Source organism: Dermacentor variabilis, chromosome 2 (assembly GCF_050947875.1).
Source record: "Dermacentor variabilis isolate Ectoservices chromosome 2, ASM5094787v1, whole genome shotgun sequence".
NCBI classification, from domain to species: Eukaryota; Metazoa; Arthropoda; class Arachnida; order Ixodida; family Ixodidae; genus Dermacentor; species Dermacentor variabilis.
Genome location: NC_134569.1, coordinates 136,159,603 through 136,362,016, shown reverse-complemented (window position 1 = coordinate 136,362,016; position 202,414 = coordinate 136,159,603). Strand labels below are relative to the sequence as shown.

At 46.8% G+C, this 202,414-nt stretch overlaps 2 protein-coding genes and 1 non-coding gene across 6 annotated transcripts; all 3 read left to right on the top strand.

Annotated features, from left to right (window-relative positions):
• Positions 1-6,822: 6,822 nt before the first annotated feature.
• Positions 6,823-13,272, top strand: LOC142572747 (dynein light chain Tctex-type protein 2B-like). 4 transcript variants are annotated; one of them, XM_075682071.1, is made up of 6 exons: positions 6,823-6,916; positions 7,036-7,169; positions 7,227-7,296; positions 7,530-7,593; positions 7,676-7,737; positions 11,169-13,272. In XM_075682071.1, the coding sequence occupies exons 1-5, from the start codon at positions 6,873-6,875 to the stop codon at positions 7,721-7,723; spliced, it is 360 nt and encodes a 119-aa protein (XP_075538186.1). In that variant the 5' UTR covers positions 6,823-6,872; the 3' UTR covers positions 7,724-7,737; positions 11,169-13,272. The 4 variants fall into 4 exon arrangements, with proteins under 4 accessions (XP_075538186.1, XP_075538183.1, XP_075538184.1 ...); XM_075682068.1 differs by having other exon boundaries at positions 7,661-7,737; XM_075682069.1 differs by lacking the exon at positions 11,169-13,272 and adding an exon at positions 9,247-11,162.
• Positions 13,273-55,501: 42,229 nt separating this feature from the next.
• On the top strand, positions 55,502-199,685 carry LOC142572746 (uncharacterized). The gene is made up of 31 exons (XM_075682066.1): positions 55,502-55,873; positions 105,222-105,481; positions 107,113-107,316; positions 108,373-108,474; positions 109,928-110,084; positions 115,615-115,775; positions 119,238-119,438; positions 121,127-121,228; positions 122,280-122,424; positions 124,571-124,659; positions 125,185-125,305; positions 146,563-146,690; positions 147,838-148,077; positions 150,852-150,962; positions 151,710-151,842; positions 155,230-155,396; positions 158,066-158,269; positions 162,437-162,535; positions 163,072-166,072; positions 170,678-170,832; positions 174,699-174,899; positions 176,144-176,245; positions 176,792-176,948; positions 178,222-178,595; positions 182,071-182,310; positions 184,691-184,761; positions 189,104-189,203; positions 195,512-195,868; positions 197,703-197,906; positions 198,815-198,916; positions 199,583-199,685. The coding sequence occupies exons 2-31, from the start codon at positions 105,320-105,322 to the stop codon at positions 199,658-199,660; spliced, it is 7,668 nt and encodes a 2,555-aa protein (XP_075538181.1). The 5' UTR covers positions 55,502-55,873; positions 105,222-105,319; the 3' UTR covers positions 199,661-199,685.
• Positions 76,836-77,030, top strand: LOC142573408 (U2 spliceosomal RNA). Its single transcript, XR_012826308.1, has one exon. It is a non-coding gene; the product is annotated as a U2 spliceosomal RNA (small nuclear RNA).
• Positions 199,686-202,414: the final 2,729 nt, after the last annotated feature.

The window sequence follows — 202,414 nt, the reverse complement described above, 5'->3', positions numbered from 1 at the left end:
CTTGCTACTCCCAAACTTTTCAGCGTGTCTCATAGATAGATCCTCATGCCCCTTATGGATGCAAAAAAAAAGCACAATGCAGAGGAAACAAATAAACTTCGTTTTGGGCCAGAAGAATGCACCAGCAACTTCGCGATCACCAGCGGATGAGTCAAGTGCTTCAGTGTCAGATGTTCAGCAGTGGACAGACAGTGAAATCAGTGAGAAAGATAGTGTTTACGAACCATCACAGACCTCAGCCAGCATGTCGAATGGAGAGCCAGACCTGACTGATGATTCTGAGGTGAATGATTCAGGATACGATGCTCTCATTTCTCTCAGCCCATCTCTAGAGAAATGGACACCGGCAACAACCACTTTGCCTAGTGTGACACCACACTCTAGGCCGCCCACTATCATTCAGTTGCCATCTAGCCGTTATGCCCCATCTTTATGTTCACTGTTTATTACGGATGACATTTGGCAAATGATGGTCAATGGAACAAACAGGTTCACACAACAAGTGTTGAAGTCAACTACTCCCAAATCTAAATTACGGTTGAAAAATTGGACGGAAACCAATGCCAAAGAAATGAAAGCATTTATTCGAATACTGATTTGTATTGGTCTCCTCGGTCTTCCTACTCCCAAATCTAAATCAAAGTTGAAAAATTGGATGGAAACCAATCTCCAACAAACGAAAGCATTTGTTGGAATACCAATTTGTATTAATCTCGTCCATCTTCCTATCTGAGTCACTACTGGGCAAAAAGTAACTATGGTGTTGAACTCATTCGTCAAAATATGAGCCGTGACCGCCTTTTCCCTACTTTTGAGGTTCCGGCATTTTGCGGACAATTAACTGGTTGCAGAGTTGCAGGATCATGTCTTTAAGATTCATGCTCTGGTAGAGAAATTGAACCAAAATATTTGCCACTGTGCTTGAGCCGGGAAAGGAGGTTGTGATAGATGAAACAATAGTGCCATGGCGTGGCAGACTTTCGTTCTTACAGAGTCAGGCTGTTCAAGGCATGTACCAAAGACGGTTACAGGCTAAAGGTTGATGTATATGCCGGAAAGTGTGACTGAACAGTTGGCATCGGACATGCCGAAGATGTATGCTTGAAACTCCTGCAAAATTACAAGGAAGTCGCGTGCCCGCTGTACGTAGACAACTTCTACATGAGCTTGCCGCTCACTCTTCGCCTTCTAAAGGAAGACACTTTCATTCGTGGCACAGTTCGCTCAGTGAGGAAAGGGCTGCCAAAAGATCTCACTGAAGTAAAGGTTGCAAATGGCAGTGTTACCGGACTTCAGTCCAAAAATGGAGTGAAGGCACTGAAGTGGATGGACAAGAGGCCTGTTCTGATGCTCACACCTGTTGCCAAATATGAAGCAACTTTGGTGGACAGTGGGAAGAAAACAAGGGACGGCGCACCAATCATGAAACATCAGGCCGGTCTCGATTACAATGCAGCAAAAAAGGGCGTCGACTATAGTGACCAAATGACGTTATACCACAACTGCTTTAGAAAAGGACTCAAGTGGTACAGAAAGGTAGCTGTTAAGTTGCTTGTTGGAAGTGCCATCATAAATGCGTGGAACATTCGTGGCATGCTTGAAGGAAACTCTACGCCAATTATAAAATTTCAAGATGAACTGGCTCATTCACTGTTCGGCCCTCGTCAAGACAACATCGAAGAAACTCGTGGGAGAAGTGTCCACATGCTAAGAAAAACTGGCACATCGGCACACGACACTCAGTGGCACTGCACTGGCTGCTATGCGGCCAACAGTACCAGCAATAGCCCAAACACTACGGTGAGAGTGAGAAAAGTGACCACTTTCTGTGAATAACGCTTCGGCAAGCCATTCATCTGTTATGCTTTAATTCTAAGCACAAGTAACCTGAGAAGCAAGCTAGCTTCAACTGTAAAATAAGTAGGATGAAAACTTCAAGACATGGCTAATGTTCATACTAAATTTTAGCCTTTCTCTAACTAATAAATATTTCTAACACAGGAACTGACTTCTTGTCTTTTCTAATGGCAAGCACTTTGTAGTTCAACATAGGTTTCTAGCATCTTGAATCCATTGAGGGGCTACAGAATGTATTAAAGAAAGATAAAAATGCATAGTGTTGTGCTGAATGTGATCAAGACACATGTACAAGAAACTATAGTTATTAGTTCGATGAGGACAGTAATGTGCTTTAGCAAGTTAGAAATTTGTTACCAACTTGCCCACATTCACATCTTAACAGATTTAACAATGTTTCCACTACGTGGAAAACCTTGATCTACAGTGCTTTTATCATCCTGAAGAAGGTTGGTGTTCCTATTATAACACGTGTACTTGAGAAGCTCAATCTCTCAGGATTTCATGTTGTTTTACTTGACATAAGCTTACGAGGCTTACAGATTACGTGCTCGTATCTCAATGTAAACACTAACTTCCTTTTCAATGATTTTCATTTCTGTAAAAGCACAGTAAATTTCATCAGACGAGAAGTGCAAATGCGTTTTTTATTCTTTCATACTTGGTGCTTGCTATTATACAACTTACTTATATTACAACTTGCTTGTTTAGAAAACTCATAAAAAACACTCCCCCCACCTTTTTTTTTCTTCTTTTACTTTCAATTGACTCTGACTTTCATTATGTTAATAAACTTCAGAAGAGCTTGCTCTCAGGCTAGTTTGTACACACTGCTAAGAATGAAAAAATGGAGAGAAATTGGGACAAGAAAGAAAGGCCTACAGAATGCTGATTTGCGCGCGGCAATTTATATCAAGGATGGGGTGCTGGACCAGGGAAGCTAAGAAGCCGCCACAACAAACTAGGGGAGCTAGGTAAATGGCTTCGATGTCCACACAGAAACATAAATATAGGCATGTTAGAGAATGCTGTGTCATTCAACAACCCCGCGAATGTTGAAAAGTGGGACAGTGATTAGCTGAAAAGAGTTTCAGAGAGCTCCAGGGAGTGGGGAGATGGATACGGTAAGGGGGCTAGAGTGGTGATGCGCATTAAGGGCATCAAGAATGAAGTGAAAAATTATGGAACATAGGGGGATTGTCTCATCACTGCTCGATCGCTCTACACCAGATAGCCGTGGCCAGCTGCTTTAGCCGAGATTCACCTACCCTGTCATAGCATGTGCTGTGCTTGCTGCTCTGCTGTCTTTAAAATAGGCAGGTGTCAGGGAAGCATGCCCATAATGCCTGCAAGTAAGTAATAGGCGACTTGCAAAATAGTGCCCGCTCTCTTCCATACACAGCCATGGCTGAACCACTCACTAGCAAATCTGGCAAGAAAATAATGCTGACCTCCACTGTTATTTGGGCTGCAACAAGTCTGGGCTGCAAACAAGAAGACACAAGACAGAGCGCTGTCATGTTTTTAGCACAGCTCGCTTTCCTAAGTAATGTACCAACAAGGTCATAATATACATTATATAAATACATCAATTTGTAAACAAAATGTGATTTTTAATATAGTCATTTTTAAAAACAGCACAAGGATGATAGCATAATTTTAGGCGTAGTGGCTGCATGCCTTAGCAATGAAAAACTTTTGTCAGAAGTTAAGAAAAGTTGTTTTGGCAACGTAAAAATGTGCATCCTCATTGCTAAAGCATTCCTGTCCGGGGAGTGCTAGGAGTTTGTCTTGGTGTGATGTAAAACCCTCCACACATTTATATAGTGCGAGAGAGAGAGGTGATGGGGGAGTGGTAGTGGCCAGTGGAGAATCCTTCCCTGAAATAAATTTCTGGCTACGTCACTGAATGTCTGCAATGCCTTGTAATAGCAACAGGTCTTGGATGGAAACACTATAGATGATACCAGTGAACCTATTGAGCCTATTCCTGTTTAGTGAGATGATGGATGTTTTCCCAAAGAATTATATAAACTGTACAATGGAATGTTTTGTACCACCTGTAATAACCATGCTGTAAGAAAAAACAGAAAGGCTGAGCTTAAATGTTGTAGGAAATCTCTTAAGAGGCTCGAGGATAGGTATAGATGACTAACTCCCGTATTCTCCACTCAACACTCCACCTGGATTCAAATGCACAGCAGCCCCGCTCCTTGACAGAGGCGGTTGCTTAGCTTTAATTAAACTTCATGTCAATTACTGTGAAACACAGCGTCGTCTTCAGTCTAGGGGTGGCACTGCGCTCAGCTCAGTGGAATGAAGCTTCCAGTCATAGATGGTTTCAGAATACAGGGTAAGTGACCTCACATTTTACTCTCTTCGTCGTGAAGTCTAGACACCAAAGCCTCGGTTTGAACAAGTAATGCTTTAAGCGCTCTCTCATGCATATGTTTGCTTTAAGGCAGAGTCATCTTACTATTTCCTGCTTCTCCCACATGCAAATGACACAAAAATATCTCAATAAAATGATTGTGATTTAAGTGGTACACACTCTCTGCAATGTGATTAAATGTTTGTAATAAAAAAGCACTACTCATGTGCTGGTCAGCATCTGCAGCAATATGTTCACCAAGATATTTTTTTTGTCTCAATATATTCGATATTGTTGCAAATTTAAGAGGTTTTGCAGCTAACATGTAGCTGTTTACTTGTGTCTCGAGAACATACAGCTTTAGGTGAGAGGAGCGCTATATTGCATGAGACAAAGGAACATTTTTAGACTGCTTGTTTTATTTTTGTGCGAAAAACAATTGTGAAGGTTTTAATTGCAAAGTAATACAGTAGGTGTTGGCAACGAGAACAAGCCATGCAAAGTGTATGCATTAGAAATGAGCTATCCAGATGAGGACCCCCCACCCACTGATATATGTCAATGCTATAATATCAAATGCTGTGACATTTAACACATATGGTAACTAAAAAAAAAGGATAACTAAAGCAAGAGCAGCATTAATAAAACAACACTATCAACTGCAAAATTTATATAATTTTTCTCAAAACTTTTATCTTCACATAAACTGTGGCCTCACACACTGTGGGCACTTTTGCTAACAACCTTCACATTTCACTAGTGCTAATTCTAGCTTCCCTCTAGCTTCTAGCTCAACTGCAATGTTTTGAATGTCAGGGCATGTGCAAGTGAAAATTAGTTTGTGATGGCCATGTGGATCTGTTTCTCTGCCTGAATAATAGGGAGAGGAGGGCAATATAATTGCCTTGAGAACTATTAAGCAGAAGCAGCATGGTGGATGAGGAGCAGTGGCTGGGATAAAACATTTCAGGAGTTCAATGTAGTAAGGATACAGGAGTAATATGATTAACTTTGCAAGAATATGAGGCCATTATAACACTAAGAGAAACAGACTGGCTCATCACAATGAATTTTCAAATATTGGAACTGATCTAGAACACCTCGCACGGCTGCTGCAATTAGGAAAGAAAAATGTAGCATTCTTAAAAAGACAGCTTTTTTGTTTGTTCACTCTGCTATGCCACTGTACAAATTATTACTATTACTTTTTTTTCTTTTGGAACAGAAAGTCACCATATGCCTGGAGGTTTTAGATAACCTTCTTGGTGTGCTCCCGATATATGAACAGTTCGAAAACATTAACACTGTTGCTTGGTTCATTGCCCAAGTAGACCAACGACTGACTAAGGAAGCAGGCATGTGAATATGCACACCCTGTAACCAATCAACCCCTATATCAATCAATTTTGTAGAATTAGACCTCCATATATTGAACTTTAATGTAACAAACCGTTTTACTTTGCAGAACTTATTTGGTGTGCATACAGAAATCTTCAATTTATTGTATTCTGTTTATCTGGAATTTCAATTTACTGAAATTATAAATTCTTCTAAAATTTAAATGAGGATATGTGTTGCATTTGAACTGTAAATTCTATGGACGTACAAGCGCTTTTCGGGAGTAAAGCTTCACGATTTCCTTCCCAAGTTCCTTCCCAAATTCTGCAGCAAAGTTATAAAACGACCACAGGTGACAAGCAGCTGAATGCGAGGTATCTGGTACAGACCGACGGGGGAAAACTTACAAATCACAAGAGCACACATTCAGGCGAGTATGTAAACAGGCGAACTAAGCAGGGAACAAAAACACAGCACTGCTTTCATAGGTCCCGAAGGATCAGAGTTTCGTCAGAGTTGGTGCAAGCACGCATCCGCAGATAAAACGGCTCCCACCGTGCATTGCCCAATACTTTGAGAGCTGACGCCTACACAACCACCGGTGTTTCTGCTCTGATCGTATAGTGTTCGAATGATGTCGCGACAACGCAAGTACTTGCAATAGGGGCGACGACCTTCCACAACTCCAGAACATCACAAAAGACCGTTTGCACATGTACTAACCAGCCAAACAAACTAACCACGGCAGCGAATACCACTTAAATCGAAAATACAACGCAGAAACACCTCGAAAAGGTTTCACCATAGAGAAAGGTTACGCCCTGTTTCACAGACGCTCACAAGAAATTCAAGAAATGTCCAAAGCGCACTACCGCCGCCTTTTAAAAATCCAACGGGAGCCAAGCCAAATCAGTAACAAGTTGGCTATTTGGGTGAACGCAACGCACCCGTTCGAACCACCGGGTACGCGCAACGCCGGCCGTTTACAAAGCCGTTTGAAGCCAAAGGAACGAAGTTTAGGCAAATCCATGTACTTCCTATAATTCCCATGCTAGGACAACCGCTCCCATTGAAGCTCCCGTAGACACTAGCGCCAAAGTTCCCTCTAGCTTCTTTTTTTTTTTTGTAGGAAACTTTATGCATAGAGTAACATAGTGGGATCACTTTCACGTAATAAGTCTACGCGTCTACTTCATTTGAGCGGATGACCACCAGATGGCTACGAAGCAGGACAACCACTATGGTACCTCTATCCAATCCATAACGTCGTCGTCATGACAACCATGATTACGTTTGCCAAACTAAAATGGCCGCCAACACATACGAGTTGCGTTTGGCACCTGATAAAAAGTAGGTTTATTTCGTAACACTGTATTAATTATATAGCCTTACCGACATTGCAGTATCGTCTGTTTATTTTTAAAATGCTAGCAATATCGTTGTTTGAGATACAGCTCTGTTTTTTATAGATTTTCAGCCCAAGCGGCCCGAGAGTGTTTGAAAGATGCCCTGATGACTGAGTTCGACGACAAAATTTACGACTCCAGTCAGGTAGCACAGTGGACGAAAGAAACCTCGCAAAGGATATGCGAAAGACTACAAGGTACATTCTTTAAAATTTGCTGTCACGTGTATCGTGTGTGTCCAAATTACGTTTCAGAATTGGGTTTCGAAAGATACAAGTACGTGGTGCAAGTAGTCATCAGCGAACAACGCGGTGAAGGAGCAAGGTGAGTGATGACGCTCACCTCTAGTAAGCTGCAATGCAGGATAAATTGCGAGAGTTGTCTGTGTAGCGGGGACCATGCCTGGCAGATATTTGTAGTATATTGCAAACTTTGAAAATTTAATTAACTCCTGCAACATTTAAGTCTAGCAACTTGTGTTATTTACTCATGTTGCGTAATATTTCGTATATGAAGCTCTGCGAGGTTGTGCACAGGGTATTGTTTTATTTTTGCAGGATGGCTTGCCGCTGCCTTTGGGATTCCGACACTGACGTCTGTGTTTCGGAGTTCTATAATGGAGTAAGTATTTTAGGTAGCTTGCGGCTGTCACAGTGGTGCGATTCGGCGGTGTTCACCTAATTTGAAGCTGTTTGTCCCAAAGGACAGCTTGTTCTGTGCTGCTGTTGTCCTTGCCTCATATTACTACTAGACCGGGCTAGAGTGGTAAGTTTCATCAGCCCTTCTATATATAATTCCATCTCTCTTTGCTGTAATTTTGTGCTCTGTACTGTATCAAAGTCACACTGCAAAATGCTTATGTGCCACTGTAGATTAGCTGCAACTGTTTCAAGTTTTTGTAGCTGTGACACACTGCAAGTGAGTGCACGAAAATGGTTTAGAAGGAGAATGGTAAAACAAAAGTGTAGAAGAATCACAGTGCTCAACTGTAGTGGCGGTACTGTACAGGACTACTGCCAAGCTAAACAACAAAATCTGCAATTTGTCTTGGGCAACTTCACACCCTCTATATATAGCTAGTAGAAATGAAAGCAGCTGCCGAGACTTAGATTTGAATTGGTGCTGCAATGTTCCATGTCGGCACCGTTTACAAAGGGTGCTAGTTATGCCAGAAAGTACCGAGGAACAAGTCCCAGTCCTTATATTCATCTCACATTGGTTCAACGCAATGAAAGTTGTCTATGATGTATGCAAAAAGAACAATAAGAATGTTTAGAAAGCATAGCAATGCAGTGCCTAGCAGGAAATTTCATAGATAAAGATTCTTATAACTGATTTGTAGCTTTTATCCTGCCAATATTGCATATCTATATAGTTCAACAAATTGCCGTCTGTCAGCAGAATGGAGAAGACACATTGAGATTGTACAGAAAAATTATGCTTTTAATATTTTGTCCTCAATTGCTTTCACTTTTTACTGACAGCATGTGTGAATTTATGTGTGCAGTGTGTGCATAAATATAAACTAATTTATTTTTATTGGCTCCCTTCGTCACATTTATATCAAAGCTCATTATGACCAAGTCTCATCTAGAAGGAAAATGCCTTCTTTACATCTGCTAATTCATTGTGTTCATGTTCGTTATATTGAGTTTACAACTGTATACACACACACTCAATGGCAGGGGGCATGAGCCTGCTAATAGGTGATACCACACTTAAGTGGACAAGATATGGAAGCTATGATGCAAAGTACAGCTACAGTAAAGAATGCCCATACAGGATCATAAGGGCCAGCAACCCAATCACTATAATGATGCTGCTGTTAGAGTGTTTTAGAACAGCATGACGTGACAATCTATTGAGGCAGTGTGTTCCCTCAAGAGCTCTGGCACGTGTGCAGGTGTCAGCTGTGATAGATTGCCCATGGCATTAAACCCATGGGTGCAAAAGTGTTATGGCATTAGGTGTCATTATTTCAGGTTATAATCAAATACCTAGGTATATACTAAGTAGTCAGAAGCCCATGTGTCACCTCCATTATATTTGTGCCAATTTGGTAACATTCATTAATGAATTTATGCAGCAGGTCATGTCTCTCAGTTTGGCTCAACAGCACACAATGTTTGATCACTCCCACAAATGTGACTTATGTGCAAGGATGCATGAGTAAAATTATGCAATCAACTTTTTTATCATTTTTGCTGCCACACATTTGACCATGGTATATTACACCTTGAATAATAGCACATAGTTGTTTCTCCATTTTCACAGCTTCATCAAGATGCCTTTCCTGCATAGGTCCCACTTGACATGCATCAAGCCACAGCAGGATAGAGTAGTGCAGTATTGGGAAACTGGTATAAATGCTCATGTGCTACCAAGCTCAGAGCTAGCTGTACTTTCCAACATCTGTCGTGCCTTCACTGGAGACAACCAAGATGCTATTGAGAATATTCTTTAGCCTCCATCACGTGGGTGACTTCTTAAATGCTGAATAATTTGGCAACTCAGTAATGCTACCATGCAACTTGCTGAGTTCTAAGCTTATAAACTGCTTTAGTTAAGTTGCTTGTGCGTGTAGACAAGCCTTTCACCTGTGCCCCCCATCAGTTATTTTTAAATAAGAGCCTTACACATGACATTAGCCAGGTTTGAACTCAAGATTCTCGCTGGCCTCATGGTGTCTAAAAGAGTCTCGCTAGTTTCCAAGCTTTAGCATGCCTCACCGAACGTAGTCCATGGCCTGTCATCACTTATGAAATAAAATTGCACTACAGTATCCAAACAGGATTTGATTTCTCACCAGGCACTACCTTACTCACCTGATCACTCACCTGATATCCACTACCAAATTAGTGCCAGCATGATAGATGAGGTACTGCTGCTTGTGAAACACTTAGTGCATTTCAGAAAAAGGGAGGCATGTGTCAGTTTTGAAAATAAAGAGGAAGCAAGAAAGAAAAAACGATAATCGCAACCATAGGAGGAGTAAATGGTCCTGCTAGTCATGTTATTGCAGTTTCTTGTGATGGGTTCGAGGAAAGACTGATGTCTGGGTGCTTGTTTTCTGAGCAGTTGGTTGTATGGGTGTGCATGTAACAGAAAATTTCAGTCTAGCAATCACCAAGCCTGATTTATTATGTGGTCTACCTCGAGTTCGTACATCACAGAGGCAAATGCATGCATGTTATGTCATGCACTTAAACCCCATACCAACGCCTTCGCAGCTACAGTGTGTGCTCTTGCTTGACATGTATTCCAGCAAAGCATGCTGTCTCTGCATACATGATTCTTCAGCATCATCCCACCAGGTTGTTCACGTAACTGTGATAACTACAGCAGGATAGGCTGCAGTAGCCACTGCATAACCCGTGCCTTGTTTCTTACAATATCGCTTTTATGAGCATGCCATCCACTGTAACATGCAGTCTCCCTCTTCATACACTGCACTCTCTCTTCATCGAGTTTGTCTGGGCCCACTCACCAATGCAAACACAGAACCAGAAGGTGATGAAAGGAGTTAGATATTCTCTCCTAATGAAAGAGACAGCAATGAGAGTCGATGCTATTCAAAGTATTTTGTGCTTACACCTACTTCTAGATATGACACCGTTTTTTTTTTTCTTTTAGTAAATGCTGTGTAGTCTTCAGTAAATTACGTATGCTGGGCTAAAGAACAGCAACCTACATATTTTCACCCCTTTTTTCTTATTTAGACAGTTATGTGGGCAAACACTCGGGATGAATTATAATGTATAATCTGCCAGTGCAGTAGAAATAAATTATGAAAGGATATTTTTTAATTGGGCTGGGGCATCTTAATGTGTCCGACTGTAGCTTCAGAGGTCAAAAGGCAAGTGAAGAAATCAAATGAGATGCACAGAATTAGTTGCAGTGATATACAAAAGCACATAACTCATGGACTGTGACTTAGAGGCCAATGGATATGCAGGGTCATTATTCTTGCGCTCATTTGGTTAAAGCTACATTTTTCACCATTGGCATGTTCTGCTCTGGCTGTATGTCTTCTAGAAAAAGAAATAGCGGTTAAATAATAAGGTAAGCATGAACATAAACACCTGTTTGAGAATCCTACATCGTGCTGGCCAAAGCGCCATACTACTTTCAATAAATGTTCATTGATTCATTCATCACCCCTCACTAGCCTCTTTTTTTTTTCCCCCTTCCTTCAGCACAGAGCAACAGACTAAGGAAGTCTTCCTCAGGCTGACCACTCTGCCTTCTCTGAAACAACGTTGTTTCTCTTGATTCTGCGGCTTACTGTGCTGTCGCTGAAGCCTGTAACTGCTTTAGCATTCAAATAGTCACATTTTACCTTTTACAGCATGTGTTGTCATTCTTGCACTTGGTTTTCATCTCATGCAGGACTTCTTTAATTTAGAATACATATTTTGTTTTGGCTTGTGGTGATTGCGTCCGTCCATTTCATTGCGGCGCCACACCGCAGCACGTTTTGGGCAAAGGCGCTGCATGCGAAATCTATTTCGAAGTTAATGCGCGCCCCGGGCCGCCGCTTTCACTCTCTCTTCCCTCCGAGGTCACCGTACAGCAGCGGGATCGTGAAGCACTTGCTGCTGTCCGCCCCCAAGCAGACCAAAGGCTCACCCGATTGGCCCGAGCCCTCTCCAATGTTTTCTGGGGGGGGGGGGGGGGTTATTACCAGAGTTCTGTTACTCACATCATTTGAAGTTTCTTTTTAGCTGCTTCTACCTTTTCACTTAAAATTTTATTGTTTATCGCGGAAAGACAGCCCGGGAAGGAAGACAGCGCGCATGAAGTTAGCAGCCATCCCAGCTCACCCTTGATCAGTGCCCCCACCAGTGATTACCAACAATTAGATACGGCACGCGAGCCGCGCTAGCATCAGCCGCGCACAGTCATTCGTAGCTACGGCAGGAATGGGGGAGAAGACGTGCACTCTCCTTCCCAAGTGCGCGTTTGATCACGTGACCTCCAACGAAACCGAATGTCCAGCGCGTGGGAAGATAATTCCCATCAAGCCTCCATCCATTTCGGCCTCACCAGCTGTTACGTGCTTTTTCTCGCGATGTGTGGGTGCGCTCTAGCTTTCATATATGCCTTTTGGACTTCATACGGAACATCGTGGCGACGACGAGAAATAGAACATAAGCATCGACCTTGATTGTTCCACGGCTGCGGAGGTCGCAATGTGCACGGGCTACAAACGCACCACCAAGAGCACCAACGACAAAGTCAACAGTGGGCTCATCGCTTATCGGTACTTCGCCAAAACCCGTCTGATGCCGAGGAGGAAACATATTTTCCACCGTTTAAGCACCAGCGGTAACATAACACTATAGGCGGCGCAGATTGCTTCCAAATTAAAGCGCACATTCCGCGTATGTAGTACTCCTCAGGCGCACGGACAGCCAAGCGCAGTCGCACACAAACTTGAGGAAAACTCGCGCTTAACTGGCTGATTGGGCGTAACTGACTGATTCAGATAATTGTTTGCTCTCGTTCTAATGGAGGGGTGCACCTTAATAAAAGTTGCGTGGTTATAAGTCTTGATAGAAGAAAGGATTTGGTAGCTATCGCATATCTCTTACCCATTTTGTACCAGGGCGCCAGTTTTAAAGAGGGTGCTCCTTCTACTGTAAGGAATACATGAGGTCTTCAGTTGGAAAAAATTATAAAGCGCTAATGCGAGAGGAGGTAGGGAGGGAAGCTTCAAGCGAACCACTGCAGCTGGCTTAGAAAACAATGCCAAAAGTTATACAAAGCAACGAAAATGGGGTACATAACAGCGCAAGCAGAGTGAGGCCTTTTGGTTATGCGAAGATGTTTGGTTGCGCTATTTTGTAAAACTTCTTAGGCAATGCTGTGCATTTTCGTTATTAATTTTGACTCGTCATATGCTGTATCAGCTGCTCAATAACGCAATCCACGCTGTTCCTACCTGCTCTCGTGTCCTTTCGCTCTTTTGAGATATCGCTGTGTCTTATTATTTGTTGATTTATTTGTTAATATGATTGTTTATTTGTTGGCTTGATAACTTATTACCCTATACGCCTTTATTCTGCCGCCGGGCTATAATTGAAATCAATGACATAAAGAATGCTTTCACAGGTAATTAAACTATTGTGTTATGGAGTTCCATTGCTTGATGCTAGTAATTTTAGTCAGAAGTCGTGTTCATACATTATATTGTTGTGTAATTTTTATATATGTTATGTATTATCTTCTCAAGTGGCCTTCCGTCTGGAAAAGATTTCTTGATTGTATCTATGAGCATTAAAACTTTCAGAAGGCGTACATGGCTTTTATCATTGATGTGTATTTGTGCGACCTAATGCGCACAAAACGCATATATCTTTAAAACAGACTAGTGGGCTAGCTGGTATTGCATGTTAATCGTTTCTTTGCGCTAGAAACTATTAGCATATGTCTTCCCAACGTGTTTCACCGAATCCGCTTGTCGTACGGTTCGTACGAGAGACGCCTGTCTCATGGTGGTGCGAGGGGACTCGGGCTGTGTAATTCAACTGTCTCCTACTATGAGGTCCTGTAACTACTCTTATAAGGCCGTCACTTCAGTGAACTATTCTTCAAGGTCACACGAAGTTTCTTCAAGAGCGCATGTTATTAAAGGTTATTTATTTATTTACTTATGTGGGGGGTTCAGAAAGTTGATCGGGCCCTATGCCCCCCTGCACCCCCCCCCCCCCGCCCCTGAAAAATGAAAACTTTCCACCTATTGTCCCTTGTCTGTTTAGGGGCGGATAGCAGCAAGTTTTTTTACCACACCGCTTCTGTTACGCTGCCTTCGGAGGCAAGAGAGAAGGAAAGCGGTGGCCCCCGTGCAGCCCTTATGCCCAAATTGCGCTGCGCTGCAACAAACTGGACGAACACAGTCCCCGCACTACCTCCCCTCGTAAAAATTCCCTCCGTCTAAAAGTGCTTGCTCTGAACATTTGGAGCCTGTGAATTGCACGAAATGCCGTAAGGGTTGGAGAGCGCATTTGTGATTTGTTTTCATTTAGCTCGCTGGGAAGGAAACAAATTTAAGTTTAAATATTTTTTTGTGCTTTTGACTAACTGCCCCTACCAAGATTTCATACCACGCTTCAGCCTCAGCGCCTGAAAATGATAATGAAGTGTATGGTGCCCTGTATTTGCCTTTTGGACGTCGCTATTGGAAATGACAAATAAAACTTTAGCGTGCCAGAAACTACAGCTTGTGTGATATTGTGAAAAAACATTAGAAAGAACTCTGAAGCAATATCTTTTATAACTTGTTTGGGCAGTAACTAGCGTGTGTAATGCGGTCCTAGCTTTAAAAAGTATGGGTGCCAGAGACCGCATTTTTCAGAGGTGTGGATGGATGCCCGGGTGGTCTCGTTTGAGTGCCCGGACGACGGTTATGGCTTTTGGTTCAAGGTGACTTGAAGGTCACCGACAACAGGAGAGAAAAGCATTTCATGCTTAATGTAAAAAAAGGCGCTTCCGATTCTGCCGTGCACATCAAGGAACAAAACCTGAGTCAACGGATATCGTGTAGAAACGATATCGTGGAACATACAAAGGCACACCGGCACGCACAGCAGAACCTTAGCCGCTAGTTGCTATCGCACTTCGACGCCAGTCCTTTTCGCTGTCTAGCGACCATAGAAAGTCATCTTCAATTCCATCTAATGCATTAGAAGTGCCACAATTCTTGGACGTTCGCACAACCACCGTGTGCGGGAGGGAATTCCACGCACCATGGGGAGCCACCTTGCGATGTCTCCGAGCGTCGCTTTCTAGACGACCCCTTCGATGGCAGTGTGGCTAATTACCTTGAATTAAGCTTTTCTTTTTGTGAAAGTCGCTTTCATTTTTGATTTTGTATACATATAGTTACGGCTGTAACGCGCATGAAGATTTGAACGCACCTTTTATTAAGTAACAAGTGCGAGTTAGAATCGTGCAAATACGGTATCTGAAGAGATGATCGGTCGCCGCCCACTACGCGTCCTCGAGTCAAACAAGTTCCTGGACCCATACCGATGTGGTTTTAGGTCATCTTGTAAGAATTGAGGAACACATTCATGATGATTCCATCCACAAACAGTTTTTTTTTCACTCCGTGTTCCTTGATATGGAGAGGGCTTATGACACTACCTGACGTTTTGGAATTTTGCGAGACCTCTCAGAGATGGGTATCCGCGGCAACATGTTTAATGTGATAGAACGTTACTTATCGCACCGCACTTTCTGTGTCAGAGTTGCAAATGCCCTATCCAGGCCCTTTATTCAAGAAACTGGGGTACCCCGGCGTCTTAGTTGCACCATTTTTATTGTAAAAATCTCTACAGTCATCCATTCCACGAAGTATGTTCTATTCCATCTATGCTGATGACGTGCAGATAGAATTTAAGTCTTGCAGTCTCGCTGTCTGCGTGCGACAGGTTCAACTTGGCCTCGATAAAGTATCAAAGTGGGCGACTGAGAATGGATTTAGGATAAATTTTCTTAAAAGTTCCTGCTTCTTTTTCTCAAGTAATAGAGGACTGATCCCAGATCCTGATATTAAGCTGCACGCCTACACGTGAACACGGAACAGAAATTTTTAGGCATCATACTGGATGCAAAACCAACATTTGTTCCCCTCTTAATATATATGAAGAACACATGCCTAAAACCAATGAATGTTTTAAATATCTTATTACACACAGTGTGGGGTAGTGATAGCAAGTGCCTCATCAGTCAAAGGTCATGAGTACGAAGGTCTCATGTGTACAGTGTACACGCTTGGACTATGGGGCCATAGTTTACCAGTCTGCCAGTCCAAGTGCCTTGAAGATGGTTGAACCTATTCATCATCTAGGTATCCGCTTAGCGACCGTTGTAAGTAGTCTCTATGTTGAATCAAATGAATGGTCACTTCATCTTCAAAGGTCGCACTCCAATTTTATGTATTTTCTCAAAAGACATGCCAACAATTAACATTCCAATTATTCAGCCATAAACGATATTACCAGTGCCATTATCTCCCGTAACCGTCCTGCAGTGAGAGCGCCCTTCTCTCTGCGGGTGAGGAACCTTAGTGGCGAAATGAGTGTCCCACTCCTTGAACATCACCTAATGGCTCCAGCGAAGCCATTGCCGCCGTGGCAGTGGCAGCTAATAGATTGTGACATGTCTCCTGTATAAGTTACAAAACACGTCCCCGACACACACATCCGGATGCGCTTTCCTAGAACTTCAGGCGAAATAATCGGGCCCAGAATTCTACACGGACGCATCAAAGTCGCATGCCGGTGTTTCTTATGCAGCAGTAGGCCCATCGTTCCCGCAAGCCATTGCTCTGCACCCAGAAACAAGTATTTTCACGGCTGAGGCCTAGCTATGCACTACTCTCAGCTTTAAAGTACATCGACCATATCCGGATTCGGAAGGCAATTATCTAGTGACTCTTTGAGCGTCGTTAAAGCTATATTGTCGCCATAAAAACAAAAGAATCCGGTGACTGAGCTTTACTCGGCTCTATGCAAAGCATACGCTTTTCAAAACAGGATAGGACACTGTATAGGCAAACTGAAAAAATGATTAGGTAGGGACATCGTCGTCTCTTCTGCAAGGCACAAGATCTTCGTTTTCTCTACATGCCGCATATTGGATGTGGCAATATCATAATGTGCTGGGTTCCTGGCCACAGAGGCACTGAATGCAACATGCTTGCCGACAAACTGGTTGCATCCATACGATCAAACGCTACAAACTCTTCCATCGAAGTCCCTGCCATATATCTGAAACCATTCTTACGCAAAAAAGTGAGGTGCTATTGACAACGCTTGTGGCACACAAAACACTAAAAAAGCTTCATCTAATAAAGCAAGTTGGCCACCTACAATAAAGACACGACGAACAGAGGTCACTGTCTGTCGACTTCGAATATTCCACACGTATGGCACACACTCTTGCGTCTTAAGAGGAAGCTTTAGCTCGGGCCCAACTCCGACACGGCCTATTCATATACATGTAAAATGCAAAAACGCTTTTCTGAGATCAGCCCTGGACCAGTTTTAATGAAATTTCTTGCATTTTAGAGAGAAAGTTGAGTTCTAGTGACTGTTGCAAGCCGAATTTCGATTTAGGGCCTGGGTATTGTTAAAAGAATTTTCAAAAATTAGAAAGTTCGAAAAAAGAGAAACATGAAGTTCACACGTTAATAGCTCTGCCTCAAAACATATATCGCTGTTATGTGAGCGGCATTCATTAGATCACTCAAGGCGGACAAATTCAATATGTCAATTTATATCACATCGATTTGTTATGTTGTGTACAAGTGTTCTGCAGAAGCTGTTTTTCTATATTACTAAATTTTTTGGAATCATATGTGACATAAATTTTGTCCGCTTTAGCTGTACTATTAGATGCAATTCACATAATTGTGATATTGTTTTTCATTGCCGAGTTACCGAGTTCTAAACTTTATAGTTTAAAACTACGAAATGACTAATAATGACTAAAATGACTATGAAATGACCAATATGTCTAACAACAATTTGTAGTGACTACAATTGATTATAAATGAATAAAAATGCTTAGTAATGACCAGTAATGACTAATAATGACCGAAATGACTTGCAATGACTACTAATGACAACAAAATGACCAATATGTCTAACGACGAATTGTAATGACTACAATTTACTACAGGTGACTAAAAATGCTTAGTAATGACCAGTAATGACTGAAATGACTTGCAATGACTGTGATATGACCAACATGTCTAACGACGGCTTGTAATGACCACAATTGATTACAAATGACTAAAATACTTAGTAGTGAGCAGTAATGACTAATAGTGATTGAAATGACTTTTAATGACTAGTAATGACTACGAAATGACAATATCTCTGACGACAATTTGTAACAACTACAATTCATTTGAAATGACTAAATATGCTTAGAAGGAAGAGTAATGACTAGTAATGATTGAAATGACTTGTAATGACTACTAGTGACTAGGATATGACCAACACGTCTAATGACGGCTTGTAATGACAACAATTGATTACAAATGACTAAATATGCTTAGTAGTGAGCAGTAATGACAGAAAGAAAAGAAGCAAAGAGAAACAGGTAGAAAGAGATGTTCACCTCTTAAGAGAGATATTAAGAGACCCTGAGCAAAACGTGAACAAGGTGAATGCAGGAGCCAACGTTTCGACAAGTGGACTTGTCTTCTTCAAGGCGACATATGCTTTCCTCGCCACAGTATATATAGGTGGGGTTCTTCTAAAGGGGAGGGGGTGTGAGGCGGGAGCGCGTGGAAACGAGGGAAAGTGTGTTAGCGTGTCGAATTAGTAAAGGAACGCTGTGTACAAGGTCAAAGCCAGGACCCCCCCCCCCCTCACCCCAGTCTGTCAACCCACGCGCGTTAGCCGGCGTGTCAAGGGCGTCTGACACGCCAGCTGACAAAAAAAAGAAGTAGAAAAAGAAGGGAAGAAAAAGGAAAAGGGGGGGGGAATACGCCAAGAAATCAAACTAAGTGTTGTTGCCTATAGCTTGAGGTTTAGCATAGCGAATAGATTCTAAAGCTCCCTTTGAAACGTTTATGCCTATTGGTTGCAATGTCTTGAACTTATGGATAAGGTATGATTCTCTGTATTTTCTTTCTCGTTCAGAACGGAAATTTGACTGTAAGATGTAGAGTTTAAGTTCATCAAAGTTATGACCTGGTTGGTTGAAATGCTCGGCAACGGCTTTGGGAAGCTTTTTAGCTGTGTCCGCGCGATGTCCGTTTAATCTGACGTTCATTGATTGTCCTGTTTCCCCGATATATTTTTTCTTACAGAAGGAGCATTCAAGCATATAAATCACATCCGAACTTGTGCAAGTGAAGCTAGATTTGACTTCATGTGTATAATTATTTGCGGTGCTTTTAATTTTAATGTCACTTTAAAGGTGCCTGCAGGTTTTGCACCTAGGGCGACAACATGCTTTTATTACGGGGGAATGCTGCTGGCTGACTTTTGCGTGCACTAACATGTCTTTAAGGTTCCTGTTTCGGCGGTAGGTAACCATGGGTACATCCGGGAACGCTTTTCGCAGACGCTCGTTACTTGATAATATTGGGTGGTATTTTCTTAGGATGTTGTTTATGTTTGGGAGTGCATTAGAATATTTTGTTATAAAGGCCGGTGGTCTGTCAGATTCTAATGTGGGCTGTCTCTTCGCCAATTCCGACTGTCTCTCGAATCTTGACGCGGTGTCATAAGCTCTATCGAGAGCAACTTGGGGATAGTAACGCGCGTGGGTTGACAGACTGGGGTGAGGGGGGGGGTCCTGGCTTTGACCTTGTACACAGCGTTCCTTTACTAATTCACACGCTAACACACTTTCCCTCGTTTCCACGCGCTCCCGCCTCACACCCCCTCCCCTTTAGAAGAACCCCACCTATATATACTGTGGCGAGGAAAGCATATGTCGCCTTGAAGAAGACAAGTCCACTTGTCGAAACGTTGGCTCCTGCATTCACCTTGTTAACATTTTGCTCATCGTCTTGAATTGCCATCTCCCGCATTCCCCGTCTTTTCTCTGGATTTCTACCGACGGAAGACGAAGGAACAAGGTGAGCGCCCTCTGCTTTCCTTTTCACACGTAGCACTAATTGGAGACAGTCACTACAAGTACATACACGAACACTTCCCACCAGGCCAACGCTCACCATACATTAGCTTTAAGAGCGGCGCCACAACACACACCATCCGAGACCTCATTGCTGCAGCACCACAGCACATCACACATTTCTTCATTCACTGCGGGACTAATGACCTTAACCACGACACCGGTGACAACACAGTTGAGGCCATGAAAACGCTCATAAACGATTTGCACACCAACAGACCAAACGCAGAAATCACCTTGACAACAGTACTTCCCAGGATCGCAAACAAACACAGGCCACTTATTCAACAATCGGCGACACTCCTAGCTCACGCCCTAGGGACACGTAAGCTCAATGATTTTCTTCTTGACATTGGAAACCAACACGAAAATGTCGATGTCATCCACCACGCTGAAATACACCAGGACCCCGACATTCTGCTCGCCCGGGACGGACTTCACCCCAATTTTTTTGGCGTCAAGGTAATGGCTAACAACATCAAGTACAGGCTCAGGAACTCTTTTAAATCGACGCAACCTACAACACCAATAGATCCTGCGTCCCAGTTAGCTTCAACACAGGAACACGCGCCTGAAATTTTCAACACCAGCTCGCACGCACGTTCCACCGAAGCTAGAACCCAAGAAGCATCTACACAAACGGTGGACGCGGAACCAACACCACCTTTACAACATCCGCGCATACGGAAGCCCACAACCACCCGCGAAGCCTTCACGCAAACAGCTACATACACTAACAAGCAAACCGATACGCAGACAGACATCGGTGCAGGCCTCGACAAGAAAATTAAGCGTAAAAAGACACCACCTGAAGATTTTTCGCCCCGGAGGTTTGCCCGCACCAAACAAAAATGACTACCACGCACTAGGGATAGCACACGCAACAACAAATCTCGCCCTTTCCTCCAATCCCGCAAACTCGTCGCCAAACAAACAAATTACAGATTTCACCTAAAAACTTACACTAGCTGAATTAAACAGAGGAAAATCCCAAAAGGTCTCAGAATTAAGGTTAGATGCGCCCTTGGTTCTTTACCCTCCGGGCTATTATTAAAGTGGAATGCTGTCCTAGAAAATGCATCGCTCTCCCTTATCGACATTCTCGAAGAACACTGCAAAGAACAACTTAGGATAATCTCTGATCAACTCGACAGCATAAAGTTAACTGAAACGGAAAGAAGAGAACTTAATCAATTCGTCCAAACTAAGGAGGAAAAATTACTAGATAAATACCAGCGAAAAGATATTAGAGCTGCAGATCCAACCAAGGAAACTAATGTAACCCCTGCAGCACGTAGGTCCACCAACAGTCCTACAGGCGAGCATCCAGAGCACTGCAGCAATGTAGTAGACATATCCCAGAGTCTAAGCCCCGAAGAAGTTGACCTCCTGAAACGTGGTCTAACGTTTTGTCCGACGAACAACGCAGTAAACGAATACGAACTCCACAAAGATATAAGAGAGTTTTCACGACGCATGCGCATCAAGGAATTCTTTTTCGGTAGACCAGATGTAGGAAAAGAAGATAGAGACTCTCTTAGACCACCTAGCACGTGGACACCGGAAAACGAACAGTACCCAGACCTCGATTTATACTTAAAACTGATATCAAAGGAAGTTCTAGAGTCAACGCGGCATTACCGGAAACGCAAAAATTTGACCCCCGCTCAACACCAAATCCTTAAAGAACTTGCGAAAAGGAATGATATTGTAATAAAACCAGCAGACAAAGGCGGCAGTATCGTAATCTGGCCTATAGAAAAGTACAAGAATGAGGCCTCTAAACAACTGAACAACCACACCCATTACAGAAAACTTTACTCTAACCCAACCTCAGATTACAGCAATATTGTGTTAAGCACAATAGCGGAGCTCCGGTCCAGGGAACTAATCACGCAATCTGAATATCGCTTCATGATGCCCAAAAACAAAACAGCAGGCCGCTTTTATCTTCTTCCTAAAATACATAAAGTTCCGGTCGAAGAAATATTTACAGCAGAAATCCCTGGTCGGCCTATTGTGTCCAATAACAACACTCCTACTGAGTCACTATCTAAATTCTTAAATCACCACCTGTCAAACATACCCACCACCCTCCCATCTTTCGTTCAAGACACGCCGCACTTCCTTCGAATTATCGACGGCATCAACGCCAACCAAATCCTTTCCGACCGCGCTATACTAGTCACTTTGGATGTTTCTGCCCTTTACACCAACATTCCCATGAGTGAAGGAATTGAAGCCGTTTCTAGATCCCTCGCAATCAATCCCCAAGCGCACGCTCCTGAAGTTTACTTATCGCTCCTTATGTTAGTTCTCACGCTCAACTATTTCGAATTCGATTCTACACACTACCTGCAAATTTTCGGCACTAGCATGGGTACGCCATTCGCTCCCACGTATGCGAACATTTTCATGGGACAGCTTGAAGCAGACCTGCTGAAATCCTACCCTTTAAAACCCCACACCTATCTTCGTTACATTGACGACATATTTATCATATGGGAACACGGCACAAGCGCCTTAACCAACTTAATTAGCCATTTCAATCGCTTTCACCCGAGTATTAAATTTACTGCTCACCACTCTCCTAGTCAGGTCAACTTCCTGGACACGACGGTCTACATAGAAAACGGAAAACTGAGAACGACACTTTACCGGAAGCCTACAGATAGCCAGCAATATTTAGACTACAACAGTCATCACCCGCGACATTGCAAGCAAGGAATCTTTGTCGGACAAGCGAAACGTATAAGAAGAATTTGCAGCGAAGACAATGATTATATCCACCACCTAAATGACCTTAGATCAACGCTAGCAGAAAGGAACTATCCCCAAGTTGCTCTCGATAGAGCTTATGACACCGCGTCAAGATTGGAGAGACAGTCGGAATTGGCGAAGAGACAGCCCACATTAGAATCTGACAGACCACCGGCCTTTATGACAAAATATTCTAATGCACTCCCAAACATAAACAACATCCTAAGAAAATACCACCCAATATTATCAAGTAACGAGCGTCTGCGAAAAGCGTTCCCGGATGTACCCAGGGTTACCTACCGCCGAAACAGGAACCTTAAAGACATGTTAGTGCACGCAAAAGTCAGCCAGCAGCATTCCCCCGTAATAAAAGCATGTTGTCGCCCTAGGTGCAAAACCTGCAGGCACCTTCAAAGTGACATTAAAATTAAAACCACCGCAAATAATTATACACATGAAGTCAAATCTAGCTTCACTTGCACAAGTTCGGATGTGATTTATATGCTTGAATGTTCCTTCTGTAAGAAACAATATATCGGGGAAACAGGACAATCAATGAACGTCAGATTAAACGGACATCGCGCGGACACAGCTAAAAAGCTTCCCAAAGCCGTTGCCGAGCATTTCAACCAACCAGGTCATAACTTTGATGAACTTAAACTCTACATCTTACAGTCAAATTTCCGTTCTGAACGAGAAAGAAAATACAGAGAATCATAACTTATCCATAAGTTCAAGACATTGCAACCAATAGGCATAAACGTTTCAAAGGGAGCTTTAGAATCTATTCGCTATGCTAAACCTCAAGCTATAGGCAACAACACTTAGTTTGATTTCTTGGCGTATTCACCCCCCCCCTTTTCCTTTTTCTTCCCTTCTTTTTCTTCTTCTTCTTCTTTTTTTTTTGTCAGCTGGCGTGTCAGACGCCCTTGACACGCCGGCTAACGCGCGTGGGTTGACAGACTGGGGTGAGGGGGGGGTCCTGGCTTTGACCTTGTACACAGCGTTCCTTTACTAATTCGACACGCTAACACACTTTCCCTCTTTTCCACGCGCTCCCGCCTCACACCCCCTCCCCTTTAGAAGAACCCCACCCATATATACTGTGGCGAGGAAAGCATATGTCGCCTTGAAGAAGACAAGTCCACTTGTCGAAACGTTGGCTCCTGCATTCACCTTGTTCACGTTTTGCTCATCGTCTTGAATTGCCATCTCCCGCATTCCCCGTCTTTTCTCTGGATTAAGAGACCCTGTAATTTTGGCGCTCTTTGGTCATATCTGGCCCTTGCGCCACTAAGCACTATATGTCATCATCTTCATCGTCATCATCATCATCACCACCACCACCACCACAAATAAAAAGCAGCGCCAAGCTTTTTCCAAGTCTGCTGATATTGTCATAATAAATTTGAAAATATTGCTCTTCGAAAAGTAAAAGTTTAATCTGAGTGAAATTTTGAATGAGTTGACTAAGTACGTTGTGGGAGTGTGAAACCATCGGCTCCTCCTTCAGCGAGGACAGGTGGGCTGCGCTCTTGGGCAGCCCCGAACTCAACGACCAAACCCTGGCCATCCAGAGTGCCCGCGATCGGGCCGTCAAGCTCGGCTTGGCGGTCCCTACGTGGGACTAGCCGGGTGGTGCGGGGTCTTCCCTGCGTCTTCTCTGGACCGAAATAAAGTTACTTCACTCACTCACTCTCTCGCTCACTCACTCACTCACTCACTCACTCACTCACTCACTCACTCACTCACTCACTCACTCACTCACTCACTCACTCACTCACTCACTCACTCACTCACTCACTTACTCACTCACTCAATCACTCACTCACTCGCTCGCTCACTCAGTAGTTTACAGAACATGCCGGAGAAGTTGCATAGACATAAATCAATTGGAGGTGTCACAAGAAATTAGCAGTCTAACTTATTGGTATGCACTACAGAGACAATATAGACCAAATAAAACTGTAGAAATATGAGGGACATTACAGAACATCTACGGGAGGCTTTCCAAGTATGCTGGTTCGTAAGTAAAGGCACAATTACTGTTAAATTTTAAAACTATCTAATGAAGATTGTAAGACGAAAACATGAGCAAGTATAGGGGAGCTGATGTAGGCGTAACGTTAAAAAATTGCTTTACGCAAAACTGAACTATTTTGATAGGCGTGTCAGTCAGCGAGGTGTGCCTAACAGGGGCGACGGAGGAAGACGGCACATTGTACCGCGGTAGCGGGAACAAAATAGCTTTCAGAAGATATGGTGCGTCACAATGGAGGGATATTTTTGACGCGAAATTAGGACAATTTCGCTTGCCTTTGGTAATTCCGATTATGAGGGCCGAGATTTTTAAAGACAAGTTCTTCTTAGCTGACTTTACACGTGGTTGGCCTATCTGGGATCTGCTGCAACGAATTCCAGAAAAAGAAAAAGGCCTTTTAGGTGCTGTTGCAGGTGGCAGCCATAGCAGTGCTTGTAGATGTCACATGAACCTGAAAATGGTATAAAATATCTTTCCATGCCGAGAACACGTTGCCGTAGTCGGTAACTAAGGATGTAATAAATAAGAAGTATAATTAGCCATAAACGGGTTGCTGTGTGAGTGCATGTGTCGCCCTCTGCCGTGCCGCCACCAAATGCCGCGTAACCTAAATGCCGCGCCCTCTGCCAGACGTCACGAAGAACCCGAATTTTGTGTGAGTCCACCTCAAAAGCGTGGGTACAGAATAGAGGAAGAAGTCATTAAAGTTGCAAACCGAGGACAGGGCAATTGAAAGTGTAAATAGGCAATTAGGTGTCACCAAAAAGAAAGAGAAGCAGACAGTATATAGTGCACGAAGGATGGAAACACGAAAGACCATGAAGCTTTATGAGTATGGCGAGAAATAAGTCAAAGTCTGTACGATAACACAAAGGGCGGAGCCTTGCTATTTGATGCCCGAGCTGTTTCCTAAGGACAAAAACACACCGGATCAAATATTCGCGACAGGATGAGGCATGCGTCTGCATCAACAAAAACAGAAGACAAATCAGCTCGCCCTAACAAAATGCGAAGGTATTCACCCAGCGATAGCCGTAGCTTACGCCCACCTTCCAGAAGCGCTGGGATTTAAAGCCGATGGAAGCATAAACCGGTCAGCAGTCGAGATGAGCAAGGGAGACTTGGAGTATTGGTGGAAAAAGGCAGGTAAGATATTGATATAGGATTTGATCTGTTACAGGCATAGGTAACTCTACGAGATAGAAGAGAGAAAGATGGAGACGTAGGCGAAGTGATAGACTAATAGGCATGTATAGACTACCTGATTAGCTCAAGCAGGTTAGATGACTATTTGTCACCACCCCGTCTCAAGGGGGATGCCAATAAATCATCGTCATCGGGACAGAGGACAGCTGTGTTGGAGAAATAGGGAGAGCGGGCACCCGCAGCTGCGCGAGTCTCGTAGAGAGGAGAGCTTTAATCGAGAGTTCGACGGAAGCCCTTCTGGTCGGGATGAAATATGACAAGGACATATGTACACTAAACTTTTCAAAAGAAAAACAGAAGCTTTGCTCACCTTTTTTTTTTAAGGGACACTAAAGCGAAATAATAAATCAGTCAAGACTAATGAAGCATTGTTTGAGAACCCTGCAGGCAGTCATTTAAAAAAAATAGTTTGATTATTAGATGAGAAAATGAAGGTCCAACTATCATTATTTGAATTTCACGCCGAAACCCCAGCGTCGGTACGTCACCGTGACGTCAGGAATTCCAAAGTATGTTTTCACATATGGGCCGCGTTGGCTGAATAAAGGTTCCCGAAACTTGCCATGTTTAATATTTCATTCCTTTGGAACACAATGTAGACTATCTGTACCGCTATATACAATTAGTAGGCCCTAGAAGATGCCATCAAAATCCAAGACGTCACAGCCCCCAGGTGCGGGAACTTCAGTAGGCGTCGCCACCCGTATTCCGTTCTTGCGATTTTTCTGGCTTACCAAACGTCTTATTGCTGTAAGAGTGGTGTTCTTGGTGTTGTAGAATGCTAGTTTACTGATGCAGAAGAAATCATTTTTTACTTTAGTGTCCCTTTAAGCTTTACTTGGTCGGCGGACATCTTCCGTTGTCAGAGGAGGGATTCGTAACGGCAACATGCCACCGCGTCGTAGGGTCGACGCTGAAAAGAGGAAAGTGAAGTGTGCCTTCGTTACGCGCGCTCGACGGGCGTGGAATTCGTCTCGCGAAAACAAGCGCCAGCCGCGCCAAGACGGCCGAAACTCGCAAGGCCCACGTCCCCCAAATGCGTCAATCGTATGTCGCCCGCCAGAAGCGGCAGGACATCGAGCAGCGTTTGGAGGCCCTGGAGCGGAAGAGAGTCGCAGAACACGGACGCGTGGCTGGCAAGACTTCGGAAGAATACAACGACCGTCTTCTATAGGCGGTCGGACTAAAAAAAAAAAAAAAAATCCGTCTTTATTGCACGTGCAGATTGGCAGCTCCTGGCACTGACAGCGTACATAGGTCGTCACAAGCCGCCCATACACGCACTGTAACTGTGCGCCATCACAACAATAAATTATGTTAGCATTACAGACAAAAGCGTTCACGCGCGCCAGCTCGCGCAGTGTTTGCGACCAGTGGCGTTATAAAAGCAGACGTCACGACCGTGGTCACCGTGACTTCGGAAGCGCCGACGGAGCTAAACGCGGTCGGAAAATACATCGAGAAATTGAAGTGTGCGTTTGTCACCAACCGAGTCGGTATACATGCAAGTTATCCTGACAGGTTCCGATCATTTTTCAAAAATTTTGGGATTGCACTTATAACTTTTTAGTCAGGTAATGTTGTGCCTAAATTGCTTTCTGTGTGATTTATCCATCTATCTTGCATTATATGCATTATAAGTGTAGTAAGTGTACTCAATTTTCCTTGTTTCTCTTTCGTTATTTTTTTACTCTGTTTCCTCTGTTATTGTGTAAAAATGCCCTATCCTAATTTCTGAGCACAGTTTTTCTTTTGCCTACTGCATATGTTGCCTGTGTGCGGAAACGTTCAAGGAGCGGAGTCTTTAGCTTCTTCACATACCAAAAAAACAGAACAAATTAACTCAAATCCATAATGGGGTGTTTCTCCCGACAGTTACGCTGAAAATGGGGGATGGCGGAAGGCGCGTGAAGAGCAACGGAACGAAGGGAGCGGAAGATGCCACACCATGGCAACCTTCCCTCCACCTCCTTGTCTGCCGTTTGTAATGATTAATTGGTTATTTCATCTGTTTACTAACAGGGCTGTTTGGGCGTGTTGGTATGATGTGACAAAAAAAAAAAAAGAAAACTTCAAGCGCACAATCAGACGAGTACGGTGAAAGAAGACTGAGACGCACGAGCGCTAACTTGCAGCAATTTATTGAGACCCGCGAAGCGCGGTATACAAAGGCATTTTGTGGCCGAACATCACGTAAGCGCAGCTATCGAAACAATAAGTGACGCCGCAAGCATCGCAATTTCTTCCAAGTTAAAGCAATCGAAAACTTGTACGCAAAGTTATCCCCTAAACTAACAATTATCTCTGCCTCGATAATTTCGCGCATCAGTTGGCGGCTGCTTTTCGTGACTATGGTGCAGTCTTGACAGATCTGCACGCAGCTCGATTTTACAGCGGAGTTCGCGCTTTGGCCGGAATTGAAAACAGCACTGCCATCATCACTAGACTCTCACTTCCTACAGCGCAGGTCAAGAAACCCTCCGCACTTGTCCCTTACATTTCTAGGGGTGTCACGGAGGCGAACATCTGCACACCTCCCACTTTGGCCTTGTCTTACCACAAGAAATCGGTATACTGTACACGATCGATACCGCAAATTTGATGAACTTGTCCTTGTGCTTCTTATTGCACCCAATCTTGTGCGAAGCACCCGGATTGGTCATCTTGCACATTTTTTGAACCTCGTCAGGAGTATAAAAAAAAAGCTTGAACATTCGCCTTTTGTCCAATTCCTTTTATTCGACGTGACAAGCCGTGAATGCTCGGAACCACGCAAACTTCTGTTTCCTAACAGAAGCAAGACATCCGGTAGTTTTGACGACCTCCGTTTCAGGATGCCTTCGGCGACACGGACTAGCACATGAGTGGGGTACTGTTGCGACGCCGTTTCTCGAAGCTCGAGCGGCATTACTATTGGGTAGCGTGGCGTTGTCGGCGGGCTGCAGGCGTCCGGTAGACCATGGCGACCAGGCAAGGACGAGACGATTTCCAGTGCGAAACTTGCACTGTTTATTTCAAAGTTTGGTGAAGGATAAGAAGAAGAGAATGAATGAAGTCAAAAGTACATTGCGGGGCCCCTTAAATAGGCCCCCTAAAATCGTAGGCGGGATCGCGTTCACGTCAACGTCACGTGACAGGCACTGAGTCTGGTTGTGGATGAGCTGCTGATCCCTGTCCCAGGTGACGTTCGCACGTGCTTCTCTCTGCTGGCGGCTACTCGTGCGTCGTGGATCGCAGGCGGCGTTGGTTCGCGGAAAGCGTTCTCCCCTTGGTCACACACACGAAGGGGCCCGTCATCACTGCGGGGCGCCTGCCAGACCAGAATCCCCACGAGACAACCATAGCAAATTGGGAATCCACCTTCCGTTTCGGTTGAGCAGTGTCTTTCGAGCATCCTTACGGCACGGGGTGGTACGCGCCAACCGTAACAGTACCCAGAAGCAGTCAGCCGGAGGGTTTGTTCATTGAAGCAAGCAGCCATTAGTTCAGGACAAGACTTGTGCGATGCGTTAGAAAGGCATGATTTTGTAATGCCCCTCTTAACCAGTTTTGCATTAGCAGAGTCGTACGGAAGCAGTGGCTTTTTGGCACATGGTTCGTACTTCCAGTAAACCTGTTCGTCCTGAAATAAAAGTATAATGTCAAGGAATCTAATACTGGTGGGTTATTATTTCACTCTTGGGTTATTATTAATACTGTTGAGTTATCTCGTGGGTTATTTCTAGCAGTGCTAAGCCTTCGCGTACGAAAGTTTGTGTGTGATTGGCTGCATACGAAGGTTAGTGTGTTATTTATTTATTTATTTATTTATTTATTTAGTTTTTAGCTTGAAGAAAGTTCTTGCAACGCCTAGTCGACCTTTGAAATGAGCATGAAAGCTTGCTGCTACTCAACGTTACACGCGTGCACTTGTATTTTTTTTTATGTTGATGCAGTTTATTCATTAAGGATGTGCCTACTACGCGCAGGCGATAGAATTCGAACTCAACAGTAAGTGAATCTACGCCTACGTATCTGCATATTTTGTATCGAATAGGGTTTGGGAAATTTGATTCAACCGCAGAATTGCCCTGGGCCCATCTTGTGGGGGCTTGCCTATTGTAAGAGGTGTCACAATATGGTACAAGTGAAAGTTCTAAACCGGATTTGCTTCGCCCGTTCGTCATTTGCTTGTTGTATCGTGCCATCGTTGTCAGCCCACATTAAAAAAATAAAGGGGTTTTACGTGCCAAAACTACTTTCTGATTATAAGGCACGCCGTAGTGGGAGACTCCGGAAATTTCTGCCAGCTGGGGTTCTTTAACGTGCACCTAAATCTAAGTACACGGGTGTTTTCGCATTTCGCCCCCATCGAAATGCGGCCGCCGTGGCCAGGGTTCGATCCCGCGACCTCGTGCTCAGCAGTCCAAAACCATAGCCACTGAGCAATCATGGCGGGTTACCCACATTTGTCATCCTTAGCTTCATCCTCGCCTGGTCGACCGGTATTGCACTGACTCCGGGATTGGTCCATGCACCCTGGAGCGGACTCTCTGTTATAGCAGCTGCAATTCTTTGTAGGACGCCTCTTCCTTCTTTTCGCACCGCTCGCAAATCGAGCTGCAAGTGCAGGTAAACAACGTGCCATTGTTTGGTATAGTCTGGCGGTGCCTCCAGGACGCAGAGGGGCAAAACGGCCACCAAAGCTGGAACCCGCACCGTCCCGGTCCCAGCTTTGATCCGTCCATTGCCCCGTTGAATGCCTTGGAGATCCTGCGCCGCCTCCTCAATTATATATAGTAAAGCAATGAACGGGGCTAGTTGGTGAACGTTAATGATTATGTTGTGCTTAGTGTTGCACTGACGATTTTAAGTGAAGGACAGGGCGTGGACGTACGTAGGCCAAATTACCAACTGTTTAATACTGTTAAAGAACGCGCTTATATACAAGGAGATATGGCGCGGGGGGGGGGGAGGGGGGAGATATATAGACAGATATGAGAAGGTGACGACGTGTGATCATACTTTGGGCCAGGCATACATCGTTCACTTGCACCGGTTCGCCCTGGCAAACTCGACTTCAACTTCGATAAGCGCGATGGACGGAGTGCTTACGCACGCCTCTTTTTCTTTAGCTATCGCTAGCGCTTCCCATATTTCTCGCTCCGTTTTCGTTTTTGATGTGCCAGTGACTGTGGTGCTTTCTAGTAGCGGACAGCATTTGCATTGTTTGCAATGTGCAGCCAAGTTGATAGGTGCTGTCAGAAGCTGGCACGTGTATTTGTGCTCCCGTAACCTATCATTTAGACAACGTCCAGTTTGCCCAATGTATACTTTCCCGCAACCTAGTGGGATTTGGTAAACCACTGAAGTGGCACATTCCACGTACTTTTTCACGTGCTTAGTCTGACAGACCGTAGCGTTTGGATTGCCTTCTTTGGATCCTGCGTTCACCCTCTTGCACACGCCTTTTAGTTTTTGCGGAGCGGAGAACAGTACTTGAACATCATGGCGTTGGGCTGTCTTTTTTATCCTATGTGACAAGCCATGAATGTAAGGCAACACCACGTGGTCTTTTTTTTTTTCAATTTTTCTTTTTCCTGTGTTTTTTGCCGTTTTCTATTGGTTCTGATTTCGGGCAACACGTTTTCACAGATTTGTCCCACCATACTGTTCGGGTACCCACTGTTTCTTAAACGTCTTACTTAAATGAATGCTCTCCCCCACAGCATGGCGGCATGATTTTTTAACTGCTTGACGGATGCAAGCATTGGCGATACCTCATTTTATGATTTTAGAATGGCAAGAGTCATACCTCAGAATTTCTTTTTCGCCTCTAGCTTTGTAGCACCAGCAGATGTGGGAGCCTCTGAGCCTAATGTTTATGTCAAGGTACTGCAATCGACCTTCGGTAGGAGTCTCGTACGTGAATTCTAGACCTTCGTGCGCTTTCTTGAACATGCTGATGACAGTTTCTGAAGCTAAGGCTGACAGTTTCGATAGGTAAAGAAAAAGAGATGTGCGTAAGCACTCCGTTCATCGCGCTTATCGAAGTTGAGGTCGAGTTTGCCAGAGCGAACGGGTGCAAGTGAACGATGTATGCCTGGCCCAAAGTATGATCACATGTCGTCACCTTGTCATATCTTTTTATCCCGGCCACGGCGGCCGCATTTCGATGGGGGCGAAATGCGAAAACACCCGTGTACTTAGATTTAGGTGCACGTTAAAGAACCCCAGGTAGTCAAAATTTCCGGAGTCCTCCACTACGGCGTGTCTCATAATCAGTAAGTGGTTTTGGCACGTAAAACCCCATAATTTAATTTTTTTTGTCATATCTTTTTATATCTCCCTCCCCCCCTCCCGCGCCATATCTCCTTGTATATAAGCGCGTTCTTTAACAGCATTAAACAGTTGGTAGTTTGCGCTACGTACGTCCACGTCCTGTCCTTCACTTAAAATCGCCAGTGTAACACTAAGCGCAACGTAATCATGAACCCTCTGTTATAATCTTATGGGCTCCCCTGGGACCTCCGTTAGCCAGTGTTATTCATTTTCGCATGCCAAATGATCTTATATAAGACAAAATCACACAGCAAACGCCTATTCATTCATGCGGAAAGCAGCGCGAAATAAAAGAAGAGGCGAGCTCTTCCGAGAGACTGCCTGCCGCCACCGCCGGCTGGAACGTCTGCATAAGCGGAATGCGCATACTAGTGGTATAAGCATTAAAAGAAGAAAAGAAAGAAGGAAAGAAAAAGAAAACGTACGCAAGACAGATTACGATAATTGTTTGCGGACAAGATGACCACATAAGGGCGTAAAATTTTTTTTTCTTCCTCCCTGCGTCTTGATTGATGAGGTTCCCGGCCATTACGCTCAGGCGTCGGGGACCAAGCCTTAGAAGCTCCGGATGCGCTTGCGTGCGGTACAGCTTTCCCACACGAATGAATTGACGGAAGAAAGTAGGCCATGCTAGCAAGTGCGAAACGATTTAGGTGCGAGAGGCTTGCATAACATAATGCCTCTTTGAGGGCCAGCGTTGTTTTCGGCAAAGCAGACCGCTGTACACAGACAGCAGACCTCGTTTCCTGAGTGTGCAGGAACGACACGGGCACTCACTGCTGAGCACGAGGTAAACAGAGGCGCACTTCATTGTGCGCAGGCCCCGTACACGCACGCTGCAGTCATGCCGGCGCGTCATGTCAGCGTGCACGGAAGCACAGGCCCCCGTTTGTCGAGTTTCAAAAGCCCCAGGGTTCAACGACCTCGTCACGCTGTTTGCGGGAGTAATCGCGCTTCCCCCTTCTGCGCGTATATACATGCGGATGATTACGAGACCAATATTACGTCGTGTATACGGACACTGAGTTTTACCTTATAGCGGCATATACTTGCTTGGGCATGTTGGCTTATAATTCAAGCCGCTGAAGAGAGAGAGAGAGGGAGAGCAGACGAACGATAGAAAAGCGTGCAACTGGGACACGACAGTAACGATGGTACACATCGGCATCACCGAAAGGGCGCATAGTGCTTTACCGTGCAGCGCGCTTTGTCTGGTGTTCTCTATTTCCGCGGACGTTACCGCTGTTCTTCGTTCCCGTAGTTTTACGAGCTTCACCGATCGGAGGAGGCTTTCGACATTCGGCGGCAGTAATCCCCGTGGGCCGGCCTGAGCTTTCATCGACCGACTTTCTCTCAGAGAACTACACCTAAGCAACAATTTAAAATATGTGTATGTATAAAGAAGGAACGCTGCGCGCAGTGCACAATCACTCGATTGTGTCGCGTTTCTTTCTGCGCGCGCTTTGTGTATACGACGCGCGCCTGGGCTGCTGGCTGTCCCTTGTGGCGCCGGACTAACCGCCGCGCCGAATCGATCTCGCATTCATGTCGTCGTCAGTGCGCTGCCGCATCGGCGAGTCGTCTCGGCTAAGCTTGCTTGGAACGAGCGAACACTCCAGCGTGGCACCGGTTGCCTGTCTCTCTGAGACACGCAATATGGGACGGACTGGACAGGGAACGTGTCCAGTTTTTTATGGACACGTCGCGCGGCTCTCTTAATTATAAATCGATCGTACCGCGTGGCTTCCGGTGCACGAAGGAGACCGTAGTCTGCGATCAAGTTGTTTCTCGTAGGTCAGACGTCCACAACGATTACAGTTTCCGAAATTAGTGCCGTCGCACAGGAATAAAGATTCACAGTCGGCCATGCTACGCCTGATCGCGACTGTATATACTCACAGCGGTATGGAAAGGAGTCCTCTTATATATTCGATGATTATTCATCGATATCTTCGTGAAATTTTCTCGTCTAGTGTGGTCGTTTGTGTACTCTCGTGCAACTCTACCAACCCCTTACGACTTCGATCCAGTGACGCTGCTTGTCATGGCTTTTTGATCGACTGATTCTAACTATGATGCATCACGTCTCTGCCAGACTAGCTAACTCGCCAGTTTCGGTAACCCGCCAGTAACGCAACAGCACAACAACTGCAGTTCGTCACGCATTTTGCGCGGTATTAAACACTCCATTGATTTTCTGGTTCGTTTGTGTCTGTCGCATTCCAACCCTTGCGAGGAGCCGCATTGTGCGCTGCAGCAGGATCGGCCCACTCACGGCTTTGATCACGCCATCTCCGGGATCGGTCCGCCGGGTGTTTTGCGTCAATATCGCTAAAGTGAATGCCCTGCATAATTATATCGTATTAATGAGAAGCAAATGCGCTAATGCGCGCGATTTATCTCCTGCGTTTGTTGCGGCGCCGTAAGGAAAGCCACGGGTTAATCTCGTGCAAACGGATTAATCATTACGCTATGACACGAATGTGGAACGTCTTTTTTTTTTTTTGTAAAATATTGACTTGTCCAACAATACTAGACCACAATTGAACCCATGGATGTTTTTTACCTACTATAGTTTCATACATGCTGTACAACTGTTCTGCTCTTTTTCGTGGCTTTTGTCCAAATATTTCTTCGTGAAATGTGAGCAACACGGACTGTATACCTGCATCTCTGACAGTTAATATTTTCGTCAGCGTTTATCTTAAACCAGTTTTAATTATAGCGAAACAGAGATGAAGGCTTACTACCTAAAAATATCTAGGAGCTCAGACTCAACCATACAGCTCTGTCAAGTTATATGAGCTTTGGGGAAGGGTAAAAAAGAGTAAAGTAATAAAGAAAGAAAAAGGATGACGATGGAGGCTAACGATGGCTTGATTATACTACATCGTGTGGAGTCTCGTACTATGTTCAGTTCGCAATCATGCAGGAGTTTCACGACAGCCTTCAGAAAGTGGCGACCATGCCCATGGTCTGGCCAGACCCAGAAGACGCCAGTTTCGGACAGCGGCCGTTTGGCCGACACCGTGAGATGCGGTGTCACCGATAGTCGCTTGCCTGTGCGGCGCATAGGCAAACGTATGTATATCACTTGTTTTACTACCTCTGAGAGAGCGCGCTCTTTGCAGACGGGCTGCAGAGTCAATAATGCTAAACGCAACGGTGGGGGAAAGGCACAGACGCAACCTGCGCTCTGAGGTTTTGCCACTCGAATCTCGCTCGCTTATAGCGAATGTTGGTTACGGTATATAGGCATACAGCGAATCTATGTATAACGAATGTAGGTTAAACAAATTACCCATATGGATTAAAATCAATGCTCTTCGCATACTTTCTTCTCATGCGTATACCGGTGAACTCAGGTCCACAGACTCATTGATGTTGAACGTGGCAGGTCTTATTTTGCTGCTGATTCGCGCGGATAAAGCCGCACCAGATTGTATACCGGTGACACTGCATCAAAACATACTTATAGTAAAGAAACGTAGCAGTTTCGTCCGAAAGGCGAACCACTGACAGAAATAGTATAGCATTATACTATTGCACGAAGTAAGGCTCGTAGTTTTATGGGCAGTATAAACTGCATTAAACAATGGCTGGCTGAGCGAGTGGAGGTGTTACGTGCCCAAAGACGCACCAGAACAGAGTTCTCTAGATGACTGCGAGCATTTTCGTGATTACAGCGCTGCAGGCAGGATAAGTGACGGCAGCGGAGAGCGCGCATGCTTGTCCCGAAGGGATCGTTCCGTGTTGCCGCTCCCTCCACCCCTCTGTGCGGCGCCGCCGAAACTCGGCATATCACATGACCTCCAACACACTGCGCGCGAGGGGACAACGCACATGAAGCCGTCAGCCTCTCCGGCCCGCCCTTGCATGGTCGCCTGTTGCCGTGGCATCCGCAGCAGACGACATGACCTCCAAAACACGGTGCGCATCTCGCGTATGCATTCGTTCGAGTGGGCCCAATCACGTGAGAGAGTGGTTGCGGAGAAGAAGAGGCGCTATATTCTGCAGCCCCTCGAAAAACACGGCTCAGCGCCTTGATCACGTGACATTCAACATTGGCCGCGCATCAAGCCATACGCTTTCGCGACGCGCCCTCGCATGCCTTCCCTCGTATCCGCAGCAGATCACATGGCCAACAACAACAACAATAAAATAATGATAATAATAATAAATAAAATAACGTGGTTTTGGCGTCCTGTACCGTGCATACATCACCCACTTGGGACAGTACGACGGCGCCCACGGCGACGGGGAAAGCATTGCTTCAATGTCCTTATAATTGCTATTTCTATAAAAAATATTCACAACAATCAGAAATTCAAAAGCAAAGCTCTCTGTTTACTTACATGGAGGCCTGGAGACTCGCTCCATGGCTTGCACTTCACCTTAGAACGTGATTCTGCACTCTAGAGTCTCTTACTGTGAGCACATATTTCCCTAACTACAAAGTTTCAAATATTTTTCGGTTAAGATGTGTCAACCGGACGACTATTCTATGTTTAAATTGTAACTTCTAGGTTTTCCTGCGTTACCCCCCTCCCCACAAAAAATAAGAAAAAGAAAAACTTGCAATTTTCACCCAAAACACTCGAAGTGTTCAAATATTTGAAGTATAGATTATTTTGGCAGTCACATCACTTAATTGTCTTCCCACACCCACTATTTGAACGAATGGATCATACAATGGGCCTTTGAAAAAACTGTTGATTGGTGCATCCTTGCGCAGCTGGGCAAGAACAATAAATTTTCGCCAAAATACTAGGACATTTTTGTGAAGAAAATAAACGGGGAGTGGGAGTTTTCAACTTGAGCAAACACGTGGAAATTTTGTCAACTATATCTGTGACAGTCGAAAAAAACGCTGGTGGAATTTGCATGGAATGACCCTAAGGCAAAATAAAAACTCGCCAAGCATCTCTACGCGCTCGCTTTGCCGTGAGGAGTTCGTAACTCGGACTGCTCAGAGGCGTCCAAATGGACATTAATGCTTTCTCAGTCACAACTCATAAGTGCTTAGATGTCCTTGACTTTTTTTTTTTTTAAGTGCATATCCGCCTTACTGTATGAGAAAACGGTAACTGAATAATCGATTATCGGTCAATGTCTTTTTGATACGGGGCGTTGTGCTTTACCAAGCTGAGCGAAAGAAAACTGCGCTGACAGAAACGGATGGTCCCGGAAGGTGGGGTGAAATTTTCGCGACCGCTAAACGGAGGCGAACTTTGCGGCTTCCCGAGTGCAAATATTAGCTCTCGAAAGAGAGAACTGCCGCTCTGAAATATGGAAGTAGAGCTAGAAAAGATGAAGGAAAAAGAAAGGAAGACAAAGAAAAGAAAAAGAAATCAGGATTGAACTCGCAAAGAAACGTCGCGTAATAATAATAATATTTGGGGTTTTACGTGCCAAAACCACTTTCTGATTATGAGGCACGCCGTAGTGGAGGACTCCGGAAATTTTGACCACCTGGGGTTCTTTAACGTGCACCTAAATCTAAGCACACGGGTGTTTTCGCATTTCGCCCCCATCGAAATGCGGCCGCCGTGGCCGGGATTCGATCCCGCGACCTCGTGCTCAGCAGCCCAACACCATAGCCACTGAGCAACCACGGCGGGTGAAACGTCGCGTAGTATGAATCGCGTGCCAGCTAGGCACGCACCTACCTTACGACGCAAACTATACGTAGCTAACGGATTCTTCGATGCGGGTCCGTTCGAGGTTGAGATCTTGTTGTTACAAATAACCACTAACTGAACCGCTTCATTGGTGGGCAGGACGGAAACGTAGCGCGATCACATTTATTTGATTGCGAAAGCGTGTTCTTCGGTAGGAGCACGGGCCTTCCTGTATCGTCACTTTCAGAGAGCTCGGGGCTTTCGTTGTGTAGGAGACGTTGATTATAAGGGCAGATAGACCAGACGAAGGCGCATTGCAGTCCAACCTTCGCTCTCCTATTATCGAGTCAGAATTAGATCGCTTGCGAGAGCAGCGCAGTAAATATATCAATTTATAATAACTCCGCTAAGTCAATATATTAATTACTGTAATTAAATAGTTAGCGAGAAAACTGTGACACATAACCTGCTTTTTTTGACGGCTGGCGACCCAGAAAATACAGTTTCTAATATGTCACATTTTAAAAATTCTTGAGCGCTTTATTATCATATTCTTTTTAGCCTTCTCAAGAACCCCCTGTATATAGCTGTTCTTCTGTATAGGATAGTTCGTAAATCATAGCACAATAAGCAAAGGACGACTGAGAGAAAAAGATAAAAGAAAAACAAGACATGCAGAGCTAGCGCTCCATGTGTCTTGTTTCTTCGCTTTGTCCCTTGTGTTAATGCGCGGCGATTTACTTATTACGCAAGGTCAACTAGGCAAGAGAGAGAGAAAGCACGGACAGGAAAGGCAGGGAAGCCAACCAGAAGAGCACCCGGTTTGCTACCCTACTCTGGGGGTGGGGAAAGGGGAATATAAAGAGGAAAAAAGAAAGAGAGTAAGCACTGAGTGCGTGTGGGAGGGACACTATACACAGGGACACTATAAACGGTCTCTTAAGCCGCTGCACTTCAAGTATTGCACTAGTGCACGAATCGCTTTCGTGCCAGTGACGGGTTTGGCCACGGTCCGAGTATCTTCGTTCACCGAGACTTGGTGAACGGTCTTGAGTCCAGTCGGTGTAAAGTTGCACGCAGAGAGAGGCGTTGTAGATCGTAGCGAGGGCACGTACACAATAGGTGCTCGATGGTTTCCTCGCACCCAAAGGAATCGCACATCGGGCTCTCGGCTATTCCCATACAGTAGGAGTACGCGTTCGTGAACGCCACTCCCAGCCACAAGCGGCACAGCAAGGTTGTTTCGCCGCGGGAAAGGCTAGATGGTAGTTGTAGCCGTAGCGTGGGGTCCAGTTTGCGTAATCTGTAATTGAAGGTACTTGAAACCCAGAGATCTTGTGACTTCTTGCGTGCAAGTAGGCGAAGTGCCCTGGCAGCGTCCGACCTCGCCAAAGGTGTTGGACGCGTCTTGGTATCTTCGTGGGCACGCCGGGCAGCCTTGTCAGTTAGGTTGTTGCCGACGATGCCACAGTGATCAGGAATCCATTGAAATATAATGGTGTCCTCTTTCCAGAGCTTGGTGGTGCACTTCCCTGATGTCAGATATCATCTGCTCGTAAGTTCTGTGATGTAAGGCAGATTTTATACTGTGAAGAGCTGCCTTAGAATCACAAAATGCGACCCACTTCTCTGTTGGCTCTTCGGTGGCGTACGTCATAGCGGCATGGAGAGCTGCAAGCTCTGCCGAGGTAGGTGTAGTCATGTGTGACAATTTGAATTTAACTGTAACCTGCTTAGCTTGAACGACGAATGCGGTGATTGAGCTGGTAGGTGAGGTCGACTGTCGGTATATATATGTATGTTAGCTCTACTTGCCCCGACTGTGGGGTGGTTAGCAATCTCGCACACATGCTCTGGCGATGCCCCTCGTTACAGGTGAAATCGATGTTTTGCCTGAAATCATAGTGCCCTAAAGAGGAACAAAAAAGAATTGCACGACTACTTGATTTCTGAGTCAAACTATCTAACAACAAAAGCTGCGGCCTGTGGAGTTCTCTAGAGAATGGAGCCGAAGACTAGCGTATTCGTAGCGGTATTGCACAGATGACTATACTTATACATTTTGTGTCCCTAATATCATGCACAAAGATTTAAAAATATGCAAATGCCATGTAGCTGCACAGAAACAAGGTAATGTTGTTTGCCGTCACTCAGAGTTAGATTATTTTTTTGCATTCCGCCTAATTACATAATTAGCTTTAATTAATTAATCAATTTCTTAAATATTATAGTTAGATGAAAAGTGTCCATGAGAAAATTGTAGAGTAACATGAAAAACTCCGATACAGCTTTCTGTTGCTCAATACGAGCTAATAAAAGTCTTTTTCCGAGCGTCAAAGAAGCCCGCGAATACACGCAAAGTGCCTCGAGTGACCAGAAGTCGCGCGGCAATTTTCTGAGTATCTCGAAGCGACGGCAAGCAACACTACCTTGGTTCTGTCCAGCTACGTGGCATTTGCATATTTTTAAATCTTGGCTCATGATAGTTGGGACACCCTGTATACACTGACTCGTTATATGTTTTCTGTTCTGTGCTGAGCCTTGTCAGGCGATGGTGCATTTTCCGTGAAGCGGAAATTGGTGGGAGACCTGCAGAAAGATCGCTTCTGCGCTAAAAAATACCAAGCGTCTCAAAACAACCAGCAAAAGCAAGGTTATTGCGAGGATGGAAAAACGCAATTACGCATTGCCCAACAGGCTCTCTCAGCGGAAGATGCCCACGCGCACGCAGACAGGCTTGACCGCGTCGTTTCGTAAGCAAACTAGTTGCGCCTAAACAGCCTGCTTAAATATGCACACTCGTGAAACCCGGTAGCACGGTATTATAAAGGGCAGTGACCGATAAAAAACGACTTTGGACGAGGCGAAAGCTCATTTCACGCGGGGAGAGTGGAATCGATGAAAGGGCCTCGACAAGGTACACAACGAAGCGCCATAAATTGTAGCCGCGTTCGTTCCGCCAGCGTGGACTGACGGTGCGTGCCCCGCTGCATCCGCCTGGTGCGAAACCGCCGCTGCTCCGGAGAAGGTATACCCGGCTGGTTTTCCACACGCAACGGTTCGAACGGGGGCGGCGGTGCATTGTCGAACCTGGGCGAGTGACCTTAGATGGTTCACCTCAGCTCACCTCAGTAGTTACTGTTAGTTGTTGTTGTTGTTGTTGTTGTTGTTGTTGTTGTTGTTGTCGTTGTCGTTGTTGCCGTCGTCGTCGTCGCCGTCGTCGTCGTCTTGACTGGCAATGGCGTACATCCACTCTGGATGATTGGCGAAGAATGGAGAGACAATAAAAGTGATATTGAAGTGCATGGAAAGTTGTTTGTAGTTGAAATTGGTTTATTTTAACATTAAAAAAAAGAGAAGAAGAAGGTTCATCGCATAAAAGTCGTACAAATGACTTTTGCAGCATCTGAATCCGGCGTCGAAATGCATAGTTGAGGATCCGTTACGAAAACGCTTTGTGAGTATAACTCAATGTGCGAGCAGAAAAGCAATGTGGTTTCTAGTAGCTTCTTGAGAGAATGAATCCCTTGAGCAAAAGAAGCGAATCGGGGCCTTAAGGCCTGCAAAAGTATTAAAAGGTACGTTTAAATTCACTGCCTCTGACTGGTGGAGCAGACAAAGAGGAGAAAACCTTTTGTATGGGTAGAATAAAAAGAATCGAATTATTGGGTTCACGCACGCGCGCACGCGCACACACAAGCGCGCCCACTCTCTTGCACGCACACAAACACATAAGCACACTGACTCAGCGAGAGAGAGAGAGAGAGAGAGAGAGAGACGCTCACATACATGCACGGACGCGCGCTCGCGCAGATAACGCCACAGCATTAATCTCCTCAATGCCCCTCCTTTTCGATCCAGATGCCGCCAATCATCTACAGCGTACGTTATTGTGATTTTTAGCTGCTTATCGCAGTCGTCAGCCATCACGGGCTCGGTGAGTTCTTCTATTCAAATCTCAAGCGGTGACCCGGCGTTTCCAATCCATCACTGAAGCCATCGGGCGTATGTGAATGAGCTCACGGCAGCTGGACACGCCTTCATTATAAGTAAGTCGCACGGGTATCCATCACGCCCAGACGAGTAATGTAAACAGCGTTATTTGCACAATAACGTTCTGTATGTGGGAAGTTCTAGCGTGATGGAGTTAGGTAGGAAAGTTGAATGACCGAGATTCCCGTTGCCACTGTAACGAGCAGCTGTTGCCATGTGGTCGTGTTCGGACTGTCGCTTTGCATTATCACCCTTTCGGTTGCATAACTTTAAGGGAATGCAATATGATATAATAGCGAATACCTTTAAATGCGTAAGCATTTCTATGCCTGCCCAACGATGAAACCAGTCCGCCCATCCGTCCGTCCCTCCGTCACGTAAGACAATCGCTTTCGATATAGCTAGGGCCCGCAGCAGCGAGCGAATTGACCTTCGTGCTGCCTCTCGCTTCAACGCGAACTAAGCGGCGAGGACACAGCGCACACGAAGCTATCAGCCCTCCGCGCACTCTGTCCCCACCGCAGATCGCTTTAAAGATAGGGCCCGCACGACCCCGCCATACGCAGCCTCCGCTGGTTTACGGTTGGTCACGGTTGATAATGATCATCGCGGGTGGATAAGGCGCTAAAAAGCGATAACGGCTTATAATGATCAGAGCATCACATCAGCGCACCTGGTGCAGCAGTATGCTTGCGTCATCAATTCACCTTGCGCCGCCGTCCGCAGCAGTTCGCGCGTCGCCGCAGCGCTGTCGTTTATACGGGTTGGATCAAGATTCATAACATTGACAGTGACACCGGGCTGCGTGGAGATGAGCAAGTGGCACAATGCTTACGTGTACTTAGGCAAATCCCAGAGGAGTTCCTGCGTGATTTTTCTTTTCATTTTTCAGCTTTCGGGCATTTGTGGCGCTACGTACTGTAGTGTTCGACACACAGAGTTTTCGGGTTTATGGTATGTCTAAAAAAACTCGTTGAGAAGTGGTTTCGCATCTCATTTACATATAAACAAATGCAATAAGTGCGATTACTTATTTTTTTTAGCCGTTAGCGTTTGATGTTACGCTAATCGATTATTTGATCGCCTCAAGTTTGTTGCCGAAGACAAATGCGCTCGTTTAATGAACTGGTCTTAATTGAAGATAATGAAAAATGTCGCCCATAGCAGTGAAAGCGCGAAGGCTACAAGATGTAAGAGATAAATTACGAAAGGAATTGTACATATTACACGTTATATTGTCTTTCTTTTTTTCATTTAGTACAATTCTTCATGCCTAATCTTATATTAACAATTTTGAACTAGTCCCAATGACAGCAGTGCAGTCCATCGTCGTCACACCGACGTCGACGCCATGCTGTCATGTCATCTGGTAAAAGCATGTCGACTATAAATTGTTCCGCCATCATCAGACACCGCTATCGACGCGAGCCCAGTACTTCGGAAATATCGCTGGTATGTTCATTTGATTTCTGCTGTCCACATAAAACCTATATTCGCTTACTTTGACAGTTATATTCGATGTCCCTTGTAGCAATTTTTCTTCCTCCATCTTCGTGTGGCACCTCGGTCTTGTTTGAATGTGTTCGTACGAGATTATTAGATACGAGGCATACCTGTCATGTGAGATATTTAATTCGAAGGGAATGTTGCCGGAACTAAAATATACAAAGCTCTGTGGCGAGGACGAAAATGTTTCCGTGAATTACATAGGCGTACTTCGTCTTAGAAAGCCATGCTGGCGAATGCTCGACCCAACGCTACCTTCAAATACGTTTAGGACTCGTTTCAGCGGAGTGGTAAAAGTGTGAAAGGGGAAGAAAGTAATCAACACTGCTTTTGACTTCACTGTATAATTTTTATATCGAAACTGGACCCCCACCCCACCAGTAAACGTTTTTTTTTGAAGTTTTGCTTCATAAACGTGTTTTGTGTTAAAGTGTTTTTCATATTCCACATCGGGATCGGGTTGAGAAGGCTGGCCACCAATACAACGGACGGTGTCATCCCAGAAAAGACATCTCTTATGTGGTTACGAGCAAAATGAAGGGATGTGTACAAAATTCCAGCATTATCCTCTACAAGGCATTCGATGTGGGATTATTCTAGACATGTACGAGGCAATTCCCAAGCGCACCATGAAGGAAATACCTCGAGGTATCCAGTCAGCCACTTTGGATGATTGGATTCTACCTCTCCGCATGAATCAGGAAGATGTCTCTTATCTGTGGGTGGAGTTTACTTAATTCGTCTATGATGACAACGGATCAGGCCATCGTCTGCTTGGGAACTGCCCACGGAGACATGAATAACCAAGGCTCCCGCAGGGTGCATCCACACACGCCTCTAATCCTTAAGGCCATCGGGGATTCTTTTCTTCTTCTTTTTTTCTAATAAATGCATTCAAAATCAAATGCATTGGGATCGGGAACTCGGTACTAGATTTTAGCAGCAGTGATGTGCTTGACGCTGTATGCGAATTTGACATAATTGAGTTCTATTGGACACAGTCGAAGTTGGGCTACCTTCGCTAAATCTAAAGAGGAGACTTGCATTAGAAACTTGCATTCAACGATATATCAGACTCATGTCATCAACCAAGTAATTGAGGAGTGTGCTGAATGTAACCGAACAGGCACGTACCCAAAGAGGGGTCCGGCGTGGCCCGGCCCCCCACCCCTGAAATTAAGTGACATAACCCCCCCCCCCCCTCCCGCCCATACCACCACACACATTCCTAAAGCGCCTACAAATTAATCTTGGGACTTGAGAACTGTTCGGCAGTTAGCATTTTGTTGCCTTTTTCATTCCTTTTGGATGGCGGTAGTTATCGGAATGTCCTGGGGTGTCAAGGCCAGTTTTCTCATCGATTCGGTGTCCGCGCATTTAACTCGAAGTGCGTTCAGTTGCCACCATCTATTGCAACGGTCGCGCGCATCGTTCTTGCTTCGCTAGTTCAACCTTCTTTGCTTAGACTTATCTAAGGACAAGGAAAGGGATTAAGTTTGTAGTCAGCTGGTCTGTACGCTCGTGGAACGAGTTGCGGCCGGAGAAAACGCCAGTTGCGTTTAACTTTTCATTTTACTTCATTATTTCCTCGAGTGGCTTACCACCGCGACGCTGGCAGATCCTCGGAACCATATACCCGTGATATCGGTTAGATAAGGTGGAAAATAAAATCATGCGAAACAGCGTTCATCATCAAACCCTGCAAAAACCGTTAAACCCACAAGAAATATGAATCTCATCCGCTACCTCGTCTAGTTTCTCCCTAGTTGTACAGCACTATTCGTGCAAAATTGGCAACTGGAAACAAGAGTCGCAACGAGTTGAGAAATTAAGCCATCTAATGAGGGAGAGAGCCAAGGCAACGGCCAAACAGGAAGGAAAAGTGAAAATTAACAAATTTATCTGTTGTTTGTGAAAAGATTTATGGATCAACATATTTTATTTAAAAAGGAAATGGAGAAAGCGCCGCCAGAGCTGGATAATGATTGTGTGTGTTTTGAATGACGCTTGTACAGTTATCAGTCGAGCCGCCTGACGGAGACACTTATCTGCTGTGCTTATGTAGGTGTATTATGATACGGGTGTCACACGGCGCACTTCTGATCGCGATGAAGCCCTATCCGGATCGTATTTCTCGGTCGCGATAAATTCCTCTACACAAGCTGTGCGTGGGAGCCAGTTGCGGTCCAGGATTTCGATCCGGATTGGGCATGATCGCGATAGAAAGTGGCCGTGTGACACCGGCATAACCTTCCGCGGTGGGCGCAATACGTCTAGAACCGCAGCGTCCTGCGCTCTACGCGGTTGTACGGGACTGGCAACCACGCATCGTTACGCAACTTCCCAAATAACAATACGAGTGGGTTTTGGCACTTGGTAGAGCTGTAAAAGAGGGATCCAAAAGAACTGTGACTGTTCCACAAATATGCATTTCTCTACAGTTATTTCACAGCTAATTCAGAAAAACGCAACTAGAAATCTTTATTTTACACTTTCGCTTATTTACTTGTTCTTGGCAGTGTTCTTCCCGCGCTTCTTTCCTGCGCGAGTCCATGTGATGTGGTTCCTTGTTTGCCAAGTAAAGGAGAGGTGTATCTAACAGGCGTACCTGTGAGATACACCTTATTTCATTTCTCTTTTGCTGGTTTACGCGCCTTTATGGCGAACTGTGGGCATTATTCACATTTGTGCTAGTAAAGATACACCCACCCCCTCATTTGCATAGAAAATTTACCTTGTGTTGCCCTTCCTCCCCCCTCCCCTCCCCCGAACAAAAATCCTGGGTACGTGCCTGTAACCAAACCATATTATGTGAAGGTCACATGATGTGGTTGTCTTATATTATAATATATATTACGAACAGCGTTTGGTTCAGTAGAGATATCAGCAGTCATGACGGCACTGTGCAGTTAAAGAGCAGAAGCACACAGGAATATGTCAGGAAATATCTACAAAGAGCGCACAGCTACCTTAATTCTCTATAAAGAAAGAAAAAAGTGAGAAAATCCTGATTAGGAAGGGTGACGGAGAAGATGACGCAATCTCTCCTATGTACGCTGCGCTGCACGCTTGGAAGAAATGTTTAAGCTGTTCGACTGAGGAGAATCAGGTAAGAGGATAAACGGAGAACATCACAGCAACACGAGGTATTTAGACGACATTCTCCTGTTCCGCAGCGCTGCAAATGACTTGCAACAAATAATTGAAAAACTCAACCGCGAAGCCTAAGAGAAGCTTTTAGGATTAATTGCAGAGGACTAAATGTTCGATAGCCTCGCAAGGGCACAAGAATTTGTGACTCGCAGCCAGCCTCTATAGAGGTGGACCAACAGTAGGCACACCTACACATGTATATAGAGGCAATTTAGTTTAAGGGGACTCGTTACATTTGAGAATAGAATTATAAAAAAATTTAAAAATGTGTTTAGACGCACTAGACAAGCACTCCCAAATCCCTACCATCAGCTTACCGCTAAAATTGAAAAGTGTACGGTGTAAGGATTGGGAGGTCAATCCCACCGCTCGTAACCAGTTGTCAAGATTGGAGTCGGGCATGAATTAGATGGTAGCTGGCCCATGCCGTCGTCCAACTTATCCACGCTGAGGACGTTGTTGAAGGGAAGGACTGCTTCTCATCGAGAACGAGGAATATGGGTTCATTTACAGTATCTACATAAGGACGTTGCAGTTCATCAGTCTAGCATGACTGCGAGAGAAAGTACACTGAGCAGCCGCACAATAGCAGTTTATAAACACTCGGTCCTCCCTCGAACCCAAGGTGAGGGAAACGTTCGAACAGTCATTGTAGACGAGCCATCTCTCTGCGGAAGGGCTTACACTCACACACACACACTTCCGCACTGGTTCACGGTCCCCACCGAGGTCAGACGGCTTCGCAGAACTCGGGGCTTACGTCAGGAAAGGCGCATCTTATTCCCCGAGCTGACCCCCGCAGCGTGGCCCCCGGTTCTCCATTGTCTTGCGTCTTGAAAGGCGCGTGAGACGTTGCCGCCAAATACGTTCCCTTGGGAACTCCCCCGCTCGCGGCAGACAAGGTCGACGGTGGCGTGTTCAGTCACAAAGCCTGGTTCGTCGAACTCATCTCGGCAATACCGCGACGCAGAGTGGCGGACTCAGTAGACTTAGTGACGCCGTTTGGCTAGAGGATGATGGTGGCTTTCCCGGATAAGTCGACGCCGCTCTCGCACCTGGCTGGCAAAACTTGCACCTCACCAGGCCGTTCTTAACAACGGTGATTGAATTTCACTGGTACTAACATATGAGGCATGTAGGAACATTTAGGTTAACAAGCAAGCTTGCGAAGAAGCTGAGGACCACGCAACAAGCGATGGAACGAAAAAAACAAACAAAAGTCTTGCAGAACCTATCCCGCGATGAATATCGACGTTACTGCGACTAGGCATTGCAGCAGTATATCGACACACCGTGCTCCAACCTCCGAAACGCACCGCCTATAATATGTGTACGCAGCCGGGATGCGCTCTGGCACTTTCCTGTGGACACTATGCGCCATCTAGCGTCGCCGCAGCGAAATGCCCCCGTGGCGCGTGTGTGATTATATATTCAGATGAGATCTCGTCTGAATATTTATGGCGCGGGTTCAAATCCGTTAACCACCGGATAAATTTAAAGGATCGTTTTTGTCATTAAGGAGGCGGCACATGCGCGGGGGCACTATTCCCAGTGACCCAAGCTAGCGTCAAAGCGGTTCATTGAAGAGCGGCACATATAGCTAGTTACACATAACTGCTGTAACAACCCAGTAACACAAGTTGGCGAGAAACGGTATAGGATCATTTTACGCCAACTGTCCCAACGGTGGCGCTCCATAAAAATAATTTCTCCGGAAAAATCACGATATCATTACGCGTATATAAGCATTACATTATTACAGTATTACAGTACAGTATTACAGTATTATTACATTACAGTATTTTCCTAAAATATCTCAAACGGAAAAACATTTTTGCCCACGTGAGCGCCATTTGAATTTCACGAAATGAGGGAAAACCAGGTGCAAAAAAACCAATTCGCCAATAAATCGCCCGTGTCGTGCATTATTTCAAACTTGGGGGTTTGCGTTGTCTGAACATTGTTGTTTCATTATAAAAAAGTTTCACAAGATAACTTCATGTTATTTACTCATTAGCACCGAGGTGAAAATGCGTAAATTATAGCGTTTTTGCTAAATTTTTGACAAAGAACTGTCACGGCTGAAAACCTCCAGTTGCATTTGTAGAACTATGCTTAAACCGCACTATATTCTAAAATTTTATTTTTGCCTATGTGCTGCCCACAAGCTCCAAAATAAAAGACTGAATTTGAAAAATAAGCTATTTTGGCCTATGTTTAGACGTCAGTAAGACCCTAAAGTGGTCAATGAAAAGATAAGCACGAAAGCGGATATCATTGAGAAGAATAACAACTGTCGTCACGAAAATTTTAATCAATGTAATCTGCGTTTTCATCAAGAAGAAAAAATTTGAATTTGAGTCCCACCATTGCATTACTTTGGTTCGCGCTTCTACTTTACCTGATAGCATTTTAACGGGCAATACAAGCCAGGGGGTGCTCATGGTGGCCTGCATGGTGAGGAATAAAAGCAGAGATCACCAGGAGTTCGTAAGAATGTGAATCATGAAGGTATGCTTACTTAAGGTAGATCGACATTGCGCACTTCCATGCCAATGTAAGCATATACATACATACATACATACATACATACATACATACATACATACATACATACACGCGCACGCACGCACACACACACACACACACACATACATACATACATACATACATACATACATACATACATACATACATACATACATACATACATACATACATACATACATACATACATACATACATACATACATACATACATACATACATACATACATACATATATATGTATATATATACGGCCGCCTACGCGTGAAGCGCTAGACCGGGCCACAAATCAATTTCGTGAGCGTGAACTTGAAGTACCACTTGAACGGCACACGTTCCGACTCCGTAAAACCAGTGAAAATAGTCTGATTATTTCGTGAACAGGAAGAGAACGGTGTGGATTAGAGAGCGAACGGGGCTAGCCGATAATGCAGATGAGATTAAGAGAAGTGGAGTTGGAGTTGGGCAGGCCATGTAATGAGTAAGTCGTCTATAGAGTTACAGAATGGGCGCCAAGGGAAGGGAAGCGCAGGCGAGGACGTCAGAGAAACAGGAGACGGGATGAGATCAGAATATTTGCGGGCATAGTATGGCGTCAACTGGCGCTGGACTTCCTCACAAGACGCAAATTATGCTGATGATCAATATTTGATTATGATCATGCTGGGGGTGACGGCGGTTTTGATGACAATGATGATAGATAATGCCTTTTGTACACAGTTATATAGGTTCCTTAATTCACGAAATGTTTCCGATAAACGTTGGGAACGAACATCGACGTGATGCGCGGTGATATTCGAAATGATGACATAAAGATGGAAATATAAATAACAGATGACCTACAAACGCAAAGCTCTGCGTACGCGTTTCATTGAATGCTCGTGAATAAAAAAAAGAAGAAGAAGAAACAAAAAGAAAACAGACTTGCAGTGTACGTCTGGGAAATCCTTATTACGAGCGCGTGCAAGCTGATCGTTATCGATTGGCGCGCCGATATTGAACGTGTCTGCGGGGCTTTATTCGCGAACTTTCTGCTTACAGCTTTTGATACGGAGTTCACTAATGTGTTCTCTTTGCCCAGCCAGCCATCTAAGCCTCGTACCATCTAGGAACCTCCCACTAAATACCGCTTTGCCGCTGTATTTTTGCCTCGAGAGGGCTTTCTCGCTTAATGCATGCTGCACAAGTACCAACGAGCGCACGAAGATGCTCTTTTAATCTCCCTCCTCCATCTTGCTGTGATTGCCATGTATGGTCATTTGCGGTGCGCTGGGCGACGCCTGTCTCCATTACTACGGAGTGTCGTTCCGCGTTTTCCCTATGTCGTATACACTGCGTCATTTGTGGGCCGTCTCATGCTGCATCGCCCGCTGCAGTGTCGTGGTGTCTGGGTTCATCGCTTTCTTCTTTCTTTTTCCCCCGCTTCATTTGCCGCGTTTTCCGGCCCCTGTTCTGTATTGCTTTTGCGTCTCTACACCTTTCCCATGTTTCGTTCGACCCTCTGTCGACTTCTAAATGCCTCGTGACTACATTATCCGAGGCGTTCGACATGACGCGTTTTTTTTTCTCTCTCTCTTTTTTGTAGACGTGTTATAACCCGCGTTTAAGCTTCGAGTTTCAATTTCTAGATGGTCTCTTACCGGGCCAAAACAAGCGGAAAATGAGAAGCCCTGCGTGGTTGTTCTTTATGTGCATTATTTGGGGCCCCTCGAAAAACGCTAATAGTGGTTGGCTCGGAAAGGTTACTTCGTTTGCGATTCTCCGCATGCGTAATTTATTAGAACGTGCCGTTTCTTTCCCATCGGGCAGTGGCTGTGTTGTTATTCGCTGCAGGCCATTACGGCACGTTGCTATCATGAAGCATACGTCGACGAAAAGAAATACAATAGGCAACCGAGAAACAGTCGTATTGCAGCGGGCCGAAGGTGATATTGATCTGGCGATAATAATACCCTGCTACATTTGCTTCAATCGTTAACTGTGAGCACCAGACAAAAAAAAAAAAGAACCGGCAGCAATATATATATATATATATATATATATATATATATATATATATATATATATATATATATATATATATATATATATATATATATATATATATATATATATATATATAACGGGAGGATAACAGAATCCGAAAACATCCCCGTAAGGTATTGTAAAATTTTCCAACTTCATCAACCATTCTGTTCTAAGCAAACCTGAAAGCCTTCAGTTCTGCGGACAACATGCATACCGTTTCAATAGGAGGGCAAAAAAAAAAAAAAGAAAGGAGAAAGAGCATGACGGGAGTTCGACGTACGAGACATTTGCGAGAGTATTCATTTCCTAGAAAGAAAAACCAGCAACACCCCCACCACCAAAAAAAAAAAAGGGGGGGGGGAAATGGTATACGAAGCGTGCCAGGTAAGCATTCAGAAGAGAAGGTCAAGGAAACGGCGATAACGTGGGTGTTGCTGACGAAACACCTCGAAAGGTTCTCCGTGGCTTGTGATGGAAATGCGAGACCACATCAGATCGATAGCTGACAAAAAACATCCTGGAAACATTTTTCGAGATTTGTTGCGAGAAAAAGAAAAAGAACGACGCGAGGAAAATAACGCTTTTCTCTAAAGTGCGAGTACGACAGTGTTTCGTGCGGGGTTCTTTCTTTCTTTCTTTCTTTCTTTCTTTCTTTCTTTCTTTCTTTCTTTCTTTCTTTCTTTCTTTCTTTCTTTCTTTCTTTCTTTCTTCTCATGCGTAGGGCTCGATCGTGCCAGAATTTCCAGGAAGTGCTGGTAGCAATTCTTGCGCTGGTTCCTCTGGATTTCGTAGCTGGTAGCTTTCGTCCTCCGCATTCCGGACAACCAAATGAAGAAATGGTACGGATCGAGATAGTAACCGAAGGTCTTCGAATAGGGCACTTTAAAATTAAATTCTTGAGTTTTACGCGCAAAAACCACCATATGAACATGAGGTACGCCACAGTGGCGGGCTTGGGATAAATTTTAACCACCTCACCTCGTATTCCTTAACGTGCATCTAAATCTAAGTGGGCGAGCGCTATTTCTTTCTCTCTCTCTTTCTATTTTGCCACCATCGAGATGCGACTGCCGAGGCCGTGCATAGAAACCTGCGACTTCGTGCTTAGCAGCGCTTAGCAGCTAAGCCCCCACGGCAGATTCGAATAGCTCACGGCACTGACAAAAGAACCACGGTCGTTACGGAGATCGATCAACGATATATTTTTATTTATGTATTTATGTACGTTTTTTTTTTACTGGCTTACGGAAGAGGGTTTCCCGAGTTGCAGAATTTAAAGAAATCTTTGCAAAAGAAGGATTGCAAAATTTCTTGTGCGGTGAAGGACACGGCCTGACGAGTATCTTCCCGCAAGATTTTTTCCAAGAGCGCCATCATCAGTGGAGGAACCGTGAATGCCTGAATGAATGCTGCACGCGGTGGCATTGGAAGGCTTACAGTCCTTCCCTGCTTTCGTCGTTGCTGAAACGTTGGAAGCTGTGATTCACCCTGGGCGAATGCGTCGATTCGAGTTTCACGTCATGATTCGCGATTCACGTCGTGATCCATCCACGAGTGCGAATTTGCGTCGAGCTGTCCAAATCTAAGCGAACGCCAGTGGCATGCATGCTCGATGTAGCGATGGCGTATGCTGCCATTGGGGTTGCCGCTGAACAATATTTGCCAAAAGAGCCAACGATTGCTTTAGGGTGCTGGTGCCTTCCTTCTTTAACTAGGTATGAAGCCACTCCTCGTAAGTGGCCGGCCGTGATTTATTGGGAAAGGTGCGTATGGCTTTTTTTCCCCTAAGCTGCTGGACCCTCGAACAGACTCCAGGGAGATAACTGACTGACACCACAAGCTTAGAGCAATAAGAACGTGTAGCTTTTTGTTGTGTCAGCCGGAGGATTATGCGTGCTTGCAGAAATGGTGTCACTGCAATCTCGGTTCGAGTGCACCGAAGGCACGCTAACACCCTCTGGTATTCCCCTGCAGGTTCAACGTCAGCTACGTGGAGGACGTATCTAAGGAAGTGAAATGAAATGCGTTCCACTAGAATAGCGGACAAAGTGCGTTTCGCCATTGAATAGCTCGGGGAACACTTAATACGACCAGCGTGCCAGAGTGAGACAGCACACAAGACAGAAGCAGCGCAAGCACACAGGGAAGCTCATTTTACGAGATAAGAAGGAAGAATATCCTGTGTCTCGAACATCAATCGAGTGCGTGCGCGCGACAGGTAAAGGCAGACCTCAGAAACAACTCTTATCAAGAAACATAATGTCAAAGCAGAGGATGTGTCAAAAATAAATAATAAAAAATTACGCAGTAGTTAGAAACAATAGCAACAGGTTCTTCGGAATGAAGGAACAAAAAACAAAGTGCCTCTCATTACACAGTGACACAGAGAGTAGCGCCGCTTCTTGGCATAGTAAGTTTCTCGCACGTTATCTACACACATCCATCCCAACACATAAGCGAAACTTGCGCCCACTATATCGCCAGCGTATCAAGAATAAGTGAATGGGTGCACACTTGAATTAATGCGCCGAAGCATGGGTAACAGCTACTAAACCGACAGCACATGATCGAATGTCCGAAGCTGAACATTTCGTGACGGTCCTCAGAGCAAGCGAGTGACTAGCGAGAATACTTCCCTGCTACAAAGCTATTGCGAAGAACAGAACATCTACGTTTCAAGCCTTTGTGCGTAGCAAGAACAAGGCCGCTATCTTGTACACGTTCGAAAAGCCGACGTTGGATTTCACCTCACGCGATTGGACTAGATTGGCCTAGGCCGCGATATCGGCGCTGCCTGGACAATCGCGCGAGGCGAAATTGAACGTCGGCTTTTCGAACGTGTACAAGATAGCGGCCCAAGTCTGTCGCAGTTGAGCACACCCGCGAGCGATTAGGCAGAAAATAATCGGATAGGGAATACATCGAAAAACATTACTGAGCCAGAAACATGACAAGCCGCTGCTTCACAGTATTTGCCAAATAGAGAACGAAGAGCAAAATACGATGATCGTGATTTAATTCATAAACTGAAAATTCGGATAGCTTGCAATACACCTCTAGCCTTGGTTTTAGTACAATCACCATATACACTGCTCGTGCCGTTTGGACAAGGCATAATGAGCTCCGAAAGCGCCTACATGTCCTCCGAAGCTGTGGCCAAAGCTTCGTGTCGACCACCCAGCCACCGTCTACAGTATCTGGCGAAACAGAGGTTTGCTGAGCCACACTGGCGTCATGCACGTCCCCTGTAAACACGCAGGCAACGGAGGCATCTGAGGCAAACAATGGGCGCGTCACGACGCGGTCGAACATGGCGGTGCCCACATAATCACCATGAAAAGGGTCTATACGCTACTGTGCGTATTTTCATGTCATAAAATTGGTTAAAATAAAAGGCCTCGCGAGATGGTATCGCAGAAGCATGGGTCGCAGAAGCATGCGGAACGTCCATGCCACTTGCCAACCCCCGAGCCAAAGAGGAACAGCCTTCTTCCTTTTTTGCTCATTTTACCCTGCCGTTATATGGCGGTAGCAGTGCAACACTCGTGCCATCTCTCGTACTACTCTGCAAGAGCTCTGCAGAAAAGGCTCTATGCTTTACTGTTTTCATGTCATAAATTTGGTTGGTAAGCCAACGCATGTCCTGTGTTCTCCTTGCTTATCGTCATCGTAAGTGGTTCTGTTCAACTGCTGAACATCAATCAATCAATCAATCAATCAATCAATCAATCAATCAATCAATCAATCAATCAATCAATCAATCAATCAATAGATCACAACCCAAAACTTTCTTTCCAAGATCACTGAGCTCTTTATCCTTGCACAATGCCTGCGCCGTTTATTGCATAAACAGTGCGCAACATGCGAGTGAAGCCCCTAGTCCTGTTTTCGTAAGTACTCTTCCCTGGAAAAAAACCGCCAGCCCGTAAACAATGACCGCCACTTGAGCGAACCTCGGGGCCGCCCCGATTTCCAGGGAGCAGGGATCAATCCGGGAAAAAGAAGCCCGCTGCGCTCTCGTTTGCCTGGAAGGAAATGACGCAAAAGAAAGTTCTGAAGGAAGGTAATACGCCATTTGTATAAACGGGAATCTCGCTGGGCACGACAGTCGTCAGGTGTTTGAGTGTCGCATGGCGTTTTTTGTGCGTGACTGAGTGCGTGAGTTCGAATGGAGTGCCAACTTTAGACAGAAGTTCGTGCCCCTGCGGACTTACTTTATTGGCTTCTACGCATCTACCGCTCTGCGTACCAGGGTTGTACGCGTAATTTAAGGCTATCTGTTGTTTCCCGGCGCTCACTGCTGGCATTCAGTGCCACCCTACACCTTGTCTCACTTCCGTTCTTTCTCTCTTCTTTCTTTTGTGCCTTCTCTTTCTCTCGTGCAGCCGCCTCTTGGTCTCTAGACACCAGCCCTTTCTGCGGGGGTTCCCGATTGATTCCGAAGCTCGTGGCGGCTTTGAACCGTTCGGTGCCTCGTCTCCCCTGGCAACGCGCGCTGTGGTCGTGCCACTCACTGAATAGCCAGGCGTCGGCGCGTAGAACAGCCCCCCCCCCCCGCCCCCCACTGCCCCTTCCCGCGCGCATTCTCACCCTTCACCTCCCTGTCGCCCTCTCGTCGGGCAGCTCCAATACCTGCCGGAAAAAAAAGAAGGGACCCTTCGTACGACACTGGGGCATTCCATCGCGCCGACCGACCGCTTTGGTCGATCATCCCGCTCGCGCGACGGCGGCTGCTTGACGCCTTCGTGCCACGTTTCTCGGCAGTGCACACGAGCAGTGCGCTTGCCGAACTCTTCGGTCTCTCAGCGCCGTCCCGCGGTTGTGATCGTGGACCTGATTATGTGCGGCGAACTGTCTTCGCGTAGCGGGATGGCGACGAGCCGAGTGACTTTGACAGCGTAGTGTAAGAGGGGGGTCCCAGCCCAGGCAGTGGCCGTCGAGAGACGGATTGCGTCGTAGATCTCCGCTCGGGTGACGAGGCGAAGGAGGGAGACGCGGTCTTGCGTAGCCTCTCCTGACTGGTGTCCGTGTCCTTGCAGCGTTTTCTCCTGGTTTCTGACAGGTGAGAACTTGCGCGGCTGGACTGCTGCTGCAAACGGAGTCGCGTACGTCTTTCGCGCGCTGGTGCGTAGGAATACTGGCGGAGTGACGGGCTGAGAAATGCTTCAGGAAGGGGTTCGTTGAACGACGCATTGATTAATCATGCTTTCTGCGCCGGAGACAAGCAAACGTAGAAATGGTACGCGGCCGTACTCGCGCTGTAGTAAGCAACTACTCTCTGGGTAGAATGGAGTTTGCCGCATACGCTTCAAGTTCACCAAGGAAGAGGGAAATGCGTAAAGTAACTTCATCGTTCACACTCCGCAAGGTGGCATGAGTCAGTCGTTTTCTTTTATAGCTAAACGTAAGCTAGAGGCGTTTATCACGAAGCCACTTCCGTCCTTAAAAGGACTGATCTCGTACAAGTAGCGTGAGGCTCGTAATATTTCGAATCAAATATGCAACATCAAGTTCTTGTAACGTTATTCGCTATCGTCAGTTCAACTGCGAGTTACTCAGGCAGTCAGAAAAGTTAGAAAATTTCATAACTTGCTTGTCATTGACCCAACTACGAGAAACCGTTCAAACTTGCTATAAAACAAGACACAGAGTACATCATATAAGCTGAACATCACGTTACTAATTTCTATGTAAGAGCACAACTTAATATAGGTTTGAAGTTAGCACAATGCTAACCTAAAAATAAACAGCGAAGCATCGATAAAGAGGGACCTGTCGCGTGACAGCGAAGACGATATCAGACAGTAGGGGAAGTTTAATGGCTGTGCATGTCATGTCTGGAGAACAGCACTTCCCGAAACAACATCAATCGACTGGTTACCTACTCTAAACTGCGCTTGCGTCCTGAACGTATTGTTTTTTTTTTGTGTGTGTGCGTGCAGTTAACCTAGATGCTACATGCCCACGCTCGTATATTGACTACGATATTCTTGTGTATTCCACAAAGACTTGGCTTTCGCGGGATCGAATCCCGCCCACGGTGGCCGCATTTCGATGGGGGCAAAATGCGAGAACACCCGTGTACTTAGATTTAGGGGCACATTAAAGAACCTCAGGTGGTCGAAATTTCCGGAGTCCTTCACTACGGCGTGCCTCATAATCAGAAAGTTGTTTTGGCACGTAAAGCCCCATAATTTTATTTTTAATTGCTTACTCTTAACATGGCAAGTCTCAAGCAGCAGAAATGGACTTTGAGGTCAGCAATGAATCGCATTTATGATCTGCCTTGCTGTGCAGAAAAGTTACTTGCGCCGTGCAGTAATGCATCGTTGCTGCAATCTGCTCTAAAAGCATTAATAGCATTCTTTAATGAATATGACATTTTATCTGTTTATTAGCACTTAGCATATTCTTTGTGCATGTTTTTTTCAGTATCGTGTATTATTTGATTGAGTTTTGTTAACTCGCAGAAACTGCAGAACGGGGCCGTTCTGTAGCTGTTTCTTATTAATATAATTTTTCGATGTTGACTATTTAAGTAATTTTTCAAAATGTACTTTGTTGACGGAACGCTTGTCATACCACCTCGTGATATTATCTTTTGATCACTGAACAGTCTATTGTTTGCAATGAAGCCAGCGACTCAAAAGTCTCCAACATTTCCAATTTCATCCAAATAAGTCAGTCACTCACTCACGGTGGCATGGATCTTTGCAATAAACATTCTGATGGTTAGTGCAATTTACAGGCGGTAACGCGAAATCTTCAGGAACAATCACTAATTTGTGCTTTAATGAATGATCAGAATAAATTTCTGACACAGCTGGAACAGCGACAACGAAATTAAGTCTACACGCACTCAGACTTGGCCGTCTCATCCCGACTTTTGAATTGTACAAGTTTACATAGAATGACCTACTGTGTGTCGCAGCTAACGTTAGCCAAGATGTTAAACGAAAAAAAAAATGTAAAAACACAGTGCCAGATACAATTATAAGACCTACAGTGTTCAATCGCGAGCCGCCCTGACAACCGAACATCGTAGGTTTTAAAGGTGCATCCTTCACGGCTATTTTCAGTATTTTTTTTTTCATTGGACCGCTTAGCTAACGTTAGCTGGGACAACCTATATATAGTAAATTAGACGTTCGTAGTAAGCCCTGTAACTGCAGCGATGATTGCCGTTCGGTTTCCGATGTGCGTTGACGCCCCAAATACGCGTCTCACTCGATCCGGCGAGGGCCGATAGGGCTGTAAATATATTTTAATTGCATGACCATTTAAATTACCATTGAAATGATACGCTCAGTTATTTATCTGGCTTAATTTAGAAATGACGAATCATGTCGCTGGCTTTTCCACATCGATTAGGAGGATGAAAAGGAAGGAAGGAAAGGTAGGGGAGGTCAACCAGACGCTCGTCCGGTTTACTACCGTACACAGGGGAAGGGGCCTAATGAAAGAAAAGAAAGGAGATGGAGGGAAGAAGGCGCTATCGGTGTGAGTACATGCGGATGTCCATAACTTCATGCCTATAATCGGTCACTGAGGCCAGTCGCTTTCATGAAATGTAGCAGTGCCCGCGTCGCTTTGTGAGCCTGCGATGCATGGGACCATGGCCCGAGAATCTTAGTCTCGTAAAATAGTCTGTTATCTAATCGGTTTAACACCCTCTGAAGAACGTCGCGTTCGTTGTCATAGAGATCACAAAAACACAACACGTGCTCAATCGTTTCTTCACAGTTGCACGAGTCACAGATCGGTGTGTCGGACATTCCAGTGAGGAATGAGTAGGCTTTCGTAAAAGCCACCCCTAACCAAAGGCGGCACAGTAAAGTTGCATCACGACGGGAGAAGTTCGATGAAATCTGCAGCTTCAATATAGGATCCAACCGGTGAAGACGGCAGTTGGAGAAGATCGGGGTGCTCCGCAAAACTTCAGTCTTGGTTTGAGCAAGTAAACAAAGACCGCTCGGCGCATCTCTCCTTGATAAGGGCATAATAGGACGTGCCAGGGAATAACGAAGAAGACCCGTCATTCAACAGTGGCTCTACGTCAGTTCACGCTGTCATTACTGAACGAGGCAAATAAGCAAAGAACGCACATTTACACAGATGGATCTGCCTCAGCCACCAGCTCCATAGGCGCTGTTATCATCCTGGCCTTACAAATTACAATTACTTTCAAAGTGTCCCATATAACGACCTCTACGGCCACAGAACTTGCCACTCTACGTGCCGCTGGTAATTACATCGCACAAGCCAAACCTCGAAAGTGGGTCGTTTTTTGTGACTCCAAGGCAGCCCTTCACAGTCTGCAGTCAGCCTTACGACGCAAGACCCATGACCAACTGGTGTCTGAGATCAGAGAGGTTCTCTATCAAGCCCTCATAAACGGACATGATATCATCTTCCAATGGCTTCCGGGGCACTGTGGCACCGTCGGAAATGACTTTCCTGACGATGCCGCCCGGTCAGTACTCATCGACAACATTGCTAAGGTAATAAAGTATGATCCAAAATGAAATGAAGCACTCTAGAAATACGCTTTATAGAAATCAATATTTAGTTAATTTTACCAGCACATATACTTGGCCATTCAGTCACATAATGAAGTATGAATAAATGACATGCTACGACAAAGCAGTTCTCCCAGTGTTTGTGGTTGAACACAAGCCATATAGGATACACCGACAAGATAGTATAAGTAAAGGGCGAAAGCGTGCAAACCAGTAATTCCGTATTCAAAATTCCGTAACCGAAATTCAGTATGCTGGTGTGAATTCATGTAACTTGTAAACGAATGAAGACAAGCTCACGCTGATGTGAACGCTTGTCGCGTCTCTCCTCTGTTTTTATTCCTTGTCTGATCTCGGACTTGTTTCGCAAGATTTCATTAAAGATTAAATAAGCAAACTATCACTTTTATCCAAAAAAGACTATTAGCACTTTCAGACCGCATCGCTCCGCTCCACGACCCAACTAATTTGTCTTTTTGTGAAATGCTGAGGCTTGTTTGTTCGTTGCGAGAATCGTCATCTGTAACTCGTGCAGAGGGTGGCTTTCGAAGGTGCGTTCGACGCCATCGCATGAGCGGCTACGCACGCAAAGCAAGGCTGCGCGGTGACGTGAGACTGGGGAAACTGCTGGAATTTACGACGCCGAAAATGGGCCGATTCTAAATGGAAGCTACATACGCCGGTCATCGCGATGTATCAGGAAGTCCATGTAAAGCCTAGCACATTTGTACACATTGTTAATGGTAATTCCCTTTGTTCTGTATGCCCATGCCCCGCGTCTGCTCGTGCCGGAGTATCCAATCTGCGCCTTTTACAGATAAGCAGTTTCTCAAAAAAAAAAAAAAGCACGGCGGACTCAACTGCAGTTGACGTCAGCATAATGCGAATCACTGAAAAATGTAAGCTTTGTAGCGAACGGTTATGTAGAGACTACACATTGCAATGCTTGTAATTATGATAAGTAAGACAGAATGTTTCTCATTCAAAAGATATAAGACTGACAGCAAACTAAAACCCAGTGACCTCAGTGCACATAGCCAATGCACATGCCAAGTTGCACATATATTTTCGCCCCAGGGGCACATACCTTGTGGCACAATTTTAGGTTGCACAATCAGCTGGAATGGCCCCCGAAAACGGTGAGACAGGCTGCACTATCACTGGTATGAACCCGAAAATCAGCGAGATACCCCGCCGCCCGTCCGTACGTTTGCCTGCCCAGTCGCATAAAAAGAAAAAAAAAAAGAAAAATTGGCGGAACTCGTAGAAGAATGCATCGCATTATGACCATTGGCAATGAGTTTAGTTCCAGGACGAAGCTTGTCGACAAAGTAGTTTCGTCAACCTTCGTCGTTTCAAAAGCGGGCAATGTGGGCGCGGGAGTCGCAGGTGGCGCAAACACCTAACGCGAGCGGTAACTCGGAGCGGTCGACAGCCGAAATTTGCGCTAGTCCGTGTAGTAGTCTCGAATAAAGTACACGCAGCAACGAGACAGTGACATGCCAAGAAGAGCCACTAGGTGAAGGTACAAAAAAGTTCATTTTTTTTTTATCAGCACTGCCTAGAGCTCCTGCTCTTCGTCGCTCCAGCGACTACAATAACCGCAGACGCACGTCGTTATGCCAAGATTTGACTAAGTGCTGAACATGTGAGTGACTGTTGAAATCCGCCGCTAATGACGTGTTACCGCACCCTAAACCGGGAGTCAGACGTTATTAGCACATCTGCACAACTCACTGCACGACGAGGACCCCATATTGCGCAGGACCGTCTACCTACCCGCGCTCGGGAAATTGGTATTCAGTGTATGTCCTGCAGAGGAACTACCAGGCGAGGCCAGTCTGTCCTTCCATTCCATTCTGCTAACTGCTGTCAGTTGCCGGTATACTGACTGATGACGAGTAGATGATGAAACAAATCAGAGCTATCTTTTGAGAACTTGCAAACAACCGTCGTTGAAGCTCCAGCCTTCTCAGTATAAGGGAGCCGAATGACAGTTTCTTTTTCTTATGAGTTACGAGAAGCGGGTGGAAAGAGAGGTGGTGGCGATGTTTTATAAACGTGCTGGAACACAGTTGGTTGTGTTCCTATGCTTTGCTACGCCATCCAACCTTTCATGGGATAAATTTCACAAACAAAAAGGACAAAAGATTTCAGCGATTCCTTCGAGTCCGAACTCATTTACTGTGATAGCAGCATCTTATTTTTTTGTTCGTTTTGGTTGCCTGTTTCTTTCTCTAATAATTGCGTCTACCCAGTACTCGGAACTGTAGGAGACACCAGCCGTTAGGGTGTTTTTTTTTTTTAGGAGGAAGGGTGGGGTTGTGTACGAACCTATAGTTTAGAATAACAGTAAGGAAATTACCATTTATTGCTACACTTGAAAGGTAATCTGTGATAGTACAGAAATAGTAGTGTGGAAAGATACCTTCTTACATTTTATTCTTTGTGATGTGCGCAACCTACTCTCTGTACGACATAGTAATGAATGTCGTGAAAATTGAACTACATGCATGGACATACTTAAACAATCTGAGACTCCCGTTGTCTAAGTAGGCTATATTGAATTAGATAAAGTACACAGCTTTATAAGACCTCTTATTCGAAATTGTTCGGTCAAATGCTTACGCTAATCTTTTCTTTGAGTTCGCGGCGACTGAACATTTCACAATTTAAGTATAATTGATTCGGATAATCGTGGTTTACACCTTGTTTATTATGCTTTGTTTTGTGGGAACTGCCATTTTTCTTTGTTTCCGTCGTGCAATATGACAGCGTCCAAGGACCTACATGCGTGACTTGACTGTAGCGTGGTATTTCAGACGACCTTCAGGTTTTAGGTCTCCTTGCATTACTTTCTTTTGTACTCAGTGTTTCTGTAAGCCAAATTTAGGCTGCAGCTGAGGAGGCAGTTCCTCTGTTGAAGGATTCAGACTTTCAGGGCACGATGACTCTTTGCGAATGTCCCTCCTGGAACTTTCAAATAGACTCCGATGCCAAAACTTCTACAAGCATTGTCACGAGCGAAGTGACACCGGTTCACCTACAAGATTTGAGCGATTATATTCTCTCTGCATATTTGCAACACTATTATATACGTATCTGGTGCCTGTGAATACTGTGAGCTACTGTGTAAACTCCGAGGCGGTGTCTTCTCGACGTCGCAATTGGTATTGACCTTGTCAATACTTTCGACGTTGTTTTCAACCAACCACGTTATTTTTTATTGTGGGTATGTGCTTTGTTTGGGGGTCCTCATCGTCATTGTCATCTACGCCTCTTTGTATTGTACGCCATTTCGCCACGTCATTTTGTGCACATTGTCATGCCCGCGAAATGCATATTGCTGCACTGGCATGGGTTCGAATTCCAGTGGAGCCGGTTGCGGAGAAGTTTTTATTTTTCTTCACGCTGTGGCAATGGCAATGCTTGTGGATAAAAAAAAGCGCCTCGTCGATGACGACTACTGCAGTCGTCAGTGTAACAGAATGGATGGACGGATGGGACGGACGGACAAGGCAAACCAAATTTTGAGCTCCTAACTGCTGTCGCAGTAAAGAAAGAAAAAACGCTTACAAAACAGCCACGTTGAACTGCATTAGGAAGTCCCGGGACCACCGCTGGACGTCGACATTTGTACTGCTATCATATTTAATGACCGCCAATTTTTCTCACGCTTTGTGATCGTGAGCTCGCGGCGGCTAATGGCAGTTAATGACGGTGCGCGATGATGTGGTGAACATGATTTTTTTTTAATGTTAGCGCGAATGACTGGCTACCGGCGTCAGATACGTCGTTCTCGTCCCAGGGGAAGCATAAGTTATAGCACAGGTCGTGAGATTATCGGGAACTTGTAGACCATGCATCAATATTCCTTTTTTTTCCATCAAGTTTCCTTTAGGATTGTGGTTGACGAGATGTGCTAGTGAGGCTCAATAGCGTTTTTCTCTCTCCGACGTGACTAGGGCGTTACGACCGTACATGCAAAGATGGCGTGCAAGTTTGGTTTTGCACCTCAGGCATTGAAAAACGTGACAATTCCCAAGCCAATAAGGAGCAACGTGCTGGGCGTTGAGCAACAGTTTCTCATTCAGGGCGGAGGTCTGGAAAATAGGCAGTGCGGTCACTGCGGGAGCGAAATTGCATTTCCAATGTCACTTTGCTTTCTGTTGCCTCAGTTTTGGAAGCCGTTAGGAGGAAATTTTAGTGTTTCCGCCCCTATCTTAAATAGATGGGAACGTTGAAATTGTTTTTCTCTGCAATCACTGCACCAACCTCATTGAGATTTGTTGACTTCGAAACCAAGTCTAAAATGAAAAGTTAAAATCTAGTGACTCTAGGGAGTGTATTTTTTGTTTAGGCTACTAATTCTTTAAAAAATTCTTAAAATTTTTAAAAATTAGAGAAACAGATAGGGTATGAAGTTTACTATTCTGCAACTCAACACTAAGGAACAATATCACAATTATGTAAATTGAACCTAATAATACATCCAAAGCGGACAAAACTGATGTAGTTATTATACGTCGCTCTGAAATATGCTACTAATCTGTGTGCAGAACTTTTGCAAAACCCTCGTAAGCAACGTTAATATCTTTTTTGGTAAGCTGTAAGCTCATATATCCAATTTGCCTGCTTTATATTCTCCAACAGATGAAGCTTGCACAACTGCAATATCTGTTTTTTTTTCACAATGTTACATATTTGGAAACTTCGTACACCATTTCTTTTTCGAAATTATTGCAATTTTCAGGCATTTTTGTAAACTAAACCCAGGTCATAAATCAAACTTATCTTTCATAGAATCACAAGAATTTAGCTTTCCATCTCAAATGCAACAAATGTTATTCAAATCGGTCTTGTAGTTGTCTCACAAAAACATATCCGCATTTTGTATCTATTTGAACAGAGAAATCGCAGTTGACCCCAAACCAAAGCTTCCTCTTATGCCGGAGCTTTAGCTAGGGGCTAACTCCGTATGAAAATTCTGCTTTCTACAGTCACTAGAATTCCCCTTCTCTCTAAAATGCGATAAATTTCTTTCAAATTGTATTTGAGCGAGCAGCGGCTGTATTATAAATGTGTTTTACATGTTAACATGTGTTTAATATACTTTAATAGGTGGAATCAAAGTTGGCCCCGAGCTAAAGCTTCCTCTCAAGCCTGAATCACATGCTTCATGTGCTGCTTCATGTGTGGTGTCCACGATATAACTGCAGCTGTAACTGACGCTCTCCTACTTTCGCGACTGTGGAGTACAGATTACTTTTACTCAGTGCACGACTTCGGCACACCTTATTCTTCCAGAAACGGTCCAACCAAGCATCATAAACTTTGGGGACGAAGGCACTGGAGGTCTTCGTTTTAGCAACACAATTATACTCTTGAAGGCGGATATTTGTTGCAATTAGGTCTTTTGGACATCGTTTGTGCCATTCCTAAACAACGACCCCAGAAAATACTTGGGCAAAGAATCTATTGTATAAACCCAACTCACTTACACAGACTTATGTGCGCCTACTGATGAATGTTACCATGCGGAAATTCAGCAAGTAAAAGTATCCAACATGTATTATGCTTAACGTGGTCTATGCAATATGTATGTACAATCGCTTACATTTTCCGTTTAGTTGGATCGCGTAGTTTCTTCTACACATGTGGAAAGTGCTGCGATCGCTGCCGCTCTGAGAAAACTGAAGACCGATCTTGCACAAAATGTGGTGGCGTTAACAGACTCTATATGATCCGTACGAGGACTATATCGTGACCTGCATCGTGACATCGCTCCTAAAGACCTTAGGAGCGAGGGTTTCAAAGCGAAATTTCCGTGGGTTCCGTCTCACGGCGGGACTGGAAAACAGAACGAAGCGTTGGCCTGGCGGTAGAGCATTCGCCTCGTATTCAAATCCCGGTGCTGTCGTAAACCCACCAGTTTTTTTCTTCTAAAGAGTAGAGCTGTTGCCTGGCCTGCTGCTCGCTTTCGTGGGGGTTGGCATCTCGATAGGGAGCGCAGTAAAGATTTCAAGAGTTGTTTCTGGGTGCCTCTTGTCCTTGTTGAAGAGCATCCGCCGCAGGTGTGGGAGGCAAGTGCTGCCATCGGGTACCTGCTGGTAAAATATCTACATGCGCGCTCCTGGCCTGGTGCTTGGCCATTATAGAACCTACACGCTTGAAAAAGGGCGTTTATTCTCAGCCCGAAGGCGCCCCCCCCCCCCCTCAATAGGTGCATTTGGGGCGCCACATGGGAAATTGTCGCCACGGGAGTGGCCCAACCCTCCATTTTTTTTGTGTCTGCTCGCGAGGGTTTCGACTTGAATTTAGGACGCAGGGTCCTATCCCAAACGCATGACCCCTGCAGAAAACTGAATGCCAAGCCTGGATACGGTTGTGCCCATTTGAACAAGTGGGTGCTTTTACGGTTGGCGTGTAACACCTCGTTAAAAAGGATGCTCAACCACCATGCCTCATCGAAGCGGAGTGTGGATTCCTAATTTGCTATGGTTGTCTCGAGTGGTTGCCAGTCTGACGGGCGCCCCGCAGTGTTCACAGGCCCCTTTGTGTGTGTGCGTGAAAACTCTTTCCGCGAACCAACGTCGCCTAGAATAAAGGATCAGCCGTCCATCACGGACCCGTGGGTTGCCACTAGCGGAGGCAAGCAAGTGCAACGTCGCCTAGGAAAGTGGGAGGAGCCGAAAAGCAACAATAGGGACGTACAACATCGCCCAGGAGATAAGGAGCAGCCGCAAAGAAACGAGGGGGACTCAGTGCATTTCACGTCACGTTGACGTGAGCAAGATCCCGCCTACGATTTTAGTGGGCCTATATAAGGGGCCTCACAATGTACTTTTTCATCATCCATTCTCTTCTTTTACATCTTTCACCAACCATTGAATAAGCAGTGGATGTTTCGCACTAGAAATCGTCTCGTCCCTACCTGGTTGTCATGGTCTACCGGACGCCTGCAGCCTGCCGACAACGCCACGCTACCCAGTAGTAACGCCGGTCGAGCTTCGAGAAACAGGCGTCGCAACAGTGCCCGGCGGTGGTGAGAATCGAACCCACAGCCTCCCGCAGTGGAAGCGGGCACTCTACAATTAGGCTACGCCTCGACTAGGATAACTGACACTATTGTATGCGAAGCGCTGTCATATGCCCCCAAAACTCAAAGTCCCGAAGCGCCCACAAAAGTGACGCAATCCAAAACCATCTTCGGGCGCTCTAAGAATCTTCACGTCAACATTGGGCAGTTATCTTAGTTTGTGTCTTCGTTGCTTTGCGCATCGTTTACCAATCGTTCCGACTTGACCAACTTGCAGTCGCGCTCGGTGTTGGGCGCGGAAAGAAATACGTTGCTTCACAGGCTGCAAAATATAGGTCTTCGCCCCGTATGCTTTCAAGCCGTAATGTTCCTTGACGGGTCCGAAGTAATCAGCAAATCAGCTCTATGCCTGTGGATGGCTTAGCTCCAAAACGCTGAGTTGATGAATGTTTCGTAGAACATTCATCAGATATCGTCATTCATCTATATTCATCATTTATTGGAGAAAGCAGGGCGAAGTCGAATTTGTCAACAACTCGAAGCAAAGGCAAGCGTTTGACGTCAAATGCTTGCCTTTGCTTTGAGTTGTTGACAAGTTCGACTTCACCCAGCTGTCTGCTGGCCACCTGGTTAGCTCAAATGGTAGATCGGCTGCCCCAGAAAGGCGGTGGTCCCGGTTTCGAGTCCCGGACCAGGACGAATTTTTTTTCAACCGCGAGGATTTTCTTTCAAGGAACCCGTATGGGTTTCCTTTGTAGCAGTTGCTACGAACAGGTGGATGTCTGATTTTCCTTTAATTAAAGAAATGAAGTTGTCCTCGAATACGATTGTCTTCGAGTTTCCAATATAAATTTATGCCGTCCGCAAGAATTATCTCCTGCAAAAGTGCATAAACCACCCGTACGAGCAGCATTTGCGTAGCTATAGCGCAGCTTTGTGTTAAAATTGCTGACAGTTTAACTTTGAGAACCCTGTACAGGTATACGCGTACTCGCATTTTACAGAAGAAGCTAAGGAGTGGAACTGCGAGAATTGCCGCAACACCTTGGTTATAAAAATCACCAGACAATTTCGTAAAGTGTAATACTGACCTATATTTACGATAACACGGTCATGGTATAATCATTGGCATTGCCTTCATTGACATGCTATCAGAGGACCTACTACTCAAACCATCGGTTGAATGATATGACAAAAAATTCTCTACCGGTTTCAACAGTGAAGAGACCACATCGGCAGCCAGCTGGATTCTTGACGTTCAAGAAACTCTGACACTGATCGAAGACCTCATACATCTTGACTATCTCCAGTTAGCAGATTTAGGGCTTCGCAGTCGCATTATAGAGATTACCAACCGCTCGAAAAAGCAAAGCGCGCATGCCCATCCTTGGCCTCTAAGAGACGTTCAGCACACGTTTCGCGAATCGACAACTGGTCAACTGTCAACACAATTTTTGGAAGTGTGCTGTCTTTAATGTATCACGCTTAGCTGCCATAAACGAACTCATCCCTATAACACGTACAACGAGCTAGTCCACGACTTTAGCAGCGCGGAAAGATTGCAAGATAAGCGAACGTCTTTCATCGAATACTTCCATATAGCACAGACGTGTTTTTTTTTCTCTCCGTCTAGGAAGAATTCTTCTTCAATGCCATCACGATCGTCTCCGTCAACGTGATGTGCACCATCGACACTGCTATTAAACACCTCCACTTTTATTTCTCAGCGTAGGCTTTTTTGCAATAGTACCCATGCTGTAGTGAAGCACGCTTTACAGGCATCTTCGGACAACATGCATGCATGTACAGGCTCGTCCACTCTTAATGTGAACACGGCTCACCGTGGCCTCGCTCCGCGGGGCGCCAGTGCGTTTGGCGCGGTAGCGCATCGAAGCGAAGCGGCGCAGGCGCACACGGACTTAGGGGAGGCGCTTCGCGTCGTCTGCTACAGTGCTGGAGCGCGCCGCGCTGGCTTTGCTGTAAAGTACACTTCGCTAGACCCAGGTGACTGAGCGACCGAGGCGGCGTTGCCGGAAGGCGCACTTCACTAACTGGAGCATTTTCCATCTGGTTCGGTCTACAGCTTGTGAACCGCCTGCTTAATCAATATACAATAACAGAAACAAGCATCTCACCACATAAATCACTTAGCATGTTTTTATAAGTGATGAGGGTAAAAATACAGTCATTATTTTGCGCTCTTTGTTAGGCTGGGGCGTAGAGGCGACGCTTGATAGTCGTGTCAGAGACGTCACCCAGCCTGAGGCTGTTCTTAATTTCCCGAACGGTGGAGGTCGGGTTTGCAGCCGCCGCCGCAACAGTGGTCATGTATTCAGCTTCAGTGGTCACTCTTTGCCGGGCTTTACGGGAAGCATCCGCAATTCTTCCATCCTTCTTGTAAGCCTGGATGATTCGGTTCACAGTTTTAAGTGGCCTTTTTGTCATATCCGATATAACGCGTTGAGTATAGTTTTGAAGGCACAGATCTACAATGCGTCGTCTTTCTTTTTCTAGTACCCGCGACATGGCTAGTTTCCGAAAGTGCACCGGGGAAATAAAATTATCCTGCACTGTTACAGCGTTTTTATCTTCCAAGTGCCATGGCAACCAGCAACCAAACAAAATGCAATTCATCATGCAAGTCGACAGAAATGCGTTTAATGGAACCACCTCTGGTGTATTTCGTTTTGACGAGTCATACCAGAATCTTAAACTCGTGAGCAGCCAGTCACTCACTTGAGCAGCCGTTGGCTCCACCGCATCACCATATTCAGCTAAGATGGGGTAGCATGACCTAAGCAAAAAAAAAAAAAGGGAAGAAAGGGGGGGGGGGGGGGCTCGGCGGTAGATCCGACTGACGCCCATGGTCAGTTAAAGAGTAAACTGGCCCGACCACAGCAATCTGGCTTGGGCCGGGCTTGGCTTTTGCAAATGTCGAGCCCGCTGGCCGACCACCGGCATGCCGTCGGCAGACGACACCGGGCCGGCCTCATGACCGCCGGTTTAATTATCGTGGCCGCGTTCGTCCAACACACGGACCGGCCACTTCCCCACGACGGCAACAGCATCGCTTGTTCGCGGCAAGGGTTCCTGTGCCGTATTCATATTTGTGGTTTACCCACTCAGCCTCGCACCCCCCCCCCCCCCCTAACCCCTAAAAAAAAAGCGAAATCAATTCCTCCTTTTCTCCAAATTTATCCGATGCCCACCTATATGGCGTAACGCAGAGGCCATGTGTCGCTTCGGGACGTATACAGCACAATTAACAAATTATCACATGCTAGTGAGAATATGCATATGACCTATTCCGAGGAAGTACTGAAATGAAATAGAAGCGAATAACGACTTAATTGGCCGGCAAGACGAAATTTAAGCTAGAAAACAGACATGTAGATTATAGATTTTCCACTCCAATTACCTATTCAGAATGGACAGAAACAGCATTCGCATGCGGCGTGCATTGACACCAAGGAGAAAAAAACAAACAACCAGAAAAACGACAGCGCCATATGTTTACTTCACCTAATCAATGTAATCAAATAATTGACGGACGATTCCTCTAAATGGGAATGTTACTTCTCGGGTCAGGTAGTGGTCAAAGGACTGGCACCGCTTCGGTGATTTTACCCAAACTGTGACAACAAAAATGAATTTAGTTTTTTTATAGAATATAGAAAGAGGAAAAGGGGGAGTAAAATTGCCGCCAAATCAGTTGCTATGCCGGGGAGAGCGCTTTCCTACATCGCGTAAAGCGCTCCATGCACCCCTACCAGCGACATTAACGCGTCAATAAGAGAGTCGCGAAGTAGCGGATGTCACTTCTTAGTTGCTGTCGAAGTAATATTATTGCCCTCCTTAATGGTAAAATCGATGGCAAACATGATGATGCATGATTGAACAATCGCTCTCTAACTTTCTGTGCAATTTATTGCGGGTTTCGGTCGCTTTCTTATGTCAATTAAGCAAATTCGTTCTAGCATCAAGACATGCGCGAAGCGGCGTGCTAGGCTCATCACTTGATGACTCCAACGAAGAAGAGCGCGCCTATTAGGTTTCTCGGTACGCACTACAACAAGTGCTGTGAGAGTAAAATAAAATTGCCCCAGCCTAATAAAGAGCGTGAAAAGATGACCGTATTTTTACCCTCATCGCTTATTAAAAACATGCTAAGTGATTTATGGGGTGAGAAGCTTGTTTCGTTTAATGTATATTGATTAAACAGGCTGTTCACAAGCTCTAGACCGAACCAGATGGAAAATGCTCCAGTTAGTGAAGTGCGCCTTCCCGCAACGCCGCCTCAGTCTCTCAGTCACCTGGGTCTAGCGAAGTGTACTTTACAGCAATGCCAGAGCGGCGCGCTCCAGCGCTACAGCAGACGACGCGAAGCGCCTCCCCGAGGTCCGTGTGCGCCTTCGTCGCTTGCTTCGCTTCGATGCGCAGCAGCGCCGGACGCACTGGCGCCCCGCCGAGCGCGGCCACGGTGAGCCGTGTTCACCCTACGAGTGGACGAGACGGTACATACATACATACATACATACATACATACATACATACATACATACATACATACATACATACATACATACATACATACATACATACATACATACATACGTACGTACGTACGTACATACATACATACATACATACATACATACATACATACATACATACATACATACATACATACATACATACATACATACATACATACATACATACATACATACATACATACATACATACATACATACATACATACATACATACATACATACATACATACATACATACATACATACATACATACATACATACATACATACATACATACATACATACATACATACATACATACATACATACATACATACATACATACATACATACATACATACATACATACATACATACATACATACATACATACATACATACATACATACATACATACATACATACATACATACATACATACATACATACATACATACATACATACATACATACATACATACATACATGGATGCTTTTGTAGCCTTTTATTTATGTCCACTGCAGGACAAAGCCTGTCCCAGCGATCTCCCATTACCATTATCTTCTGCAAGCTGATTCCAAGTTGTGCCTGCAAATTGCAAACTTCATCACACCACCTACTGCTCTGCCGTCCTCGACTGCGCTTCTCTGCTCTTAGCACCCATCACCTAACTTTAATAGATCACTGTTCATCTATACCTACGCATTACATAACAACCTGCCCTGCTCCACTTCTTCCTCTTAATTGCAATTGGAATATCGGATACCCACGCTCTCTCTCTAATCCACACCGCTGTCTTCCTGTTTCTTAACGTTAAGCCCTATAATTTCTCGTTTCACTTCTCGCTGCGCGCTCCTCACGTTTTTCTCAAGTTTCTTTCTTAACCTCCAAGATTTTCGCCATATCAAGCACTGTCAGAATGCAATAATTGTACACTTCTTCCAAGTTAGCGCTAAGCTGCTGGTCATTACTTCATAATGCCTGCCGTATGTGCTCCAAACCATTTTTATTGTTCTGTAAGGTTCATTCGCATGATCAGGGTTACCTGTGTCTAATTAGCCTAGACATAAGGACTCTTTCAGTTATTCTGGAGACTGACTGTCAATCGCGAATCTTCCTTCTATTGCTAGGCTATCGAACATTACCTTAGTCTAGCGAAATTAACCTTCATAGCAACTGTTGCACTTTGTTGGCGAAGACGCTCAATCCTTTGCACTGTTCCTGAACAGGACAATGTCATCTGCAAACCGCATGCTGTTGAGGTGTTCCCCGTTGATTCTCACGCCTAATCTCTAAAAATCTAAGAGCTTTAATGCTTCTAAGCATGCACTAAAGAAGGATGCAAGGTCTTAGATTCGCTGCCGTACAATTATTTTCAGCTTGGCCATTATACTGTAGATTACGAAGCGAGCACTCTTTTTTTTTTTTTTTTGCTGTTTCCATGCTGCAGGAAGTCCGTGTGGCAATGAGCATGGCTATTTTTTTTTTTTTTTTGCATAGGTTGAGCGTCATGTTGCCAGGGTTATATGGTAGTACGTGTCTACATGTTTGTACAATGCATGACTACGCTCCCGATTAAAAATGACACAGTTTAAGCCATCGTTTTATTTCGACATCCCACTTATTAGTTTATTTCTTATAATATGTATAATTATTTCGTGCGCATCAAGCTATGGGTTAATTAATTCACATTTTCAGCCTCGTAAGCATAAGCAGTACACTCATTACTTCATCGGCAGGTCCGAGGTCGGAAATTGAATTACAATTTGGTGTTCAGCAGCAGCGTCCCTCGGCTCCTCTCACTGAACTATCGCGATCGACAATGGGTTTCGTGATTGTGATAGTTGCTCAGTAAAAAGGCACACATTCGCTTGTAGAGAGAGGGGAGAAAAATAAAGGGAAATCCAGGGAAGTTAACCACATGGAAATATCGGTGGTTTGCTGCTCTGCGCCAGATGAGGTTAAAATGAAGAATAAAAGGCGAAGGAGAAGAGCGACTAGACAATCAGGGAAGGCACAGCACCAGAGCGATATTTAAAAATATTACGGTGAAGCGCAGCAGTGCTTCGCACAGGCCAGCTGTTACAAGGAATCTTCTGCGTGTTGAGCCGTTTTTGGGATGCCTATATTCGGTACACAAAACGATGGGATCTCGTGTGCTATTCCTCTATTCGTGGGATGCCAGCACTGTATCGAGTACACGCGACTAGCCGTGGTTGCGTAGTGGCTTTTGCATTGCGCTGCTAATCACAATGTCGCGGTATCGAATCCCAGCCTCGGCGGCCGCATTTCGCAATGGGCGAAATACAAAACAACGCCGGTGTACTGTGCATTGGGTACATGTTAAAAAAACCCAGATGGTAATAATCAATCTAGAGTCCCCCACTACGGCGTGTCTCGTAATTATATCGGGGTTTTGCCACGTAAAACCCTTCGATTTATTTATTTTTTTGTATCGAAAACCTGCATAGCACTTTGAGCCGACCCGTAGTGTGCCGGTTGTTTAAGAGCACACGGATGACGTCTATTAATGACCGCATTTTCAGATATCGGCAAGTTGCGCCGGCACGGCAATCATTCACATGCAGATAATATGATTGCCATTGTTCTTACTGAGCTTCTTAGGACCCGCTTGTTTATCTTTAGGTGTGCCTCGAGCCTCTGCTCAGGTCGCAAGAGGTACATAATCTTTACATGTATTTAGACGAACAGATAACACGTGAAATCGTTGAACTTCATCACCATGATGTCAAACAGAAAGGCCACGAAATTATTTTCCAGTGGCTACCTGTCCATTGCGGAATCAGTAGAAATGATCAAGCAGACAAAGCTGCCCGAGAGTAACATCAAGAACAACACAGCGTTCGCATTCCTCGTTCCAGCACAGACGCTGCAAGGCAGCTTCGTCACCTGCTGCGCGAGCTCTTTTTAGCAGAGTGAAACACCCCAAATATAAGGAGCACCAGGTTGCACGAACTGAACCCTTCGCTCCAACTCTGACCTCCACCCGGGCTTCACCGACGTGAGGCATCGCTTCTGTACCGGCTGTGACTGGGAGTGGCTTTCACGAAGGCGTACACTACTTTGCTTGGACTGACCGACAATGCTGCATGCGACGTCTGGGGCTTCGAAGAGAACATCGAACATTTATTGTGCCAATGTCATCGATTTCAGTCGGAAAGACAAACATTTTCTTTCGCATTGCGACGACTGGACGATCGGCCGTTGTCTGTGCAGGTGCTGCTTGAAGACCGTCCCCATCGCTCGTCGGCCCACAAAGCTGTGAAGGCACTTTTGTCTCTAGAGGGCGACTCGCCTGTGTGAACGCCTTTTACTCGCGCAGGGCCTCCGCGTGCGTGCGCGAGTTCACGGCTGCTTTCCTCCCCCTCCCCTCCCTCTATCTAATTTTTATATTCCATCTCTCCCGTCCCCCAGAGTAGGGTAGCCAACCAGACGCATTTATGGTTAACATCCCTGCCTTCTCTCTTTATTTCCTCCTCCTCCTCCTTAACTGTATTTAGGTGTGTGTCGTTCATCACTTTGCGTACATCCTGTCCTCGCCGTTGTTTTCTCGACAAGCATCGTGTATCGTTTTCGTCCTCGTGAGACGTGTTGTATTCTGCATCAGCCTGATTCAGTGTTTGCATATTGACATAGCTTGTGAACTCATACTTACGGTGCATAAATATGAAAATTGCCTGATATTAAAGTTGTGATCTTTGCTATAAATAAACAGAAACAATGACTTATACCGCACACTGCATAGAATGACAATAAATACATTTGTACGCATCGCCGTTGGTATATACCCGTTTGTATAAACCTTGGCTTCCCACAGACTCCAACACGTTCGTTGGATAGACATTTATTTTTCTGCTTCTTTTCCATCATTCCATGAACCTCGTACCATTTCAATTAATTTTCCCGTCGACTGATTGCAGTGCGCTACTCTGAAATAAGAAGCAGGGAGACAAAGAAAGGACACAGACGACTCTGGATACTGGCAGATATTTGTCGTTGCATAGGAATCATCCGCGTAAACGTTGATTCAGCATCGCGGCGATTACGAGCGTAAGAAGGAAAGAAAGCCTCACTCCGTCGCTTTTTTGAGTGCATTTGTGGTGTGATCTTACCGCTTTAGTTGACGTACCGTTAACATAGGAGGCTAAAGGGTGTACGTCAGACCTACACGGACGTCATTATTTATTCATTTATTTATTTATTTATTTATTCATTCATTTATTTATTTATTTATTTAAGCTTTCGTTTTGTCTAGCTGCCGAAGTTGGGTTGTTTTGTTTACTGCCGCCAGTTTCAATCTGCAAACGCGTGTCATTAAGCGCCCCACAACCCTTCCGGCTAGATGTCCATGTTCGCATGCGAACGCCCCTCACCCCCCTCCCCCGACGTCCTACGCAAAGCGTACGCGCTTAAATTCCGCCCCCGCGCGCACCCCTTCCTTTCCGAAGGCGCGTGAGAGCGTCGGGGTTTTCCGTCGCCGTACACGGAACGACGGCCAAGCGTTGTGGCCGCACTCGGGGCGCTGTCGTCACGTCCTACGAGGACGGGAGTCGAGGGTCGTGCGCGGTGCATTAATTCGTGTTCCTCTCGCGGTCGCCCGCGTTGCGCGGTGAAAGGCTCGATCCTGCCACCCCCTCCATCCCGGCCAGCACGTCCTCGGGCCAACGCCCCCGAGCGCGACTGAAAAAGAAGGCTGTCAACCCGACATGCGATGTATGCATGCCGTCGACGAAATGACTTCTTTCGGGACGTCGAACGGGAATAGCCGCAGGTTGCAGCTGGTAGCCGGCAGGTGTGTTAACTGCGCTTGGTGGGTCTTGTGTTGGGTCTTAGGGTTACTGCACTTGCTGCCTGTTAGTTGCGTAATAAAGTGTCCGCCAGTAACGAAATCAAAGGTGCATGACCCCTTTTCCTAGAACTACAGTCGCAACGAAAGCCGCAGTTGCTGTAAACACCTTACTACCTTTGCCGCGGAAATTAGTGTATCTGGTGTGACCACTGTTACAGGTGTTAAGTACTTTTAGTACTTTTTTTTCACCGTCTATTCTAGAGTATGTTGCTCCTTTTCAATCGTCCCTATGTAGATGGTCGTACTTCTTTTAAATATTCTTTGAAGAGTCTCCCTATCTCTTTCTACCTATGAGCTGCTGCTGCTGTTACTATGACTCCTTCCTACGACTATCCACTACTGCTACAGCTCTATGTTACTGCTATAACTGTTCATATAGCTGCCACTGATTGAGTGCGATCAATCCATCCGTGACCATGTCTAATAAAAATGCGCCTTTCTGCAGCGGTCTCAGTGCGACACGCACTTGCAAGGGGAGGGCGATGGGATTAGCCAGCGATGGGCAACGTTTATACATTATGCGTTGAATCTAGCGCAGCTGCGAAAATTAGAGCAAAGCTTCAAATTTTGGACTTCATACATTTTGTTGGTACCTCAGCGCTTGTTGTGTTTTCACTGCTTGTTCCTTAACATGCCTTAGCGTCTGACCCATTGTGCATACTGAAGGAGGTATCGTACATGCCACGAAATTTAAAAAAAAATCATGAGCCATTCCACTCTGCGAATGTGGATGACCAACGAAGCTGTTTGCATACGACACAAAGGTGAGACAGAATTTTTAGCATAGGTGTGGGCTCATTTATCGTTATCTTTTTATACATTCGTGAGGACGATGGGACCGCCGCCCTGAGGAGTCGGAGGAAACTAGACACGCGTGACGTTTCGACGGGACCGGCACCACGGGAGAGCGGAAGGAAAGGAGATGCGCAAGCGCTTGGGAACGCCGACAAAGAGAAGGTGGTCTATACGGTGTTCAGAGAGATGGAAGCCAATACGTGGCTTCCATACGTATGGAAACCGAAACGTCTTGTCTTTTAGTAAGTTTGAATAGTTCGGTGAACGTCTTCTTTTGTCTCGTAGACATGGCCGACGCGGATCAAAGTGTAATATATGTTCTTATCAGCTTAATATCTGATGCTGGTTGTATTTGGACCAAAGATATTAAACTTATTTTTGCGAATTGGCGGAGTGCTTGAAACCAGTTGGTATTGCACTATCCGGTATTGCACCATCTTCGGTATTGGCCCACAGTTTTTGGTATACAGACATCGAACCGCTGGAAACTGGCCATATACAGCTTCGCGTAAGATGCGCATACAGTCACTTGTGTTTGTGAGTTGTCGTGAACGTACTATGATGAAACCTAAAGTAACAATATTGGCGAAGGGAAACACTAGTTAGAGTTTCATGCACATTTTACTTCTCAGCCTATGTCGCCGGCCAATTTCGTGCGCTGCTTTGGTCGTCGTGATGTCTCTCTAGCGTACATATCGCTTTCGTATTAATGTTTTCGATTACATCGTGCTTTGCGGCTCTTGGTTTGCAGTTATTGATGTTTAAGGTTTAGATGCCAGGGGCCATGTCAAGCTTTAGTAGGTATCTCAGGAACCGGATCAAAAAACAAGATCATCGACGCGTCGCAAATGCTGGGAGTTTATATATAGGCTAGTAGATTGCATGTTCTATCCGGCGAAAAATAGAGCGACATGATTGACTCTAAGCACGGCAGCAGGGAACGTCTACGTGAGAAGGGACATAAACGAACGGAAATCGAACGGCAGCTGCCTCGCCGCCTTCTGCTAACGCAAAAAAAAAAAAGGGGGGACAAGCACAACGGGCAAACGTATAGAAAAGCGTACGTATGATGCTTCGACGAAAATGTCTCGTCGAATATGCGCTTTCTTCTTTTCTTTGCCGGGTGACATGACGCGAAAACAGTCCTGCCGTTTCTAGCACTGCGTGAGAAAGAAAAAAGTCAGAAAGGAGAAAGACAGGGTCGTTCACAGGAATGGTGGATATAGGTTGCTACCCTACAATGGTAGGCAGTGGGGATAGAAAGATAAGAAAGTAGATGAGAAAAACAGGAAGCACAGACACGCGGTCACCGCACGCTATCACAGCAGCACAGGATCGCGTTCACCGCAATGAACGCCAATTCCGGCCACAGCCGTTTGCACAAGCATGTTGTTCTTAAACACTGCAGCAACACCTTCATCGCCCTCTGCTACGATGGCCTATGAAGACGGATTAAATGACTGAGGATTAACCTTAGGAGCAACAATTCGTAATTGAATTAAGTCTTGGTTTGGATTAGATTTGGCTTTCATGAGGTGTTTAACGTTGTAAGGGCACCGTATTGCTGATAACTACATGTGATCCGCTCTCACCACGCAATTGGGCTTATACGAGTGTGTTAGAAATAAGCTTCCAATGAACGACCGGCGCTGTAAAATGCTACATTTTGATGCGAAAGCGTCAAATAGCCTACTGAGCGAAAAAAAAAAAACCGGCGTCTGCAGTGTAGTATGCAGGGCGAAACGACCTCTAAATTCCCGTTGGCTGCGACGCCACGTCAGGAGCGCACCTCGACAGAGCAGAGTAGGCGAAAGTGAACACCTACTGGGCCCCGACAGTGCGCCAGGTGTTGCTTGACGGGAGAGGACATCGCCGCGACGCCACGTCACCTTCTCTCTTCGGAATCCAGCTCGTGTTCCATACCTCTCTCTCACTCCCACTGGGCTGATCTGCTCCGTGCGCTTGCCGGCCTTGGTGGCCGCTGCTGTTTCCTCAGTCTTTCGTCGCGCAGGACGTCGGTGGCATGCGGCGCTGGCATCGCAGGCTGCTGCTGCTTGCTGTTTCGGGCAGCACGTACCGCTATGGTACATTACTCGCGGCGCAAAACTCGAAGGACCGCTCAGCAGCGTTCAAGAGGAGAATAATGCTTTCGCGTTTACAACTCATAAAAAGTGCTTAGGCGTCCTCTGATGCTTTTTCTATTTATTTGCTGCTTTCTTGCATTTGCTGAGGCGGGCCGCTATTTATAATAGGCAGACGAATCGCTAGCTAAGTTAAACACGTTCATGTGTGCAAGGGAGAACGTGCAAACGTGCTCAAGAGGGCGCCTGCGTTAACCTATCGTACGTTTACGCTGCGCAAAATTAACACGTATACGATTGCGGGTAATACGGGCAGTGATAGTGGCTGCCTATATCTGCCTATATAACAAGCACTTACTGACGTTCTAGTGAACGTAGCACTGCTAAGTTTTCGAACTGGGATCGTCGTCAAGTTACGTTAAACCATCCGAAGGACAGGGTCCGGCACGGGATTGGTAAGGTCTTGCGTCAAATAAATCTAGCGCTAACTTGCCATGTGGACAGCAGCAGAATATGCACTGGTGTCGGAAGGAGCCAGTACGCCTTACTCCTTGCAACGCATTAACGAAAAGACGCCATCTGAGCGCCCACACTGCAGCACAATGAAAGCTTCTGTTGAGAACTGTCTCGTTGAGTGCCCGCAACGGGACAAGCAGCGAGAAATCTTTCGCAGTCGTCTGAACACTTTGAATAGGCACCCATTTCTTGTGCAGAGAGTGCTTGGACGCCGGTCGTGCTCCAACAAACAGCGATCGACTCTCAGGGGTCTACGAAATTTTCTCGTGGACACTGAATTGATCTATTTCCTTGGGAACGACTTTCAATGTGCATTTTTAGTTTTCTCTGTGTTCACATTACCTGTACGTGCTTGTGTTATTCTTTCATACTAATGAACTTTCTTTCTTCTTTACTTTGTTCGTGATCTACGGACTTGCGCTGTCGGTGTTTTGCCATACTGTGATAAACTTATACAGGGCTTTGTATTTGTGTTATATATTTTGGTGTTGATGTTCGTGTTTCTATTTTCCGTACGTATGATGATTTTGGCATAGCCGTCCGCACTGGTGCTCAAACTTCCTTTTTGTGTACACTTAATAAAAAAAAGACTCTGAAAACTATTTTCAGACACTGAACTAACTCTTTTTCAGACACGTAAAACTCTTTTCAGACACGTAACTCTTTTCAGACACTGAAAAGAGTTACGTTTGGCTATGGAACGTCAAAAACCGCTTTTTTCGTAGTGTATACGTACTGCGTTCGTAACCGTCGTTATCCATCCATACCACAGGGGCACCATTCGAATGAGCTACTTTTCCTCTTTCTATTCCCCTTTCCCCCACCCCCAGTGTAGACTAGCAAACCGGGTGCTTTTCTGGTTGACTTCCCTGCCTTTTCTGTCCTTGCTTTTTCTCTCTTACTTTTATTTTGCTTTATTCTTTATTTAGGTGCAGGAAAAAGGCGCCGGCAACACCACCTGCGTAATGTGACACTGTCCTTTCTTAGGCTGTCAACGGTATATTCTGCGTGCTATGGTATCAACCTATGTCATTTCAATTGCTCGCGCACGGCTGGACAATGCTTGTTCTTTTCGATGTGAAGTCGCCCTGGCCATAGCCCTCGCACTCTCCCAAACAGAGGTTGAAGTCACAGTGACTTACTCGCGACAGGCGTGCCACAACTTTGCTAGCGGCAGAGTTCATACCACTACGCTCCAGATCATCAATCAAAAGCCGCCAATGAGATCCGTGATGATCATCTGGGCGCCAGCTCATCACGGCATTCCTGGCAACGAGGTCGCCAACCACGTGGCTCAAGATTTGACCCACCGAGCCGACGCCGAAGAATCTGAACCCGAGCGCATGCACCCTATAGTCTCGAACCAAGACATCGCACAGCACTACAAGCTAACCCGCAGGACATATGCGCCCCCACACAAGACACTACCTAGAGAGCAGGAGCGATTCCTCCGAGCTTTACAGGTTAACACATTCCCCCACCCAACCAGAAATCACCTCATAACCCTTACATATTTATCTCCGCAATGCCGCTTCTGCACAGAGCCCGGGTCCCCCAGGAACATAGTATGCGATTGCAGAGCGGCATCATTAAATCCTCCGAACACACCAACGAGCTTTGGGAGAGAGCTTTGGCCAGCTCCGACCGCGAAGATCAGCAACGGCTGATTGCGAGGGCCCAGGACGCGGCCTGAACTCAAGGCATTCTGGAATGAGGACTCCTCTCCAAAGCTGCATTTACCTAACAAAATTGTTTATTCTCTCTCGCCCAGGGTCATAATTATGAAAAAAAAAGAATCAAAGGGACACTGTATACTTGCATGGGCAAAATTTTATTGCATGATTCTAATTAATATCAAGCCAATTTGAGACATTTTTGACAGGGTTCACGCCCGCTTGTTTCCAAATACAGTTGATATGAAGGTAATTTCTGAGGGCCAGCAAAAATGAATATTCGCGAAAAGAAACAGTTCACAAAGTGTTTTCCTGGGCAAAACTCCCGAAGAGCGTCAGGTTTTTTGTGGCATTACACACGTAGTAGCGCTTGAGCGGGCGTGCGAAACGTGGTCAGAATATCCGAATAAAGACCCGAGCTTTCTAATTCCAGCAGTGTTGCTTTGGAAACCTTAACATGCGCATTGCTGTAGGCAGTTATACATATTTCACGTGGTTCTAAACGGAATCACTGTGTCTGAAAGAGTTAGACGATAGACCGTTCTCAGAAAGGAAGAAAAAAAGAAAAGGTTCTATAGGACCTTGAGTCAAAGTACTCTTCCATGCACAGGGCCACTAAAGCGCGCCAGTATAGTGTATTTCTCGAAGACGACCATGCGTCATCATTGGGCTGTTTCGATGGAAGAGCGTTGAAGACGACCAGACGATACGAGCACCTGCGATTACGCGAGCGAACTTTCTTCTGCGAATGCACCAAGGCACACACGCTTATATTTTTACTTCTTATCCTTATTCTCCTTCATCGAGTCTGGGCTAGCCAACCTGGTGCTACAACGGCGACCTCCCTTCCTTTCCACCTTCTCTCTTTCACACCGACAAAATCTGAATAAGGATAAATTAAGAGAAAGCTAAATAAAATACAGGTTACTCTGTTAATGCGTTTCACTCCCCAGGAAATCTTTATGTGCTCCTAACATTGCATAAACGCGGTAATTGGTGCGTTTTCGGTGCGACCGCTATTTCTTGGCCATGTTGTACTTTGGTATGGTTAGTTACACACCATGAACGCCAAGGCGTGTACAGTGCATGGTACTATACGCGTGAGTTTATAAACACTAAGCACACTTAGGTAAGTGACGTGTTCCCCTTCTCGTCGAGCGCATCCGGAAAAATAAAAATAAAGATAGCCGTTCTTTGGGCCACCGAAGTGCGATCGCTTACCATAATGTTTTGCTTCCATCAGAATGCTGCGTATTTATTTGCTTCGCCGGCTTTAGAGTGTTGCGTAACGGACGAAAATATGCTTACGGAATGAAGAACGATGTGGGAAAGTGGCGTGACTGAAGCCATAGGAACTGACACGCAATGTTGTGACTGTCTTCTATAAGTGCGCTACGTTTCCCTTTTAGAGACGCCACAAAAGTGGAATGGACTGGTTCCATTAAAGCATTTCAGCAGCTGCATACATACAAGTTGGGAATGCGGCACAATGTTACAAAAACGAGCAAGCCTCTGCAGTGAAGTGCAGTGAAGCCTCTGCGATGAAGTGTTTGGAAGCAGAGCACGTGACAAAGTCTTGAGTTGGTCAATCAGTGCATGATTTAATTAGCGAAACCATCTGGATGGGAATTGCTTTGGTCTCCTCGAGTGCAGCATTGGAAGAAATGAATTAGGCATTCCAAGTGCGTGATTAAATTGTACAATTATATTTGCTCCTTTCGAACGGGCAGGTTATATATATTTATATAGGTACTAGCCCTCCGCGATTGGTCAAAAAATGTTCCGGACCATCTCCACTTCGTTTTTCTGCCACGCGACACCACGAAAACCGCGAAAACTATTCATCCCAGACGACGTATTCGTACTTACTATCCATGATTAGGCCGAACAAAAGAAAAATAATGATTTCTGATTCCGCGCCTTTTTCGCCATTAGACCTACGCTGTTGGTCAAAATTTATTGGGCGTCACCCACTTCGCCTGTTTGTCACGCGACGTCACAAATCCGCGATAACTCAACACGTCAGAGTCACGTGCGCGCACTAAAGGTGCATTAATATGCCGAACAAAACCGAATTTATTTGTGAATAGCCAGACTGCCCGGTTCCGAAAGGAATAAAAAATGCTGTAGGCGTGCTCTGTTCTCTAGATCGCGCAGTTCTGTGGGTATTTAAGTAAGTAGTTCTTCAAAAATAAAACCAGTTGTTAGAAAGCTCTTGTCCTTGTGTTGCCCCTATTCTTTGTCCCTGTTTGTTTGCGCACAAAAAGTATAAATATGAATAAAAGATGATTGCGTTGCTCGCCGATTGCTCTGGCACTGGCTACTCGAAGCTGCCGGGGAGAGTGTATTTCTATGCGTATAATAAAAAAATTTGGGTGGCTGCATCACGTTGTTGAACCATTTCGGCACTTGTAAGGCATGGCCCTACTCTTTGTTCTTTGTTGAGAATCCGCTTTAGCGGCATGTTTAGGCGTCCGTTGCACGCTGCCTTGTCGCACGCCGCTTCACCACCGAAAGCGAAAGAAAAAAAGGAGAAGTGAACCAATCGCAGACACCGGTACCGCCCTCTTCTTCCGGTTGTCTTCTTTCACTGGGCTAGCACGTATCTGCGGAAACTCTCTCCACTCCTGCGCGCCCCTCACCAGTTGTCAGTCAATTCCACGTGAAAAACTTGTCAAAGCAGTCAGTACGAGCTTTGAAAGCAAACAAAAGTGACCCTCATGCACGGGGAGGTCATTGGATTGGGCTGCTCAAACAACTCTGCGCGTCCCCGCCCGGTGCTTTCGTTGGTCATTACGTAAATTTGACCTCAGGAATGAAATCAGAATGAAATAGTTTTACGCTATAGGGGCTCCCAGGGCACTTACCTGAAACCGACTAAAACGGGTCATCGAGTCTGCGTGTGGCGTTAAACATTTGCACGTTGGTCTCTCGTGTAAGCGCATGCAAGGCGGACTGAGCGATCGTCGGGTCGATGAGTCAGCCGGATTGCAGAGAATTATAGGAACAGGGGCCTGAAATGGAGACGAGCTGTTTGTCCTTTTTTGCAACTAAGTTATCTGGACTATTCATCCTCAGAGAAACTAGTTATTTGGGGATGAACTGTTGGCCCCTTGGGACTAACTGGAAGATTGTGAACATTTTGTCGTCCCGATGTTACTCCTATGAAAAGTAAACTTGATCCTTTTCCCGATACTTGGTCGAAATTGGTATTTAAAGCGACAGTGCCTGCGTTCGTTTCAAAAGGTATAATGTATAAACGCCATTGCATTACGTTTTGTTCCAATTTCAGAAGACGAATGATTCGAGTATCTCAATCGATGGCACGCAGATAAAGAAGAACGATTCTGGGGGCCAAATGGTGTCTGTTATGTAGCGTCCTCTGGTTTAGGGTGTTGTATGGACACTCATTTGCGGAAATTGCGAACTGAAGCATCGTGATACCGGAGTGAAACCCAGGCAACTGCTGCTTAAGGACCCGCAGTTACCTAGGACTTCCATCATTCATAAAACAAAGGTCGTGATCTGAGGTGAATGACACCATATCCGTGCCTCTGAAATTGATAGTCGAGCTTCCTCCTGCAGAGTAAGTGATGCGCGTGGAAATCGCGCGTTGTAATCCAGGGACGACTAGACTGTAAATATATGTCTTGCAGTCTATCACGTTCACATTGTCCTGACGGGGATATGCAGGCACCAGTGAACGCGAATGACACTTGCTTCTTTCTTACAAGTAGACACACATTTTGATTGTCGTCATGGTGTCGTTCTGCGTGGTGGGCATACGTTAAAGTCCTTGCGGACGTAAACGATCACATTGCAGCGCTCCTTGCTCGTCGATGAAAGAAATGGTTTGTACCCCGACAGCTTGAAAGGAATCAGTACTTTGGGTTCGCAAAACAACAGTTATGGGAATTCGATTTGTGAAAATATATTAACGGAAGCATGAGATGCGGGACCTCGGGCCTTTGGCGTTTCACTGTAAAATCGAAGCACGCCTTATCTCAGTGTGAAGTGACAGTATTGGACGAGCCATGGTGCCTAGCCAAGGCTTGCAAGTGCTCAATTTAGAGCATCCAGTAATCTGTAGCAGAGCTAACTGTGTTTTCGGCTCTCCGAGGAACACACGAACGGCTTGCCACTGAGATTTGGGCCGGCGAGAAACGAGCTCACCTAAGCTGTCGCGACTACAGGGGTCGCGTAAACAAAGACAGTTGTAGGAGGCGCATAACCAAGATCCCACTTTGGTGGAAGGAATGTGTTGGCAAGGAAGGCGCGTGCGAAGTAACGAACGTGCTAGAAAGCGATGTGGAGAGACGAAGCAAAGCAAAGGCTTCACGTGCATGACGTCAGCATCCTTTTCAAAGACGAATGTAAATACGCTGTAGAATGTTTGAGTCCGTTCTTCCGCTTGGGGGCTTTCACCGTGATGCGCACAGTTCATAACCAGCAAGAATGTTTTAACCTTTAGAAATCAAAAGCTCGTCTTTGTGAATTGCGGTTCGCTAAATTTTTTTTCAACCTCGCTCTTCTCAGCTCACTGTTCATATGACTTGCTTACTTAAAGAAACAACGCATACTGCGAGAGTCACAAGTTTCAAGACCTTTATTACGTTTGTTTTTTACCCTGTCTAATTTTGGCTTTTGGTTCCTTTGTTTGCTGCTCTGTGTTTATTTACTTTTTTTTGCCTGCGATGTATTTTATTGTTTGATTTCGCTACTGCTGTTTTTTTGTTTTGTTTTTTCGTTGCTTTGCCTGCGATGCATCTTATTGTTTGTTTTCGCTACTGCTGCTTGTTGCTTTAATTAATTTTTCTACACTCACTGCCATAGGAGGTCCCAATGCAGTCTCTGACTATGGGACCGCCATCTGTATACGCAAATATTGTAATTCATTTATGCCGCTTCCAAAATACGGGATACGATCCAAAGAGTGGACTGGCCTAAATTTCAGTCTATTATGGAAGAACACTGCGACGCCACTCCATCTTTCGACTTGGAAGAGGCAATCAAGAGCGTGGTGCAAGACACTATGCGTACTCTAACATGCTCCTCGAAACTTAGTGATTTTGATGTGAAACTAGAACGACTTCGAGCAATCCGACGACGTGATGAACGAAGATACCGACGTACGAAAACAACGGATGATCTACGGACCGCCAGGCGCACGCAAAAGAAGATACAGCGCCGGTTAGACAAGCTCGAATCGCAACGTTGGGCTGCCTTCTGTGAGTCGCTAGATCCACGCAAGCCTTTATCGCAACTCTGGAGAACGGTGCGCGGACTGCGGACACTTCCCGTACAGCGATTCCCATTCAAGGCACTTGCCCTCTCTCAAAAGAGATCGGAGCTTGACGTGGCAGAGGATTTCTGCGCCAGATTATCCGGCCAACTCACAGCTACCAACATTCCATCGCCTTCGATCAGCTGTCCGCCACCACGTGATCATCGGTTGGATCTACCATTCTCGATCCACGAACTTAAGGCAGCATTAGCTTTGTGTAGCCGCACATCAGCGCCAGGACCTGACGGAATTTCCTACCGAGCTCTGTGTCACCTGGGGGAGCGAGCGAGAGGGGTTCTTCTTGAGGTGTACAATGAATCTTGGAGAAATGGCACGCTACCAACAACCTGGAAGACAAGTCGCCTTGTTCCACTGCTGAAGCCTGGCAAGTCGCCGTTGGAGCTCTCATCATATCGCCCGATCGCTTTGGCGAGCTGTGTGGGCAAAGTAATGGAGAGGATGGTCCTAGGACGCCTGGAGTGGTACTTGGAGTACCACAACACCTACCCAGATGCCATGGCGGGCTTCCGACGCGGTCGATCATCGATCGATAACGTCGTCGACCTGGTGACCTACATTCAACATGAGAAACACCGTAAGCGTCTCTGCGCATCCTTATTCCTCGACGTTAAAGGGGCGTATGACAACGTTACGCATGAAGCCATCCTCTCTGCTCTCGCAGAGGTAGGAGTGGGTGGTCGGATGTTTCAATGGATACGGAGCTATCTATCCATGCGATCCTTCTTTGTAAGCACCGAGGAAGGCCATACTTCCCTACATTATAGCTACCGCGGCGTCCCCCAGGGTGGTGTTCTTAGCCCCGTGTTATTTAATCTAACACTAACTGCTCTACTTGAGCACGTGCCAACCACAGTCAGGCTATCAATGTACGCAGAAGACATCTGCATATTGACATCTGCAGTAACACGCCTACAGCTGCGAGCGAGAATTCAGAAAGCCGCGACACAAACTGCTATCTACCTCCGTAATCGAGGCCTGGAAATTTCCTCCGAGAAATGCGCACTAGTGCCATTTACGCGCAAACCCATGGCAAACTACAGTGTAACGATAAATGGCCAAATAATACGACGGGTCCGAACGTACAAGTTTCTAGGTGTCATAATCGACAGGGACTTGTCATGGAGCCCACACATATCTTACGTGAAAAAACGGTTGACAGGCATCTGCCACCTGTTCAAGTTTTTCGCTGGCAAGACCTGGGGAATGTCGCCTAGTGCCATGTTACAACTGTACAGGGTGCTTTTTCTGGGATTTCTGCGATACAGCTTGCCAGCAATAAACAACACAGGCAAAACGAATCTACGCACAATACAAAGTCTTCAGGGTCAAGTGCTCCGGATCTGTCTAGGCCTGCCTCAGAGTGCTTCAACAGTGGCTACGATAGCAATCGCTAGAGACCACCTTGTCAAGACCCACATTGAAATTGAAGTACTCAGGACCCATATAAGGCATCTAGCCAGGACTCCTCGTCACCATTTAGCCTCTCTACCAGCGGACAGGCCACACACATCTTTCAGCCAAACGATAACTCCATATGATGAATCATTGCCAGCTTGTTTCACTCCGGCTGCGAGACCTTCGATCCCTCCATGGTGCCTCGCTCAGCCAAAAATCAACCTCGCAATACCTGGCATCTCGAAAAAAGCTGATCTGTCATCACCAGCCCTTAGACAGCTCACGCTACTATATTTGTACGAGAACTACCGTGACTCTACGCATATTTACACTGATGGATCTGTCCTTCCAAGCAGCTCCGCGGCGGCAATCGTCATACCAGCGAAAGCTACAACAATCAAGTTTAAGACGACCCACGCGACAACATCGACGGCAGCAGAGCTCGCAGCGCTCTTTACTGCTCTTCATCACATTGGTGATGAACCGCCACACAAATGGACAATATTCTGCGATTCGAAGGTGGCACTGCAGTCTCTACTGTCACCTTTACGACGCGGACCGCACGAACAACTAATATTCCATATTACAGAGACATTACACCATATAAGTGATGCAGGCCACGAAATAACCTTTCAGTGGCTTCCAAGTCACTGCGGCATTATCGGCAATGAACGGGCGGATCACGCTGCCCGCTCAGCCCATACTGAGGAGCACCACGTCCCAATTCCTCTTTCTAGAACTGACGCGGCACGGAAGCTCCGCCTACTTGCTCGGCAGTGCACCGCGTCGCAATGGAATGAGCCCATTTAAGAAATCCGCGACTGTACTCACTTGATCCAACATTAAGTCTTCGAGCGCCATCACAGCTTCGCCGTAGAGACGCCACACTTTTATATCGACTTTGGTTGGGCGTTGCCTTTACTAAAGCCTATGCCTTCCGCATAGGGATGACCGACACCCCAACCTGTGACCACTGCGGCCATGAAGAATCAATTGGCCATATTTTGTGCGCCTGCCCGCAGTGCAGTCCACAGAGGGCATGCCTTAGCCACGAACTTGACCAACTGGACGACCAACCGCTATCCGAAAAAAGAATTCTGCAACATCGAAAGGACCTACCGTCACAGAAGAAGGCCGTGCAAGCGCTTTTGCGCTTCTTGCGATCTACCGGCCTGTGTGAACGACTTTAACTGGAACACCTTTTGTGCGTGTGTCTCCATGTGTGCGCGTGCGTTTTTTTTTTTTGCGTTTTCCTCTCTGTCATCTTTCTAACCCCTATCCCCCATCCCCAGTGTAGGGTAGCAAACCGGAGACTCATATCTGGTTAACCTCCCTGCCTTTCCTCTTCATTCTCTCTCTCTCTCTCTCATTTATGCCTAAAAAAACCACTTCTGACTCTGACCGATAGGTGCACAACTGCAAGTGAGATTTGAGATTGCACGAGGAGGCGAGATGGCAGTGCTACGAGGTTTCGCCATTTCCGGCTGGGTGCTTTAAGGCAGCGCGTCATTCGCTTTTTGTTGATTATCTCTGCAAGTCGGGCCCGAAATAAATATATGTCTGCGTTCTCGCCAATGAACTTCCACATACGGAACGTCGGCATCGATGACGAGTGCGTTACCCGCCGTGGTTGCTCAGTGGCTATGGTGTTGGGCTGCTGAGCACGAGGTCGCGGGATCGAATCCCGGCCATGGCGGCCGCATTTCGATGGGGGCGAAATGCGAAAACACCCGTGTACTTAGATTTAGGTGCACGTTAAAGATCCCCAGGTGGTCGAAATTTCCGGAGTCCTCCACTACGGCGTGCCTCATAATCAGAAAGTGGTTTTGGCACGTAAAACGCCATAATTTATTTATATATGACGAGTGCGTTTTTCACCGCGCTAGCATTCGTTAGATACGAGATCTACATATATTTTTAATAAATAAATAAATAAACATGTCATTGTCATAGAACCGGTGCGGCCCGTTGACTGCTAACCGTCGTCACCGGAGCCAGCCTACGCGTGCGCTCTTGCTTCAAACTCGCATGGCTTGTTGCTTATGTCTAATTTCGGCATGCCCTGTTTACGCTAAGTTTCCTTCGTCAAATGTTCCATAAGCGTCGAGGACGCCCTAGGTTAACCTCTTTGTTCTTATCCTCTCTACAGTGAAAGCGAACTGTCTCTCTGCTCTAGCCCTGCAGACTCATCATCGATCAACAATTCTGTATTCCCTCTTTTCCCATTAGCTATTCCATTGCAACAGGATAATACTTCGGTGTTTCCGAACAACCTCATTACCATTTCGCCCCCCCCCCCCTCTTTTTCTAGATTTACTACGTGAAAGACAAACAAAAGAAAAGAACGAGAACCGTTGCGAAAATCGGCCCTTTGGGTCACCAGAATGCACGCTTTCGCTTCGACCCGGCGATTAAGGAAAGGCTACCACTGCGCTCTTCATGAGAGCTGCCGTCCAGATACATAGGTTGAGATGCGACCTGAGGAGTTTATGCGTCTATGGAAAGCATAGTGGTTGGGCACTTGCTCAATAGCTAGGAGATCGACCTCGTCTGGTGGTTACGAGAGAAAGTGGCGCAAGCGGTTGAGCGGAACGCTTTCAGTCCAATGTAATGTAATACCGATAAACGCGTGTCGTGTCGCTACTCCATTGTCTTTCTTTTTCTTCTCGATGCACATCGGAACACAACCATGAACTTCCTCGCTTTGTTTCCACGTGAATGCATTGGCTCGCTGCCCCATTGCTTACGCAACAACGACCTACACTTGCTCACCTCTACGCTGTCCTCCAGAGACAAAGAACCCTGCAATATAGGAGTGCTTGCGACTACTGCCAAGCCCGATTATAACAAAACCGGGTAGAGGTAACTGTGCCCTGCATTGAGCACGCGATATTTTTTACGTTATCCGTGCAAAATAAATTGTAAATCGCTTAAAATGAACCGGGCATTAGACATATCGTACTCTGAGTGCGCCTGCAATCTGCGCAATAAGGTCGCCCACAACGACTTTCTTTCCTTTTTTTTTCTGTGCGTGCAGGCTTTCCAAACATGCTTTTCTTTTTTTTTTTCATGCAGCTGAGCATGCTTGCGCGTAACCGGGTACGGTACAATAAGATGCACAACGTGACAGATAGCTTATCGATACGGCGCATAGTATCTGATTGCTTTGTTCTTTACAAATGCAGCTGCGAGAATCTGGTTGCCTTTGGGTATTTCAGAGGTGGCGCAGCTTTGTTCTTTCTACCGGCGACTGGACCCACTATAAAAGTTCCTAATACCCTGTTTCGAATCTATTAGATTTCTTTATATGCCGAACTGTCTTTAGGGCATGAAACCATTCCTTTATATCTGCGTTTGGCTGTATACGTGGGCGAGCACTTATTGCGGGTGTGTGCTTATCCGCTCTTTCTTCCGTCACATCAGTCTTTCCCCTTTACCGCTTCCCCGCGTGTAAGGCAGCCAATCGGGTCCAACCTTGGTTAATCTGTCCGCCATCCCTTGTCTCTCTCGTTCTCTCCATGACTTCTACCGAAATTTTGAAAAGAAAGCAAAAAAAGAAATGGGCAGAAAATGTTAATGTAGCATATTTCGGTGAAACAGGAAACCCAAATAGCGATCCAAGAGCCAAACGAAACCAAGAGACGCAAATTAAGCGAGAAGCACAGCGTGTAGGGAAGCATAATGGGCAGGCGCTGCCGCGTGGACTGCCGGTGCTCGGCGGCCGGGCGACGATATTCGGCCGGTCGATGCGTGCCGTTGGCTGCATAATGAGTGGCACTTCGACGGGGGTCCGTCCCCGAGTTGAGTGCCCCGGTGCGGAGCTCGGCCACTTGGTCATGCCGCACGCGTCGCTGCCGCCGCTGTCGCGTTTTCCCCGTCTCCCAATCTCGCCCCTTCGCAGCTCCCTCTCGCCTTCTGCTCTCGCATATACTGTGCGTAGTCAACGCGATGGCACCGCGCTGATGCCTGCTGCGGCACCTGCTTAACGGACGGTGTGCGCACTACTCGCTTCGCACCCATTACTCTTGCATCGTTGCAGTGCTGGCGGAGGAGCCTCCGTCACCTTCTCTGCTTTCTGCCTGCCGGATTCGCGCGGCAAAGGACGAACGGCCGTTTGGTGCTTGCAGCCGTATCAAGGTGTCCAGAGTATGCATCCCGCACCTGACCGGAGAATTATCTCCGGAAATGTTGCGTCGTTGAGCGAGCAAGATAGCGAAGTTTCCTTGCTGCACATTGTCATTGCTGCACATGAAGTCCGGCATTGACACGGACTTCATGTCACGCGCTGGGGAATTACGACCGCTTAGCCGTATGCGAGACAGCGACCACCGAGACCATGATGTCTGGAGGCGTAGACAAACTTGTTTCCGAAGTCGGCGACAGAGTGCAAGTTTAGGCTCTGCTCAGTTGGCACGGTGCCTCTCTGAGATGCTGCTAAGGCGATATTTCGGTCCATTCCAAGATTGCCGACGTCTCCGTTCCACCACCTATGATGTTTTCTCACTCTTCTCATAGGGGCCGTTCACGCGCGACTTTCTATGTCGTCTTCTTCGACAACAGATTCGTCGGCGCTCAGAAGTTTAAGCGAAAAAAGCTCGCGCGCCGAGGGCTTGCACCCGTAAAGCATTCTATCCAACAGTTTGCTCTTGTCAGAAATGCCGCGCGTCATGCTGTTGACTACTCCTTCCTTCTTCTTTACTGTTACTTTCTTCAGTAACCTCAATACCCATCGCCGTCGTGCTTCCTCTGCGCTGGCTAGCGTGTTTAGTAGCCCTGGGGCCCTATAACATAAAACTATTCCAATATGTTTTTATACCAATCTCCTGACGTCAAATTTTCGTAACCGCCGACGCAAGCATCGGGCGGTGACCCGCAGGGTTGTCTGAACAGGCCAGTCAAACGCTCTCCTCGGTTTAAGGAGGTCATTTTTGTTTGCTTTAAAAACGAATAACATTACCTATACTGAGCGGCTTGTCTTATCTGACAAGCCGCTCAAGACAAGACAAGAGGCGAGGAGCACGCTCAAGTGGAGAGGGTTTCGATGGGGCCGAGCCAGTGCACTTAAAATCGATAACCGCATGAAGAGGGTGGTACCGGCATCTACGATTGGTCGGCTTTCCCTTACTTAGCTTGAGGTGGCTGGTCGAAAATCGCGGTGGTATGCAACGGAAGGTTAAGAATGCCGCTAAAGCGGATCCTCAGCAAAGACGAGTTGGCATAGCGAGGTCGTAAACGTTCCGAAAGTGCTTGATAACGTTACACGGCCACGCAAAAAAGGTTTATTGTTCGCAAATGAACCAATGCTCTCCGGCAGGTGCGAGTAGCCAGTGCCTGAGCGACCGGTGGCAGCCATCTTTTATTCCTTTCTGAACGGTGTAGCCTGCGGCTACTCAGAAGAAAATTCAGCTTTGTTCGGCATATAAATGCATCTTTAATGCGTACACGTCACTTTGGCGCGGTGATTTTTCGCTGTTTTGCGACGTCGCGTGACAGGTAGGTGAGGGGGGGGGGGGCAGCCAGAAAACTTTTGACCAATAGCCGAGGGCTAATGGCAAAAAGGCGTCGAATCAAAAATACCTGTTTTTCTTTTATTCGGTCCAATCATGCATAATCAGTGTGTATGCGTCATGCTAGATGAGAAGCTATCGCGGTTTTCTTGACGTCGCGTGACAGACAGGCGAAGTGGGGCTGGTTCAAGAAGTTTTTGACCAATTGCGGTGTGCCGATTGCAGAATTGGAATAGAAAAGTTTGGACTAGCTTTACGTTATAGCGTCCCTGGGCTCATGTCTTAATACATTGCTTCAGAGCGCAAAAGAACACTCTCACATGTGGGCAAGCACGCACTCACACACGCACTTTTTCACACAAGTTCGTGAGTAAAAAAAAAAAGAGGGGGGGGGGCGTCATTTGTTGGGGTGCTCGTGTGGGTGTTTTAGAAACTTGGGCTAGTTGTAACTTAGACAAAGACATGTTTTAGCGCATAAGAAAAATAATATAAGTGCAGAGACATAAAGACGGCAGAGAAGATAGAGTGATTCCTTGAAATGCTTACTTTTTACTTCTCGTCTCCTTTTATCACGCATCAGAATTTTGTTCAAAGGACTGGTGTATGCATTTGTTCCCGTGTAACGCTTTTTTTAAACGACCTGTTTTTATACCAACGTGACAAACGTATAACGGCAAAAATAGGCGAATGCAAGGCGGTGAAGGTTTTCAGATATGAACACGATTATCTTGTGGTTTTGAATTTTGATGGGTCTAAGGAGGGAAGCACAGTTTTAACGAGCGTCCTTGAAGTGTTGGAATCATTTGCTCCAAGTCTCATTTTCACACGTGAGTTCCCTGTGCAACGTCGCCTGCTGTTTTTAGATATTTCTTTTGGGGGAAATTCTCCTTGGGATATTCGTTTGGGGAAAACATATGTGCGGGAGGTACTTTCTTCGGTCAAATTAGGGCATTTTACTCTGTGATATAGCCCAATCATAAGTTGTAAACCGTGGTATATTTGCCAATAACTGCATGTGTGCGTCCCTCACGCGGTCGTGTGTGCACCAGCTCGCAGCGAACGTTGCAGAACAAGTTCAGTGGCTAAAAACGGCAGGATTTCCACAAGAAATTGTGGCCTCCGCAGTAGAAAGCCTCGTCAAAGGCAAAAAAGAAAGATGGCCAGTCGTTGTGCCCTACTTGCACAGTTTTAATGCGTTAGCATTATTACGGTACTTAACGCGCTCTCCGGGGGGGGGGGGGTTGTATCTGTAGATATATGCATGTTTCTATATGACCATTTTCCAGCCTACCTGGCTCACTGGGTAGTCCGTGGTCTAATGGGTAGCGCATCGGGCTGCTGTGCTGAGGGAACAGCTTTCGAAACCAGCCATCAGACCAACTTGGGTCACTGAGCATGTGGCAATGTGTACATAAGTGCCGCCCTTCAACGAACATCTTTGGTGCCGGCATGGGTCACTGTAGATGCGGTACAGGGTAGGTACCGCTGTTCGAAGAAACTCCTTGTCGCCGAACTTGGATCACTGGGTATGTGTTACCTCGTCTGTGCTGGTCTTCCATGAACCTCTTTGATGTCAACTTGGGTCAGTGGGTTTGTGCCAGTAGGTGTGTACCGCGCTTCAATGAACGTCTTCGACGCCAGTGCTTAAGCGAGCGTTAGCAGGCTGCGCCAGAAATGCACTTGGTATGTTCCGCTTTTCAATGAACGCCTTCCACGCCTAATGAGCTGCGCCATGAATGCGCTGGCTATGTACCGCTCAAGGAGCCTCTCGCCAACTTGGGACACTGAGTATGCGTCACTGAGTGTGCTGCAAGCGAGGAAATAATTCTCAGCGTTCTCGGGCACTGGAGCCCAATGTAACTCCTCCTGCAGGTCACACACGGACTTCTCGGCAGTGCCACTAGATTCCGCAGTGGGTCCAGAACGAAGCGCAAGAGAGCCGCCCGGTTGCCGCGTGACCCGTTTCTCAGCGTTCGCACGCATCGGCACGCCATGCATTTCGGAGGCCACGTGCAGGCTTCGCGGAGGCGGCGCTAGATGGCGACGAGTGTTCTTTGGAAAGTGCGAAAAAGAAATCCCGTTGCTGTGTATGCCTCATACATAATTTGTTTCGACGGTGGCAATACGTTATGTCGCTACATTTATTCAATGCTAAGCGCATTCGTCGACATCCACCGGGAGATGAGTTCTGCCGCAATATTTTCCCACCGCCTCAAGACTGTGGCCAGTAAAATGTGGCGCTCCTGTGCTGTTTTCAGCACCGAACAAGTTAGCATGTATGTACCGAGCTGTCAATTAGCCACCGGGCAAAAGTGACGCTTGTGCGCAAAAGCACGCTGGACGCTTCATTCCTTGTAATGCGGGGCTGTTTATAATATACACCTGTCGTGTGGAAAGGAATGTGTGAGTCAGACGGGAAGGTGCGTTAATGACAGATTGCGGGAGAACCGTGTGCAGGTGCAGGCTTTGGTGGGATCAGGCTATCTTGCTAGTCATTGCGGAAAATTCCATTGCACTCCCGTACTTAACAACATACGTGTTCTTCGAAAATACAATGAGGTAAATGCAGATTATTACGGGAAGCGTTTTGTAAATAAAATGAGACTTTCAATGATGTGAGCGTTTCTTGTATTGGATTGGTGAGAAAAGAACTCGATTTTCTCCCCCCTCCCCTTTGCTTCTGTGTAGGTGTCACCAAGGTCTCACCACCTTTTTCTGTAACCACGTGACTTACTATCATTCCTTTCAAGGTTAATACAGTTGAAGACCAGTGCTCTACCTTTTCATCCGTCCTTTTGACTCTGTACATATTTTCATTTTTCATTTACGCGCTGGAACATGTTCTTGTCTTGGGGTTGATGTGTGTGAGTGTTAATGTGTGCGAGTGCGCGCGTACATGTGAGAGTGTTCTTTTGCTTTCTGAGGCAACGTATTCATATGAATGATAAATCAGCCCAGCTACAAGCTTTCTGGGCTGTTGCTTCTGCCTAATAGCGATAATAATTTGCAGCTGTGGACATCCTCTGCACTTCAAAGAAAGTTCAATGCCGATTGAGGTCCAGACGTTGCTTAACTGACACCCTCACTTTATTTTATGTTGCTGGCTCAATGTCATTTACATTTCCCTTTCCTCTCCCATTCTCTACTTCTGAAGGAAAATCGCGGAGATGTAGAGACAGAGCGAGGAGCCTGCCTTCTATAAGAATCCGGAAAGGCTGGTCTACTAATGGTATTTGGCCTCTGCTTATCTACCGCAGCAGGCGGGATTTCTCGAGGTATCCTACTGACTTCTGTTTCAGGGACAACGTCCTCGCCAGACATGACTCAACAGAGGACAGCACACATATAGAGTTGGCATATACGTATAGAGAGAGAGAGAGAAAACAAGGATAGGAAAGGCAGGGAGGTCAACCAGAATAGCATCCGGTTTGCTACCCTACACTGGGAGTGGGAGAAAAGGGAATAGAAAGAGGAAGGAAGGGAGAGAGTAAGCACTGAGTACGTGTGGGAGGGACACCATACACAAGGACACTATAAACAGTCTCTTAAGCCGGTGCACTTGAAGTACTGCACTGGTGCACGAATCGCTTTTCGAGCCAGTGATGGTTGTGTCCACGGTTCGAGTATCTTTGACTCGGTGAACGGTCTCGATTCCAGTCGGCGTAATGTTGCCCGCAGGGAGAGGCGTTGGACATCGTAGCGAGGGCAGGCACACAATAGGTGCTCGATAGTCTCCTCGCACCCACAGAAGTCGCACATCGGGCTCTTGGCCATTCCCATACGGTAGGAGTATGCGTTCGTGAACGCACTCCCAGCCACAAGCGACAAAACAAGGCTGTTTCGCCGCGGGAAAGGCTAGATGGTAGTTGTAGTCGTAGCGTGGGGTCCAGTTTACGTAATCTGCAATTGAAGGCAGTTGAAATCCAGAGATCTTGTGACTTCTTGCGTGCAAGTAGGCGAAGTTCTCTGGCAGCGTCCGACCTCGCCAAAGGTGTTGGACGCGTCTTGGTACCTTCCTGGGCACACCGGGCAGCCTTGTCAGCTAGGTTGTTGCCGACCGATGCCACAGTGAGCAGGGATCCATTGAAATATAATGTGGTGTCGTCTTTCAATAGCATGGTGGTGAACTTCCCTGATGTCAGATATCATCTGCTCGAAAGTTCTGTGACGTAATGCAGACTTGCTGCTGTGAAGGGCTGCTTTAGAGTCACAAAATACGACCCACTTCTCTGTTGGCTCTTCGGAGTTGTACATCATAGCGGCGTGGAGAGCTGCAAGTTCTGCCGATGTAGATGTAGTCGTGTGCGACAATTTGAATTTAACTGTAACGTTCTTGGCTGGAACGACGAATGCGGCAGTTGAGCTGGTAGGTGAGGTCGAACCATCGGTATATATATGAATGTGGTCATGATGTGTCTGGTGCAGTAATTGGAGCGTAAGTTGCTTCAGAGCCGGCGCTGGATGATTGGACCTTTTTGTAATTCCAGGAATAGCAAAATTCGCTTGAGGCTGTCGCAGGCGCCACAGGGGAGAGGAAGGTTTCGCCGCCGGTGTAAAAGATGCCAGTATGCACTCTTGATGAGCGCTAATCACTCGTGAAAAGGTCGCTTGAGGTCTCTCGGCTGTAGGGGGTGGCCAAATGATGGTCAGGGATCCTTGACAGATGGCGAATGTGCGCTCTGAGAGAGTCGACAGCTACATGTGTCTGGATTATATGATCTCCCGCGATGGCGCTTGTTGCTGCTGTTGAGGTGCACCGAAGCAGCCCTAAACACGTGCGTAGGGCTTGACCTTGTATGTCTCCAAGGCGCGAAAGTTCGTCTTGCATGCATTTGACAACACTAGTAGGCTGTAACGTAGGAGTCCGAGAAACAAAACCCTGTACAGCTGCAACATAGAATGGACTGGTGTACCCCAGTTTTTCCCGCAGAGAAATTTGAAGACCTGAGCAATGGCGACAAACTTCTTCTTCAGATAGACGCAGTGAGGGCTCCACGAGAGGTTGCGGTCAATGATGACGCCCAGAAAGCGATGCGTCTTAACATAGGATACAGCTTGACCATTGATGGAAACAGGATACAATGACATTTGTTTGTGCGTAAAACCAAGTAATGTGCACTTTTCAGTAGACACACTGAGGCCTTGTTCTCGGAGATAAGACGCCATCATGGTTGCCGCCCGCTGAAGCCTGGCTCTTAGCTGAGGGCGAGTCAACGCAGAGGACCGGATGCTAATGTCGTCGGCGTATATTGAGACATGAACTGTCTGCGGTAGGTAATCCGCTAGTCCTACCAGGACGAGGTTGAGCAAAATAGGGCTCAACACTCCACCCTGCGGCACACCACGACAGATGTAACGGTCTGAAGTTGGGCCGTCTTCGGTCTGTAAGAAAAAACGCCTCTCAGTCAAATAGTCCCGAATCCATTTATATATCCGTCCACCAACTCCAACAGCCTCAAGTGAGTTCAGTATGGCCTCATGGGCGACGTTGTCGTATGCTCCTTTTATATCTAGAAAAAGTGCCGCAGATAGGCGCTTGAGGCTTTTTTTGATTTTGGACACATGTTACGATGTCGATGACGTTGTCGATGGACGTGCGACCTCGACGAAAGTCTGTCATGGCGTCCGGATAGATGTTGAATCGTTCTAGGTACCATTCCAAGCGAGCAAGAATCATTCTTTCCATCACTTTGCCGACGCAGCTCGAAAGCGCAATCGGACGATATGATGAGAGCTCAAGCGGAGATTTTCCAGGTTTCAGAATGGCGAAAATCAAGCGGCTCGATTTCCACTGTTTAGGAACGACGCCGTTCTGCCAAGACTCATTGTAGTAGTTGAGCAGCTCATCACGTGCGTCATGTCCAAGGTGGCATAGGGCAGCATACGTGATGCCATCAGGTCCTGTTGACGAATAACGCCTGCTGGTCGCCAACGCAGCATCGAGCTCTTCGTGTGAAAATAGCACGTTCATTTCTGGTACACGTGCCTCAGGGATGTCATTCAATGCTGCTTCAGTAATGATGGCCACGGACCCAGCAACCCGTGCACAGAACTCTTCAGCCACTTGAAGTTCCGAGCAGAGTTGGTAAAGGGCCAGAGCAGCGAAGGGCTTTCTTTGATGCGGAGAGGAGCGAAGACCCCTAACCGTTCTCCATATGTGCGAGAGCGATTTTCGGGGATCAAGCGACTGACAGAAACTTTTCCATCGCTTATCTTCCAATTTAACCATGCGACCATATACGTATAGCCGTCTGTACAACCACTGCGGATGTGCTGGTTGTCGGCTTTGTTCTCTAGAATCACGCTAAGAAACAACAAATGCTACTATAACTATAACTGAAGCAGCAAATAAATGCTTCAAGTGCATGATTTCTTTAATAAACCCGCATAATTTATTTTTCTGTTTCTGCCATTTTGAAACGAATAGGTATCTTTTGTCTTCCTTGACCTTTCTCGTACTCGAACGGGCACGTTCGCCACCGAACAAGAGTTTGGTGGCGACTGAACATATACATGTTGTGGTCAATGGTGGCACTTTGTCACGTATCACTGCCGCTAAATATCTTCTTGCCTTCTGGTCTGTGCTCAAGAAATGTACTCTGCTGCCATGGGCTATGAGCATTTCAATGCCATATACTTGTAAACCTGTTTATGACTAATTTTACTGCGTGGTCATATGGCCACTCGGTTGCCACCAGCTTCCGCAGTAACCTAGATTGGTCCAGAAGTCAAACGGCATTAATTCATTAATTTTATTTTTTAGTTCTCGAACACCGGTTGTGATGGCCTGAAGGAATGTGTTGGTGTAGGTTCTGAAGATAGTATAATACAACAACCATTCGTATAATCGTCGTCGTCGTCGTTGTCATCGTCATCATAATTACATTCAATTATTCACTCATGTTGTCGATTATCTGCTGATGGCTACATCACGTATGCCAGTGCTCTTACAAGCAGACGTTGTCACACCCTCAACCTAAAGCCTTTCTTTGCGTGCACTAACATGTTCAGACACAGTTATTTCCCGAGAGTTGTCGACTACTGGAACAAGTTACCTGATTCTGTTCGTGAATTGGCACTGTCTGATTTTGTAGAAGCACTAGTGTCATACGATTGCTGTCCCTTTTTTATATATTATGTTCAGCTGCCTTTGTTTCTGTTTCTTGCGTTTGTTGTACTTCACTCCTGCAATAGCCCGGTTTAGGGCTGCAATATTTGAAAATAAATAAATAAATCATCATCATCAGCCTAATTTTATGGATACCTAGATTGCTTCTGTTTCCACGGCATGCATTACCACGCGATGTTACTACCGAACCTTGATTTACCACCGACCCACCGATTTACCCAGACGAAAACTGGGATGCTTTTCTGTGCGTAACAATACTTTTTGAATTTGTTATATATTTCGCTATCGAGGCGCATTTTCCCGTGCAGCGACATTCAGACCACAAATGCACAGGACGCTTTTGCATACGTACCACGGCGATAAGCTTAACCGGTCCACTATAGCTGAAGGTTTAGCAAGTCGACAAGGTTGTGCCACTGTGGAATCGATCAAGCGGGAGTGTGGGGATATGTTCCAAAAGAAGCCATATATACTATCACCGACGAATGACGTACGCACCATTCGCGCGGCAAAGATGATGACACTTGACAGAAGTGGACGCGTGGAGGTCGATCTTTACTGTGAGCGTATTTTGTACATCGGTGCTAACGGCTCATCGCAGTTTACAAACAGACATGTATAATACAGCAACAACAAAAAGAAGAAAGAAAGAAAATAAGACTGCGTTGACACGTATTAGAAGTTCGACGCTTCGCATCTTTCCCTTGTTAGGTTTTGAACATTCGGCCACATGTTTTTAATCATGCGGGCTGAGAAAACTCGAGGCAATTGAGAGTTTCCCCCCTTTTTTTTTCTACCACGAGGAACGTCACGGCAGAGGCAACTGTGTGACTTCACTGTGCAGCTTGTCTACGGCCTGCCGTTGGACCGCGGACCGCAGTTGCAAATGATTCAACAAATACATCGATAACCTTCTCATACCAACAAAATTGCGACACTGTCCCTTTCCCACAATTATTTTCGCAGTACGCTAACATGCTCATACTAAATCGACGTGTGACAGGACCGCCAAATGACTCCAGTCTGTCAGCCGTCTAGCGAATTGCGACAGTCGGAATGAACGTTCCCGATGGATTCGATCGTGTAGACAGATAGACAGGTCACGCCGCAAATCAAACTTGACGGCACAGGAACGCCTCCTGAAGAGCAGCTGGCGACCATCCAGTAAGGTTTACTCGATGTCAAAACAGTGTGCGAAGATCGAAACGCGCTGTAGCCGCCGCGGTGGATTAGCGGATATGGCGTTGCACTGCTAAGCACGTGGTCGTGGGATCGAATCCCAGCCGCGGCGATCGCATCTTGATGGGGGAGAAATGCAAAAACCCCAGTGTAGCGTTCATTGGGTGTACGTTACCTGGTGGTTGAAATTAGGCGGAGGCTACGGTGTGCCTCGTAATCGCATTGTGGTTTTGGCACGTAAAACCCCAGAATTTTTATTTTAAATGCGCTCTGGCCTGAGGAATGCCAAACTGCAATGGATGCGTGCGGTGTTGCCGCAATGACAAAATGCGTTGGGTATAAATTTTTTACGGCATTTTCTTGTTTCTTTTTATCACTTGCCGTCATAGAGTACAGATTTATGTACGGGACTTGTTTATAACAGCTCTCACGGTAATGGTAAGGGGAAAAAAAAAGAAAGCCGCAGTGCAAGGAGGAAAAATAAAGCCCGCATTTTTATACACACGACAATTTGACCGAAAAACACTACCACGTCTGACGGGATACTCGATTGGCTTCTTTTTGCGATAAAAGGCGAAGGATTAGTTTTTTTTCTTGCTCCCTATTCTTGCAGTCAATAATTAATTTGGGTGTGTGTTTTAAGCTGTCGTTTCAATTATTCTCGTGTTAAAACAGGACATGACTGGTAGTGCAATAAAATAAAATATATTTAATCTGCATTTACGAGGTCATATGGGAAATTTTAAAAAGATCATCCTTCATCCATAACTTTGTTTCAATAAAGCGAACATCACTTTAGAACGAAACGACGTAACTTTGGCACATTTATTAACGGTATATCATAAATAATCACTGAAGAGCTTGTGTTAGCAATCACCCAGCCACGTGACACAATAAATGAGCCCACAAACACGATCAAATCGTAATAAACATATTATTGTCAGGATTTGTTTTTTGTGACTGGTTAGTCCGCATCTCCTCTTCAACTCCAGCTGCGGAAGCTGAGCGCCGCCGCGCGCGTCCTATCTTGGAGCGAATTTGCGATGAGTTCGAAGGCTAGCAGACCTGAGATAGCTGATGGCTTCGTGTGCGCCGCGTTCTCGCGCGCCTAGAACGTGTTGAAGCGAGAGGCAGCACGAAGGACAATTCGCTCGACGCTGCTGCCGCGCTTCATCACGCCAGCGTTAGGACAGCGAGTGTGCGCGGTCATGGAATGAGATGTGTTCCCGCTTGCCTGTGCGCGCGCTACAACGTGCTTGTTTATTTAGTTAGTAAGCGAATGCTTACAGCACTTTGTTCAGCTGATAAAACGACTAACCTTGCGTCACATAGCTGTTTAGTAACATGCTATCGCAATCACTGCTTCGCCTGTCGGGTGAAACTGCGACTTTTTCTTTTTTTCTTCCTTTCTTTCTTTCTTTCTTTCTTTCTTTCTTTCTTTTTCTGCTTTCCGGCTTGATTGACATGCTCTGAGAAACTATCCACTCTTCCATCTACCACGGTCACCTCCTTTTATGCCTTCCTGCCAGTGTCCCCTTTCGTGATATTGTACGTTCCTTTACTTCCTTTATTCTTCCATCCTTCAATGCATTTGCTCTTACTTGACGAAGCTTGAACTAGCAGATGCCGCAATTTCGAAATTCAATAAAGGCTTGCCCAACAACAGCAACAACTGGTTGGCCTCACAGATGCAAGACGCGTGGTAGAGAAAAGCGCACTCTTTCGTCCGTTCGCGCAAGCTGTGACGTGCAATTCAAAGAGTGCTGCAAGTGGGCCATGCACGCAGAGGGCTTTAGATTCGCGGCGCGCAAAAGCGAAAGCGAGAGATACAGGAGCGAAAGAGAGAAAGAAAAGAGATCGAAGAAGGAGCAGAAGCACTGCGCTCAACGCGACCAGCGTCGCTCTGTAGGCGGTGCGCGGACAAAATGCGGAAACGCTCGCACGCTTGTTTCCGCGCCGGTAGAGACGCGCTCGACCGTGGCCGCCGACAGCGGGCGGTAGCAGCAGCCGCAGTGCTCAGCGATGTATCTAAGCGGCGCGCCAGTCCCGGCCGGGGACCGATGATAATGACGGAAACAGTGTGGCCACTGCGTACTCCACACGGAGGCAGCCATGTTGAATACTTCCACTCGGCAGAGAGCAAAGCGCTTCGGCCTCTGAAGCATTTTAGTTATTGTTTTCTTTCCTCGAGCCAGTACGGACGCGCAGGGACGCGCATACGCTCAAAGTAAAGGACGTGCTCCGTATTTCTATATGCATGAAGTAATTGTGCTTATGGAGGAAGTTGTTCCAAACTTTTCTATTCCGATTCTGCGATCAGCCTTCCGCCATAGGTCAAAAACATAATTGAATCACACCCCCAATTCACCTGTCTGTCCCGCGACGTCACGAAAATCGCGAAAGCTCCCCACCTGATATGACGTGAACACACTGATTATGCACAACTGGAAAGAACAAAAGAAAAATAGTTATTTATGATTCGACGAATTTTCGTTATCAGCGATCGGCTATTCGTCAAAAGTTTTCGGGCGACACCCACTTGACCTGTCTGCCACACGACGTCACAAAACCACGAGAACTCACCACGTCAGAGTGACGTGTACGCGTTAAAGATGCATTACTATGCCGAACAAAACAGAGTTTTCTTCTGAATAGCCGCAGGCTGCCCCGTTCCGAAGGGAATAAAAGATGGCTGCCGTCGATGGCTCAGGCACTGGCTACTCGCACCTGCCGGGGAGCATGAGTTTATTTGCATACAGTAAAGCTTTTTGCATGGTCGTGTAACGTTTTCGAGCACTTTCGGCGGGTTTACAACTTTGTTCTGCCAACTATTCTTTGCTGAGTATCCGTATTAGCGTCATTCTTAAGCTTCCGTTGCATGCCGCCGCTATTCTCGACCAGCCACCGCAAGCTAAGTAAGAGAAAGCGTACCAATCGCAGACGCCGGCACCACCCTCTTCATCTGGTTATCGACTTTCAGCGAACTGGCTCTGCCCCATCGAATCCCTCTCCACTTGAGCATTCTCCTCGGCTCTTCTCAGCCAATTAGATAAGACTCAGTGTAGGCAATGTTATTCGTTTTTCAAGCAAACAAATGTGACCTCATCTCAACGAGGAGAGCGTTTGATTGGTCTGGTCAGACAAGCCTGCGGATGACAGCCTGGTGCTTGCGTCGGCGGTTACGCAAATTTGACGTCAGCAGTTCGGAATAAAAACATATTCGAATACCTTTACGTTATAGGGCCCATGATCCCTTTCTTTCAGATCAGGTGAGAAGTTATTCCTTTACTAGCATTTTCGGTTGCAAGGTTAGCAACACGAGCGATGTGTAAGTGCTTCGCAGGCGACATCGACAAAAGAGCACCTTTATCGGGTTCACCGAAGCATGTGACGGGTCCAGCCACATCACTGTTTGCAGTTTACCCCACTCTGTCTTATAAAGGCAACAAACACGGGTGCGCCGTCTGTTCCTTTATATTGCCGTGTTGGTTGTACTGCTTCACGTATGGACAGCGTAGCTGCCTGAAACGTAAATCACTCTGTAAGACGCGGTCTCACGTTTTCTAGGGAAAAATTTGCTGTCACGCAAGCGCGTGTAGCAACCTGCCATAAAGCACCACCATGCAACACCAGGGAGAATGTTCTGATTTGCCCAGTCTACGTTGTGCGCGCGAAACGGAGAACGAACTTGCCAATATAGTCTCGAAAGCCTCCGTGCGTGTATGCCTCTATCAAAAAAGAAAAGAAAAAGAAGCAGCTGGCGTTGTGTATGGTTTCGTCTTGTGTCGCGTCTGTCACCCGTTCTTAGGCCTATCGCCGTGCACCGAACGGGCCGTCCCAACACAGCGCCCTCTGTTTCGCGCAGGTGGCACGGCGGGCGCAGCCGTGGCGTAGCGTTGCGAGAGTGGGGGCGCGTGGCCCGGAGCCCCCTCCCCCGCAGGGGACCATGCCCTTGGGGGCACCATGGCGTCGGCCAGCGACGACCCGATCGCGTTCTGGCTGAAGCTGGGCGCGCTCGACAAGCTGGAGCAGGCGCTGCTCGACGGCTACGGGGACCAGCTGCGCGGGCGCTCCTCACGCATCCCGCAGGTGGCCCGCTTCCTCAAGCAGGTGCCCGCCGTGCAGGTACACGCTGCAGCGCGTAGCAGGTGTCAGGAGCCATGGGATGGACTCCTGACACCCCAGTGTACAATACACACACAGCATTGCCGTAGTTAGTAGGTGTTCTACTTGCGCGCCATTACGTTTAGTATATCACTTTGTTTTCATTTTATTCATACGTAATGTTTAAATGATTTATTTTTTTCTAAGGTTTATTTTCCTTGAACTCAAGTGTGTATATTTAAATATACTTATCTGTCTGATATTCGCTGATTTCCCGTTTATGTGTTTGCATTGCATTAAATGTATTAGCGTTTATTGATGTTACCCACTGCTTAAGCAATATCGTTCACCGAACGGTTCTTTGAGGTAGTAAAATGAAAAATTAAATAATTTTTAAAATTCGCCGCTCTAGTGGCTCTGGCCACGCTCCGCTGCTGAGTACATGGTCATGAGTTTGATTCCCGTGGCCCGGGGGGGGGGGGGCGTATTTTGGTGGGGACAAAATTCTAAAGAGCGTTCGTTTACTTATATTTAGGTACATATTAAGGTGCTCAAGGTGGTCGAAAATTTATCCGGAGCCCTCCAATATACGGCGTCCCTCAAGTCAACGTGTAATTTTGGGACCGATTAACCATACAATTTTTAAAAGTCTTTTATCGATATCAACGGTGTCGATACAAAGTCGGATGTATGCGGAAGTGTACGGAAGCGCTTTAATCATAGTGCGGCTGTCAGCTTCCGGCAAAATTGATACTAACTTCAGCTAGACTGTTGTGGCGACACAGACGGCGCAAAGCAAACGTGAAATGCGTCTCAAAAGCCGCGAGACAACGTTTAAAACGAGGATGCAGCTTCAACATGCGACGGTTTCCTTGTCCGCGCATACATGAAAGTTGAGAAGAGCGCTGACACAGGACATTGAGTACTGGAATTTGCTGCGAGAGCCTATCGCTTCTGCAGTGGGCGCGAGCAAGCATCTATTCACAGTAATCCTTTGTCGAAGCCTCGTCAAGCAGTTTACGCTATTATGGAAAGAAGCCGAATTGTCACCTTTGAACAAACCACATCGCTTCGGGCAGCAAAACGTACTAACTTTATCGCTAGGCATCGAGCTTAATGCATGCCACAGTTCCTTCAATTTGGGTTTCGTATTCAATTGAAGATAACTGAATTGAATGTGTGGTGTTTAATGGCGCAAGGGCCAGGTATGACCAAAGAGCGGCATAATTTGGATATCGTGGGGTGGCTCAGACGAGTATATTGTGCTATGAAGGGAAACAAAGAGACAGCAATAGACACAGAGGACACAGGACACAGAGAGTTCCTCTTTTTGTGCTTTGTGATTATTGCGCTATCGGCCTGAGAGTATACGGTTTACCGGCTAAACTTTCGCCATACTGTCACAACAGTTTGGGTCTCGCTAACCGCACACTTGGCCAACGCTGACCGTTAACCGTACCGCTTTCGTTGTCACGTGAGTATGCAAAGGGTATATCTCTCCTCTGCACAACGAACTGTCAGCCTGCATTTTCTTTTTCGCGAGTGTCGAACGCACGAATTTAGCGCATGTGAGCGAACGTGCTGACGAAGGCTTATTCAGCGACCCTTCCGCCTTTGGGCTCGCCGCCGTGGCCGGCGCCACCACTGCGCAGGCGCAGATGGAGGAGATGCACGAGGGCGCCATGCAGGGCCGCCTGGAGGAGGTGCGCAACCTGGCCGAGGAGCGCCGGCAGCTAGCCTACTGCCGCGACCAGCAGGGCGCCAGCCCGCTGCACAAGGCCGTGCTCTTCCAGCAGCGCGCCCTGGTCGCCTACTTCGTGCAGCACTTCCCCGCGGTCATGCACACTAGGGACCACGTGAGTCGCAGTTGAAAAAAAAAATGCCTTCCTCGTAGCATCGGGCAAGAGTAAACGAGATTGTGAAGTCAACTTTGTCTATCCAGTGCATGCGCGTGACTGATTCGAATGTGGCGTAACTTTAACTACAGTCTTATCTGTAGCGATGTGCGAACATTCAAAACTTTTCAATAACGAATCGAATATTGTCCAATTTGATTTGGTCTTCGAATTGAAAAGTCATTATTCGTAAATACGAGTACTTCTCGAATAGATTTTGCACATCTTAAATCGTCAGCTGCGTGCGATCAAACATAAAACTGAAGCACAAGCAGTGGTGTAACCTAGAATATTCTTCCGGGGGGGGGGGGGGCATGGGGGGAGCAATCAATGCATTTTACCGGAGCTGGGCAGGCAGCATCTGGTACACAGAAATTTAGGGGGAAGGTGGGTCACGTGATCGTTGGGTTCGAATTCTATTCACATCCGGCACTGTTCGATTCACATTCGATTCGGTCTCAAAAATTGCTGTTCGAACGCTTCTTGCGTTATCCCGAATCAGCTTGCAGCCTCTTAATGTATTTGTCGATAATTTCTAAGCTTTTGCTTATCGCGCGGGCTCTTCTTGGGGATATTTTAAAACGTATCCCTCCTTTCTTTCTTATCGCGCTTTCTTCCTTCAGTGTCAGCTTCAGCGAGAAAAGTTTTGACGCGCGCGTTTGTTAGTACGTACGCGCGCGTGTGTGCGTGTGTATGTGAGTGTGCGTTCGTGCGTGAGTGCGTGTGGGTGTGTGTGTGTCTGTGCGTTACTGGACTCTACTCTACAATGGACTTTCACTTGCGTGCATGTGGGTGTATGTGTGCGTTACTGGCCTATACGATGAACTTTCGCTGACATAAAGCATATATAACTTTCAAGTCGCACGCCTCAGCGCTCATTGTGCATCACTTACTTCCTACTTCCTCATAAACTTCGCAGGTAGCACGGAATATACTCGTATGCGCTGTGCTCAGTGGAAACGTCGACGAAGTGAAATGTGCTACAAAGAGGTACGCTATTCTCTTGCGCGTTTGCAGCAAGGCAGGACGCCGTTGCACTACGCTGCCGTGCTGCAGGACAACGGCGAGATCTACCGGATGCTGAAGACGGCGGGGTCCGACGAGAACGCCACCGATGTTGTGAGTGACCGCGATCGCTTTGATAGCGTCATTCATTCGGTGGCTGCGTGCGTGCAGTCATCGCTTGGCCATCGGACACAGGAATTTGTGCCGCCTTTGTCTGCCCTCGCCGCTTGCGCGCGAAAGCTGACCTGGCGCATGTGACTTAATGACGACTGCAGTGACAATTTCAATGGCCAAAAAAGGGTAAGAATTCGGAACCACATTGGAGGACCGTTATGGTGACACGCATCAATTCCATCTGCACTTGTCACCAATGCGCGAGTAAGTTGCATAATCTTTCGACATAAAACTTGCGTACTACAGTTTGCACGTGCGAGTAATATCGGCAACTGGACGCGAAGTCAAGAGCTCTACGTTAGGGAAACGTCTTGTCACCTTTCTTTCTTTAGGGCAGTGACTATTGTAGATCTCAGGGTGTTCTAGCCTTAAAAGCGGCCTATACTATGCATGATGTTCTTGCTACCTGCATCGGACGTCTGCGTACTTAGGTGAGAATTACCCTGTACCTTTCATTACCCACGTTAGTTGCTAAACCGCAAGCGCATTTCACGTGTTTGCACCTTTACAAGTGTTTTCGTCTCGAAAGTCGGTATAGACTGGATAACTGTCTAGAGAGGAGGTGTTATTGATCAGCCGACAATGTTACCGTTCGCTGAATACTCGGAGAAAGCTGCTTCAGCACCAGCAAGAAATTAGGTATCGCTCTTTTAGATATACTTTCTTCGGTATGTTTTGTCTGCAGTTCCTTGCTCCTGTATTTTGTATGCCTTGTTTAAAGTAGCGCCAGCAGTATTTCGTATGTTTCTCACGATCAAGTTTAGGCAGATATCCGCGTCCACTTGTTTTATATGTAATTGCTTATGCGGGTGTTTTATCCTTGCATTTTCTATAAGGCATCGTTTTTTTTCTATACATTTCGATTCGTGTATTTGTCCTCACTCCTGTAGCAATCCCTGCACGACTTTCCCAGTGTTTCGAGATAAGCCGCGCAGCTCACCCGCAGCCTCCTATTCGCGCAACGACCGCTCGCTCTTTGGTCGTCCCAGATGTCGTCAACGCCAAATCACCACCTATGGAACTCCACTTTGGTGTCACGGTGCTTCACTGCACATACGGTCATCACTTCCTTCCTCTTTTCTCTTTTTCCTTTCATCTTTCCTCTCTCCTCCCCTCCTTCCTATCTTCCATTTCTGTGTTGCTGTCACCTCCCTTCAGAAGAGTAGGCAGGCGTTGTGCCCCTTCCGGTGGCAGTTGCCAGCCTGCTCCTCGCTTTCCTTTTCTTGTTAACTGTGTATATGTGTTCAAAACAAATAATAATAATAATAATTCCTCCTTTCCCTCACCCTCAGTGTAGGGTAGCAAACTGGACACTCGTCTTTTCCTGTCGTTGATATATATATATATATTTTTTTTTCGAGATAAAATAAACGTAAGTGCATTGCTCGCGCAGTACGGCCACACCCCCGACTTCTATCTCGACGCACCCGGCGAGCTGACACTGGAGCAGCTCAAAGAAGGCACCTCGTCGAGCCGCTCCAAGAAGGCCAAACATCGCAGAAGAAAGTCGGGTGAAAACAGCACTGCCAGCATTCGTGGCTACTCCGCAAGTAAGTGAATCGAGACTAACTTTTCGAATGGATCGATTGATTCCTTTTAATAAATTCGCAGAGGAAAAAGAGAAAACGCGCGCGCAGTGTCAGGCATATCCGGTGATTCGCACTGTCCGAATGCCCAAACTCAACCTTTATTTGGCACGTTCGCCGAACCTGCGCAGGAGTTTGCGTTGCAAATACGTGTTGCAAAGGATACGTGCTACGAGGATCCAAGTACTGGTATCTTTTGTTTTGCAGGCCGGTGCAGTCTCGTAAAAGATGCTGTATGGTCGAGCTGTTGCCAGCAGCGCATCTCGTGCAATACACTTGCGCTGTTGTTGATGTTTCGTCGCCATGAGCGTTTGCATACCTTCTTTTCTTTTTAAGAGCACAGATATGTTTTTTTTATATCGCCTGTGGCCGATAGCATAATTATTGTCATTTAGCTTGAAAACACGAAAAAGGTGGAGATTACTTTCACGAGATCTCGAAACGCGTAACCGACTACTTACGAAAAACTAAATTGTTAGCATTCTTTAATTACTTACATCATGGCACGCACTGTAATTTTCTAATTGTAGCTGGTGAATTTGCAAGGCGTATTCACTTCAAACGAATTTTCAGGATGACACCAGTTTCGAAGTATTTATTCCCAAAGTGTGCTACGAAATACATGGGCGTTCTAGTTACTTTTGGGCTGCAGTGCACAAACCGGTGGTTTATAAAAATAAGTGAGCGAGATAATAGTGCATTTTTATCGCAAGTGAAACGGCGCCTATATCGACATCCGTGCCATCTTTATATGTCATTCCAAGTGTTTAGGAATTGCAAGCTCGCTGACCGTACGAATAATAAATTGCAATATGTACTATAAAGTACGTATTTAATCTAAAGTGTAATTAATTATTTTTTAATGAGTCGGTTATGTATTTCGAGTTCTCGTGCGAGTAATGTAGTACGCCACTTTGAGTAATCAACCTCATGGACTTAAATTAAATAAATTAAATTATGGGATTCTACGGGCCGACACCACGATCGGATTACGAGGCACGCCGTAGTGGGGGACTCCGCAATAATTTCGGCCACCTGGCGTCCATTACGCTATATGCCACAGGCTATTTTTATAAATTCTGAATGTGAAAAGAAAACGCGACTGGAGTTCAACGTGACTTGAACCTAGCTTACGAGCGGAAGCTCTGTTAAGCATGGCTAGACACGGTTCTTCAGTACTTCTTCCCGGCGAGCTATTTCGGCTGGGTGCTCAGACTCAGCCTGGCGCCTGCGGCGACGAGTTGACGCGCTCGCCCCGGCGCGTGCTTCATCCATGGCGAGACTGCGCGACCAAGCGCCGGCGAAGCGGCTGCTAAATCCTCGCCTAGTCACGTGGTACACAGCGGCGAGGCTCGAGCGAGCGCAGCGGCGACGCCTCTCCGCAGCGGATCACGTGACGTGACGTCACAGCTTCACACTTGCGCGCCTGCTGCTAAAGGTCAAACGCTCCCCAAGATTGACCTTGGAAATTGTACCTGGAGGAGTAGAGCTTTCGCTCTAAAATAAAAAGAAATAAAGCACCTTGTATATTAAGTGGGCGTCCTGTCTTTGTTTGCAAGTACGCAATTTTACAAGCACCTCCTAAGTCAGTGGGCTCCAGTGGATATCGGCGCATCAAAATAAAAAAAAAATGTTTTGCAGCTGGCGCTGCTATAGTACAACCTCGAAGCGATTAAGCTCGTTTGACAGAATAACCACCACAGTTTCTCAGTGACTACGTCGTTTTGCGGTCGATAACGTAATTTGCGGCTTCTTTTCCGTGTCCCGATGGCTGAAATTGTAGTGGGAACGAAATCCAAAGTGCTCCTGTTGCTCCGGTTCGAGGGCCGAGTTCACAAAGCTTTTCGTTGGCAAATGCTTTTCGCCATTGTCGGGCCGCCTTCGGTTATAATAGGTCTACCATAACTATTGGCTGTAATCAGTTCTTACAAGAAGTTTTAGCTTAAATAGCTTAAGAACTCTCGCGAACACAGACCAGGGTGATAAAGGAAGCCCAACTAAAAATTCCTTCTTGAATCCTTCATTAAGGCATTCCTTGTAGCTTAATGCGCGGCTTTGTAACTCAAAACCCCATCAATCTTATGAAGTCTTTTTTTTCCGCGTGAGTAAGAAAAGTAATCGCGCTGTTAGGGCCAAATCTGAGTCCGTATTCACAAAAGGTTCTTGTGCTGCAATCGTTCGTAAGACCTAATGTCAACCAATCGTGATGCACATATCATTAGCGAATGTACCCGACCATTGGCAAGCAGTGCTTACGAATAAAAAAAAAAAACTTTGCGATTCGGCTCCTGGACATTTGTGAAGGAGGCGGCGATTACGAAACGCTTGTATCCGATATGTTCGAGCTTATTTGCCATTATTGCGACGTTGACTTATTAAACATCCGGTGACACGTTCTTTTCTGCTCCCACTGCGTACTGTATTATTTTGCCGCCGCTATTGTACCTAGTCTTCGTGACGGGCCACTTTATTTCTTTGTTACTCCTTTTACGTCCCGGCCAACTACTGGCCTTGAAAGGGCCGCGTTCATTAACATCGAAATACTTCTTTGTTGTCACGGATATGCATTCAAAGTGCTGTAAAGGGTCAATTTTATACGGAGTGATGCGCGCGCCATTGTTCTCCCCCCCCTCCCTTCCCCGATTCCTCTTCCCTCTTTCACATGCGTTAGTGCATGCACGAGTTAAAGTGTCATTTTATGATTTTTAATACTATAACCTTATTTTAGTTCAGTAAGCGCGCGTATTTCTCTTGTGCAAATTACATACCTTCCCTAGAGGTGATATGGAGTTGCCAGAAGTTCGCTGCTTCGCACCTCTTCAATGGGACCCTTGTAATCTATAACCCAACCACCTTATATAGTTTCTTCATTTGTGTCTATCTTCCATTTCTGTTTCTCCCCCTTCCCTCCTGAAGGGCTATGCGGGTCGTGCCCTTTCCGGTGACAGAAGCCAGCTTGCTCGCTTCAATCTTTCCCTATCTGTCAGTTATATTTGTATGTTTTCAAAGCGAATGTCAATATTTGACTTCAAAATGAAACCGAAAACTTTTTTTTAATATTACGGTTTCAAATATCTAAAATTTATTTCAGAAAGAGGACAGAAATAACATGAAATAACAGACTGCGAGCGAGATGGTGTTCATAAAAGAATATTTCTCGTGAGATGATGTGACAAACATGCAGGCAGCCTAACAAATAAATGCCTTTGATCTGGTAGTGAACTCAAAGAGATCGTACACAGGTGTTGTCGCATTTCGCCCCCATCTGAATGTGGCCACCGTGGCCGGATTCGATCCCGCGACATTTTAACCTTGTAAGGAGTACTTTTGTACCCTAGTTCCCATACACGCGCTGCAAAAAAAAAAAAAAAAAAAGAAATAAACAGCCCCACTATACGAATAGGAAGTGAGCACGATTACAAAATTAGACCTTAAGAACCTCGCTAACTGTAAGAATGTAATTTATTTATTTATTTATTTATTTATTTATTTATTTATTTATTTATTTATTTATATTGTACATAGGAGATGTTGTCGCCTTTGTTTGACGCCGGATACTCCTTTTCACATAGAAATATGAGAACAATAAAATGTAAGCTTTTTATTGCATGAATAAATGTAAGTTGTGTGTTTGGTTACACCTGTGACATGCACAAGACGTTGCACGGACGCCACCGCAGCTGCGTCCCTGATGTAGCCGATATTTAACGCGATAGCGTTATGGGACCCGTGTCGCAGAAAATCCGGCGTGCGTGACGGCATCATGCGTCCGGCGTCGGACGTCGCTTCAGCAAAACAGAATTCGCACCTAATTCCGAACCACGCGTAGCCAACCACTCATCTACCACGACACTTGCTCATACTTTACCTCTCATTCTTTACCAAGTTATTCCTGGGAATTTTGAGAACGGGAGCCCACAAACAAATGTAATGAAAAAAAAAAAAACGCCGACAGCGCATATCTTTTATGTTATTTCTTGTCAGACTAAAATATTAAATGTGCGAAACATTAACAGGAGATCGACCCACGCAAGAGGCAGCGTTTCTACCAGAAAACTTGCCTTCGTGCATAGCGTTCGCCGCCAGCGTTTCCCGGCAAACGTTACGGTCACATAAGCTGCAGTTGACGGGAAGCATGAAAAGCAGTCAGGGGTCTTTGAATGCTATCGCGTTCCGCTCTTAAAGACGACGCTTAAGCGTCCTCCAAATATTTTTATCCACTCGTTCATCTCTGGTTCTCATTAATTTAGCTCGTACGTGATGATTGAGATCAAGTGCGCGGGGAAGCAAACTGGGAACTGAGCAAGAAAACAAATCGCAGGGTCTTCTTTCCCAACAAGATCCGCTGCTCGAATTATGGTAAAATTTGGCACGAATAAGAAAAGGGATCGAAAGAATACATTGTTGCGCCAAAAAAGGAAAATAAAGACTTGGGAAGGAAGAGTACGAAAAGACAGATTGAGCGCTGTCTTTTCGTATTCTTCCTTCCCAAGTCTTTATTTTCCTTTTTTGGCGCAACAATGTATTCTTTAGATCCCAACCAACTCGCCCAGCAGCAAGTTCTACTCGACAAGAAAAGGGATATCAGAGCAGCGAAATCGAACAATTTCCTTCGGGTAAAGGACGTATTTAAATTTGCTATCACTTGTGGGCACTACGTAAGAAAGGGTGGAGGAGGCATACAAAGAGGATGTTGCAGTATTATCGAAAGAGCAAGACAAGAGTAAACAAAGAAAAGCAGGACAAGACACAAGTATTCAGTGCATCAAAAGAAGATGAACGGGATTCTATGATAAACATATTGTACATGTCTAAAGGGAAGATATTCGTGCGCTTAATAAGAACTACATACCTGTTATTGAAATGTTTTGTTTGCGTTTCATTCGTCCGGCCCATGGTACCTTGTTGCATGTGCGCCAGACTCTCCCGTGGCATGGCTATTTTCCTTTCAAATGCGACACTTCCTTCTATATTGCGATAACAAATATACTGACGTTCGACGCGCATTTCTGCCGTCGCAGTTGGCGTCGGTGTTGTCGTGCCGTCCTACTATCGACGGTACATGTGCGGCCCGAACAAAGAACGTTGAAGAGACCTCGAGAAACGAGAAGTGCGTTTGGCTTCAAAAGCGACGAAGCCAAGTGGACCGCACATGCGCGCCCCGCCCAATCGTCTCTGCCGGAGCTGGCTTCCACTATACAGGCATCCGCGCAGTGCGCACACGCGTTAGCGTTCGTGCTGAGCAGCCGTATGCATACCACGCCGTGGTCGAACGTCAAGCTAAATTTATCTGATCATTTCTTAGTACGCTAACCAACGCCGTCGGTTTTCACTTCGATCTCATCTCGTGTGTACCATCCAAGGGCTACACCCACAGCGTCGTTGTCACGCTCCGCATCGTCGTGGAAGCGTTCTGAGGCGCCTTCGGCGCAAACCTAAACTTCGGGCGAAACTGGCAATCGGTATTATTAATATTTTTTTTTTCCCGTTGCAGAGCCAGCGGGCCTGAAGGTACAGATCCGCGAAATCATCGGCCAGGGAAACCTCGAGGCCCTTGAAGAGCTTGTTCTTCACGGCCACGGCGACCGGCTGTTGGGCGAGACCAGCCCGAACCCGGTCGTGCAGGAGTTCCTGGACATCGTGCCCGGATATATCGTGAGCACATTTATGCAAATACGCACCCCTAGAGAGTGGCAGCTCCTGGCCGAAAGGCGTGGATGCATTTGTTATTATCATTCCTAAAGACGGTGCGCAAAAGAGAACGCTGTCCTTAGAACCTCAATACACAGAAGGCAAGCGACCTTCAAACTGTCAGATATTTTCAACAATTCAAAATCACACTCGTGTCTTTTTTTTTTTTTCGCGATTACCCTTCTCGGGTGGTACTTCTTTTCTTTTTGGCATACTGTAGCCCTAAGTGGGCTAGCTGTGGCATGAGTGGAATTACAAGCATAGAAAACACAGAAAAGCAGCCGAAACAGGCGCATTAACATTGACAAGTTGACAGAAAGCAAGAACAACTCAATAAAATAATTTCGTATCAACCAGTCTAAATACTAATTTAGTTGCGATCTACGGATGACACCCGGTAAACCTTTCCATTGCTCAATGGTCCTTAGAATAAATGAAAATGTTGTGTTAGTAAAGCGCATTGTAATGTGCTGTGCTTAGTTCGTGATATTGGCGAGTTGGGCTTTGATCGACGGGTGTTAAATAGCGAGAGCCCAATGAGAAATAAGAAGTGTTCACAATCAAATACAGAAATTTCAGTGATTCGACGTAAGGACGAGAGGCGAAGGAGGTTGGTTTTAAAGTAGGTTGAGCGGAGAGGAGCTGCGGTCATATAAGCGACATATATGTTTACAAGTTCTTCATTGCACGAAGGGCTACACATAGGGTATTGTGTAAAGGTAGAACCCTTGCAGAAGTTGTAGAAATGGTTTCTGGGCTTTTTATACAAACATAATGAGCGTCTGAAAGAAGAAGTGGAAAAAGAGGGAAGAAAACTAATATTTACGACGGCACAAGTCTTGTGCGTCTTCATTGGTTGAATGCTCGTACAAGCATGAAAGTGCGAAGGATAAGTTTGGCAACAAGTAAATTACTGTTGTGGTGTTAGATCTGTCGGTAATTTATTCCGCAACTCTACTGGAGAGTACAAAAAGGAAAAAGAGCCACAATTAGTGCGGGCGTTCGCCACACCTGTAGCGTGTTCGAGGCCGTTGATCGTAGCGGATATGCGATATTCTGTTAAGCAATTTTTACTGAAGAACATAGATTAATTTTGTGCATACTCTTTTCTAAAGCGAGAAGAGAACATGCTAATGAAAGCAGTGCATTACGGGTTGTAAGGTACGCAGCGGACAAGTGAATCTAATCTAGCCCATTCTTTTTAAGTAAAACAGTGCTCGGAAGCGCAGTATACTTGTGCGATAATGATGGGCAATAAGGGGCTGTCGCGCGTGAGTTCATAAATATTGATTGCATGCGTAATATGTGAATGTATGAAGCTACAATATAGAAAGTCTGAAGTGTATGTAATGGGAAGACATGACGTAATTTATAAAGTATTAGGGTTCTTTTTGTAGACAGTCTGTGTAGTTTCGTGCATGTGTTTATGGCCATTGTAGTTGGAGCTCAAGATAAACTACTAAATATTTCGTGTCATTAACCATTTGCAAAGGACAATAATTAAAGCTTAAAAATGTATTGTTCGTTAGTCAGTTCATTTTCGCGGCGAAGACTATGTAGTTGCTTTCATCTGTGTTGGCTCCGAGACAATTAGGTTCAAGCCAGTTCAAAAGTTTTCGTAGAATATCATAAGCTGTTTTTTTAAGGTTCAGTTTCCGTTTCGGCTGTTCAGAAAAAAAAAACACGATAGAATCTGTCTCGCGACGAATGCCAACGTTATTGTGATTAGCATTGAAGCAATGTAGCGACGTGCCATATTGCTACCACCAGAACGCGTCCTGTGTGAGGAGTGTTTGCCGCCGCGTTCATCTCTCGCCTTGCCCACTGAACAAGCTGCGCCACTTAGTGGCGTCGATGAACTTGCATGTGCTACCTGTGAGAATATATATATTCAGACTAGAGGGTATATTCAGACCAGACTGTATATTCAGTCTAGATTGGCTCAATAAAATGTACACGGTTCAATTGCGCCCCGCACGGGAGAAATGTTAAATAATTATTTTGTCATCGAACAGCCGCACAAACCCTGTGGCACATACACGGGGACCCAAGTGGGCGTCAAAGAGGCTCATTGAGGATGGCACATACCCGGTAACTCATGCCAAGTGAACCAAGTTGGAGTCAAAGAGGTTAATTGAAGAACGGTGCATACCCAGTAGGATATGCTTAGAGACAGAAGTTGGCCCGATGGTTGGTTTCGAACCCAGTTCCTTCAGCACCGAAGCTCGATGCTCTGACTTCTAGACCATAGATTGCATATATACACAGTGACACGTTGGTGGCAGAACAGTTAGAGTCATAGATCACTAAAAGTATGTGAAGATTCCAAATAACGTTATGTGTATTGATATTCCTGTCGTCTGCGTATACCATGCAACATTTTTGAGAAATAGCCGTGCGAATCGTCGATACGCGCCAGAAAAAGAAAAGGGCCCCACATGGATCCTTGGGGTATTCCTGTCAGTCATTAGCCGCGGAGACGCCTTGTTAATGCCATTAGCGTTCTTGGGGTACTTGATGTATTTTTCTGGAGCTGGCAATCTGTCTGTCTCTGTCTCCCACCGTCTACCCGTCAACTTGGGTCACTGGGTAGTCCATGGTCTAATGGTTAGAGCACCTGTGTGATTAGAGCCTCTGTAGTGCGGGAACCCGGTTCTAAACCTATCGTCGGACCAACTTGGGCCACGTGCATGTGACATTGTGTATCTGCCGCCATCAGTTAAACCATTTCACGCGAACTTGTATTACTGGGTATGCGTGCCACTGCCTATATGTGCCGCCTTTCAATGAATCCCGTTCACCCAAATTTGGATCACTGCGCATGTGAAACCATGTATGCGCCACACTTCAGTGGAGCTCTGTGATGTGAATTCAGATCACTGGCTATGTGCAGCTGGGCACGCACCCATCCTGGAATGAATCTCTTTAACACCAACTTTGGCCACAGGGTATGTGCTGCTGCAAGTATGTGCCGCTCCTCAATAAACCTGTTTACGCCAACGTGGGGCCCGAGTTGCAACGATGTGCGTGTGCGTGTGCGTGCGTGCGTGCGTGCGTGTGTGTGTGCGTGTGCGTGTGCGTGTGTGTGTGTGTGTGTGTGTGTGTGTGTGTGTGTGTGTGTGTGTGTGTGTGTGCGTGCGTGTGTGTGTGTGTGCGTGTGTGTGTGTGTGTGTGTGTGTGTGTGTGTGTGTGTGTGTGTGTGTGTGTGTGTGTGTGTGTGTGTGTGTGTGTGTGTGTGTGTGTGTGTGTGTGTGTGTGTGTGTGTGTGTGTGTGTGTGTGTGTGTGTGTGTGTGTGTGTGTGTGTGTGTGTGTGTGTGTGTGTGTGTGTGTGTGTGTGTGTGTGTGTGGAGCTACAATAGTGACGTGACATGGCAAGCTGGCAAAGCGCTCGCGCTTTTTCCCCTTTTCCACGACGCCTCCTTCAGGAGCAGATCAGCGACGTGCACCGCGCCGTGATTCGGGGCCGGCTGCGCGAGGTGCAGACGCTGATGAGCCACCGGTCGCTCTCGCTGGCGCGGGACTCGATGGGCGCCACGCCCATCCACAAGGCCGTCATGCATGGCCACGTGGACGTCGCCCAGCATCTGGCCGACAACTTCCGCGACTCGCTCAGTGCCAAGGACGTTGTGAGTTCTGTTCTGGTGGTGCGCGGCAGAGTCTTGGGCCAGCCGCTACGCGAGGTCCGAGCGTTGTTACAGCGCCCATCAGCAACGTTTCAATCGCATCTGCGCGCGTGTCGCTGGGGCAGTTAGGGTAGTAGTCACCGTATGAAATTCAACCTCATGATTCTGCACTTTTATAGATTCTAAATATTATTTTGCTGAGGGGTATAAGGAACTGATACTGCATGTAGGTACAGTGCTTTTATCTGATCATGTTATTTCTTCCACTAAGTACAGAACAGAGACAAGGAAGGCAGGAGCAGACAGAGATCGCGCTCTCGTTGAGGCCACTGTGTTGCTTGCCTCTGTTCTGTATTTAACGCAAGATATAACATAAACAGCAACCAATTGCCGCCCCCCCCCCCTATTCTATCTTATAACTTACCGTGAATACATGCCGACACAGCCCGTTGTTAAAAGGGACGCCTATCTAGTAATAAAGCCAATATAACCAAAACATTCATTAGAAAAAAGTGTCTGATATGATTGGATTGGATCCGTGGACGAGTGAAAATAGAGCGAGTCGTTTCATTGCACACCTTTAGCGAGTAATAACTCTAGAGCACGATCCCATAGCGCTACTTATTCGATCTCTGTCTTTCCTATCAATAATATCTATGTCTGGACATAGTGTGGCCCTCACACTAGAGTGTTAAAGCCGAAATTACGCCAACATTATAAGAATTGGCGGAAGCGGAAACGAAAGGATGCATTATTGTGAGCTCAAACGTACGTGCATATTTCTGGGAAAACCGTATTGGCTTGCTCAGTAGCTTCGTACTCCAGTCGGGTGAATCACTTTTTCCCTTTCATGAAACTTCCAACTTGCAGGCTTCTGCAGAGCCGATTTTCGGTACTCAGTTAGCCCTAATGTGTTCGCATTTCAGTTCAACGTCTTTAGATTCGTTGTTTCAGTTATCCATGATGGTGCACTTGTATACGTGAAAATACTTGTCTGTGGGCTCTTTGGCCAATTGCCAGAGTTATCGATGGAAGAACAATGAGTGCCCGTTTACTTTAACAGGGGACGGTACTGTGCATTCTTGCAATATATACAGAACTGAGATGCGTCAATGTAACTCTTGTATAGCCACGCTGTATTTCGACAGCCGGGAGTCCAGCGCGACTGTCGAAGTGCAGGCCGGTTGCCGGATGATACTGCAAATGTGCTCTCACCGTATTAGAGATGCGCCTATTTAAATACATATTTGATGACGTAATTAGGTAAGTATACTCACTCGATTTGTGCCATGCCCCACAGAAGCCTTCCTAGCGACAACGTACGTTGAAAGTTTTGTTGCGTCGAAAACCCGAGTCCTCAGAAGATAAGCTGCAGTGTTCTCGTTGGGCTTTTGTTCGCATTATGCTCCTCCGGTCGACCTATCTTCTTTTCTCATACAAAAGAAGGTTTTGATGTCACTGTCTTCTTGGCCCTAATTCACAAGGAAATAAACGTCTTGGGTACCATCCTTTCGGGAAACCTGTTTTGTCTTCAGAGTGGCTGGGACTGTCCCTTGACGTGCCCAGAAGGGCTATAATGTTGCGGTACCTCACGAACTTAAATCGAGCGGCAGCTGGCTTTCGTGTGGATTATATCGCGCAGAATTTAAGTACAGCGTAGGTGTTTTGGTTTATTTTTTTTTCTCCACCAGGAGGGACGAACACCTCTTCACTACGCGGCCGCACTCAGAGACGGTCGCAAGATGTACAACATGCTCATCGCAGCCGGTGCCCCGACGACAATCGTAGATAGCGTGAGTAGTATGCTTCTTGTCTCTTTCGTCGGCCGATCCCAGGGACAGAGGAGTCTAAAAAATGTGGGCTAATCTCGAAGGCAGCGCAGTCTAAATCCGTTCCCGTAGGTACAGGCAATCTAAAAATATGTACCCATGGAAGGTGGCAGGTGCATGTGAATTGTGCAACTCCATAGGTACAAGAGAGAGAGAGAGAAACGGCCCACTGCAAGTGGATAACGAGTCAGTGGCTCCTGTCGACGGTAAAATAAGGCGACACGGATATGTGCATCGACAACCGACGTACATTTGTGGTCATTCTTAGTGTGAACGCCAAGTTAATAATATACAAAAGTAGCCTATTCGTAAGGGTATTAAAGTTTTTGAAATACCGGAACACCGGATACGTCCATTATACTAACAAAGAGCAGTAGCAGTGCTTTTAGCGTTATCTTGTGACGCATCAACAGCCACGAAGTGTTAGATACGTCCTTGTGTTGAGTTACCACTATATTGTAGAGTTAAGAAAAAGAAACCAACTATACGTGAATAACCGCCAATGCCTTCGAACCTTCAGATAGCTAAAACGTACGTGTTGCAATTAAAGTTACGTGTGCTGTGGTTGACATCAGCGTCACACGATGGCGCCAGCGTCACTGCTGGCCACTTATGTCTTCCCGGCATTTCAGTATTCCGTAAACTGTACCACGTTTACGGGCAAGCTAAAATTTTTAATCGCCTCAGAGTGACGTTGAAATATGATCTCTTTTGTCGAATATACACGTCTGACGTGAAGTGTTCAAGACATGTATTCTAAGCAGACACTCGGACTGCGACCAGCGCCTGAGCGTCACATGAATGTTTTATCAACGCAAGAAAGAAACCTTTTGAAATATAGTTGATGCTGGAATTTTCTTCAATGTTGTCTTTACGGTGTTTTTGCACCAGAAGTGGGCGATTGTCTGTCGAATGCATTAAATTTCGCGCGTTCGCAGTGATACGCTGCTGCCCAGTCTCATAGAGCCACCCTGTTTTAACCAACGCCAATGTATCGCTCGCTTCCCGTCCGCAGAAAGGCAAGACAGCCGACTACTACCTGCAATATCCTGAGAAGCTAGGACTGGAACAAATCATCAAGCGGAATCAGCTGGCCAACGCAACACACCTCGGCAATACTGTCAGCAGGCTCAAAGCCCTCGCACCCCCTTATATCCAGAGTGAGAGTTTCCCATTTATGCGATGTGGCCACGAATGCAGCAGATTAGGGGCCCTATAACGTAAAACTATTCCAATATGTTTTTATTCCAATCTCCTTACGTCAAATTTGCGTAACTGCCGACGCAAGCATCGGGCGGTCACCAGCGGGGTTGTCTGAACAGACCAATCAAACGATCTCCTCGTTCATAGGTCACTTTTGTTGGCTTGAAAAACGAATAACATTGCTTACACTCGGCTGGTTGTCTTATCTAATTGGCTGCGATTGGGCCGCTTTCTCTTGCTTAGCTTGCGGTGGCTGGTCGAAATTCGCGGTGGCATGCAACGGAAGCTTAAGAATGACGCTAAAACGGATCCACAGCAAAGAATAGTTGGCAGAACGAGGTCCTAAACGTGCCGAAAGTGCTCGAAAACGTTACGCGGCCACGCACAAAGCTTTATTATACGCAAATAAATCGATGCTCTCCGGCAGGTGTGACTAGGCAGTGCCTGAGCGAGCGGCGGCAGCCATCTTCAATTCCTTTCGGAACAGGGCAGCCTGCTGCTATTCAGAAGAAAATTCAGTTTTGTTCGGTATATTAATGCGTCTTTAAGGCGTACAGGCCATTTTGACGCTGTTTGTCTTTGCGGTTTTGTGACGTCCCGTGAACGGCAGGTGAAGTGGGCGTCGCCAGAAAACTTTTGACCAATAGCCGAAGGCTAACGGAGAAAATGCGTCGAATCAGAAATAACTATATTTCTTTTGTTCGGTCAAATCACGCATAATCAGTGTGTACACGTCGTATCAAATGGGGAGCTATCGCGTTTTTAGTGACGTCGCATGAAGGGATGGTGGTCACAGCTGAAGTGGTGGGTGGTCCAAAACGTTTTTGACCCAATCGCGAAGGGCTGATTGCAGGATTGGAATAGAAAAGTCTGGAATAGTTTTAAGGTATAGCGCCCCAGCACTTGCGACGTTTATTATGACGTCTTCTTCTATGACTCATCGGTGGCAGAAATTTTTAACTGAGAGTGAAGGAAATGCAGAAGGTAGACCTAATTAGTTGTACAGTCTACGGTGTTTAGTCGCGCAAGTTCTTGGGCTATTATTTCTCGTTTACTTTGATCAGGAGTCAGCGCCTGTTTTGTTTTGTCTTACAGCTATGGTTGGGGGTTCTACAGCATATCCACAGACCGAAAAAAAAAAGGGGAGGGGGAGTCACTCCGCGTAGGCACAGGTCTGCTCTCCCCGTTGCCGGGTTTTAGGGTAAAACGCAGTAATTTATGCTAAAGACTTCTTCCTCTGACAAACAACGCGTACTTTGCATCTTTATATATTATCTGCAGTAACCTTAAAGCAGCAATGCTCATTCGGGCACATGCAGATTCATGAGCTCACAGTCTAGTCGGCAAAACACTGTTGCCGGTGGTTCAGAATTTATGCTGATCCGCCTTGCTTCCCTTCGCATCGTGCATCATGCAAGCATGGAGTGGGGGAGATCGCGGCTTGATAAACAGTCTCGCTTAAGGCTCGCCCACCGATCAGAAGCAAGCATTACCGTCATTCATGGGCATCTACCAACGGCGTAACGTTTGCATTCTTCAGCTGTTCAGTTTCACTTTTCTGTGTGAAATTTGCCGGAATTAATTACGCTGTAAAAATTAGCAGTGTCAAGTCTTTTGCTATTTTTATGCGGCTATGAGCTCCTTATATTGTGCGCTTCGTGTATTCCATTGGAATCAATTACTAGGCTATCTTGGTTAAAGGGTTAATGAGTCTAATTAGCATAACTACTTGGGTAATTGCTACATCGAATCACTTTCAAATGTGCGCATCCGTGGTAACAGCAAGGAAACGGAAATCAATTAATTATCTCGTCTTCCTTATTTTAAAACAATTTCTAACGCATTTCGTGAAACGCGAAGTATATTTGCAACTATCTTGGTGACACTGAAACGCACCCATGTATTATTCACTGTGGCGAATGCGCTAGGTTTGGACTAGAAGAGGTATGTGAATATAACGTGACTCCGGCACTCTACTACATGTACAATATGTACGCAATGTTGCACGGTATTAGGTGGCGAAAAACGCTCAGGGCAAGATTGGCAAGCAAAAACTAATACATGCGGGCAGTTCTTGAAGAAGAAATACCTTTTCTTTTCCAGAAACCATTGTGAACATGCACGAGAGGTACCACCATTCCAATGGCGGTTTGAACGGCAACCATGAAGCGCATCAGAACGGTGATGAAGAGGTAAGTTGCGATTCTACAAAGTATTTGCCAGGAGTGGACCGTTAGCGTGGAAAAATAAATATATTTGGCAGTTCCGTAGAAAGTTTGTCCATAACGCTTGTACCCAGTCTAAAGAGAGAGAAAAAGAAAGGTGGAGGTTATTATAGATAATCTGCAGAAAGCCTAATTTTATGTCTAAGAGCTTTATAAGGTCTAAGCACTGTTGCAATTGTTATTTACAGAATTTGTTAAGTTACTAAACAACTAGTTATTTCTGTGCGTGCCTGGCGCCCTCTGCTGTAGTTTCAGTCCGGTATTTCTTTTTTTTTTTTTGAACTCGCTAACGAAGTCACGAAATTCATCACTAAGTGCTACTTTGCTGCAAATTGTATCGGCGAAAGTCAGTGTAGTCAAGCTTTCACCTTGTCAAGATATGTCTAAAGCACGCAATGTCTTTTTGCGAAATGTTGAAAAGTGCGCACTGAGGAGAACCGATCTTTCCTTTCTTACTTCTTCTTCTTCTTCCTCTGTGTTTGCCACAACCAGTCGGAAGGCTCCCAAGACACGGTCGAGGACAAAGCTGCTGCCCATCTAGCCAGCCAGCAAGAATCGCTAAAGAAAGTCATGATGCGGACGAAGCCCATGTTACCTCCTGTGATATTACCGCGTGAGCAGTTTGACCTTTCTTTGACTCTTTCTCTCTCTCTCTCTCTCTCTCTCTCTATATATATATATATATATATATATATATATATATATATATATAGTTGAACGGCATATAGCTTAGCAGGGGTGGATGACCATATAGAGCCTGAGCGTTTCAATAACGATCATAAGGCTAGTTTAGCTAAGGGCCGATTTACGCTCGAGCCGCCCATCGGCTCAAGCCGCACCGCACGCTTGCGGTTGCGCGAAAAATTGCACGTATCCAGCACTTGTGCACAAATTACCGTTTACATTGTGTACACAGTGTATACCTTACACATTGTAAACCGGAATTTGTGCACAAGTGTTTGATACGTGCAATCTTTCGCGCGACCGCACGCGTGCGGTGCGGCTTGCGCCGATGGGCGGCTCGATCGTAAATCGGCCCTAAAAGCGCTTACTGTCCGCTCCGCTCAGACGCGTGTATACTTTGCTGCACTCGGACGTTACGAGGAAGCGCTAGTGCGCATGCGTGGGCACAACGCTTGCGCGAGCAGTGGCCCGTCGAGTGCATTATCGTTCCGTTACCAAGCTAAGGGGGACGTGACTACTCGACAAAAATCCTCCTAAATTAAATCATCGTGTTCTACGTGCCCAGACCACAATCTCGTTGTGAGGCGCGCCCGTCGTGGGATGGTGCGGATTAATTTTGACTGCACGTGGTTCTTTCAAGTGCATCCAGTGCACTGTACAAGAACGTTTCCTGCATTCCGCCCCCATCGGAACGCGTCCGCTGCGGCCGGGTTCGAACTCGCGATTTCGAACTCAGCGGCGCAACGCCTTAGCCATTACGCCACCACGGAGGGTAAAGACTTTTTTTTTTTTCAGAATGACATTTCAACAAGCCCAAGTGCTCACCACTGTGACGAGGCTTCTACCATGGCCGCTGAATGGATTAAAAAAAAAAAGAAATCTAGCCGCCGTGCTCCTGCGCATGGCTCCATTGTAGTTTCGGCGCCTTTAGTGCACCGCGAGCCGCCCGCTTCTCTGCGACGAACGCTTATCGAACACCTGAAACCATCATAGGTCTCCGCAGTGTTTTGGGTGCGTGAACTATGAAGGAAGTGCATTGCGAGAGGGAAACTAAGCTAAGAAAGCATATATATATATATATATATATATATATATATATATATATATATATATATATATATACACAAAAATCTTGAGAATTGTCTACGAACGCGTAAGTGTTCTTTGGCTCGGCAGTTTCGAGATATTATTTTCCGAAGTGTGGGACGAAATACACGGGCGTTCGAGTTACTTTTGTGCTTCAATGCACAAAAAAAAAAAACGTTCTCTTGAAGAAGTGGAACAAAGTGTATATTTAGGGCAAGTTTGATGGCACATATCTCCAAACTGACGTCATTCTGGAAATTAATTCCAACTGGATAAGCCTTCCAAGGTCTCCGGCTGCAATTGGTAAATTGCAATATGTATCGTAAAGCATTATTTCAAGAGATAATTAGTGGATTTTCGTTAATTATTTGAATGTGTGTTTCGATTTATCGTGCAAGTAATGTCCACCTGTCTGAATAATCCAGCTCAAGGACTAGAATTACGTTATCTGCAACAGGGCATTTTTTTTTAATTCCATAAATCCTAAATATGATCACAATGTGTGCTCAAAGCGCTTGGAGAAATATATTCATGCTGTCGTCTTTCTTCTCTTTCACTTTACCCGTCGGTGGGAACTTGAGAAATGAGGGGCTCTTTTGCAACGCCTATATATATATTGTATTGTATATATATTGTATATATATATATATATATATATATATATATATATATATATATATATATATATATATATATATATATATATATATATATATATATTGACGCAACTATATTAGGCAGAACCATTATTCAGCGGGTATGCGCCAGTGGGGACGACGCTGAAGTAGCGCGTGTTTTTAGGTGAAGCGGGGGAAACGAAGAAGACGTTGTTGTTGTTCCCTTGGACGACTGATAAAGTGCGTTTCTTGGCGGTGCTGCTACGCATACTCGTCGATCCCACGTCGTTACACTGGTGGAGGTGCTGGGTATTCTTCATGCTTGGCACCCCTTCGCGGAGCCGACGATCGAGCCCGGAATCACCATCGCGCATCGAAACACCGGTCCACCGCTTCAGTCGTCGCCTGCTAGGCTTAGCGCCCGAGTCCAGTCCGCTGCAAGAAACTTCGAGAAATCGTTTGCCTCCTACAAATAACATGGCCACCGCAGCTCCATCGCAAGTAACGCTACAGAATCCTATGGTCCCGGAGAGCTTTCATGGTGATGCCTTTGAAGACGTCCAAGATTGGCTAGACCAGTTCGAGCGCGTCGCCCAGTATAACCATAAGACCAGCTCGGCGGACAAACTCTCGAGTGTCTATTTCTATTTGAAGGACAATGCTCGTACGTGGTACGTAAACCGGGAGAGGAGCTTTGCCACGTGGGACGACTTCCGCGCACAGCTGCTGGATACCTTTTCAAGCATCGACAGGAGGGAAAACGCGCAGCGTCTCCTTGAAATCCGCGTTCAAAAGCCCAATGAGAGTGTTGCTATGTTCTCAGAAGACATGGCCCGTCTTTTCCGTAGGGCAGACCCAGACATGCCAGAGGAAAGAAAGCTGCGATATCTCCTGCGAGGAGTGAAGGAGCAACTGTTTGCCGGCCTTGTGAGAAATCCACCGACAACAGTGGCACAGTTCACAAAAGAGGCTACAGCCATTGAACGGGCCCTGCATCAACGATACCGCCAGCATGACATGGGCAACTCGACGGCGAACACTTCCGTACTGGCTGCGAGTAACGACATGTCTCTGCGTGAAGTTGTCCGCGAAGTGGTGCGAGAAGAGCTTCGGCAGCTCGGCTTTGTGGTTGCGCCTACGGAACCGACGCCAGCGTTATCTTTTGTTGCTGATGTCGTCCGGGAGGAAGTCCGGCAAGCTTTTTCAGCGCCAGACTGTGGCAACGTTCCGCGGCGCCTCACTTATGCGGAAGCTGTCCGCCGTCCACTCAACGCAACTTCAACGCCGTTGACACCCATAACTACAACACCACCTACGCCACAAATAGAGCCGACATCGTCACCCTCGTCGACTCCACCGACCCCGCCGATCATGCCAGCACAAACAACGCCGTATTTTCGACATGCGCACGCCACCCCTTGGCTCCATGAAGAGTTACCGCCGAACTACCAGCGCCGGAAAACCGATTTGTGGCGCACCGTCGACCGTCGACCAGTGTGCTACCATTGTGGTGAAGCTGGACACGTCTATAGAGTTTGCCGCAAATGGAACAACTATCGCGCCGCTCAACAACCAAGCTTTCCTGCCAATTATGCTTATTCTCCGTACGACGGTCGACGCGCTTACAACGACGCTCCTGTGAACAGTCAGCCACCAAATACGACGACGTCCAGACCACGTTCTCCTTCTCCATCTCCGGCGCGCTACAATTCGCCGACTCGTCGCAGCTTTGCCGACGTCACTAGGGGCAGATCGCCTAGCCCTCGACGGGGAAACTAGCCGCAGCGACCTCCGGGGTTGAGGTTGCCAATACTCTAACTGCTCCACATCCCCCGTTATCGACGAACGACGACGTGAAGACTACATTGACGAAAAAGACGCCCAGCACAACGACGAATACGACGAATAGAAGTACGAAAGACGTAACTGACATCGTCAGCGCCGAGCTCATCGTTTGCATTGACGGTCACGAAATAGCCGCTCTGGTTGACACTGGCTCCCATTTTTCAATCCTTAACTTACAGGTCGCTGACAAACTGAGGAAGGTGAAGACACCATGGCACGGGCCCAACATAAGAACCGCCGGAGGTCAGTTGATGACACCTGTCGGGAAATGCACGGCCCGACTCTTAATCGCCGGTTCAACCTTCGTCGTCACCCTCGTCATCCTTACTGAGTGTTGTAAAGAACTTATACTGGGCATGGATTTTCTACGGGAGTACGGCGCCGTGATTAACATCCGTGACAGAAGCGTCACTTTTGCCACGAGTTCGGATAATGTCACCCATGAGAAGCCACAACAACCTCGCTTACGTATTGCCGCGGACGACGTCATACTTTTGCCGCGGAGTTGCTCCCTCGTACAGGTGCGCTGTGACAGCCTGCAAAGTGGGACTGGAGTAGCTGAACACATCAGTGCGCTAGCACTGAATTGCGGTGTGTCCATTGCCAGAGCACTTATCAATGTAATCGACGGAAGCGCCGAACTCTTGCTGACAAATTTTAGTAGGGAGCGCCGACACATCGTTAGAGGCACTGCTGTCGCCTATTTCGACGAAGTGACAGAAATACAAGACTGCCACTTAGCGCAGGAGTCGGCCTCTACAATCCACACAGCTGCACCTATTGTAGACGTTAATCCGACGTTAACGGCCGTTGAGCGGAATCGTCTGCTTGAGCTCATCAAGCAGTACCAGGGCTGTTTCTCCTCTGCGTCACGAGTTGGTCAAACGCCCCTTACGAAACACCGCATCATTACTGATGTCGACGCCAGACCCATCCGACAAAACCCTTATCGTGTGGCCCCAAAGGAACGCGAAGCGATACAAAAACAAGTGAAGACGATGCTAGAAGATGGCGTTATTCGACCATCTAATAGTCCGTGGGCATCACCTGTAGTTTTAGTGAAGAAGAAGGACGGTAGCCTGCGCTTCTGCGTCGACTATCGGAAGCTCAATCAGGTCACAAAGAAGGACGTTTATCCGCTGCCGCGTATTGATGATTCCTTGGATAGGTTGCGAAACTCGTGCTACTTTTCCTCAATGGACTTGAAAAGCGGTTATTGGCAGATCGAAGTGGATGAGAGAGACCGTGAGAAAACAGCCTTTGTGACGCCTGACGGACTTTATGAATTTCAGGTACTTCCTTTCGGTTTGTGTTCGGCGCCAGCAACATTTCAGCGTCTAATGGACACTGTGCTCTCCGGACTCAAATGGCAAACATGCCTGGTGTACTTGGATGACGTGATTGTCTTTTCCGCAACGTTCGACGAACACTTACGAAGGCTGAAAACTGTTTTTGAAGCGATACGCTCTGCCGGTCTTACTTTGAAGCCTGAGAAGTGCCATTTTGGTTTTCATGAGCTCCAGTTCCTCGGTCACGTCGTCAGTAGCCAAGGAGTCCGACCTGATCCGGATAAAATTGCCGCCGTCGCTAATTTCCCGATTCCATCAGACAAAAAAGCCGTGCGACGTTTTCTGGGACTCTGTGCATATTACCGGCGATTTATTGCTAATTTCTCGCGTATCGCATGGCCGTTAACACAGCTCACCCGAGACGATATGCCTTTTACTTGGGGCGAAGACCAGCAGCGGGCATTCCACGAGCTCCGGCAACGCATGCAATCGCCTCCCGTATTAGCACACTTCGATGAGGAAGCCCCGACGATATTGCATACAGACGCTAGTAATGTCGGTCTAGGGGCGGTACTAGTACAATGGCAGGGCGACAGCGAAAAGGTGATTGCTTACGCCAGTAGGACACTATCCCGAGCCGAAGCTAACTACTCCACCACTGAAAAAGAATGCCTCGCAATGGTATGGGCAGTTCTGAAATTTCGTCCGTATTTGTATGGTCGGTCTTTCACCGTCGTTAGTGACCACCATTCCCTCTGCTGGCTCATTAATTTGAAAGATCCTTCCGGCCGGCTCGCACGCTGGAGTCTTCGACTCCAAGAGTTCGACTTTGTTGTTACATACAAGTCGGGAAAACGGCACGCAGACGCCGACTGCCTTTCTCGGTCTCCTGTTGAGCCGGCAGCACAAGACGATGACGACACGGTTTTTCTGGGACTCGTGGATACTGCCGATCTTTCACGCCAGCAACGGGATGACATTGAATTGCTGCCGCTTATTGATTACCTCGAAGGACGAACCAACCGCGTGCCGAGGCTCTTTGCAAGAAGGGTGGCATCATACTGCTTGCGTCGCAACGTCCTCTACAAGAAGAACTTCTCGCCTAGCGGCAGCAACTACTTACTTGTTGTTCCATCACCGCTTCGACGTGAAATCTTAAACGCCTGCCACAACGAGCCGACTGCTGGGCACTTGGGCTACACTCGCACATTGGCACGGATTCGGCAGAAGTACTACTGGCCGAGACTTACTGCGGTCGTTAAACGCTACGTTCAGACATGTCTGGATTGCCAACGTCGTAAACCGCCATCCGTCAAACCAGCCGGCTTACTGCACCCTGTTGACGTACCGGCCACACCATTTGCACAAGTAGGCATGGACTTTCTGGGCCCCTTCCCAACGTCTACTACTGGTAATAGGTGGATAATCGTTGCCACGGATTATCTCACTAGATATGCCGAGACAAGTGCCCTGCAACGGGCAACAGCAGATGAAGCGGCACGATTTTTTCTGGAATCCATCGTTTTAAGGCATGGCGCTCCCGCAGTAGTCGTCACGGACAGAGGTACTGCGTTCATGGCCCAGTTTTTAGATATCGTTCTACGTCTAAGTGGTACCGCCCACCGAAAGACAACAGCGTATCACCCTCAAACAAACGGACTGACAGAACGACTCAATAGGACATTGGCTGATATGATAAGCATGTACGTAGATGTAGAGCATAGGAACTGGGACGAGGTTTTACCTTATGTCACCTTCGCGTACAATACGGCTCGTCAAGAGACCACTCGCAAGACGCCCTTCAGTCTCGTATACGGCCGTGAGGTTACAACAACATTAGATGCAATGCTCCCTCATGAATTTGACGACAACGAAACGGGTGCTGAAGAGATAACACACCGAGCAGAGGCAGCTAGGCAGCTTGCGCGTCTGCGAATCCACGAACAGCAGGACATTGACGCCAGACGCTACAATCTTCGGCACAAAGCCGTAATATACAACATCGGCGACAAAGTGTGGGTCTGGACACCTATTCGACAGCGTGGGCTCTCTGAAAAGCTCCTACGTAAATACTTCGGGCCCTACATAGTTCTCCGACGCATCAGTGACGTCAACTACGAAGTCGTTCCTGACAGCTCGCACTGTTCAAAGCGCCGACGGCATTTACCCGAGGTCGTTCACGTGCTGCGTATGAAGCCGTACTATGAGGACTGCCAAGACTGCGCAGTTCTTTACCGCTGCCTTCCAAGCCTCTATCATCGGGACGATGATCTTTTCTAAAGGGGGAGCAAATGACGCAACTATATTAGGCAGAACCATTATTCAGCGGGTATGCGCCAGTGGGGACGACGCTGAAGTAGCGCGTGTTTTTAGGTGAAGCGGGGGAAACGAAGAAGACGTTGTTGTTGTTCCCTTGGACGACTGATAAAGTGCGTTTCTTGGCGGTGCTGCTACGCATACTCGTCGATCCCACGTCGTTACAATATATATATATATATATATATATATATATATATATATATATATATATATATATATATATATATATATATATATATATATATATACAACAGTGGAATTAATGTTTCCGTCATAACTAAGACTTCTCTGGTCGCCCCTTTGCCCCGCAACGTTCATCCCGTTCACAACGCAGGTCGTCGCAAGGCAAGAGCATTTAATATACTAAAGCAAATAAACAAAGACAAAATCGCAGCAAGCTTCGTGGACGCAGCTGCATACCGAGACGGCAAGGCTTTTGCGGTTTCCGTCATTGACACGCTGGGCAAAGTCATCAACTGTGCTTCCGTCCGGACGACGAACCCAGAGGTGGCCGAGCAAGTGGCCATTGCACTCGCCATGCAAGCCCTCGGATCGGGCGACTCTCTCCCCGGACACAGAGACGCTCCTCTCACACACAACGAAATCACGAAATTCTTTTACTTAGAGAGAAGGGTTTTCCCCCCACCTCACTCCAAGCTAAGCAGGCCGCAGGCGGTTACACTAAGACTTCTGCAAACGAACTCGTACCCAAATCCGGCGTCCCTTAATAGCATATATCCAGAGATTTATCCAAATTGTTCTTGCGTGGCCTGTGGTGAGGTAGCTACGTTGCCTCATATGCTCTGGGAGTGCGGGTCGCTGGGCCCGAAGTTCACCAAGGAAGAGTGGGACGCGCTCCTGCGAAGTCCTGTCTTTAAGGATCAAATCCCGGCCGTCCAGCGCGCCCGCGATCGGGCCGGCAGACTAGATCTGTCAGTCCCGTCGTGGGATTAGCCGGGTGCGCGTTTTATCGCGCTTTGCTGGACCAAATAAAAGTTTATTCACTCACTCACTCACTCACTCATAACTAAGGCTTCGTTTTCTTTTCGTAAGTCGCAGGACATTCGTGGGCACGACCATTTCTTCCTTTCTTCTTTTACGTTTCATTTTTTTGGTGTTGTTGCTTGGTGTCAATAATTATATTTTTATTGGTTTCTTCTGCTTCCTATTCTGTTTCATTCTTCGATTAAAGCCTTAAGCGGCGAGGATAAAAACGACGTTCGGGGTAGTGCGCGTGCTGCTTTCACCGCTGCTCGAGCCCCACGTTATCATCTGACCTGTTCAGGCCTACAGCACTCTCGATTCGTAACGCACGTCATTCCTGCGCAGGCCTTTTCCTATGTACCCTTACGCGTCGACCGAGTTTCTCGGAGGTTCCCCAGGCCTTTCCAGTAGAGAAGCCGGCCCACCGACGTGGTATGGCGAAGGAATGTTTCCCCCGCCTTCGCCGTCGATGCCTTCCTGCCTGGTCTCCCCTTCTCCATCGCCGCTGTTACCCGTGTTCTCGTCGCCGAGCCCTCCGTGGCCTACGTTCACGCCGAGCCTGACTCCGAGCCCGAACCCCACCGAGCCTTTTCCTTATCCGACGTCTCCGTATCCGATGATCGTACCTTCGCCGCCGCCCTACATGCCGATGGCGACGCCACTCCCGTTCACCAACGCGGAGCCGTATCCCATCGTGCCGCCGCTCCCTCCAATGCGCGACGCCGACAAAATGAGGTCGGATGTCGAGTCGCATCGGCCTCTGGGCTGGGAGTCGCACCAGCAGCCGCGCAGGAAAGCAGACAAGGGCAGAGATAAAAGCCGGCGCCGTCGCAAGTCACCGCCGTCGGCTAAGAAACACTTCGGTCAACTTCCGGCCCGACGACAGCGCCGAGAGTCGGACGCGACGCCCTCGTCGACGTCCATCGGCAAGCTGCTCGCCGAGCTCGCCGCCCTCGACGGCGGCGCAAGCGCGAGCGCCGTAATGGAGCCGCCGCTACCGCGCAGCGTCAGGCCCCGGCCGCTTCTGTTACCACGAAATGGGCTGAGCAGCCTGAGTGGAGCGAGCTTTTTCCGCGTACCTCGCGCTCGGCGACCGCGCGCCGAGGACGACCTCGATAACGGCGATTGGGACGTGTGCGCGCTGAACGCCTGCGTCCCCGTGGTGCTGATTGTGACTTGCGTGTTGCTGATACTGCTGGGCACTGCCAACAGGCTGCTCCAGATGGTGTCCAACGAGTTTCCCATCGCCGGAGACAGAGCGGTGCATCACTCGGCAGTCGGTCACGGATCAAGCGGCAGTGGGGCCTCCGCACGGGCCGCCGAAGTGCCAGCGGTCGCCGGTCCGCCACCGACGTTGGCGTCCAGTGTCAAGCCGCGGGGAGACTGCGCCACGGACTCGTGCCTCTGGGAAGGTCAGTACCTCTTCGGAAAGATAGACAAAAAGATTCCGCCCTGTCAGGATTTCTATGCGCACGTGTGCTCGGACAACTGGTTCAAAGACGCCCGGAACTTCAACTCTCTCCCATTCGCTTATAGAGCATCGTCGGCCGTCATGTTGGACCTGTGGAAGCTACTGCAGAGGCAATCCGTCAACGAGAGCACGTTCGCGAGCCACGCCGCGTTGATCTTGCGCCACTGCGTCCCGGAGCCGAGTAATGATGCGCCTGACTGGAGCGTCCTGCGCAAGATACTCGCCGACCTCGGCATAGCCGAGTGGCCTTACGTCGACACACTGCCAAGTACGGACGTCCACAATATCGCGATGGTGGCCGACAAGATGCTCGGCTTGTCGACAGTCGTCTCCATGTGCTTGAAGGAGCGACCAGCGGACCACGAGATTGTGCTACACCTCGACTCGCCCCCCATACTTTTGCGAAGGCACGAGGACATCTTCCCGGGCGAGGACACCAAGACGTACGAAGCCTTTGTCGCCAAAGTTCTGTCGCTGCTAAAACCGGCGCGCTCGTACACGCGCAACCTCGTCCTCGAACTTGTGCGCCTGGAGCAGAGGCTGAGCGACGCGGCCGCCCATTCCGTGCGAAGCGTACCCGTACTTCACGTCGTGCGCCCGCTAATGCAAGTGCGGTCGTACTCTCACTGGAACTGGAACGTCTATTTCTCGTACTTTCTACAGGGCAACGAAGGTCGGCACTCCAACGCCAAGATCGTCCTGCTCGACGCCGTTTACTTCGAGCGGCTTTCGAGCATCCTGTCTCAGGCCAGCTCGAGGTTGCTGGCCAATTACATCGGGTACAAGCTTCTCGTGCATTTGTCACCGCTACTGCCTTCGAAGGCTGCCGAGTTCATGATACCGCTGAGCCACCAGCACAACTCGGCCGGCGGCGTTCCAGCGCGCATCGAGGCGTGCATGTACCTCGTGGAGCGGCTGTACCCTTACGGCACGAGGGTGCTGGTCTGGCACTCGGTCCTTCACAAGATTCCCGGTCTCGTTGCCGGAAAGCTAATCGATGAGTTGCACCACCTGGAAGAGCTCGCTCGTTTCGAGATGAGGCAGAGCGCCGCTACGGCACCCTGGTTGACGCAGGACGAAGCCGACGTGGCCGTTCTCAAGATGGATCGACTGCAGACTGTGCTGGTTCCGGCGTACCGTGACTTGGAGCTTCAGTACCCGCTCTTAGATCAGCCCACGGTTCTGCTTTCCTCCAACCAATATGTGCCAGTACTCGAGACGTACTACAACCTCGTGCGCACGCTAAGGGCCCAGTACTGGTCGACGCCAAACCTGACTTGGTTTCGGGAGCCGCTGCTGCCGTCCGAGAGCGCGTTCAAGGCGGGCTTCTCGTACGACCCGAGCCGCAACAGGCTGTCCGTGTCACCCGCAACCGTCGCGTTCGTGGCCGGCATGTCGCGCAGCCCCGACCACAACGTCGTGCCCTTCTTCCTGGGCCCGCTGCTGCGCGGCATGTTCTCGGTCATGGACGTGCGCGGAAGCACAGTGGACGCCGACGGGGAGTTCCGCGGCTGGTGGTCTTCGACGTCCGAGGATCGCTTTCTGGGTCGGGCCAGGTGCCTGCAGGCAAGCCGGCGCTGTATAGTATATGCACAGCTACTGCTGCGCAGTGCAAATGTTGTCTGATCGAAGCCTGATCATGAAGCGAAGCTCAGCTAGCCCAGACCTTAATCTGTAAAAGTTCACTTCCAGTCCTCTTGCTGAAACGTTTACTGACAGTAGAGATTGGTCGAGCGAATAGACTAAGCCCCATATTCACAAATGCATCTTAACTTGAAGCCCACGCTTGACTTTGTACAAATGACGCCTGGTGTGAACGCGCTCAAGACGCTTATTGGGTTTCCTTTGGTGCGTTCACGACAGGCGTCATTCAAATCAAACGTGGGAGTCAAGTTAAGATTCATTTCTGAATAGTGGGATAAAGGTGCTAAAGCTGAAGGCGCAGTGTCGAATGAATGAATGAATAAAGCCTTTATTTTAAGGAAGGGGACGGCTCTAGGCCGCTGATGGGGATTAGGAGGGAAGGGAATGTGGGTACCCAGACTCTTGGCTGAAACACTTCATCTCAGTCTGGGATCTTCCGCTTTATGCAGGCTCAGGTGCATGTTCAGTTCCGCCGCTCTCACATGGGCTGATCGACCCCCTCTACACTACTCGAAACAGGCCACTTTGTCTGCCATATGTCGCAATGGCTTTCTGTGCTTCAGGGTTAGTTTGCATTGTAATTCCTAGTGTTCTAATGTCTCCGTGTAGTAGATGCTGAATGTTGGATCTCCCTTGTGAAAAAGCTGCACAGCTCCAAATGAGGTGTTGCAAGTCTGCTCTGCATGACTCCTGGCAATGTGTACATCGGGTGTAAGTCTTCGCAATCGTAGCTTGTCTGGGTTGGTGCCATTTCTCAAGTATGTGTGGTGTGTATGCAGCGTTGGCCATAACCTTATTCAAGAATACCTCTTCCGTGCGGGTAAGCCCGCCCTTGTCGTCAAACAAATGTACTGGTGTAGCTTCTAATAATCTTCGTTTACTGTCTGCTTTTATTTTAGTACGAATGTAATGCATCAGTGCTCTGCTAGGAGAGCCTGCAGCCAATATCTTTAGGTATGGATTTTGGTCCACGGGGTTTGGCGAGGAAATGGAGTGTGGGGAGCTGTACGCGTAATCAAGCCCACCCGCTTGCGCGGCAGCTGCGTGAGCGGCTGCGTTTCCCCCATCCGTGCCGGTGTGCCCCGGTGTCCATAGGATTTCAACATTTGTCCCATTGTCCTGTATTCTCTTTAGCTTTTTTCTGGTGTCGTTGGCCACCGCATCATCTGTCGTAGGCCCCGTTAATTCGGCCACTGCTTCGTACGAATCAGTAAGGATCCGATAATTATTTCGCACACTCTGCTCTACAATGTCTCCCATGTCAATGGGAATGGTGTTGACCGCTCCCCATATAGCTAAGAGCTCAGCGTGCAAGGTTGCACCCCCAGGAAGCTGACATGTGTGATAGCCATTGTGTTGGGGTGCAGATGTGCTAACCCAGGCCATGCTTGCTATGTCGTTTGTGATTGCAGCGTCCGTGTAGATGTCAGTGGTGTGCTGCGGCGTGCTTAATCCCAATCTCTTTTCAAATATTTTTCTAGCTTCCGCGTTTCGTCTGGCGATAGGGCGTTGTTGCCTCCGTATGCCCAGTGGTGCTTCCCATGGTGGCGTTATGGTCGCTTCCGCGGGCTCTGGCTTCGCATGGACTTGTTTATCCCATGCCATGATCTGTTTTCCTTGGGTCGTGTTTTCCAACCGGGATCGCATTTGAATTCGTGCTTCACTGATTATGTCCCGTATGGGTGGAATCGCTACGAGCTTGAGCAGGTCCTCGTTCCTCGTGTGCTTTGGTAGCCCAGTGATCGTACGGAGGGTGGCCCTGTGTAACTTTTCGATGTCGCCGAGGTCTCGTTCAGAGAATTCGTACAAGGGTGCCCCGTAAAGAATCCTTCCAACCGCGACCGCTTTTGCAAGCGTTTGGCACGCTTTCTGACGCGCTCCGCCATACTTGCTCGATATTCGTCTAACCATGTGCAACAGCGCTCTCCATTTTTGCTTTAGTGTGCGAATCCATAGCTGGGGGCTGTTGCAGCTAGCAGTCTGTGCTCCAAGAATCCGAATTTGTCCATTGGCCGACGTAATATCGCTTTGGCCGATGTGTAAAGTGATCTGCTTGTTTACATTGGTTGCTTTCTTTCCGTCTACGCTGATCAATTCTGTCTTCTCTGGCGAGAGTTGCAGTCCTAGGTTATCTAAAGTGTTGCTAAGGCTCAGGATCGCTGCTTGCAGCTCAGTTTGCATGCTCTGTATGTCGGAATAATCCGCCGCTTCCGTCCATATTGTTATATCGTCGGCGTAAATAGTAAAACGGGCTGAAGTGTCTCGCTCAAGACTTTCTGCCACACGTGTCATGGCCAGATTGAATAGCATAGGTCCGAGGATGGAGCCCTGAGGCACTCCCCTATCCAAGTAATAGGTCTTCGGACTCCATCGCAGTGCCTTGCCATGGAGCTGGATTGGTCTGCTTTGGAGGAAGCTACGTATCCAATTGTATGTTCTTTGGCTAGGGTACCTGGTTGCCAGTTCCTGTAAGATGGCCTCTTGTTTCACGTTATCGAATGCTTTACGCATATCGACTGCAAGAATATAGTCAGGCATCTGTTTGCGAGACTTACGGTTGATCACTCTGCGGAGCAACCAGAGGCAGTCATGTGTGCCCATGTTCGGCCGAAAACCTGCCTGCGCAGGATGCAAACCCGGTTGTACATATTCGATGTAGTTCTGCATTCTTGTGTGTAGCATTCTTTCTATCAATTTGCAGACAGTTGACGTTAGAGCTATGGGGCGTAGGTTAGCTGGTTTCGTGTGGTCTTTGCCCGGCTTCGGTATGGGGTAGATGAGAGATAGTTTTAGTGAATCTGGCACTAGTCCAGATTCCCAGGATTCATTGATAATTGTTAAGAGCTGTTCTTGAGCTTCATTGCTGAGGTTTCGAAGTTCTTGCCAAGTCACTCCATCGTGCCCGGGAGCTGATTTCGTTTTGCCTTGTGCAAGGGCTGCTACGAGTTCACCCAGCGTAAAGGGCGTGTCTAGCTCCTCTTTCGCGTTGTTTATTGTTGCAGAAGGCAGCGGTTCAGGAGGCGCCTCGGCAGCATGTGGGAAGAAAGTGTGGATGACGCGGTCCTCCAGCACGGCAGGCTCATCTCGCAAAAAGAGCTCCGCGAGAGGAGGTGCGCCTTTTTTGCTCCCAAGCAGGCTCCTTAAAATCTGCCATAGCCTTTTTAGGCCGGGTTCCCGGCCAAGCTTCGCGCACGTATTGTGCCACGTGTCTGCTTCGAGTTGTTGTTGGTATTCCTTGATGAGTCGGTATTGATGTTTAAGGCGCATTAGATCTTTGTGACGCTTTCCTTTATACCGGTATTGCTGTGTGAGGCGGTTGACCTTCCGCCATAGATTTGCAAGGTGCATATCCATGTGAGTTGCAGTGTCATCGCATGGGATAGTTTCCCTGGCCTCCGGCCGTGCCTCCGCTACCATAGCGCTGAATTGTTCAAAGTCCGCAAAAGAGTCCCCGGTAGCCATTCTAAATTTTTCCAGTCAAAAAGCACCGTTTCTCTCCTCTCTCGGATCTTTTTGCGATTGAGCGTGATAATTATTGGTAAATGGTCGCTTCCCCATGTCGTCGATTCTACGTTCCATTGCCTTATGAGCCCTGGAGTGGCTAGTGTCAGATCGGGCGTTGTGTCCTGTTGTCGCGCATGTAGCCCTATGCGGGTTGGTGTTTCTGGTGTGTTGCATATGTCCAGAGTTGACATTTCTATTGCATCGTGCAGTATGCGTCCTCTCGGGTCAGCTTTGGCGTAGCCCCATGTTTGGTGCTTGGCGTTAAAATCGCCCCCCACTAGAATGGGGAGGCCTCCGGCTTGTGCCTGCACCTTGCTGAGCCATTGGTAGGAGTCATTCCGGTGCTTGCCCGTTAGGGGTCTGTAGTACGTGGAGACTGCAACCATTGGCCGGTGGCCGCGTGGACATAGCTTTACTGCCACAATTTCTCTAAAATCATTACACAAATCTGGTATCTGCAGTTGGGTTGCGGTGCAGTCATGTCTTACTAAAAGAGCAGCTTGGCCTTGCGCTTGTTGGTTTCCTTTGCCCTGGTGTCGTATCGTAGCCTGCTGAAAGGTTCGGTAACCTCGAATAGTGCATTGTCCCCTTGTATCCTGTAGAAGAACAACAAGGGGTTTGAATTTTTTAATTTGCTGTCTTAGTGTGGATCCATTCTGCGTAAAACTTCGACAGTTCCATTGGATGCATATAGGCCGTGCCGTCATCTTTCATCTGCTGGCTTGCGCCTTTTAGGTTCGTCATGTTGTTTCTGAATATTTCTCTGAATTTCCGTGAATATCGCCTGCATCTGAGTTTGTATTGCATTCGTTACTGTCTGAAATTCCTCCCGTAGGTTCTTTTCGAGGCGCTGGGTCTCAGTGTGTCTTTCCTGCCTTAGGATGCTCAGCATCTGCGCATACGCCGAGTCTTGGGCTGTTAGTGGTTTTGGCACTGAGGTTGCTTGTTCTGCTGGGTCTGTGCAGGTCCTGCGTGTTGCAGCTTTCTAGAGTTTGCCGTGGTTTTCCGACTGATTGATCGCCCGACCCGACTGTTAGAACGCGTGCGTTTTTCTCGGTCTGCCGGCGTCTCTGATTCACGTTGCCGTGGCGTTGGCGGTGGTTGCGTATCTCGTTGCTCTGGTGGTAGTCGTGCGAGTATTTGCTGCAGCATTGCTCTCAACTGCTGATTTTCTTTTCTTAGTTCTTTTATTTGTTGCTCATAGTGAGCGGATAGCGTGGGTTGTGTGGATGTTCCCGCCAGTACTTTTTCAGACCAGGTCACTGTCCTCTGACTTTCTTCTATGTTCTGCACGACTTTCTTAATGTCTTTCGGTGCACGGCTAGGACATGCTGAGTTTAGCGATATGTGGCCCTGTTTCTGGCATGCGACACAGAATAGCTCTTCATCGCATTCGTTGTCTTCAGGGTGTTTTCTACCACACTGTTTACACACTTCGTCTGAAGGGCAATACTTGGCAATGTGTCCCAAGCCGTGACAATTGTAGCAAGCTATAACCTTCGGTCTGTACTCATGCACCCTTGTGATCTCATAATCGAACACGAGCCTGTTTGGGGGAGATTCCGTATTAAATGTTAGCAGCAGCATGTTTGTCTTCCCGAGCAGACGTGCCTCTAGGATAGTTGCCGTCTCGCATCTCAAGTGATCCTTGATATATTCAATGGTCTGGCCGGGACGCACCTTGATGACCCCCCGGCTGTTCCCCACCTTCTGTGTTGGCGTTCTTTCAATTATCACTTCATACGTACGAACGCGACCGCTAATTTTCTCAGCTAATCGTGTCAGCGCCGCAAGCCTATTCGCGTGTTCTTCATCCCTGACAGTAACCTTTATGCAGTTCGCTGCAGGGTCGTAGCGGAAAATTGATAATTCTGCAAGTTCCCAACTTCTTGCCGTCATCTCTAGTGCTGCTGTTATAGCCTGCTTAGGTATGTCATGGACGTGTACCTTGTTAAGTGGCCTGATCGAGAGTGCAAAATGAGGTCGACTTACCCGCTCGAGGCGAAGCTGTTCGGGCTTGACTTTTCTGTTTGGTTTCCGCTTGCTGAAAAAGGTCCATCCGTTGTCCTCCTCGTTGTCTTCGTCATTGCTATCATCGTTGTCGTCCACGCTGTCATCCTGAATATCCATTTGGTCGTTCACTTGCGACTCCCTCCTTCTGGCCTCTTCCATCGAGGGACGCGGTACGGCGTCTTCGGCTGCAGCTCGGCGTTCACCCGGCGTTTCGACGCTCTCTGAGCGCTTCGCTCGTCGCGTTGTCTGCATTTTGGAGGGGCTATTCTTCAACTTTTCGGCGTCTCTAAGCTGAGGTGAGCATGGAGTTCCCGCGCTGGGTCCACTCGAGTGCGAATGTTGCTGTGGTGGCGACATTATGCCGTGCTCACCTGGCCGGCCTCGCCGAGGCCGCACTCGGGCTAGGCCCAGACGGGGTTAGGCTTAGGTCAGCGGGTCGCCGTCGAAAATGTCCTCGTAGCCAGAAAAAAACGTCAACTGGAGCCGTGAAAAAGCACACCACACTCACAGAAAGTGCTCACAGTGTCGTTGCTCAATGTTTTACCACGTAGAATGGTAGTTAAAGCTAAAAGAAAGCTAAAAAGCTAAAAAGAAAACATCGAAGAGCCAAAGTGGGACACGTCTTCACACTCTGGCGATCGCAGCGCCCCCCCGCGCCGCCCCAGTGTCGAATAACGCTTTATTCGTACATTATCATTTAGTAATTTAGAGATGATTTGCTTTTCTTATGATTTCTAATCATTTTTCATTGTTCACAAAGCAACAAATATATTTCTGTTTCTTACTCTATAATTACCTTAAAATTAATTTTCGCAACCGTAAGACTGCACGAGCAGGAATAAATTCGTTATCGCCCGAGCATAACAAGACTGTACAGTTCCGAGTCCTTTCATCCGCTGCGTATGCTCGCCGACCCTGGCTGCAGGGCAGCTTCGGCGCCGCCGCCCGGCACTTCGTTCAGGACGGCCTGGCGGCCTCGGTCTTCCTGGAGGAGAACGTGATGGACGGCGCCGTGTTGCGGCCGCTGTACAACGTCTTCTCGCGAGTCGTCAAGAAGCGCGCAGACGCGAGCGCCGCCATCGCGGGCCAGCCGCTCGAGCTGACGCTCAGGCAGCTCTTCTTCGTCAACTGGGCGAGCACGCTGTGCGAGCCACCCGCGACCCACGCGGCCGACGCGTCGCGCAGGAGGCTCCGCTACAAGATCGGCGTGCCGGCCAGGATGCGCGTGAACGTGGCGCTCTCGCGATTCCTGCCGTTCGCGGAGGCCTTCAGCTGTCGGCCGGGTTCGAGGATGAACCCAGTCAGGTCGTGCTCCTTCTGGTGACGACCAGTGGCCGTTCCAACGAAGCCCCGCAGCCTCAGCACGGCACAGCTTGACCACGCGGGAGGACTCGATATTTTTTTTTTCGCCCACTAATGCGACGGACGACTTTCTTGTGGTGCCATTGGATCGTTTCGACGCGGCCGCTAAAGTACCAGCCAGCGAGACTAAACCGTGGGCGCTTGTGTCTCGCATTGCGTGCGTCTGCAGTCTGACTCGCAATGCCCAAATGCGGCAGGGTACTGTGACGCAACGTAGTGGTTTCCTTCGCTTTTTTTACAATTTTTGGGAGCATTTTAATTTAGATATCGCGTTTTTCTTTACATTGCGATGTTTTCACTGTGGACGAGTATCTATAAGCAGCGTACGTTCACCTGTAAAACCCATAAATATTGACGAGGAAATGGCTTCGACCGAACGCAAAGGTGGTATCCCTGAGGTGCTGGGTTCTTGCTCTTCAGCAGGTCCTTAAGAACATTTTCTTCGCGCACATTGCTCACGAAAACAATGAGGCAGAACTTGGCTCTCAGAAGAAAACTTTTTTTTTTACATCTGCTTCACAGTTTGTGGGTGCTGGCTGCTGCCGTTTTTCCTATTAATAACGTAACTTGAGCCACTGGATACGTGCAAGTGGGCACTGCTACCTGGTGTGTGCTCGAATAGGCAACTTGAGCCATGGGTGTGCGTACAGTCTTGGCCAATTCCCCAGAATGGGTACGTGCCACTAGGCAGGTGCCCGAACAAGCAATCAGAGCAATAGGCAAGGAGTGAATTGGGCAACGGTAAATTTAAGTCTGCTGCAGAGAAACGAAATCGGCAACAGAAGCAGTCGAGTGTGGAGCAAATTTAAGTCGAGCGTTAGTTGAGCGACGATCGTTAAACTGTAATACCTAGCAATGAAGGAGAAGTTAATACATTACGCACTAAACAACATAAAAGAAGCTTTCTCCAGGAAAATCTACACAATTTGTGCATTTACATTATTCTTGGAACTGGCAGAGGTGTTCTACCTGACTATTCGCAGTCTTTTTTTTTTTGCAAAGCAGCTTTGTAGTATATTCCGCCGCTTAATTTTTGCTCACAGATATCTCGTCCTGCGATATCTCCTTTATTCTACATCTGCATGTGCAATCATGAATTCACCTTGCGCCGCCGTCCGCAGCAGTTAGTGTCGCCGCAGCGCTGTCGTTTATACTTGTCGGACCAAGTTTCGTAACATTGATAATGACACCGGGCTGCGTGGAGATGAGGAAGTGGCACAATGCTTACGCATACTTAGACAAGTCCCAGAGGAGCTTAATTGTGCGTGATTTTTTTCTTTATTCTTTTTTTTTGTTACTCCTCAATGCTTGAATGTGCCAGTCCATTTGGTCACCTAATGCACCAGCCCACCATTCAGCGGAAACACGTCGTTTCGGACGACGAGAGCCACACATTTCACTCAAGACGGTGAAGTCAGATATGCTGAATAATAGCGAAGCCCATAGTAAGGAAATAAATAGATAAATACATTCGCGTATTTTCTGCGGTAAAGTGTGTGCGAGAAAATTTAGCTCTACAGATGCATTGCGTTGCGATAATCAGTCGTTCACGCTTTTAGGCTGAGCAAACTATTTCTAAGCGAAATATTTTAATTTCTGGGAGCAGCTGACTCTTACCAACTGGCGAGCGAGGTATAGTAATTTTGCGCAATCTTACGATTGCCATTGGCTAAACCCTCCATTCTCTTGCCCTTCGCCTTAACAATAGAGCTCGGTGCTTGGTCGTTCTATAGTCAGGCCACGAGTCCAGGATGTTGCACTTCACAGGATGTATTCGCCTAGACTTCTGTGAGTGGCTCCGGCACAGTGACTCGCCTCTTAAATTGAAGCGTGAAGACTAACAGCCGCGCGTGTGAAACCTTGTCGAGCAAAGACTGGACGTGTCAATTTCTGTCTAGGCTGCGATGTACACGCTGAAACATTTTATTGACAAATCTTTCGCAAAACTGCGTTTCTGGCCGCGACTACAAGTTCGTTACCCCAAAGTTTGGTTTGGTTCGCCTGTGGCGGATTCACTAGAGCGGATTAAACGAAAATCGGATGGAATATACAAGGCCGTATTATCTTGTCCAGAGAGTAAAGCAAACATTTGCGGGAAAAAAGGCAGAGGAAAAGGAAAATAACGTGATATACAAAGAATTTAACAAGAAATTGCCTTGAAACAAATACGATTTCTTCGATGGCTTATATAACAATAATATATAATTATAAATATAATTTCTTCAAACATTCCTACGACATGCCCAATAAAGATGCTCGCGCCTCCATTCTTCGAGAAGTGCTGAACTAAGATGTGTGCGAAAATGCTTAAACGAAACTGCGCTTGGCTATTAAATTTATGGGAAGCTTCACGTACATTCCAACATGTGCGTTGAGGCTGCACAATTCTTATTCGCCTACTCATTAACCCGGATGGCGACAATTTTGCGTTTAATCTGCGATCCCTCCATAGCGAAGTGACTGCTTTACCGTGAGCAGCGACCTGCAGGAGGATTGCATCACTTCAGGTGCTGGCTATGGTGTTGGGTGGCTGAGCACGAGGTCGCGGGATCGAATCCCAGCCACAGCGGCCGCATTCAGATGGAGGCGAAATGCGAAAACACCAGTGTACTTAGATTTAAGTGCACGTTAAAGAACCCCAGGTGGTCGAAATTTCCGGAGTAGCCCACTACGGCGTGCCTCATAATCAGAAAGTGGTTTCGGCATGTAAAACCCCATAATTTATTTAACTTTAGGTGCGCATTGCGATGTGCAATGAGTTTGACGTAGAATCAAGGCAACGTGCGAAACGCACTTTACTGCCGACGATGACTGACTACACTGACTGAACTCCACATAAGGCTACGAGAGACGCCATACCGACGGACTTCGTATTAACTTTGACACCCCGTAGTTACGCTTTCATGTGTCGTCGAATCACTCATTGGGTAGTTTTGCCAATTACATTTCGAACGCTTCGCGTAACCACTGCTTTCTACTAGCATCGCGAATACGTTACACTTCGAGATTCGCCGAGCCTTTATACGCGGGTCGCGTATGCATATGTGCGCAGGCCTGGAAGTGAACTCCGCCAACATCCGCAAATGGATCGACGAGCAGGATCTTCAGAAGCTCGAGGGCGCCGTGTTCGAAGGCTACGGTGAGAGGCTCGCCAAAGAGCCCTCGGTCCGGCACGAGCAGGTGGGTCTTTCTCGATGTCTCCTTCCACACCGCCCATTACCGATACGAATACGTATACTTTTCTGGTTGCGCCTGATCGGTAAACCGGCATCACCGGGACAGTCAGAGTAATTACGAATGCTACAGGGACAGCCGTCTCTGCTTTAACGCATATTCTTATCGTTGTTTTGAGACCACTGGCTTTGAAAACCGGCATGTGTGCTGTAAAGTAAGGATCTGAGCACCTCAAAAATTGGCGCTGGGGTTTCCTTTATTTAGAAAGTCCTGTGGGGAGGTCAGTATTTCCCCTCGACATACAGTGTCTGCGCCTGACTGCCCGCGTATAGCGCGCATTCGAATGCATCCTGGGTGGCAGAGTGTGTGTACACTTGGCGTAGAACTCAGATTTCGCGGAGCACTGCCATACAAAGCGTGTAGTGCCGCCTACGGTCTCGTCGCTGCATCGGGCGCAGCTGCCATTGTTCGGGTCGATGGCAATTTTGTCGTGTGCGGAGAGGTTGGACATGGCCAAAGAAAAGAGTTTATTTTCCAGGGAGACCTCCAGTTGCATCTGCGGGAAGCCAACCAACGAACCCTTCTTGTAGCAACCAAATTCAAATTTTCCATCCTCTTTATCTCTTCAGCCGGCCTCGACTGCGCGCTGCCCTACCATTGGACCTCACTCTGTAGCCGAAGTATGCCCCCCCCCTCCCCCTGCTCTCAAACATAACATATTGTATTTGATCCCCAATTCATGTTGCTCTTTTCCTATCGTTTAAGGCTACGTAGCCTAAACTTAACAATTATTCATTTAATCATGAATAATTTGTTTAACCATGTGTTTCCTTTTGTTATTTGCGTTGCGAAATAACCCTATAGAGTGCCTTCTGAAAATTTCGCGTTCACTTGTCTAGTAACCCATTCTATTTTTTTTCTCCTTTATTTTTCTTGCAGCGGCGTTTTGGGTGCATTTATGTCGAAGTTTTACAAGTCCTCGCGCAATAATCATATCCATGCCACATCACCAGGATATAGAAGGGGACTTATTTACACAGCACTCTTCTGGCTGTCAACTGGAGCAGTATTACTTGGTGGATCAAGCGGCCACGGAGAACACCGATTCCAGGGATGTCCCGCTATGAACAAACCTCGATCACTGACCCCGCAGGTGGAGCAGTACCTGAGGAAGGACGTTCCGCGGCTGCTCGAGCGCATCCAGGCTATCCACCGCGCGGTATCCGACGACGACGTGCGCGCCCTGGAGAGCCAGTTGCAGAGCCCCGACTACGCGTTGGCCAGGGACCACCTAGGCATGACGCCGCTGCACCGCGCCGTCGTCCTCGGAAGGCACGACGTGGCGCGGCTACTCGTCGACCGCTTTCCCGAGACCATCAACGCCAGGGACCGGGTGAGTGCTCAATCCCCCGACGCGGTACGTCGGTCTTAATAAGACTAGCATCCTTAGGATACTTCGCGCACTTTCCGGGATCGGTCGGTCGGTTGGGTCGGGTCGGGTCGGTCGGTCGGTTGGGTCGGTCGGTCGGTCGGTCGGTCGGTCGGTCGGTCGGTCGGTCGGTCGGTCGGTCGGTCGGTCGGTCGGTCGGTCGGTCGGTCGGTCGGTCGGTCGGTCGGTCGGTCGGTCGGTCGGTCGGTCGGTCGGTCGGTCGGTCGGTCGGTCGGTCGGTCGGTCGGTCGGTCGGTCGGTCGGTCGGTCGGTCGGTCGGTCGGTCGGTCGGTCGGTCGGTCGGTCGGTCGGTCGGTCGGTCGGTCGGTCGGTCGGTCGGTCGGTCGGTCGGTCGGTCGGTCGGTCGGTCGGTCGGTCGGTCGGTCGGTCGGTCGGTCGGTCGGTCGGTCGGTCGGTCGGTCGGTCGGTCGGTCGGTCGGTCGGTCGGTCGGTCGGTCGGTCGGTCGGTCGGTCGGTCGGTCGGTCGGTCGGTCGGTCGGTCGGTCGGTCGGTCGGTCGGTCGGTCGGTCGGTCGGTCGGTCGGTCGGTCGGTCGGTCGGTCGGTCGGTCGGTCGGTCGGTCGGTCGGTCGGTCGGTCGGTCGGTCGGTCGGTCGGTCGGTCGGTCGGTCGGTCGGTCGGTCGGTCGGTCGGTCGGTCGGTCGGTCGGTCGGTCGGTCGGTCGGTCGGTCGGTCGGTCGGTCGGTCGGTCGGTCGGTCGGTCGGTCGGTCGGTCGGTCGGTCGGTCGGTCGGTCGGTCGGATCGGGTCGGGTCGGGTCGGGTCGGGTCGGGTCGGGTCGGGTCGGGTCGGGTCGGTCGGTCCGGTGGGGTCGGGTCGGGTCGGGTCGGGTCGGGTCTGTCTGTCTGTCTGTCTGTCTGTCTGTCTGTCTGTCTGTCTGTCTGTCTGTCTGTCTGTCTGTCTGTCCATCCGTCTGTACGTCCGTCCGCCCGACAATATGTATCACTGGGTAGTCCATCGTAGAATGGGTAGCGCATCGGGTTGCTGTGCTGAGGGAACAGTGTTTGGGTGACTTGGGTGACTGGATATGTACTAGTAAGTGTGTGCCGCTATTCAATGAACATCTTTGAAGTTCACATTGGTAACTAGACGTGTGCCACCAGGGTGTGTTCCACTCTACAATGACAAAAGTGATCTTTTAAATTGCTCCGATGCTCGGGGAAGTCAAACCAGCGCCACGCACGGCCCTTGAGGCGACGCCGCTTGATGGCGCAGCGTGCACAATAAGAGGTGCGAGAGAGGAGTCCAGCTGCCGTACATGTTTCGGCGTTTCCACTGCTGTGTGTCGCTGCATTGCTTCAATACTAATACCATTAACGTCGACGTTCGTCGTAAGATGGGTTCTGCTGGATTCTTTTACTGGGAACGCATATCTTGCAAATATGGCGTCACTAAAGTGATTGCAGAAGGGATATGCTGTAAGAGTCCATCTAGCAGACTGCTCGTTTCGGCCGCTGCTGATGTGCTGATTGGATGGAGCTCTGCAAGCGTGTAGGAGATGAGCGGCCCCAGTCAGTCAGCGGCGGTCGAAATGGACAGTCAACTATGTAGACTCTTACAGAATACGCCCGCCCCCCTCCGCAGATCACCTACTCTGTTGCTTTATGTGGCGGGTGACAGTGAGCAAACGGTAAATACAAGTGTTTGATACAAGTGTTTGAAAAATACAAGTGTTTGAAAGAACCCGACTCCTTTGTCGGGTTCAAAATGATTTCAACAATGAAGAATGTGTGAATTTGATACGGTGTACTTCACTTAGGGCTAATGAACAGGTATAGGTCGACCAGAACCATCACATAGGTCGTTCTATAGACGCAGCTTTGTACAGTGCGTGTTCGAGAACGAGCAAGGTCGGTAAAGTCGAATGCCAGTAGCTCGATCCCAAGGCACGCCCTTTTTCGAAAGTCGATCGGCGATTGCTCCGTTGCCACGAACTGTGCAAGCAAATAACTAAGAATAAGATGAAATGCTGAAAAAAAATTTCTTTGGTCAAATATGTGCCCGCAAACTACGAAAGAGCGAGAGCTACAAGCATGGTCTTTGATAGACCGTTTGAATGTCTGTGTTTAAAATCGCTTCTAATATGAATTACGCAACCGCACATTTAAATCCACCCGGTAGAACCTACATAGTATGCCCAGTGGCGCATACTTGCACAATGGGCCAGTCTTATGCTACAAAACTGTTGCAGAGGGAGGCGTCGCGCACGAGGGCGAGTAATACACGAGCTATAGCGCGGCAAAATCAAAGCACAGGATCAGCGTACATAACCGGTATTTCTCAGAAAATAATATTTTACATAGTAAACAGGACTTGCTGTTTCCTAAGGTCCGGCAAGTATGAAGATCAGAAGCCAAATGTCTTAAGTTTTCTAATGGCACAGCCAACTGTATGGCCATCTATCTGTGTATGTTGGGCGAAATAGGAGCGTTTAGTATTATTAAACTATGCGCACAAAAATTTGTTGAGACAGAAATACTCCTGAATGTGAGTAGTGGCGTTATTTTTTCTTGACGGGACACATAAATGCACTACGCTGTCCCTAACGCCTCCTTGCGCTTGTGCGAATGATGTGCCGTTAACTTCAATAAGACGAGCGAACTACTAACCAAAATTACTAGGGATAAGTTCAAGGATTAACGAGCACACCAAGATATTGTGTCACAAGAGAACGAAAACAACCTGCGTATATGGCTCTACCCATTTTTTCATCGTTCCAGGAAGGACGTACGGCTCTGCATTACGCGGCGGCTGCTTCCCGGAGAAGCGGTCGCGCGGACATGTACCGACTACTGTTGCAGAATGGCTCGGACCCAAGGATCAGGGACAACGTGAGTCGTTGTTTCTATTTCCAGACTGAATCGACCGAGTTCTGCGACGCCGTCGAACTTTTAGGACACACATGGCACGTGTCACGTTATGTAGGAGTGGCCGCGCGTGAGAATACCACAATGCATCGGCGTTTTCCGAGTTTACGATCAGTTTGCGACTGATTAATGAGGTTTAAGATATAGGCTTTGAGAGGTGCCGTAGGTGAGGTTTCCGGGTTAAATTTGACCGCTTGGCATTCTTTAACGGGCGCCCAAAGCGCGGCACACGAACTTTTTTGCAATCGAACCCAGGACATCGTACTCTGCAGCAGAACGCCATGTCTACCGAGTCAACGCAATGAATATATGTTTGAGTCTAAGTAAGACCGATTTGCATGAAAACCATGTGCGTTCTTCGTTGTTAAAGAATGCAAAAACAGTGCGAGCGGCGTGGTCAAATCTGCTAGTGTACGACAAGGCAGCTCTCTCTTTACATAGTGGTGACGCCACGGCACCACGCTTACACACAATTGGATTGGAGGAGGCTGAATCGCGTGAACCGATTCTTCGTGAGCTATTTAATTGCACCCACCCTCTTAGTCCCGAAACGCTGCCACCTGCACAAACACAACGAGTGGATTTTGAACGAGGTTAACCAGCTGTTTACGAATATTTCAAATTCATGTAAATCCATGCGGATGCAATGTGGTTGTGCTTCAAGCAGTTCCCTACGCTTTCCGAGATGCAGCTGTTGATTTCTACTTGCAGAGGGGCAAGTCGTCAGAATACTACAAAACGCACCACCTGCAACTGGCTCCTGAGGTCGCCCAGATGAGCAGCAGTGCGAGAGACAAAGCCAGGAGTCGCTCGGAACCTCCGGGGTCAAGGCCACGGAGGAACTGTAAGTGGATGTGCGCTTCGGTTTTTGCATGCTCTTAGCAGTGAGCGGGCATGAAACCCAGTTTCCCGCGAATTATCAAAGTAATATGAATCTCTATACGGGTATGCTAGATCACGGACAGAAGTGGAGTCATCACCGTGACCATCACAGTTCGACGGCATGGTGCCAGAATGTACAGCTGTGTCGGTGATCAACATAATCTCGGACGTACCCTCGATCGCTAAACTTTTCGGCGCACAGAGCCGGCGAAAGACCCACATTTTGTCCATAATAGCACGTCCTTCGTCGAAATGAAGAAGATTCACCTGTACTTTCCTGTGCGATATCACAATGCACCGCTGACTTATAGCTTCAGTGGCGAAGATGCGGTAAATTTATCTTTTTCTCGAATCGCGTGCTCAGAGAATTTTGCGGTCGGCTGTACGTCACGTGAAATGGTTTTACTCTCGGATGAGAATGTCAACAACTTTTGGTTTTCTGTTTCCAGTAGTACCGCAGAGAAACACAAAGTACTCACAACTGGGTGTGTTGTGGTATATATATATATATATATATATATATATATATATATATATATATATATATATATATATATATATATATATATATATATATATATATATATATATATATATATATATATATATATATATATATATATATATATATATATATATATACATACTAAGGGGAGGTTCCGACTATTTTTTAGTTTTCAGCCAATTTTTTGTATCCGGTGGGAAAATGTCTCTGTAGGCAGGAATCAACCTTCGTTTTGCGAAACTTAGCACGAATTTATTGAAGAACATCTTATTTCACTAGAGGTGAAAAAGCGTTTTAACGACTTGCAGATTGCACAGATTCGAATGCCTATCACTCTAAAATTAACTAATTGTACCCAGACAAATGTTTTTCCGTAAATCTACTACACTAGTACCAGTGACCCAGGAGACGTTAAATTTATATCGCCCACAGTATGTTCTTGAAAAATTGCCAAACTTTGGTTTTTGAGCAACTGCCTCTGACTGACCCCGAAATCAGAGATGTTTGCTAAGGAATATCTTTGACAAATTTTCAAAAGGTTTCTTGCAAACTAAAAACAGAAGTGTGCAACTACACCACGCATTTATTTCGCTATAAAATCCCTAAAATGCCAAAATTGCAAAAGTACCGAAAATGTGAATATTTTAGAGACGTTTAAAAAAAATAATCATTGATGATGTTTATGAAAATGCTGTAGAATACCAACCCAGGACTGGTAAGTCTAGCATTGCAAAAACATACTGCATTATTTTATGTATAAGCGGAGAAATTGCGCCTATTTTAACACGCATGTATGGTCATCCCAACGATGTGTCTCGTTCTCATAATAAAATTAAAATCACAGCTACATTTAATTTTGAACTCATTCTTTTCGTTGTAGTAAAAAATAGTGACTCATCTAATTGTGTCGCTTTAGCTTCTTTTTAGCCAAGAAATGTTTTCGCGGCTCCTGCATATGTATTCCTACTACGGTACGTTGAGGTTGCAAGCACGCGAGAGCGCGCACAGCAAGTTTTTAAAGACTAGTCGGGGTAGCCTATTTCTGGCATTGATCCCTAATTACATCTGCTATCTGAAATACTCCCCTTGTACATGAGCGATGCACGCAGCTTTTGGGAAAGCGCGATGACGCCACTGCAGTGGACGCGCCAACTGGATATGTTCTGGTGAGGACAGTCGCAAAACGGCGTTCCAAATATTTTCCACTTTCACGTAAGTTTTTTTTTTTACATTAGGCATAAACGTCCTTCCACACGGTGGAACTGCGACTACTTTTCCAACTCAACTGCTCAGAAATCAAAGTCCGGAAATTTTTCAAAAACATATTGTGGGCGACCTAAATTTAACTTCCCCCTGGGCAAATATAGCACTAGTGGCGTAAACTTATCGAAAAATTTTTGGCGGTATACAATACGGTAATCTTAGAGCGACAGCTCTTCGAATTTGTAAAATCTGCAAGTCGTTAAGACGCTGTTTTCCACCTTTACTGAAATAAGAACTTTTTTTCAAGAAATCCATGCTAGGTTTCACAAAACGAAGGTTGATTCCTTCCTACAGAGACATTTTCCCACCATATATAAAAATTTCGCAAAGTCCTAGCTGAAAATGAGTTCTGATTTTGAGCAATGACTTTGGCAACGGACACAATGAATTTTTGCCGAAAGCAGGTGGCGTGAAGCTGAAGTAAAACGGAAACTGATAGACGATCTAGAATCTGCTACCGTATTAATAACATTGACGCCAGTATGTCAAGTCCAGCTGCTTCGGGGTTTGTGGTGTAGATTATACCACACCGGTGCCTCACTGCCAAAATAAATGCAGTGTGTCGGAATTATACGTTACTAAACCTGTTTTCTAGACGTGAGAACTCTGACCGCCACTGTAGACTGCCTTGCCAAAAAAAAAAAAGTAATGTTCAGCATTCAAACAGCACTGTCCTGTGACCTTGCCTTGAGCTTTGGCGCGGCCATGTGTCCGATCGTCTATGCTAAAGCCTGGTATGCTTTATTCATCTATGAACCTAGTTTAACGCGTGTTTTCCTCAGCCTTGGCTGTATGCTTGCGACTGCTAGATAAGTTCACCCACAAGGCGACTTGGCATACTGTTCAAAGTAGTTTCCAAGGTGAGGTGGTGTCCCTTTAATTGCGGGATGTTACGTCGTTCGAAAATGTTTAAACGCTACCACCCTCGTCACTGCAGGGTATGCCAGTTCCTGTACATCAGAACGATGGCCGCTGGCTTTCGCGGGCAGCGCGATTGAAGCTTAGGTTGAAGCTCGCAGCACGGTAACACCGGCGAGTGCGGCGGAAATGCACGGGGGCTTGGCTTATTCCAAAGGGGTACGATAGCGGTGCTCTTCTTCTATTACAATACTGAACCTCATTCCTGAAACATAGAAAGTCCGCTCGGCGAGTGACATCAATTACAGTAAGCCATCATTGTTACGCAGTAGCTTTGGTCACGATCTATCGATTGAATCAAAATTTCCCCGTACGGCTTCAATAGAAAGTGTATATGTATTTTTGTATTTTAACGGAATATTTGAACTGCACTGGCGGGAACCCTCTAAACACGAGACGGCCAACACCCACAGATCCACATGGAAAAGATTGACGCTGCTTTGCTTGCAGTGCATTTTACTGCACGCGTGTCCGGTGTTTCAGGTTTTATGAGTCCCATTAAACCACGCTTGATTTTCGAGTCATCTGTAGTGGTACCTACAGTTAGCTATACGCCGCTTTACATGTTATACGCAGCCAACTGTCGTACCGCTGGCGACAGTGGCGGCGCCCGTCACCCAACGCTGAGCTAGATTCGGTGACAGGCTCGCTCTCTCTCCACAGCTCACGCGTCCACGGCACTGCATGAGAAGCTGACGGCGGCGCTGCAGAAAGGCGATCCCGCTGAGGTCCGCGAGCTCGTACTGGAAGGCCACGGCAGGCATCTTCTGGGCCGCACGAGCTGGAACGAAGAGGTCCGCCACCTGCTCAAGAGCTTGCCCCAGTTCCTGGTGAGTGCTCTTGTCCACCGTCGCTTCCCCGCCGAGTGCATGGCGCGTCATCGTTCGTGTACGTGTTAAGAGAAGCTTAAAAAAAACAGTTTTACCGGACCTGAATAAAGTTCATCCTACCATACCACACCGTAGCTCTGAGAAAAATGGAGCAACAACTCGCGCAGAGTGTCAACAAAGTCCTAGTTCTTCTTGAGGGTCCTCTGTGCATGCTTCGCCACAGTTGCCAGCGATCATTTCCAAGCGCATGAAATGCATTACCTAGTGGTGCAGCGTCCAAACGGCCTAAAACAGTCTGTATACTGGCGTATGCATTGAAGAACATTATTAAATTTATCTGGCCCAAATTGAACGCGTTCCAGCCTTGCTGCATCCGTGCACAGATCACTCTCGAGCGAGGCCATCGACGGTCGACGATAATTCCGAGTTCCGAGAGCGTTTGCAATAGTGCCGGTCATTTCAAGATTGGTTAGAGCATTTTCTTTTTTCTTCTGCGGTCGCGGATGAAGCGTACCCATATTGAAACACAGGAGAGCAAATATTAAGAAAACACATAAATATTGCTTTCGAAATAAGCCAGAATTGTTTATACCGGATCGGTGATTTGCACCGAAAACAACTGCGGCAGTCACTTTGCCACGCGTCGTTGTTTCACTTTATGGCAGCGCTCGTTTTGCGCTGTGTTGCCGCTGTTACCATGCTTTCTCGCAGCGCAAGACGTGCCTGTAGTATCTGAAAGCGTTCTTGCGTTGTCTCCTATAGCAAGTGAGGCGCGCGTCTGATCAGATTGTATGCGCGTCACTAATACAGCGTGTCTCAGCTATGATACCTCACGTTCTCTTTTATTTAAAGACGAGACAATCTACACGAAGATAACCAAGTGCATATTGTTCACAGTCGAGTAGAGCAGCCGCCAGTATTTTGTTGATGTCATTCAATTTAATAATTAATTGAAATTAGCTAATTTGTTGATTGCTGTTCCGAATGCCGTGCTGTCAATGAATAATTTGTGGGAAAGTGAAAGAAAGTTACAGCTCGCATGCTTTCAGCCAGGTATTTCTTACCCGTTTATTATATTTTTTTTTTACTTATAAAGAGCGCCCGCGAGAAATGAGAAATATCACGTGACGAACCGTCCGCCCACATCAAAAATCAGCGCCCTCAAACAAACGCCATAGCAGTTTGTGCCATAGCTGGCGCTCCATCTTGCGCGCCCCGCCGGTGACAGCACGACGCCTTGTTGTAGATCAGGAAAGAGTGCCAACAACTCCTGTGGAACGTGTGAGGGCTGTGCTTTCCGATGCGGGCGGACGGTTAGTCACGTGATAATTTTTCATTTCATGCGTGCTTTTTTTTTTATATCGGCCGGAAAAAATTAACGGGGAAAGTACCTGACTGAAAATATGACAGTATTAAGTTACTTTGAAATTTCTACAAATTCTTCATTGACAGCACGGCATTCCGAGCAATAAATAAAGGAAAGTAAGCTAATTGCAATTAATTAATGCATTAGATGACATCAGCAAAAAAATTACTTGCGGCTGCTCTACTCTGCTGTGTACCGTATGCACTTTGTTATCTTTGGGTATGATGACTCGTCTTTTTTTGAAAACACGATACATGATAACTGGGACAGCCTGTATATAGCGTTGTTCCATTATCGAATGTATGCGAGCACCGACGATTACGCTGGAATGGTGTTGCACTGCTAAGCACGAAGTCGCGGGATCGAATCCCGGCAGCGGCTGCCGCATTTCGATGGAGGAGAAATGCAAAAACGCCCGTGTCCCTTGCAATAGGGGCACGTTAAAAATCGCCTGGTGATCAAAATTAATCCGGAGTGACCCACTACGGTGTGCCTCGTAATCAAATCGTTGTTTTGGCACGTAACACCCCAGAATTTATTCATCAATTAACCAGGAATGTACGGCGAAACAACAGGTGAATACAGCATACGCACTTGACCCGTGCGATAACATTCGATACCCGAAGTGAGTGCTCGCCGTTATTGTTGTAACTTGAATGTTCTTTGTATTTTTGGACACAAATCCTGAACAAAGTGCTTCACGGGATTTTGTCTCTTACAAATAACAGCACAACCAATACGAAGACCACAAAGAAAAAAAATCTGAATGCCAACAAACATTCAGAGTAGCCAGACACTATTACCAAACAATTCAGGATTAGCCAACAGAGTCCTAATTAATGTAAATGCACGGAATAATTTTCTACGACACTATGCATACGTCCCGGCAAAATAAACGGAAATCACACAGGCTCACTCACAAAATACATATTTAACCTAGGGCTCGCTCTAACCCAGAGCCACCAGAATCAGGCTCAACCGGTCTCACTCGCACTCAGACTCACCAGAAACCTGATTCATCAGGCTCACTCTGACTCAGGCTTACTCTGACTTAGGCTCATTAAAAGCAACAACAATGAAGTTTAGCGAGCGAAAAGCAGACTCAGGCGGAGTCACTCATAACTCATCGATCGGTGCGAGTGATTCGAGTCACGAGTGAGTTCACCGACCCTAAGCCGCGTATTAAATGCTTCGTCATCGTACTGCCAAATGTGACAAGCGACTGCATGATTGACTCTCGTGCGTGAGAGCCGATCACGGGCCGGCTGTCTCTGACTTTCTGCCGCCACCCTTCGTTCTCCAGCACCAAGTGAGCGCGACCCACGAGGCCATCGGCAGTGGCGACCTGGCAAAGCTCAAGGAACTGGCTGCCTCGGATGCGCAGCTTCTGCGGGCGCGCAGTGACCTGGGCTGCCACCCAATGCACGCCGCAATCGAGGCCCGAAACCTGGAGGCGGCGAGGCTCATACTCGATGCCTTCCCGGCCGCCATAAAGCTCAAGGCACCGGTGAGCGGACAAGTAGTTCGCTGCACTTTCCGCACCGCGCGTTTTAAGTGGACAAACATTTTAGAGCGCCGCTCTTATTAGGCGACCTTTCCTGTGGCGTGCCTCGGCGTCGTTCCTCGACGTAACCGAGAGAACGAGCACAGCGAGAGATGCGAGCCAACGCAGCGCTCAGCGGGAAATGAAAAAAGAGGCGAGAGCGTAGAGGCGCGAGGAGGAAAGCGGAGAGGAGGGTACAGCGGAATCATATCGAGACTTTACCGAGACCAAGTGACACATTGTTATCTGCATTGATAAAATCAGCCGAAAATGTGTTAAGGCAAATCAATTTCGCGGAAGCTCACAAAGTGGAGGACGGCTCGTGAAAGCGAAAAATTGTCGTCCACCTGACTGCAGCACGAGGCTACAAAGAAAACCCCCATACGGGTTTGTCAGAAAGCTTAGAGCATCGGAGAAATACGTGTCCTGTTTCTTTTTCTTTCTTGCGGAGGGGGGGGGGGGGAGGAGGGGTTGTTGAACCCAGAACCAACGCCTTTCCGGCGTGGTCGCTCTACCATCTGGGCTAACCAGGAAGGTGGCTAACAGATCGCTGAGCGAGGCCGCGTTAATCGACAACTCGCAATGCAGGGACACTGAATATGACAAAACACGTATCGAGTTTCCTTTGTAGACTTGTGCTTGCAGTTGGGCGATCACAATTATTCTTTCAAGAAATTCGTTATGTGCAAACGCAGCCGTAGTCATAATAAGCGCCGTTGTAAAGCAACAAATGTGTGTGACTAATGGGGAATACATAACTGTACGCCAGCCGGTGTCCAACTTTTTTGCTTCTTATTCTAAGAACACTGAACCTATTCTTTCAAATTCGAATTCAACATCAAATTGAGAAGTTAACGTATCCGCAACTACAGGAGCTGATAGGCTTCAATTTAGCGAGTCCAGCGTCCGATCGCAGTGTCAGGGAGCGTTGCTACGCAGGCTGTATCGGTTATGCTCTCCAATTGAGGCGCCTTTGATGGCTTTGTGATGCATGTGGTGAGGATGGAAAGGGTGCTAGAGGGATGTAATATCGGGTTTAATCTCTCATACAAACAGGCGGGTACAGTAGTAGAGCAGCAGCTTCCAGGTTTGTTTTATGTGGACGACATTATGTTTCTAGCTGACAAGCAAAGTGACATGCAACGTCTGGCTAATATCTGAGCACAGGAAGGCGAGAACTTAGTTCTGAAATTTAGTGTTAAAAAAATCAGGTGTTATGGTATTCAATCAAAACAGTCAACAGACAGTGTCAGTACAGGGCCAGGAAATAACTCAAGTAAAATAATATAAATAGCTTGATATATGGATAAAAGACGGCAATAGACATATGGAAACACAGGAGAAAAGTAATAACAGCAAAGGGAAGAGAAATGCGGCCATAATGAAACACAGAGCGCTATGGGGATACAATAGGTACGAGTTGCTCCGAGGTATGTCGAAATGCGTAGTGGTTCCAGGACTTACTTTTGGAAATGCCGTTGTTTACTTGAAATCAGGGATGCAATCTGGACTCGATGGTAACCAAAGGCCAGTGGCACGCCTCGCATTGGGCGCTCACGAGAAGACTACAAATGAAGCTGTGCAGGTTGATATGGTCTGGACAAGTTTGGAAGTGAGGCAAGCTCGCAGTAAAATTGATTATGAAGAACGACTGAGGAATACGGAAGAAAGTAAATGGGCTGGGAGTGTGCTCAGGTATTTTTACAGGCAAAACATTGATTCACAGTGGAGGAAAGAACTAGGAAGCTTACCAGCAACTATGGGACCTGTATGGTGAGCAACATGGCAACAGAGGACGTCAAGCGGATAGTCAGAGAGGCTGAGATAAACTCATGGGTGGCGACAATGGAAAAGAAACCTGCTATGAGTAACTACTTCAGAGAAAAAAAAAAGAAGTAAGGAAAGAAAGAAATTATGATAATTAAAAGGGAAGCCCTTTACTTTTCGAAGCAAGATCAGGATGCCTTGGAACATGCACTTATAAAGCGAGATACAAGGAAGAAAAAGTATACATGTGCTTACTGCGGCAAAGCTAGCGAAGCTATGAAGCATGTTTTATTAGAATGTGAAAATATCTGCCCAGCGGTCGATTTAGGCAACTCTGGCCTCCTTGAAGCCCTTCGGTTCAGCGAGAGCAGGAGGACAGTAAACATGTCTGCAATATAAATTAGTAAGAGGCCATTGGAAGGTTGGTGGAAGAAAAGCAGTGAAACGATAAACAACGGAGGCGTACGAAAACAAAGTTCACTATAGGGGTTCAGAAAGTTTAGTAATGGGAATTCATCGTGGTTTTTTCTTTTCTTTTCCTTTATTTTTTTTTTATTTTTAAACATAGGCAGGACATTAGGCAATATCATAACAAGAGCTTGGTGGCGCAACCCACCACCCCGTTCCAAAGGGGACGCTCATAGTATCCATCCATCCATCCGTCCATAAGCATTCCTTGATCTGTGCCGCCATCTCCGCCTTCGTTTGATTTGCCAATCGGTTATTTCTTTAATTAACATCTCGAACAATAATTTGTTAGAAATGTTGCCCTGAGGCATGATACAAATCGGAGCAGAAATACAGAAAGGGGAGTCACACGTATACAAATAAGTTTGTCGCATAAGGTCTTCAGGCAAGGACCGGCGAAAACACAGTTTCATACAATAATTACTAGAGGGAAATCTGGCGCTAGTTTCTACAAGAACTGCAATCTGAGTTGTTCAGCCAGCATAGGTAATTATGAAAAGTACATGGATTCGCCTAAACTTCGTCCTTCTGGCTTCAAGCGGCACCGCACCTTGTAAATTCGTTATTTCAGCAAATTAGTGTAATAAGCTATTAAGAAAACGTTATTAACATTGTCTGACGGCAGGATTCGAGCACAGGACCTCTAGCACATAAGCCTCGTATTGAAAGAATTACGCCACGGACGCATGCAACGACAAACGTCATAGAACGCCCTTATGAATTTCTTGCGGGCAAGCCAGCGTGTTAAGACGCTTGGCGCGTTTCAATTTGGCCACCTCGACAGGTTGGGCCGATGTAATTAGTAGCGATTGTGCGTGTTCGCTGAGTATTATGCACTGAGAAAAGTACGTATTGCTTTGAAATTTAGGACAATGAGACAGATAAAGCCTAATAAACAAAGCCACAAGGACGTCTGAATCCACTAGTAAGAAGTCAATCATCAATCAAATCTATGTACCTCTCACCATTCTGATGGTGGCTGAACGATCGCACCGCCAAAGTTCCCTCTAGTAATTATCGCATGAAACTCTGTGGGCGAAACAGCCGATGTATCCAGTGATGCAAGTCAGGAGCGTGGGCCGGACGAATACTGCTTGCTCTGAGGTGCTGCAAACGCGCTTTCTGAAGCCCTGCGCACGACCTCATCCAGTGTGACAACGAAAAGCGCACAAAATGCACACAATGCATTAATGGATATGGCACAAGACGGACACGCGGAACCACACGCGGCACTGTACTTATGTGGCTAGAGTCACGGTCGGTGTAAGCGCTGGAGCCCCTCTTTCGTAGTAAACTAAAGGCTCCCGTTTCCCCAGTTCTTCGCGGTCAGAAAATGATCTTTATCTTATGGTTTGGTGCCAGCAATATGGCGACGCTTATTTTCTACGCCGTCGTCGCGAGAGCTAGAGTGCACGAGAACCGAATTCTATAGTGCACTATATCGAAAAATTAAATTTTCAAGAAATGTACCGCGCTTGCGTTGTGCTCCTGCATTTCGGCAAACGTTTCTTCATTTTCTTCTTCCTTCCTTCATCCTCCTGTTCTACTTTCCTTTCTTCCTCTTCCTTGTTTTCCTTCTATATTTCTTCGCTTTCGTAAACTGAAAGCGAAAGCCAGGACAGGTTGGTACGCTATGGTTGTGTCTTTAACGTAGTCGTACGCACCAACCATGTGAGTAACAAGTGTTACTCTAGACGTGTGCTAAATTGGCCCGAGTAATGTTACGTCGGTGAACGACAGCACACGCGAAAAGCAGGTCCGGCCGTCACCCACTGGACACTTCGTTTGCAAGTCGCAGTTATGAAACTCAGAATTATTTGTTTTGGGCGTATTGTTTGTTTGCTCGTATTTTCTGTTACACGCAATGGCTAACGCCTTTTTTTTGTCTTTTCTCAGCATGGCCGGAACCCATTGCATTTAGCGGCACTTCGAAGGGATCACGAAATGTACAAGTTCCTCGTGGATTGTGGAGCCGACCCCAAGGCATTGGACCAGGTGAAGAATTACAATAATGGCGCACCTTTCTGGCTCTCCCAATGGTTGAATAGTCAACGCGTCAGGGCGAACAGACTTGCAGTGTTTCATACTTAGTCGTTTCATTCTTCCAAATTTCACTGAATTCTTAAGCCTGCCGCACATGACTGTATACATATCGTTCTGTCAAACCGAACGACCAAATTTTAACACTGACCTGATTCATTACGCCCAAAGGTTAACAGCGGCATATGTAACTCTCGGGAACGTGATGACGACGACCATCATCATCGTGATGGGGAAGAAGTACCCTAATGAGTGCAGGTCTTCAAATATAGCCTATACCAAGAAGCGCAAAAGCCAGTATGTAAATAAAAAAAACGATACATGTGCTCTCATAAGATTTCTCTCTATTCATGCAAGATAAACATCAGCAACAATTCGTGTACGCGCCTCGTAAATTCGTATGCCTTAACGACTCTAAACGGAACGAGTATGATTTGCCACACCATCGCCGGTCTTTCTAACTGTCGCTCTTTCTTTGTTTATTTTTCTAGAAAGGCAAGACCGCGGAGTACTACCTAAAGAACAGCCGAAAACGGCGCTCAAGATCCACGGCGTCCACGCACGACACGTCGCGAGAGCGCTCGTCCTCAGTTCAGGACACGAAGGCGGCCGCCGTCGAAACAGCCGCGCGTAGCACCGAGCTCGAGACCATAACGGTGCCCGCCGACAAAGGCGCGCTCGGAGCAGCCGGCGACGCTGCCGACGGCGTAGGCCGCGGCGACGAAAGCGCCGAACGGGCCGGCGTCACGAACGAAGAGGCGACTGAGCCCGGCGGTAACGAATCTGGCCAGAGTGGCTCGAGCGACGGAGGAGGTAAGGGCTCTGCTACTCCAGCGTCGGCTTCCTCAGAGAGCGGTGCTGCCGCGGCCAAAGACGCGGTGGTCGAGGGTGCGATGCTCGGAGCCGTTATCGATGGCCGAGCGCCGAACGCAGAGGCCGCCGGCGCCCTCCCGAAGGACGGTCGCAGTGACCAGCAAGAGTTGTCGGGAGAAGGCGCTGTTGATGCATCCTCCTCCTCCTCCTCCTCTTCTGATTCCCCGACCACTGTCGTCACTGTCTCCCCCGACGATGGTGGTGTTCATAGAGTGAACAGTTCTGGTCTAATCAAAGAAGGGCAGCGTGCCTCTGGTGACGCTGAAACTGAAGTCGCCAAAAGAGGGATGGTTGGTGCGGGCGTCGAAGAGATCGGTGGGGAGAAAAATGGCGAGGATGCAAAGAGTATAGAGTCGAGTGAGCAGCGTAAAATTGTCGCAGTGGATGAAGGCGTAGCGCTTTCTTCGAAAAATGCAGTAAGCGAAACAAGTGCTAATGGTGAAAGCCACGTCGGCCAAGGGGCGACTGCTGACGTCACGCGTCAAGTTCAGAATGGCGACGTTGCCGGTGACTTACCTGCAGAAGGATACCATCAGAAAATGAGTCAGAGCGAGGTTGATCACAGCGCGGGCAACAAAAGCGACTCAGTAATTGAAGATGGAAGTAAAGAATGTAGCCAAGCCAATACTAGCCTTACAAATGGAACCGATGAGTCCAAACAATTAAAGGCACCTGAACCCTTTAAGGAACTTCAAGGGCTACCAGAAAATGGCGTGGCGCCTCACGCCATGGAACATGTGGAACCCCTCAAGGATTCGGGAAGCGGAGGCGTCACTCCTGAGCTGAAGAGTGTTGTAGACGTCAAAGCGAAAAGCGGTGCCGAAAAACCTGCTACTCCGGCTGACCAATCGGACGGCTCTACAAACAGCGTGAATCGTAGGGAAAGCCCTAACGTAGAAAACATAAAAAAGGAATCGTCTACAGGAGAGGGCGGTCTTGGAGGAAAGTGTGGAAGCTCTGCTGGCGGTGGTAAGACTCAAGCCGATGATAAAAATCAGGATAGTTATACGCAATGCGAAAGCGACAAGAGCCAAGCTAGTGAAGTCATGCGCGATCAACAGGCAAGCAACTCAAATGAAGAAGAAAACGATCCTGTTTCTGGACAGCTGAAGCCCGACAGTGCTTTGGTTCTCAACGGCCCGTGTCTTTCGAAAAATGTGCTTAAGAATGATCACAATGCTAATTCTTCAGATAATACTTTTGTCGATAAGGATAATTCAGAGGCCCAGGCGGATACAAAAGTGGATCAGAGCAGTGACCGAACAAATGGCACTGCATTTTTAACCAAGTCAAATGATATGACGCTTGAGCTTGACAAAAGCAATGACCACGTCATCGCCCATGGCGAAACTCAGGATAAGATGTCCAAGGCCATCATTTCCAGCGAAGAGATGACAGCAGGTATCGAGAATGCAGCCCTAGAAGTCGATGGTGCTGATTCTAAGGACCAAAAGGACAGTAATGAGAGTCAGGATAGAAAACCTTTAGAAACTGCGAAGAAAGTTGATCAAGGAGCGCATGAGGATACCAACAAGCCACCATCCAGCAAGCTCGGCAAGAAATCAAAGCTTGTGCCGGATCAAAAGCCAGCTGTTAAGCCCGTGGGTGCAAAAGAAGTAAAGAAGAACGGAATGCAGAACCCTCGAAGAAGCAGCAGTATGGCGTCCATGAAGGAGCACTTGTCTAAGACCTCGTCTCGACATTCTTTGAATATCGATGAAAAGAACGTGTCGAAGGGCACTAAACAGGGTTCCTCTGATACGAGGGCAATGAGCAGTAGTATGAACAAAGCTTCAAGAGCTAACTCCGTAGCCACACTTGTCACGGGCAAATCGGGCACAGAACAGAGAAAAGGAGATCAAGATGGCGCAAGACCTGCAGCAAAGGGCTCCAGTGATAATCCTACCATACTGACGAGCAGTAGTCATGACCGTCAAAGCGATGCAGATGCTCTACACAAGCTGACCGAGAAAGAAGCTGACCGAGAAGATGAACACGAAGGGGAGAAAGAGCAGGAAAGTGAAACAACAATCCGAACAGAGCAAGAAATTAGAGATCACAGTGCTTCACAGTCGCAAAAAAGTCTGAGTGTCGCTGCTTTCGATGCAACTAAGGAAGAAGTGTTGCAAGCTCAAGGCTCAGTAGGCAGTCAAGTTACCAATGAAGACACGATAGCTACTAGCGTTCCTGAAGGGGCGGAAGAAAATCCCTCAATCGTCACGCGAAGGGAAGCAATTAAACAACACGGACATGACATTCAAAGCTCGGGCCAAAAGCCAGGCGCCTCTGAGCAGGACAAAGGCGTCAAAAACGAACAAGAAGCGAGTTTTCGTGCAAAAGAAGACCAAATGGATTCGCAAGAGCAATCCAAAGAACAAGAAGAAGTGTCGAAAAGTTCAGTTGCATCTGTTGCAACTAAGCCTACCAAAGAAGTGGCCACAAAAGAACAGGTCGGTGTGGACAGTGACAACGCACTCAATGAAGCGCCGAAGTCAAAGCCACAGGTGTCGACCAACTCTCACGAGAAGCCGGAACCGGGAGAGCCACGCCAGAGAAGCGCGGGAAAGCGCCCGAACAATAAGGGGATTAAAGTGTCAAGTAACACGTCGGCGCAACTCGGTGAGTATGCATACAGTGTTCGGAGCTGGCGCGTGCGCACCCAGCTTCTTGGCAGACACGCCGTGCGCATGTTCAGATATCCCCGGGAGCACTTCATCGGTACCGCTGTTCAGACACCACAAACACCTCCTTTCATCCACCAACACTGGCCTGTGAACGACAGTCCTTGCAAGCGGGAGTGCGACACTCACTCACGTGCCACTGCGACACCTATGCGACATATCACCTCTGTGCCTGACCACACTCCCGCCGTGCTTTTCGCATACTCCATCGTCACTCACCATTCACTTTCGCGTCGCTTTTGCCCCGGTATGGCAGCTGACATTTGAGCTGAGTCACAATTTCATTCTCCCTTTAGTTCACTCTTCGTCACCTGTCACACCTTTAAGAGACAAAAAAAAAGATATCATGCGTGCTCACGCTGCACTATGCCTTGTTGCCATCTCTATCATTCTGTCCTTGCATTGACAGGACGGGCATCTTAATACTGTTCCTCCTCAGTAAGCGTTTGCTGCAATGCTGCAGCCCCAGCACTAAACACACGCCCATTGCTTGTGATCTTCACATTGTGTATTAAACATAACTATATGTGCGTCGCCATTCCTGCACTGACGCTGCGTGTCAAGCCAGTTACGGGCAGACCTACACTTAGGCGCCAAATATAAGGGCTAGGTTTCGATAGTTCCTGCGTCTGATCTCTATTTTCTCGCAGAAATAACTGGCTTTCACTGCACTCCTGTGATGGCCTAGTGAAAACATTTGTTCTGCGAGCGCAAGTTCACGTGTTCACAACTTCCGCTGATTGTTTGCGGCTTTGCTTAGAGACACATTGTGTCTGTTTTATGGCTTGAAACCTAATAATATAATATATAATATATAATATATCTTATATAATATATAATATATAATATATAATATATAATATATAACGTATGTAAAGGCTTGCCAGCTCCACCCGAAACGTAAACTGCGCAGTAAATAGTTGGGGGCGCTATATATAAATAAATTTATGGGATTTTACGTGCCAAAACCACTTTCTGATTTCGAGGCACGCCGTAGTTGGGGACTCCGGAAATTTCGGTTGGGGGTGCTATGCAGGAGGGCCTCAGTTTGGCAAAGCTCTGGCTCTGCGCGAACTCTGGCGACGCCCTCAGGAGAATGAGCTAATGGTATCAATACATAAAATCCAACCCTTGGCACATTTCCAGCTTCATTGGCTTAACTAGATTCGCTGTTGGGTTATAATCACTTGGACATGAGCTCATGGGAAGCCGAAGAAGTCGCGTTGTCAAACCGTTCGTACCTTCTTTCATTTGTGTGTCGTTCCACACAGTACATCACCTGCCCAGGTAACTTATGGAAAAAATATATCTTTTAACGTATTCGAAAGAAAGGAAAGGGTTGGCGCAAGAATGTTCCACGTCTGCATTGTTCGCATACGATGATGGATAGACAGATAATGTCCGAAAAAGGAGACATGCCCGTGACGCGTCCCAGATAGGCGTGACAAGCGTCTTGCGCCGAGAATGTAGGTAAATAACGGGACAGTCACTGTATTGCGATATTCCATTGATAACAACAAGCGGCGCTGGTGCGTAACATCCCTCTATTTGCTGTGCTTGAAATGAGGAAGCGGCGTGCGCAGGCTGCGCTCCGTGTCGACACCACCTCGACATTTTATTGTCTGCTTCCTCCGCCCGTTCCCCGCTATCTTTATTCACTGACTGCCCTCGAGCAAAATCAGGCGAGCGATAAACTCAGGCGTATCCTGCATAGCACCTCAGAGCTTTTTTTGACCAGGTGAAGTTCAGCCATACATGCATTCCCTTCATAGCTAAGACTCGTGTGCAGAAATTCAAAGCTCACTGTCGTCAGCGTTCATTAGAAAGGAAGTAAATGAAATCACGCTTACCGCGTCCAATCGAATTAGGCCAAGAAACACACGCCTCCTCTCACTCTTACGAGCACCATTTTCCATACTGTGTGAATTTGTGTACGTGGCAGGAATGGTAGCGATAATAGCATAGCGGTAACGGTAAGCTAAATCGTTCTTTTATCGGCAACAACCTGAGCACGTGTATAAATGTTGCCCAAATCAAACTGCGGCTCCTGTCTGGAAAGAAAGAGTGCTACCTATAAGCGTCATTTCTAAGTGACAGACAGCCTTTGTCTGTTCAAATAATGATCTTGAAAGCTCTCTTTTTGCCAGCCTTCCCAAGGCATGGTAATCGCCGTATACGAAGGTCCGACAGTAGAAGGTATGGTCAACCACTTTCCATAGGAAGCGTCGAGACCACAGGCACCCTTGGCACCCTTGTTGCCTCGTCACGTTTCGGTGAGGTCGTGCGTCATCTCTTGAACCACTGGGACACATTTAGTGCGGAACATTCGTTAGCTACATTCTTGAGTTTCTTTTGTCGTCGCTGGGGTGGAGATTTCGCGCCGCAGCTGGTTGCGTTGTGATCGGATGTTTCGTTGTGACCTCTTACGTTATCTCCTTCCGTACGCGCCTGGTGACGCATCTGTAGCTTCGCGCTGTGCATTAATAATGCGAAGAATGTGAGCCGGGATCGTTGCAGGCACAGGTAACTTTGCACTATAAAAGATGGATTTTTTAATGAAAATTGTCACTGTTACCACTGTTCTTTGCTCATAAGTTGCTCATAAAAGCGACAGCGCGCCAGTTTCCCTCATCCTTTCTTAGTAGAAGAATGACACTTTCGAACACTGTGACACTGCACCCACCTTCGGGGTCGGCATACTTTACCCCCTTCCTTTCCCAATGGCAGCTGGCGTTTTGCAACGCCATGTGACATTTTATCGCGTTGTGCATTGGCCGAAGTCATGACTTAACAGCTTGTACCGTGTCATTACCGGAGTACAATAAATTAATTCGTCATGCCGTCACCGTAGCCGTCATTACTATCGACGTTGTTGTCACATTGCTCCTGTCACCGCACACGTACACGCTCGAAATAGTGATTTTTTTTTTCGGAGTGTACTGTTTTGTCAGCTCATCGGCGTTTAGCTTATACAACAATTCTCGCAGTGCTCGGGGCCAGCAGTTCTTTTTTACTGACGAGGAGACTGTGTGAGAAGAATCGTGACCTGTGTTCCCCACGCTTTCCTTCTCACATTCCAACCGATAAACTACTGCCGACACAGACATAAGTGACAGGGTGACAGTTTTTTATTAGGGTAACCCTCACGCGGCAAGAATGTCAGCCATGTGTGGCGAGGCTGATGAAAAATCTTCGACCATATCCCTCATCCGCCGTAACACAGCAGACAACGCTACCTACGAAAGCTAGAGAGATTTCTCTCACTGCTTGCATGCGCGCCCAAAAGGTATCAGTGTGCCACGTACGACATAGAGATATAAGTAAGCGTCATGTAATTCGGTGTAACAGTAAGTCTCATACTCTTATCTCGCAAAATATGACGTATTTATTACGCGGAATGCGTTGAAGATCTGACGCTGTTTATAATTGAACGAGCGGAGTGACCCGTTTCTGCGAGCAGCGACCACAACGAATTACTTATGTTCGCGACTAAACGTATAGTATGCGTCTTATACTGGTAGCACAAATTTGCACAGATAGTGCGTGATTTGACGTAACATTGCGTTCACAAGTTGTAGTTGTAAAATATTAACTGGTTATTCTGTATAGAAAGCGTCGCGGGTCACAGAACAACGGCACTGCGAAACGAGTAGAATGAGTCTTCGTTTAACGAGTCGTTTCTGCAGCGTGAAGGCTCAGTATTGAGCACGGATATTTTTATTCCGACTACTGCATATCCGGACAATTGAAAAACAAAACAAAAAGAAGCTCCTGATTAAAGACGTTTCGGAATTCAGCACTATGTCCAACGGCGTCGTTAAATTATTGTTCCGCAGCCAACCGTATATGTGCGACAGTCTTCTTTGAAAATGCCTATCACCTGACCCACCGCTGGAACAGTAGTTTTAACCGACAAGGCGATTATGTCATACATTCCGCCTATGTACCACTCTTTCTTTCCAGCATGTTCGTGTAGTGCCACTAAGTTACCGTTACAGAAACCGTTAAAAGTCAAGGTCTGTTAAGGTGTAGCCTTTACGTACGGCGAGCACTGCGTGGCTGTGCCAAGTGACGGTCCTGTAATCCCTCAAGCAGCAAGTGCTTGTCAAATATTTCAACACTGAGCGTTCGCTGTGCCAACCGCAAACGTGCCACTGTTTCCGTAGAGCTGCCCATTTTAACATTCTTTCTCTGGCTGCATCCCGACCATTGTAGATTTTTTTTCTCTCTCTCTCTCTCTTTCGTCCCTCTCTCGGCCTAAACTAAGTTCAGAGGGCGCGGAACTGCGCCCTTTAGCATAGTTTCTCACTAAAAGTACAAGAATAATAGGTATTTGGCGCTTCCAGCCAGTCGGTGCTGTTGTAAAAAAAAATTAGGACTTTTGCTTTTGTAAAAAGTTATGGTAAAATGTTTTGCTTACCTCGCTTCCTTTCTGTAAAACGCTTCCCGGACCATGCGAGTCACCGGGCTGCAGATATGTTGACATAGCTGAGCTTATGCTTATGGTGCTGGCGCAAAACGAGGTGCAGACGTGCCGTTTCAGATCGATTGAATGAGCTCATCGACGTTTGGATCAAGGAAGGTGATTTGCTGCGCCTCGAGCACGTGGTCATCGCGGGCCAGGGGGAGCGGCTACTCAACAAGACGTCCGACGATAAGCAAGTCCAAGAGTTCCTGGGACTCGTTCCCGCCTACATGGTGCGTACTGCATATGACCGCGAGAGACCAACCGGGTTTCCACCAGGGACAAATGAACGCTTGGTCATGGGCTGACGCAAGTGTCAATTGCGTGGTTTTCTGCGGTCGCTGGGATGTCGCGTTACTCGACTGTTTCTTCTCTATCTCGTAAGCGGCTGAGTTCATTACAAGATAAATAGCATGCGATTTGCAAACGCAAAAATAAAATGTGTCTTGAGAGAACGGGAACTAACTGTGAGAGCACGACAGACAAGGCGCTGTGACTGTCGTGCGCCTTGTCTGTCGTGCCTTCACTTTCGCGTCTTAAGCGCTCTTTCTTCCCGCCTTAATGCTGCGCCAATCAGCCCAGTTTGGCGCACTCCTGTATCCTAAGAAATGCTATTAGGCACTACCAACCAAACAACCAAACAAAGGAGACGAGAGCCCCGAATATACGGGAGGCATACGTGAAGAACTTGACCGGGACTGCGCTGAGAGTGAAGTGAGGGCGGCTCTCCACAGTCTTAATGGTACCTCGGCGGCTGGACCTGACGGAATAATTAACAAGATATTAGGAAATCTAGATGATGAATCAATTTCTTATTTAACAACATTTCAATGAACGTTGGAGAAACGGGGTATACTCAGAGGAATGGAGGGTGGCCAATACAATCCTCATACCAAAGCCAGGCAAACAACTCTCTCTGGACAACCTCCGTCCTATTTCTTTAACGCCATGTCTAGGCAAAGCTACGGAACATGTCATCCTAAATCGATGCACGAAATACGTTGAGCACACCGACATCCTCCCATACAACTTGATCGGCTTTCGTCCCGGGCTGTCAACTCGGGATGCCATGCTGCTGATCAAACACCGGCTTATACAGGCCAGCCCAGTGCATACGAAACTTCTTTTGGGATTGGATGTGGAAAAAGCTTTTGATCGTATAAAGCATAAGGCAATACTTGACGTTCTCCCGGAGATGGGGTTAGGGAAGAGACTTTTAACATGATTAAGGACTTTCTTAGAAATAGAACTGCACAACTCATGTTGGGTGAGCTTAAATTAGAAGCTAAGAATTTGGGAAATAGGGGCACTCCACAAGGGGCTGTGCTCTCACTCATGTTATTCAATTTAGCAATGTCCAAGGTAGCAAGAAATCTGGAGAAAATTGAGGGTATACATTATGTGGTATATGCCGACGACATAACCATATGGAGGGCCAAGGGTAATGTAGGACAGACAGTGAGCAGATTACAGGAAAGTTTATATGTTGTAAAGAACACACTGAAAGGCATGGGGTTGAAATACTCGGCAGCCAAAGCAGAAATCTTGGTGATTAAACATCGCAGAAAAGGTCGTAAACCAAGAGGTTACATTGCGGAATATGAGCCAAGAGTGTGCTTATGCACTCATTAAGGATCCGCAATCAGCCTAGTTGAAAAAAATCGAGGTTCTTGGGTATCACATAGACGGATTTAATGTGAACTATCGAACAATACAACATATCTCGAATAAAACAGATGAAGTCATTAGCTTACTAAGGAGAATTACCAATAGACACAGAGGCTTAGGAGAAGACAGCGCTTTGAGGCTAATACACGCCTTTGCTCTCTGTCACTTCACTTACGTGGCTGGATTATTCAACTGGAAGCAGGCAGAACTTAACAAACTGAATGTGATGCTCAGGAATCTCGTTAAAGTAGCCCTAGGGATACCCAGTAACGCTGCAACCGACAAACTCATTAGTCTAGGGGTGCAGAACACAATGGAAGAAATCGCGGAGTCACAACAGCTAGCGCAAGATGAAAGATTGACAAAATCATGAGCTGGCAGGAACGTATTACAGGCAATAGGTGCAGAACTGAATACACCAAGGATCCCAATAGAGGCTGAAGTAGAATTAAGGACTGAAGTTAGGAACAAGATCAGAAACAACCCTCTCCCCAGAAACATGCATCCAGAATATAATTTCAAAATGAGAAAGTCATGAGATAAAGCACTCTTGCAGGAAATAGAGCAGCAGGACCAATTGGCAGCTATAGTTGATGCTGCCTGGGTGAAAGGTAAAGAAACATATACGGCCATTGTATCAAATTATCAAGGGAAATTATCAAGGGAATTATCAAGGTGCAAGGCGCTATCACTACTTTTACCAAGGACCCCATGGTGGTGGAACAAGCGGCAATTGCTCTATCCATCAGGAGTAATAAGTGGGCCTGTATTTACAGTGATTCGAAATCCGCTATAAAGTGTTTTTATAAAGGCTACGTAGCTGGAGTTGCAGCTAAGCTTTGTAAAAAAATTGGGGTTATGAGAAGTGAAATCCGATTGTTGCCTGCGCATATGGGGAAAGTAGACTAGACTCGGGTAAACCTCAATAAGGTTGCTCATGACTTGGCACGAGGATGACTTGCTAACCGTGACAGTCACAACCGAGCCGTTCACCATCAAGCCAGGGAATCTAGAGATCATTTAATAACATAGAATGATATTACCAAACATTACTATTTAGGACGCATGCAATTCCCATTGCCATATTCAAAACTGAACAGACTCACGCAGTCTCACTGCGCTTATTGCAAAAAGGTACATATTCCACACCGTACCACATTAATAAAATATACCCAGAGAGTAAGATGGACTGCAACGATTGTAATTACATCATTGGAATCAGACATATGCTGGCGGGGTGTCCCGCGACTCTCCCCAACCTCGTTGAAGAATGGACACAGTGGGAGGAAAGGATTGAAAGCCCATTGTTTCAGGGCCAACTAAGGGCCGTCCAGAGGGCCCATGATGTCGCTGAAAGGCTGCCAACGTGGGAGCGGCCCACCTTGATATAAGAGGTCGAGCCTCCGAACCTCATTACAATAAATGTTTTCACACACACACACTACCGAATTTACTAAGCCGTTTTCTTTTTTTTTACATCTGGAACGTCGCCTTTACTACATCTCACCAAATCAGTGCAGTGCAGTCAAAACTGCAGATAGCGTAAGCCAATCGGGGACAAGTATCAGGGGAAGTGTTCATAAACTGTTCACCACTAATCCTCCCGCACACGATATATAGCAGTTGGGCAAAGGGACCACGCTTTGACTAGTGGCGTGCAATGCTCCATAATGACAAACAGGATGAGCCCACCTCTTGGCTTTCCTTTCTCATTGGCAGGCGCGACTCTTTTAACTTTAACCGCAGTGCACGGATTTCGTGAAACATACCCAAAGTTGACATATCTCGTGTATCGCGCAACTTTTTTTGTTGAGACTGAAGTCGATAGCACATGTCTTCATCTACTCCCTTTCTTTTGATGATGAAAGACAGGCTCTGCGTGCTGCTTTAAGCGAACTGGGCGACAGTTCGTTAACAAATTAAAAGATATTGAGACCGCGAATTTGACCGTCATCCGCACGGAAATTCACCAGAGCCCTACTGCACATTTTAAATACAAATAGACTCTGCGACCTTCTTTGAACGCATAGATAACGGTGTTGTGGATACACACGCGTCCATTGTTATATTTCTTTCTTCTCACTTTACGTACTTTTTTTTTTTCGTGTTCTTCCCGCTTCCTCGTTCGCCAGCATAGTGTAGCTAACCAGGGGCAACCCGGCTAACGCCCCTGCGTTTTCTTCTCTCTTTCTCTCTCTCTGTCACACACACACACACACACACGCTACACTATTTTTCTTACAGATTCCGTCACGCTTTGAGCAACGCATTTCCTGAAAATTTGACTGCGAATTACGTGTGGTACCTGACGCTTTTGTGTGCATTCACTGGTATACGTTTGGCCTCCTGCTGCGGAGGGGGGGGGGGGGCGGCGGTACAAGGAGGCCACTCGTCTGCTCTTCTCATTCGCTGCGTGCCCGTCTGCTCGCAGGATCGCATCCGGACGGTGCACGAGGCGGTGGTGAGCGGTAACATGGCGCAGGTTCGTCAGGTGCTGACTCGAAAACGCTTCGCGCTCAGCCGCGACCGCCTAGGCGCCAGCCCCCTGCACCTCGCCGTCCTGCACGGACACACGGACGTGCTCAATTACATCGTCGAGCGCTTTCCCGAGACGCTAGACGGACCGGACAACGTAAGTGTGTCGCGGGACTAGGCATCGATCCCTTCTTTAGACGAGCAACAATACGTGCTTCTTGTGACTGCAGAATGTTACTTTTGCATGTTACAGGCAGCAGTGCATTTTCTACCAGCGTTCTTGCACTTCGCACGCTGTTCTCAATGAGCCGAAATTACACAAAAAAATTATGATAACTGCGTGCCTTTGGCCAGCAGTCTTCTCTAACATTAGTTGTCACTATACCCTGTGTACAAACTGGTTGTAAGGTCCACCGATTCTAGGGTCTAAAATTTGCAGGATGCCTCAGTGCTACGCGCCTGCATTCTTTGCGTGCGGCTAAGTATACGTACAGTGACAGATCGTCTTCGTTGACACGAAACCGCAATCAATAAGGGACGCCGTATATATAAGCCCCGGCAGGAGCGCTGCGTCTGGCAGGGTCACTGGTTCACCCACGAAGGTGGGAGGGCGATCCGCTTGCATGTATGGCATTTAGTTTTACGAACTGACTCAATCTCCTAACTTTGTACCCTGTAGAAAGTAGTCTCAATAGTCTCAAGTAGGCTCGCAAGTGCATCTGCAGTAGGCGATTAAGAGCACGCAATACCTCTGTCAAGTATTGGGCTGAGGATAATTCGCACAAAGTGTAAGGTGCAGCTGTGTGTCGGAAAATGTAGCCGAAGAAAGTGTGCTGTTGCTAAGTTTTAGAGTTGCAATGAGCAGGGGAATCATGGAAAACTAAGGGCTCAATTCTTAGTAACAATGTTTTCAAACCCACTGGCAGTAAAGGCAAGGAAAAGTTAGAGGAAATTAACTGTTTTTGATTGAAATGAGGAATTAATTAATAACGAGAATTAAATATGTGACAATTTTCACATTCATAATGAATAAAAAGGAAGATCAAAGTGTAAGAACGAACAACTTGTATACATAGTCGACGTGAACTGAACCCACAATGCCCTCATATACACGCTATGCGGTGGTTGCATGTTCGTTCCCATCGCAGGTGAAATGTCTTCCACTTCGATTTCCCTTTCTTATTATTATAGTTATTACGAATGTGAAGCTTAACCCATATTTAACCCTCACTGATAATTAATTCTGCGTTTCGATTGAAGAACTAAATAATTTTCACCACAACGTTCTTAGCTTGACTTTCTGCTGGCCATCGATTGGCAAATATGACGAGGCATGACGACACACTTAAGAGAATTTTGTCAATAACCAGAATAAGGCCGGGCGTGCTTCGCTTTTCGCAGGAAGGGCGAACACCGCTGCATTACGCAGCCGTCGTGCTCGAGGCCCAAAATTACTTCGACATCCTCAAAAAGGCTGGCGCCGACGAGGCCATCAAGGACAAGGTACGTAACTAGTACCACACAGGCACTCTTCCGATACGCCAACTGCAAGATTTGTACCTACGCTCGCTGTAAAAAACTTTCCTTGGGCAAGTCAAGCAACTGGGGGAACCTATATTTTAATTCGTCTCTCATCGGTCGCTTCGGGTGGTGGCTGATTTTGACGACAACGGCGGCGCGATGGCGTCCGAGGCTGAGGAGAGCGTAAAATATAATTCGGCTATTACAACAAACGACTCAAATATTACAATGTGATCCAGCGCGAGGACAATTTTTTTCCTAGCTGTCAGGTTGGAGTTACGAGAAGGAAAGGTTTATGTTGGGGTGCAGAGAAAGATGCGCTATGCCTCTCCCTCCCTCACTCCCTCCCTCACTCCCTCACTCCCTCCCTCTCTTCCCGTCCAGTGCCTCCAGTGTATAAGGTGATTTCCCGGAAATGCACATGTGTTTTCAATGCGCAATTCTGCTACGATCAGTGGGGGTCTGTAACTTTTTTCTTTTCACAACAAGTGAGGAACACTTCACCGTCGACTCGCGCGACCTTCGCAGATGGGGCACACGCCGGAATACTACCTGAAGAACCCGAAGGAGCTGAGCATTAGAGACCTGCTCGCCAACTACCACACGCCAACGGACGACGACAAGTCGGCCAAGGCGGACGTGTGGCAGAGGCCGTCCACGCCCGCCGCAGCCGCCGATGAGCTCGGTGAGTCCATGTATATAGGTACTCTACCGGATGTTACACCACGTGTTTGACTTAGTTTAAAAGATGTATCTAGCTAAGCACATTGGTTTAAGACGTTGTTGCACATTTCAAGGAGCACAGAAAATTCACATATATATATATATATATATATATATATATATATATATCCTTCAGTGTTTGTGCCACACGTGTTTGTCGCATATCGCCTATAATGAAGTTTGAATTCAGGAAGCCGTTTTTGTATAGGCCGAAAATCAGCGCCGTAAGGTCCCGGGCGAAGCTTCTGGATCATTTGGTAGATAGAGGACGACGGTTTACATGGCAGCCGGCATGTGTAAGCGGCATGCTTGACATAAATCGGCATTACAGAAGGTGTCACGTAGCTTCCGGTGCGTGAACCTCGGTCAGGCGTGCATGAGGTTCTGCGTCTGAACCACAAATTGTGAAAGGTGGCAGACGGAGAGGCAGTTACTATAGATACAACGTGCTTACGGATATAATGTATTACTTGAAGAAGTGCTACGGGTAATGCAGGGTGGGGGGGGGGGGGGATGATCCGTCACTTTTTTTTCTCCCACGTCCACTTGTTGTAGCTATGCAGTATACATGCAACTTCAGTTCGGTCTTGGCATTTCCAGCCTAATAGCCCGTGCTTAGGGGTACAGCCAAATTGGGTGTCGAGCATCTGTAGTTGCCACGAAACCCGGGCACTTGGGACATGTCTTTTTATTGCTCCACTGTTGCAAGTCCTCAGGCCCATATGACGGAAGCTGCCCTAGGGTCGCTCCAAACCCAAAGTCTCCGAAGAGATGCCACCACACGATGAATGATTTGTCGCACCGCTGCGTCACACATAAGTTTGAAACAATGGTTGCTGGCGTACCCATGTAAGAATTAAAGCTTGCGCCTGTTGAACGTCCGGTCACGAGTGTCTGGATGGAAATGCTTGCTTTTGAGTGTTGTACGCCGAAAGGCAAGGACTTTGTAGTTACGAAGTCATGCGCACGTGATCGTCCGTGCGATCGCGTTTACACTGACACACTCACGGCAGCGCGTGTGTTCCTTCGTGATGGTGTCCGTGGCAGGAGAGGCCCCCTTTTCCCAACCCTGAACAAGTACGAGTTTCTTTTTTTCATGCTTTTGGTCGCGTACTTGGCGACAAATGTTAGGATACGGGTTTATGTGGCTTTTGGTGTCGCTTGCCTCGGCGCATTTGAGTGTGTAACAGAGCTTAGGCGTAATATTTGTTAACCGACGAAATTCTTACTCGCAGAAGCGTCGACTGCCATTCCAGAAGCGCCTTCGGCGCCAGTAGCTCCCGCGGCTAACGGAGGAGTGGCTCAGCCGGTCGTCCTGCCCGACGGAAAACCGCAGCAGCAAGAGGCTGCGCCCGAGGTTACAGCGTCAGAGGCGTCGAAAACGACCAACTCAGCACCACCGGCGGAAGCCGCGACGAACGCCGCGCCGGAGGCGCCGCCAGCGCCAGAACAGGTGGCTGCCCCACCGGTGCCAACCGAGAAAGGTGTGCGACAGCCTGTCGACGAACCCTTGCAGACGGCAGTCCAACTGCCACTGGGCGAGCATGCTGCCAGTCGGGCGACGGCTGCAACGGGCCAGCTAGCGTCGACCACGCTGCCGGCCGGCAAGGTTCGTCGCGCCTCGTCGTCCCTTAAAGTTTTACGCAACGAAGAACTGTCACCCTGCCACACAACTCTTGAAGCACTAGTTCAGCGTCCTCGAAAAGCAAGCTCAAACGTTGGAAAGAAAAGAAAACAAGAAATTCATTCTGATCCAGGGATCGGTCCCGCCGTGTCTGCTGTCTCGCTAGAGGAATTGAGAAAGATTCCACTTTTTCACCTCAGTTAAACAATTTGAAATGGCAGCACGATGGAAGCAGAGGTATTCGACAACTCGTAGTGTTTCAAGCTTGAAAAAAAAATACTACGTAAATCCAGTAAGAAGGAGAAGAGAGGTAGTAAACTTCGGGTCAGGACCAGTTATTTTGTCTACTGCAACATTTGCTTTTCAATCAGACACCAAAATGGGTCCCTTCATATCATTGTGCTAAAGCCAAGTGGATGGCACTTTCTTCCTATGCGAGACTTTCTCCTCATTGCGTACATTCGCAGGACTTGCGTAAAAAAATTTTTCGTTGAGATTTTCACTGGCAGATCAGCGTTCAGAGTGAATGGCAGGTGTCTTGAGGTACAGTACGCACAAATTCCGGAGGGGGCGCCGCTTTTCGTGCCACCTTGATTCCGAAGGGAACACCAGAAGATTGAACGAACGTATAAAAAACGTAGCGATCCTGCGTCGCAGATGAACCTTACTCTGAACTATGTTTTCTTTATATACCTATAATATTTCTTTGGAAGCTCTAACGTAGCTAACCGGTCTCTTCTTTTCTTTCTGGTTAACCTCCCTCCCTTTCATTTGTTTCTCAGTCTCTCCCTAAGGCACGTTGCCAGGAGCAGTGCACACACATGCGATTTCGTGTTTTGTATGCGTGCAAATCTGTGCTGTGTCACGTTTCATTTGTTACCTATGTAAGCATATTTTGTACCCACCCCTGCAATGTCTCGCAGTGAGACGGCAGCATACGTAAGTAAAAGAAAGTGTCACACTTATTTGAGCCAATGCATGTCAGCGAACCGTTCTTTCGCGTATTCGGACTGCAATTTGACACCCTCTCTGGTCACCTCAAAGACAGGCAAGTTAGATTCGCGCGTTTTCTTCATTGGTTTCATCCCACTTACGGACAAAGCGTTTTCCTAACCTCTGTGTCCTCTTTGAGTTGTTCATGGCGTCACAGTAATATGTTATTAACTCGGTATTCTACTGAGCTAGATGATGCACATCGCATGGTTCTGCCGGCATAGTGTTATGCAAGGACGACAAAAAAAGGAAACAAGAGCACGACTGACTGACAACTTAACAATATACCTTCAATTAAATTCACTTGTTATTCAGCGATTCTAACTGTTTGCTTTTTGTGTCTCTATCTGGCATTATGCTGGCCAAACCAGTCACAATCAGGGATAAAGATCAAACGTCAATGTACTGACGTTAAACAATAAAATGACCGCTAGGCATTGAAACGTCGCTTCTAAAGAAAAAGAGAGAAGGAACACAAGTTTAATTGCAAGAAACTCTGTAGCGAAAGACGGTGTATTCGTTTGGCAACAACGATATTTGACTTTCGTGGCCATCACTAAACACACCACGGATTAGTCGAACGTATTCCTTTGCGAAACGATCAATGGTTCTTTGAGCGATTCACTGTGGTAAAGTTCCGTTTACAGAAGTAGATAACCGCATATTGAAGACAATGTATTCCTTATTGAGGTACTTATACTTTTCCGTATCTAGGTTTCTCTAGCCTCTTTTCGTGTACCGATCCCGAAAATAGTGCAGTCTAAAAGGATGAGCCGATCCCGAAGATTGCGCGCTCAACAAGTTTTAACAGTCCGCCGCTCCTGCTACTTCCATCACGCGAGCAATGATGCGATCACAGGTGGACAAATGCCCTAATTTTTGGTTTTCTTCTATCATCTTCACGACGAAAGTCAGTCACGTACTCAACTCACCCTCACGTTGAAAAATTTGCCGACTCTCCCTCGCCCTCGCCTACACAAAAATTTGCTCACCTTGGCTCCCACCCTCACCCTGACGTTTAAAAGGCTACAATACATTTATTACCTTCGGTTTGCTGCAGTTACAAGTACGCCATTTACTCGTCCCATGAGCTTAGTTGAGAAATATGATTGCTTGCTGTGCCATTCTAATTGTCGTAGCATGCCACATTGCTTTGCTCATAAGGGTATTGACTAAGCCTATAAAGATTATACGTCATTATCAACAGCATGCACTAAAAAGCCGAATAAAATACATGCCCAGTAATAATTATGTTTGTTAATGGCAGGAAGCTTAAGTTTTCCTTTACAATGTGTAAATATGGTCAAGGAGATGGAGCGTGAATATATTCTATGCTGAGTCGCTGACATATTCCTAATTAGGTGTTATCACTGTTTCTTTCTTTCTTTTTCTTTTCCAGCAAGTTTCGCCTTAATTGCTGGGGTTTCAAAGCGGAGAACTTGTTGTAATTCGGGGTTAGATAGTAATGAACTGCGTTTTATACTAATCAGCTACCTTGTTGTGCTTATTCGAGAGAATCAGTGCAACACCACGAGGTTATTGAGGTTAAGCTAAAACACTTTAGCTGCATGTTTACCTAAATAAAGTCCCTCGACGGCCTTTGCCATGTGCCAGCCGAAGCGTAAAGAAATCACTTTTGGTTTTGCTGTAGTCGAGATTTTGCAATAATAACGCAACGTCTTTTTTTCTTCCCATTTGATACAACATTCACTAGGTCAACGAACGCTATGAATGCCTGAAAGGCCTCAAACCTCAAGTTTTTGTCCCTCTCTAATAAAAAGCAAGAGTAGGAGAATTCTAGAGCGTTTAGTTGGGATAAACGAGTGTGCTGAACCATTATTATCAGTGGACAAAACAAGAAACGTCGGAGTGACGCAAAAAGAAATCTGTCACTGTTTTCACTTTCCTTGCTGCTACAGCTCCCAGTCGCTAAGTTTATATACAGGTAACGTCAACAACCACTGATGGATGAGGTCATTCAAGAGTAGGCTTCGACGTCCACCTAAGCTCGAGAGCTCCCAGTCGCTAAGTTTATATACAGGTGACATCAACAACCACTGACGGATGAGGTCGTTCAAGAGTAGTCTTCGATGTCCACCTAAGCTCGAGAGGGCACCTGAGCCAGAGCGCTTCAAAATTTCAGAGCTCAAACCCATCACGCGTACGATCTAGGTGACTAAAAGCAATATAAATCGCGTCCTCCTCTTTTAGTCTCACATTCTATTATTCCAAGCAGTGTCCCCCTTGCCTCAGTCTCATCCTCTACGCTTTTCTGAGCCCGAACCTCGCTTCACCCTGACCTCTCTATCACGTCCAGACATGGGCGCAATAGAGTGCCGTGTACAATGGCTCCGCCCCATTCTCACCCCAACCGGCACAGGAAGACCCATTGTCTTTTATTGAACTCAACTACAGGTCCAATCACCTTCCAGCCTTTTCACTTTTGTTTTCTTCTTTTTGTTTACAGAATGGGCAGAATGGCGGCGCCGACATGGTGCAGTTGGCGCAATCCTTGTTGCTGACGGGAAGAACGCCGGAGGAGGCCCAGTACCTGACTTCCAGCGTCGGCGACGCGCTAGTTGGGGCTCTCGCGGCCGTCGCCAAGCAGAGGCCTCCAGACCCCGTGGCCTTCGTCGCCTCTTGGCTAAAGCAGAATCAAATGGTCCAGGACCGGCCGACCACCAGAGCTCCGAACACCACTATGCCAGTGAGCACAACGCCGCGTATACCGCCGCCGTCAGAATTGACCTGAACAATGAATACATTTAAAATCGTTTCATCTCATTCGTTTACTTTGGGGCTCCGAAAGGATTACAGAAAGTAGTGGGATTTAACAACGTGTATACACGAGCTGACTTAGTTACAAAATCATCAAGATCATAACCCCGAATCTATACGAAAAAAATGTGGCAGCTACAGATATTGTCACGTAGTAGTGACGGTGAGGAAAGCAGCAATACAGGGAATGACGAAACTAGCGTTTTATTGGGCGAACTTGTGCCCTCGAAAAACACGCTATACTCAAAGAACGGCGACAGCGGCGATCACAGTCGGCGATTGGCGAAAACCTGATCAGCGGGTTAAGCGCGTCGGCTTTTATACATCAGTCGTTGAAAGTTCCAGAGCAATCGTTGGGACCCGCGTGTTTTTCACAAAGTTCTGCGCTATTCGCGTCGCGCATACATGCAATCAGATTACACAAGGTTCCGTGACAGACAGTGGATGGAACCATCGATAACATTCCAGAAACTTCCTATACATGCAGGCGCGTCCTGCGCTATGCGATAACTTTTGTTAGGCGGTGAAACGTGGTCTCCCGATAAAGATAAAGAAGTGCACGCATCAATATACAGATAAATGAAAATGTATTACTACTTACAAATTATCAAACGGCACAGTATGGTGAGTAGTCTAGCCTAAAAGCACTGCATCGTTTTGTTGTTGTCATTGATGAACCTGGTCATTGTCGTCATTGTCGTTGTGCTCGCAGATCACCGTGGCGATATGCTGTGTAACGTTGCCTTAAGTTTGCGGTGTCCGGGACGGTGGTGACGGAAGCAAGCAGGCAGTTCCAGCACAAAATTGTTTTCCAAATAAGAGAACCATGAAATAAGCTTGTTCTGCAAGAGGACACAGTAACATTTAGTTTGTTGTCAAAACGGAATGTAGTATATAACTAGGAGGTTCTCGTGGAGGCTTAACTTGCCGCTAAATGATTTCGAATTGTTCAACTTAAAACGCAATATCTTGTTTAAAAGGCTCAATTCGCAAAGTTATCAGATCGTTTGAAGCTATGAGGACGAACTTTAGGCAAATACATGTATACTGCCTATCTTTCCATGGAGGGAGGGAAACTTAGGAGGGGCCCTAGCCAGCACAGTTGTTTTGGAGAGAGTGCGACAGAACTCACGTGCTGGTTTTCGGACAGGATCAGTGGGACTGGTGGTCCAAACATCCTCGTTTCCGTAGCAACCGCACTCCAGAAGCTCTCGCTGCTCTGGCCCTCCGAAAAGTGGCATAAAAGTTTTCGGCATAGGACCTTATCGAAACACGTTCATTTCTAGAGAAGTGTTGTGTAAGCTTGAAAGTAGTGTTTTGAGTGGGTGAACTGTGTGTGTGAGTGTGAGCCTGCAACAAAGGCTCTCAGGCACTCATGGAGCGGCCGGGTCTTCGTCGTCTTCTTCAACGTGCCACGATATAAAAAACACAAGAGCACGCCTGCTTCCTTAAAACTATTACAGAAGTTTCGTGCTGATGGCGCGACAGTTGCGCACGCTGTCGGCAGCTTGTTGAAGAAGTTCGATGCTCGCGCTCATCTGCTCGTGCGAGCTGATTTGAGACGCAAAACGGAGATGTGCGTCAAAATAGCGGCACTTCCGGCTTCAAAAAGAGAAACGTGACTTCAGAGCCTCTCCTATTTTTGATTGTATCCTCCATTCATCTTTCCCATACTGGTTGATCCGCCGTACTTCGCTATATATACTTTGCCGAGATGCGCTGCGTGAGATGCGAGCCAAGACCACACCGCGTCTCAGGATTATTCCATGCGGTCTCTTCTCGTCTAAGGCGCCCGCGCGGGCACGTTTACGCTTATCTTATCATCTCTGCCTCGTCGTATCTTACCCACGTCCCGGATGAATCCGCAGGGGCCACTCAACGTGGCTATGAAATTTTTCTTCCGAGCACGAGACCGCGGGCTCAATACCCGACCAAAGCGGCCAAAGCCCAAACGCCCCATTTCTTGGACGTTAAGCAGCTAAGCCCTTACAATCAGGCCGCGAGTGCCTTTGAGAACGTCACACAACAGTGCTTCCCGCAGTCTCGCGCGACATGTTGTTTTATATAAATGTGAGGCATCCGACAAGGATCTCCTTGTAAAATTGCAATAGCCTGTTGAATTGGGCTGGTTGGTACATTATTGAACGTGAAGGGAACAGCGATAACGCGATAAAAACAGCGATTAAAAAACCCTTTTTTTTTGTCTGACAAATGTGTAGCTTCGTGTTATTGAGTTCGGGTTACTTCGAAGGAAAAGCAGATGTGCAAAATTAAGTGTCGTTTTCCTCTGTATTTCTCCTTTCTTGCAGGCAGTGAACTCGAAAAACCGAGACAACGAGGTAGCGTCCAGAGCAAACACTATTTCGTCTTCGGCGACAAGGTAAAAAACGCAAGGAGAAAGCGGATTCACCGGCTCAAGCTCTCGGATACCGAATTGACGCTGAGCTTGCTATTCAGTTGCTCTCTGTTGATTTGTAATATTACTGCGCTCTTACGGGCGGTCAACGCTGCTGTTATGAAACTGCAGCTGATAACGGATGTTCCTAGTGCAGTTTACATTCGCCGTTCATAGACACCAGGGCGTGCTATAATTTAATTCTACGCAGTGGAAGGGGGGGGGGGGGCATTTCAGTTGTGTTTCCCCGAGTTATCTTGTTCGTTGTGCGCGCAGCTTCCTCACACATAAAGAACTCACGCTGTTTCGGCCAATCATATCTTACGGTTCGCTCCGCTAACGTGTCACAACAAAGAACCGCGTCGGTTTCGCATATTTGATTAAGCACGTCTCCTTAGAGACGCAAGTGACGCGTAACTGCAGCTTGACCTAGAAACAATGAAGGAGTCAAGTGAAACGTTCCTCCTCTCAATTGGTATGAAACCATCATCACGCTCCACTCAATGGGTTCGGTAGCCAATGGAGGGCAGAGTTCCACCTTGCGCTGGACCGCGCACCACGGCCTTCCTGCTATAAGCGGTTCTGTGTGTATAAATTGTAAGGATACACTGATCTGAGCAGAGTGGACCGTAAGCTAAACTATTTTGGTGCATTTAAAGCACGCAGATCGCGATACCTAACCAGCTTCAGGTGAACGTATACGTTCGCGTGCTCCACGAAAAGAAAGCAACGCGCATAGCACCTCGACGTGGAGCATCGCTGGAGCGGATCGCCATTGCGCGTTGCACCTAACGACTACGCTAGGAAGCCCTGTTGACAACTTCGGTCTTTGTTATTCGTTCAGCGGTGTGTATACACGCCGAGCTGGCACTCGCAGAAATGTACCACTCCTGAACGCTTTGCACTATCGTACTCAGCTAATTTACGTGCGAGTGATTTGAAAAAGCTCGTCATTGGGCCCCCCAGGAGCTGGTGATCAACCTGTTTTGTGGCAAGCGGGAAAGAAACAGCTTGACGACAAGCCGAAACGATAGAATGAAGCGAAAAGAATGCATTTAATGAGCTTGATGTTTTAGGCATTCGTGTAGGGTAAAAATGTAGATAGCCCGTTTGTAAGCACGTTTTCTTTTTTTACGGTGGTGATGTGTATACAGCCTGACGCGTATGAATTGAAGTACGCGGTATTTTTCACACGAGCTTCGACTTGTAGTTTCTGTGACGCGTGAGCGCGCATCGTGTTTCTAGCGATCCCCCAGGGACTTGCACTTAAGCTTGGCTCAGGTGCAACGTTGTTTTTATTTTTCGTTTTTTTTTGTAGTAATATTTAGCGAAGCGATAGGTGATTTTTGGAGCGTTTCAGCTGCTTTTTGCAATGAGGTATCAGGAGAGTTGCGGTAAAGGGGCGCCGATTGGATAACCTATCAGAAATTTCTACGCATATTTAGGTACGTAATACTGATTATTTATTTCACTGCAAATCAATCATTGCACAAAAAAGAAAGAATAATAAGAAGGAAATTTCAAACAACACGTTTTGGAAATTTAACCTAAATATAGAAAAAATGCATTAATAAGATCCTAATGAGGGCTAGTTGGTTCATACTTAGAACTGAGGTTAAACAGCGCGAAAAAAGACGAGAACACAAGGAAACAAACACCACAGACAAGTGCTGAGCCAAATACCACAGCACTCGTCTGTGGTATTTGTTTCCTTTTGTCCTCGTCTTTTTTCGCGCTGTTTAACCTCAGTTCCAAGAAAATATGCATTCATTTGCCCTCCGTCACGCGACTGTTCAAGGCGAATCGGTGTTCAGCGCGGTCTAATTAATTTCCTCCGACGCACCTTGTGGCCATTAGAGACTAAACACTTACTTTGTTGGTTCGGACCGTTCTTATCATTTGCCTTAGTTTCGTCTGTAATTGTTACTCTTGAGTTGCGTAGCACTTTCTTTATTCAGTGCCTGCAGTTTGATTCCTTACGAGGTGCATGCATTGCGATGATGTATGTTTGGTTGTGAGTAGATTAGCTTATCGACCGGCTTCTTCTGTAAACCTTTTTCTCTACAATATTGTGTCAATAAAGAAACCGTTGTAGACTGGTGGAGTTGTCTCTTTCTGTCTCAGTTTCTCTTTCGTGAACTCCGAGTAATATTTACCTTATGAGGAATGCTCAGGCAGGCCCGTAATTGCTTCATTGAAGCACACTTTAGGTTTATTTCTAGTATGCTTGTCTCAAATTATTTCACGCATTCTGTTTCTGCTATTTAAATATTTTCTGCTGTAGCAACTCAAAAGAGAAACTCCACAGCTACGAGTCTATTTCGTTGCTTTGCTAGCTAGGAGCTTTTGGTTCTTTCGTATGCTGCGCATTTGTTCTGTTATTACGTTACAAGTTAAGTCATTTATTTTTTTCGTATGCTTTTATTTAGCTTGAGTTCGAACATATTTCTTTTTTTACACTATTCATATGTTGCATTAATTACGAATCATTTATTTGTAGCAGTTCACTGAGTGTTTATTTCTATTTATTTGTTTAGGCGTGAGCAAGGAACAACAGAACACAAACATCGCACACGTAGGACGGTCTATCATGACTTCACTCTTGTGCATCCTTGCCTCAAAATACCGGCCTATATTGACGTAGTAGCGTGAAATATGTCTGCTTCCACACGAGTGACTGAGTGTATCGTCTTTGACTTCAAAGAGTGCGAAACAGAGTATTTTGTTACCTGCGATTCTAGTTCACACTTTCATATAAAACGGCACACGAAGCTGATGGTTGATATACTGGGAACATTGAGAACGAACCAGCATTGTCAACACACACACACACACACACACACACACACACACACACACACACACACACACACACACACACACACACACACACACACACACACACACACACACACACACACACACACACACACACACACACACACACACACACACACACACACACACACACACACACACACACACACACACACACACACACACACACACACACACACACACACACACACACACACACACTACGTTGACAAATAAGAGTCGTTAGACTTTCCAGGTCTTTCTTAGCCGGTGCGTCGTCCTTGTCGCGATTTTATTATTGACACTACTTAAGAGCTGCAGCTTCCTGCGGTTCACGAAGACACAGCAGCGAGAGTGCGACAACGTTCACACAGTCATATTGGAGGGCTTTCTCGGTGAACAGTCAGTGCCTATGCTTAAAGAAAAAGAAAGTGTCGTGTCAAGCATTGCAAACTGTTCTCGGATACCATCCATCTGTCAGAAGCAACAGCAGATGTACCCAAGTTAATGAAAGAGAAAGCGTTTTTTGAAACCATAATTAAAATTGAACTGTGCAAGTGAATCATGGAAGTGTATTCTTTATACAGGCATATATCTGAATAAGGGTGCTGAACAGTGAAATTAAGAGCCAGATTGTCACTCTCTAATACTTTTCTTGTCTTTTTGTATTTTATTATTTTTTAAATTTATTTTTGCTATACTATACACTATACAAGAGCTACGCTAAACTGCCAGCTGCACTTTTCTGAACCTCAAAAACGCTACGACAAAAAAAAAAATAACCGATTTAATACGCCCGGTGCCTGTTCTGACTAATTCAGTCACTTAGCTGCTCCTTTTAGCCACTTTCGCAAGAAAAGCCGTGCGGAAGTCAACACGTCACTTGTAAGCGACCAGACCGAAAGTGAAGTACTGGTTCGTGCGGGAAACAAATCCTAGATAAGATAGGCACAGCGCTGCGTGTGAGAAATAAGTAATGGTATTCAGCAAAAGGGGGGAAATCAGAACAGACGACAGTGACTTGATAGTGCACTTGCGGTGTTTGCGTGCATTGAGACAAAGAACGAGGAAAGGCAAGAAGATTGACCAGACAGGCGTCCTATTGGCTAGCCTGCGCGGGCAGAAGGTGAGGAACTGAAGGAAAGAAGGGAAAGGCGAAAGGGAAAGGAAGTTCACGCTCGCAGTAGCTGACGCAGGGTGTCTGTAACTAATAAAGGAAAAATCAGACATTCGCCCATTCGTAGCACTTGCTGCAGTAAGAGTGTCTATAAGAGTTGTGTTGATTTCAAGAAAGCAAAGAAAGGGTAATAGGGTGACACATTGAGTTACACTTGCACAACGTATAGGCTTTGTTTCCAAGACTCGCACCAGAAGTGAATAGCAGAGAAACATACGCGCAGTTTTGAAAGAGAAGCACACGCACATCTGCAATTTTGGAAGTAGAGTTAAGGAAACCTTTCGCGCAAGGTTTCGGTGACTGGGTCCCAGCGTAAAACTTTCTGGTTTCTAGCGACGACAGCCTGAGGAGAGCTGGCTTCACAAACCCTTTCTCCGAGGAGGCTGCCATCGAGGAGACGGAGCACTACATGGACGACTACACCCGGCTCAAGGTGAGACGGGAAGAAATGACGCGAAGCGCTGCGATTTCGCACCCATGGTTAAGGCGCATTGAAAATGTGATAGAACTCACCGGCGGCAGTACTGACAGCAATCACGGGCATTCACGGCGGTGATTATAACAAAGCTCGTGTGATCAATTTCGTCGAAAACGGCTGCTTTGGTATCTAAAAGCGACTACTTTCGTTAAGTCGTTCACGATTTTTCATCTACGCTACTGGAGCCGCAACACTGTTGAACCAATAAGTGGCGCAGGAGCAGGACGTCAGTATACTCTGACGCTTATTAGGTGCCGATGGCGGTGCGAACAAACATGAACAGCACCAACAGCGCCACATTGCGGTGTGCTGGTTGGCATGTCGAGCTCGCCAGTGTCAACAACAGTCGTAGTTATTAACTCACCGGTCCCGTGGTCAGTAGCACGACCCCTTTCAATCGTCGGTGTCAAGTGTCCACTTAGTTGCTGATGCGGCATGATGAAAACGTCATAAAGGATGAGCAAACAACAGGACAGATAAATGTAGGCATTAATATTTTACGTTTGAATCCGTCTATTTCGTGCCCGTGTTTGGTCTCGTCTGGTACGGTGTGGTTCAGCACAGCCCTCGTGTTTCACTAGTCCGCACGCTCTTCTCGCTCTTACACTGTTTTCATCATGTTCCCGGCATTGCGTAAACAGCTTGCTGCAAACTTATGAGCACATTTGTGATAGCGATACATGGTTCAAATTGCGTTTATTTTCGACAGAACCTTTTCATGTAAGGTTTTCTCATGTAGTCTTGATTCCTCTATACACGATTCATTCACCGCTGAGTTCACACGGACTTAAAGAAGCGCAAGGTCGGTTGTAGGCCCGCGTATGTCAGCTTCAGAACACGCGCTATAAGGTACCATGCTTCAAATGAACTTTTGGCTCGGGGCATTTGTCTAGGGGCACTATAACGTAAAACTATTCCAATATGTTTTTATTCCAATCTCCTGACGTCCAATTTACGTAACCTCTGACGCAAGCATCTGTCGTTGACCCGCAGGGTTCTCTAAACAGACCAATCAAACGCTGTCCTCGTTTATAGGAGCTCACTTTTCTTGCTTTCAAAACAAATAACATTGCCTACATTGAGCGGTTTTTCTTATTGGCTGGAAAGAGGCGAAGAACACGCTCAAATGGAGAGGGTTTCGATGGGGCCGAGCCAGCCCACTGAAGATAAATAACCGGATGAAGAGGGAGGTGCCGGCGTCTGTGATTGGTCCGCTTTCCTTTACTTAGCTTGCGGTGGCTGGTCGAAAATCGCGGCGGCATCCAACAGAAGCTTAATAATGACGCTAAAATGGATCCTCAGCAAAGAAGAGTGGGCAGAGCGATATGTGCCAAAGGGCTCGATAACGCTATACGGCCACGCAAAAAGTGTTTTTTTTTCTTTTTTTTAAATAAGCAAATAAGCTCATGCTCTCCGGTAGGTGCAAGTATCCAGTGCCTGAGCGATCGGCGGCAGCCATCTTATATTTATTTCGGAACGTTGCAGCCTCCGGCTATTCAGAAAAAAATCCGGTTTTGTCTGGCATATTAATGCATCTTTGACACGTACACGTCACTTTGGCGCAATAAGTTATTTGCGGCTTTGTGACGTCGGGTGACGGAGAGTTGAAGTGGGTGCAGCCTGAAACTTTTTTGACCAATGCTGGATGGATAACGGCGAGAAGGCATCGGATCAGAAATAATTTTTTGTTGTTGTTGTTGTTGTTAGATCGAATCATGCATAATCAGTTAACCAGTGTGTACACGTCCTGTCAGATTGGGAGCTATTTCGGTTTTCGTGACGTCGCATTACAGACAGGGAAAGTGGGAGTAGGCCAAAATTTTTTTGACCAATCGAGAAGGGTTGATTGCACAATTGGAATAGAAATGTTTGGAATAGCTTTACGTTATAGCACGCTTGCGCTAGGACAAAGAAATTACTGCAGGAGCATTTGCGGGCAATCTTAGTTACCTTTTCATGTGCGAAATCATATCTGCAACGCAAGGCAAGTTCTTAGTTACTGCAATCGCCAGCCTAACGCAGGTGGCGCAAGGAAAAAGCGAAAACCAGGTGATTTATCTATCGGCGTTCCTTGTTAAGAAATATAACTTTCTCACTCGACAGTACATGGTCGCATTGCTAGGCTTCAGTACGCTCGCTATCAAGAGAGGGAGAGAGAGCGTCACCACCAGGTAACCAGCCTCACTTGCCAACTTTGAAACGAGGTAGGAAGGACCAGCACAGTTCGTGCGTGTTCTGTTGCGTTTCTAGGAAGCGACACACAATTAACGCTCCATATCGAACTTTTTTCTTTCACGGCATGAATGTTTGTTATTACAGTTTTTTTTCCTTTCTTCACAAGCGTACAGCAACAATGAACAAGCGCTTCGCATTTACACTTCCACCACAAAGCCAATGAATGCTGTAATGTATCGAATATTTGGGAGCTTGTAGTTGCGATAAAAATGAAAACTTTAACGTCAAGGGAAATTCCTGGGTAATTTTGAACTGACGCCTTGTTTTTAACCCGACATTAAGCGATAAGCGTGTGGAAGAGGAACTATAAAGTTTGTACACTCAGTTTGTTCCAGTGAATGTGGATGCCTGCGCGTTCGCACGACTTCACTTAACACGCGACACAAAGTGCATCAGGAACTGACGAACGCACGTTACGCACCGCTTTGAACCTGAGGAGCAATAAGAAACATTAATTAGTTTGTGTACACTCAAGTCGTTTCGGTGACTTTTCGCGTACGCTGCGCACACCGCTGCCAACCTCTCAAGTCAGTTTTCCCCTAAATCGGATACAGAAAATTCCTATACATTGTAAGGGTACAGTCGGTCACTTTGTCAATATGTTATCTGTGAATATAAACTTTTCTTTTGTTATCTGAACCTAGTACAAATTTGTAGCTCATTAACTTATTTACAAGGTCGTTTTTGTAAGTTTAAATAGTGAAGTCACTCCACTCAAGCTGAAATGGTGTTGCAGTGCAAGTTGTTCTAACCGGAGTTCTTCCTGCTAACAACACAGCCTCTTTGCAACTATGTTCACAGAGACGTCAAACATGCAAAAAGAATGTGAATAACGGCAAAAGGCCAAGACTGAACCGGAACCTCTTTCAAATTGTAAGAAACCTGGCACTGGACGACGCCTCTAAAATGAAGCAGTTTCAAAGTTGTGCCACTTCACGCTCCAATATAAAGTATGTGCAATAAATATTCCTGCCGTGCCGTGACGTAATGACGTAGCCTCACCACGCTTACGCGCTTACAAGTAATTTGCAGCGAAGCAAGCGAGATACGCGTCCAATTTCAGTTTTTTTTTCTATATACCTTAACTCAACCAAACACGTGACCACTGGGGCTGCAGTGCTATTCTGTAAAAATTTAGTCAGTCTGCGGACGGTTCCGGGTGAGTATGCGTGCATATAGGCTACGCAGATGTTTAGACTGTGTCTTCCAGACTTCAGTCATGTTACCACCACTACGTGCTATGTCGCAGAATCTGTCATTCTATGGTCGAATGCCTCGCCCGCGATCAGCCTTCATCAGAAGGTTGAGAGAAATCATCCGCCAAAATGGTGAAAATTGTTAAATGTGATGTCCGACGATTTAATAATTGTCTGTTTTATGACCCAATCTATCACAAATAAAATTGGAACCTACCTAACTCAGCGAGCACATACGCGCAAACGCTAAAGTTGCCGGCGTGCATCACGCGTCTTATCAAGAGGTGGCGCTTCATGCCTATATTCGTCGTCGTCGTTGTCATCGTCATCATCAGCATCAGCATCATCATATGAGGCTGTCAGTTGCCGCTCCTTCCATTCGAGCTGTTGGACGTGTTTCAGAGAGGAAAGCTTATGCCCACCTGGCATCCATATCTCTTATGGCAAAGCTAAACCTGAGGTAACCTAAGGTAACTCAAATCACACCACAAAATAACAAGCGATAGAACGAGAATCAAGGTAGGAGAAAAGAGTTAGCACGACTCTAGTGTGAGTTAGTTGGTTCATGACCTTGAAGCAAACTTTGACCAGCGCGAAGCAAACGAGACGAAAGACGAGGAACACAAGGTACACGTCTGCGTTTCTTCGTGTTCCTCGTCTTTCGTCTCGTTTTCTTCGCGCTGGTCAGAGTTTGCTCCAAGGAGGAAGGAATTTTTGGCATCTGGAGCAAGATGGAGGATGAACGATAATCGCTTGCCCTGCTTGTTGAAGGTGGGGTAAATCTATCCGTATGAACCATGCCTTTCTTATATGCATAGCACCCTGCAATGATGACGTTATAACGACGCTATATAAGGACAACTAACCAGTCAAGCTCCATGATATACAGCTCTCTATTACTGCTGGAGGCGAGTGAATGCATGAAAGTGTCGACGTTGAAGAGCAGTGCGCAGGTTTGCAAAAGTTTGGGATTAACATTGATAGTTGTTATTCTAAAGTGAGAGGCATGCATTTTGGAGAGACAATCTATTGGCTGTGAGTAACGCCAACAACGTTCCAAGATAAGCGGCAACCTCAGATTGACAGCAGCGTCGAAATTTCGGGCATTCTCTTTCGATAGCGCCCGTTGTACTGAAAATATTATCGTGCTCGTTGACTAATAATAATAATAATATTTGGGGTTTTACGTGCCAAAACCACTTTCTGATTATGAGGCGCGCCGTAGTGGAGGACTCCGGAAATTTTGACCACCTGGGGTTCTTTAACGTGCGCCTAAATCTAAGCACACGGGTGTTTTCGCATTTCGCCCCCATCGAAATGCGGCCGCCGTGGCCGGGATTCGATCCCGCGACCTCGTGCTCAGCAGCCCAACACCATAGCCACTGAGCAACCACGGCGGGTTGCTCGTTGACTAGCGCGCTAAAATTCTATAGCATGCTTCACAAGGCATCGGGCAAGACAGCGTATGGTGGTGGTGCATTTAATCAAGCGATCGTTATCGGACATCCGAATGGGATGATGCGTGAATGCGAAAACAAAACATGTACAAAACACGCACATCCGGCACTGCATAATTTGTTTCTAAATCTGCAACAGTCAGCATTAGCTGGTGCCAACCCGTCGTTTCTCCAATCGGGGACGTAACAAGGAGCTAATGTGCAATATTGGAAGTGCTATCACCCTCTCTGTATCGATTTCGCTCTACTCGTTACAAATTTGTTTATGACGGAAAAATACAAATGCTTTTTAATGTGATGAGCATTCTTAGGGTATTTGACGGAATTTCCGAAGGATATCAATAAATGTATGTATGTATGTATGTATGTATGTATGTATGTATGTATGTATGTATGTATGTATGTATGTATGTATGTATGTATGTATGTATGTATGTATGTATGTATGTATGTATGTATGTATGTATGTATGTATGTATGTATGTAACCGTTTTCCCTCCAGCCTGGGTCACAGTGTACTCCCATGGTCGAATGGTTAGGGCATCAGGCTGGCTTTGCTGAGGGAACCGAGTTCAAAACCAACCTCTAGAACATCTTGGGTCACTGGGTATGTGGCACTGGGTATGCTCCGCTCATCAGTTAATCCGTTTCACGCCAACTTGCGTCACTGGGTATGTGCCACTGGGTACGTGTCGCTCATCAATGACAAAAAAATAATGACAGCGTTTACGTGGTGCTTGGGCGCAATCGAACGTCATATACATCGTCATAGATATCAATCGCCATATATATTCATACGAATTTCTCTGAATTTCATACAAGCGCACCGTGTGGACTTCGTGGCGGCGCTGCTGAAGGACCCAGCATGCCCAGCGTGAAGCATAAGAGAGGAGCCCGGCTGCGTACACACATCATATATGACGCGTCTCTGTGGTGGCAATACGTTGCGTCGCTTCCTTGCTACATTACTAATCGCACTGCTAAGCAATTTTTTTAAGCGTAGCTGACTAATATAAGACGAATTTTTGCGGCGTTATATGTCTGTGTCTGTCTTCATTGATCGTTGTTTCGGCTAAGCCTAATGGGGACCGGCTAGAGTTGAAAACTACTTGCTCCCGACAATGTTCATATGTGAAACAGCTGCCTGAGAATAGCATTCAGGTGAAGTAACTCACTCGATTCAACTATGGTACTTTTTGTTGCGTGCACGAAAAAGGTGGCGTTAAATGCAGATTGTGCTCAGCAGTGTCCACAGAAGGTACACGTGTTGCGCCAACATTTCTACTACAGACAAGAGTGGGTAGTCAGACGGATAAACACTTGAATTGACTTTGAATTCCGCGCGGGCGGCTCTCCACCTTGTTCGTTCGTGTAGGACGAAGAGGGTCAGACGGTGCTGCACTTCGCCGCCTCGCACGCGCACAGCGAGGGTTGCTTCTACGCGCTGGTGCGCCAGGGCCAGGCGCTACTCGCCGAGAGGGACTCCCGTTACCGGACAGCGAGGGACGTGGCTCGTGAGGCCCAGCAGACTGACAACGTGTTCGCGCTCGACGCGTTCGTCCTCGACGCCTTCCTGGAGCGCCGAGCGGGGCTGCTGCGCGCGCTGGCGCATCGAGGATACGAGCCACTGCTGCACGCCGCTGACCGCCACGGGCGACACCTGACGGCCGTGCTGGCTCAGTTCCAGATGGCCGATATGCAGGCACTCGTGCACGACATGGACGCATTCTTCGTTGAGTATCCGACCCTCTTCTTGCGATAACTTTGCCGTCCGAAGTCGGGGCGGAAACATTATAAGCAGACGATGAGGCTGCGCTCCCATTGGCCTGCTCCGAGTAGGCTTAGTAACAGCTAGAGCCACACCAATTCGTTGCAGCTGTATCGGTTTACCTTCAACTCAAGGTCTTCCCCATACAGGACACATATAAATGCTAATCGCCATTGCGATCCCTTCAAGCACGTTTCCGCACCCAAAGACGTATTAAAGTGCTTTTATGGCCGCCTGTAAAGCGCGCACCACAACATAAGGACTCGTATTGCGGAAGAGCTCACGTTTAGCACTCCGCACCCAAAGACATTCAAATGCTATTATGGCCGCCTGTAACGCGTGCACCACAACATAGCACCTCGTATTGCGGAAGAGCTCACGTTTAGCACTGGTTGCTTCGCATATTGCGGAGCCCGGAAATGCCGCCGGCAGTGCTCCTGGAGCCCAAAGATTGATTACAACGAATTTCGCAACTAGCTTAACGACGTTTTAAATGTGGAGAATTTCTAGGCGAACATTTGCCACTTTGACAGTATCTAGCTGTCTATCTAGCCGCCTACGTCTTGGTGCCCTCATGGTCGTTTCGTTAACTTGGTATGTACCAAAATTGGCATAGTATGACAAGAGTGCATGACGAACATAACTGATCGGTCACGACATGAATGTCATGACATACATGTCATGTACGTCATGAAACAGCCGCCTACGTCTTGGTATGTACCAAAATTAGCATAGTATGCCGAACATAAATGATAGGTCATGACACTAATGTCATGACATGCATGTCATGTAGGTCGTCATACAGCCGGCTACGTCTTGGTATTTACCGAAATTGGCATAGTACGGCAAGAGTGTATGACGAACATAAGTGATAGGTCATGACATTAATGTTATAACCGGCATGTTATGTAGGTCATGAAACAGCCGCCTATGTCTTGGTGCTGCTCTCATTGTCGTTTCGTTAACTTGGTAGGTTCCCCGCACACTGCTTCGCATAACATCGATTCCCACAAAGCGTGGGATCTGCCGGTTTTTTATGTGTATTTCGTTAAACATAGTGTAACCTTTTCATATATAATGTCTCTAAATAACCCGTCTAAATAGCAGACAAAGAGCACATCCAATGACTAACAGCATCGCTAGTAGTGCTATTAAGAACGAAGTATAGGAAGTGATGAGGATGAACCATTGTTTTGTTACAGCGAGGGAGGGAGTGGAGATTTACGAGGGGTGAGATGGTAAGGAAGGAATGATTGCGCAGATAGCTAAAATTTCATGTTCCTGGTGAGCCGTCACAAATGAATTAATAAAACAAGGCTAGTAAAATATCTATAAAGTGCTGCTTCCCTATCGTAGCCTATTGCGAAGTTACTGGAGGACAACTTATATAACAAGCGTATCTGACAAAGTGACTGACGTCTCTCTACCTTCTTTATTATATTTTGTAGATTTTCTCAAAGGCATCTAAGTCAAAGAAAAATTTTGCATAAACTTTTGGTTGGAAGAACCTGGGCACGTGTTTTGTTGCCATTTGTCAGAAGGGTTTTTTTTTACGGAGTTCAAAGGAAATAGTGTACTTACTCAATTTGATAATGTTGTGTTGTTGTCGGCCATCTGCGAATCACACGCAGAAAAGTGCACAAATTTACTCACGAGCTTTCTAGTCGTTAGTGTTGGAAGGAAAACGAGGTTAAAGAAGGAAATTCTGATTTTTTTTAGTATCCAAGGATAGAGAGCTAGAATTGGAAATGCACTGTAGCAGCTCAAACTGCTCTCTCTCCCTCTGATGCACTCGCAGAAAACTCGCGAGGAGCTCCACGCGTTTGTACGTAACGGATACCTGGAGGGTGTTCAACAACTGGTGAAGCGTGACGTCAGCTTGGTGACTGCCAAGGGCACCAGAGGACGCTGCGCACTGCACGTTGCCGTGCTCGTTGAGAACCCGGACGTAGTGAGACACCTGGTCAAATCATGTCCAGATGCACTTCACGTCGCCGACAACGTACGTATCCTGAAGGGACATTTTGCATTGTATGTGTGGGCTCTAGCGCGCATGCGTGCGTGTGTGCGTGCGTGAGTGCATGTGTGTGCGTGTGTTTGGGGCAGGGGTGATTGTGCGCGAACCTAAACGTCAAAATTAAGTGTAAAATAAGGGTTATATTTGCGACAACCTTACTGTTCCTAATAAATGAAAAAGTAGATGAAAGAAGAAAATGCAACTTGCTGCCGTTGGGAGCCGGACCCACAACCTCTGCATGGCGCGTGCAATGCTCCGCCAATTGAGTCATCCTTACAATTTTGGAAGCATGTGCATACATGTGTTGAACGTAGCCCTGTTAGATTTGCAACCCTCAATATCGGTGGGTCAGGCTCCCACTGTGCCAACCGCTGTGGTTTCGGCTCCCACTGGTGGCAAGTTGTCTATACTGCCACTTTTATTTTCATTTGTCCTTTCTTAAAATACGAAACTTATGATACGAATTTATGACATCTTATGATACGAATTTGTATCGTATGACACGGTAGAATTGATTTTGCGTTCTACAGTATATCACAGACACTCAGGAATGATGAAAGCATACATATGTCAAATATATATGTGCCGCATACCGAATCTTTTGTGGTAGAAAGCAGTGGTGTTGTGTTATCGAACTTAAAAACAGTTCAAAAGCATGCCAAAAATTTAAAAAGCGAACAAATCGCTTACGTACATTCGCGTACAACTAACATGTTTCGCTACCTACTACGTTTATTGTGGAGACTGTAACGAATATTAGCGGTTGATAATGTGACTTGGGTATAAAGCTCCAAGTATGCTGCACGACATACAAAGCAGAAAATCTACGGTTGCTAGAGCCTACGTGCGTTAGACAAAATGGTCTCTGTAATAAGACGAGCTTCCTCCTTCAGATGGGAAGGACGCCACTGCACTACGCCATGGCGATGCCCCACGTGACCACCCTTGGCCAGATCCTGGTACAGGGAGGGGCCTCGCGCACTGCCAGGGACGTCGTAAGTTGCTTCAAATTGTGACTGCACGAAACTATGGAGTAGCGGAGCTTAAAAGCGTCCTTGACATAAGCGACAAAGACCTGACAATGACAGTGTCATTACACTGGTTGCAGTAGTTGCGTGTCATCGAGTCGCGTTCGACTATTGGTGACACCGTATAAACATAAGAAGGCCTAAAGGATCTGCTTAAGGTAGTTCCTTTAAGCTCACTGAGGCGCTTCTTTATGGCTTGAACGAACCTCTCTTATACATCTCGTGCGCTTGTGTACCCCATGTTTTCGTACTTTCAGCTTTAGCGAGCAGTAAATTTGCGTTTCATTGAACCGCCACACCGCATGGCACGACCAAAATAAGAATGTTTTAGTTTCATGAACTTTGCTTTGAACGAACGTTCGGGTTTAATCTCACTTAAGATAAAAAGATTAGTTTTCTGGTTGCCACACTGGTGGCACAGAAATACTAACTACCGTGCCCACTGATATTCCTTTAAGTACACGACCAGTACATGTAAGTATATAAGTATTTTGTCAACACTCACGTCAGTGTTCCAATTGAGGAATGCAAGACAGCTGACTGTTCATTATAGTAGTTTCCACAAAAAGAGTGAAATGACGTTGGCAATTATGCTGCTGTAGAACAAAAGTGAGTTCATTTTTTTTTTTTCAGAAAATGCGGACACCCAGCTACTTCTTCATATACAAGCAAGAAATACTGAAGCTCAAAGAAGAGGAATCTCCGGACTAGGCACTTCATTTCTAAATAAAAGCAAATTTTCTACGTTTATACGCTGGCGGTCCGAGTATGTAAAAGGTAGGATTGCTTCATTTATATACGAAGAAGCTTAAACCATCATTCAAAGAAGGACATAGTTAAACAACGTATTTGCAATCATAGCCTCGGTCGAGACGAGAAGGTGACTGTAAATATATTGCTACTTTTTTTGACAGGGTGCACTCGGGAACTACGCTAAACCTTGTGATAGCCGCAATGTAGAAAATGGCGATAGCCGTTCTTCGACGATTTCTGTAACTCTTAAAAAACCCCTCACCATTTCCCGGCATATTTCTTTTTGTTACCCACTGGTAGATGTAAAGCACCATCCACGGAACAGTATTTTATCAAATAATTGTTTTTAAGTACTTAGCAATAGCGGACACAAAAGCACATTGATTGGATCGAGGCGATAATGCGAGGGAGCGAGCAACTGCCAATTGCAGTTGCTCTGATGATAATTATGTTAGTGGTAGTGCTGATTTGGTGGTGATCGAGGAGGATGGGGATTTTTAGACATGACATCGATGTACGGCCCATAAGTTTTCCCCCAAGAAATTGCTGTAGAAGAAATTCCTGGCGCTGAGATTGTTCAGAAACCACATCAATAAAGGGTAGTACATGGATTTTGCATAGATTTCTATAATCTTCGTGTTTGTGGCTTCAAGGGTCATGTTGCATTGTTTATAATACTTTACCTTTATATCGGAAATTGGGTTGTTCGAGGAACCACAACAAACTAACATAATCTCTATCGCGTTCTCTACCAGCATCCGCAGTAGAAATTCCCTTCCTGCATTCACCCGTATCAGAGCAGAGAGCAATGTCACTTGACGTCATGAGCCCCGTCTAGTATTCGTCTCGCTCTCTCCCTTTCTCACTCCTTCTAGTGGCAGTTTAGCACGCCCTGTGTTTCACTGGAATCTCTGTGTATTTCGCGTTGCTGCTGTCTGTACGCTGCAGGTGCGATCGGGGACATGGTAAACAAGACCAATGACGCCGTAGTTTGCCTAAGCACATAGGTGCATTGCGTAGACACTGCAAGATCACTACTACATGATCTCACGTCAATATTCCTTGTTTGCAGTGCTCAAAACCTGGCTAAACCTAGCTTCAAAAGCCGAACTAGCCTCGCGCCATGACAAAGGCAGTTTCTCGACCAACGGCTTTGTCGTACACCTCGACCTCCTGCCTCATCACCGCATTTAGTGGCATGAGCATCAAGTGACACTGTTGTTTCTTGCGTAGCACTTCCGGTTCACCTCCTGGGGCGACCGGGGATGAAATACAAGATAAATAAGAAAATATAGAAAAAGTAGCAAAGTTTAAAATTCATGGGTTTCATTAGAGATACGATATCCGAGCTTAAGTTTAGTTACATGTGAAGTAACTGAATCGTCTGGAATAATTAGAATTTGAAATCACTGGTTTCCGCACACCAACGCACAGAATCGTAGACTTTATAGACCCACCTCGTGCGCGCGACTTTGTCGAAATTCCTGGAAACCGGGAAGTAGAAAGCGGAAGTAATGATGTCGCTAATGACATCACACACAAGAAGGTGGCATGGCATTTAACCGTCTAATTAATGGGAAACAATTGCCTGACATAGACTGAACATCTGTTTAGCAGAGCGGATGTGATGTCATTCCGTGCTCTCTCGCTTCTCCTCTATCGGCGCTTACCTAACCGCTCACCTGCTCACTCGCTTGCTCGCTCGCAACAGCTGCGCGCGCGCTCGCGCTCGTCACATGCTCTGACGTCAGCACCGGAAGGGCGCGTAAGGTGCGCTTGGTGCGCCACTCGTTAGGGGGCTAAGCCCGTCAGATGGCGCGTGCCGCTCTTCCTCATCGCCCTCCCTCGCTTCTCGCCCTCATATCGTGCCAGGGGAATGATGTCAGGGCCCCTCAGCAGGTCTGGCCATTTTGAGCTGACAAACGCAGAGCATACACTGCGCGATAACGAATGCGTCTGCAGAGTATTACATCGCTACGCACCCCGGAAAGATGTGAAATTTCAAACAGAACGCTGTTTTTCCTTCTCCTTGCGGCCGCTGCGCTCCAAGCCGGAGGATGACGTACTCGTGTGCCGGCGCCTACGTACTGGTGTCCGCAGTGTGACCCCACTCCTGGTGACACGTGACTTCGAGAATTATTCAAAACATCTGTTATCGGTGCAATGTTGCTTGAATTGACGAATTAAAGTTTAGAGAAATAATAAAACACACAAACGGAATGTCTGCGTGTTTTTTGCTTTACTTCGCACCAAAGCAAGAGATACGTACTTCCGCTTCGTCTGCTTGTTTCCACGGTCGTGCGGTCACGTGCGTAGGTACCGAAAGTGCCATTTTCTACCATGTTCCAGCGTGTGATCATGCTCTGCGATCCGCTTGTTCTGCCTCAGTATTCGTGTAGCAATGAATTATACCGCTAGTCGTGTTTCCTTGTGCACAGCGTGCAAAATCGTGCGCTGCGCGAAACGATAGCTCGCGCGCGACGCCGCCAGCGGAAGGGCGTAGCACCGAAAAAAGAAAAGCGGAGAAAAAAAATGGAGGCGCGTCTGTGACGTATGCGTCATGCGATACTCGAGGTCCGGTATGTGAGAATGCCGGGAAAGAATTTCACTTGCGAAGGCCAGACGGGGTGAGTGGAGAGCGTCTCGCTTGGCAGCGGAGCCCGCCTGCTGAAATCATGAGTTCGCGGCACTGAAATATTTCTATCTCGGCTA

Bases quoted from the DNA above. Each gene is read 5' to 3' on its own strand.
- LOC142572746 (XM_075682066.1), top strand. From the start codon at position 105,320: ATGGCGTCGGCCAGCGACGACCCGATCGCGTTCTGGCTGAAGCTGGGC. The intron at 115,776-119,237 runs GTGAGCACATTT...CGCCTCCTTCAG, and splicing joins ACATCGTGCCCGGATATATC to GAGCAGATCAGCGACGTGCA. The intron at 166,073-170,677 runs GTGAGTATGCAT...GTGCCGTTTCAG, and splicing joins TAACACGTCGGCGCAACTCG to ATCGATTGAATGAGCTCATC.
- LOC142572747 (XM_075682068.1), top strand. From the start codon at position 6,873: ATGGCCGCCAACACATACGAGTTGCGTTTGGCACCTGATAAAAA. The intron at 6,917-7,035 runs GTAGGTTTATTT...TGTTTTTTATAG, and splicing joins CGTTTGGCACCTGATAAAAA to ATTTTCAGCCCAAGCGGCCC. The intron at 7,170-7,226 runs GTACATTCTTTA...ATTACGTTTCAG, and splicing joins GATATGCGAAAGACTACAAG to AATTGGGTTTCGAAAGATAC.